Raw genomic sequence first — 288,358 nt, 5'->3', positions numbered from 1 at the left:
CCTTCCAGCAACTGCAACATTTCACTGGTCTTTCACCCTTTGAGGGCAGCCGGTCTTCAGCCTGCACAATAAAGATGAAGGAATCTCCCTTGTGGTAAAGGAGTCACTCCCCTGCATCTGCAGGCACCAACTGCAACAACGGCTGGCTCCCAGTATCACCTCTCCTCCTGAGCTGTGTGGATCCTGCAACACGGGTGGTAGACTGAAGAGTTCCTGATGGTCCTCCCTTCCAGCTGTCCAACTTGGGTGGAGGTAAGGAGTTGCCTGTCCATGCAGGACAGTACCCCGTGCACCATGTCATTTGCAGCTGTTAAGGCTTATTGGCATCTTTTCCAAGGGATCTTCAGGCATCTTGAAGCTCCAGCCCCCAGCACTCCATCCTGCAATGCACAGCTCCCTGAGTTGTTCTCCGACGGTGTGGGTCCCCTTTTCTTAGTGCTGCATGGGCTCCTTCTTAGACCTTGTGTCTCTGTCCTGTGGGTCTCCTGTGGGCGATGTCTATGCTTTGATTCTGTGGGCTCTGTATTGCTGAGGGCCCACTCTGACTCCCGCTCCTGGGTAGAGTCCACCTGGTCCTTTCTGGTCCGGCAGCTTCACTTTCTTACAACCGCAAGTTCTGCATGTGCCAAGGCTTGTTGGTGGAACCCGAAGATGCAAACCCGACTGCAATCCTCCTTCCGGCATGGGACATTACCGGGTGCAGTGCTGACTCTCCTTCCTCACCGTCGACTCATCACTTGCACCTTCAGTCTTGTGGGTAGGGTCTCCTGCCCTTCCTGGACTCTGCTGTGCTTGCTGGACTTGGTTCTCTTCTTGCACAGGTCCTCTTATCCAGGACTCCACTGTTAGTCTCTTGCATTGCACTATTCTTATTTTCTTCCAATTGGTGTTCTGGGGAATGTACAGTCAGTTACTCCTGCTTTCCTGGTCGCTGGGGGGTGTTATGGTACTTACCTTTGGACTATCCTAGTACTCCCTGCTCCTCTCTACACACTCCACTTACCTAGGTGGGGGACCGACTCTTGCATTCCACTTTTTTAGTACATGCTTTGTGCTCCCCCTAGAGCCATTATTCTCTATTGTGATTTTCACAATATTGCACTGTTTTCTTACTGTTTTCATGCCTATTTCTGCATACTAGTGTATATAACTAGTGTATTACTTACCTCACAAGGGAGTATAGCTTATATGGTATTTTTGGTATTTGTGTCACCAAAATAAAGTATCTTTATTTTTGTAACACTGAGGCCCTTATTACAACCCTGGCGGTAAATCCCGCTGACCGCCGTGCCAACATACTGTATCCGCGGCAGAAATCCGCAACGGGTATTATGACCCACACTGAAAATTCCGCTTCCATACAGGCACCCACACAAGTCCCCCACACCCAAGGTCAGTGATAAACTGGCGATAGCAAAACCCACACCCTTACTCCAACAGGAATACGCCCACAGTATCACGACCCACGAATCAACATGGCGGACATTCAACCGCAGTAATCCATTGGCGGTACACACCGCAGCGCTCAAAATACACACACTCTAAAGCTACACCACATTGGACAATTCAAAATACACACACCTAACACACATACAAACACCACACCCACACACTAACACCACTATAAAACACACACCCACATTACCCACAACCCCTTACACCGAAACCTTTTGAAGAAGCAGAGAGAGGGAGAGAAGCAAAGACCACTCCTGCATCCAGAGACACAGAACACCATTACTCATACACCATCCACGCACATCACACCACACACCCCAACACATCACCCCACACATCACATCAACCATCACCTCACACATCCCTCACATCACATCTTGGCACCTCAAATACACCCCAGGTTTTCTGAGGAGGAGCTCAGGGTCATGGTGGAGGAAATCATCCGGGTAGAACCACAGCTAAGTCTTAGCGATCATGCATCCTGAGGGCCTCGCAGGAGTAGCAGAAGGACTGGACTCAGGTAAGTCATATCTTTACTATTATATCCCCCCCACCCTACCTACATGCCATCACAAACTCCTACCCTCACCCTCACTCCCATGACTCCACCATCTCCCACACACCCCACCATCACGCCCCACCACTCCCACAACCAAGCCCTGCATGCAACAACAATGGATGGACACCCATCACAGACATTCATGGACACCCATCACCAAAGCATGTCCAATAGAGAGACTCACCCAGGGCACACAATCACTACTCACACAAGGGCCAAGGCGATAGTGCAAACACAGTAATAGAGGAAAACACACCCATTGCACAAGATGGCACGCACAGATAACATAACAATGCATTTACAACCAAACGGGACCCCTACCCGACGGTGGTGCCAGCCATATCCAGCCCCCCCACAGAAGAGGCCCACAGTGACAACAGTATCTCTGCACTCCTGGATCAAGATGACCATCCTGGCCCATCTGGGACCTCTAGACAGTCGGTTCCCCTGCCACAGTCCCAAGCCACCACAGAACCTCCCCCCTCAGGAAACACCACCACATCAATCACCCAGCGGGCCCATGCCACTGTCCCCAGGACACGTCAATCAGCAGTGTGTCCACCACTACAGGGACCCCAGGCAACCCCACTAACACAGGACACGGTTCAGGGGAAGGAGGCACAGGACAACAGGGAAGCTAGGAGGACTGCTGTGCGACAGGGGGAGGACAGGCCCAGGGAACCGACCATCCACGAGGCACTATCAAACATCATGGGGGCATACCACCATTCCCAGGAGACCATGGGCACGGTACTGGCCAAGTTCAGGAGACCCAGCGGCTGCAGGAGGGACACTACATGGGGATCAGGCAGGACCTCACCAACATATACATCATCCTGGTCACCATAGCAGGGCTGCTGGCTGACATAGGCAAGACCATGAGGGAGACAGTGGCACAACAAAGGGGCCCTGACACTAGCCAAAACGAGGAACAGCCCTCCACCTCGACCGGCGCTAGTGGACAGGAGGCTCCACCATAGGAACAACAGCCCCTGCAGAAGGAGAACCACCTAGCAAATGGTCCTTATGATCCAGACAGAAGACAGAGAACATTGCCAAGACCCCTGCCAGGAAATAGGACCCTCCTGATTGTCACCCTTCTGTCCCACTATGTCACTCTGTCCACATTGAATTGCCATTACTCCCCTTCCTATGTCCCATTGGACAATGCACCTGTGATACCAAGAGACTGGACTCTACTATGGACCTTCCTCCACCATCACCCCAACCCCTTCCACATACCCCTATACACATTAGCCCCTAAATAAACACCCTTGAATCACAAAGCAATCTGGAATCAGTCTGATCTTTCACAAATGTATTATTACAACATCACCAACATATATCAATGTAAATTGTCATTTGCCCATACCAATGTATGAGAGTTGTTGGGCAGCAGTACATATAGCAGAAGTGTCAGAGTCACCAGATCCTCGGGTCTGTGCATGTTCCCAACACTTCCACCACAAGACAACTCCGATACTCTGATTAGATTTGTCACAGAGTCTAAGAGAGTCCAAGTGGAGAAAAGGGGATTAGGAAGGGAACAGCTAGGAAGGAGACCTGCAGGAAGCAAAAAGGTTAAAACAAACAACATCAAAATAACCTCTCATGAAATCAGTACTATACTATGGGCCATATGTACGAACACATTTTCCCATAGACACAGAATGGGCAAAACTGCTTGCTACATCTGGCCTTATGACTCTAAGCATCATCATTCTGAAAATGTGGAAATCCTAAGAACAATCTTATAATGACTAGGCTTTTAAATGACTGAATACCTGTGGGGGACAACAAGAGGGGTTAGATAAAACTTTCAGATTCAAGTACTTTCTTTAGCATGAAAATCAGGAAACAATCTGAGTAATTTCTGAACCATCATCTGAATCTTAATTTAAGAATACATCTCAGGAACACACAGCATTACATATAGAACTCTGATCTTTTTGTGTTCTCTCAAAACATTGGAAAGTGAGTTGCGCACATTGCAGATTTTCATATAAGTACTAAACACCATAGAAGGATTGTGCACCATGAATAACACAATGTAGATTCAAAGAATAAATCACACGACTTGTCAACTGGAATACTATCAAGTAAATGCCTTAGAATGGTAGCGCACAGTAAATAACATTAATTAAACACGAGGAAAGAATCGCGCGTCTTGCTGATTCGAATGCCACCATGTAACTGCCCAAAAATTGTAGCGGACAATGAGTAACATGAATTAAAACACGAGGGAGGAATCGCGTGTCTTGCCGATTCGAATGCCACCATGTAACTGCCAAGGAATGATAGCGCACAATGAAGATCAAACGTTAAGTCACTAGAAAGCGAATCGCGCGTCTTGCCAATTCGAACGCCACCATAAAACTGCCAAGGAATGGTTGCGTACAATGAATTGCGTGTATTAATCACAAGGAAAGAATTGCGCGTCTTGCCGATTCGAATGCCACCATGAAACTGCCAAGGAAATGGTAGCGCACATTGAATATCATGAAGTACGCACAAGGAAAGAATTGCGCGTCTTGACGATTCGAAGGCCACCATGAAACTACCAAGGAAATGGTAGCTCACAATGAGCATCAAGAGTTAAATCGCTAGGAAACGAACCGTACGTCTTACCGTTTCGAAGGCCACCATGTAACTGCCAAGAAATGGTAGCGCACAATGAATATCATGAATTAAGCACAATGAAAGAATCGCGTCTTGCCGATTCGAAGGCCACCAAGTAATTGCCAAGAAATGGTAGCGTACAATGAATATCATGAATTAAGCACAATGAAAGAATCATGAGTCTTGCTGATTCGAATGCCAGCATGCAAATGTCAAGAAAAATCCAAATGCACATTCACACACACAAGAGCAAATTATTTAGCAAGAAGAATTAGGCCCAAGAATTCGAGCGTCATTGATACGAAGTCGGGGGCCCAGCCCAACCTCCGTCTTACCGCCCTAATCAAGAATCACCCAGCCGAGTGAAAGGGTGAGGCCTGGAAAATCAAAGTAGGCCACCGGAACAGGAGCTCAGGAAGTTGCTGCTGCTCTGCACAGTGACCTCTGAATAGTGAGCACGTGGAGCTGGGCTGGTTCTCTTTTATATAGTCTGGCCCAGCCCACAAGCCACATCCAGGCATGCTGCAGGGAAAGCTTCTTGAAGGCCCTCTGAAAGGGACCACACCCTGACTCACTCTGAAAGCCTGCAGCAATACATTGCAAATGGACAGTATTTATAAGCACCTTAAGAATGAGTCTTCAGGATTGAATTCTGCAATGCAAAAGGATAAACAACAGCATATCAGCACAATGCATAAATTACATTATCTTGAGAGTGTTGGGTTTTTGTATTCTAGTCGCCCGTAGAGCGCGCACTGTCCTGGTGTTGACAAGAAGGCAGAATGAGGTAACCAGATATGAAAAATTGAAAGCCAAAGTGAACTGTCAGTGTCCATAGACAGAGGTGAAGAGGCTGACTTATACAATGTCCTACATTATTCTGAAATGTGAGGAGCAGTTACAGTCTCTTACTTGTGTGTCACTGGAAGTATTGCATGATGATGTTCGTTCGGTTGTCAATATCTTCTTACTCTGCCTCCTCTTCCTCACTGTCCACAGGCTCCACCGCTGACACAAGACCATCATCAGGCCCATCCTCCTGCAGAAAAGGCACCTTGCGTCGCAATGCCAGGTTGTGCAACATGCAGCATGCCACGATTATCTGGCACACCTTCTTCGGTGAGTAGTATAGGGAGCCACCTGTTAGATGGAGGCATCGGAATATGGCCTTCAGGAGGCCGAATGTCCTCTCAATAATACGCCTAGTTCCCCCATGTGCCTCATTGTAGCATTCCTCTGCCCTTTTCCTGGCATTCTTCACTGGGGTCAGTAGCCATGAGAGGTTGGGGTAACCAGAGTTACCTGCAAATGTCAAGGGATAACTGTTAGACACACATTAACCCTCAGGGACTATCCCATACCCAGACACCTAGTCATACTAATTGGGGACCTTGGGCTCACCTATTAGCCACACACAGTGCCTCTGGAGTTGGCCCATCCCATAAGGGATACTTCTATTCCTCAAAATGTAGGTGTCGTGCACAGAGCCAGGATACTTGGCATTCACATGAGTCCACCAAACACACCATCTGCACATTCATCGAATGGTAGCTTTTTCTATTTCTGTACACTTGTTCATTTCTGCGGGGGGACAAATGCCACATGTGTACTATCAATGGCACCAATGATGTTGGGGATATGTCCCAGGGCATAATAGTCAGCTTTCACTGTGGGCAAATCTTCCACCTGGGGAAACACGATGTAGCTGTGCATGTGTTTCAGCAGGACAGACAACACTCTGGTCAACACGTTAGAAAACATTGGCTGAGGCATCCCAGATGCCATGTCCACTGTAGTTTGAAAGGAGGCACTTGCCAGGAAATGGAGCACTGACAGGACCTGCACTGGAGGGGGGATTCCTCTGGGATGGCAGATAGCTGACATCAGGTCTGGCTCCAATTGGGCACACAGGTCTTGGATTGTGGCACAATCAAGTCTGTAGGTGATAATGATGTGTCTGTCTTCCATTGTCTACAGGTCCACCAGGGGTCTGTACACTGGAGGAGGACGCCATCTCATCATCTTCCCCAGCGGATGTGTCTTATGGAGGAGAATGGTTAGCAGAGGGTCCTGTACCACATATGTTGCACAAGTGTGTTTGCAGTAATGTGAATACAACCGTGTGTGGCGTAGTTTATCTGTATATCTGCCAAATTGTGCTGTGACGCAGTTAGGTGCCATGCCATGTGCCCCCCTAAAAATGGCAGCTGTCTGACTTGTGAGGAGGGACACGGGGAAATGAGGTAACTGCACTGGCGTTGTGCAGCGTCGCGGTAGGTGGTCAAAGACCGCAGTGCAATTCAGCATTGGTTATCATTAGGCCCTATGGGTTCCAGGAACCAATGACGATGTACGCCGGCAGTGACGGTACCGACCGCCACGGAGGTCACTGCCATTTTCTATCTGTTCACTCACTTGATACCTGACCTTCAACAGGAGAGGACCTACACTGCAAGTGCTGCTGAGACCTGAGTCTGGAAGCTACAATGGCTCAAGTGTCTGGGGAAAGGGCCCCTGCCTTCACCGCAGAGGAGTGGATGGGGTCCTCCCCCAGTACACGCTACTCTATGATCCTACAGACAAACAGGTGAGTACACTGTGAGCATGATGTGTGGGCAATGCCTGTTTGGAGTGGTGTGGATGGAAGATACATGTTGGGGGGGCTGAGGCCTGCATGTGTGGATGGTGAGTGTATGTGTGTCAGGGCATGGGTGGGAACTGGTGGGCAATGACTATGACGGTCCGGACTGGTGAGTAATTTCCTTTCCTCCTGTACCTTTCCTCTAGGTCAGCGCCCACCAGAAGAAGGGTATTTGGCATGCCATCACCAAGGAAGTGCGGACCCTGCAGATCTATCATAGATGGAGCACCCACTGCCGCAAGAGATGGGAGGACCTGCGCCGCTGGACCAAGAAGACGGCGGAGGCCCAGCTGGGGCTGGCCTCCCAACGTGGAAGGGGTGCCCGTTGCACCATGACCCCCCAGATGTTCCGGATCCTGGCAGTGGCATATCTGGAGTTGGATGGGACCTTGAAGCCATCACAGCAGCCACAAGGGGGTGAGTACAGTGTCATTAAGCTGACTCTGCGCGCTTTACGAAGTGTCAGGGAGGGAGATGTGGTCCTCTGTGGGTTCCCCTAGGCCAGGGTGAACTTGGTAGGGTAGGTCCCTTGTTAGGGAGGCTCTGAGGCACTCCAACCACAAAGTTTTTAGTAGGCATCTACAACTGTGGGTTCCAGGTGTGCAGCAAATGGTGTTAGGCATTGTACTCCTTGGCCTGGTGAATTTCCTACTAACTGCTAGTGCATGGCCTAGTGCATGGGGCTGGTCCCCGTGTGTTGTGTCCGCCAACGGTAGTGGTGTTGCTGGCATTGACGATGTGTGTTTTCTCTCTCCCCCCCCCTTCTTGTTTTGTCACCCTGTCCTTGTGTGCATTAGCATCAGCTGGCGAGGGAGCTGCATCCCACATGGTCCTGGAGGGGTGAATCCATGGAGGGTGAAGGTACCAATGGAACGGAAGGCGAAGGGAGCTCCATGACGTGGACAGGAGGGGATACCAGCGACAGCGACTCCTCCTCTGATGGAAGCTCCCTGGCGGTGGCAGACACCTCTGTGCCTACCCCAACAACAGGTACAGCTGCCACCCCGTGTACTAGCACCACCCTCCCAGCAGCCCCTAAGCGTGTTTCCCATGCCCGCTCACCCAGGAGGGTGGGCATCTCCTTCGCCCCAGGCACCTCAGGCCCTGCCCCAGTCAGCCCTGCTACCCTCAGTAAGGAGGCTATTGACCTCCTCAGATCCCTCACTTTTTGGCAGTCAACCATTCTGAATGCCATCCAGGGTGTCGAGAGGCATTTGCAGCAAACAAATTCATACCTGAAGGACATTCATTCTGGCGTGGTGGCCCAACAGAGAGCATTTCAGGCTCTGGCCTCAGCACTGAGGGGAGCCATTGTCCCTGTGTCCAGCCTCCCCCCTCCAACTTCCACTACCCAGACCCAATCCCCTCTACCTCAGACTATCCCAAGCACACCATCAGACCAGCATGCACACACATCAACAAACAAAAGTGGCTAAGGCAAACATAAGCACCACACATCCCACAGGCACTCACACAAGCACCATACCCAAGCACACATACCGACATCCACTTCCTCCACTGTGTCCCCCTCCTCCACATCCTCCACCTCCCTCCCAGTCTCATCTCCACTCACACCTGAATGCACTACATCATCAGCCACTGCCTCCATCACCAGCACGCCCATCACTACACACCACTCACATGCAATCACCACCCCCACAACCATATACACGTCCCCTGTGTCCTCTCCCAGTGTGTCTGTAACCCTCCTCCCAAAGTACACAAACGCAGGCACACACCCACTCAACAGCCATCCACCTCACAACAGCCTTCAACCCATGCACCTTCACCCAAACTCAGCAGGGGCAGTCACACCACCCACCCAGCAAGGCCTCGCCCAAACACTGAGTGGACAGTGCCAAGGTCCCTGCAGTGACTGTCAAGATGGGGAAGGGCCACAAGCCAAAGGGCACATCACATCTGGGCACGATGTCTCCTGGTGAGGGCCTGGTGACCACCATATCATCAAGGATGGCAGCCACATGCACCACAGTCACCACCGCCGCTCCAACCGCCACCTGCACCACCACCTGCACCACCACCTGCACCGCCACCTGCACCGCCACCTGCACCGCCGCTGTCACAACGTCAGTCTGCATCATCCTTCCAAAGGATCAGCCATCCGAGGCTGCCGGAGATGGTATGGTGTCTCCATACACCACAACAGTCACTTGCACCACGCCCAGCACTGGCAGCATCTCCAACGCAAACACCGCCACCTGCACCACCATCAGGACCGCCACGTGCACAGCTGATGCCACTCTGTCGGACGTCAGCCCCATCCTCAGTGTGCAGCCATCAGAGTCCGCAGGTGACGTCCGGGACCCTGGACACGCCACTTGAGACACCACCTCCAGCACTGACACGAACCAGCAATTGGCAGCCTAAGTCACCGCAGGATGGTGTGTGGTTCTGCCTCCATAGAGTATCATGCTACCTGTTCCAAGTACATCACGTGGCTAAGACACCCAGGTGAGACAAAGTCAACTGCCACACCCCAGGTGCAGCATCACTGGGCACAAAGCCCCCTCCAGAACCAGTGGAGAAAGGCATCCACCAAGATCCTGGGAGCATACCAACATTCCCAGGATATGCTGGGCCAGATACTGGCCAACGTGCAGGAGAACAGGTGGCTGCAGGAGGGACAGTAGCAGGGGATCAGGGAGGACTTGCATGCCATCAACACCACCCTGGTCTCCATTGCAGGGGTGCTGGCAGACATGGCCAACATTATGAGGGAGGCAGCCTCACAACAGAGGGCCCCTGCCACTAGCCAGACATCTGAGGTGCCTTCCACTTCCGCTGCCGCTGGTGGACAGGAGGCCCCGCCACAGGACCAACATGCCACCAGCACCCCTCCCCCTGCAGAAGGAGAATCACCCTGCACACATTCCCTGTGATCCAGGCAGAAGCCAGAGAATATTGCCAAGACCCCCGCCAGGAAATGAGACTCTCCTGATTGTCACCCTTGTGTCCCACACAGTCACCCTGTCCACCGTGAACTGCCATTGCACCCCTGTCTATGTCCCCTTGGACAATGCACCTATGCTACAAATACACTTGAACTATACCCTGGACTTTACTCCATCATCACCCCATACGAGTGCACTTTCCCCTCTTCTTCTTAGCACTTCAATAAACACACTTTGAAAAGTATTGAGTATTTTAAATGATTTAAGTATGTATTCGTTTAACAAGGTTCAAACATTGCGAATCAACTGTATAGTAATGTTCACATAGAATAGACCTGTAGTTGGCTACAGTGAACACACCAGAAGTGATAGAGGGGCACCAACATCTACAAAAAGAATTGCCAAAGGGTACAGTGAGTAGCCATAGAAGTGGGAAACCACAGCCTGCCAGTGACAATGTGAAACATAAAAATGACAATGAAATGTGAAGTTACACTGTCTTACCTGTTTGTCATTGGAAGTATTGACAAATTACTGCAGTTCTGTTGTCCTCATCCTCATCCTCTGCCTCCTCATCTTCACTGTCCACAGGGTCCACTGCTGCCACACAGCCAACTCCAGCCTCCTCCTACTGCAGAAGAGGCACATAGCATATCAAGGCAAGGTCATGCAACCTGCAGCATGCCACGATTATCTGGCAGACATTCTTGGGTGAGTAGCACAGGCATCCACCTGTTAGATGGAGGCACCAAAACCTGGCCTTCAGGAGGCCAAAGTTAAGTTCAATTATCCTTCTTGTTCGCCCATGTGCCTCATTGCAGCGTTCCTCTGCCCTTGTCCTGGGATTCCTCACAGGGGTCAGTAGCCATGATAGGGTGAGGTAACCTGAGTCACCTGCAAATATTGATGGACAACATTTAGCCACACACTATGCCAAATGGCCCACACCATTCCCATACACTAACATCCACTGGGTGGGACCAGGGCTCACCTATTAGCCACACCCTGTGCCTCTGTAGTTGGGCCATCCCATTTGGGATGCTGCTATTTCTCAGGATAAAGGCATCATGTACCAATCTGGGATACTTAGCATTGACGTGGGAGATGTACTGGTCCACCAGGCACACCATCTGGACACTCATTGAGTGAAAACTCTTTCGATTTCTGTATACCTGTTCATTTTGCCAGGGAGGGGGTGGTGGTGGTGACAAATGTAATATGTGTGCCATCAATTTCCCCAATGATGTTGGGGATATGTCCCATTGCATAGCAGTCAGCCTTCACTGTGGCCAAATCCTCCCCCTGGGGGAAAAAAATGTAGCTACACATGTGTTTAATCAGGGCAGACAACACTCTGGTCAGCACTATTGAGAACATTGGCTGTGACATTCCTGCTGCCAAGCCCACTGTCACTTGGAAAGAACCAGTTGCCAAGAAATGGAGCACAGATAGGACTTGCACAAGAGGGGGGATCCCAGTGGGATGACGGATAGCAGATATCAGGTCAGGCTCCAGTTGGGCACACAGCTCAGTAATTGTGGCCCTGTCAAGCCTGTAGGTGAGGATAATGTGCCTGTCCTCCACTGTTGCCAAATCTACCAGGGGTCTGTACACGGGGGTATGTCTCCATCTCCTATTCATCCGCAGTGGTAGCAATCTATGGGGCAAAAGAGTGAGGAGCCGGTTACAAACTGTGCAATGTAGCCACAACAGTACAATCCATGAGGTTACTTTGAAAATGAATACGTGGCATTTGTCCTGTATGTCCATTTTTAACTATGACGCAGTTATAATCCAGGGCCTGCACCCGCCCCCGAAATGGCGTCCGCCTGTCCTGTTTGGAGGGACAGGTGGAAGTGAGGTTGTGCGCAGTTGTGGGAGGTGGTCGGGAACCGCTGTGCAACACCTCATTGGATAATATTGAGCCCTATGGGGTACAGTGGCCAATGGTGATGTACGCCGGCGGTGACGGTATGCACCGCCATGGACGTGACCGCCATTTTCTATTTGTACACTCACTTGCTACCTGACCTTGAACAGGAGAGGACCTACACTGCATGTGCTGCTGTGACCTGTGTCTGGAAGCGACAATGGCCCATGTGACTGGGGAAAGGGTCCCTGCCTTCACCTCGGCAGAGTTGGAGAGACTAGTTGATGGGGTCCTACGGACTGCTGCATGGGACTCCAGACCAACAGGTGAGTACACTGTGAGCCCGATGCATGAGGCATGAATGCATGGAGTGGTGTGTGTGAAGGCCTCATGTGGGGGGCTTTGGTGGATGTCCCCTGGGCGGCGTGCAGCTTGTGTGCTGGGCCATTTCCGTGCAAATGGGGATGGGAAGGGGTATGGTGGGCCATGAGTGTAACAGTCTTAATAATACCTTTCCCTGTGTGTATTTCCTCTGCAGGTCAGCGCCCATCAAAAGAAGGGTATATGGCGTGCCATCAACAAGGACGTGCGGACCCTGGGGGTCTACGGCAGGCGGAGCACCAACTGATGGAAATGGTGGGAGGACCTGAGACGCTGGACACAGAAGACGGCGGAGGCCTAGCTGGGAATGGCCTCCCAAAGAGGAAGGGGTGTCTGGCGAACCAGTGGGCAAGTCACATACTCACCACATCCTCCCCAGGAAGAAGAGCACAGGGCATGGTGCCCCCTCCAGAACCTGTGGAGAAGACACCCACTCAACCCATCCTCCCCAGGATGAAGAGCACAGGGCACAATGCCGCCTCCAGAACCAGTGGGCAGGTCACCCACTCACCCTATTCTCCCCAGGATGAAGAGCACAGGGCACGATGCCCCCTCCAGAACCAGCGGGGAAGACACCCACTCACCCCATCCTCCCCAGGATGAAGAGCACAGGGCACAATGCCCCCTCCAGAGCCAGTGGGCAAGTCACCCACTTGAGAGACTGTGGCCTTGCACTCCCCAGGACCAAGCTCAGGGCATGTTGCCCCCTCCAGGACCAGTGGTGTTGTTCCATCTGCTGACCGAGGTGAACCACCATTCCCCGTCCCCCTGATGTGCATGCCTATTTTCCAACTGATTCCCCTGCAGTGTTCTCTCCGTGTTGTTGCAGGAGACAAGTGGGGCCTTGGACTTTGTCATGAGGCCCTGTGGTCCACCCACATTGAGGACTGGGCAGTGTCCCTTGAATTGTACATATGTATATACTTTTACATTGCATGTTCGCAATTTTACTGTATTTACATTATAACACTCACTTTCATCTATTCTGGTTGTCCTTGCATTATTCCTGAGGGGTACAGGGTAAATATGTTTTCTTACTGCATCTGATTGTGTGTATGGTGTTGGGTGTGGGGGGATGTGTTGGCGTGCATGAGTTACTCTCTTTTTCCTCCCCCCTCCGTGCTAGGCAGCTGTACTCACCGTGGTCGTCTTCGCCATCGTTGGTGTTCGCGGTGGAGCAGGATATAAAATATCATCGGAAATATTTGCAGCTCCGGCTCCATGGCAGCGTGGTTCTTCCCTGTGTCTCCAAAGGTGAGTCCAGTCCCTTCTGTGCAGTGTTTCCGCCAGGCTTTTGATGTCGTTGGTACCGCCCCGGAAAAGGTGGCGGATTGGGTTGTCATAATACGTTGGGCAGAACATTGTCTTCCGCCTGGTTGTAGGCGGCTGCCGCCGTGGTGCCTGTTGTGTCCACCCTGGAAGTCGGTGTGGTAAAGTGGCTGTCTATCTGAGCTCTTTCCGCCATGGTCATAATTTTGAGGTATTTACCAACAGCCTGTTGGCGGTATTACCGCCACTTTATCACCGACTACAAGGGTTGTAATGAGGGCCTGAGTGCTTCTTTCGTTTGTTGGTACTAAGTGTCACTATAGTGCTATTGCATGAGTTTTGCATGTCTCATAGATAAGCTTTGGCTGCTCATCCACAGCTACCTCTAGAGAGCCTGGCTTCTAGACAGTGCCTACATTTCACTAATAAGGGCTGACTGGACCTTGTATAAGGTGTAAGTGCCATAGGTACCCTCTACAAACCAGGCCAGCCACCTACAATCAGTGTCAAGTTGGTCTTGCTTCCAACAACACAATAATTGTTCTGAAGTACAGCTACACTTGAAGCTGTCCTCACTGTAACATAAAACACATATTGGGTAGTGGCAGTACACCTTCAGTACTTCTCTAAAAATATAAATTGCCCATATCCTTGCAAATTAAGATATTATTAGCATGTGATTAGGAATCATTGCTGAAATCTACACTGATTATGTGTAAGTAATTACTGCAAAGTTATTCTAAACTAAAACACACATCTACTATAAGAACTGTATCAAAATTCACTCACAAATATCTATCATATGTATAGGAAAAGTAAACTATTGCTAAGGCTGTATACATGTCAACTATGCTAAACTTTATGAGTAAATATAAGCATTCTTAATACACCATACTAGTAAGAAAAGGCATCTAAATTACACAATCAGAAATATGTTTAATGTAATAAGTTAAATGACTAATTGCCCATGAATACTTGGCACGTTTTAGAATGTCATTCCGAGGAGCTAGATAAACATTCTTTTTAAAAGGGAAAGACACTTGTAGTCCAAGGTCAGCCAGAGCAATTTCATTACATGAAGACCAAATGCCATGACATCCTATGATGAATCAATGAGATTTGACATTGGACCAGTTTGTGAACTTTTAATTTCTTGTGAGAGACCTTGCTAATGGTTGACTTTACTCTCAAATGCTTGCATAAAGTAGTTTTGTGAGTTTTCATAATGAATTGAAAAATTGATCACTACAGCAGTCCCATGTTTTGCGATCACTATATCCGTTCTTTTAAGTTCAACCTGGTTATTTTTAGCATGGTTTGGTCATCAAACCACACCTTTTTGCTCAGTCAATGAGCAGTTCTAAAATGTTGCTGTATCTTTCAATCCTTATTTCTATGGTTTTGGGACAAGTACCAGGCATACGAGCAATTGTTTCACAAACATCTTTACAATATCTGCATGCTGCGAATGTTCTATTCCTCCCTCTTGAAATAGTTTCTCTTGTGTACAGATCATTTATTCTTAACACCAGTGCAGCTATATATTGATTTTCCTTCAGTTTTGTGTGTTTCCTAATCCAGAAATTGGATGTTGAATTATTTTCCAAATACTTGATGTCATCACCTTGGATAGGGAGATTTTTCCATTTTACAAATACTTCCTTCCTCCCAGCATATTGTAGATCGTAGCTCAGAAATCTACTGTTTAAATGTGTAATTTGTGGGTTTTGATGGTTTGGTCAATTGTGTCATGTATTATTTCTCCAGCATACATGTATGAGTGAGCTATGTATACATCTGGAGTTTCTCTAAAATAGAGAAGATTGTTAATTTTGTTTAGTCCTCTTATTGTAAATAATTTGGGTACGTTTAGGCCCCTATTTGATCTTTTGGAGCAGCAAAGACTTTCTCAGTAAAGTCTTTGTTTTAGTAAAAGATATCATCGGCTTTGATTTGGCAAGTGGAATCTTCTGCACCATCAGTGATTATTCTGCCTTTTACTTTTGCATATCGATTTACCGAGTTTTTCATTTTTCTTTTTTTAAATTTTATTTTGAGCAGTAGTCATAGGTTTGTTACCAGTTTCAAATGGATGTTCATTGCAATTGACTTGCTTTTGGACTTATATCACTGGTGTTTTCTGATATGTAGTTCACAGTTTCTTCCAATAAGCCCATATCAGCTTCGTGATGCTGAGGGCTTTTGAAATATTTTGAAATTCATAGATATTCTGTCATTTAGATCAATGAAGTTCATTATTTTAAGAACCCTTTTCCTATTACTAAAGTATTTTTTATGCTCTTATCACTGGTAATTCATGTTTATCATTGGGGTCACTTTCAGTGTTATTGGATGTCTGCTGAACATCCATTGCCTATTTTTTATCTTTTATCGCTTCTATCCCTCCTTTTTCCTGCAATTTGTTTCCTGTTTTGTATGAGCACTGTTAGACCTGGCCCTTGTGGCAGGTTCATCCCCAACTTTTTGCCTCCTTCTTCCTATTTTTTCTGACCTCTCGCTGTTGGCTCTAGAACTCTGAGCACTTTATCACTGCTGATCAGTGCTAAAGCGCAGGTGCTCTCCCTTCTAACGTTGGTATGACTGGCTTATACCTAACTGGCATATTTAATTTACCTGTAATTCCCTTGTACAGTGGTATCCCTATACCCAAGGACTGTACATTAAATGCTACTAGTGGGCCTGCAGCGCTGATTGCGCCGACCACTGAACAGGGACCTGGCACTTAAATTTACTTGCCAGGCCCAGAACTCCCCTTTTACTACACATAAGTCACCCCTAAGGTATGCCCTAGCTTGCCTTTTGGGCAGGGTGCCATGTATGTAGAAGGCAGGACATGTGCCAGGTTGCGTGGCCTGTCCTGGTAGTGACAAACAGCCTACCTTGGTGTCTCACTGCTGTGAGTGCTGCCTTCTCATAGGATTGCATTGGAAATGCCTTGCCTTGTATGTAGGGGGTATTGTCTGATTTATGATGGGTAGTGCAGGCATGTTTGGTATGGTTGTAATGGTAGTAAAAAATGCTGCTTACTGGTGTAGGTGAATGTTTTATTACTATCACAGAAATGCCACTTCTAGAAAGTGAGCATTTCTAAGTGCTTATGACTCTGGTGTTTTGCAGCTTGACTCCGATCCACGTCTGGGCAGAGTGACAGTTGGGGCTTTGTGCATACTTTTCAGACAGCCTGTACACAGGGAGGGTGGAGGTGTCACAGAGGTGAATCTGCATACTGAATAGTATTCCTGGGCTGAGAGAAGGGAGAGGCATTTGTAAAGGCTGTATCCTGGCCTCACACAATAAGGTCATTTACCCCCAACTGATGATTGGAGCCTGTGCTAGAGGAGAGAGGGGGCACTCTTAGAACCAGTTGTACCTGGTTGGAACCTCCTCTCCCCTTTCTTTGTAAACACACTGTAAAACTGTGTATAAGTACAGGGGAGTTTCCCCCACAATTTGGTGACATTTTGGAACTGGACACAGAATGCTGGAAGGACTCACCAGGAACCGCCATGGACTGCTGCTGCTGTGCTGACCTGTGACCTGCTTGGTCACTGTAAGAGACTGCATGCATCCCCCTTGCACTGGCCTGCTGCTGGGCACTGCCACCTGTGCTCCTTTTTCCTTGACTTTGTCCCTCTGGGACAGGGTGCTGTGGCCGCTGACCCCTGCAACTAATTAAAGCATGAGGAGTGCTTCATTTCACCTTATAGCACCTGGAAGGTGCTTCGCTGAGTTTATTTTGAGCGCTGGGAGAAGCGCTCTGCAGTAATTATCCTAGCGCCTTGAGAGCACTTTTTTGCTGGTTGTTTGTGCTTGTAAGCGCTTTCCTGCCATGGGAAAGCACTGCCGCAGCCCAGGTGGGCTGCTCGCTTTAAGTGCAAGAGCGCACTGCTCCCCGAGCACCATCGATTGAAGAAAAAGCACGCTCTGAGGAGCACCCCCGGGGCAGAGGCAAGCACCTCCTCAAGTAGTTCCTCCTTAGAACAACGTTTGAATGGTTTGCTGGCTGCTAGAACTGCAAGTCTTGCATCGTTTTGTGCTTTGGGATGTGCATGCTTTGCATGTTGGGACATTCCAATTTTAATTCTGGATCTGAGGTTACAGAAGGTACAGAGGATCTGCAGCTCTCCTTTCTGAGCTCCTTTATCACCTTTTGAGCAGTTTGTTTTCAGGTAGAACCCTTTGTATTTGTTGGAGACATGTTTTCTTAGCTCTTTGAAGGTTCCCATTATGTCTCTGCACAAATCACAGTTGTACTTTCCATTGGGATATTTCCAGTATGTGGGTTTTTTCACTTCTCTTGACATTAGGTTTGTCCTTTACCTCATACACATCTAGAAGCCTTTCAAATGTTAAGGTAATTATGTCATTCTTGTGTGTCATTCTTAGCTGGCAAGGCTATCAGTTCAATGCTTTCCCTAGGGTCTAATGTTTCTTCATTATCTGATAGTACAGAGGGTGCACATGTTGATACTTTGTGATTTGATTCATTGTTATCTATTGTGTTGTTAGATCTAGCTGCACATTTGGCAAAATGGGTTGGGATGGTAACACTTTTTGTGGAAAAGACAGCACCTACTTTTGCCATCTTAGCGGAGTTTTTAATATCCAGGAACTACCCCGCTCGGAATTGAGAACATTTTCTTACTTTCATGCTCATGACCATGATAGACACTTGCTTGGCCTATCTCTATCAATTTTTTCTCAAAATAGTTGCCAGCAGGACCACTGGGAAATTTAATTGAGTTTCTTCACTTTGACATTCAGAGCACTGGGCAGAAATCACATTGCGCCAACACCCATCTTGGCCCTTCGCAATGCTTTGTTTTAATTAGCCAGTAGAATTACCCTAGTCTGCACCAGTTCTAAGTCAGGTGCTAGGCACCAGCCGAGACAGAACGCCAGCCCCACGACCTGCAGAGGGGCATGGGGAGAGGTGACCACCGCAGCTGGGGTGATCCACAAGAAGGGCCTGGCTTGCGTACAGAGTCACTGCTGCAGTGGAAGGTGATGATTCATTCAGCCGTGGCACTCAACCAGCCCAGCTTCACACCCCAGACCGACCAATCCAGCCCTTAGAGCCAATCCTTATTCCGAAGGTACAGGTCTTACTTGCTGACTTCCCTTACCTACATTGTTCAAACATGCCTGAGGCTGTGCACCTTGGAGACCTGCTGTGGATATAGGTTTGGCTCTGTGCAAGATTTACACAATCTCCCCTGGATTTTCAAGAACCAGTAAGTGCTCACAAGACGCCGCAGGAATTGTGATGCTTTCCAAGGCTCGAGCTCCTCTCTCTGGGTGAATCCATTCCAGGGCACCCTGCATTTCACAAAGAAAAGAGACCTCTCCCAGGGGTTCCAGCCAGCTTTTCCAGAAACGTTTGAGTTACCACACAGGATGCCGCAAAGGTGCCCATCTCTGACTCCCTTTTGATTGCCCTAGGGCAAGAGAGGGCATCATCTGTCCCTTCTGAATGGCAATTGCCCATCTCTCAGGACCGATTGACCATGTTCAACTGCTGTTCACATAGAATCCTTCTCCACTTCAGTCTTCAAAGTTTTCATTTTTATATTTGCTATTACTATTAAGATCTGTACCTGCGGTGGCTCCAGCCGGGCCCTCACCCCTTGCTTCTGTGCACAACACAGCAGCCCTCCTTTGAACGCTCAACTGGCTACAACTTTCCCATTATTGGATACAAATCCCAGTGCCTCTACTATTTATAGATCTCTGCATACTACCACTGATATAATCAAAGCAGAGATTGAATTAACTTGGGAAAAGGATCTGTTGAAGGGTTGGGATAATAATTGGCTTAAGCATAAAGCATAAATCTATATGGGCTGCAAACACTTTACAGACTCTTTATTATATTTATAATTGTTTGTTATTTACTCCCATAACTTAAAAATCCTTTGCTCCAACTTTAAGTTCATCTTGCTAGTCCTGTACATGTTCAAATGCTGATTTAAAATATATGTTAATTAAATGTTCTTCTATCCTCCAGTTTTGGAAACTGGTTTGGCAACAAATCAACCAGATTTTTAAGGTTGTTCTCCCCTTTTCCTCATCCAATGTTTTCTTTGGTAATTTGGCCCCAATAGGTCCCAGTTAGCTTCAAGTCATAAACTGTCCCATATCCTTCGATATAAAGAAAGATCATTTATGATTCCCAATTGCTACTTTTTTCCCAATCCAGTTTACTTGCCAACAAAACAATGATGAAGTACAGAAAGCACCTTGAAGTAATTTCTCTGTCTTTTTATTTTCATAAACATGTATATAGTTCTATAAACACATATATTCAAAGTTTTTTTCTCTTTTTAATAATGTCTGCAGTTTCTATTATTATTATTAGGTACAGTTTTACAGAGGGTAAAATGTATATTTTTGTCAAATTTAGCTCCTCTTAAATGGTTTTATTGTCTACTTTAGAAGGTATTTCATACTTATTAATTTTTGTTGTATTTTATTTTCCTGTTTATGTCAACTACTGAATTCTGTTTATTGTTCTTAATAAACTCAACCTTAAAAAAAATCCCTTAGTGAAATCAGGATGACAAGAAACACTGACACAGACATAGCACTCCTGATTTAGTAACCCCTGACGCAACTACTGAGCAAAGGATATATTTATTTGGGAGAATCACACCCCAAACATCCCCCGCCCCCATGAAGCTGCACCCCTGAGTGAGATGGTGAAACAGAGCTCTACTGAAACCAAGGAGTGGAAGCATCTCCCCAGCAGAGTGCATTAACTTTCAGTGGTAGAAGTCAATAGTGGTCACACAAAGCAAGCATTAAGGTTCTTGAAGGTATCGAGCAACCACTTTTATTAAATATATATATATGTGCAAACCATTTCAAGGGACTTGTGGGAAAGAATGAATGTTTGAGAACTGTTCCTGGCATGTCAGTAGCAGGCAGCGGTGGCCACCATAAATTATAAGTGGTGGGACAGGAGGAGGAGGTGTGAGGGGCGCGCAGGCGGGGGAGTGCAAGGGCGGCACGGGGGGAGTTAATGAAAAATCCACTAATCTGGTGCTGCCGATCATCTTGCGTTCCTCTGCTTCCTGGTCCCAGCAGTCCCTGGGACAGCATGAAAGACTCCCTGGGCAATCTCCACATTGCTCTCATATTATTACCTAGCATGAGAGCAGTGTGGGGATTGGCCTGAACAGGCTGGTTTGCTGCTCGCTCAGGCACATGGAGTGTGCTGTTTCTCCAAGCTGACTGTCAAATACAGCTGGGTTGGAGAAACCTAACTGTGCATATCTGTTTGGCCAGCCTAGAATTGCTGGCCAAACAGATATGCACAGTTAAGGGCACACTCCACTGCCTCCCTCCTCCCATGGTCCAGCCCCGCCTATCCCTGAACTCGCTGGCTCAACCAGCAGCAAAAAGATGAAACAATATGAAATATAATTTTATTTTTCTGCTGCTGGCTCAGCCAGGGGGGCAATGCTCATCCACCATTACGGAGGAGCTGCCGCTGGAAACCCGAGACACTGAACCTAGGAGCTGTCAGTAAGAAGATGGCAGATGACCATCCTTCTCATAGAGACATTGGCCGAGACATCCCAAAGAAAGCCATATAGGAGCTAGAAAAATATCCTCACGGAGCTATACTAAGCATGTTTGTTTGTCATAAAATGTAATATATGTCAGGGTTCACCTCTGGCTTTAGGGTGGCTTTGCATACCAGTCCTCCATCACTAACAAGATTTCATTAGGGCTAAAAGCAGTTGCAGAACTGTGAGGCATATTTATGCTTGTTTTGCGCTGAATTTGTATCATTTTTTGTAATACAAATTCAGTGCAAAACTAATTCCACATTTATACTTTGGCACTAGATCCGTCTAGCGCCAAAGTTATGGAGTTAAATTCATTTTTGGGACGTGGAAACCTACCCTGCATCAAAAAATGACTCTATGGCCATAGCGCAAAATTTATCCCAGTGCTAAAATCACGCTTGGGGTGTTGGGCATGACTCCTGTCTTTACTAAGACAGGAGCCATGTCCATGGGGGATGTGCGCCAGAAAATGGCGTTACTCTGCCTTGAGGCAATTTTTTGCAGTGTAGCGCCATAATTCGGTGCACAATCTCCGGTTCCCCCTACGCCTCCCCTACCCGGTTAGCGTCATTACAATGAAGCTAACCGGGCATTAGAGACGGCTAGCGCCATTCCTTAAATACGGCTCCTGGCCGACGTCCAGGAATGGCGCTAGCCGGCACTATACTTTTACATGCAAAACTGCGCTAATGCAGTTTTGCGTGTAAAAGTATAAATCAGGGCCTGAGTCCTCACTCTTACATTACTCTGCATACAGAGGGGCCTGGGCCAGGGGGCTCAACCCACCATGTTTCCTGGCTGCTTCTCTGTGCTGCAATGAATGAACTAACGAGGGATATGTAAACATTATAAACATTATTTATTCAGTAAAAAAACAAACGTGAAGCTGCTTGAAGACAGTCCAGTAGTCATGCGTAAAAAAGGTGAATAACTGCAAACCATTTTGAGTACTACACGAAAATTGGTCATGTTAGAGCTTTTCCTTTCAACCCATAAAAATGTAATAAACACTGAAAAATGAGAAACAGCAACAACGGCATATTTATACTCTGTGCTGAAATATCATCATTGTTTTGATGCTAGGTCAGTGCAAACTTAATTCCATATTTATATTTTGACGCTAGAATCGTCTAGCGGCAAGTTATTTTTTGCCTGCAGAAAACTACCTTGAGCCAATGAAATGCAAGCTAGGCATTCCTGGGCAAAAAATTACTCTAAGGCCCAGCCGCCTTATTTATCCTCCTGTGCAAAAATGGTGCATGGGAGGGAGGTGGGCCTAAATAATGGCACCAGCCCTGTACCGCAATGGCTGAGTAAACAATGGAGGATGGAATGCATGTTTTCTCCATGACCCTAGAAGACATGGGCTTCAGACACAACCCAAGAGCAGAGGTGGGATGCCAAACTGCAACACCATGTGAGAGGAGTGTAAAGAGCCTATAGAGGAAGAGTACTGAAGCACACAGCAGAGTTCAGTAAAAACAAACAATAAGTCCAATAATATTTCAGATGTAGAGGTGAACAGTAGCTTTTTTATTCTTCAAGTTTCCTCCAAATCCTCATTTATGTTAAAAAACACATCAAAAAGACGACAGCTGACATGTGTTTTGTCACTTAGGCCCTGATTTATACTTTTTGACGCAAACCTGCGTTAGCGCAGGTTTGCGTCAAAACGTTTACCGCCAGCTAACGCCATTCCTGGATGCGAGCCGGGCATCATATTTAAGGAATGATGCTAGCCAGCGGTAAAGCCCGGTTAGTATCAAAATAAATGACGCTAACCGGGCGGGGGAGGCGTAGGGGAAAAAAGAGGTTGTGCGTCAAAGAATGGCGCTAGTCAGGTTAGAGTCAGAAAAATGACGCTAACCTGACTAGCGTCATTTTTTGATGCACAAACCCCATGGACATGACTCCTGTCTTAGTAAAGACAGGAGTCATGCCCCCCCTGCCCAATGGCCATGCCCAGCGGACACAACACTCACCGCGGCGGTAGCCATCAACAGCCAGATGGAAGATAAAGTACCGCCCACCATATTAAGACCCTACAATCCACCACATTTTCCGTGGCGGTACCAGCACCATCGAAAGCCTGGCAGAAACATGTCACAGAAGAGAAAAAAATCACCATCGGAGACACAGGGAAGAACAATGCCGCCATGGAACCCCAACTGCAAGTTTTTCCGATGATCTTCAATGTTATGCTCCACCTGGAACACCGACGAAGATGATGACGGTGAGTACAACCGCCTACCACACAAGGGAGGGATGACTTCATCCGGATAGAACTCTGCAGGGGTGTCAGTTTGCAAATGGGAAGGCACCTCAGGGGGATGAGGGGTGGGCTGCACCTCAGCCGAAGTCAGGAACAAGCCCACTGGTTCTGGAGGGAGCTCCATGCCCATTTCTCTGTCCTGGGGAGTGCAAGGCCACAGTCTATGGAACTGGTGATTTTCTCACTGGTTCTGGAGGGGACTCCATGCCCATTACTCTGTCCTGGGGAGTGCAAGGCCACAGTCTCTGGAGTGGCTAACTTTCCCACTGGTTCTTGAGGGGGCTCCATGCCTAGCTCTCCATCCTGGGGAGTGCAAGGCCACAGTCTCTCAGGTGGCGGACTTGCCCACTGGTTCTGGAGGGGGCCCTCGTACAGCAGCCCCTGGAGGGTGGCCTACATGGTTTCCGCTGGTGGTGATGGCTGCACTGTGGTGGCAGATGGAGGTGCCTCCTGGGCAGCATCTGCAGGTGGGGATGGCTGCACTGTGGTGGCAGATGTAGGTCCCTCCTGGGAGCCTCTGCAGGTGGTGATGGCTGCACTGTGGTGGCAGATGGAGGTGCCTCCTGGGCAGTCTCTGCAGATGGTGATGGCAGATGGAGGTGCCTCCTGGGCAGCCTGTGCAGGTGGTGATGGCTGCACTTCCTGAGCTGGAGGTGGGGGCCCCATGACCACTGGTGGTGGTGGAGGTGTCACCCTGACAGCCTCCGCTGGAGTAGAGGGCTTTGTTCCCTCCATGACATGAGGCGTTAAATCTTTACCCTTCCTGGCAGGGGTTGATGGCTTCTTCCCCTTCATGGCAGGTTGTACGCGTTCCTTATCCTTCTGGGCAGGAGTCGAGGGCTTTTTCTCCTTCCCCTTCCCCTGTTCGGCTGGAGGTGAAGGCTCCTTCCCCGTCTTGGCTGGAGGTGCAGGATCCTTCCCCTTCTTTGCTGGAGGTGAAGGCTCCTGCCCCTTCTTGGCTGGAGGTGTGGGATTCTTCCCCTTCGTGGCTGGTGGAGTGGGATCCTTCACTGACTTCCCACCACAACTAGGAGGTGCCACCACTGTCCGCGTGGACTGTTTGGCTGAGGTGCTGGGCTGGGTCATTGGGACCCTGCTCTTACGGGCAGGATGAGGGGGAGGGAAGAGGTCAAGTTGGGCAAGGAAAAGCTTCTTAGAGACGGTGGAGCGGGAGAAGGGAGGATGAATGGGAAAGGAGGTTGAGGGAGTGGTTATAGGAGGTGTATGTCTGCTGGATTTGGGTGCAGGTGCATGGGCAGTATGCTGATGTGAGGTGGATGGCTGTTGGATGTGTGAGTGCTTATGTTTGTGTCCTTTAGGAGGGGGGACAGACAGGGTGGGAGAGGACACAGGGGATGCGTGGATGGAGGTTGTGGAGGTGTCTGCTAGTGAGGTGCGTGTGCTGCTTGGCGTGGTGATGCTAGTGGTGGATGTTGGTGCAGTGCATGCAGGTGTGTGTGTGGACGTGACTGGGAGGGAGGTGTAGGAGGAGGAGGAGGGGGAGACAGTGGAGGCAGTGTTTGTGGTTGTGTTTGCAACTGTCTGGTGTTTGCGTGAGTGCTTGTGGGATGAAGTGTGGTGCCTGTGTTTGCCTGTGCCACTCTTGGGTGTTGTCTTGTGTGCATGCTCATCAGTATGTGTGCATGGGATGGGTTGGGGTTTAGGAGACTGGGACTGGGAAGTGGTTGTTGGAGGGGGGACAGTAGAAACAGGGACAATGGCTGCCATCAGAGAGGAGGCCAGAGCCTCAATCGATCTCTGTTGGGCCACCAGTCCACCATGGATGCCCGGCAGGAATGCACTGCATTGCGGCATCTGGGATGCCAGCCCCTTGATGGCATTCACAATAGTTGATTGTCCTACAGAGATGGATCTCAGGAGGTCAATAGCCTCCTCATTCAGGGCAGCAGGGCTCACTGGGCCAGGGCGTGAGGTGCCTGGGGCGAAGGAGATGCCCACCCTCCTGGGTGAACGGGCACGAGCAACTCGCTGAGGGGCTACTGGGTGGGCGGTGCTGGTACGGGGGTGGCAGCTGTACCTGCAGCTGGGGTGGTCACAGAGGTGTCCATCACCACCAGGGAGCTCCCATCGGAGGAGGTATCTGAGTCTGTGTTGTCACCTCCTGTCTCCGCCGTGGTGCTTCCCTCGCCCTCCGTCCCACTGGTTCCCTCAGCGTTGGTGGACTCTTCCTCCTGGGTCCTGTGGGATGCAGCTCCCTCTGTTGCCGGTGCCCCTTCTACTCTGCCAGATTATGCTAATGCACACAAGGACAGGATGACAGAACAAAAAAGGGGGGGAGGGAGAGAAAGGGAGCACTGGGTCAATGACTGCACCAACACCACAGTTGGCATACACAGCACCTTCACAAACAGGGATCAGGTTTAAGCACAATGCATTGCACTGCCAGTGATATGGCTAGATGTCAAGGCAAGATGAGGGCCACACACCGCCAACTGCACCCCTCCTGGTACCCACAAAGCCCTGCCTGAAATGGAATGCTAACAAGCTAGGTTACCTGCATTTGTCATACACCATTTACTCTTCAGTTGACCCACAATGCAATGTCTGGTGTGGCCTTAGGGGCACCCACTAACTCACATCCACCACCCGGATTCCATCCCACCTGCCAAATTTTAGAATAATACCCACTGTACTCACCCCCTTGTGGCTGCTGTGATTCCCGCAAGTGCCCATCAAGCTCTGGGTAGTTACAGCCAGTATGCTGGCCATCAGGGGTGTCAGGTTCTGATGGGCACCCCTTTCTCTTTGGGAGGCCATCCCCAGCTGGGCCTCCGCAGTCTTCCATGCCCAACGTCTCAGGTCCGCCCCCCTTTTCCGACAGTGGGTACTCCGCCTGCCATAGACCTCCAGGGTCAGCACGTCCTTTGCGATGGCACGCCATAATCACTTCTTTTGATGGGCACTGACCTGCAGTGGCAATACAGACAGGATAACACCATTAAGCAAACAGTCCAGTCTGTCAAACAAATGGCCCACCATTCCCGTTTCCATAACAATTGGTACACACATCGCCTGGCGCACATCATGTACACCACCACAAGACATTTCCCCCGCCCTCCCATGACACGATACTTGCACACACATCTCCAAGCACCCTGACCCACATGCATCATGCCCAATGTGTACTCACCTGTTGATCTGGAGGCCCATACAGCAATACGTACTGGAGTAGGATCCCATCAACCAGTCGCTCCAACTCTTCTGAAGTTGAAGACAGGGGTCCTTTCCCTGGTCACACAGAGCCACAGTGGATTCCGGACACAGGTCACAGCAGCACACGCAGTGTATGTGTTCTCCTGTTGAAGGTCAGGAAACAAATGAGGAATCAGATAGAAAATGGCAGTCACGTCCGCGGCGGTGTACACCGTCACCACCAGGCGCAGATCCCCATTGGCCACTGTACTCCATAGAGCCCCATATTATCCAATGAGGAATTGCACGGCGGAGCAAGACCGACTTCTGCCACAACACCCAATGTCAGCCGAATTACCTCACTTCCCCTGTCCCTACATACAGGACAGGCAGTGGCCATTTCAGGGGGGGAAATGGTCATATCGACATTAGCTGCATCACAGATCCGATTGGCACATACCTCGCCATTAACACTGTCCCATTACATAAATGTACCATGTACACTGAAGTTGTGATTCCATTGTTCCAGTTGTGACATCCTGCTCACTCTTGTGTCTTTAAATACCTACTGCTGTGGATGAATAGGAGGTGGAGACATACCCCTGTGTACAGACCCCTTGTGGACTTGGCTACACTGAAGGGCAGGCACATTATCCTCACCTACAGAAAGGACAGGGCCACAATCACAGAGCTGTGCCCAATTAGAGCCAGACCTGATCTCAGCTATCCGTCATCCGACTGGGATCCCCCCTCATGTGCAAGTGCTATCAGTGCTCCATTTCTTGGCAGCTGGTTCATTCCAAGTGACAGTGGGCTTGGCAGCAGGAATGTCACAGCCAATGTTCTCAATAGTGCTGGCAAGAGTTTTGTTTGCCCTGGTAAAACACATGTGCAGCTACATTTCTTTCCCCCAGGTGGAAGATTTGGCCACTGTGAAGGCCCGATTCTATGCAATAGGATATATCCCCAATATTATTGGGGCGATTGATGGGACACATATTGCATTTGTCCCCCCCTGCCAGAATGAACAGGTGTTCAGGAATTGTAAGAGTTTCCACTCAGTGAATGTGCAGATGGTGTGTCTGGCGGACCTGTACGTCTCCCACGTCAATGCTAAGTGTCCTGGGTCACTGCATGATGCCTTTCTTCTGAGGAATAGCATCATCCCAAATGTGATGGCCCAACTACAGAGGCACAGGGTGTGGCTAATAGGTGAGCCTTGGTCCCCACCCACTGTATGTTAGTGTATGTCTTCATGTGTTCCCCCATAGGATTCTGTGAGGTTAAATGTGGTCCCTCAATACTTGCAGGTGACTCTGGCTACCCAAACCTATCATGGCTGCTGACCCCTTTGAGGAATGCCATGAGAGGGGCTCAGGAACGTTATAATGAGGCACATGGGTGAACCAGACTGATCATCAAGGGGACCTTAGGGCTCCTGAAGGCCAGGTTCAGGTGCCTCCATCTGACAGGTGGATCCCTGTGCTATTCACCCGAGAAGGTCTGCCAGATAGTAGTGGCATGCTGCATGTTGCACAATCTGGCCCTCAGACACCATGTACCTTTTCTGCAGGAGGAGGAGACAGTGAGGATGAAGTGGCTGAGAATGAGGATGAGGACAACAGATCATCAGTTATCTGTCAATACTTCCAATGACACACAAGTGAGATAGAGCAACTGACTATTCCTATGACTATTCGTGTATTCTGTGGGACTGTAGGATGATGGCATTAACTTCCTTTGCATCTCAGCTTACTGTCACCTATAGCTTGTCATTTTACAGATGTTGGTGATATAACTGTGTACTGGTGTGCTGACTACAGATAGCTACAGGTTATTCTTTCTATGCTCTCACAATGTTCAGATCATTTGCACTAGATGTGACTGTTTCCATAAATGCTCATTTTCAAAACATAAAACACTAGTAGACAAGTTGTGTTCAAGGGTGTTTATTGTAGTGCTAAGAAATTGAGGGGAAAATGCAATGGAATGGGATGATGGTGGAGGAAAGTCCTAGGTCCAGTGTCCAAGTGGCCATAGGAAGGGGAGCAAAGGCAGTTCCAAGCGGACAGGGTGACTGTGTGGGACACAAGGAGGACAATCAGGAGAGTATCATTTCCTGGCATTGGTCTTGGCAAGTGTCTCTGGCGTCTGTCTGGTGCGCTGGGAACATTTGCGGGGTGGTTTACCTTCTGCAGGGGGAGGGGTGATGGTGGCCTGTGCCCACTAGCGGCAGCCGAAGTGGAGGGCTGGTCAATGTACTGGCTGTGGTAGGGGCCCGCCGCTGTGCTGTTGCCCCCCCACATGATGTTGGCCATGTCTGCCAGCACCCCTGCTATGGAGATCAGGGTGGTGTTAATGGCCGGCAAGTCCTCCCTGATTCCCTTGATACTGTCCCTCCTGCTGCCGCCTGTTCTCCTGCACGTTGTGAAGGATCTGGCCCATTGTGTCCTGGGAATGTTGGTATGCTCCCAGGATCTCAGTGTGTGCCTTCTGGAGAGTCGGTTCCCTGGGCCTGTCCTCCCCCTGGCGCACAGCCCTCCTCCCAGTGTCCCTGTTGTCCTGTGCCTCTCTCCCCTGAACCGTGTGCCCACTGCCACTGACCCCAGGTCCCTAATTTTCTTGGGTGCAAGTTGTGCCCTGGGGTCCCTGTAGTGGTGGACACACTGCTGATTGATGTTTCCTGGGGACAGAGGCATGGGCACGCTGGGTGGGTGCTGTGGTGGTGTTTCCTGATGGGAGAGGCTCTATGGTGGTGTGTGACTGTGGCTGGCTCCCAGGATCTCGAAGAATGCCTCCTGGAGAGTAGATACCCTGGTCCTGTCCTCCCCCTGGTGCGCAGCAGTCCTCCCAGTGTCCCTTATGGCCTCTGCCTCTGTCCCCTGAATGGTGTGCCCACTGCCATTGACCGCAGGTCCCTGATTGTCTTGGGTATGAAGTGTGGCCTGGGGTCCTTGTACAGGTGGGCACACTTCTGATTGACATGTCCTGGGGACAGAGGTGTGGGTACGCTGGGTGGGTGCTGTGGTGTTGGATACTGATGGGGGAGGCTCTGTGGTGGACTGTGAGTGGGCTCGGGTGACCGACTGTCTAGTGGTCCCTAATGGGCCAGGTTGTTGGTCCAGATCCTGAAGTCCATAGTTACTGTCATCACTGGGGGCACCTTCTGTTGGGGGTTTGGATAGTCGTGGCACCTCTCTCCACTGAGATTGGTTGGGGCACCTGTGGGGATGTAAGTGATGTATTAGGCTTCATGTCTGTGACATTTTGTACATCCCTATCTTCCCCTCTATCGTTGGTGTTTTCCTGCCACCTTGTGCTTGTTTATGGTGATGTATTGTGTGATTGTTAGTTTCCCTATGCTGCGCATGCTTTTGTGATGGGTGTCCATGCAGGGCTGGGAGGTCTGTCCATGCATTGGTATAGCATGCAGGGCTTGGCATTGGAGTTAGGCATATGTGTAGGTGCAGTATGTGGGATGTGGTGGAGTGATGGGAGTGAGGGTGAGGGTGTGGAATGGCATGCAGGTATGGGGGTGATTAGTAGTAAATATTGACTTATCAGTGTCCAGTCCTCTGGGCACTCCAGCGAGTCCCTCAGGATGCAGTATTGCCAAGACTTGCTCCTCCCATGCTGTGAGCTATGGTGGAAGAGGTGGGGGTCTACCGCCAGTCCTTTGTATGGCGAGCTGGTGCCTTGCTGCAATGGAACATACCTTCCCCTGTAGGTCGTTCCACCTCTTCCTGATGTCATCCCTGTTCTTGGGTGCTGTCCCACGGCGTTCACCCTGTCCATGATTCTGCGCCATAGCTCCATCTTCCTTGCAATGGATATCTTCTGGACCTGTGCTTCAAAGAGCTGTGGCTCTACCCTGACAATTTCCTCCACAATGACCCTTAACTCCTCATCATTGAAACGGGGGTGCCTTTGTGGGGACATGGGTGTTGTGTGGTGTGTGTTGGTGAGAGTGCGTTGAGTAACGTGGTGGGGTGTGTGATGTGGAGTGTGTGAGGGATGTATGGGTGTAAGTGGTGTGTGTGTGTGTGTCTAGTTGTTGCAGTGATCTTGGTGTCAGTCGGTGTAGGAAAGTACCATCTTGCCTGGCATGTTACCCCTATGTTTCACTGTATATATGTTGTTTTAGTCTATGTGTCACTGGGACCCTGCCAGGCAGGGCCCCAGTGCTCATAAGTGTGCACTGTATGTGTTCCCTGTGTGATGACTAACTGTCTCACTGAGGCTCTGCTAACCAGAACCTCAGTGGTTATGCTCTCTCTGCTTTCCAAATTGTCACTAACAGGCTAGTGACCAATTTCACCAATTCACATTGGCATACTGAAACACCCTTATAATTCCCTAGTATATGCTACTGAGGTACCCAGGGTATTGGGGTTCCAGGAGATCCCTATGGGCTGCAGCATTTCTTTTGCCACCCATAGGGAGATCTGACTATTCTTACACAGCCCTGCCAGTGCAGCCTGAGTGAAATAATGTCCACATTATTTCACAGCCATTTACCACTGCACTTAAGTAACTTATAAGTCACCTATATGTCTAACCTTCACCTGGTGAAGGTTGGGTGCAAAGTTACTTAGTGTGTGGGCACCCTGGCACTAGCCAAGGTGCCCCCACATTCTTCAGGGCAAATTACCCGGACTTTGTGAGTGCGGGGACAGCATTTCACTCGTGCACTGAACATAGGTCACTACCTATGTATAGCGTCACAATGATAACTCCGAACATGGCAATGCAACATGTCTAAGATCATGGAATTGTCACCCCAATGCCATTCTAGCATTGGGGAGACAATTCCATGATCCCCTGGCTCTCCCCTGGGTCTCTAGCACAGAACGCGGGTACTGCCAAACTGCCTTTCTGGGGTCTCCACTGCAGCTGCTGCTGCTGCCAACCCCTCAGACAGGTTTCTGCCCTCCTGGGGTCCAGGCAGCCCTGGCCCAGGAAGGCAGAACAAAGGATTTCCTCTGAGAGAGGGTATGACACCCTCTCTCTTTGGAAATAGGTGTGATGGCTGGGGAGGAGTAGCCTCCCCCAGCCTCTGGAAATGCTTTGATGGGCACAGATGCTGCCCATCTCTGCATAAGCCAGTCTACACCGGTTTAGGGATCCCCCAGCCCTGCTCTGTCGCGAAACTGGACAAAGGAAAGGGGAGTGACCACTCCCCTGACCTGCACCTCCCAGGGGAGGTGCCTAGAGCTCCTCCAGTGTGACCCAGACCTCTGCCATCTTGGAAACCAAGGTGTTGCTGGCACACTGGACTGCTCTGAGTGGCCAGTGCCAGCAGGTGATGTCAGAGACTCCTTCTGATAGGCTCTTACCTTTCTTACTAGCCTATCCTCCTTCCTACGTAGCCAAACCTCCTTTTCTGGCTATTTAGGGTCTCCGCAGTGGGGAATTCTTCAGATAACGAATGCAAGAGCTCACCAGAGTCCCTCTGCATCTCCCTCTTCACCTTCTGCCAACGGATCGACCGCTGACTGCTCAGGACACCTGAAAAACCGCAACAAAGTAGCCAGAAGACAACTAGCAACCTTGTATTGCTTCATCCTGCCGGCTTTCTCGACTGTTTCCAGGTGGTGCATGCTCTAGGGGTAGCCTGCTTCCTTTCTGCTCCAGGAGCTCTGAAGAAATCTCCCGTGGGTCGACGGAATCTTCCACCTGCAACCGCAGGCAACAAAAGACTGCATCACAGGTCCTCTGGGTCCCCTCTCAGCACGACGAGCGTGGTCCCTGGAACTTAGCAACTCTGTCCAAGTGACTCCCACAGTCCAATGACTCTTCAGTCAAGTTTGGTGGAGGTAAGTCCTTGCCTCCCCACGCTAGACTGCATTGCTGGGTACCACATGATTTGCAGTTGCTCCGGCTCCAGTGCACTCTTCCAGGATTTCCTTCATACACAGCCAAGCCTGTAGTGCACAACCTTCTGAGTTCGTGGGACTCCCTTTTGTGACTTCGGGTGGACTCCGGTTCACTTCTCTTCTAAGGGCCTGTTCCGGTACTTCTGCGGGTGCTGCCTGCTTCTGTGAGGGCTCCCTCACTTGCTGGGCACCCCCTCTGTCTCTTCATCCAAGTGGCGACATCCTGGTCCCTCCTGGGCCACAGCAGCATCCAAAAACCCTAACTGCGACCCTTGCGCCTAGCAAGGCTTGTTTGCGGTCTTTCTGCGTGGGAACACCTCTGCAAGCTTCTTCACGACGTGGGACATCCATCCTCCAAAGGAGAAGTTCCTAGTCGTCTTTGTTCTTGCAAAACACCAAGCTTCTTCCAACAGGTGGCAGCTTCCTTGCACCCCCAGCTGGCATTTCCTTGGCTCCTGCCCACTCTCGACACTGTCGCGACTCTTGGACTTGGTCCCCTTGTCTTACACGTACTCAGGTCTGGAAATCCACTGTTGTTGCATTGCTGGTGTTGGTTTTCCTTGCAGAATCCCCCTATCACGACTTCTGGCCTCTCTGGGGGCTGTAGGTGCACTTTACACCTACCTTACAGGGTCTTGGGGTGGGCTATTTTTCTAACCCGCACTGTTTTCTTACAGTCCCAGCAACCCTCTACAAGCTCACATAGGTTTGGGGTCCATTCGTGGTTCGCATTCCACTTTTGGAGTATATGGTTTTTGTTGCCCCTATACCTATGTGCTCCGATTGCAATCTATTGTAACTTTACACTGCTTGCATTACTTCCTTTTGCTATTACTGCATATTTTTGGTATTGTGTACATATATCTTGTGTATATTTGTCATCCTCATACTGAGGGTACTCACTGAGATACTTTTGGCATATTGTCATAAAAATAAAGTACCTTTATTTTTAGTATATCTGTGTCTTGTGTTTTCTTATGATATTGTGCATATGACACCAGTGGTATAGTAGGATCTTTGCATGTCTCCTAGTTCAGCCTAAGCTGCTCTGCTATAGCTACCTTCTATCAGCTTAAGCTGCTAGAACACCTCTTCTACACTAATAAGGGATAACTGGACCTGGCACAAGGTGTAAGTACCTCTGGTACCCACTACAAGTCAGGCCAGCCTCCTACAGTCGGGTGGCAATATTTTGTATTCGTAAAGGGTTGTGGGTAATGTGGGTGTGTGTTTTATAGTGCTTTGGGTGCATGGGTATGGTGTGTGTATGAGTGTCAGGTGTGTGTTTTTAGTATTGGACAATGTGGTGTTGTTTTGTATGTGGGAGTCTATTCTGAGCGCGGCGGTATGTACCATCAATGGTTTACCGCCATTAAATGTCCACCAGAGAGATTCGTAGTTCATAATGTGATGGGAGTTGTTTTGTTGGCACAACGGTATGAGTGGTGGGACCGTCATTTTATCACTGACCTTTGGGCTGGTAGATTTGTGTATGTGGCTGTATTCGGTCCGATTGGTGTGTGAGTGTCACAATATGGCGAACAGATATTCGACACTACAGCGGTATGTTGGCGGCCGTCAATGCGGCGGTAAGCAGGATTTTCCGCCAATGTCATAATGAGGGCCAATATGTTCAAATATGTCATGCTCTGCAATGCAGTAAGCCATGCCCTTGTGCAGCATTGCATTGAGTGTAAGGCAAAGTGATGGATTTGCTCACATGTCCAATAATGCATCATAGAAATGTAAGTCAAACTGACCAGTCGCATGTTGCACAGCCCAGTCCAGCTCTGTCAAGTTTGTCCTGTCCATGTGTGATGTGCAACACCAGCCCAGGTTCACCATTGTATCCTGGGACTGGTAGTGTAATGCAGAACGTTAGTGGCCAGGACTACAAGTCCCACAATATATATAAAAAAAATAGGACTTGAACATCAAATCATGTCTGGACACTGGAACCCTGGATAATGCATGCCCCCTTGCACCATGAGGCTGGAATTGAATGGGTTGGTGAGAGGATAAATTCCTCAACTGACAGGAGGGTTTAGGTGTTGGGGCATGTGAAGTATCACCGTAAAGGAACATTTGAAGAGCTGCATGTTTAGTCACTAGCATGAAACTACATTGCATGCAGCTGTCCTGAAGTGTGGGGTGAGAGCACACAGGCTTTGGCTGCCATGGTATAGACCAGCTAAACTCCTGTTATGTATAAATTCATACTGGGGTGGGATTGAATGCAAGTTATGCATCCCAGAGGACCAGATGTGTTTGCTCAAACAATAGATAGTGTGTGAGACGAGTTGGCCACTGGTAGTATGGTGCAATGTAGGTGTTGCTGAACACATTGAACTGACACTGTGGCCCTCATTACAACATTGGTGGTAAAAGCCGCTTACCGCCGTGCAGAAGACCGCCAACACACCGCTGCCGCCACGGAAATCCACCACAGCTATTATGACCCACAGCTCGGAATCCGCCAAAATTCAGACACCCACACAAGTCCGTCACACCAAAGGTCAGTTATAAACTAGCGAAAACAAAACCTCCACGTCACACCAACAGAAATACGCCCACACTATCACGACACACGAATCCACGCAGCGGTCTTTCAACTGAGGTATTCCATTGGAGGTACACACTGCCACGCTCAAAATACACACATTTACAAAACACAGCCACATTGGACAATTCGAAATACACACACCTGTTACACATAGACACACCACTCCCACACACCCATTACAATATAAAACACACACCCACATCACCCACAAACCCCTACAACCACAATTACTGAGAGAAGGCCAGAGAGAGACACCACAAACAACTACCAAGCATCCACAGACACACAATACCATCACCCACATAACTTCCACACACCTCACACAACACACCACTAAATATCACCCCACTTATCACTACACACACCACCCCACACATCACCCACACCACCCCATGGTGCGGCAAAGACACCCCAGGTTCTCTGAGGAGGAGCTCAGGGTCATGGTGGAGAAAATCGCCCGGTAGAGCCACAGCTATTCGGATCACAGGTGCAGCACACCTCCATAGCTAGGAAGATGGAGCTATGACGCAGAATAATGGACAGGGTTAACGCAGTGGGATAGCACCCAAGAAATCGGGATGACATCAGGAAGAGGTGGAACGACGTACGGGGTAAGGTGCCTTCCGTGGTCTCAAGACACCACCTTGCGGTTCAGCGGACTGGCAGACCCCCACTTCCTCCCCCACAACTAACAACATGGGAGGAGCAGGTCTTGACGATTCTGCATCCTGAGGGCTTTGCAGTAGTAGATGGAGGAATGGACTCTGGTAAGTCAAATCTTAACTATTACATCCCCCACCCTACCTGCATGCCATCACATACCCCCACCCTCACCCTCACCCCCATCACTCCAACTCCTCACAAATGCTCCAACATCACAAACCACACATCCTAACACCAAGCCCTGCATGCAACAACAAAGCATGGACACCCATCACCAAAGAATGGCCACTGCACATACCCATACACCCCCCTAAACCACCATCACACAAGGTCCCACACAGGAATGCAAGCACTGGGGTACACGGTCACCCACCTATTGCACACTATGGCACACACAGATGTAATAAACATCCTTTTATTCCCCTGCAGGACCCCTACCCAACATCACCGGACAGGAGGGTCCACACATGTCCACACCACCAACAGAAGAGGCCCACAGTGATGACAGCAGCTCTGTCCAACTGGATCTAGATGACCAGCCCGGCCCATCGGGGACCTCGGGACAATCGGTTCCCCTGACACAGTCACAGGCCACTACAGAGCTTCCCCCCTCTGGAAACACCAGCACAGCACCCCCCCAGCGGGCCCATACCTCCGTGCCCAGGACACATCAATCAGCAGTGTGTCCACCACTACAGGGAACCCAGGCTAACCCACCACCCCAACAACAACAGGGACCTGGGGGCAGTGGTAGTGGGCACACGGTCCAGGGGACGGAGGCCCAGGAACACAGGGGAACTGGGAGGGCTGCTGTGCGACAGGGGGAGAACAGGCCAAGGGAACCCACTCTCCACGAGGCCCTCTCCAACATCATAGGAGCCTACCACCACTCCCAGGAGACGATGGCAATGGTACTGGACAAGTTTCAGGAGACCCAGCGCCTGCAGGAGGAACAGTATTTGGGCTTCAGTGAGTAACTCAGATCCATCAATTCCGCCCTGGGCACAATCGTAGGGGTGCTGAAGGAAGTACTCAACACCAGGAGGGACACTGTGGCACAACAAGGGGCCCCTGACACTAGCCTGGGCGATGAACTTTCCACCACCTCCGCCGGTGCTAGTGGACAGGAGGCACCGCCACAGGACCACCACACCAGCACCCCACCCCCTGCAGAGGGAGAACCACCCCGCAAGCAGTTCCTGAGATCCAGGCCAAAGACAGATAATGATGCCAAGAGCCCCCCCCCAAGAAATAAGACCACCCTGATTGTCATCCTTCTGTCCCACTTTGTCACCCTGTCCATCCTCAAACTGCCCCAGCACCACTTCCCATGCCCATTTGGGCAATGCACCTGTGAGACTAATAAACTGGACTCTGCCATTGACATTCCTCCACCATCACCCCTCACCATTTTACAACCCCCTCCAATATTGAGCACTTAAATAAACACCCTTGAAGCACAAAACAATCTGGAGTCAGTCTGTGATTTCAAAATAGTGTATTAGCAATTACGGTGGCAAAATGCTATATCAAATGGAATGTCAACATACCTATGTCACACAGTTCTAGTCCATGAGGAAACAAAGCAGATGTCACACTGTGGGACACACATCTGTGAAATCGTAAGGGAAAGTGACAACTCAGTGACCATACACTGGGTGAAAACGACAGACAGTAGAGTGGTAGTAGTGTTAAAGTACATGTAGTAGGCAGGTTTGCATTCTTACCTGTGTCTCACTGGAAATATTGCGGGATCACCAAGTTCCTGTTGTCGATGTCCTCTTCTTCTGCTTCCTCGTCTTCACTGTCCACAGGCTCCACAGCTGCAACAACACCGCCATCTGGACCATCCTCCTGCAGAAAAGGCTCCTGTCGTTGCAAAGCTAAGTTGTAAAGCATACAGCAGGCCACGATGATGTGGCACACCTTCTTTGGTGAGTAGAATAGGGATCCACCTGTCATATGGAGGCACCTGAACCTGGCCTTCAGGAGGCCGAAGGTCCGCTCTTTTATCCGCCGAGTTCGCCCATGCGCCTCATTGTAGCGTTCCTCTGTCCTTGTCCTGGGATTCCTCACTGGGGTCAGTAGCCATGACAGGTTGGGGTAACCAGAGTCACCTGCAAATGGCGAGGGACAACTGTTAGACACACACTAACCTGTAGGGATATCCCCAGACCCAGACAACAATTCCCACTGTCTTGCTTCCAGGCTCTCACCTAATAGCTACACACGGTGCCTCTGGAGTTGCCCCATCACATAAAGGATGCTGCTATTCTGCAGGATGTAAGCGTCATGCACTGAGCCAGGGAATTTGGCATTAACATGGGAGATGTACTGGTCTGCCAAACACACCATCTGCACATTCATGGAATGATAACTCTTCCGGTTTCTGTACACCTGTTCACTCCTACCAAAGCCACATGTGTCCCATCAATGGCACCTATGATGTTGGGGATATGTCCCAGGGCATAGAAGTCTCCTTTCATTGTAAGCAAATCCTCCACCTGAGGGAAAACGATGTAGCTCTGCATGTGTTTCAGCAGGGCAGACAACACTCTGGACAACACGTTGGAAAACATAGGCCGGGACATCCATGATGCCATGGCCACTGTTGTTTGAAATGACCCATTTGCAAGGAAATGGAGTACTGACAGCATCTGCACTTGAGGGGGGATTCCTGTGGGATGGCGGATAGCTGACATCAGGTTTGGCTCCAGCTGGGCACACTGTTCCAGGATTGTGGCACGGTCAAGCCTGTAGGTGATGATCACATGTCTTTCCTCCATTGTCAACAGGTCCACCAGCGGTCTGTACACCGGAGGATGCCGCCATCTCCTCACATGCCTATGAAGGACAACAGCGAGCACAGAGTCAACCAACTCAAAGGTACGTACCCACAGCTTACACAGAACACGAATCATAATCTGAAATTTTGCGTGTATGAGTGTTGAGGCAAGGCCTAGGTATGTGTGACACAGTTAAAAATTAAGCCATGTGGGTCCCTGAAATGGCGGCTGCCTGACCTGTAAAGTGGGACAATGGGATGTAAGGTAACTGCGCTGGCGTTGTTCACGGTCGTGGTAGGTGGTCGAAGACCGCTGCGCAATTCTGCATTGGTTAACATTGGACTCTATGGGCCCCAGGAGCCAATGATGATGTACACCGGCCGTGACGGTACACACTGCCGCGGACGTGACCGCCATTTTCTATCTGTTCAATCACTCGATACCTGATCTTCAACAGGAGAGGACCTACCCTGCAAGTGCTGCTGTGACCTCGGTCTGGAAGAGACAATGGCTCGTGCGTCTGGGGAAAGGGCCCCTGCCTTCACATCGGAGGAGTTGGCGAAACTTGTAGATGGGGTCCTCCCCCAGTACCCGCTACTCTACGGTCCTCCAGACAAACAGGTAAGTACACTGGGAGCATGCTGTATGGGCTCTTCCTGTGTGGAGTGGGGTGGATGAAAGATGGGGGGAAGATTGAGGCGTGCATGAAACGACAGTGACTGCATGTGCCACATGGCAAGGGTAGGGATGCGGGCCAATGACTGTGATGGTGCGGATGGTTATATCTTCTCCTTTTCCCCTGTACTATTCCTGTAGGTCAGCGCCCACCAGAAGAAGGATATTTGACGTGCCATCGCCAAGGAAGTCCGGACCCTGGGGGTCTACCACAGACGGAGCACCCACTGCCGGAAAAGATGGGAGGACATTTGCCGCTGGAGCAAGAAGAAAGTGGAGGCCCAGCTGGGGATGGCCTCCCAACATGGGAAGTTGTGCCCTTCGCACCATGACCCCCCTGATGTTCAGAATTCTGGCGGTGGCGTACCCGGAGTTGGATGGGTGCCTGAGGGCATCACAGCAGCCACAACGGGGTGAGTATGCTCTCATTCTGCTGATTTTGCGCGCAGAGGAGGTGTCTGGGTGGGGGAGGCGGGCTGTGGGTTTCCCTAGGTCAGGGCGAGTTTGTTAGTTAGGTCCCCTTGTTCTGGCAGACCCTGTGGCACCCCACCCCACCTGTGTACAGTGCCAAGTACACCTAGTCAGGCTTCTGTGTCATCCATGTGTGCAGATGTCGTCCATAGCCTTGTAGGCCATGTCCCAGGGATTGAACAGTGGAGCCCAAGTGCGCGGGGTAGTGCAGGGGGCTTCTGTGTCTGTTGTGTCCGCCAACAGTAGCGGTAATGCATGCACTCAACATGTCTTTATTCTGTCGTCCCCCCCTTTTTGTGGTCTCCCTGTTCTTGTGTGCATTAGCATCATCAGGCGGAGGAGCAGTGGCACCGGAGCAGGAGGGAGCTGCATCCCACATAGCCCTGGAGGGCGACACTACGGACTCTGATTTCACCAGTGGGACGGAGGGCGAGGGAACTCCACTGCAGGGACAGGAGCTGACACCAGTGACACAGACTCGTCGTCTGATGGGAGCTCCCTTGTGGTGGCGTCAACATCTACAGGTACAGCTGCCACCCCCCCTACCAATACGGCCCTCCCAGCAGCCCCTCAGCCTTTGCCCCAGTCTACCCTTTTGAATGCCATCCAGGGTGTAGAAAGGCCGTTGCAACAAACAAATGCATTCCTGGAGGGCATTCATTCTGGTCAGGTGGCCCTTCAGCGAGCTTTTCAGACTCTGGCCTCAGCACTGATGGCAGCCATTGTCCCTGTCTCTAGCCTTCCCCCTCCAACTTACTCCACCCAGACCCAATCCCCTGTACCTCAGCCTATCCCAAGCACACCTTCAGACCAGTCAATCAATCAATCAATCACATTTATAAAGCGCGCTACTCACCCGTAAGGGTCTCAAGGCGCTGGGGGGGGGGATCAGTGCTCGAAGAGCCAGGTCTTGAGCTGCCTTCTGAAGGGGAGGTGGTCTTGTATGGCGTGAAGGTGGCTGGGAAGAGAGTTCCAGGTCTTCGCTGCTAGGTAAGAGAAGGACCTGCCTCCGGCAGTGGCTTTGCGAATGCGAGGTACGGCTGCCAGGGCTTGTCGGGTTGAGCGTAGGGTACGAGGAGGAGTGTAGAAGGAGATGCGGTGGTTGATGAATTTTGGTCCGAGGTTGTGCAGGGCTTTGTGTGCGTGGGTGAGGAGTCTGAAGGTGATCCTCTTGCTGACTGGGAGCCAGTGGAGTTTCTTCAGGTGTCCGGAGATGTGGTGGTGGCGGGGTATGTTCAGGATAAGTCGTGCGGCAGCGTTCTGGATTCGTTGAAGTTTCCTCTGCAGCTTGATGGTGATGCCGGCGTACAGAGCGTTCCCATAGTCCAAGCGACTGGTGATGAGGGCGTGGGTGACGGTCTTCCTGGTGTCGGTGGGGATCCAGCGGAAGATCTTGCGGAGCATGCGGAGGGTGTTGAAGCATGCTGAGGTCACCGAGTTGACCTGTCTGGTCATGGAGAGGGAAGAGTCCAGGATGAAACCGAGGTTGCGTGCGTGGTCGGTGGGTTGGGGAGTGCTGCCTAGGGCGGGAGGCCACCAGGAGTCGTCCCAGGCGGTTGGTGAAGGGCCGAGGATGAGGACCTCCATCTTCTCTGTATTCAGTTTAAGCCGGCTGTCTGTCATCCAGTTCGCTACTTCCTTCATGCCTTCGTGTAGTCTGCTTCTTGCTGAGGTGGGGTTGTTGGTGAGGGATAGGATGAGCTGGGTGTCGTCTGCGTAGGATATGAGGTCGAGTCCGTGTTTGCGTGCGATGTTCGCCAGGGGCGTCATGTAGATGTTGAAGAGGGTGGGGCTGAGGGAGGATCCCTGGGGGACGCGGCAGATGATCTCCGTAGCTGTGGATCTGAAGGGGGGGAGGCGGACTCTCTGAGTTCTTCCGGAGAGGAAGGAGATGATCCATTCCAGGGCCTTGCCTCTGATGCCGGCGTTGCTGAGGCGACGTATCAGGGTACGGTGGCAGACCGTGTCGAATGCTGCAGAGAGGTCCAGAAGTATGAGGGCCACGGTTTCTCCTTTGTCGGTCAGGGATCTGATGTCGTCCGTGGCTGCGATGAGGGCGGTCTCGGTGCTGTGGTTAGCTCTGAAGCCGAACTGTGAGGGTTCGAGTGAGTCGTTGGTTTCCAGGGTGGTGGTGAGTTGAGCGTTGACGATTTTCTCAATCACTTTGGCGGGGAACGGTAGGAGCGAGATGGGCCGGAAGTTTTTGAGTTCGGTGGGGTCTGCTGTTGGTTTCTTTAGGAGGGCGTTCAGTTCGGCGTGCTTCCAGTTCTCTGGGAAGGTGGCGGTGTAAAAAGATGTGTTGATGACGTCTCGGAGGTGGGGTGCGATGATGTTGTCGGCTTTGTTGAAGATGTGGTGCGGGCAGGGGTCGGATGGTGATCCTGAGTGGATGGAGTTCATGACGCGGGTGGTTTCCTCAGTGGAGGTTGGGTTCCAGGTGTGGATGGTTGTGTTGTCGGTGGCGGGTTCCAGTGGAGGGCTCGTGTTGGTTGTGGTGAAGCTGTTGTAGATGTCGGTGATCTTGTGGTGGAAGAAGGCTGCGAGGGAGTCGCAGAGGTCCTGTGAGGGAGGGATGGAGTTGTTTTCGGCGTCGGGGTTATAGAGCTCTTTGACGATTCCAAATAGTTCCTTGCTGTTGTGGGCGTTGCTGTCTAGTCTGTTCTGGAAGGCTGATTTTCGTGCTGCGCGGAGGAGTTGGTGGTGTTTGCGGGTGGCGTTTTTGAGAGCAGACATGTTCTCGTCGGTCTGGTTGAGGCGCCAAGTTTTCTCGAGGGTGCGGCATTCTTTTTTGGAGTCCTTGAGGTCGGGGGTAAACCAGGAATTTTTCTTGTGGCTGTTTCTGTTTGCTTGGGTCTTCAGGGGGGCCAGGAGGTTGGCACAGTCTGAGATCCAGCTCGCACACACCTCAACACACAAGGGAAGCTCTGGCAAACATAAGCACCACACATCCCACAGGTACTCAAGCAAGCATCACACACCTGCAGACACACCAACATCCACTGCCTCCACTGTGTCCCCCTCCTCCTCGTCTCCCTCCTCCCTCCCAGTCTCGTCTACACTCACACCTGCATGCACGACATCTACAGCCACTACTTTCATCACCAGCAGACCCACCACCACACCCTGCTCACGTGCAGTCACCCCCCCACTGCCATTTGCACGTCCCCTGTGTCCTCTCCCAGTGTGTCTGTGATGCCACCTCCCAAGATACACAAACGCAGGCACACACCCACCCAACAGCCATCCACCTCACGACAGCCTCCAGCGCATGCACCTTCACTCAAAGTCACCAAACGTACAACTCCTACAACCACAACCTCTTCCTCCACTCCCAAACCCCCTCCAGCTACCCATCCCGGTGTTCCCAAGAAACTTTTCCTGTCCAACCTTGACCTCTTTCCCTCACCTCCCCCAACTCGTCTGTCTCCTAGGGCCCGACTCTCCAGGTCCCATCCTAGCACCTCAGCCACAACATCTCCGGGACTAGTGGTGCCTGTAGTCACCAGAATCTGGAGTGCACCGGCCACCAGGGCAGCCAGTCTGGCACGGAGCCACAGCACGGACAGTCCCCCACCTGTGAAGCATCAAAAGTTGGCCAGTGCCCGGCGGGAGAGGGGTAAGACTCCAGGCACTAAAGCCGCTCCCAGAGGTACAGGTGGGAGTGTGGAGTCAGCTGCGACACCTTCAAGGTGGGGAAGGACCACAAGAAAGTCAGCAAGTCTGGGAAGAGCAGCACGGCGGAGAAGACCGCCATCAGCCACGCTGCACAGGAGACCACCGCCAGCAGCAGCCCAGCTGCCCAGGATGCGACCGCCATCATCCCCGCTTCCCAGGAGGCCACCGCCATCATCCCCGCTGCCCAGGGGACCACTGCCACCAGCCCTGCTGCCCTGCTGCCCTGCTGCCCAGGAGGCCACGGCCAGCACCAGCCCAGCTGCCCAGGAGGTGACCGCCATCATCCCCGCTGGCCAGGAGGCCACCACCATCATCCCCGCTGCCCAGGAGGCCACTGCCACCAGCCCAGCTGCCCAGGAGGCCACCGCCAGCACCAACCCAGCTGCCCAGGAGGCCACCGCCGCCAGCCCTGCTTCCCAGGAGGCCAACGCCACTAGCCCAGCTGCCCAGGAGGCCTCCGCCAGCACCAGCTCTGCTGGGCTAGACAGGACCGCCAGCACCAGCCCCGCTGGGCCAGACAGGACCGCCAGCAGCTGAGTCACTGCAAAGGACCCCGCCGCCACAAGCACCGCTGAACAGGGCATCGCCGCCACAAGCACCGCTGAACAGGGCACCGCCGCAACAAGCACCGCTGAACAGGGCACCGCCGCCACAAGCACCGCTGAACATGACAACGCCGCAACAAGCACCGATGAACAGGGCACCGCCGCCACAAGCACCATTGAACAGGGCATCGCCGCCACAAGCACCGCTGAACAGGGCACCGCCGCCACAAGCACCGCTGAACAGGGCACCGCCGCAACAAGCACCACTGGCCCAGAGGCGCCAAGGACTCTGACGCTACTGAGTCCATCATGAGCAGGATGAAGCACTCTGGACACAAAGCCCCCTCCAGAACCATTGGAGAATCTCATCCACTACCTCTGTCCTTGGCAGGATGAAGCACTCTGGGCACAAAGCCCCCTCCAGAACCAGTGGAGTATCACATCCACTAGCTCTGTTCTTGGCAGGACGAAGCACTATGGGCACAAAGCCCCCTCCAGAACCATTGGAGAATCTCATCCACTACCTCTGTCCTTGGAAGGATGAAGCACTCTGGGCACAAAGCCCCCTCCAGAACCAGTGGAGTATCACATCCACTACCTCTGTTCTTGGCAGGACGAAGCACTATGGGCACAAAGCCCCCTCCAGAACCAGTGGAGAAAGGCATACACATGAGAGACTGTGGCTTTGCACTCCCCAGGATTGAACAGTGGGCAACCCACCCACTATAGAGACTTGAGAGACTGTGGCTTTGCACTCCCCAGGATTGAACAGTTGGCAACCCACCCACTGTAGAGACTTGAGAGACTGTGGTTTTGAACTCCCCAGGATGGAACAGTGGGCAAACCACCCACTGTAGAGATTTGAGAGACTGTGGCTTTGCACTCCCCAGTATGGAACAGTGGGCATGTGGCGCCCTCGTGGATTTGGAGTTGTGTACTCAACCGGCTGAGGTAGCCCCCCATTCCCTTCCCCCTGAGGTGCCTGTTTTCTTGCTATCTGATTCCCCTGCAGTGTTCTCTCCGTCATGTTCGAGAATTGAGTGTGAGCCTCATCCATACCGTGTGGGCCCAGTGTTCCACGGACTTCAATGAAGCACTACCTGGACTACTATTCTTGGTGTATATTTTATATTATAGTGTACATATATATTTTTGCGTACTGGATTTTAATATATGACAATGGTTACACTCATTTTCTTTGGTCTTTGCATTCTTTCGGGGGGGTTGCGGGGTGTAACTATAATGTATCATGCTGTATTAGTGTGTGTGTTGTCGTGGGTGAGGGTGGGGGTTAGGGTGTTACGTATGGCGTGTGTGTGTCCCTGTTTTTTCCCTCCCCCTTCCCTGTGTCATAGGTGCAGTACTCACAGTGGTCTTCGCCACCAGCGTTCATGCTCCTAGTAGAGGAGCAAGAAGATAAGGGCTGCTAATATGTGGAGCTCGGGTTCCATGGCGTCCGGATTCCTCATGGGGTGTGTAGAGGTGAGCGTTTTCCCTTCGAAGTCCTGTTTCCGCCATGTTTTTGTTCCCAGTGAATCCGCCCCGGTAAAGGTGGCGGATTGGTAGGTTGTGATACTGTGGGCGGTACATTGTCCTCCGCCTGTCTGTTGGCGGTGACCGCCAAGCTGTTTGTTTGTACCGCCGTGGCGGTCGGAGTGTTAAAGTGGCTGTCTTTGTTGGCGGTTTCCGCCATGGTCCTAATTCAATTTTTTTTTCTGCCGGCCTGTTGGCGGTCTTACCGCCGCTTTAACACCGACCGCCAGGGTTGTAATGACCACCTTTGTCTGAATGAGGAGACATTGAATAGCGAGGAGGTGAGTAGTGATGTATGTACTGCAAGGCAGCCTGAGCAATACACACACACTGCTGTGTCTGCTAGTGTCACACTTGTGTTGCTGGTGGGAAGGCATGACAAAGAAGAGGGCATAGGTTTACTGCACCCGACATGTGATGTGGACCTGAGTGAAGATGGCACGTCAGGAGGGAGATGGAAGAAGAAATGCCTTACCATGCTACATAAGTCAAAGGAGGAGGATGTCAACCAGAGAACTGTGAAATAACTGGATGAATGCCACAACTTTGGGTGGGATTCAGGGATGGTGGGAGGGTGATGTATATGGGCCTAGTTATGTGGCAAACCGGAATAGGTGCATGTCACTGATTATCATCACTACTAGCATGTGGCGTGGACCTCACCCATAGCCCTCAAATACAGGCAGCCATGTTGGTCAAATATAAGCGGTGACTCACATTGGTATTATTCTAATGAGGCTACTGGATTTTGAGCAGCAGAATTTCCTGTGGTGTGGGAGACTGAGGCCCATATTTATACTTTTTGACAAAAATCAGCGCTAGCGCAGATTTGCGTCAAAAAGTTTACCACCGGCTAACGCCATTCTTTATTTGTGGAATGACGTTAGCTGCCGCTGCGGCCTGGTTAGCGTCAAAATAAATGATGGTAACCGGGCAGCGGAGGCGAAGGGAAGACTGGGGGTTGTGCACCAAAGAACGGTGCAAGTCAGGTTAGAGTAAAAAAATATTGGCTCTAACATGACTAGCACCATTTTTTGACGCACAACCCCCAAGGAAATGACTCCTGTCTTAGCAAAGACAGGAGTCATGCCCCCTGCCCAATGGCCATGCCCAGGGGACTTCTGTTCCCTGGGCATGTCCATTTGGCACAGTGGCATGTAGGGGGGCCAGGTTAGGCCCCCCATGCCACTTAATAAAAAAAAATATATATTCCTACCTGCACTCACAATGGATGGGTTCCCCCATCCATGGGTGTCCTCGGGGGGGCGAGGGTGGCAGGGAGTGTCCCTGGGTGCAGGGAAGGGCACCTGTGGACTGCTTCCATGGTCTCCACCATGAAAATGATCCCACAGGTCCCTTAACGCCTGCCCTGACCCAGGAGTTAAAAAATGGTGCAAATCCGGCTGGGCGCCTTGTTTTGAGGCCTGCCTCCTCCTGTGCGTCATTTCATTAGCGCAAGGTAGGTTTCCACGTACAAAAAATGACTCAAACTCCATAACTTTGGCGCTAGATGGGTCTAGTGCCAAAGTATAAATATGGAGTAAGGTTTGCGCCAAATTTGCTCCAAAGTAAATGATGCAAATCCGGCGCAAACAGTATAAATATGGGCCTGATTCTTTTCCACTACAGGTGGCACCTGTCACCCCAATCTGGGTTTTACTCGGGGTAACTAGCTGTGCCTCATCTCTACCCAACGGCAGGGATAATTGGGCAGCCGAGCGCATGACATAATAAATTTCTCAGGGAAATCGTGGTCACTCAGGTCTCATCCTTTTTTACTCAGTTACATTATTCTCACATACACAATAACAAACAGAGGCAGTATATGTTTCAATAAGTTTTTAATGAAGCGACTGCATCTTAGATAGCAAAGCATGTACTGCAATAACCAGGACGATACAGCATGACATGATCAGAATTGTGACAAGGAGAGTGAAGCATAGAAATAACTTTACCATATCGTCACTAGAGTCAATAGACTAATTACTACCTAGGCTATAATAGCGCACAGCATGTTAAGCTCTAATTCTGCCCTTCAGGTTCCCATGGGAAGACATCATCCCCCATACCTGAGCAGAGGCCTGGAGTCTGCATAAGCAGCTGTAACTAAGCATTCAGCAATCATCATACAGTCGAGTTCTCTGGCTGGAATCACCTTCTAACGTGTAAGGTACTAAGAAGTGGTTTTATGATAACACAGATGATGTTCCAAGAAAATGTCCCTACGCAAGGATGTGTGCTTTTCTATGAATACCAGAGATGCCGTTCATGCAATGGGCTAACCGCAGGATGTCTTCTATGCTGGTCACATAATCGGAGAGCCTCTGCCTAGAACTAGCACGGGAGTACTTTTTTACCAATCTCTCTGCTTCCAAACTCACCATCTAGGCCAGGTGAAAAGTGACAAGACTGCCTTAGTTTGGCCTCGAAGACCAGAGGGGGGGACTGCAGGGACCCGGCGTGCTCGGACCAGCAGCTGTGCGAGCCCTGGAGCCGGCTCACGGGAGGAAGAGAGCGGGCCTGCGGCGGAAGGGCACGACCTGCGGTGGCCGCATCAGACCCGCACGGCGAAGGAGGCAGCCACCTCTCCCGGGGGCAGACACTGAATCCGGCAGGCGCGGTGCCGTGGTTGCAGGAAGCGGGCACCGCGACGCTCTGCATGTGAGACGCCTCCAGCGTTACTAGAGGTTAGGAGGCTGCCTTACCCGGACCCGGGCGCGCTGGACTTCGCCGACAGCAGACAGCCGTGACGGAGTCAGGTTTCGTTGGCTTTTGCTCTCTCTTTTGCTCTCTTCGGCGTGAGGACTCGGAGCGTGTGGTTTGGGGCTCGCCTTTCCCATTCGTGTTCCCTCCGGTGCTCTGGTCCTCTGTGAAACATGTAGGCGGACGGTGTATTCGATTCTCCACTCTACGGGAAACAGAATGCAAAAAAACTGTCACTTTGTGGCGGCCATATTGTAATCACAATTATTTCACTTCATACAACTTACCGGAGATAGTGCTGAGGGGGACACAAAAATTAATGTCAATATTTTTGGTATATAATCCTGATCAGTAAACCCTACTTTCAAACTTGGGGGTAATTGGGAGCCGCCCCTTTTACATAGTACTCTGTGAATGTGTCTGCGAGAAAGCAATCGTCAGGACTAAAATTTCTCTAATTAAAACCCCTAGACCGCGCGTATTTGTTGAAAAAATGCCACATATGTAAGTAAGACATTTACTGCCCTATAGGAGGAGCGATTACCACGTCTGCCAAAGGCGCAGTTTGGTTGAAATTACAGCTAATTATCAGCTTGTCGTTCTGACTCATTTGGAACTGCTTCCATCCTCACTTTTGGTTATCTAAAACCCCCAAGTCTCCTTTCACACCTCTTCTTTCTGTAAGCAACGGAATTGGAAACGTCTTGGTTGGCCACTTACGTCACGAGGTCAAGTCAGAGATTACAGTGATTTTACCTACGCCCGAATTGTGCTGCATACCTGTGTGCCCCTGTGCTCCTCGGGGGTGCTGTTCCTTCTGCTGGCCTCCACGTCACCCCTCCGCCGTCGCTTGACATCGCGACCGCTGTGTGGGGGGAGCGTTTGACGGGACAGGACGGGACTACATTACCCAGGCCCCCTTGTACCCCGGACGCGGAACCAGCGGAACCAGCGGAACCAACGCTATTAAACTGGTCCTGCCCCTGACTGTGCGGGACCGCGGGGCCGGAAGGGTCGGGTTGGGCTAATTCGCTAAGCTGTTAATTGCTTCTATTTAATCTGATAACGCTTTAGTAAGCTGTATACTTGGGCTCCATTTAATTGAGTTACTGTGCCTTTTGGGTCATATACACTTGTTGTTCTGTGTTATTGTTGATATATGTAGGTGCCCTATACTTTGTTACGATATAAAAGCTCTGTGTAGGGCAGGGCTATAAATACTAGACAGTCCATCGAGTATTTTATCAATACTAGTAGTGGTTGTTATATACGTGAGGGTGGTGTAGAATGGCTAAAAATATCTCCACCCTGGATAATTACTTAGTTAAAATGGTGAGCAAGATAAACATTGATAGAAGGAAATCCTTAGGGAAGGAATCCACCTCAGAAATGTTTTCCTCTGTAGACGATGGTAGCGGTTCAATTATGGTGGATCCCCTCAATATTGAAGCTTTCCCTTTGGATAACTCAGCCAGTTTACCCTTAGTTTTAGAACCACCAATTCAAGACTCATTGGAGCCCCCGAGCAAGTCTGCATCGTCTCACTCTCCTCCTAAGAGAGCTGTTAGAAAATGCAGAAAAACGCAAATTAAGCGGGGGAACACACATCTTAAACCAACAATAGAATATGGTCATAGAAGTAATGTAGCTAATAACGAGATTATAATTAATAAGGACTATGCGAATTGTGATCTCTTGGGTCACATCGCTAAGCTATTTGAGGAAAAACTAGACCATATGACTAAACCTCTTATGGAAAAAATTTAATTGTTATCTATGGAGGTATCTAGGTTGGGTGGTCTTTTAGATAAGATGTGTAAGGAACAGACTATGAAACAGTCTGAGCTACCCGTCCAATCCGGTAACTCTGCACAATTGGTCGAAGTACAGAGGTCATGTTTTCCAGAATCTAGAGAGCCACCGTGTATGGTGGATAGTACCTCTCATATGAAAGCAGCTGCATCTAATACCGTGAGGTACACTACTCCCGTGAACAGACCAAATCATATTAATCTCCCACCTGATTGTGAACCATATGTCATAGTCCTTTCGAATGTTCCTCCTTTAGACCCAACAGCAATAAATTTCCGTGAGGAATCACATGATTCTCTCAAACGGAAATCAGTTGCTTGGTTAAACAAAAATTGTGGTTTCCCCCCACATTTATCCGATCATATACTGTCTACTAGACGGGTACCATGGATCGGAAACAAGAGGAAAAAATGTAAGGGGGATTGTGTAATTGTTAATTTTAGGCACCCTCAACATGTTGCGACTGTTCTTCTTAGAGCAGCTTCTTTGGATGTAGAGGAGTCTGACGTGGGTGTGCTCCCTCTGGGTTATTTTTATAGACATTTAGCCAGTACATCAGAATTTCCTAAAAAACACAGACTTTTGACTAATAGAAGAAACACAAATTTTTATATTCCAATTGAAAATAGATTTTCGGTACTGAGTACTTTGGATGAAAATGATTGACTCCCACGAGCAGGGGAATCTATCACAGAAATGTTAGTATATACCCAGACGCGGGAACAAAAACAGAGTATAGAATATTTAGAACCGAATCTTTTAGTACCTTCGAGCCCCAGAAATTCATGGACAGTTAAATTGGTAAATAGCGTTAAATCCCCTTATTTTATTTTGAGTGAGGTAATTAGTTTGGGCGTACCTGATAAGTGCCTCACAGTGACTATGGAGGTTAATGATGTTAGTAAAGACTATAATCAAGACAAAGAGTTAAAGCCTTTAGTTGAACTAGAGGATGTTACAGAAAAAGACAACTTAACTATAGTATTAGATTCACCCTGTGTAAAAGGGAAAACAAATATTAGACTGATATCTAGGAATATGGCTGGCTTAGCCAGGAACCTTGAGGATGTGGTATGGTGTTCCTATATTGAGAATTACGATATAATATTCCTACAGGAAACTTGGATGGTAGAAACCCCCCATAGGTTGGGGTATAAAACATACTGTTCTTATGCTATTCCATCAACTAGAGGTAGAGCCTCAGGGGGGCTGGTTATCTGAGTTAAAGTGACTCTAGAAATAGATGTCACCCAGTTATCCATCCCCTCTCCGGAACTACTAGGCCTTAAAATTGATACAAGAGGGAAAGAAATTATACATTTAATAAATATATATAATAGACCGTCCCCATCTAACAAGGAATCAGAGGTGGTAGAACTCTTGGATTCCTTTTTAGATTCATTAGGAGATAATGTAAAGGTGTTAGTTGGTGGGGATTTTAACTGTAAATATTAGCCTGTCTTGGGGTTGGAAAAACTACTTGATGAACAAGATGCTGCTAATGATATCTTGCCCTTAGAATCTGTAAGTTCAGCTAAAAGCACAAAAGCCGCCTTACAGATTTTACAGTTGACTGTGGCACATGACCTAAGGGCTTGTAATGGTCGATTCCGATCAGACAGTTCAGCAGCTCCAACCTATTTTAAGGGAAATTGCAGGTCACATATAGATTTTGTAATGGCTACCCGGAATATATGGGACCAAATAACTGATTTCAAGATAGACCATAGGACGGAGAGTGATCATTTCCCTCTCCAACTATGGCTAGACTCTCAATCATTTATTATTAGATCCGTAGAAGAGACCCTGTTAAATACCACGGTCGCGGAGCTAGAGGTAACCAATAACAGGCGTGCTCTAAGATGGCCATATATCTTGGGAACAGAAAAGACGCTGATAAATATTTACAATGTATTTACTGAAACGGTAGGAGACTTACAGCCAGCATTAGTGGGAACACAAGTTGTTCTGGATTTACATCTTAAGCTGGTAGATGCACTAACTCCACTATTGAGTAAAATTGATAAAAAAGATGGTAATAGGATAAGGAACCATCTTGAGACAGCGAACCCATGGTATAATAAAGATTGTCGAATAGCAAAATCAAGACTGATCCAGGCAGTAAAATCCGGGAACTGTTTGGATATAAAAAGCAGTAGACTAGCCTACAAAAAGACTATGGCCCAAGCTAAAAAAGTATGGGATGAAAGTTTTTGGGAGGATCTCTTGAGTGCAGCTAAGTCACGGGATCAGAGCATGTTCTGGAATTTAATCGCTAAGGGAAATAAGCAGGGTAGATCAACAAAGGATATTTTTTTAGATGAAAACACTTGGTGTGATCACCTCACTAAGCTCTATGCTAACAAAAAGGAGAGTTTGCCCTTCGGGGACTATGAGACAAACTTAGAAATGAGTATTGCTCCATTATCTTTTAGTTTAGAAGAAACTAATAAGGCTTTATTAGCTGTGAAAATGGGCAAAGCCCCAGGCCCTGATAAAATTCCCGGCGATCTACTAAAATATGATGTGGATGTGTGGGGGCCTTATATAAATTACCTGAGTAATTCCGTTGTGGCAGGCACACCGATCCCCGATTCATGGAAAGGGGCAGAAATCATAACAATTTTTAAAAAAGGTGATCGCTATGATCCAAGTAACTACCGCCCAATAAGTTTAATAGACATTTTTCAAAAGATATATGACACATTTTAAATAGGCTTTTAGATTGGATTGAAGAGACTAAAATATTAACCAAATATCAGGCTGGTTTTAGAATAAAAGCCAGTACGGTTGACCAGGTGTTTAGGTTTATGTGCATCTATTGAAAGTATATAAACATAAGGAAGGGTAGTCTCTATGTGGCATTTGTGGATCTAAGGACCGCCTTTGATCTTGTTCCGCGCAATTTGTTGTGGATTACATTAAGGAATATGGCGGTCCCTGGGGAACTACTTAAAGAACTTATCAAGCTTCACACAGGGAACTATGCAAAAATTAGATGGGGAAAAGAAGGTGAAACCTCAAGGGCCATACCTGTAGATCGTGGTGTGCGCCAAGGTTGCGTGTTAGCACCTACACTCTTCTCATTATATGTTAATGATATTCCGAGCTATTTAAGGAATTGTGTACATGACTCCCCGAAGCTAGGTGGTGAGCCGGTTACGGTATTATTATTTGCCGATGATACCATCCTTATTTCTCAAACTCCGAGAGGTTTGCAAAATTTGGTGGATTCTTTCCAGAAGTATTGTGTGGGGAAGGGGCTAGAAATAAATCCTACCAAAACTAAGTATATGTCCATAAACCCCAAGAAATCCCTCAGGAATAATCTGTCCTTGGAGAATCAAAAATTGGAACAGGTAGGGAGTTTTAATTATTTGGGGTTAATGCTGGATAGTAACCTGTCCTGGAAAGGTCAGATGGATAAAAGCATCGTATCCCTTAAACAAAACTCAATGCCTATTTTAAAAGTACACGGAGCTAGTTATTCTAAAGCAATTTCACCGGCACTTGAAGTATATAAAGCGAAGGCCCAATCGGCCGCCCTTTATGGTGCTGAACTCTGGGGCTACTATTGTAACAATAATTTTGGAAAAACGGAAAACCACTTTGTACGAAGGCTACTTAAAATACCAACAAGAACTCCTCTAGTCCCTGTTTTCCTTGATATTAACCTTAAAAGAGCAGACTATCAAGCATTATTAGGACCACTACTGTATTGGGTTAGGTTATGGGTAACCCCAGAGTTGAGTGATTACAAGAGTGGACTGACTGAATTAACTCAGATAGATGGTCATATGAATACCCCTTGGTTAAAATATGTATCTAAGTGGTATGAGAGACTAGGTTTATCACACCTATGGGAAGTTCCTCAGAATATGACAACAAGTACCAGGAAATATGTAAAGGACACCTTTTGGTCTTATGTCAACAGAGAGCTATTGCATAGTTCATCGATTGGTATTTTGACTTTGAATTTTTTTAACATAAAAGATACACCTAACTTCGAACAATTTTTGGATGAGATCGGTCCTCCACTGGCAAAAACACTATACTTACAGTTTAGGTATGGGGTCTTACAGACTAATGCATACACATGCAATTGGGGAGGGGTAAAAGGTTGTGAATTGTGCACTCTCTGTACTTTAGGGGCTAAAGAAGATGTTGTTCATCTACTCTTCTTTTGCCCAGTATACAAGAAACCAAGGAAATGTTGGATCAAACCCGTTTGTAAATATGTGGGGGTTAGATCCTACAAAGAAGCAGAGTGCATATTTCAGTCTAATACTTCACAATTAGTGGTGTTTGGCACGAGTATATTTTTATTTAATGTGTACCTTATCAGGAAACGACTTGGTCACAAACTGTAATATTTTGTTAGGTGGCCCGCTTTTTCCCTTCCTTGTATAGGTATATGATGCACTGTTTCTTCAATCCAAGTTAATTAATTTTTTAGTTCTGGCTTTTAATTAATTTATAAATTGTTATTTATATTTTTACATGCGGTACTGCTTAATCATGGAGACATCCATATATTTCTTGCCAACTGTATGTATTGTATTTTATATCTAATTGTGAAATGTATATATGTATGTTGTATTTATCTCTTGTCTTGACTTTTATGGCAATATTTGCAGAAATAAAGTTTAACGAATACCAGAGACAAAACTTTTGCCACCTTCACCGGCAACCTATCTTACTGCAGCCTTGAAAAAAGCACAGAGGGGCATATTTATACTCCGTTTGCGCCGAATTAGCGTCGTTTTTTTCGACGCAAATTCGACGCAAAACTAACGCCATATTTATACTTTGGCGTTAGACGCGTCTAGCGCCAAAGTGCACGGAGTTAGCGTCATTTTTTGGCGTGAACCCCTTCCTTGCGTTAATGAGATGCAAGGGAGGCGTTCCCGTCTAAAAAAATGACTTCGACGCATATGCGTCGTATTTATACTCCCGGGCAAAAATCACGCCCGGGAGTGGGCGGGGCAAAAATCCTGCATTTGCGCCTCTTTTTAATGCCTGGGTCAGGGCAGGCGTTAATGGACCAGTGGGCTCAAAATGAGCCCACAGCTGCCCTCCCCTGCCCCCAGGAACCCCCCCTGCCACCCTTGCCCACCCCAGGAGGACACCCAAGGATGGAGGGACCCACCCCAGGGACATTAAGGTAAGTTCAGGTAAGTATATATATATATATATTTTTTTTTTTTGTGGCATAGGGGGGCCTGATTTGTGCCCCCCTACATGCCACTATGCCCAATGACCATGCCCCGGGGACATAAGTCCCCTGGGCATGGCCATTGGGCAAGGGGGAATGACTCCTGTCTTTACTAAGACAGGAGTCATGTTAATGGGGGATGGGTGTCGTAAAAAAATGGCGCAAATCGGGTTAAGACGATTTTTTTGCCTCAACCTGACTTGCCCCATTTTAAGACGCCCATACGCCATTTTCCCCCTACGCCGGCGCTGCCTGGTGTACGTGTTTTTTTTTCGCGCACACCAGGCAGCGCCGGTCTGATAGCGCCGGCTAACGCCATTCAATAAATACAGCGCCCGCATGGCGCTTCAGAATGGCGTTAGACGGCGCTAATTTTTTTCACACTAAACTGCGTTAGCGCAGTTTAGCGTCAAAAAGTATAAATATGACCCAGAGTGAACAAGAATGTCTTGTTTGAGAACGTAGTGCTGGCCTAGGTGAAAACAGCTAGATAGAGAGAAAATTAAACAAGACCACAAAAGTTGCTATTGTTAAAATAATAAATGAAGCTGAATAAAATATATTTAGGTTAAAGTGCACAGCAGCAGGCCTAGTGTGTTAAAATAACGTGATTGGAGCTATAACTAAAATGGCTACACAACAGCGTCACATGAGAGTTAATGTATGATCTGGGTTCCATCTGTGTGCGACAGGAAGTGGAGTCCCTGGCCCTAAATGAGCATTTCCAGAGAAGTCATGTACATGTACAAGTGAGCCAGGCTGAGTCAAATGATAAGTGATACTCTGCAGATAACCAACTGTAGGAAAGTACCATCTTGACTGGCATGTTACCCCCATTTTTCACTGTATATATGTTGTTTTAGTTGTATGTGTCACTGGGACCCTGCCAGTCAGGGCCCCAGTGCTCATCAGTGTGCCCTGAATGTGTTACCTGTGTTATGACTAACTGTCTCACTGAGGCTCTGCTAACCAGAACCTCAGTGGTTATGCTCTCTCATTTCTTTCCAAATTGTCACTAACAGGCTAGTGACCAATTTCACCAATTCACATTGGCATACTGGAACACCCTAATAATTCCCTAGTATATGGTACTGAGGTACCCAGGGTATTGGGGTTCTAGGAGATCCCTATGGGCTGCAGCATTTCTTTTGCCACCCATAGGGAGCTCTGACAATTCTTACACAGGCCTGCCACTGCAGCCTGAGTGAAATAACGTCCACGTTATTTCACAGCCATTTACCACTGCACTTAAGTAACTTATATGTCACCTATATGTCTAACCTTTACCTGGTAAAGGTTAGGTGCAAAGTTACTTAGTTTGTGGGCACCCTGGCACTAGCCAAGGTGCACCCACATTGTTCAGGGCAAATTCCCCGGACTTTGTGAGTGCGGGGACACCATTACATGCGTGCACTACACATAGGTCACTACCTATGTGTAGCTTCACAATGGTAACTCCGAATATGGCCATGTAACATGTCTATGATCATGGAATTGCCCCCTCTATGCCATCCTGGCATAGTTGGCACAATCCCATGATCCTACGGGTCTCTAGCACAGACCCGGGTACTGCCAAACTGCCTTTTCAGGGGTTTCACTGCAGCTGCTGCCAACCCCTCAGACAGGTTTCTGCCCTCCTGGGGTCCAGCCAGGCTTGTCCCAGGAAGGCAGAACAAAGGACTTCCTCAGAGAGAGGGTGTTACACCCTCTCCCTTTGGAAAAAGGTGTTAAGGCAGGGGAGGAGTAGTTTCCCCCAGCCTCTGTAAATGCTTTTGTGGGCACAGATGGTGCCCATTTCCTCATAAGCCAGTCTACACCGGTTCAGGGACCCCTCAGCCCTGCTCTGGTGCAAAACTGGACAAAGGAAAGGGGAGTGACCACTCCCCTGAACTGCACCACCTCTGGGAGGTGCCCAGAGCTCCTCCAGTGTGCTCCAGACCTCTGCCATCTTGGAAACAGAGGTGCTGCTGGCACACTGGACTGCTCTGAGTGGCCAGGGCCAGCAGGTGACGTCAGAGGCTCCTTCTGATAGGCTCCTTCAGGTGTTGCTAGCCTATCCTCTCTCCTAAGTAGCCAAACCCTCTTTTCTGGCTATTTATGGTCTCTGCTTTGGGGAATTCCTTGGATAACGAATGCAAGAGCTCATCAGAGTTCCTCTGCATCTCTCTCTTCACCTTCTGCCAAGGAATCGACTGCTGACCGCGCTGGAAGCCTGCAAAACTGCAACAAAGTAGCGAAGACGACTACTGCAACTCTGTAACGCTGATCCTGCCGCCTTCTCGACTGTTTTCCTGGTGGTGCATGCTGTGGGGGTAGTCTGCCTCCTCTCTGGACTAGAAGCTCCGAAGAAATCTCCCGTGGGTCGACGGAATCGTCCCCCCGCAACCGCAGGCACCAAAGAACTGCATCACCGGTCCCCTGCACGACTATTCACGATGGGACATCCATCCTCCAAAGGGGAAGTTTCTAGCCCTTGTCGTTCCTGCAGAATCCTCAGCTTCTACTGCCTAGTAGCAGCTTCTTTGCACCCACAGCTGGCATTTCCTGGGCATCTGCCCAATCTCGACTTGGTCGTGACTTTTGGACTTGGTCCCCTTGTTCCACTGGTACCCTCGTCTGGAAATCCATTGTTGTTGCATTGCTGGTTTTGGTCTTTCCTGCAGAATTCCCCTATCACGACTTCTGTGCTCTTTGGGGAACTTTAGTGCACTTTTCACTCACTTTTCAAGGTCTTGGGGTGGGCTATTTTTCTAACCCTCACTGTTTTCTTACAGTCCCAGCGACCCTCTACAAGGTCACATAGGTTTGGGGTCCATTTGTGGTTCGCATTCCACTTTTGGAGTATATGGTTTGTGTTGCCCCTATGTGTCCCCATTGCATTCTATTGTAACTATACATTGTTTGCACTGTTTTCTAATACTATACTGCATATTTTTGGTATTGTGTACATATATCTTGTGTATAGTTGCTATCCTCATACTGAGGGTACTCACTGAGATACTTTGGCATATTGTCATAAAAATAAAGTACCTCTATTTTTAGTATATCTGTGTATTGTGTTTTCTTATGATATTGTGCAAGTGACACTACTGGTACTGTAGGAGCTTCACTCGTTTCCTAGTTCAGCCTAAGCTGCTCTGCTAAGCTTCCATTATCTATCAGCCTAAGCTGCTAGACACCCTATACACTAATAAGGGATACCTGGGCCTGGTGCAAGGTGTAAGTACCCCTTGGTACTCACTACAAGCCAGTCCAGCATCCTACACCAACTCTGGCAATGATGAAATGGGGTGAGCGACAGTGCTATCAAACTACTTAGCTTGACTGGGCCTGTCCCCTCAGAGTTGGTACACAATGCCCACTGTTTGGAACTATGGAACCAACTATGTGCGTAATGAATACCCATGAGTATACGCAGAGAGCACCACTATGGTAAGTACATGCCCTTTCTCACTCTGGCAGTGTAGCAAGGTTGCTAGCTGTGTAGAGTTGTGTGAATGCATGACAAATATGAGCCATTGGCCACATTAATGAACAATGTGCATGCAAGACAGCACAACAAGACAGACTTTTGTGGTCTACTGTGTGAAAGGCAGACTGCAGGATCAAATGAAATACATGACCAAACCCACATCACTTTCGTAGGAGCTGTGGGTGAGTAGTGGCCAGAGGAAATTAAGGCACCCTGTTGACTTGGTGTAAAGTGCACAGTAGTGCTGTTGTTAAAATAAACCATGTTTGGTATAGCCATCATAAGTGAGATAGCTTATCTCCAAGGCAGATCTGGACTTAATCTCAACTTACCCGCACTGGAAGGGCATTCCAGCAAGCTATTTAACTGTGTTGCAATGTGTGGTATGACCCAAACAATCACCATTGTCACAACGTGATGTGTGAACAATGCAGAGATACTGCCATCTGAAAGTCAACTAAAGTGCAACTTGGCCTCAGTTCATCAGATCCTACACATCAATGTTGAACTGAAAGTGAAAGAGAATAAATTCTGTATTTCAGCCAGATTACTCATGTCAGCATCTAGCATAGATCACCATTGACATAACTCCTCTTTACAGAGGGGAAAACTACACCTCCTGACCAGCTGCCTGCCCTGGACGACCAAACTGCTGGCAGTCACATCCTGCCCCCAATGGGTAATGACACCTTTCAGCAACTCATTGGAACATGTTCTCCAGGGACTGACAGTGTTGATGGGTCTCCAGAGAAACTGCCTGCCATGGGAAATACGCCATCTGACAGCCCAAGCTCAGCCCTGGACTCTGAGGACACACAGCAGGCTGTGGGAGTCCAGTGTCAGCTATTAGATGAGGTGCAGGCAGGATGGAGACCATCATAGGCACCCTAGATGGAGTCCATAGGTGCCTCAGTCCCAATAAGGACACCTATGTTGCAATAAGAGGCACCTATTCCCTCCATAGATTAGAATAGTCCCTGGCTTATATCACTGGTGTCATGAGGCAGAGGAAAGAGCAACAGCACTGCCAATGTAATACCAGTGAGTTTGCCACCCAGCTGGGGGCTATACATGCCATCCTTGAATCTATGGAGTGGAAGCAAGACTACTATATTGCAACAATGGGTGAATTTCTGCTCAAAGTTGTTGCTGTGCTGACCATTCAGCAGGCCCTTCTCAGTGCTGGACTGCCTTCCTTGTTGGCACAGGCCAATGCTACTGGGGACAGGGGAGCACATCTTCAGCCCCCGATGTGTGTATGCCTCAGAGGCCTCCTACATAAACAACATCATCCTCAAGGGTGGAGCCACACACATCAGAGGAGAAAGATGTGGGCTTTATCAATTTCTAGGGAAGAACTAGCCAGTAACATTTCTCTGTGGCTTTTATCCAGTTTCCCATTGGACCTGTGTTAATTTTCATGCCATCGCTCTTGTCACTTAGTACTGTCTCCGTTTTGTATGCCCACCGGTTAATCTGATCCATTTGTGGACTGTCGAGGAGGTCTACCTTCCCTAATGGCAATTTGGACCTACTCCTAACTGGACTACTCCTCTCCTCCACATGTCACATGACATGTATTCCCCATGGACTCTGTCTGGACATCCTTTGGCTCCAAAACAGTGTTTGGTTTGTGGATGCAAGAACTGACACTAGTAATCAGCCTATGAACACAGCTGTAAGTAAATGCACTACCTTGAACCTGCGTGTTGTAAGACTGTTGCAGATACTTACAACAGTCTACGACTAACTAGACCATGGTGGGAGTGCAGACCCAAAAGAAAGTTCCTACCATCTAAATGGAATTGTGCTACAGTCCCACACATGAAGAGATATTTAGCGCAGCTATCATGAGAATGTCATCATGCCCATACGCAAGTCTCAATGCTCGCATTGAAGATATGTTATAAGTACTATCATGCATTCACAGACAATATGCTGATAATAATGGCCATACACCTTCAGGATAGGATCATATCTATGATAATCAAGGGTGTAGAAGATCAGTGCTACACTGTGGATGTCATTGAGCATGAGCTGCAACTACTAAGAATGTGGGGCCTGGGTCGAATGAAAAATGGTGTAGTAAGCACACTGGGATATATAGGGACAATGTGTCCATTTGACCCTGTGAGCCCTCACATGCATTGAGTGTGAGTGTAAAAACATGTGACATCAATTGTACTGTATACACATCTAGCAATATAGAGGAGCCAGAACACAGATCTTGTAAATAAGCTATTCATCCCTAGGAAGAAATAGTAACATCAGACAATTGTATATTAAAGTAGTTGCACTAATTCACAAACAGTAAGTGTCACACTTAGCAAGTACTTAATGCCAAGGATGATTGACATTTCTCACCAGATTGGGGCCACTGTATATTCTAATGTATGCTATGCATGTACCACAACATACATGCTAAACATCAACCCCCACCCCACTTAATACATATGTGTTAGTACAACACAAAAGACAAAAACATCTTAAACATACATTAATTAAACATATGCATCTAAACAAATATGTGTATTTTTTACTTTTTTTTTACATACCCATCCATTTACACACCTAAAAACTACTCACTAATAAAATATTATACTAACGTATACCACTTTAACTTAAACCGATGCTAAACCCTATTCAAAGCTGACTAAAAAGACTAAACTTTAGAAACAACTTTTAAACAACAGGGAAAGGGAAAAGCCTGAGGGAGAATCAAATCTGGGCACAGATTCTATCCACTGTCTCCTGCAGGGTCTGCATCAGGGCCCACAGACTAGAGAGCCCCCCCTCCATGGCAGCCATCCTCTGTTTAAGTTCTTGGAGGTCCATCAGGGCCTGTCTCTCAAAACTGGAGCCCACTTCAGTGGTAGTGAGCCATGGCCTATGCTGTTTTGGCAGGATGTGCAGATGATTGTCCTGGAACAGCCACTGGGACTCTGCTCTGATACTGTGCCACATCCTGAGATGTTGGTGCCTTGGAAGTCCCTAGTTGCTCCTGCCTGCTTGACTTCCAGGTACCAGCCACCTTTCCTTCCTCATAGAATCTCCCATCCTTTTGTTTCTTTTGTCACACTCCTGATGTTGCAGTACAGCTACAGCTGAATGCTATGGGCTTTCCCCTCATCTGCTGTCATGTTGGCTGGTGGAGATGAAGGAAATATGTATCAGCTAAAGCTGAACTTGCACATGATGTCAGCAATTATTAGGCTCACATTTTCTAAACATCACATGTGGCTTGTCTATCCAAATCAAATCAAATCAAATCATTAACATTTATAAAGCGCACTACTCACCCGTGCTGGTCTCAAGGCGCTAGGGGGGAGGGGGGGGCTACTGCTGCTCGAAAAGCCAGGTTTTGAGGAGTCTCCGGAATGCGGAGTGGTCCTGGGTGGTCCTGAGGCTGGTGGGGAGGGTGTTCCAGGTCTTGGCTGCCAGGAAGGAGAAGGACCTCCCACCCGCCGTGGCGCAGCGGATACGAGGGACGGCAGCGAGCGCGAGGCCAGAGGAACGGAGGAGACGGGTGGGGGTGTAGAAGCTGAGGCAGCGGTTGAGGTATTCCGGTCCCTTGTTGTGGAGGGCTTTGTGTACGTGGGTGAGAAGTCGGAAGGTGATCCTTTTGCTGACTGGGAGCCAATGCAGGTGTCTCAGGTGTGCGGAGATGTGGCTGTTGCGGGGTACGTCGAGGATGAGGCGGGCCGAGGCGTTTTGAATACGTTGCAGGCGTTTTTGGAGTTTGGCGGTGGTTCCAGCGTAGAGGGTGTTGCCGTAGTCCAGGCGGCTCGTGACGAGGGCGTGGGTCACGGTTTTTCTAGTGTCTGCGGGGATCCAGCAGAAGATCTTGCGGAGCATGCGGAGGGTGAGGAAGCAGGTGGAGGACACGGCGTTGACTTGCTTGGTCATGGTGAGAAGAGGGTCCAAGGTGAAGCCGAGGTTGCGGGCGTGGTCTGAGGGGGTCGGTGCGGTGCCGAGGGCCGTGGGCCACCAGGAGTCGTCCCAAGCGGACGGGGTGTTGCCGAGGATGAGGACTTCCGTTTTGTCAGAGTTCAGCTTTAGGCGGCTGAGCCTCATCCAGTCTGCGACGTCCTTCATGCCCTCTTGTAGGTTGGTCTTGGCGCTGGCGGGGTCCTTGGTGTGGGAGAGTATAAGTTGGGTGTCGTCGGCGTAGGAGGTGATGATGATGTTGTGCTTGCGTACGATGTCGGCGAGGGGGCTCATGTAGACATTGAAGAGTGTTGGGCTGAGCGATGAGCCTTGAGGTACGCCGCAGATGATCTCGGTGGGGTCTGAGCGAACCGGTGGGAGGTAAACTCTTTGAGATCGGTTTGAGAGGAAGGAGGCAATCCAGTCCAGGGTCTGGCCTTGGATCCCGGTGGAGTGGAGGCGGGTTATTAGGGTGCGGTGACAGACGGTGTCGAAGGCACCTGAGAGGTCGAGGAGGATGAGGGCGACTGTTTCACCGTTGTCCATCAGGTTTCTGATGTCGTCTGTGACTGAGATGAGGGCGGTTTCAGTGCTGTGGTTGGTTCGGAATCCGGTTTGTGAAGGGTCGAGCAGGTTGTTGTCTTCCAGGAAGGTGGCAAGCTGTTTGTTGACGGTCTTCTCTATTACCTTGGCAGGGAAGGGGAGGAGCGAGATGGGGCGGAAGTTTTTCAGGTTGCTCGGGTCAGCCGTAGGTTTCTTTAGTAGGGCGTTGACTTCGGCGTGTTTCCAGCTTTCGGGGAAGGTAGCAGAAGAAAATGAAGAGTTGATGACGGCCTGGAGGTGCGGGGCGATGATCGCAATGTCCTTCTAAACATATACTCCCCTAATGTACTCAATTGATGGCAGTGTAGGTATATGAAATGGCAGTGTTCACACAAATAAACTTATAACCATGTCAATCCAGAGAGTTGGAAACATGATGTGGTGTACACATGGAATTGAACACATGGTCCACATAGGGACTCCCTGATGTTGGTTACGGAGCATGCAGCAGGGTATATTTTGTGGCCAATAACCTATGTGAAATGAGTTATGTCAAGCAAGTACAGTTAGTCTGCCTCAGCATCGTTTAACTCATATGGTAAATACACAAGGCCACATACATTGCTGCATTGACTGACTCTGTGCCAGGTAGATAAAACATAGATGGAGGGTGGCTAGCTACTTCCTGTAAAACAGACCTGTTGGACACTTCTACCATATTAAATCAGTGAAATACCAGGAACCCTAACACATAGCTTATTGAATACAGTTCCTGCAACACCACGGGGACTTCTACATATCCTAGTGTTGTAATGAGTGTGTGCATGCATACTGCAGATCCAATGTTTACAAGTGCTGTGTGTTGGATCTTGCACGTAATTCCCCACTATGAGTGAAGGGTGATAGGTTTGATGCTAGCCAGTAGAGGAAATGCTACCAATAGGTGTATGGTTCTGAACCATGACAATGAGGAAATGCATCAACTTTCCCCACACAATCAAGCAGATGCGCCAAAGTTCCCTATGCAGTGTTGGTGATGCGTCAGTGCCAAAATGAGATGGAGTTCTGGTGCGGGTGCTGGCAGCGTTGACGTCGAGGTAATGCACTGATTCCGATGAGCGCAGTGGCTGTGATCAAGGAGGATGTAGGAACATTGTGCTGAAGAAAAGTGCTGCAGTGTTGGTTTGAAGGCGATACACTGGTTCTGTCCATGCAACTGCAGAGTTGCACCGTTTGTACCCACGCCATGGCAGAGATGCATTGGTTCAACAGGAGCAGCACCTTAGGACTGCTTCCAAGGGTCCAGGTTTGGGGTAGCACCACTTGGAAGGACAGGGTCAAAGCTGACGGACTCCAGTTTCTGGATTCAAGGATATTGGAGCCTGCTACATCCCTGAGGCTCTGATCATGAGGCCAACCAACTAGGCCTTAGAGTCACTCTGGGGGGCTGGGTTCAGGGATGCAAGTCCAGTCCTTCTCGCCCAAGCAAGAGGGCACTGGGGCAGCAATCCAGTACATCAGCAATCCAATAAGGCAGCAGTCCAACAGGGTAGCAGTCTAGCAGACTGGCTAATCACCCATAGGGTCTCAAGGTGCTGAAAGTAGGCAAGCTGCTCAGTCGAAGAGCCAGGTCTTGAGGTCCTTCCTGAACTGCTTAAGTGATGCTGTTTGCTTGAGCTTGAGGGGAAGTGTATTCCATGTCCAGGCTGCCAGGTAGGAGAAGGATCTTCCTCCTACTGTACTTTTCTGGATCTTGGGGACCACTGCAAGGGGGAGCTGGCTGGAACAGAGACATCTGTTCGGTACGTAGAAGGAGAGGTGGTGGTTACGGTATGCCGGTCCTATGTTAAGCAGTGCCCTGAAGGTGTGGATCAGGAGTTTGCATGTGATAGGCTTGTTGACTGGGAGCCAGTGTAGGTCTCTGAGGTGGGAGGAGATTCTAATGTGACAGGGGATGTGCAGGATGAGTCTGGCTGCTGCATTCTGGATTCTCTGTATCCTTGGTTGAAGTTTCTTGGTAATGCCGGCATAGAGTGAGTTGCCGTAGTTCAGTTTGCTGGTGATGAGTGCATAGGTGACTGTCTTTATTGTGTCAGCAGGAATCCATTTGAAAATCTTGGAATCTTGATGAGGAGACAGCATTAACTTGGCGGGTCATCGATAGAGAGGAGTCCAGGATGATGCCCAGGGTGAGTGCATGGTCAGTAGGAGTGGGGGTGTTACCCAGAGCAGTGGGCCACCAGGAGTCAATCCAGGCAGTAGTGGTGCAGCCGATCAGGAGGATCTCTGTCTTGTCCGAGCTGCGCATGAGGCAGCTGGCCTCCATACAGGTGGCAACTTCTCTCATTCCATTGTGGAAATTCCTCTTGGCTTGTACAGAGTCCTCGGACAAGGAGAGGATCATTTGGGTGTCATCAGCAAAGAAGGCTATGTTTAGCCTGTGCTGTTTGGTGATCTTAGCAAGTGGACCATGTAGACATTGAAGAGTGTCGGGCTGAATGAGGATCCTTGGGGCACTCCGCAGCAAGTGTCTTTAGGCTCTGATGTGATCAGTGTTAGTCTGACCCTCTGTGTTCTTCCGGTGAGGACCTGATCCTGTTCAGGGGTTTGTCTCGGATGCTGGCGCTGTGCAGTCCATCGCAGAGGGTGGAGTGGGAGATGGTGTCAAATGGAGCGAAGAGTTTGAGGAGGATGAATGTGGCAGTGCCTCCATGGTTTGTTGGTGGCTGCTAGGAGTGCAGTTTCGGTGCTGTGGTTGCTTCTGAATCCAAGGTGTAGGATGTGGCTTTCTCCAATACCTTGGCTGTGAAAGGGAGCAGATAGATGGGTCTGTAGTTCTTCAGCTCCCTAGGGTCAGGGTGATTTCGGCGTGTTTCCAGTCTGAGGGGAATGTGGCTGTCTTGAAGGAAAGGTCGATGGTTCGGCAGAGCTCTGATGCTGTGGTGGGCTGGCCAGGTTGAGGATGTGATGAGTGCATGGATCAGAAGGTGCTCCAGAATGGATGGAGTTCATCAATCTTTGAGTGCCCTCTATGGTAATAGGGTCCAGGAATTCTGGTGTGGTGCTAGGTCCATGGTGGTAAGTGGTGATGGCGGGCTTTCGTTCCTGAAGCCATTGTAGATGTCCTGGATCTTACTGTGAAATAAGATGGCAAAGTCATTGCAGAGGTCTTGGGAGGGAGGGATGGATGAGATGTCTGCTCTGGGTTTTGTGAACTCTTTGATGATGGTGAAGAGCTCTTTGCTGTTGTGGGTGCTAGTGTTGTGGGGTGCTCGAAAGGCAGCTTTTTGGGCAGCTCTGACGTTCTTGTGGTGCGCATTGACTGCATTTTTGTAGGCTGTGCTGTCTTCTGTGGATTTGCTTAGCCTCCATTTATGATCCAATCGTCTGCAAGCACGGTTGGATTCCTGTAGGTCTGGTTTAACCATTTGGGTGTTTTGCTCTGTCGATTCCATACTGATTTCCTTAGGGGGGCTACGTTGTCAGCACAGTGTGAGAGCCAGCGGTCTAGGTTGCTTGCGACTTCATTAGTGACCACTGTGTCCGGAGGGAGAGGTTGAGAGCGTTGGTGAGCTGTGCTTCTATGACTCATCAGCCGGGCGGGTGGGGGGGCTGGTGCCATGAGGTGTTCTTAGTGTAGGTAAAGTAGATGCATGTGTGGTCGGTCCAATGATGTTCTGAGATGTGCGAGATGGTGATGTTGTCCACTGCTGAGAAAACAGGTTTGAGAATGTGTCTGGCTCTGTGAGTGGGGACATTGATGAGTTGGTTGAGGCTGAGAGTTGTGAGGTTGTCCAGAGGAATCAAGGTGTTGGGATCATCAAGGGTATCAAGGTGGAAATGTAGGTCGCTGAGTAGTATGTAGTCAGAGGAGGTGAGTGCTTGGAGGGTGGCGAGGTTGCAGAACTGGGGTCGGGGTCTGGGTGGCCTGTAGATGAGGGTGCCATGTAGGGTTGGTCTGGATCTGGAAATGTAGGTGCTTGTGCATTGACTGAGACTGCGACTCGATGGTGGTAGTCAGGCAAACGTCATTCTTGTAGATTACGGCAATGCCTCCTCCAGGCCGGTTTGCTCTGTCCTTGTGGATGATTTTGTAGTTGTCTGGGATGGTCATGGCGATGTCTGGGGCTGTGGTGGGGGTGCTCCAAGTCTCCCTTAGGAAGGTGAAGTCCGGGACTGTTAAATCGAGGAGGTTCCAGGCTTCTACTGTGTGCTTGATGAGGGAGCATGTGTTGTGAAGTATGCATTTGAGGTGTCTGTCCGAGCTTCATGAGGGATCAGGGGGTGGTACTTGGAGGGTGTTGGAGCAGGAGCAGCAAGAAAAAGGTCCATGGGTGTTCCTGGGGTCAGCTTGGTGGCAGACTGATGATCTTCCCGGGTTCGGGGCGTGAAGAGTGCTGGTGTCGAACTGGTGGAGGGGGTGAGAACCAGGATCTGTGGCGCAGTCCTGGTGTGGACGGGCGCAGATGGATTTTCTTTTGGTACACCAGCAGTTCACCACTGTCGTACCCGCTGCACGTGGCTGCCATTAGGAAGGGGAGGCAGGCGGGGGTCCAGTCAGCTGGGAGTTGGGAGGGCAGGAAAAAGCATTTTGTGGGGGAGGGGAGCGAGGCCACATGGGCAGCAGCAGCATGGGGAAAGTGCAAGAGGGAGAAAAAAGAGAAAGGGACAAAAAATAAATAATTGAAATAAAATGGAAGTAGACGCAGAAGTAAAAAGGAAGTAGTAAAGAGAGGCAAAGAGTAAAGAGAGAAAGGTACTTACTTTCAGATGGCCACTAGGCCACCAGGGATGAGGTGAAGGCGGGAGCCTGCGGGTGGAGGTGGGCCTTGAACTGAGAGTCAAGCAGGCTCTCAGTTCATCCCAGGCAGAGGCAGCAGCAGCAGGAGGAGCTGCCCTCTCACAGCCCTGGGGCCACCATTGAGTAGAGGGAGGCGGGGGTTCTGCTCAGCTGGGAGGCGCAGGATGGGAAAAAGCTCTTTGCAGGGGGTAGGGGGTGGGACCACAGGGGCAGCAGTGGTGAGAAAACTGCCCTCTTAGCTACACCTGGTAAGGCACCTTAAATCACTGAAAACAGCATGCTCATGCCCCTCCTCTTGTATCCAGCTGAAATAAATCACAGAGGGGAAATAAGGTGGCATTGTCAGTGGAAGACATAAGGTCAGTCAGGATGAGTAGGGAGCCTCCAACAATCCAAAAGTGCAGGAAGAACAAGCTGGGAAATGTGCGACTCCCTGCAGAGATGGGGAATCTCTTACATCAGTCTTGAAGCCCAGCCAGCAATGTATATCACCATCTACTCTATCACAGACTCCTGCATTAGACATTGCTCCCATGACCTCTAAGGTTGTGAGCCAGCAACAGCCCTGAGGATGTTTTGACCACTTCTTTGGAAACTAGTAGGACACAATACATTCACCTCTGGCAATCTGGTAATGGTTTCACTAGCTGCTTGGTGGATGGGGATGTTGAAACTCAGCTGGTAGAAACTAAGAAAGAAGTTATTGAGCCGGTCTTAACAACCAAAAACCAGCAGACTGATCAACAGTCCCCTCACAGGTGGCCGCACCCTCTTATAATTTTCCACATATAGCTGCATCAAGAGACTCCTCCTCTGTACTCCCTGAAATTCTTCCTCTTTCTGAGGATCCTTTTCATCAGGACACACAAGGTTCTCAAATCAGAGGCTATTCAAACTTCGCAGCTGATTCTCGACCCAGGCTAATGCAGGAAGTAAGTATTGGTATTACCAGCAGCCCTCCAGCTGCCCATTGGACTCAGGCTCCAGCAGGAAATAATATTACTCTCACCTATGAAGCCACCTAACTTGGATGGTTCAGGAAATCCCATTCATAGATCTGGTGGCATGGAAACAAATTATCAACTTCTTCTGGAATTGTCTGTTTTCCTGACAGCGTACCCTCGAAGCCCTGGTCCGCAAGATTAAACCGGCACCACTACGGCTCCCCTAGTACAATTTGGTCACAACCTTTGCAGACACTTAAATCCACTGTCTCTGCTTTAAATTATCATTCAGATAAACTGATTGTACAAGCTGACTTCCTGAATTTGCTAGCTGTTTTTATGGTTGGAATAGAGCATAGACTCAACAATTTAAATAAATTGATCCTCAGACCACTGTCAACTACTAACCTTGTACAGTCGGTTTGCTGTTGATCTCCCATCATAGACAGCCTGTCATTGCTTCTGATGTTTTTTAATGCTGTCTTGACTTAAATCAAGGGTCTTTCTGATGTGTCTGGCCAGCACCAGCAAACTACATCTGCAACTCTACAAGAAACCTTTTGATGTGTCCCTAGGTCGGCATCCAGTTTTCCGACAACTGTCAATGTGACCACTACTCAGACCCATAATGGCTCTGATAGTTCCCTTGGAAAACATGACTCATATAAGCCACAGCTGTCTCTCCCTCCTAGAACACAAACTTTCTGTTAGTAAGTGGTCAAGTCTGTTCTCGGAAAATCTGTTTCTGATTAATCCCAGCCACCACGCCCCCTCAGGAAGAGGGAAAGTAAAAGACTCCAGAAACAGTGAAATAAGGCAAATAGCAATACTTCTGCAAAAGAGCAGAACCTACTCCACTCAACATCGAAGAAAGTGGCCTTCATCAGTCACCGCATAACTTAACTCAGAACCACTGTGACAGCTCAACGTCTCTTGGCTCTAAGGCACTACAAGGCTCGCCTGGTAATGGGCAGAGTCAAGCACCAAGACAACTAGACGCATGCCCAAAAATTGTAATGCCAATGAACACTAGGGCGGGCCCAAGTGAACATGGGCAGCTCTCAATCAGGACCTTCCTGCTGATCAATCTAGGTCAACATATAAAATTGGGGATCCATCTTGCAGCTTACAGGAGGGGCCCCATCAGGGAACTGTTTTGGTTCCATCTCAGGTGAAACAAAATTGACCCTGGTCCAGCAATCCCCAACAAGGTAAGCACATTGTGATATTTAAACTCCAAACTGTTGTTCATTCGAGAATATCCCTTGCTAGGTCCCCATGACATATTAAAAAGGGGGAACATCCTATGATTACTGAAATCTATTTCTGGACTAAGTGGCTTAGAGTTTTTTGGCATCCCATCAATCCTACAAGAGCATAAGGACTTTGATGAGTCTCTTCCAGGGCCCTTACAGAACATCATTGAATATTCTAGACCATGGGGATGCTTATGAAGCCTGTTAGCTAAACTCTTGGTTCTGCAACTCAACAGTGTGGGCTACAATGTGCTGAAGGTCGGTTTCCACAAGACAGACCCTCAAGCTTGTCAAGAACCAATGGAAAAACCTGCTCCTGTCTTGACTACCCAATCTGCGACATGGAAATGCTCCCTTCCGTGGAAAATTATTGCATCATCCCATGGACAGAGAGCGATCATTGCCCCAAGATCATCATGTCACAAAAAAAGTATAAATCAGGGCCTTAGAACCTTAAGCTCCTCAAATGTAGTTCTACTGTCAGTGACATCATTATGGCAGAATGTACACAGTGACTGGGGGTGAGTGTTTGAAAAGTTTCAACACTCTATCCATCATTTTATTTTGTGGTGTTGCTATGTTTGTCCTAAGTGTCCATGGTTTGCCCAGACCTGGGTCCCTTGCTTGCTGCACCACCAGATTCAAGCTAGCCTGGCGGATGAGGGATGATACCCTTAAAACGGTCACAGGATGCTTGTTTCCAGGCCAGGGAGGACCTGGCCTCTCAGTTCCGGCTGGACTGTTCCCATGGGGAGCAGGATCAAGACTGATTTGCATCTGGCTGCGTCCAAACAGGGGTGACTTGGCAAGCAAAATTACAATGGATTCAACCCAGTTTGTGGTGTTAGAATATATATAGTGCCTGGTGGAAGTTGGGGCATGTAACGGGTCTCTGATAATTTCTTGTGGCCAGCTCAACAGCACCGCTCTTCCAGACCAATTGATGTCTCAATGACAATTCTGAATCTAAAGACAGACCATAACAAGACATTGAGGCATGTTCAGAAAAACCCCAGAGTAAAGGAGATGACTGGCATATTTCAGTTGCTGCAGAAAGCCTATAGACAAGCAATCTTTGCAGAGAAGCGACGCTTCTGGTCAATTCTCCTATGCACAAGCAAAAGGTCTAACTACAGAAACATCTGAACCTGGTGAACAGGCAATTGAACAGAACTAGTGGGCAGGACTGAGCAAATATCACAAAATCAGAATGGGCATCCTTCCTCACGCTGCACTTTCTGACAATCAAAGGCTCAAGAATTTCTGTTGGACAGGAGACCTCAAAGTCCAAATATAATCACCACTCAAGGCCTGTACTAAGATCAAAATAGCCTGCTCTCTCTACCTATGGATATGATTTTTCCATCAAGTGGGCTTGAGCATGTAAAATCAAAGGCAGGGTCGGGCAGTGCACCCGAGCCCAAGGGACTTCCGCATGCCCTTTTCAAACAACCCATCCCATTTTGGGCTGGCCGGCTATCCACACTCCTTGAATATTGCCTGAGGAGCTGAAATGTTCCAGATTCCTAGTGAAGAACTATAATTCACCAGATCCATTAAGGGGGTTCTGGATCAGATCTGGGGAAATATAAGTTAATTGCGTTCCTTGACAAGTAAAATATTACTTCAGCCTGCTCCTGGAAGGCCTACTGCTGTGGGTGGAGTTGAATGGACTTATCCCAGGAAATCAAACGGTATTTACATTAAGCAACCTGTTACCAATAGAATTTCTGATGGACAAGGCAGCACTTGACTGAGTTCAAAGGGGTCGGGGTGATCTAGTCCAAATTAAAGAAGTGGGGAATCTCCTCAAAACTCTATAATCCAGTTACATACCAACACCTGGATTTGCATCAGCTTAGGGGAATGTGTCCATCCATCCAGGAAAAGGTCCACCTCTAGGGGTGTAAAGCTAAGATGCGTGTTATACTCTCTACTTTTTAACCTGTTTATGGCTGATTTATCATAATCCCTCAAGATTGGGGCACACAGATCAGTAACCAGGTGCACCCTGATGATCTTACTCTATTCAGGTCCACAAGAGTAGGACATCAACACCTGCTTAACCAGCATTAATAACCTGGAGTCAACCTGAAGAAAACAAAGATAGTTACATTTGGAAGGAAAAGAACCAAGAGACTTTATCAAAACTATGAAAATCACTGCCAGGCCCTAGTCTCTCTCCTGTGCTGGAAGTTATGGCGGCTAAAACTCCCCCTTCATTGTGTTACTGCAGTGAAATGCTGTTGGGCAAGATAGCAGTGTCTTAAATTTTCTTAAATTGACCCCTTTACAAAGGCTGCCAAAATCTTCATCTGCATTTCAAATTAGGCTGGAATTGGGCTTTCCTGCTCGGGCTGGCTTTTTGGAGACATTGTAATGGTCCAAAATGTGTTCTAGTGGTCCAAGCAAAATGTACTACTGGTTCCTTGAGGACTGTCAGCACCTCTTGAAGGTGAACAAATTCTGGGCAAACAATCAGAGTCAATCAGCATTCAAATCGGGTATAAATAAAATGTGTTCGCCTCTGGTCATACCAGTCTGACAGAGCCATCTTAGCCAAGCGTGAGCACACTTGTCAGTCATCAATATGTATCAGCTAGCATCCCGCTCGCCTTATGCGGCCTCCACGTATTCTAATCATTTGAAGGTAAGATTTATGGACTTCAGGCCGGGAGTGTGTCCATTCTTGAAATATGTTGCCAGCTGGCAAAGATCCGTGGAGAGAACATCCTGCAGGGGCTGTGGCGAGTGTGAAGAATCTCTTGAACATGTTGTGTGCCTCTGTCCAGATTTGTGAGAGCGGCCAATTATTGTTTCTCAAAATCCAGATAATACTTCCTTAAACATCCTGCTGACCAAATTTGTCTTTCTCGCACTCAACACGTTCAATGTGCTAAGGGTCCACTAAGAGGTCTGCTTTTATCCAGTGTTGTGCACTTTGAATATGTGTCAGTGATTTCAATGTGATGTTATCCGGGTGAGGCTTGTGAGACTTACGCTCTTATTAATAGACAACAGTAGTGTGTCTTTGTAAATTGCACTAAATGGTCATTGTGCATGGTATATCTGACCAACTGCACATCCCGCCTTCACCAGGTTTCCTCTTATATCGGAATAATTGTCTTCACTCATTCTACTGTTTACTAGCCTCAATACCCACCCACACAGGACCAGCCTTTCTTTTCTTGCCCTCAAGTCACGTGCACGGGTCTCCCATACATTTGTTATTGTGGTATGATGTAATTCTGACTATGATTGTTTTTATGAATAATTAGTTGTTAAATTTTATAGACTCTTGTGATAAATTTACTTTCATCAGTGGAAAAAAGTGATGAGTGTTTTTTTCTCTTTCAAAAATGTTTTCAATGGGTTTTGATTGGCTATTTCCCTGATTGTGCTTTCCATCTAGTACATTGATGTCCGCTGTGTCCTTATTAGGTTCTCCTCTATGTCTGTGTTTTTTGTCCTTGTGCTAATGTTATTAGATTTTTGGGAAGCAACTGTGGCTTCTGCGTAAATTAAGAAGATGAAGGGTGTGATCTGCCAGCACCCTGAAAGTAAGAGAATTTATTTAAGAAATTAGAATGACTATCGGGAGGTGGAGCCTCAGAATGTTCCCACTGTGTGTAATTGTGAATTTGTCTACGACAGTTAGTACTATGTGTTAAATAATGTGCAGAAGCATGATAGCAATGCATGTATTCGTAATTTGCTATGTTCCAATAAAGATCTTCATTATTCAAAGTAGCATGTGCCTGTAAATTAGACATAATTCTCTTAACAACGTCAACGTCCCAATCATCTAAAATAGAACCGGGTATTATAACATAATTCATGGAAACATGTATCACACATGCCAATTGCAATGTCTCAGAGTACCCCTTGATCTGATTTGGAACCTTATCCCAGGCTATTCCCTTGGGCACAGGATAAGCGGAAATGTATGAATGAACCACAGATGAAGCAATTGTTCTTGCAAGGATATAGGCCCTCATTCTGACCTTGGCGGGCGGCGGAGGCCGCCCGCCAAAGTCCCGCCGTCAGGTTACCGTTCCGCGGTCGAAAGACCGCAGCGGTAATTCTGACTTTCCCGCTGGGCTGGCGGGCGGTCGCCTTCAGACCGCCAGCCAGCCCAGCGGGAAAGAGGCTTCCACGATGAAGCCGGCTCGGAATCGAGCCGGCGGAGTGGAAGCTGTGCGACGGGTGCAGTTGCACCCGTCGCGTATTTCACTGTCTGCGCAGCAGACAGTGAAATACATGTAGGGGCCCTCTTACGGGGGCCCCTGCAATGCCCATGCCAGTGGCATGGGCACTGCAGGGGCCCCCAGGGGCCCCGCGACCCCCCCTACCGCCATCCGGATCCCGGCGGTCCGACCGCCGGGATCTGGATGGCGGTAGGGGGGGTCGGAATCCCCGCGGCGGTGCAGCAAGCTGCGCCGCCGCGGAGGATTCAATGGGGCGGCGGTACACTGGCGGGACCCCGCCAGTGGTGCCGGTCCGACCGCGGCTTTACCGCCGCGGTCGGAATCCCCATTGGAGCACCGCCGGCCTGTCGGCGGTGCTCCCGCGGTCCTCCGCCCTGGCGGTCAAAGACCGCCAGGGTCAGAATGACCACCATAGTGTCCATTTAGAAGCAGTAGAACAATGAGTATCATTGATTATCACATAATGAAAAGGATAATTCCACTGGCAGGAATGAAACAGTCTTTTGCAGTAATTTACTGTATAAGTGGATGAAAAGTCTCCTGCAAAATATCCTTTTTTAACCCCTTCGCTGCCAGGCCTTTTCCCCCTCATGTGCCGAGCCTTTTTTTGGCTATTTGGAGCAGTTTGCGCTTAGGCCCTCATAACTTTTTGTTCACATAAGCTACCCACGCCAAATATGCATCCTTTTTTTCCAACATCCTAGGGATTCTAGAGGTACCCAGACTTTGTGGGTTCCCCAGAAGGAGGCCAAGAAATTAGCCAAAATACAGTGAAAATTTCGTTTTTTTCAAAAAAATGGGAAAAAGGGGCTGCAGACGAAGGCTTGTGGATTTTTTCCCTGAAAAGGGCATCAACAAAGGGTTTGCGGTGCTAACATCACCAGCTTCCCAGCTTTCAGGAACAGGCAGACTTGAATCAGAAAACCCAATTTTTCATTGGCATTTTACTGGGACATACCCCATTTTTACGATTTTTTGTGCTTTCAGCCTCCTTCCAGTCAGTGACAGAAATAGGCATGAAACCAATGCTGGATCCCAGAAACCGCAACATTTCTGAAAAGTAGATAAAACTCTGAATTCAGAAAGGGGTAATTTATGTAGATCCTACAAGGGTTTCCTACAGAAAATAACAACTGAAAAAGAAAAATATTGAAATTGAGGTAAAAAAACATCAATTTTTCTCTACGTTTTACTCTGTAACTTTTTCCTGCAATGTCAGATTTTCGAAAGCAATATACCGTTATGTCTGCTGGACTCTTCTGGTTGCGGGGATTCATAGGGCTTGTAGGTTCATCAAGAACTCTAGGTACCCAGAGCCAATAAATGACCTGCACCCTGCAGTGGGTTTTCATTCTATGCCGGGTATACAGCAATTCATTTGCTGAAATATAAAGAGTAAAAAATAGCTATGAAGAAAACCTTTGTATTTCCAAAATGGGCACAAGATAAGGTGTTGAGAAGCAGTGGTTATTTGCACATCTCTGAATTCCGGGGTGCCCATACTAGCATGTGAATTACAGGGCATTTCTCAAATAGACGTCTTTTTTACACACTGTCTTACATTGGATGGGAAAAATGTAGAGAAAGACAAGGGGCAATAACACTTGTTTTGCTATTCTATGTTCCCCCAAGTCTTCCGATAAAAATGATACCTCACTTGTGTGGGTAGGCCTAGCGCCGCGACAGGATATGCCCCAAAACACAACGTGGACACATCACAGAAAACAGAGCTGTTTTTAGGAAAGTGCCTACCTGTAGATTTTGGCTTCTAGCTCAGCCTGCACCTAGGGAAACCTACCAAACCTGTGCATTTCTAAAAACTAGAGACCTAGAGGAATCCAACATGGAGTGACTTGTGTGGCTCGGACCAGGTTCTGTTACCCAGAATCCTTTGCAAACCTCAAAATCTGGCTAAAAAAACACATGTTCCTCACATTTCTGTGGCAGAAAGTTCTGGAATCTGAGAGGAGCCACAAATTTCCTTCCACCGAGCGTTCCCCCAAGTCTCCAGATAAAAATGATACCTCACTTGTGTGGGTAGGCCTAGCGCCCGTGACAGGAAACGCCCCAAAGCGCAACGTGGACACATCCAAATTTTTTTAAGAAAACAGAGGTGATTTTTGCAAAGTGCCTACCTGTAGATTTTGGCCTCTAGCTTAGGGAAACCTACCAAACATGTGCATTTCTGAAAACTAGAGACCTAGGGGAATCCAAGATGGGGTGACTTGTGTGGCTCGGACCAGGTTTTGTTACCCAGAATCCTTTGCAAACCTCAAAATCTGGCTAAAAAAACACATGTTCCTCACATTTCTGTGGCAGAAAGTTCTGGAATCTGAGAGGAGCCACAAATTTCCTTCCACCCAGCGTTACCCCAAGTCTCCCGATAAAAATGATACCTCACTTGCGTGGGTAGGCCTAGCGCCCGCGACAGGAAACGCCCCAAAGCGCAACGTGGACACATCCAAATTTTTTAAAGAAAACAGAGGTGATTTTTGGCCTCTAGCTTAGCCGGCACCTAGGGAAACCTACCAAACCTGTGCATTTCTGAAAACTAGAGACCTAGGGGAATCCACAATGGGGTGACTTGTGTGGCTCGGACCAGGTTCTGTTACCCAGAATCCTTTGCAAACCTCAACATTTGGCTAAAAAAACATAAGTTCCTCACATTTCTGTGGCAGAATGTTCTGGAATCTGAGAGGAGCCACAAATTTCCTTCCACCCAGCGTTCCCCCAAGTCTCCCGATAAAAATGATACCTCACTTGTGTGGGTAGGCCTAGGGCCCGCGACAGGAAACGCCCCAAAGCGCAACGTGGACACATCCAAATTTTTGAAAGAAAACAGAGGTGTTTTTTGCAAAGTGCCTACCTGTAGATTTTGGCCTCTAGCTGAGCCGGCACCTAGGAAATCTACCAAACCTGTGCATTTCTGAAAACTAGAGACCTAGGGGAATCCAAGATGGGGTGACTTGTGTGGCTCGGACCAGGTTCTGTTACCCAGAATTCTTTGCAAACCTCAAAATTTGGCTAAAAAAACACATGTTCCTCACATTTCTGTGGCAGAAAGTTCTGGAATCTGAGAGGAGCCACAAATCTCCTTCCACCCAGCGTTCCACCAAGTCTCCCTATAAAAATGATACCTCACTTGTGTGGGTAGGCCTAGTGCCCGCGACAGGAGACGCCCCAAAGCACAACGTGGACACATCCAAATTTTTGAAAGAAAACAGGTGTTTTTTGCAAAGTAGCTACCTGTAGTTTTTGGCCTCTAGCTCAGCCGGCACCTAGGGAAACCTACCAAACCTGTGCATTTCTGAAAACTAGAGACCTAGGGGAATCCAAGATGGGGTGACTTGTGTGGCTCGGACCAGGTTCTGTTACCCAGAATCCTTTGGAAACCTCAAAATTTGGCTAAAAAAACACATGTTCCTCACATTTCTGTGGCAGAAAGTTCTAGAATCTGAGAGGAGCCACAAATTTCCTTCCACCCAGCGTTCCCCCAAGTCTCCCGATAAAAATGATACCTCACTTGTGTGGGTAGGCCTAGCGCCCGCGACAGGAAACGCCCCAAAGCGCAACGTGGACACATCCAAATTTTTAAAAGAAAACAGAGGTGTTTTTTGCAAAGTGCCTACCTGTAGATTTTGGCCTTTAGCTCAGCCGGCACCTAGGGAAACCTACCAAACCTGTGCATTTCTGAAAACTAGAGACCTAGGGGAATCCAAGATGGGGTGACTTGTGTGGCTCGGACCAGGTTCTGTTACCCAGAATCCTTTGCAAACCTCAAAATTTGGCTAAAAAAACACAAGTTCCTCACATTTCTGTGGCAGAATGTTCTGGAATCTGAGAGGAGCCACAAATTTCCTTCCACCCAGCGTTCCCCCAAGTCTCCCGTTAAAAATGATACCTCACTTGTGTGGGTAGGCCTAGCGCCCGCGACAGGAAACGCCCCAAAGCGCAACGTGGACACATCCAAATTTTTGAAAGAAAACAAGTGTTTTTTGCAAAGTACCTACCTGTAGATTTTGGCCTCTAGCTCAGCCGGCACCTAGGGAAACCTACCGAACCTGTGCATTTCTGAAAACTAGAGACCTAGGGGAATCCAAGATGGGGAGACTTGTGTGGCTCGGACCAGGTTCTGTTACCCAGAATCCTTTGGAAACATCAGAATTTGGCTAAAAAAACACATGTTCCTCAAATTTCTGTGGCAGAAAGTTCTAGAATCTGAGAGGAGCCACAAATTTCCTTCCACCCAGCGTTCCCCCAAGTCTCCCGATAAAAATGATACCTCACTTGTGTGGGTAGGCCTAGCGCCCGCGACAGGAAACACCCCAAAGCGCAACGTGGACACATCCAAATTTTTGAAAGAAAACAGAGGTGTTTTTTACAAAGTGCCTACCTGTAGATTTTGGCCTCTAGCTGAGCCGGCACCTAGGAAACCTACCAAACCTGTGCATTTCTGAAAACTAGAGACCTAGGGGAATCCAATATGGGGTGACTTGTGTGGCTCGGACCAGGTTCTGTTACCCAGAATTCTTTGCAAACCTCAAAATTTGGCTAAAAAAACACATATTCCTCACATTTCTGTGGCAGAAGTTCTGGAATCTGAGAGGAGCCACAAATTTCCTTCCACCCAGCGTTCCCCCAAGTCTCCCGATAAAAATGACACCTCACTTGTGTGGGTAGGCCGAGCGCCCGCGACAGGAAACGCCCCAAAGCGCAACGTGGACACATCCAAATTTTTAAAACAAAACAGAGGTTTTTTTTGCAAAGTGCCTACCTGTAGATTTTGGCCTCTAGCTCAGCCGGCACCTAGGGAAACCTACCAAACCTGTGCATTTCTGAAAATTAGAGACCTAGGGGAATCCAAGATGGGGTGACTTGTGTGGCTCGGACCAGGTTCTGTTACCCAGAATCCTTTACAAACCTCATAATTTGGCTAAAAAAACACATGTTCCTCACATTTCTGTGGCAGAAAGTTCTGGAATCTGAGAGGAGCCACAAATTTCCTTCCACCCAGCGTTCCCCCAAGTCTCCCGATAAAAATGATTCCTCACTTCTGTGGGTAGGCCTAGCGCCCGCGACAGGAAACGCCCCAAAGCGCAACGTGGACACATCCACATTTTTGAAAGAAAACAGAGGTGATTTTTGCAAAGTGCCTACCTGTAGATTTTGGCCTCTAGCTTAGCCGGCACCTAGGGAAACCTACCAAACCTGTGCATTTCTGAAAACTAGAGACCTAGGGGAATCCAAGATGGGGTGACTTGTGTGGCTCGGACCAGGTTCTGTTACCCAGAATCCTTTGCAAACCTCAAAATTTGGCTAAAAAAACACATGTTCCTTACATTTCTGTGGCAGAAAGTTCTGGAATCTGAGAGGAGCCACAAATTTCCTTCCACCCAGCGTTCCACCAAGTCTCCCTATAAAAATGATACCTCACTTGTGTGGGTAGGCCTAGCGCCCGCGACAGGAAACGTCCCAAAGCGCAACGTGGACACATCCAAATTTTTGAAAGAAAACAGGTGTTTTTTGCAAAGTACCTACCTGTAGATTTTGGCCTCTAGCTCAGCCGGCACCTAGGGAAACCTACCAAACCTGTGCATTTCTGAAAACTAGAGACCTAGGGGAATCCAAGATGGGGTGACTTGTGTGGCTCGGACCAGGTTCTGTTACCCAGAATCCTTTGGAAACCTCAAAATTTGGCTAAAAAAACACATGTTCCTCACATTTCTGTGGCAGAAAGTTCTAGAATCTGAGAGGAGCCACAAATTTCCTTCCACACAGCGTTCCCCCAAGTCTCCCGATAAAAATGATACCTCACTTGTGTGGGTAGGCCTAGCGCCCGCGACAGGAAACGCCCCAAAGCGCAACGTGGACACATCCAAATTTTTAAAACAAAACAGAGGTGTTTTTTGCAAAGTGCCTACCTGTAGATTTTGGCCTCTAGCTCAGCCGGCACCTAGGGAAACCTACCAAACCTGTGCATTTCTGAAAATTAGAGACCTAGGGGAATCCAAGATGGGGTGACTTGTGTGGCTCGGACCAGGTTCTGTTACCCAGAATCCTTTACAAACCTCATAATTTGGCTAAAAAAACACATGTTCCTCACATTTCTGTGGCAGAAAGTTCTGAAATCTGAGAGGAGCCACAAATTTCCTCCCACCCAGCGTTCCCCCAAGTCTCCCAATAAAAATGATAACTCACTAGTGTGGGTAGGCCTAGCGCCCGCGACAGGAAACGCCCCAAAGCGCAACGTGGACACATCCACATTTTTTAAAGAAAACAGAGGGGATTTTTGCAAAGTGCCTACCTGTAGATTTTGGCCTCTAGCTTAGCCGGCACCTAGGGAAACCTACCAAACCTGTGCATTTCTGAAAACTAGAGACCTAGGGGAATCCAAGATGGGGTGACATGTGTGGCTCGGACCAGGTTCTGTTACCCAGAATCCTTTGCAAACCTCAAAATTTGGCTAAAAAAACACAAGTTCCTCACATTTCTGTGGCAGAATGATCTGGAATCTGAGAGGAGCCACAAATTTCCTTCCACCCAGCGTTCCCCCAAGTCTCCCGATAAAAATGATACCTCACTTGTGTGGGTAGGCCTAGCGCCCCCGACAGGAAACGCCCCAAAGCGCAACGTGGACACATCCAAATTTTTGAAAGAAAACAGAGGTGTTTTTTGCAAAGTGCCTACCTGTAGATTTTGGCCTCTAGCTGAGCCGGCACCTAGGGAAACCTATCAAACCTGTGCATTTCTGAAAACTAGAGACCTAGGGGAATCCAAGATGGGGTGACTTGTGTGGCTCGGACCAGGTTCTGTTACCCAGAATTATTTGCAAACCTCAAAATTTGGCTAAAAAAACAAATATTCCTCACATTTCTGTGGCAGAAAGTTCTGAAATCTGAGAGGAGCCACAAATTTCCTTCCACCCAGCGTTCCACCAAGTCTCCCGATAAAAATGATACCTCACTTGTGTGGGTAGGCCTAGCGCCCGCGACAGGAGACGCCCCAAAGCGCAACGTGGACACATCCAAATTTTTGAAAGAAAACAGGTGTTTTTTGCAAAGTACCTACCTGTAGATTTTGGCCTCTAGCTCAACCGGCACCTAGGGAAACCTATCAAACCTGTGCATTTCTGAAAACTAGAGACCTAGGGGAATCCAAGATGGGGTGACTTGTGTGGCTCGGACCAGGTTCTGTTACCCAGAATCCTTTGGAAACCTCAAAATTTGGCTAAAAAAACACATGTTCCTCACATTTCTGTGGCAGAAAGTTCTAGAATCTGAGAGGAGCCACAAATTTCCTTCCACCCAGTGTTCCCCCAAGTCTCCCGATAAAAATGATACCTCACTTGTGTGGGTAGGCCTAGCGCCCGTGACAGGAAACGCCCCAAAGCGCAACGTGGACACATCCAAATTTTTAAAACAAAACAGAGGTGTTTTTTGCAAAGTGCCTACCTGTAGATTTTGGTCTCTAGCTCAGCCGGCACCTATGGAAACCTACCAAACCTGTGCATTTCTGAAAACTAGAGACCTAGGGGAATCCAAGATGGGGTGACTTGTGTGGCTCGGACCAGGTTCTGTTACCCAGAATCCTTTGCAAACCTCATAATTTGGCTAAAAAAACACATGTTCCTCACATTTCTGTGGCAGAAAGTTCTGGAATCTGAGAGGAGCCACAAATTTCCTTCCACCCAGCGTTCCCCCAAGTCTCCCGATAAAAATGATACCTCACTTGTGTGGGTAGGCCTAGCGCCCGCAACAGGAAACGCCCCAAAGCGCAACGTGGACACATCCACATTTTTTAAAGAAAACAGAGGTGTTTTTTGCAAAGTGCCTACCTGTAGATTTTGGCCTCTAGCTCAGCCGGCACCTAGGGAAACCTACCAAACCTGTGCATTTCTAAAAACTAGAGACCTAGGGGAATCCAAGATGGGGTGACTTGTGTGGCTCGGACCAGGTTCTGTTACCCAGAATCCTTTACAAACCTCATAATTTGGCTAAAAAAACACAGGTTCCTCACATTTCTGTGGCAGAAAGTTCTGGAATGTGAGAGGAACCACAAATTTCCTTCCACCCAGCGTTCCAGCAAGTCTCCCGATAAAAATGATACCTCACTTGTGTGGGTAGGCCTAGCGCCCGCGACAGGAAACGCCCCAAAGCGCAACGTGGACACATCCAAATTTTTGAAAGAAAACAGGGGTGATTTTTGCAAAGTGCCTACCTGTAGATTTTGGCCTCTAGCTCAGCCGGCACCTAGGGAAACCTACCAAACCTGTGCATTTCTGAAAACTAGAGACCTAGGGGAATCCAAGATGGGGTGACTTGTGTGGCTCGGACCAGGTTCTGTTACCCAGAATCCTTTGCAAACCTCAAAATTTGGCAAAAAAAACACAAGTTCCTCACATTTCTGTGGCAGAAAGTTCTGGAATCTGAGAGGAGCCACAAATTTCCTTCCACCCAGCGTTCCCCCAAGTCTCCCGATAAAAATGATACCTCACTTGTGTGGGTAGGCCTAGCGCCCGTGACAGGAAACGCCCCAAAGCGCAACGTGGACACATCCAAATTTTTGAAAGAAAACAGAGGTGTTTTTTGCAAAGTGCCTACCTGTAGATTTTGGCCTCTAGCTCAGCCGGCACCTAGGGAAACCTACCAAACCTGTGCATTTCTGAAAACTAGAGACCTAGGGGAATCCAAGATGGGGTGACTTGTGTGGCTCGGACCAGGTTCTGTTACCCAGAATCCTTTGCAAACCTCAAAATTTGGCTAAAAAAACACATATTCCTCACATTTCTGTGGCAGAAGTTCTGGAATCTGAGAGGAGCCACAAATTTCCTTCCACCCAGCGTTCCCCCAAGTCTCCCGATAAAAATGACACCTCACTTGTGTGGGTAGGCCGAGCGCCCGCGACAGGAAACGCCCCAAAGCGCAACGTGGACACATCCAAATTTTTAAAACAAAACAGAGGTTTTTTTTGCAAAGTGCCTACCTGTAGATTTTGGCCTCTAGCTCAGCCGGCACCTAGGGAAACCTACCAAACCTGTGCATTTCTGAAAATTAGAGACCTAGGGGAATCCAAGATGGGGTGACTTGTGTGGCTCGGACCAGGTTCTGTTACCCAGAATCCTTTACAAACCTCATAATTTGGCTAAAAAAACACATGTTCCTCACATTTCTGTGGCAGAAAGTTCTGGAATCTGAGAGGAGCCACAAATTTCCTTCCACCCAGCGTTCCCCCAAGTCTCCCGATAAAAATGATTCCTCACTTCTGTGGGTAGGCCTAGCGCCCGCGACAGGAAACGCCCCAAAGCGCAACGTGGACACATCCACATTTTTGAAAGAAAACAGAGGTGATTTTTGCAAAGTGCCTACCTGTAGATTTTGGCCTCTAGCTTAGCCGGCACCTAGGGAAACCTACCAAACCTGTGCATTTCTGAAAACTAGAGACCTAGGGGAATCCAAGATGGGGTGACTTGTGTGGCTCGGACCAGGTTCTGTTACCCAGAATCCTTTGCAAACCTCAAAATTTGGCTAAAAAAACACATGTTCCTTACATTTCTGTGGCAGAAAGTTCTGGAATCTGAGAGGAGCTACAAATTTCCTTCCACCCAGCGTTCCACCAAGTCTCCCTATAAAAATGATACCTCACTTGTGTGGGTAGGCCTAGCGCCCGCGACAGGAAACGTCCCAAAGCGCAACGTGGACACATCCAAATTTTTGAAAGAAAACAGGTGTTTTTTGCAAAGTACCTACCTGTAGATTTTGGCCTCTAGCTCAGCCGGCACCTAGGGAAACCTACCAAACCTGTGCATTTCTGAAAACTAGAGACCTAGGGGAATCCAAGATGGGGTGACTTGTGTGGCTCGGACCAGGTTCTGTTACCCAGAATCCTTTGGAAACCTCAAAATTTGGCTAAAAAAACACATGTTCCTCACATTTCTGTGGCAGAAAGTTCTAGAATCTGAGAGGAGCCACAAATTTCCTTCCACACAGCGTTCCCCCAAGTCTCCCGATAAAAATGATACCTCACTTGTGTGGGTAGGCCTAGCGCCCGCGACAGGAAACGCCCCAAAGCGCAACGTGGACACATCCAAATTTTTAAAACAAAACAGAGGTGTTTTTTGCAAAGTTCCTACCTGTAGATTTTGGCCTCTAGCTCAGCCGGCACCTAGGGAAACCTACCAAACCTGTGCATTTCTGAAAATTAGAGACCTAGGGGAATCCAAGATGGGGTGACTTGTGTGGCTCGGACCAGGTTCTGTTACCCAGAATCCTTTACAAACCTCATAATTTGGCTAAAAAAACACATGTTCCTCACATTTCTGTGGCAGAAAGTTCTGAAATCTGAGAGGAGCCACAAATTTCCTCCCACCCAGCGTTCCCCCAAGTCTCCCAATAAAAATGATAACTCACTAGTGTGGGTAGGCCTAGCGCCCGCGACAGGAAACGCCCCAAAGCGCAACGTGGACACATCCACATTTTTTAAAGAAAACAGAGGGGATTTTTGCAAAGTGCCTACCTGTAGATTTTGGCCTCTAGCTTAGCCGGCACCTAGGGAAACCTACCAAACCTGTGCATTTCTGAAAACTAGAGACCTAGGGGAATCCAAGATGGGGTGACATGTGTGGCTCGGACCAGGTTCTGTTACCCAGAATCCTTTGCAAACCTCAAAATTTGGCTAAAAAAACACAAGTTCCTCACATTTCTGTGGCAGAATGATCTGGAATCTGAGAGGAGCCACAAATTTCCTTCCACCCAGCGTTCCCCCAAGTCTCCCGATAAAAATGATACCTCACTTGTGTGGGTAGGCCTAGCGCCCCCGACAGGAAACTCCCCAAAGCGCAACGTGGACACATCCAAATTTTTGAAAGAAAACAGAGGTGTTTTTTGCAAAGTGCCTACCTGTAGATTTTGGCCTCTAGCTGAGCCGGCACCTAGGGAAACCTATCAAACCTGTGCATTTCTGAAAACTAGAGACCTAGGGGAATCCAAGATGGGGTGACTTGTGTGGCTCGGACCAGGTTCTGTTACCCAGAATTATTTGCAAACCTCAAAATTTGGCTAAAAAAACAAATATTCCTCACATTTCTGTGGCAGAAAGTTCTGAAATCTGAGAGGAGCCACAAATTTCCTTCCACCCAGCGTTCCACCAAGTCTCCCGATAAAAATGATACCTCACTTGTGTGGGTAGGCCTAGCGCCCGCGACAGGAGACGCCCCAAAGCGCAACGTGGACACATCCAAATTTTTGAAAGAAAACAGGTGTTTTTTGCAAAGTACCTACCTGTAGATTTTGGCCTCTAGCTCAACCGGCACCTAGGGAAACCTATCAAACCTGTGCATTTCTGAAAACTAGAGACCTAGGGGAATCCAAGATGGGGTGACTTGTGTGGCTCGGACCAGGTTCTGTTACCCAGAATCCTTTGGAAACCTCAAAATTTGGCTAAAAAAACACATGTTCCTCACATTTCTGTGGCAGAAAGTTCTAGAATCTGAGAGGAGCCACAAATTTCCTTCCACCCAGTGTTCCCCCAAGTCTCCCGATAAAAATGATACCTCACTTGTGTGGGTAGGCCTAGCGCCCGTGACAGGAAACGCCCCAAAGCGCAACGTGGACACATCCAAATTTTTAAAACAAAACAGAGGTGTTTTTTGCAAAGTGCCTACCTGTAGATTTTGGTCTCTAGCTCAGCCGGCACCTATGGAAACCTACCAAACCTGTGCATTTCTGAAAACTAGAGACCTAGGGGAATCCAAGATGGGGTGACTTGTGTGGCTCGGACCAGGTTCTGTTACCCAGAATCCTTTGCAAACCTCATAATTTGGCTAAAAAAACACATGTTCCTCACATTTCTGTGGCAGAAAGTTCTGGAATCTGAGAGGAGCCACAAATTTCCTTCCACCCAGCGTTCCCCCAAGTCTCCCGATAAAAATGATACCTCACTTGTGTGGGTAGGCCTAGCGCCCGCAACAGGAAACGCCCCAAAGCGCAACGTGGACACATCCACATTTTTTAAAGAAAACAGAGGTGTTTTTTGCAAAGTGCCTACCTGTAGATTTTGGCCTCTAGCTCAGCCGGCACCTAGGGAAACCTACCAAACCTGTGCATTTCTAAAAACTAGAGACCTAGGGGAATCCAAGATGGGGTGACTTGTGTGGCTCGGACCAGGTTCTGTTACCCAGAATCCTTTACAAACCTCATAATTTGGCTAAAAAAACACAGGTTCCTCACATTTCTGTGGCAGAAAGTTCTGGAATGTGAGAGGAGCCACAAATTTCCTTCCACCCAGCGTTCCAGCAAGTCTCCCGATAAAAATGATACCTCACTTGTGTGGGTAGGCCTAGCGCCCGCGACAGGAAACGCCCCAAAGCGCAACGTGGACACATCCAAATTTTTGAAAGAAAACAGGGGTGATTTTTGCAAAGTGCCTACCTGTAGATTGTGGCCTCTAGCTCAGCCGGCACCTAGGGAAACCTACCAAACCTGTGCATTTCTGAAAACTAGAGACCTAGGGGAATCCAAGATGGGGTGACTTGTGTGGCTCGGACCAGGTTCTGTTACCCAGAATCCTTTGCAAACCTCAAAATTTGGCAAAAAAAACACAAGTTCCTCACATTTCTGTGGCAGAAAGTTCTGGAATCTGAGAGGAGCCACAAATGTCCTTCCACCCAGCGTTCCCCCAAGTCTCCCGATAAAAATGATACCTCACTTGTGTGGGTAGGCCTAGCGCCCGTGACAGGAAACGCCCCAAAGCGCAACGTGGACACATCCAAATTTTTGAAAGAAAACAGAGGTGTTTTTTGCAAAGTGCCTACCTGTAGATTTTGGCCTCTAGCTCAGCCGGCACCTAGGGAAACCTACCAAACCTGTGCATTTCTGAAAACTAGAGACCTAGGGGAATCCAATATGGGGTGACTTGTGTGGCTCGGACCAGGTTCTGTTACCCAGAATTCTTTGCAAACCTCAAAATTTGGCTAAAAAAACACGTTCCTCACATTTCTGTGGCAGAAAGTTCTGGAATCTGAGAGGAGCCACAAATTTCCTTCCACCCAGCGTTCCACCAAGTCTCCCGATAAAAATGATACCTCACTTGTGTGGGTAGGCCAAGCGCCCGCGACAGGAAACGCCCCAAAGCGCAACGTGGACACATCCAAATTTTTAAAACAAAACAGAGGTGTTTTTTGCAAAGTGCCTACCTGTAGATTTTGGTCTCTAGCTCAGCCGGCACCTATGGAAACCTACCAAACCTGTGCATTTCTGAAAACTAGAGACCTAGGGGAATCCAAGATGGGGTGACTTGTGTGGCTTGGACCAGGTTCTGTTACCCAGAATCCTTTGCAAACCTCATAATTTGGCTAAAAAAACACATGTTCCTCACATTTCTGTGGCAGAAAGTTCTGGAATCTGAGAGGAGCCACAAATTTCCTTCCACCCAGCGTTCCCCCAAGTCTCCCGATAAAAATGATACCTCACTTGTGTGGGTAGGCCTAGCGCCCGCAACAGGAAACGCCCCAAAGCGCAACGTGGACACATCCACATTTTTTAAAGAAAACAGAGGTGTTTTTTGCAAAGTGCCTACCTGTAGATTTTGGCCTCTAGCTCAGCCGGCACCTAGGGAAACCTACCAAACCTGTGCATTTCTAAAAACTAGAGACCTAGGGGAATCCAAGATGGGGTGACTTGTGTGGCTCGGACCAGGTTCTGTTACCCAGAATCCTTTACAAACCTCATAATTTGGCTAAAAAAACACAGGTTCCTCACATTTCTGTGGCAGAAAGTTCTGGAATGTGAGAGGAGCCACAAATTTCCTTCCACCCAGCGTTCCAGCAAGTCTCCCGATAAAAATGATACCTCACTTGTGTGGGTAGGCCTAGCGCCCGCGACAGGAAACGCCCCAAAGCGCAACGTGGACACATCCAAATTTTTGAAAGAAAACAGGGGTGATTTTTGCAAAGTGCCTACCTGTAGATTTTGGCCTCTAGCTCAGCCGGCACCTAGGGAAACCTACCAAACCTGTGCATTTCTGAAAACTAGAGACCTAGGGGAATCCAAGATGGGGTGACTTGTGTGGCTCGGACCAGGTTCTGTTACCCAGAATCCTTTGCAAACCTCAAAATTTGGCAAAAAAAACACAAGTTCCTCACATTTCTGTGGCAGAAAGTTCTGGAATCTGAGAGGAGCCACAAATTTCCTTCCACCCAGCATTCCCCCAAGTCTCCCGATAAAAATGATACCTCACTTGTGTGGGTAGGCCTAGCGCCCGTGACAGGAAACGCCCCAAAGCGCAACGTGGACACATCCAAATTTTTGAAAGAAAACAGAGGTGTTTTTTGCAAAGTGCCTACCTGTAGATTTTGGCCTCTAGCTCAGCCGGCACCTAGGGAAACCTACCAAACCTGTGCATTTCTGAAAACTAGAGACCTAGGGGAATCCAATATGGGGTGACTTGTGTGGCTCGGACCAGGTTCTGTTACCCAGAATTCTTTGCAAACCTCAAAATTTGGCTAAAAAAACACGTTCCTCACATTTCTGTGGCAGAAAGTTCTGGAATCTGAGAGGAGCCACAAATTTCCTTCCACCCAGCGTTCCACCAAGTCTCCCGATAAAAATGATACCTCACTTGTGTGGGTAGGCCAAGCGCCCGCGACAGGAAACGCCCCAAAGCGCAACGTGGACACATCCACATTTTTGAAAGAAAACAGGTGTTTTTTGCAAAGTACCTACCTTCACCCAACCATCCAGTGACCTGCAACAAGAATCAACACATTCTAACCATGTTTGGGATTCTTTTCTCTTGTAGGATCTAAACTTCTCCTTGTACTGCTCAGGGGTGAGACCATACCTGGTAAGTAAGGCCTCCTTCATGGCAGGGTAGGTGAGACTCTGAGCATCCCCTAAGGCCGTCAGTGTGTCCCTCCCCTCTGCCTCAAAATGCTTCCACAGGGCTGCCCCCCAATGAGCTTCAGGGACCAGGTTCATGTGGAGAGCTGACTCATAACCCTTGAACCACAAGTAGATATCATCCTCCCTCTTATAATCCCTCACAAGGTCTTTTGGGATGTGTACCCTTCTCTCAGGCTGCACTGTAGAATTGCTGCCACCATCCCTACTGGACTGACTCCTCTGATCAATCTCTTTTAAACTGAGCTCATGAGCCATGTTTATCTTCCTTTCCTCAAGGGCCAGCTTTCTCTGTTCCACCTCTAGACTGAGCTTTTTCAGCTCCAACTGGTACTCCCTCTCTGCCTGTCTGTCCTGTAACTCTCCAGGTGTCAGACTCTTGGAGGACACACTGCTACCTGCCCTGGAGATTCTCCCCTGAGACATAGCAGGCCCACCCACTACATCAGTGTGAGTGACTTGCAACTCCTCTTCCCCCTCTGGCTCCTCATCTGTGTGCCCCTCAGCTGCTTTGGCTGTCACCCAGGCCCTCAGCGCCTTTTGCAGCTCATCCTTCTTGGATGAGCTCTTAATGGGACAGCCAACATTACTACAAAACTGCTTCAACTGAGCCACTTTGTAGCTCTCCAATTTCTCCAAGTCAAAAGCAGCTTCAGCTAGGGCATCTCCAGACTGAGACATGATGAGAGGTTAAAAAAATATGCACTGTTCCAAAAACAGAAAAGCAAGTTCTCAAATGAAGTTCCAGAAAAGTCAATCACGGGATCAGCGAAAAAAAAGAAACTGAATGCAGAGAAAAACAGTCCAAGTAGAAAAAACAAAAATCACAAGACTAGTAGTATGTGGTCACGTAGTGGTCTGAGATCAAAACAGTAGTGCACACTTAATTACTGTATGTCAAGTACAAATACAAGTCCAAATCCCACCGCTGCCACCAATGTTAGAAATGGGGTCTTTGGTTGACAGTCAGGTTACCCCCTGTTCAAGCAAGGACCATCACTCTAGTTAGGATAAAAGAGAATCACCCTCAGCTAACCCCTGCTTACCCCCTTGGTAGCTTGGCAGAGCAGTAGGCTTAACCTCAGAGTGCTGGGCGTAAAGTATTTGTACCAACACACACAGTAACTTAATGAAAACACTACAAAATGACACAACACCAGTTTAGAAAAATAGGAAATATTTATCTAGACAAAACAAGACCAAAACGACAAAAATCCAACATACACAAGTCAAGTTATGATTTTTTTAAAGGTTTAAAATAAAAAGAGTCTTTAGGTAGTTGTAACACCACACTAGCGCTGCTAGCGTGAAAATGTACCTGGTTTGCGTCAAAAATAACCCCGCACGGGCGGTGTGCGTCGAAAGTAACCCTGCACGGCTGTGTGCGTCGAAAACAACTCGGCACGGCGGTGCGCGTTGAGAAAGCCAGCCACACGACGATCCGAAAGTCCTGCGGCGCAGGGTGCGATCTCTCAGCCTCCGTCAGCGATGCTGCGCGTCGTTTCTCCTGCTCCGGGCGTCGGTTTTTCGGTCGCGTTTCCTGCGGTGTCGTTTCTCAGCTGCGGAACCGGCGTCGCGTCGTTTTCTCAGCCGCGATCGGATTCGCGTCGATCTTTTCTCCGCACGGCGCTCGGTGCGTGTATTTTTGTCCTTAGGCTGCCAGCCTCTCCTTTCAGGGTCCCAGGAACTGGAAGGGCACCACAGAGCAGAGTAGGGGTCTCTCCAGAGACTCCAGGTGCTGGCAGGAAGAAGTCTTTGCTATCCCTGAGACTTCAACAACAGGAGGCAAGCTCTACATCAAGCCCTTGGAGATTTCTTCTTCAAGATGGAAGGCACACAAAGTCCAGTCTTTGCCCTCTTACTCTGGCAGAAGCAGCACTGCAGGAAAGCTCCACAAAGCACAGTCACAGGCAGGGCAGCACGTTTTCCTCAGCTATCAGCTCTTCTCCAGGCAGAGGTTCCACTTGGTTCCAGAAGTGTTTCTGAAGTTTGTAAGTTTGGGTGCCCTTCTTATACCCATTTTAGTCTTTGAAGTCACCTTTCTTCAAAGGGGACTCACACCTTCTGGTGAAATCCTGCCTTGCCCAGGCAAGGCCTCAGACACACACCAGGGGGTTGGAGACAGCATTGTCAGAGGCAGGCACAGTCCTTTCAGATGAGAGTGACCACTCCACCCCTCCCTCCTAGCAGAGATGGCTAATCAGGAAATGCAGATTACACCCCAGCTCCCTTTGTGTCACTGTCTGGTGTGAGGTGAAAAACAACCCAACTGTCAAACTGACCCAGACAGGGAATCCACAAACAAGGCAGAGTCACAGAATGGTTTAAGCAAGAAAATGCTCACTTTCTAAAAGTGGCATTTCCAAACGCACAATCTTAAAATCAACTTTACTAAAAGATGTATTTTTAAATTGTGAGTTCAGGGATCCCAAACTCCGCATGTCCATCTACTCTCTAGGGGAATCTACACTTTAATCATATTTAAAGGTAGCCCCCATATTATCCTATGAGAGAGAGACAGACCTTGCAACAGTGAAAACGAAATTGGCAGTATTTCACTGTCAGGACATATAAACCACATTACTATATGTCCTACCTTATCCATACACTGCACCCTGCCCTTGGGGCTACCTAGGGCCTACCTTAGGGGTGCCTTACATGTAAGGAAAGGGAAGGTTTAGGCCTGGCAAGTGGGTACACTTGCCAAGGCGAATTTACAGTGTAAAAATACACATACAGACACTGCAGGGGCAGGTCTGAGACATGATTACAGAGCTACTTATGTGGGTGGCACAACCAGTGCTGCAGGCCCACTAGTAGCATTTGATTTACAGGCCCTGGCACCTCTAGTGCACATTACTAGGGACTTACTAGTAATTCAAATATGCCAATCATGGATGAACCACTTACATACAATTTAAACAGGAGCACTTGCACTTTAGCACTGGTTAGCAGTGGTAAAGTGCCCAGAGTAACAAAAACAGCAAAATCAGAGTCCAGCACACATCAACAACCTGGGGAACAGAGGCAAAAAGTTAAGGGAGACCACGCCAAGGATGAAAAGTCTAACAGGAACCCTACCAAACCTGTGCATTTCTGAAAACTAGAGACCTAGGGGAATACAAGATGGGGTGACTTGTGTGGCTCGGACCAGGTTCTGTTACCCAGAATCCTTTGGAAGCCTCAAAATTTGGCTAAAAAAACACATGTTCCTCACATTTCTGTGGCAGAAAGTTCTAGAATCTGAGAGGAGCCACAAATTTCCTTCCACCCAGCGTTCCCCCAAGTCTCCCGATAAAAATGGTACCTCACTTGTGTGGGTAGGCCTAGCGCCCGCGACAGGAAACGCCCCAAAGCGCAACGTGGACACATCCAAATTTTTCAAAGAAAACAGAGGTGTTTTTTGCAAAGTGCCTACCTGTAGATTTTGGCCTCTAGCTCAGCCGGCACCTAGGGAAACCTACTAAACCTGTGCATTTCTGAAAACTAGAGACCTAGGGGAATCCAAGATGGGGTGACTTGTGTGGCTCGGACCAGGTTCTGTTACCCAGAATCCTTTGCAAACCTCAAAATTTGGCTAAAAAAAAAACCCGTTCCTCACATTTCTGTGGCAGAAAGTTCTGGAATCTGAGAGGAGCCACAAATTTCCTTCCACCCAGCGTTCCACCAAGTCTCCCGATAAAAATGATACCTCACTTGTGTGGGTAGGCCTAGCGCCCGCGACAGGAAACGCCCCAAAGCGCAACGTGGACACATCCACATTTTTGAAAGAAAACAGGTGTTTTTTGCAAAGTACCTACCTGTAGATTTTGGCCTCTAGCTCAGCCGGCACCTAGGGAACCCTACCAAACCTGTGCATTTCTGAAAACTAGAGACCTAGGGGAATCCAAGATGGGGTGACTTGTGTGGCTCGGACCAGGTTCTATTACCCAGAATCCTTTGGAAACCTCAAAATTTGGCTAAAAAAACACATGTTCCTCACATTTCTGTGGCAGAAAGTTCTAGAATCTGAGAGGAGCCACAAATTTCCTTCCACCCAGCGTTCCCCCAAGTCTCCCGATAAAAATGGAACCTCACTTGTGTGGGTAGGCCTAGCGCCCGCGACAGGAAACGCCCCAAAGCGCAACGTGGACACATCCAAATTTTTCAAAGAAAACAGAGGTGTTTTTTGCAAAGTGCCTACCTGTAGATTTTGGCCTCTAGCTCAGCCGGCACCTAGGGAAACCTACCAAACCTGTGCATTTCTGAAAACTAGAGACCTAGGGGAATCCAAGATGGGGTGACTTGTGTGGCTCGGACCAGGTTCTGTTACCCAGAATCGTTTGGAAACCTCAAAATCTGGCTAAAAAAACACATGTTCCTCACATTTCTGTGGCAGAAAGTTCTAGAATCTGAGAGGAGCCACAAATTTCCTTCCACCCAGCGTTCCCCCAAGTCTCCCGATAAAAATGATACCTCACTTGTGTGGGTAGGCCTAGCGCCCGCGACAGGAAACGCCCCAAAGCGCAACGTGGACACATCCAAATTTTTAAAAGAAAACAGAGGTGTTTTTTGCAAAGTGCCTACCTGTAGATTTTGGCCTCTAGCTCAGCCGGCACCTAGGGAAACCTACCAAACCTGTGCATTTCTGAAAACTAGAGACCTAGGGGAATCCAAGATGGGGTGACTTGTGTGGCTCGGACCAGGTTCTGTTACCCAGAATCCTTTGCAAACCACAAAATGTGGCTAAAAAAACACAAGTTCCTCACATTTCTGTGGCAGAATGTTCTGGAATCTGAGAAGAGCCACAAATTGCCTTCCACCCAGCGTTCCCCCAAGTCTCCCGATAAAAATGATATCTCACTTGTGTGGGTAGGCCTAGCGCCCGCGACAGGAAACGCCCCAAAGCGCAACGTGGACTCATCCAAATTTTTGAAAGAAAACAGAGGTGTTTTTTGCAAAGTGCCTACCTGTAGATTCTGGCCTCTAGCTGAGCCGGCACCTAGGAAACCTACCAAACCTGTGCATTTCTGAAAACTAGAGACCTAGGGGAATCCAAGATGGGGTGACTTGTGTGGCTCGGACCAGGTTCTGTTACCCAGAATCCTTTGCAAACCTCAAAATTTGGCAAAAAAAACACAAGTTCCTCACATTTCTGTGGCAGAATGTTCTGGAATCTGAGAAGAGCCACAAATGTCCTCCCACCCAGCGTTCCCCCAAGTCTCCCAATAAAAATGATACCTCACTAGTGTGGGTAGGCCTAGCGCCCGCGACAGGAAACGCCCCAAAGCGCAACGTGGACACATCCACATTTTTTAAAGAAAACAGAGGGGATTTTTGCAAAGTGCCTACCTGTAGATTTTGGCCTCTAGCTTAACCGGCACCTAGGGAAACCTACCAAACCTGTGCATTTCTGAAAACTAGAGACCTAGGGGAATCCAAGATGGGGTGACATGTGTGGCTCGGACCAGGTTCTGTTACCCAGAATCCTTTGCAAACCTCAAAATTTGGCTAAAAAAACACAAGTTCCTCACATTTCTGTGGCAGAATGATCTGGAATCTGAGAGGAGCCACAAATTTCCTTCCACCCAGCGTTCCCCCAAGTCTCCCGATAAAAATGATACCTCACTTGTGTGGGTAGGCCTAGCGCCCCCGACAGGAAACGCCCCAAAGCGCAACGTGGACACATCCAAATTTTTGAAAGAAAACAGATGTGTTTTTTGCAAAGTGCCTACCTGTAGATTTTGGCCTCTAGCTGAGCCGGCACCTAGGGAAACCTATCAAACCTGTGCATTTCTGAAAACTAGAGACCTAGGGGAATCCAAGATGGGGTGACTTGTGTGGCTCGGACCAGGTTCTGTTACCCAGAATTATTTGCAAACCTCAAAATTTGGCTAAAAAAACAAATATTCCTCACATTTCTGTGGCAGAAAGTTCTGAAATCTGAGAGGAGCCACAAATTTCCTTCCACCCAGCGTTCCACCAAGTCTCCCGATAAAAATGATACCTCACTTGTGTGGGTAGGCCTAGCGCCCGCAACAGGAGACGCCACAAAGCGCAACGTGGACACATCCAAATTTTTTAAAGAAAACAGGTGTTTTTTGCAAAGTACCTACCTGTAGATTTTGGCCTCTAGCTCAACCGGCACCTAGGGAAACCTGTCAAACCTGTGCATTTCTGAAAACTAGAGACCTAGGGGAATCCAAGATGGGGTGACTTGTGTGGCTCGGACCAGGTTCTGTTACCCAGAATCCTTTGGAAACCTCAAAATTTGGCTAAAAAAACACATGTTCCTCACATTTCTGTGGCAGAAAGTTCTAGAATCTGAGAGGAGCCACAAATTTCCTTCCACCCAGCGTTCCCCCAAGTCTCCCGATAAAAATGATACCTCACTTGTGTGGGAAGGCCTAGCGCCCGTGACAGGAAACGCCCCAAAGCGCAACGTGGACACATCCAAATTTTTAAAACAAAACAGAGGTGTTTTTTGCAAAGTGCCTACCTGTAGATTTTGGCCTCTAGCTCAGCCGGCACCTATGGAAACCTACCAAACCTGTGCATTTCTGAAAACTAGAGACCTAGGGGAATCCAAGATGGGGTGACTTGTGTGGCTCGGACCAGGTTCTGTTACCCAGAATCCTTTGCAAACCTCATAATTTGGCTAAAAAAACACATGTTCCTCACATTTCTGTGGCAGAAAGTTCTGGAATCTGAGAGGAGCCACAAATTTCCTTCCACCCAGCGTTCCCCCAAGTCTCCCGATAAAAATGATACCTCACTTGTGTGGGTAGGCCTAGCGCCCGCAACAGGAAACGCCCCAAAGCGCAACGTGGACACATCCACATTTTTTAAAGAAAACAGAGGTGTTTTTTGCAAAGTGCCTACCTGTAGATTTTGGCCTCTAGCTCAGCCGGCACCTAGGGAAACCTACCAAACCTGTGCATTTCTGAAAACTAGAGACCTAGGGGAATCCAAGATGGGGTGACTTGTGTGGCTCGGACCAGGTTCTGTTACCCAGAATCCTTTGCAAACCTCAAAATTTGGCTAAAAAAAAAACCCGTTCCTCACATTTCTGTGGCAGAAAGTTCTGGAATCTGAGAGGAGCCACAAATTTCCTTCCACCCAGCGTTCCACCAAGTCTCCCGATAAAAATGATACCTCACTTGTGTGGGTAGGCCTAGCGCCCGCGACAGGAAACGCCCCAAAGCGCAACGTGGACACATCCACATTTTTGAAAGAAAACAGGTGTTTTTTGCAAAGTACCTACCTGTAGATTTTGGCCTCTAGCTCAGCCGGCACCTAGGGAACCCTACCAAACCTGTGCATTTCTGAAAACTAGAGACCTAGGGGAATCCAAGATGGGGTGACTTGTGTGGCTCGGACCAGGTTCTATTACCCAGAATCCTTTGGAAACCTCAAAATTTGGCTAAAAAAACACATGTTCCTCACATTTCTGTGGCAGAAAGTTCTAGAATCTGAGAGGAGCCACAAATTTCCTTCCACCCAGCGTTCCCCCAAGTCTCCCGATAAAAATGGAACCTCACTTGTGTGGGTAGGCCTAGCGCCCGCGACAGGAAACGCCCCAAAGCGCAACGTGGACACATCCAAATTTTTCAAAGAAAACAGAGGTGTTTTTTGCAAAGTGCCTACCTGTAGATTTTGGCCTCTAGCTCAGCCGGCACCTAGGGAAACCTACCAAACCTGTGCATTTCTGAAAACTAGAGACCTAGGGGAATCCAAGATGGGGTGACTTGTGTGGCTCGGACCAGGTTCTGTTACCCAGAATCGTTTGGAAACCTCAAAATCTGGCTAAAAAAACACATGTTCCTCACATTTCTGTGGCAGAAAGTTCTAGAATCTGAGAGGAGCCACAAATTTCCTTCCACCCAGCGTTCCCCCAAGTCTCCCGATAAAAATGATACCTCACTTGTGTGGGTAGGCCTAGCGCCCGCGACAGGAAACGCCCCAAAGCGCAACGTGGACACATCCAAATTTTTAAAAGAAAACAGAGGTGTTTTTTGCAAAGTGCCTACCTGTAGATTTTGGCCTCTAGCTCAGCCGGCACCTAGGGAAACCTACCAAACCTGTGCATTTCTGAAAACTAGAGACCTAGGGGAATCCAAGATGGGGTGACTTGTGTGGCTCGGACCAGGTTCTGTTACCCAGAATCCTTTGCAAACCACAAAATGTGGCTAAAAAAACACAAGTTCCTCACATTTCTGTGGCAGAATGTTCTGGAATCTGAGAAGAGCCACAAATTGCCTTCCACCCAGCGTTCCCCCAAGTCTCCCGATAAAAATGATATCTCACTTGTGTGGGTAGGCCTAGCGCCCGCGACAGGAAACGCCCCAAAGCGCAACGTGGACTCATCCAAATTTTTGAAAGAAAACAGAGGTGTTTTTTGCAAAGTGCCTACCTGTAGATTCTGGCCTCTAGCTGAGCCGGCACCTAGGAAACCTACCAAACCTGTGCATTTCTGAAAACTAGAGACCTAGGGGAATCCAAGATGGGGTGACTTGTGTGGCTCGGACCAGGTTCTGTTACCCAGAATCCTTTGCAAACCTCAAAATTTGGCAAAAAAAACACAAGTTCCTCACATTTCTGTGGCAGAATGTTCTGGAATCTGAGAAGAGCCACAAATGTCCTCCCACCCAGCGTTCCCCCAAGTCTCCCAATAAAAATGATACCTCACTAGTGTGGGTAGGCCTAGCGCCCGCGACAGGAAACGCCCCAAAGCGCAACGTGGACACATCCACATTTTTTAAAGAAAACAGAGGGGATTTTTGCAAAGTGCCTACCTGTAGATTTTGGCCTCTAGCTTAACCGGCACCTAGGGAAACCTACCAAACCTGTGCATTTCTGAAAACTAGAGACCTAGGGGAATCCAAGATGGGGTGACATGTGTGGCTCGGACCAGGTTCTGTTACCCAGAATCCTTTGCAAACCTCAAAATTTGGCTAAATAAACACAAGTTCCTCACATTTCTGTGGCAGAATGATCTGGAATCTGAGAGGAGCCACAAATTTCCTTCCACCCAGCGTTCCCCCAAGTCTCCCGATAAAAATGATACCTCACTTGTGTGGGTAGGCCTAGCGCCCCCGACAGGAAACGCCCCAAAGCGCAACGTGGACACATCCAAATTTTTTAAAGAAAACAGAGGTGTTTTTTGCAAAGTGCCTACCTGTAGATTTTGGCCTCTAGCTGAGCCGGCACCTAGGGAAACCTATCAAACCTGTGCATTTCTGAAAACTAGAGACCTAGGGGAATCCAAGATGGGGTGACTTGTGTGGCTCGGACCAGGTTCTGTTACCCAGAATTATTTGCAAACCTCAAAATTTGGCTAAAAAAACAAATATTCCTCACATTTCTGTGGCAGAAAGTTCTGAAATCTGAGAGGAGCCACAAATTTCCTTCCACCCAGCGTTCCACCAAGTCTCCCGATAAAAATGATACCTCACTTGTGTGGGTAGGCCTAGCGCCCGCAACAGGAGACGCCACAAAGCGCAACGTGGACACATCCAAATTTTTTAAAGAAAACAGGTGTTTTTTGCAAAGTACCTACCTGTAGATTTTGGCCTCTAGCTCAACCGGCACCTAGGGAAACCTGTCAAACCTGTGCATTTCTGAAAACTAGAGACCTAGGGGAATCCAAGATGGGGTGACTTGTGTGGCTCGGACCAGGTTCTGTTACCCAGAATCCTTTGGAAACCTCAAAATTTGGCTAAAAAAACACATGTTCCTCACATTTCTGTGGCAGAAAGTTCTAGAATCTGAGAGGAGCCACAAATTTCCTTCCACCCAGCGTTCCCCCAAGTCTCCCGATAAAAATGATACCTCACTTGTGTGGGAAGGCCTAGCGCCCGTGACAGGAAACGCCCCAAAGCGCAACGTGGACACATCCAAATTTTTAAAACAAAACAGAGGTGTTTTTTGCAAAGTGCCTACCTGTAGATTTTGGCCTCTAGCTCAGCCGGCACCTATGGAAACCTACCAAACCTGTGCATTTCTGAAAACTAGAGACCTAGGGGAATCCAAGATGGGGTGACTTGTGTGGCTCGGACCAGGTTCTGTTACCCAGAATCCTTTGCAAACCTCATAATTTGGCTAAAAAAACACATGTTCCTCACATTTCTGTGGCAGAAAGTTCTGGAATCTGAGAGGAGCCACAAATTTCCTTCCACCCAGCGTTCCCCCAAGTCTCCCGATAAAAATGATACCTCACTTGTGTGGGTAGGCCTAGCGCCCGCAACAGGAAACGCCCCAAAGCGCAACGTGGACACATCCACATTTTTTAAAGAAAACAGAGGTGTTTTTTGCAAAGTGCCTACCTGTAGATTTTGGCCTCTAGCTCAGCCGGCACCTAGGGAAACCTACCAAACCTGTGCATTTCTAAAAACTAGAGACCTAGGGGAATCCAAGATGGGGTGACTTGTGTGGCTCGGACCAGGTTCTGTTACCCAGAATCCTTTACAAACCTCATAATTTGGCTAAAAAAACACAGGTTCCTCACATTTCTGTGGCAGAAAGTTCTGGAATGTGAGAGGAGCCACAAATTTCCTTCCACCCAGCGTTCCAGCAAGTCTCCCGATAAAAATGATACCTCACTTGTGTGGGTAGGCCTAGCGCCCGCGACAGGAAACGCCCCAAAGCGCAACGTGGACACATCCAAATTTTTGAAAGAAAACAGGGGTGATTTTTGCAAAGTGCCTACCTGTAGATTTTGGCCTCTAGCTCAGCCGGCACCTAGGGAAACCTACCAAACCTGTGCATTTCTGAAAACTAGAGACCTAGGGGAATCCAAGATGGGGTGACTTGTGTGGCTCGGACCAGGTTCTGTTACCCAGAATCCTTTGCAAACCTCAAAATTTGGCTAAAAAAACACAAGTTCCTCACATTTCTGTGGCAGAAAGTTCTGGAATCTGAGAGGAGCCACAAATTTCCTTCCACCCAGCGTTCCCCCAAGTCTCCCGATAAAAATGATAACTCACTTGTGTGGGTAGGCCTAGCGCCCGTGACAGGAAACGCCCCAAAGCGCAACGTGGACACATCCAAATTTTTGAAAGAAAACAGAGGTGTTTTTTGCAAAGTGCCTACCTGTAGATTTTGGCCTCTAGCTCAGCCGGCACCTAGGGAAACCTACCAAACCTGTGCATTTCTGAAAACTAGAGACCTAGGGGAATCCAAGATGGGGTGACTTGTGTGGCTCGGACCAGGTTCTGTTACCCAGAATCCTTTGCAAACCTCAAAATTTGGCTAAAAAAACACGTTCCTCACATTTCTGTGGCAGAAAGTTCTGGAATCTGAGAGGAGCCACAAATTTCCTTCCACCCAGCGTTCCACCAAGTCTCCCGATAAAAATGATACCTCACTTGTGTGGGTAGGCCTAGCGCCCGCGACAGGAAACGCCCCAAAGCGCAACGTGGACACATCCACATTTTTGAAAGAAAACAGGTGTTTTTTGCAAAGTACCTACCTGTAGATTTTGGCCTCTAGCTCAGCCGGCACCTAGGGAACTCTACCAAACCTGTGCATTTCTGAAAACTAGAGACCTAGGGGAATCCAAGATGGGGTGACTTGTGTGGCTCGGACCAGGTTCTATTACCCAGAATCCTTTGGAAACCTCAAAATTTGGCTAAAAAAACACATGTTCCTCACATTTCTGTGGCAGAAAGTTCTAGAATCTGAGAGGAGCCACAAATTTCCTTCCACCCAGCGTTCCCCCAAGTCTCCCGATAAAAATGGAACCTCACTTGTGTGGGTAGGCCTAGCGCCCGCGACAGGAAACGCCCCAAAGCGCAACGTGGACACATCCAAATTTTTCAAAGAAAACAGAGGTGTTTTTTGCAAAGTGCCTACCTGTAGATTTTGGCCTCTAGCTCAGCCGGCACCTAGGGAAACCTACCAAACCTGTGCATTTCTGAAAACTAGAGACCTAGGGGAATCCAAGATGGGGTGACTTGTGTGGCTCGGACCAGGTTCTGTTACCCAGAATCGTTTGGAAACCTCAAAATCTGGCTAAAAAAACACATGTTCCTCACATTTCTGTGGCAGAAAGTTCTAGAATCTGAGAGGAGCCACAAATTTCCTTCCACCCAGCGTTCCCCCAAGTCTCCCGATAAAAATGATACCTCACTTGTGTGGGTAGGCCTAGCGCCCGCGACAGGAAACGCCCCAAAGCGCAACGTGGACACATCCAAATTTTTAAAAGAAAACAGAGGTGTTTTTTGCAAAGTGCCTACCTGTAGATTTTGGCCTCTAGCTCAGCCGGCACCTAGGGAAACCTACCAAACCTGTGCATTTCTGAAAACTAGAGACCTAGGGGAATCCAAGATGGGGTGACTTGTGTGGCTCGGACCAGGTTCTGTTACCCAGAATCCTTTGCAAACCACAAAATGTGGCTAAAAAAACACAAGTTCCTCACATTTCTGTGGCAGAATGTTCTGGAATCTGAGAAGAGCCACAAATTGCCTTCCACCCAGCGTTCCCCCAAGTCTCCCGATAAAAATGATATCTCACTTGTGTGGGTAGGCCTAGCGCCCGCGACAGGAAACGCCCCAAAGCGCAACGTGGACTCATCCAAATTTTTGAAAGAAAACAGAGGTGTTTTTTGCAAAGTGCCTACCTGTAGATTCTGGCCTCTAGCTGAGCCGGCACCTAGGAAACCTACCAAACCTGTGCATTTCTGAAAACTAGAGACCTAGGGGAATCCAAGATGGGGTGACTTGTGTGGCTCGGACCAGGTTCTGTTACCCAGAATCCTTTGCAAACCTCAAAATTTGGCAAAAAAAACACAAGTTCCTCACATTTCTGTGGCAGAATGTTCTGGAATCTGAGAAGAGCCACAAATGTCCTCCCACCCAGCGTTCCCCCAAGTCTCCCAATAAAAATGATACCTCACTAGTGTGGGTAGGCCTAGCGCCCGCGACAGGAAACGCCCCAAAGCGCAACGTGGACACATCCACATTTTTTAAAGAAAACAGAGGGGATTTTTGCAAAGTGCCTACCTGTAGATTTTGGCCTCTAGCTTAACCGGCACCTAGGGAAACCTACCAAACCTGTGCATTTCTGAAAACTAGAGACCTAGGGGAATCCAAGATGGGGTGACATGTGTGGCTCGGACCAGGTTCTGTTACCCAGAATCCTTTGCAAACCTCAAAATTTGGCTAAAAAAACACAAGTTCCTCACATTTCTGTGGCAGAATGATCTGGAATCTGAGAGGAGCCACAAATTTCCTTCCACCCAGCGTTCCCCCAAGTCTCCCGATAAAAATGATACCTCACTTGTGTGGGTAGGCCTAGCGCCCCCGACAGGAAACGCCCCAAAGCGCAACGTGGACACATCCAAATTTTTGAAAGAAAACAGATGTGTTTTTTGCAAAGTGCCTACCTGTAGATTTTGGCCTCTAGCTGAGCCGGCACCTAGGGAAACCTATCAAACCTGTGCATTTCTGAAAACTAGAGACCTAGGGGAATCCAAGATGGGGTGACTTGTGTGGCTCGGACCAGGTTCTGTTACCCAGAATTATTTGCAAACCTCAAAATTTGGCTAAAAAAACAAATATTCCTCACATTTCTGTGGCAGAAAGTTCTGAAATCTGAGAGGAGCCACAAATTTCCTTCCACCCAGCGTTCCACCAAGTCTCCCGATAAAAATGATACCTCACTTGTGTGGGTAGGCCTAGCGCCCGCAACAGGAGACGCCACAAAGCGCAACGTGGACACATCCAAATTTTTTAAAGAAAACAGGTGTTTTTTGCAAAGTACCTACCTGTAGATTTTGGCCTCTAGCTCAACCGGCACCTAGGGAAACCTGTCAAACCTGTGCATTTCTGAAAACTAGAGACCTAGGGGAATCCAAGATGGGGTGACTTGTGTGGCTCGGACCAGGTTCTGTTACCCAGAATCCTTTGGAAACCTCAAAATTTGGCTAAAAAAACACATGTTCCTCACATTTCTGTGGCAGAAAGTTCTAGAATCTGAGAGGAGCCACAAATTTCCTTCCACCCAGCGTTCCCCCAAGTCTCCCGATAAAAATGATACCTCACTTGTGTGGGAAGGCCTAGCGCCCGTGACAGGAAACGCCCCAAAGCGCAACGTGGACACATCCAAATTTTTAAAACAAAACAGAGGTGTTTTTTGCAAAGTGCCTACCTGTAGATTTTGGCCTCTAGCTCAGCCGGCACCTATGGAAACCTACCAAACCTGTGCATTTCTGAAAACTAGAGACCTAGGGGAATCCAAGATGGGGTGACTTGTGTGGCTCGGACCAGGTTCTGTTACCCAGAATCCTTTGTAAACCTCATAATTTGGCTAAAAAAACACATGTTCCTCACATTTCTGTGGCAGAAAGTTCTGGAATCTGAGAGGAGCCACAAATTTCCTTCCACCCAGCGTTCCCCCAAGTCTCCCGATAAAAATGATACCTCACTTGTGTGGGTAGGCCTAGCGCCCGCAACAGGAAACGCCCCAAAGCGCAACGTGGACACATCCACATTTTTTAAAGAAAACAGAGGTGTTTTTTGCAAAGTGCCTACCTGTAGATTTTGGCCTCTAGCTCAGCCGGCACCTAGGGAAACCTACCAAACCTGTGCATTTCTGAAAACTAGAGACCTAGGGGAATCCAAGATGGGGTGACTTGTGTGGCTCGGACCAGGTTCTGTTACCCAGAATCCTTTGCAAACCTCAAAATTTGGCTAAAAAAAAAACCCGTTCCTCACATTTCTGTGGCAGAAAGTTCTGGAATCTGAGAGGAGCCACAAATTTCCTTCCACCCAGCGTTCCACCAAGTCTCCCGATAAAAATGATACCTCACTTGTGTGGGTAGGCCTAGCGCCCGCGACAGGAAACGCCCCAAAGCGCAACGTGGACACATCCACATTTTTGAAAGAAAACAGGTGTTTTTTGCAAAGTACCTACCTGTAGATTTTGGCCTCTAGCTCAGCCGGCACCTAGGGAACCCTACCAAACCTGTGCATTTCTGAAAACTAGAGACCTAGGGGAATCCAAGATGGGGTGACTTGTGTGGCTCGGACCAGGTTCTATTACCCAGAATCCTTTGGAAACCTCAAAATTTGGCTAAAAAAACACATGTTCCTCACATTTCTGTGGCAGAAAGTTCTAGAATCTGAGAGGAGCCACAAATTTCCTTCCACCCAGCGTTCCCCCAAGTCTCCCGATAAAAATGGAACCTCACTTGTGTGGGTAGGCCTAGCGCCCGCGACAGGAAACGCCCCAAAGCGCAACGTGGACACATCCAAATTTTTCAAAGAAAACAGAGGTGTTTTTTGCAAAGTGCCTACCTGTAGATTTTGGCCTCTAGCTCAGCCGGCACCTAGGGAAACCTACCAAACCTGTGCATTTCTGAAAACTAGAGACCTAGGGGAATCCAAGATGGGGTGACTTGTGTGGCTCGGACCAGGTTCTGTTACCCAGAATCGTTTGGAAACCTCAAAATCTGGCTAAAAAAACACATGTTCCTCACATTTCTGTGGCAGAAAGTTCTAGAATCTGAGAGGAGCCACAAATTTCCTTCCACCCAGCGTTCCCCCAAGTCTCCCGATAAAAATGATACCTCACTTGTGTGGGTAGGCCTAGCGCCCGCGACAGGAAACGCCCCAAAGCGCAACGTGGACACATCCAAATTTTTAAAAGAAAACAGAGGTGTTTTTTGCAAAGTGCCTACCTGTAGATTTTGGCCTCTAGCTCAGCCGGCACCTAGGGAAACCTACCAAACCTGTGCATTTCTGAAAACTAGAGACCTAGGGGAATCCAAGATGGGGTGACTTGTGTGGCTCGGACCAGGTTCTGTTACCCAGAATCCTTTGCAAACCACAAAATGTGGCTAAAAAAACACAAGTTCCTCACATTTCTGTGGCAGAATGTTCTGGAATCTGAGAAGAGCCACAAATTGCCTTCCACCCAGCGTTCCCCCAAGTCTCCCGATAAAAATGATATCTCACTTGTGTGGGTAGGCCTAGCGCCCGCGACAGGAAACGCCCCAAAGCGCAACGTGGACTCATCCAAATTTTTGAAAGAAAACAGAGGTGTTTTTTGCAAAGTGCCTACCTGTAGATTCTGGCCTCTAGCTGAGCCGGCACCTAGGAAACCTACCAAACCTGTGCATTTCTGAAAACTAGAGACCTAGGGGAATCCAAGATGGGGTGACTTGTGTGGCTCGGACCAGGTTCTGTTACCCAGAATCCTTTGCAAACCTCAAAATTTGGCAAAAAAAACACAAGTTCCTCACATTTCTGTGGCAGAATGTTCTGGAATCTGAGAAGAGCCACAAATGTCCTCCCACCCAGCGTTCCCCCAAGTCTCCCAATAAAAATGATACCTCACTAGTGTGGGTAGGCCTAGCGCCCGCGACAGGAAACGCCCCAAAGCGCAACGTGGACACATCCACATTTTTTAAAGAAAACAGAGGGGATTTTTGCAAAGTGCCTACCTGTAGATTTTGGCCTCTAGCTTAACCGGCACCTAGGGAAACCTACCAAACCTGTGCATTTCTGAAAACTAGAGACCTAGGGGAATCCAAGATGGGGTGACATGTGTGGCTCGGACCAGGTTCTGTTACCCAGAATCCTTTGCAAACCTCAAAATTTGGCTAAATAAACACAAGTTCCTCACATTTCTGTGGCAGAATGATCTGGAATCTGAGAGGAGCCACAAATTTCCTTCCACCCAGCGTTCCCCCAAGTCTCCCGATAAAAATGATACCTCACTTGTGTGGGTAGGCCTAGCGCCCCCGACAGGAAACGCCCCAAAGCGCAACGTGGACACATCCAAATTTTTGAAAGAAAACAGAGGTGTTTTTTGCAAAGTGCCTACCTGTAGATTTTGGCCTCTAGCTGAGCCGGCACCTAGGGAAACCTATCAAACCTGTGCATTTCTGAAAACTAGAGACCTAGGGGAATCCAAGATGGGGTGACTTGTGTGGCTCGGACCAGGTTCTGTTACCCAGAATTATTTGCAAACCTCAAAATTTGGCTAAAAAAACAAATATTCCTCACATTTCTGTGGCAGAAAGTTCTGAAATCTGAGAGGAGCCACAAATTTCCTTCCACCCAGCGTTCCACCAAGTCTCCCGATAAAAATGATACCTCACTTGTGTGGGTAGGCCTAGCGCCCGCAACAGGAGACGCCACAAAGCGCAACGTGGACACATCCAAATTTTTTAAAGAAAACAGGTGTTTTTTGCAAAGTACCTACCTGTAGATTTTGGCCTCTAGCTCAACCGGCACCTAGGGAAACCTGTCAAACCTGTGCATTTCTGAAAACTAGAGACCTAGGGGAATCCAAGATGGGGTGACTTGTGTGGCTCGGACCAGGTTCTGTTACCCAGAATCCTTTGGAAACCTCAAAATTTGGCTAAAAAAACACATGTTCCTCACATTTCTGTGGCAGAAAGTTCTAGAATCTGAGAGGAGCCACAAATTTCCTTCCACCCAGCGTTCCCCCAAGTCTCCCGATAAAAATGATACCTCACTTGTGTGGGAAGGCCTAGCGCCCGTGACAGGAAACGCCCCAAAGCGCAACGTGGACACATCCAAATTTTTAAAACAAAACAGAGGTGTTTTTTGCAAAGTGCCTACCTGTAGATTTTGGCCTCTAGCTCAGCCGGCACCTATGGAAACCTACCAAACCTGTGCATTTCTGAAAACTAGAGACCTAGGGGAATCCAAGATGGGGTGACTTGTGTGGCTCGGACCAGGTTCTGTTACCCAGAATCCTTTGCAAACCTCATAATTTGGCTAAAAAAACACATGTTCCTCACATTTCTGTGGCAGAAAGTTCTGGAATCTGAGAGGAGCCACAAATTTCCTTCCACCCAGCGTTCCCCCAAGTCTCCCGATAAAAATGATACCTCACTTGTGTGGGTAGGCCTAGCGCCCGCAACAGGAAACGCCCCAAAGCGCAACGTGGACACATCCACATTTTTTAAAGAAAACAGAGGTGTTTTTTGCAAAGTGCCTACCTGTAGATTTTGGCCTCTAGCTCAGCCGGCACCTAGGGAAACCTACCAAACCTGTGCATTTCTAAAAACTAGAGACCTAGGGGAATCCAAGATGGGGTGACTTGTGTGGCTCGGACCAGGTTCTGTTACCCAGAATCCTTTACAAACCTCATAATTTGGCTAAAAAAACACAGGTTCCTCACATTTCTGTGGCAGAAAGTTCTGGAATGTGAGAGGAGCCACAAATTTCCTTCCACCCAGCGTTCCAGCAAGTCTCCCGATAAAAATGATACCTCACTTGTGTGGGTAGGCCTAGCGCCCGCGACAGGAAACGCCCCAAAGCGCAACGTGGACACATCCAAATTTTTGAAAGAAAACAGGGGTGATTTTTGCAAAGTGCCTACCTGTAGATTTTGGCCTCTAGCTCAGCCGGCACCTAGGGAAACCTACCAAACCTGTGCATTTCTGAAAACTAGAGACCTAGGGGAATCCAAGATGGGGTGACTTGTGTGGCTCGGACCAGGTTCTGTTACCCAGAATCCTTTGCAAACCTCAAAATTTGGCTAAAAAAACACAAGTTCCTCACATTTCTGTGGCAGAAAGTTCTGGAATCTGAGAGGAGCCACAAATTTCCTTCCACCCAGCGTTCCCCCAAGTCTCCCGATAAAAATGATAACTCACTTGTGTGGGTAGGCCTAGCGCCCGTGACAGGAAACGCCCCAAAGCGCAACGTGGACACATCCAAATTTTTGAAAGAAAACAGAGGTGTTTTTTGCAAAGTGCCTACCTGTAGATTTTGGCCTCTAGCTCAGCCGGCACCTAGGGAAACCTACCAAACCTGTGCATTTCTGAAAACTAGAGACCTAGGGGAATCCAAGATGGGGTGACTTGTGTGGCTCGGACCAGGTTCTGTTACCCAGAATCCTTTGCAAACCTCAAAATTTGGCTAAAAAAACACGTTCCTCACATTTCTGTGGCAGAAAGTTCTGGAATCTGAGAGGAGCCACAAATTTCCTTCCACCCAGCGTTCCACCAAGTCTCCCGATAAAAATGATACCTCACTTGTGTGGGTAGGCCTAGCGCCCGCGACAGGAAACGCCCCAAAGCGCAACGTGGACACATCCACATTTTTGAAAGAAAACAGGTGTTTTTTGCAAAGTACCTACCTGTAGATTTTGGCCTCTAGCTCAGCCGGCACCTAGGGAACCCTACCAAACCTGTGCATTTCTGAAAACTAGAGACCTAGGGGAATACAAGATGGGGTGACTTGTGTGGCTCGGACCAGGTTCTGTTACCCAGAATCCTTTGGAAGCCTCAAAATTTGGCTAAAAAAACACATGTTCCTCACATTTCTGTGGCAGAAAGTTCTAGAATCTGAGAGGAGCCACAAATTTCCTTCCACCCAGCGTTCCCCCAAGTCTCCCGATAAAAATGGTACCTCACTTGTGTGGGTAGGCCTAGCGCCCGCGACAGGAAACGCCCCAAAGCGCAACGTGGACACATCCAAATTTTTCAAAGAAAACAGAGGTGTTTTTTGCAAAGTGCCTACCTGTAGATTTTGGCCTCTAGCTCAGCCGGCACCTAGGGAAACCTACTAAACCTGTGCATTTCTGAAAACTAGAGACCTAGGGGAATCCAAGATGGGGTGACTTGTGTGGCTCGGACCAGGTTCTGTTACCCAGAATCCTTTGCAAACCTCAAAATTTGGCTAAAAAAACACGTTCCTCACATTTCTGTGGCAGAAAGTTCTGGAATCTGAGAGGAGCCACAAATTTCCTTCCAACCAGCGTTCCACCAAGTCTCCCGATAAAAATGATACCTCACTTGTGTGGGTAGGCCTAGCGCCCGCGACAGGAAACGCCCCAAAGCGCAACGTGGACACTTCCACATTTTTTAAAGAAAACAGGTGTTTTTTGCAAAGTACCTACCTGTAGATTTTGGCCTCTAGCTCAGCCGGCACCTAGGGAACCCTACCAAACCTGTGCATTTCTGAAAACTAGAGACCTAGGGGAATCCAAGATGGGGTGACTTGTGTGGCTCGGACCAGGTTCTATTACCCAGAATCCTTTGGAAACCTCAAAATTTGGCTAAAAAAACACATGTTCCTCACATTTCTGTGGCAGAAAGTTCTAGAATCTGAGAGGAGCCACAAATTTCCTTCCACCCAGCGTTCCCCCAAGTCTCCCGATAAAAATGGTACCTCACTTGTGTGGGTAGGCCTAGCGCCCGCGACAGGAAACGCCCCAAAGCGCAACGTGGACACATCCAAATTTTTCAAAGAAAACAGAGGTGTTTTTTGCAAAGTGCCTACCTGAAGATTTTGGCCTCTAGCTCAGCCGGCACCTAGGGAAACCTACCAAACCTGTGCATTTCTCAAAACTAGAGACCTAGGGGAATCCAAGATGGGGTGACTTGTGTGGCTCGGACCAGGTTCTGTTACCCAGAATCGTTTGGAAACCTCAAAATCTGGCTAAAAAAACACATGTTCCTCACATTTCTGTGGCAGAAAGTTCTAGAATCTGAGAGGAGCCACAAATTTCCTTCCACCCAGCGTTCCCCCAAGTCTCCCGATAAAAATGATACCTCACTTGTGTGGGTAGGCCTAGCGCCCGCGACAGGAAACGCCCCAAAGCGCAACGTGGACACATCCAAATTTTTAAAAGAAAACAGAGGTGTTTTTTGCAAAGTGCCTACCTGTAGATTTTGGCCTCTAGCTCAGCCGGCACCTAGGGAAACCTACCAAACCTGTGCATTTCTGAAAACTAGAGACCTAGGGGAATCCAAGATGGGGTGACTTGTGTGGCTCGGACCAGGTTCTGTTACCCAGAATCCTTTGCAAACCTCAAAATTTGGCTAAAAAAACACAAGTTCCTCACATTTCTGTGGCAGAATGTTCTGGAATCTGAGAAGAGCCACAAATTGCCTTCCACCCAGCGTTCCCCCAAGTCTCCCGATAAAAATGATATCTCACTTGTGTGGGTAGGCCTAGCGCCCGCAACAGGAAACGCCCCAAAGCGCAACGTGGACACATCCACATTTTTGAAAGAAAACAGAGGTGTTTTTTGCAAAGTGCCTACCTGTAGATTCTGGCCTCTAGCTGAGCCGGCACCTAGGAAACCTACCAAACCTGTGCATTTCTGAAAACTAGAGACCTAGGGGAATCCAAGATGGGGTGACTTGTGTGGCTCGGACCAGGTTCTGTTACCCAGAATTCTTTGCAAACCTCAAAATTTGGCTAAAAAAACACATGTTCCTCACATTTCTGTGGCAGAAAGTTCTGGAATCTGAGAGGAGCCACAAATTTCCTTCCACCCAGCGTTCCACCAAGTCTCCCTATAAAAATGATACCTCACTTGTGTGGGTAGGCCTAGCGCCCGCGACAGGAGATGCCCCAAAGCGCAACGTGGACACATCCAAATTTTTGAAAGAAAACAGGTGTTTTTTGCAAAGTACCTTCCTGTAGATTTTGGCCTCTAGCTCAGCCGGCACCTAGGGAAACCTACCAAACCTGTGCATTTCTAAAAACTAGAGACCTAGGGGAATCCAAGATGGGGTGACTTGTGTGGCTCGGACCAGGTTCTGTTACCCAGAATCCTTTACAAACCTCATAATTTGGCTAAAAAAACACAGGTTCCTCACATTTCTGTGGCAGAAAGTTCTGGAATGTGAGAGGAGCCACAAATTTCCTTCCACCCAGCGTTCCACCAAGTCTCCCGATAAAAATGATACCTCACTTGTGTGGGTAGGCCTAGCACCCGCGACAGGAAACGCCCCAAAGCGCAACGTGGACACATCCAAATTTTTGAAAGAAAACAGGGGTGATTTTTGCAAAGTGCCTACCTGTAGATTTTGGCCTCTAGCTCAGCCGGCACCTAGGGAAACCTACCAAACCTGTGCATTTCTGAAAACTAGAGACCTAGGGGAATCCAAGATGGGGTGACTTGTGTGGCTCGGACCAGGTTCTGTTACCCAGAATCCTTTGCAAACCTCAAAATTTGGCTAAAAAAACACAAGTTCCTCACATTTCTGTGGCAGAATGTTCTGGAATCTGAGAAGAGCCACAAATTGCCTTCCACCCAGCGTTCCCCCAAGTCTCCCGATAAAAATGATATCTCACTTGTGTGGGTAGGCCTAGCGCCCGCGACAGGAAACGCCCCAAAGCGCAACGTGGACACATCCACATTTTTGAAAGAAAACAGGTGTTTTTTGCAAAGTACCTACCTGTAGATTTTGGCCTCTAGCTCAGCCGGCACCTAGGGAACCCTACCAAACCTGTGCATTTCTGAAAACTAGAGACCTAGGGGAATCCAAGATGGGGTGACTTGTGTGGCTCGGACCAGGTTCTGTTACCCAGAATCCTTTGGAAACCTCAAAATTTGGCTAAAAAAACACAAGTTCCTCACATTTCTGTGGCAGAAAGTTCTGGAATCTGAGAGGAGCCACAAATTTCCTTCCACCAAGCGTTCCCCCAAGTCTCCCGATAAAAATGGTACCTCACTTGTGTGGGTAGGCCTAGCGCCTGCGACAGGAAACGCCCCAAAGCGCAACGTGGACACATCCAAATTTTTCAAAGAAAACAGAGGTGTTTTTTGCAAAGTGCCTACCTGTAGATTTTGGCCTCTAGCTCAGCCGGCACCTAGGGAAACCTACTAAACCTGTGCATTTCTGAAAACTAGAGACCTAGGGGAATCCAAGATGGGGTGACTTGTGTGGCTCGGACCAGGTTCTGTTACCCAGAATCCTTTGGAAACCTCAAAATTTGGCTAAAAAAACACATGTTCCTCACATTTCTGTGGCAGAAAGTTCTAGAATCTGAGAGGAGCCACAAATTTCCTTCCACCTAGCGTTCCCCCAAGTCTCCCGATAAAAATGGTACCTCACTTGTGTGGGTAGGCCTAGCGCCGGCAACAGGAAACGCCCCAAAGCGCAACATGGACACATCCAAATTTTTAAAACAAAACAGAGGTGTTTTTTGCAAAGTGCCTACCTGTAGATTTTGGCCTCTAGCTCAGCCGCCACCTAGGGAAACCTACCAAACCTGTGCATTTCTGAAAACTAGAGACCTAGGGGAATCCAAGATGGGGTGACTTGTGTGGCACGGACCAGGTTCTGTTACCCAGGTGCTTTACAAACCTCATAATTTGGCTAAAAAAACACATGTTCCTCACATTTCTGTGGCAGAAAGTTCTGGAATCTGGAAGGAGCCACAAATTTCCTTCCACCCAGCGTTCCCCTACGTCTCTCGATAAAAATGATACCTCACTTGTGTGGGTAGGCCTAGCGCCCACGAAAGGAAATGGCCCAAAACACAACGTGGACACAACATATTTTTTCACAGAAAACAGAGGTGTGTTTTGCAAAGTGCCTTCCTGTGGATTTTGGCCTCTAGCTCAGCCGGCCCCAGGGGGGGGCAGAAATGCCCTAAAATAAATTTGACCCCCCACCCCCCCAAACCCCGCCTGCCCGGGAGCGACCCTTGCCTATGGGGTCGGTCCCCCTACGTGACAATGGCGCCAAAAAAAAAATCCCCGGTGCCTAGTGGTTTCTGCCCCCTTGGGGGCAGATTGACCTAAAATCGACCAATCTGCCCCCAAGGGGGGCAGAAATGGTCTAAATACAATTTGCTTCCCAGGGGAGCGACCCTTGCCTGATGGGTCGCTCCCCATCTCTAAAAAAACAAAAACAAAATTGCCCTGGCGCCTTGAGGTTTCTGCCTCCCCTGGACGCAGATTGGCCTAATAATAGGCCGATCTGCCCCCAGGGGGTGCAGAATTTGCCTAAAATAAATTTGCATCCCCAACCCCCACCCCCCCCAGGAGCGACCCTTGCCTACGGGGTCGCTCCCCCTGCGTGACATTGGCGCCAAAAAACAAATCCCCGGTGCCCAGTGGTTTCTGCCCTCCTGGGGGCAGATTGACCTAAAATCGACCAATATGCCCCCAAGGGGGGCAGAAATGGTCTAAATACAATTTGCCCCCCAGGGGAGCGACCCTTGCCTGATAAGTCGCTCCCCATCTCTAAAAAAACAAACAAACAAAATAAAACCCACAAAAAAAAAATGTGCCCTGGTCGCCTAGAGGTTTCTACCCTCCCTGGGGGCAGATCGGCCTAATACCCCCACCCCCCCTCCGGGGAGCGACCCTTGCCTACAGGGGCGCTCCCCTTGCGTGACAGCGCATAAAAAAGATCCCTGGTGCCTAGTGGTTTCTGCCCCCCTTGGGGGCAGATTGACCTAAAATCGGCCGATCTGCCCCCAAAGCGGGCAGAAATGGCCTAAATACAATTTGCCCCTCCAGGGGAGCGACCCTTGTCCAAGGGGTCGCTCCCCATCTGTAAAACAAAAAAAACAAAAAAATCCCTGGTGCCTAGTGGTTTCTGCCCCCCTTGGGGGCAGATCAGCCTAATCAAAATAGGCTGATCTACCCCCCATGGGGGCAGAAATGAGCTAAAATAATCCCCCCCGCCCCCAGGGAGCGACCCTTGCCTAAGGGGTCGCTCCCCTTGCGTGAAATTCACGCAAAAAAAAAACTCCCTGGTGTCTAATGGTTTCTGCCCCCCTTGGGGGCAGATTGGCCTCATCAAAATAGGCCAATCTGCCCCCAAGGGGGGCAGAAATGGCCTAAATATAATTTGCCAACTAGGGGAGCGACCCTTGCCTAAGGGGTCGCTCCCCACCTAAAAAAAAAAAAAACATAACAAAAAGAAAAAAAAAGAAATGATCCCTGGTGCCTAGAGGTTTCTGCCCCCCCTGGGGGCAGATCGGCCTAATAATAGGCCGATCTGCCCCCGGGGGGGGCAGAAAAGGCCTTCCCAAAAAAATGCCCCCAGTGGGAGCGACCCTTGCCCAAGGGGTCGCTCCTGTTGCGTGAAATTCACGCAAAAACAAAAAAACTCCCTGGTGTCCCCCAAGGGGGGTGGAAATGGCCTAAATATATATTGCCCCCTAGGGGAGCGACCCTTGCCTAAGGGGTCGCTCCCCACCTAAAAAAAAAAGAAAACATCACAAAAAAAAGAAGAAAAAAAGATCCCTGGTGCCTAGAGGTGCAGAAATGGCCTTCCCAAAAAAATGCCCCCCCTGGGAGCGACCCTTGCCCAAGGGGTTGCTCCCTTTTGACAGTTTCAGGAAAAAAAAAAAATCCCTGGTGTCTAGTGGGGTTTCAAAAGCCGGATTGCAAGCAATCCTGCTTTTGAAACCCTGTGAGAGACTTCAAAGGGAAGGAAATACATTTCCTTCCCTTTGAAGCCCCTCTGGGCCTCCCCCATGGCTTCCAGCGCGATGGGGGAGACCCTGTGACTAATCAGCGCGCGCTCGCGCTCTGATGTCATAGGGGGAGGTTGGGGGGGTCGGGGGTGGGAGGGGAAGGGCTTCCCCTTCCATCCCTGACTTGGGGGGGTGGGGAGGAATATTGGTTAGCTGAATGAATGGGACTGATGTGGTATGATAAATTACCTCGAAGGGATTGTTTGAAATCCTGAGCATATATTTAGAGAGGAGGGTTTAGTTTGTCTATATGAACTGCACCACCAGTAGTGTTGCTGAAGCATGGCTACAGTTGTGTTAATTCCTCCTCGTGCAGAAGTCAGCCCTTCATGTGATTCTCTGATTAAATCTAATCTAGACTGACTATTAGGGATAATGCTATCTCCCTCTTCTGGCATTGTGATTACAGGAATTCTATCTGAATTAAAGTTGTAAGAATATTTGGAAGGAAAACCTGTATCAGGTTTTCTGGCTTGCTTGGTTGCATTTATGGCTACTAAAAAATATCTGTGTTGATCTTCTTTTGAGATCTGGCTAAGACTGCTATGCGGACAGTCTGGATTGCAGGCTTAGCCCATAAATCAGCTGCATTAGCGTGAATGCCATTACTTTAGTGGCCCAAAGAGTGTCTCCTACCTACCAATGAAAACATGTCATGTAAGACAGCTACCTTTCGCCAAAGCTATTTATTCTTTATAGGTTTTCCAATTGAATACTTGAATCCTTTCAAGCTCCAATGCTCCAAATCAACATTGTGGCCTTACACACAGAAGGCTGAGCCAGACAAAATAAGTGTGGGAATGGACGAGTCCGTTTTTGTAATGCAGGCAGTAGGTCACATAACTTTGTATGTTGTACAGGACTTGCATTAACATTTTAGTGAGAGTGCATTGTGAAATAAATTCACTACTCTTCACTACACCTTGTACTGCCATGCAGGCTGGAGAATATTTGTATTTTGTTCCTACCACAGGTTGGGCATAGCCATCTGGTAAGACTCAATCAGTTAAGTGGTTAGAGTTGGAGCAATGCCCTGTTCACTATGGAGAACAGCTTGCGTTTGATAAGAGGGATCATACTGAAACTTTACATCAACTACACTTAAAAAGAGACCCACAGTACCCATCTTGGGTGTAGGGTAGGAGCATTAGGAATGCTTGTCTTTGTAGCTGTCCCTAGTGCTGGTACGGTAGAAACAATGATTATGTGTTTTCCCTTTGTGAAAGGGCACTATTTCAGAACATATGCTTCTACAGCTGTCAGGATTTTTTCAATGGAAGCAAAGCATGCTTCTGCCAGGGAATACAAGTGTGACTTGTAAGCATTAGGGACATTATGTCCTTTGTTGTTGGTCACATAGGTGTAACCATAGTGACTGTGTGGCAAATGGATACAGGACCTGTGAGACAAACAGCTGTACCACCCTACTCCTCTGAACTGTGATGTTCTACACTAAATATACATAAATTATCACAGTTCATGGTGCACGTCTCTTCATTGTTTGTAGTGGCAATTCTGTTTACAAGCAACAAATATATACACATGTCAGCACCACAATAATGTTAAAGTAAGAAATGTAGTGGGATAGTCCAGTGAATGGGTAAGTACATCCATATTGTAGTAACATCCAGTGTCAACAATGCCAACAGGCAATTCAATAATCAGCTTGCAGAGATGTGACTTAAAGAGGGAAAATGAAATGGAATTAGGCACAATGTTGTAAGGTATGTAATCCACAGTCATACATACACAGGAAGACTGCCCCAGCAGCTATGATACCACATATGTAAGGGCCTACATTGTCACTCACACACATGTGTAGGACAGGAAAGATCTCACATAGGTAACATCCTCTACTGTTCACCTCCCTGAGTAGTCAGGAACAGGTAGTTGCCACACAGCAGATGACAATGCAGCATGACATGCCTACATAGCAGGACAAAACTGATAAGTCCCCTGTACTTTTTCACAAACAAGCAGACTGATTACTCACAACCTTTGGTACTACCATAAGGATGTACCGTAATGACACCAGAATTTCACAAATGTCATTAGCAGCAATGCATTTCCACTACCCCTCATGGTAAGTCAGCTACCTTTCAGGGTCGGAAACCAAGATGGAAGGCTGTAGTCCCCACATACACCTTGATGCATGCAAAATCTGGGTACAGACTGGCTTTAACAATACATATTCTAAGTGCAGATGACAAACAAATCACACATACCTGTTCATCATTGAAAGTAGTGATGAATTAGGTCAGTCCTGTTGTCATGTGCCTCATCCCTGTCTGCCTCCTCCTCAGCATCAGAGTCACCGGCCCTAAACACTGCTCCAGCATCAATGTCCCCCTCCTCCAACAGTGGGATGTGCCGTCTGAGGGCCAGATTATGGAGCATGCAGAATGCAACAAAGATCTTGCAAACTTTCCCTTGTTGGTATTGTAGGGCACTACCGGACACATGGAGGCAACAAATTCTACCTTTCAAGATACCAAAAGTCACTCAATCACTTGCTTCGTCCGGCCATGTGCCTCATTGTACCTGTTCTCCCCTCCTTTAGTTGGATGTCTAACAGTGGCAGGAGCCAGGGCAGGTTGGGGTATCCGGAGTCACCTGTGTGGAAAAGGAGACATGACTATAGGTAACAATGCTAGGCAGAGTGCAGATGGTGTAGGGAGGGCTACAAACTTCTGACATGGAGAGCAATACACATACCTATGAGCCAGGCCCTTTCTCCCTGTAGCTGTGACATCAATGCAGGGACACTGCTGTTCCTCAGGATGTAGGAATCATGTACTGATCCAGAGGATTTTTCATTTACATGTGTTATGTACTTGTCTGCAAGAGACACCACTTGTACATTGAGCAAATATGTACTCTTCCGGTTTCTGTAGACCTGTTCATTGGCCCTCGTAGGTACCAAGGCGATTTGAGTCCCATCAGTAGCCCCTATTACATGTGAGACATTTGATATATTGTAGAAGGCTGCTTTAACAGTGGCCAGTTCTGCACATTGTGGGAACTTAATGTACCTGTTCATATGCTTGAGGGAACACCTTCCTGAACTGGGGCTGTGACATCCCTGCAGCCAGTCCCACAGTTACATGAAAAGAGCCACTCACCAGAAAATGCAGGACTGATAACACCTGGACTGTTGGAGGGATGGCATGGGGATTTCTCAAAGCCGGCAGGAGGTCTGGCTTCAACTGAAGCATAAACGGTTCAGTCGATAGGTCAGGATTATGTGGCGATCTTCAATGCTTTCAAGATCTACGAGTGAAAGATAAACTGGTACTTTCCTAATCACTACATTTTGGCAATATCTGTGCGGGGACACAAACAACAATCTGGGAACCTCTCCCAATGTTGTGCACCAAGTATGACATGGGGTTATTCAAGGAAGTTGGCTGTCATGTTGTGGGAAGACACATTACTCCACACTCCATTCCTAACCAGACAATGCCACATAATCCCTGTGACAAAGGATGTGTAAAGGACATGTAAACACACACCTTCCATGTGTTCTACCATACGGATTATAAATACTGACAATTGTAGTGACAAGTTCAGTGATGTTACCAGATCCACTCTACATAGGTGATTATCCACAAAGACTAACCTAAATGAATCAATTTGCAACAATATGCAGGTAATGATGCAGTGTGAAACCAGGACAGTCATGTTACAAACTAAAATGGCATCCACCTGTCCTGCATGCATTGGACAGATGGAAGTGACCTCATTCCTCCGGTGGCAGTCGTCATGGTGGAAGGCAGTCGGAACTGCCGTTCAACTCCTCATTGGATAACATTGATGACGATCACCGCCGGTGGTGACGGTCATGACCGCTGCGGTTGTAACCGCCATTTTGTATGGGCCAGCTCACTTGACTCCTGGCATTCGGACAAGTAAGACCCCCACTTTGTGTGCTGCTGTGTCCTGAATCTTGGAGCAACAATGGATCACACTGCAGGGGATAGGGCCCCAGCCTTCACAAGTGAGGAGCTTGAGAAACTGGCGGAAGGGGTCTTACCCCTGTATGAGCGGTTGTACAGTGCTCCAGGGCAACATGTGAGTAAAACATCAATTGTCCCACATGTCGAGTGGTGTTGGATGATGACATGTTATGACTGATTTGGGGTTTTGTATGCACATGATGTGTGTGGTATTTTGGCAGTGTTCATGGTCCGTGTATGTTGTGTGTCACCAAAGGTTGCAGCTGTATTGGTATCATTTACATCATGTCCCCCATTTTCGGAATGTTTCCCATGCAGGTCAGTGCCCACCAAAAAAAGGGTTATGGAGAGCCAGCACCAAGGAAGTACAGACTCTGGGGGTCTATTGCCAGTGGAGCATCCACTGCAGGAAGCAGTGGGAGGACCTAAGACACTTGGCCCATTAGTCCGCAGAGGCCCAGCTGAAGACAGCCACCCAACATTGATTGCAATATATCCTGATTCAATTTCACCCAACATTCTGGATGTGAATGCCAGCATCTCCATAGGACGTGTCTTTAAAGGGGTCTCATAATATTACCAAAGTCAGCAAATTCCTCTAAAGAATTCAATATGTTTAAAATACAAGAGTCACCAGTCCAGGTTGTTCTCATCTCATTTAAGTTTGCACACAGAAAGAAGAGTTACAAGTTATGAGGGTCAGAATTCCTGATTCGGCCTTCTGCAGAGTAAGCAATAAGAGATTTATTTCTGAAATCTGTGTGGTACTGTCACCTACAGTCTGACTGTAGGTATTGTGGGATTCAAGCTTTCTATCTTTACTTATCCCCTGCAACACAATGGCCGGTTGCACACTGCATTCTGCAGCACACACAGAAAAACGAAAAAGCTTCCATGGATTACTTTTGTGCAGAAAGATGCCCCTTCTTCCACAGGAACAATCCTAGCTGTGAATCAGGCATCCTTGAAACATGGAGCCCTACATTAGCACTAAGCAGTCCATTAGGGGACAGCAATAATGTGCTTTATCTTGTAGATATGATGCATTTCTGCCCTTTCCCTGTAGCTCAGGGCAGCACAGCAAGGTTGCCCTTCTCCAGGGGACTTGAAAATAAGCCCCCCTGTTTCCAGAGTTCTTGATTCCTGAGGTATTTCTAGTACTTGTTCACAGAGATTCCTGAGATACAGTAAAATTATTGTTAGTTGAACAAGTGGTGTCCTGTAGTGATTCCTTGTGGCTTGTTTTCTCAAGTCAGCAGTATTTTACTGCATCTGTATTATTTGAGGCTTCTCTAGTTCAACAGTGCCCTTTCTCAGTACATGCCCACTTTTGCTTCTTTCTTGTGTCCAGGTTCCTGTGTGCTTCCTTAGTTCCTAGTTTCACAGTGTGATTTGTTTGTTTCCAATCTAGCAGGTATTTTCCTTTGTTTCCCTTCTTTCCAGACACAAGGAGATGAGTTTTTGTGTTGAGCTTAGAGACCAATTCTAGATCCCCCACTTTTTTCATAACTCCATTCAGTCCATATATGTTCTACAGCATGCCAGGCAGGTTGGCATCTACTGGCAAACAAAAAGAGGGCCTGCAACACTGCAAGTTCAGTGAGCAATCCTGCATCACTGCAGCCACAAATAGTATAAATGAGAGGCCCTGCATCACTGCAGCCACAAACAGTGTACATGAGAGGCCTTGCGTCACTGCAGCCGCACACAGTATAAAAGAGAGACCCTGCGTCACTGTAGCCACAAACAGTATAAAAGAGAGGCCCTGCATCCCTGCAGCCACAAACAGTGTACATGAGAGGCCCTGCGTCACAGTAGCCTCACACAGTATAAATGAGAGGCCCTGCATTGCTGCAGCCACAAACAGTATAAATGAGAGGCCCAGCATCACTGCAGCCACAAACAGTATGAACAAGAGGCCCTGCATTACTGTAGTCACAAACATTATGCATGAGGCCCTGTTTTAAAGTGGCCACTGATAGTAGAATTATGGTATGGCCACAAGTTCAGAGGAGTGGCACTGTACCACTTACAGCATAAACTAAAGGTTCTGCATTACTACTGTAAGTGGGCCTGGGGCACTGCAGTCACTGTGGCTTTTAATAAGCTACGCTAGGTCCCTGCCAGTATAAATGTGAGACCCTGCACAATGCAATCAGCATAAATGGAAGCCATGCATTGTTGTCATCATTGTGAGTATACACTGAATCCCTGCAACCACTGTCTGCATACCTCTATGGATACAACCACTACAGCCACTGCCAGTATACAACAGGCCCTGTATCACTGGAGCCATTGTAATTACGCTTTAGGTATTGCCACTGTCAATGAGTGGCCCTTTGTCCATGCAATCTCTGCCAGTGTAAATTGTAAGTCTATCAGTATGCAACCGCTGCCAGAATTAATTAAAGGTCCCCAGTCACTGTACATTAAAGTGAGGGGCTCTGCATTACTGCATGAACTTGCATGAGAAACTCTGTATCACTGCATGAACTGCCATGACAGACCATGCATCAGTCAATCAATCACTCAATCAGGATTTCTAAAACATGGCTTATCACCTGATAGGGTATTTAGGCGCTTGCATGTCCCAGAAGCTTATTCGAACAGCCAGGTCTTGAAGGCCTTTCTGAATGCCAGAAGTGGGGTGATGGTCCGGATGTATGTGGAAAGGCTGTTACAAGTTTTTGCAGCAATGTGACAGAAAGAGTATGGGCAAGTGAAAGGGAGCCATAGCATAGCCTTCACAACAGTTGGTGGAAGTTCAGGCAGTGGTTAATGTTGGTTGTGTAGAGCCTTGTGTGCAAGGGTCAGCAGCTTGAATTGGCATCTCTTCTGTACAAGGAGCCAGTGGAGTTGCCTGAGATGGGGTTTGATGTGGTTTTGTCAGGGAAGGCCAAGGAAGAGTCTGACTGTGACGCTCTGTATGGTCTGAAGTGTCTGAAGGAGTTGTGCAGCCATTCCTATGTAAAGCGCATTGTCATAGTCCAGTCGGCTGGTGATGAGGGCCTGTGTAATGGTGCATTACATGTGTAGGGGTAGCCACGTGAAGATCTTACGTAGCATGTGCTAAGTGAAGACTCAGGTGAAGTCGATAGCGTTGATTCATGTTTTCATGGTGAATTTGTTGTCAATGATCATTCCTAGGTTTCTGGCGTGCTCAGAGGGAGTGGGTGCCGGTCCTAGGTCTGATGGCCACCAGGAGTCATTCCATGTGTTGCAGCTGTTGCCAACCCTCAGTACTTCCGTCTTGTCTGTGTTCAGAATCAAGGCAGTTGTTTCAAGTGTGAATGGTCCTGCATCACTGCTTGTAGAAATTAGAAGGTGTCTGACTCTGCAGTCACTTCCTGTACAATTATGACACCCTGGGTCACTCCCTACATTGATATGACACCCTATGTCACTCCCTGCAATAATACTGAAACCTGTGTCACTCCCTGTATTGAAACATCACTCTGTGTCACTCCCTGTATTAATACGATAACCTGCGTCACTCACTGTACAAATATCACTCCCTGCGTTCACTCCCTGTATTAATACTACACCTTCTGTCACTCTCTGTATTAATACCACATTCTATGCAACACCTTTTATTAATATGGCACCCTGTGTCACTCCCTGTATTGATAAAACATCCTGTATCACACCCTCTATGAATACAAGAACCCGTGTCACTCTGTGTTAATATGACACCCTGTGTCACTCCCTGTATTACTACAACACCCTTTGTGACTTCCTATATTTATACAACACCCTGTGTCATTCCCTGGGTTAATATGACAACCTATGTCACTCCATGTAATAATACTGCACCCTGTGTCACCCTCTGTATTGAAGCAGTACCCTGTGGCACTCCCTGTCTGAATACAGCACCCTGTTTCACTCACTGTATCAATATGACACCCTGTGTAACTCCCCATCAGAATATGACACCTTGTGGCAGTCTCTGTATTAGTACAACATCATGTGTCACTCCCTATATTAATATGACTACCTATGTCCCTCCCTGCAATAATACTGTACCCTGTGTCACTCCCTGTATTGAAACAGCACCCTGTTTCACTCACTGTATTAATACGACATTGTGTATCACTCCTTGTATTAACACAACATCCTGTGTCACTCCCTGTATTAACACGTCATCCTGTATCACTCCCTGTATTCATACAACACCCTAAGACACTCCCTGTATTAATGGGACACCCTATGTCACTTCCTGTATTAATACAACACCCTGTGTCACTCCCTGTATTAATATGACACCATATGACACTGCCAGTATAAATGGCAGACCCTGTGTCTTCCCTGTATTAAGACAATACCCTGTGTAGCTCCCTGTATTAAAACAAGACCCTGTGTCAGTCTCTGTATTAATACCACTTCCTGTATTCACTCCCTGTATTAGTACCACATCCTGTGTAACACCTTTTATTAATACGACACCCTCTGCCACTCACCGTATTGATAAAACATTCTCTGTCACTCCCTATATTAATACAGAAACCATTGTCACTCTGTGTATTTTTATGACACCCGCATCACTCCTCATAATAATACTGCACCCTGTGTCACTCCCTGTGTTAATACGACACGCTGTGGGACTTCCTGTATTCACACAACACCCTGTGTCATTCCCTGTGTTAATATGACAACCTATGTCACTCCCTATAATTATAATGCACCATCACACTCTGTATTAATACAGCACCCTGTGTCACTCACTGTATCAATATGACACCCTGTGTAACTCCCTGTGTCAATATGACACCTTGTGTCAGTCTCTTTATTAATACAACACTCTGGGGGTGATTCTAACCCTGGCGGTCGGTGATAAACCGGCGGCCAACCCGCCAACAGGCTGGCGGTCCAAAAAATGGTATTCTGACCCTGGCGGGAACCGCCAACAGAGACCGCCACTTTAACACTCCGACCGCCACAGCGGTACAGACAAACAGCGCGGCGGTCACCGCCAACAGGCAGGCGGCAGACAATGTACCGCCCACAGTATCATAACTCACCAATCCGCCACCTTTTCCGGGGCGGGAGCCCCGCCGATAAAAACACGGCGGAAACAGACTACGAACGGGAAAACGCTCACCTCTACGCACTCCACGAGGAAGGAGGACAGCATGGAACCCGAATTAAACATCCTACCTGCTCTCGTCTACCTGCTCATCTACCACAAGTACGAACGCCGGTGCAGACGACAATGGTGAGTACTGCACCTACGACACACGGGAGGGGGGAGGAGGAAAGGTTACGACCCCCACATATGCGACCCCCACCCCCCCCAAACCATGTACACACCAATGCAGGGCAACTAGTCACAGTGACACCACCCAAAACCCCCTGAAAAATGCAATGACATAATTAAATTGTGAATAATTATTTATGTACAAAATAGCCTCTGAAAAGTATTGGTCAACTAGCCAAAAATTTAATATAAAAAAAACAATCTATATACATTGCAAGGGATAACCGAGGCAATTAGTCCTGCACAACAAAAGAAAAACGAAGTGTCCGTGGGCCAAAGTGTAACAACACAAGGGCAAAGCCCACACAGGAGACCTGAGTCCTTTGGAGAGAACACTGCAGGGGCATCTGATGAAAAAACTACAGGCACCTCAGGGGGAAGGGAAGGGGGGGCACCACAGCCACATGAGTCCACGACGCCAGATCCACGAAGGGGCCACCATGCCCACTGTGCCATCCTGGGGAGTGCAAAGCCACAGTCTCACAAGTCTCTACAGTAGGTGGATTGCCCACTGTGCCATCCTGGGGAGTGCAAAGCCACAGTCTCACAAGTCTCTACAGTAGGTGGATGGCCCACTGTTACATCCTGGGGAGTGCAAAGCCACAGTCCATCAGGTGGATTACTGTCTCCACTGGTCAAGGAGGAGGCATGGTGGGCACAGTGAACCGTTAACAGTGCATGCAGGAAGGGCCCAGCGGAGCGGTGCTTGAGATGGCGGTGCCCAGCGGAGCGGTGCTTGACAGGAAGGGCCCAGCGGAGCGGTGCTTGACAGGAAGGGCCCAGCGGAGCGGTGCTTGAGATGAAGGGCCCAGCGGAGCGGTGCTTGACAGGAAGGGCCCAGCGGAGCGGTGCTTGACAGGAAGGGCCCAGCGGAGCGGTGCTTGAGATGAAGGGCCCAGCGGAGCGGTGCTTGACAGGAAGGGCCCAGCGGAGCGGTGCTTGAGATGGCGGTGCCCAGCGGAGCGGTGCTTGACAGGAAGGGCCCAGCGGAGCAGTGCTTGAGATGAAGGGCCCAGCGGAGCGGTGCTTGACAGGAAGGGCCCAGCGGTGCGGTGCTTGACAGGAAGGGCCCAGCGGAGCGGTGCTTGACAGGAAGGGCCCAGCGGAGCGGTGCTTGAGATGAAGGGCCCAGCGGTGCGTGACAGGAAGGGCCCAGCGGAGCGGTGCTTGACAGGAAGGGCCCAGCGGAGCGGTGCTTGAGATGGCGGTGCCCAGCGGAGCGGTGCTTGAGATGGCGGGCCCTGTTCAGCGGTGCCTATCTTCACGGCGGGGCCCTGTTCAGCTGTGCTCTTCATCACGGCGGGGCTCTGTTCAGCGGTGCTCTTCTGCACGGCGGGGCCCTGTTCAGCGGTGCTCTTCATCACGGCGGGGCCCTGTTCAGCGGTGCTCTTCTGCACGGCGGGGCCCTGTTCAGCGGTGCTCTTCTGCACGGCGGGGCCCTGTTCAGCGGTGCTCTTCTTCACGGCGGGACCCTGTTCAGCGGTGCCTATCTTCACGGCGGGGCCCTGTTCAGCGGTGCTCTTCTGCACGGCGGGGCCCTGTTCAGCGGTGCTCTTCTGCACGGCGGGGCCCTGTTCAGCGGTGCTCTTCATCACGGCGGGGCCCTGTTCAGCGGTGCTCTTCATCACGGCGGGGCCCTGTTCAGCGGTGCTCTTCTGCACGGCGGGGCCCTGTTCAGCGGTGCTCGTCCAGTAAGTCAAGGGAGCCAGACCTGGCCTGGACTCCCTGCTCAGTCGCCCTCCGACCGTGCTGCTGCTGGACCCTTCGGTGACGGAGTCCTGGGCCCTTTGGTGTCCTCCCTAACACCCGGGATGGGGCTTGTGGGGCCCTCCTGCTCCGCGCTCCTGCTGGCTGTCTTCTCCGCCCTGCTGCCCTTTCGCTCCTTAGATGGGGCTCTCGGGCCCTTGCCTCCCCTAGATGTTGTGGCTGGTGAAGTGGGCGAACTTTGCTCCTTGGGGGCAGCCGTGTCAGTCCTCTCACGGCGGCCCTTTACTTTTCTTGTCCTCTTGCCTGGGGGGGGGGCTGGCTGTCCCCTTGCTGCTGATCGAAGTGTCACTGCTGGCAAAGGGTGGACTCCAGAACCCATGCACCACAGTGACACTCGAAGCTGGGCTGGTGGTGGCTGAGGTGCTCTTGGGACTCTTTGCAGATGGAGGGGGTGGGTCAGTGGAGGGAAAGAGGTTAAGATTAGAGAGGAAAACTTTTTTAGGACCAAGGCAAAGGGTAGGAGTAGTGGTGATGGGAGTGGAGGAAGAGGATGTGGTTGTAGGAGAGTCAGGTGTGCTGTCTTTGGGTGCAGGTGCCTGTTCTGGATGCTGTCGTGAGGTGGATGGCTGTTGGGTGGGTGTCTGCCTGCGTTTGTGTGTCTTGGAAGAGGGGGTGACAGACACAGTGGGAGAAGACACAGGGGACGTGTAAATGGCAGTGGGGGTGGTGACTGCACGTGTGCGGACTGTACTGGAGGGTGTGGTGGTGATGGAAGCACTGGCTGATGGTGGTGTGCATGCAGGTGTGAGTGGAGACGTCACAGGGAGGAAGGAGGGAGACGAGGAGGAGGGGGACACAGAGGTGGTAGTGACTGTTGGAATGTCTGCATCTGGGTGTTGCTTGGGTGAATGCTTGTGGGTTCTGTGGTGCTTGTGTCTGGATGAGCTGCCCTTGGGTGTTAAGGTGTGTGCAGGCTGGTCTGATGGTGTGGATGGGATAGGCTGAGGAACAGGAGACAGAGACAGGCTGGAGGCAGTAAGAAGAGGGAGGCTGGAAACAGGAACAATGGCTGCCGTCAGTGCTGAGGCCAGAGCATTGAACGATCGTTGATGGGCAGCCTGACCCAAATGAATGCCCTCCAGGTAGGCATTGCTCCGATGCACCTCCCTCTCTACCCCCTGGATGGCATTCAAAAGGGTAGTCTGCCCAACAATGATGGTCTGAAGGAGGTCAATGATCTCCGCACTGAGGGCAGCAGGGGTGACAGGGGCAGGGGCTGAGGTTCCTGGGGTGAAGGAGATGCCCGCCTTCCTGGGCGAGCGGGCACGGAGCGAAGGCTGAGGGGCTGCTGGGAGGGCGGTGCTGGTGCGCTGGGTGGCGGCTGTACCTGTAGAGGCGGGGGGCACGGATGTTGCCGCCACCACAAGGGAGCTCCCATCTGAGGACGTGTCGGTGTCGCTGGTGTCACCACCGGTCCCCGTTGTGGTGCTCCCCTCGCCCTCCGGATCACTGGTGCCCTCGGTGTCTGTTCCTGAGCCCACCGGGGCCTTGTGACCTGCAGCTCCCTCGTGCTCCGATGCCAATTCTCCTCCGCCTGATGATGCTAATGCACACATGCACAAGAAGATGAAGAAAAAGGGTGGGGGGAGAAAAACAAAGAACAGGTTGAGTGCATGCAATGTCAACACCGTTGGCGGAGAGGACAGACACAGGAGCCTCATGCACTAAGCCGCACATTCGGGGTACACTACTCAGTAATTCTGACTAGGACAACAGGTCTAGAGACAACAAACGTGCACATGTGTGATGCTGGACCATCGATAGCTGTACTTGTCACCCTACAGAGTTGGGGGGCGGGGGCACAGGGCCATGCCTAAAGGAGAGGACTACACTACAGAAAGCGCCCTGGCCTAATGTCACCCACAGCCCTTCACCCCCACCCAGATGCCTCCACTGCGCGTAAAGATAGCAGAATGTGCTGATACTCACCCCCTTGTGTCTGCTGTGATGTCCTCAAGCGCCCATCCAAATCAGGGTAGGCCACCGCCAGGATCCGGGACATCAGGGGGGTCAGGGTACGACTGGCACCCCTCCTAGGTTGGGAGGCCATCCCCAGCAGTGACTCAGCGGTCTTCCTGGTTCCGCGGCGGATGTCCTCCCACCTCTTGCGGCAGTGGGTGCCCCGTCTGATGTGGACCCCCAGGGCCCGGACTTCCTTGGCGATGGCACGCCAAATGTCCACTTTCTGATGGGCGCTGACCTATTTGACATGTACAGGGTGGGAAGGAAAATTTCATAAATTTTCTGCATGTTAGATGTGATTGCCCCCCCCCAACCTTGCCATATGGCACATGCTCTCATCTGTCGTGCCTTGCACTCCTCATTCGCTCCCCACCCCCCCCCCCCTTACATCCACCCCACTCCACACAGGCATAGCCCATTCAATGTGCACCCAGTGTTCTTACCTGTTGGTCTGGAGGACCGTAGAGTAGCGCATACTGGGGGAGGACCCCATCCACTAGTTTCTCCAACTCTTCAGACGTGAAGGCAGGGGCCCTTTCCCCAGTCGCAGCAGCCATTGTCACTTCCAGACCGAGGTCACAGCAGCACTTGCAGTATAGGTCCTCTCCTGTGGATGATCAGGTCTCGAGTGATTAATCAGCTAGAAAATGGCGGTCACGCCGGCGGCGGTGCATGACCGCGGCGGTGCGTACCGCGACCGCCGGCGCACTTCCTCATTGGCTCCTGAAACCCATAGGCTTCAATGTTAACCAATGCGGCTTCGTACAGCGGTCTTCGACCGCCTACCGCCACGGTGCGCCACGCCAGCGCATTGACCTCACATCCCATTGTCCCACTTCACAGGTCAGGCAGCCCCCATTTCAAGGGCCCACATGGCATTATTTCAACTGCGTCACACAGGCCTAGGCCTTGCATTGCCACTCATACAAGCCTTTCACTGCATTTCGATTCAATTACTGTGCAAGCTGTGGTTACGTACCTGTGGGTTGCTTGACTCTGTGCTCCCTGTTGTCCTTCCTAGGCACCGTCCGCTGGGACTTGCAAGGAGAAGGATGAATCCTCGCGTGTACCGACCGCTGGTGGACCTGTCGACAATGGAAGAACGACATATTATACTTCGATACCGACTTGACCGAGCCACTATACATGAACTGTGTGCCCAGCTGGAGCCAGCCCTGATGTCCCCCATCCGCCAACCCACAGGAATTCCCCCTCTGGTGCAGGTTCTGTCAGTCCTCCATTTTTTGGCAAGTGGCTCATTCCAGACAACAGTGGCCATGTCATCTGGAATGTCTCAGCCTATGTTTTCAAGGATTTTGTCCAGAGTGTTGTCTGCCCTGATGAAACACATGCGTAGCTACATTGTTTTCCCTGAGGAGGGTGATTTGGCCACTGTGAAGGGTGATTTCTATGCCCTTGGACATATCCCCAACATCATTGGTGCCATTGATGGGACACATGTGGCTTTAGTACCCCCAAAAGACGATGAGCAGGTGAACAGAAACAGGAAAAATTACCATTCTATGAATGTGCAAGTGGTCTGTTTGGCTGACCAGTACATCTCCCATGTAAATGCCAAGTTCCCTGGGTCAGTGCATGACGCGTATGTTATGCGTAATAGCAGCATCCCCTATGTGATGGAACAGATACAGAGACAACGTGTGTGGCTAATAGGTGACTCTGGTTACCCCAACCTGCCTTGGCTATTGACCCCAGTGAGGAATCCCCGGACCAGGGCTGAGGAACGGTACAATGAGGCCCATGGGCGAACTAGGAGGATAATAGAAAGGACTTTCGGGGTCCTGAAGGCCAGGTTTAGGTGCCTGCATATGACAGGGGGATCCCTGATGTACTCACCAAAGAAGGTGTGCCAGATCATCGTGGCCTGCTGCATGCTTCACAACCTGGCTTTGCGACGGCAGGTGCCTTTCCTGCAGGAGGATGGTCCAGATGGTGGTGTTGTAGCAGCTGTGGAGCCTGTGGAGAGTGAAGAGGAGGAAGACGACGGGGACGACACAGACAACAGGGACACAGTCATCCAACAATATTTTCAGTAGCAGACAGGTAAGAATCTCCCACGCAATTTAACATTTCCTTAAAGCCTCTTGCATCTCTACTTTCTGTATTTCCCCCAAGTTATTTTTTAACTTATTTTTGCTTTTCCCTTCTCTTTTCAGTGCTGTTTGACCCACTGCGTGACTTCTGATTGTTTAGCCCATGGACAAAAGCGTATTGACATTGGTATGTTGTCATCACAAATTGTCTGACCATCATTGAACAGTATTGTGTAAAACATTTGTAAATAATACAGGCTGACTCCTGAATATTTGAAGTGCAATGAGTGTTTTATTTTCAGTGCTAGATTTTGGTGCATGATATTAAAACGGTGATGGGAGGGGGTGGAGTAATGTCCATGGCAGAGTCCAGTTCTCAGTTTCACAGGTGCATTGTCCATATGCCTGTGGAAGGATGGAGCAGGGGCAGTTCAAGATTGGACAGGGTCACAATGTGGGACAGTGGGATGACATCAGGGGGTATGTTGTGCTGGCGGGGGTGTTGGCATCCTACTCTGTCTTCCTGTGAGTTCTCAGGTTCCGCTTGCGGGGTGGTTGTTCTTCAGCAGGAGGTGGGGTTCTGGTGGCCTGACGTTGTAGTGGGGCCTCCTGTCCACTAGCGCCGGCGGAGGTGGTAGGCTGTTCCTGGTCCTGGCTAGTGACAGGGGCCCTTTGGGGTGCCACATGATCCCGCAATGTGGTTTCTATCCGGTTGAGGGCCTGGACTATGGTCCCCATGGCCGTAGCGATGTCCCTGAGTTCATTGCTGAACCCCATGTAGCGTTCCTCCTGCTGTGCCTGGATCTCGGTGAACCTGGCCAGTACCGTCGCCATCGTCTCCTGGGAGTGATGGTATGCTCCCATGATGGTGGTGAGGGCCTCTTGGAGAGTGGGTTCCCTGGGCCTCTCCTCCCCCCCCTGTCGCACAGCAGCCCTCCCAGTTGCCCTGTTTCCCCGGGCCTCTGTCCCCTGGACGGTGTGCCCACTACCACTGCCCCCAGGTCCCTGTTGTTGTTGGGGTGTTGGGTCAGCCTGGGTGCCCTGTAGTGGCGGACACACCGCTGATTGACACGTCCTGGAGACAGAGGCATGGGCCCGCTGGGTGGGAGCTGTGCTGGTGTTCCCAGAGGGGGTTGGGTCTGGTGTGGCCTGTGTCTGTGTGTGGGGAACCGACTGTCCAGAGGTCCCCGATGGTCCGGGCTGGTCATCAGTTTCTAGGTCGACAGAGCTGCTGTCCTCACTGGGGGGCTGTTCTGGGGGTTGGATGGACAAATCTGGACCCTCCGTGGCGGTGTGTTGGCGTTCGGGCCCTGCAGGGGTCAAATAGTGTGGTTATTGTTTTTGTGTGTGCTATGGCGTGCATTTTGTGTGTGCCCTTGTCCCCCAGTGCTGGCATTCCCTTGTGGGAGGTGTTGTGAGGGTGGTTGGGGGGGGAGGTGTATGGGTCTGTGCAGTGGTCATGCATTGGTGATGGCTGTCTATGGTTTGTGTTGGCATTCAGGGGTTGGTGTTGTTTAGGGTGGGTTGTGCTGGTGGGACAATGGCAGGGAGGATGTGTGCTGGGGGTTTGAGATTGGGGGTGAGGGTGGGGTTGTGGGTTGGCATGCTGGTGATTGGGGGGGGGGTTAAGTAGTTGAGATTCGACTTACCAGAGTCCCTTTCTCCGTGTACTCCAGCGAGGCCGTCAGGATGCAGGATGTTTACTACCTCTTGCTCCCATTCTGTAAATTGGGGTGGAGTGGGTGGGGGTCCGCCGCCAGTCTTCTGCACAGCGATGTTGTGTCGCGACACCATGGAGCGCACCTTCCCCCGTAGGTCGTTCCATCGCTTTCTGATGTCGTCCCGATTTCTGGGATGCTGTCCCACAGCGTTGACCCTGTCTACAATCCTTTGCCATAGCTCAGCCTTCGTTGCTATAGTGGTGTGCTGCACCTGTGTGCCGAAGAGCTGGGGCTCTACCCTGATTATTTCCTCCACCATGACCCTGAGTTCTTGGTCCGAGAACCTGGGGTGTCTTTGGGGTGCCATGGGGTGGTGTGGATGAGGTGTGGGGTGGTGTTTGTGGTGATGTGCGTGGTGATGTGTGCGTAGTTGTGGTGTGGGTGATGATGTTGTGTTCCTGTGTGTGTTGTGCTTTGTGTTCCCTGTGCTCTCTCTCAGTGTATTGCGCCTTCTCTCAGATAATTTTGGTAGTAGGTGTTTGTGGGTGATGTGGGTGTGTGTTTTATATTGTATTGGGTGTGTGGGAGTGTTGTGTGTATGTGTCTCAGGTGTGTGTTTTTTGAATGGTCCAATGTGGCTGTGTTTTGTAAGGGTATGTGTATTTTGACCGCGGCGGTGTGTACCGCCAATGGAATACCGCGGTTGAAAGACCGCAGCGTGGATTCGTGGGTCAGAATGGCATGGGCGTGTTTGTGTTGGCGTGGCGGTGGAGGTTTGGTTATCTCCAGTTTATCGCCGCCCGCTGATGAGGCGGCCTTCCGTGGATGTCGAGTTTTTGGTGGTTTGTCAGTTGGTGGTCAGAATGACCGTGGCGGTTTACCACGGCGGTAGAATGGCGGACTTCTGACCGGCGGTAAGGGCCTTTTACCGCCGAGGTCAGAATCACCCCCTCTGTGTCTCTTCCTATATAAATACTGCACTCTATGTCACTCCCTGTAGTGAAACAGTACCCTGTGTCACTCTCTGTATCAATATGGCAAGATGTTTCACTCACTGTATAAATACAACACCCTGTGTCACTCCCTGTATTAATACAATACCCTGTGTTGTTCTCTGTATTAATATGACACCCTGTGTCACTCCCTATATTAATACGACACCATGTCTTGTTCTCTGTATTAATACGATACCCTGTGTCACTCTCTGTATCAATATGGTGTGATGTTTCACTCACTGTATTAATTCGATACCCTGTGTCATTCTCTGTATTAATACGATACCCTAAGGCAAGCCCGTCTGCGCCCATCTGCGCCTGGACCGCGCACAGCGCCTGAACCCCTGGCCCCCGCACCCTCGCCTGACCTACGACTCCGCCACCCTCGTCAACCTCAACCCCGGCCGCACTCCGGGCTGCTACCGCGCCCCCCCCAAACGGACCCACGGACCCTTCACCTGCAGCAACTGTCACTTCACCTGCCTACGGACCAACACCGCTCCCGTCAAGAACGACTCCCCCGGAAGCAATCTCCACTGCATCCTGGTCAACACCCGATCCGTCCACAGGCACGCCATCGAACTGTGGAACCTCATCAACTGTACGAACCCGGACATCGCCTTCCTCACCGAGACCTGGATGAATCCCTCCTCGGCACCCGACCTCACCATAGCCATCCCCGACGGCTACAAAATCATCCGGAAAGACCGCACCAACCGCATCGGAGGCATCGCCATTGCACACAAGAACTCCATCCGCATCTCAACCGACACCGACAACTCACTCCCCGACGCCGAACATCTCCACTTCACGATCCACAGCGACCCCAAGACCACCCTCAGAGGCACCCTCATGTACAGACCACCAGGACCCCGCACCAAGTTCAGCGAAGACATCGCAGACTTCGTCAACCCTCACGCACTCTCGTCCACCGACTACATCCTCCTAGGAGACCTCAACTTTCACCTGGAGAACCTCACCGACAACAACACCACCGCCTTACTGGACAAACTCGCCAACCTGGGACTGAATCAGCTAGTCAACACCCCCATCCACTACGCCGGACACACGCTCGACCCCATCTCCAGCAAACACATCACCTTCAGCCACACCACCAAACTCACCTGGTCGGACCACAGCTGCGTCCACTTCATCTTCAAGAAGACCACTGTGCACCACCACACCCAGCAACCACCAAGAAGACACTGGAATCGTATCACCACGGATCAGCTCGCATCAACCCTCTCCCAGAACCGACCCACCAGCACCACCGACCCAAACGAAGCCGCCAACAACCTCACCAACTGGATCTCTGACTGTGCCAACCTCCTGGCCCCCCTGAAAACTCAAGCCAGCACCAACAACCACAAGAAAAACTCCTGGTTCACCCCCGACCTCAAGGACTCCAAGAAAGAATGCCGCGCCCGCGAGAAGACATGGCGCCTCAACCAGACCGAAGAGAACATGTCAGCTCTCAAGGACGCCACCCGCCAACACCACCAACACCTCCGCGCCGCACGAAAAACAGCCTACCGAAACAGACTTGACAACAACGCCCACAACAGCAAGGAACTATTTGGCATCGTCAAAGAGCTCTCCAACCCGGACGCAGAAAACAACCCCATCCCTCCATCACAGGACCTCTGCGACTCCCTTGCGACCTTCTTCCACCACAAGATCACCGACATATACAACAGCTTCCCAACCACAGACGCGAACCCCCCCCCGGAACCCGCTACCGACATCACCACCATCCTCACCTGGAGCCCAACCACCACCGAGGAGACCACACGCGTCATGAACTCGATCCACTCCGGATCCCCATCGGACCCCTGCCCGCACCACATCTACAACAAAGCCGACGACATCATCGCACCGCACCTCCGAGATGTCATCAACGCCTCCCTCACCACCGCCACCTTCCCGGAGAGCTGGAAATACGCAGAGCTCAACGCCCTCTTAAAGAAACCCACAGCAGACCCCACCGAACTCAAAAACTTCCGGCCCATCTCTCTCCTGCCGTTCCCCGCCAAAGTGATTGAGAAAATTGTCAACACTCAACTCACCAACGCCCTGGAAACCAACGACTCCCTCGACCCCACACAGTTCGGTTTCAGGACCAACCACAGCACCGAAACCGCCCTCATCGCAGCCACGGATGACATCAGAGCCCTGACCGACAAGGGTGAGACCGTGGCCCTCATACTCCTGGACCTCTCCGCAGCCTTCGACACGGTCTGCCACCGCACCCTGATACGACGCCTCAGCAACGCCGGCATCAGAGGCAAGGCCCTCGAATGGATCATCTCCTTCCTCTCCGGAAGGACTCAGAGAGTCCGCCTGCCCCCCTTCAGATCCACAGCCACGGAGATCATCTGCGGCGTACCTCAAGGATCCTCCCTCAGCCCCACTCTCTTCAACATCTACATGACCCCCCTGGCGAATATCGCACGCAAACACGGACTCGACCTAATATCATATGCCGACGACACCCAGCTCATCTTATCCCTCACAAACAACCCCACCTCAGCTAGGACCAGGTTACATGAAGGAAGTGGCGAACTGGATGACAGACAGCCGCCTGAAACTGAACGCCGACAAGACGGAGGTCCTCATCCTCGGCCCCACCCCCACCACATGGGACGACTCCTGGTGGCCCCCCGCCCTAGGCAGCACTCCCCAACCCACCGACCACGCACGCAACCTCGGCTTCATCCTGGACTCATCCCTCACCATGACCAGACAGGTGAACTCGGTGACCTCGGCATGCTTCAACACCCTACGCATGCTCCGCAAGATCTTCCGCTGGATCCCCACCGACACCAGGAAGACCGTCACCCACGCCCTCGTCACCAGTCGCTTGGACTACGGGAACACCCTATACGCGGGCATCACCACCAAGCTGCTGAGGAAACTCCAACGGATCCAGAACGCTGCCGCAAGACTCATCCTGGACATCCCTCGCCACCACCACATCTCAGGACACCTGAATAAACTCCACTGGCTCCCCGTCAACAAGAGGATCACCTTCCGACTCCTCACCCACGCACACAAAGCCCTTCACCACCTCGGACCCAAACTCATCAACAACCGCGTCTCCTTCTACACTCCTCCGCGCACACTACGATCCGCCGGACAGGCCCTGGCAGCCGTACCCCGCATCCGCAAAGCCACCGCCGGAGGAAGATCCTTCTCTTTCCTGGCAGCGAAGACCTGGAACTCTCTGCCCAGCCACCTTCGCGCCATACCTGAACACCTCTCCTTCAGAAGGCAGCTCAAGACCTGGCTCTTCGAGCACTGACCCCTCCCCCCCCCAGCGCCTTGAGACCCTTTATGGGTGAATAGCGCGCTTTATAAATGCGAATGATTGATTGATTGATATTAATACGACACCCTGTGTCATTCCCTGTATTGATTCAACACCCTATTTCACTTTCTGCACTAATACAACACCCTGTGTCTCTGTATTAATATGACACCCTATGTTACTGCAGTATAGGTGAGAGACCCTACGCCACTGAAGTTACTGCAGTCCCTATAAATATATAGCAATGCAATGGTGTAATTATTCAGCTGTTCTTGGCAAAATTGCATAAACATCACTGAGCAGCTGTCACTCAAGAGTCGTGTCTGTTGTAATATCTTTTTAGCACTAAATGCAAACAAGTATCATGAGGATAAATGGCAGATTTACATTTTGAATATTTTTTACATAAATTTAGGCAAAAGCAAATGAGATTGCAACTAAATTGGCCATACACTCCCACAAGATTTCCAATTCTCTTGCTGTTCCGCTATGACTTGCATTCTTATGGATGTGAACAGTGATGTCCTGCAGGAGGACGGAAACCCTTGCAGCCAGGTTTGGACTAGGACACAAAATAAGCCTGTGCCCCAAAATAAATGTGGTCATCAGAACAAAGGAGAGAGCTAAAAAGGTGGCCAACGTTTGCAAATCATGACAGTTTTGAAATTACAAAGACACTCTGCATAGATGTTTTGCAAGTTGTGGGAGCCTGCATGCATGTGTGTTTACTGCAGTCAATGCGTATGATAGTATCAAGGAAATCAACAGTAGGAAACAGCTCACCAGACCATAAAACTGGCTCACAAACAACCAAAAATCCAGTTCACAAACTGAACTATCAGACCAGCCCTACGAGTATTTCTAGATTGCCGCATAGGGCAGTGTGACCCTCATTGTGGTTGCACAGAGCAGTCCAGAGAGCTGCCCTCCCCAGCTCCTCTGGCTGCTGCTGCCTCTACCTTTTGCTGAGATGAACTGAGAGACCCCTGACTCTCAGTTCAAGGCCCTCCTCCACCCGCAGGCTCATTTCTGTGCTTCTTCCCTGGTGGTCTAGTGGCCATCATAAGTAAGTATTTCTCTGTGTTGCTCTTTCATGCTTTTTATGCCTTTTTTCTCTTGGTTTTTCTTTTATTTTCCATTCTCCCCTCTTTTCCTCTGCCCCATCCCCCTGCGAAGTACCTTTCCCACCCTCCCGCCTCCCAGCTGACCCCTCCCCCCACTCCCTCCCCTTCTTAATCATGGTGCAGCGCTGTCAGAGGGCAACTGCTCTGACTTCCTGGTCAGCATCTGCTGCCCTCCTCTGTTCTTCTGGCTGCTGCTGCTGCCTCTGGTTCTGCCTTTTGCTGGGACGAACTGAGACTCTCAGTTCGAGGCCCTCCTCCACCCGGAGGCTCATTCCTGCACCTCATCCCTGATGGTCTAGTGGCCATCGCAAGTAAGTATCTCTTTCTCTTCGTCGCTCTTTCACTCTTGCTTTTTTTGCCTATTTTCTTTTTTCCATCATTTTTCCTTTATTCCTTTTCCCTTTCTCCCCTCTTTCCTCTGCCTTTTTTCTCTTGCTTTTCCTTTTATTTTCCATTCTTGTTACGACTCGGTCGTCCCATTTCCAGGGGGCGCTGTAAGGGGACTGTCAGAAGCCTGGGAATCACCTTGAACACCTATCTAGAGTCCCTTGCTGACCCCTGTTTGTTTCTCTTTTCTCTATGGTACACTTGTATAGTACTACATTTGCTTCTTGGAACTGCAAATCCCATAATGCACAGCTTGGTAGTCAGGAAAACCTGGATTCTGTTTCCCATTGTTTTCAATGGGAGAAGTCCAGTTGCTCCTTTTCACTGGATCCTCTCCTCCAGGACTTGCAAGTGTCCGAAACTACACACACCTGAAACCACTCCTGTGCAGCCCAGGTTGGAACTGCTTATAAGCAGCCATTTCCTCAAGCTCCCTGTTGTGTATCGGACTTCGATTCCTTTGTGTTACAGACCCTTTGTCGGATGGTGTTCCAGTTTTGTTCCTGTTCCTGTTCTGTTCCAGCTTGATCCTGTTTCCTGTTTCTCTGCCCTGCTCCTGATTGTTCCAGCCAGAGTCTGCTCCCTATCTCTTAGCCTTGTATCTGTTGGTTTCTTCCAAAGCCTGCTCCCTGTTTCTCTGCCCTGCACCTGCTTTGTTTCAGCCTGAACCTTGTCTCTGTTTCCCAGTCCTGTTTACTGCTCATTTCCTACTCCCTGTATTCCAGTCCTGTCCTTGCCTGTTCCAGCCAGAGCCTGTTCTCAGTTTTCCAGTCCTGTCTCTGTTTACCCCAGCCAGAAGATTGCGCCCTGTTTTCAAGTCCTAGTCCCGTCTGTGCTTCAGCCTGAGCCTGAGCCTGTTCCTAGTTCTTGCCTGTGCCTCTTTGTTTGTTCCCTTCTGTTTCTGTTTCTTCTTGGTTCTTTGTGTCTGGTAAGTGTTCTATCAGTCTTCACCAGTGTATACGTGTCCTCCTGTGTACTGGGGTTGGCTCCTGGTTTCCAGGAGGCAATTCCAGCCCCCATCCTTGTCCAGTGTTATACGTTGTATTATGTGCCTAACAGTGACAGTGTGCTATTGCTGTTTTCTCAGGAATCGCCACTGTGTTTCCAGCTGGACCCTCAAGAGCGTGTCTTGTGTATGTAAGTACTTTCCTTGTCTGTGCTCTAGGGTCCAGAGACAGAATCACTTCTGCTGCCTCCTTTCTATGGGGCTGGCAGGGTGACTATCTGTAAGAGCAAACTGCACAGAGGCATTGAGATTCCCTGTCACTGTGGGAGGTTCTGCCCCTTACTCTGTATACAACCCCAGCGTGTTTGTCCACTGGTAATCCGTTTCCTGTTTGTTCACACAAGGTTTGCTCTGCTTTTACTTTCCTGTTTCCTGTGCCTGTCCATAGCTGTCCTTTCCGTGTATGCCTTTAGCTGCTCTTCTGCCCCAGCACACTACCTCACTAGGATATTCGGTGACCTCAAGGGGTGTCCCAACCATAATCCTGCTCAGACCCGTCCGAAACTGTGACAATTCTCCCCTCTTTTCCTCTGCCCCATCCCCCGCAAAGTACCTTTTCCACCCTCCCGTCTCCCAGCTGACCGCACCCCCCACCCTCCTCCACTTCTTAATGGCTGCCCTGCCGCTGGCGCACCAAAGGCAAGCCTGTCTGCACCTGTCCACGCCTGGACAGCACCCAGTACCAGGAACCCTGGATCTCCGTCACACCACCCCCTGGACTGCCTCTGTTACGACTCAGAGACCCTCCTCTGCCTCAACACCTGATGTCTCAGCAACTGCTGCACCATCTCCCCCAAGGACACCCAGGGACCTTTACCTGTAGAACCGCAACTTCAGCGCCAGCCTCAACAAGCTGACGGTACTCTCAGCACACAAAGATACCAACAACCTCCACAACACCATCAACTCCCTGCTCCTCAACATCCTCTCCCTCCACTAACACACCACTAAACACTGGGACTTGATCGACACCGCCCGACCAGACATCGCTTTCCTTACTGAGACCTGGACCAACCCCACCTCGGGTCCAGACATCACCATCTCCATTCCTAACGGTTACCTCCTGCCTGGGTGGAGGACTCGCCATCGTACACAAGTCCTCCACGTGTCAAGGCCGTCCCAGAAGAACACTGCACCACCATGGAACACCTTCACTTCTAAGGCCACTCCAACCACAACTCCTCCATCCACAGCACCCTGGTGTACAGGCCACCCGGCCCCCACCCAGCTTTCATAGATGATGTTGTAGACATCGCTATCCCCCAGATCCTGGCATCAGTCTACTACCTCCATCTCGGCAACCTGAATTTCCTCCTCGAGGATTGTACCGACCAAAACCCCAACGCTCTACTCGACAACCTCGCCACCCTCGGCCTGAGACAGCTGGTCTCCGCACCCACACACATTACAGAACACACACTGATCCCCTTCTTCACCTCAAGCAACTGGATCACCATCGAGACCATATCTACCCCAGACTGGACTGACCACCGCTGCATACACTTTACAATCACCGCACCCAGCAGCCGCACCCGCACCTCCAGGACCCCCAACAGGAAATGGAATGACATCACCAACGAGAAACTCACCTAATCCCTCTCTCCTCCCTCCGATGACACCAACACAGCAGCACGTAATCTCAATGCATGGGTCACCGAATCACTCTAGCCCATCTCCGTCTGACATCAGCCAAACGTGTACCAAAGAAAGCCAGCTGGTTCACCACCAAACTCCAAGAATCAAAGAACACCCACAGACGTTTAGAGAAAAACTGGAAGAACAGCCAACCCAGCGAAGACCTCGCCTCATTCAGAGCCGCAACCTCTGCCTACCGATGAAAAATCAAGAACTATAGGAAGGACGCTCTCAGGAGCACATCAACTCCACCACACACAACTCTAAGGAACTCTTCTCAGTCATCAACAAGTTCATAGATCCCCCCAATGGAAGCCACCTGCATCCCCCCAGCACAGGACCTCTGAGACAAACTCACCTCCTTTTTCCACCACAAGATCCAGGACATCTAAAACAGCTTCCTCCCAGAAAATCCTGACACCAGAACCTGTGACCGAACCAGCCCCCCAGGACCCCCCAGACCATCAACAGCTGGTCCACGCTCACCACAGAGGAAACAGTCAACATCATGAACAGCACCCACTCCGGAGCCCCCTGGGAAACCTGCCCGCACCACATATACATAAGAGCCAGCTCATCCATCGCCCGAGCCCTGGAAAACAATCAACTGCTCCATTAACACGGGCACCTTCCCCGAGGACTGGAAACATGGTGAAATATGCCCGCTCCTGAAGAAACCTTCTACAGACCCTTTAGAGCTAAAGAATTTCCGGCCCATCTCACTGCTACCCTACCCCACCAAAATACTAGAGAAAGCAATCAACGCACAACTACGGAATTTCATCGAGGCCAACAACTCCATGGACAGCTCCCAGTCCGTCTTCCGGAGCAACCACAGCACAGAGACAGTCCTTCTGGCAACCACTGATGACATCTGATTACTCCTAGACCGTGGCCACAATGAAGCACTCATACTCCTCGACCTCTCAGCAGCATTCAACATGGTCTTCCACAGCACTCTGAGCACTAGTCTCCATGACATAGGAATCTGTGGAAGAGGCCTGGAATTGATACACTCCTTCCTCTCCAGGAAGAAGCAGAGGGTCAGACTCCCGCCCTACACTTCCAGGCCCACAGGAATCAACTGCGGAGTCCCCCAAGGATCCTCACTAAGCTCACACTGTTCAACATATAGATGGCCCCTCTCGCTGCCATCGTCAGAAGCCACGGTATGAACATTGTGTCATACGCCGATGACACACAACTCATCATTTCCCTCACTGAAGACCCAGACACGGCCAAAAGCAACTTTCACTGAGGAATAGAAGCCGTCGCCACCTGGATGAGAGAAAGCTGCCTCAAGCTCAACTCTGAAAAGACTGAGCTCATCATCTTCCGTAACGCCACCTTAGCTTGGGATGACTCCTGGTGGCCCACATCCCTCAGCCCCTCCCCTGCACGACTGAGCATGCCCGCAACTTAGGAATCATTATTGACTCTTCCCTATCCATGACCCTATCCAAGCCTCCTCCTGCTGGCTCACACTGTGCAAACTTCAGAACATCTTCAGATGGATCCTAGCAGATTGTCGCAGGACAGTCATCCACACCTTAGTCACTAGAAAGTTTGACTACAGCAATGCCCTCCATGCCGACACCTCAACTAAGAACATAAAAAAACTACAACTCATCCAGAACGCCGCTGCCAGATTCATTCTAGACCTCTCTCACAGAGAACACATCTCCCAACACCTGAGGACCCTCCACTGGCTACTGGTCAAGAAATAGGTTACCTTCATGCTTCTCACCCACACGTACAAGGCCATACACAATGCAGGACCAGCCTACATGAACCACCGCGTCTCCTTCCACACCCCGCCAGATCCCTCCGCTCCACCCAGATGGCCCTGATCACCATCCTTCGCATCCGCAAAACCACTGCCGGAGGACGATCCTTCACTTACGCTGCAGCGAAGAGCTGGAAGAATGTTCCCCTGCATCTCAGAAAAAGCAGGAAGACCCTCAAGACAGGACTCTTCGGATGAGGACCCTCCCCTTCCCCTCAGCGCTTTGAGACCCTCACCGGTGAGTAGCCGCACTTTACAAATATTGATTGATTGATTGATTGTCAGGGGATGCAATCATGTGAGTTACATCAAGGGAACCTCAGGAATTGCCACATGAGCAGGGCACCACCTACTCAGGGCACTGTGAAATAATAATAAGCCCTGGAGACTCTGCTCATGCAGCTCTAGATAGGGTATTGGCACTTGAGGTGTTATCCTTGGACATGAGGACAAGTAGACAAACAATAGAGGCCACAAGAACAGCTGAGACAAATTTTAGCTTTTGCTTCTTCCTTGTGTTGCTTGTTCTACTCAATAAGAAGCTATGCAGTGAGTATCTGCTTTGTGTTTGCTGTCATCATAGGTGGTTTTGTAATCCAAAACAATGGGATGCGCTCATAGAATGTGAATAGGGGCCTCTGAAGTCCCCAGATCTCATTTGCCTTAGGGTGAATAACATGCGTTCCAGGGGCTGCAGTGGTATGCCCCTGATCATGGAATGTAACATGTTTGAAAATCTGCCTTGTGACTCAAGACATATGTACTGATTAATTAGGCATTACCAAAATAACTTCATTTAGGGCAAATGGGCTTCAACCATTTGCAGTCTCAAAGGTCAATGGTTGGGTCTCTTCCTCAGCTATGTGTTAGACGTGTCAGCCTTAGGGTGGGTTTACCCTCAACTTTTTGCCTTTGTCCCTCCATTGTTGATGAAATTTGCTTTTGTTAGCCCCAAGGACTGCTAACCAGTGTTAAGGTTTTTGTGCATACTCCACTAAACATTGTTAAATTGGCCTATACCTGATTTGTATATTTAATTTACTTGTAAGTCCCTGGTAGAGAGGTGTACCATATACAGAGAGTGGTAAATTAAATGCTACTGCAACACTTCGGTTTACAATGGTAAACTTACACTTTTGTCTAAATGTACAATTGTTTGCTATTCACAAAGAGATTTACGAGTAGTATCCTTAAGGCTATTAAGACTCTGCACATAAAAAGACAGCCACACACAATAGCCATACACAATAGAGAGCTTAGTTGTGCCTGGATAGGCTATGAACTTGAACAATGGGGAGTGAAGCCTGGCATAACCCCACTTGCAACTGAATAGTTGTGTCCTGTCTTCATACAAAGTACTGCATATTCCCTGTAGTTAGGCTGGAGCCAGGGCAGGGAGCAGGAAAAGTGAGCACCTCAAAAGGAATTCTTTAGAAGCTTCTCCCACTGCATAGAAGGTTCTGGGTATAAATATTTGTCCTCTGACCCCAAGGTCCAGATTTGCAAAAACATTTGCATCATGGTTGCACTACTTTTGCAGCTCATTTAGGCCCAGATTTATACTTTTTGATGCAAACCTGTGTTTTAACGCCACTCAGGTGCCATATTTATACTATGACTCGGGGTGGCGCTAGAAATTGGTTTGAGTCATTTTTTCTGACATTAACCATTGCACCTTGTCGTAAGGCAAAATTACGTTAACGGAGGAAAAATTACTCTAATCCGGTTTACGACATGAAAACGGAAATGCTCCATGTTTGACCGCAAAAGCATCATAAACAGACCCTAACAAAGAAAACAGATGAAAGGAGCCCCAAAATGGATCCTGAAAGCCAGGAGAGACCCCAGGGAGACCACCTTCAACCAGTAACCAGCCAGGAGGACACAGACAAGACCCAGGGGAGGGAGAAGAAAAGGAGGAATTATTGCTCAGCGCAGAGGAGCATGAAATACTGGTGAGAGAGGTGACGGAGCATCAAAATCAACTCTTCGCCACCTCAAAATTGCCAATTGGAAGAAGAGAGGTAATCTGGCAGCAGATTGTGGATAAGATCAATAGTGTGGCAGAGGTCAAGAGAACTGTGACTGGGTGCAAGAAATGCTGGCATGACTGCAAGAGAAGGACAAAGGAAAAATGGCACTAAACAGGAAGGCAGCACTGTAAACTGGAGGTGGGAGTCCACCACCTCAAGAGGACCTGGACGAGATGGAGGATGTGGTTGCAGCGGTCATCCCGGAGGAAATCGTCACAGGAATACAAGGACAGAACAGCACAGAATACCGGGAAACACCACAAATGCAGGGTAAGTTGCACGGAGGAAATATATGCTTAAATGTCAAGTGCAAGAAGGGGGAGGCACATAGTACTCATACAATGCATGTCAAAGGACCGCAGAGGGACACAATGCACATTAAGCAAGTTGCACCATGCCAATGTAAGCTACACATGTACCTACGCCTTGGTAGTGCCATGCACCGTTGACACATACACAACCTGGACATATTTAGAACACCACGCCTAAATACCTACATGTACAAATGCAGCACATGGGCTGGAAGGCATGTATAATCACTGTGCCACTGGTTGTGACATCACAATATCCCTTGCATGTAGTCACATCAACACCACCAACATGACCAAGACCTCAGAGACTAGGTAGTCAGTCAACACCATTCCTGGAGTTACTTCATACTCGTGTCCCTTACAGCGACACCTTGCAACTGCCTTGCCTCATTTCCCAGACGCATGTGTGTTGCATCTTACAGCACACAAGACATTGTAACTGTCCCAACAGTACCCAGGCATGTGCCAGTAGCACCACCACACTATACATAGACAACACATTCACATTAGGCAGCCATCCCTACATCATGCAGTCAGGGTGTCCCCTGGGTGCATAGAAAAATGAACTCAACAGCTTCTGGGGAAATAGCAGACTGGACATGTATCATTGGTAACATGCCACTACCCAGACCAACTAAACTGAAGTTGTGTTAAACCACACATCTTGATGCTGAACTGAAATGTGCCACTACAGAAAATCTGTACCACAGATAGCAAACAGTAGGTCATAACAGTCACAGGCTGAGTCCACAACTACTCTGACACAACCATGTCAGACACATGGGAAAGGAGAAGAATACACACACATACAACACATGGAGTATGACTGTGAACATAATGGTGGATAATTCCACATCAACGGGTGGGGGGTGGCGCATGGGCAATCCTGGTGTTGGTAAGACTGCCAGTGAAGTGTACCCTTTGCACTTGGCAGTATGAGTCACACGTTGGGATGGAGGCTGGAAATTTGTCTGCTCATGGAAGCTCCGCGGGGCACTTAGTAAACATTCTTGATGGATCCAATAGAGTCCTACATTGGGTGTAACAGGACACGCTGCACTCAGTCCTGTAAATCAGGCAGTGGAAAGGGCAAAAGGCCAGGGTATGGGAGCCCCTGCACTGCCCATGCCAAGTGTGTGGGCTATGCTGGGACACCCAGGGCCACGCCACACCACATCACCAAAAGCTATTTCATGGTTGTTACACCGCCATGCAAAGGCTGGTAGAAATGCGGAAACAGACCTGGAGGGTAGTGTTGAATGAATCACTGGTCTGGTGTCACAGGACAGATACCATAGCCAGTCTGTAAGCTGCTGGTAACCTGCCATGTCCAGGCCATTGGCCCATAAGGCATTCCACATTGACAACAGTTGCCACTACCACCTGTGCTGTTGGAGGGGTCAAATATACAATGGCAGTCAGGTGCCCCTTGGGCTGATACGCACAAAATGAGAACTTGCTTCTGGCCTGACCTAAGTACAACTCCTGTTATATGGCTATGTCCATAGACTCATTTACCATCAGGCACTGTCACATACAGAATGATGTACACAGCAGAAATGTCATAACCATACTGCCCATCCCTGAGTTCAACCCTGTGCTTGTGTCACATGAGCTGTACTGTCACCATGCTGCACTCATGCATCATAGTGCAAGGAGGGCTGCATTGATGGGGAGGACACAGGTGTTTAGTAAAGCAAACAACCTACACAGACAGGAGTTGAAACTGAACTCTGCCAGGTCCATGAGTGCCATGCAATGTAGCACACTAACACAAACAACAGCAATGTCAACAAGAGCACAGTGTCCCGGTAATACCATTCCTGAGGTGGTGTAAGGTCTCAGCACAGCATGGGTGTATGCGAAACATGTAAGACTGTGACAGGTGTAAATTGCCATGTGAGGTACTGTGGCATGAGCATAGCAACACCCATTGCAAGGCCTCACCATGCAAATATATTCAAATAGAGGGTAGAACATGAAAAGACAGCATCAAGCCACAAAAAGGATAGACAACACACTTAGAAGATATGAGGCAGCCAATTTTGCAAACTGGGCTTCCAGTCATGTGACATGCAGGTGGGGCATAGGGCTGCAGCTATGATGTACTGGAACAATCCTTTGGAACTAAGGGGCGCATCATAGGCCCCTAGCGCCACAGGAGTGTCACTTTCAGTCATTTTCAGTGAGGCTCCTGTGGTGCTAAGCACTGCACTGTATTGACAACGTCACGTTAAACCACTTTTTGTGGCTTAATGTCACCTTGTAAATACGGACCCTTCCTGATCATCACTGTGCGTGGAAGGTGGTGCAATGGGTACACAGCAGCACCCATTACATTTTGATGCTGCCACAGATAAATGGCATTAGAATGGTGCAACGAGAAGGAATACATTTATGCCTCCTCCTTTTCTGCTTTTCCAGTGTGTGCTGCATTCTGCAGTAGGCATAGGAAGAGCAAAATGCCAGAAATTATTGTTTATGTCTGTGAAGTTGTTCCCTCCTGCACATAAACAATCATATGTAAATGACGCTTTGGCTCTTCTGTGTGTGCTGCATTCCATAGCTCACACGGAAGTGCCAAAGCACCATTAGTGATTTTTAATGTGCAGGAAGTGACACCTTCATGCACATAAACAATCACACCCCTCAACGCATGGTGCGAGGATGCCTGGGTTGACGCTGGCAGCTGAATTTTGCACCAGCGCAGGTGACAACACAGGGGTGCCCTGTATTCACTTACATACGGCGCATCCTTGTGTACCATAGTGACACAGAGTGGTGCTGACAATTTTTGCACAGCACCACGCTGCACCACTTTTACATAATTATGGCCCTAATATGACAATGAGCCTCAAATATCAAGTCAGTGATGTGACTTGTCAACTGCAATGACACAGATAGACTGATTTTACACTATTTCATGGCAGAGGATGATGGCTCTCCTCCAGATCTGCCTGTCCTGGAGTACCCTGATGACCTGGATGACCAGCTGGCAACTATCAGCCAAGAAACCCTCCAAGAAGTCCTTGTAATCCTCTAAACACCACCTCCAGGCTCAAGGAGGAGTATTGATGTAGCAACAGCTTTAGCAGGCAGGTCGCTCCCTGCTCCGCCACCGAGCGCCACCCCCTCCTCCTCACCGTCCTTTCCTTTTCTCTTTCCAAATTCCCCTGCCGCTGCGTCTCCTGCAGCCCCTCCCGCCTCCTCCTCCTCCTCACCATCCGTTCCTTATCTCTTTCCAAATTCCCCTGCCGCTGCCTCCCCTGCGGCCCCTCCCGCCTCCCCCTCCTCCTCACCGTCCTTTCCTCTTCTCTTTCCAAATTCCCCTGCCGCTGCGTCCCCTGCGTCCCTTCCCGCCTCCCCCTCCTCCTCACCGTCCGTTCCTTATCTCTTTCCAAATTCCCCTGCCGCTGCATCCCCTGCGGCCCCTCCCAACTCCCCCCTCCTCTTCACCGTCCTTTCCTTTTCTCTTTCCAAATTCCCCTGCCGCTGAATCCCTTGTGGCCCCACCCCCCCCAGCCTTCCCATTCGTCCAGCCCTCCCTCCGCCCAGCTGCCACTCCCTCCCCATTTATGGCAGCCGCGGCGCAGCCGCGCCAAAGGTGTGCCAAAGGCAAGCCCGTCTGCGCCAAGACTGCGCCCAGCGCCAGTCCCCCAGGCCCTCTCAGGCAAACCTACTCCCCCCTCACCCTCCACTCACTCAACCCAGGCCCTCGTCCCACCTGCACCCTTTCCATCCCCACACACACTGATGGCCCCTTCACTTGCCTCATCTGTCATTTCTCCCGCTCCTCATCCCTCACACCACACACCAACCATAGCGACCCCCCCGACAACACACAAAACACCCCCAACGCAACACACACCTGCTCTCTGCACACCACTCCACAACCAGAACACACCCCGCAACAACACCCTCATGCACCACCCCAACAACACCCACCACAACCACCTCAACTGCCTGCTCCTCAACACCCGCTCCCTTCACAAACATGCCATGGAACTCTGGACCTTATCACATCACACTCATCTGACATCACCTTCCTCACGGAAACCTGGACCAACCCCTCCTCGGAACCCGACATAGCCATTGCCACCACCAAGGGATACAAACTCCAACGCAAAGAGCGCCTTAACAGGCCAGGTGGTGGCATCGCCATCCTACACAGGGACACCATCAAAGTCACCACCAGCTCCCAAGACACTATCGACAACACAGAACACATGCACTTCCTAATTCCACATTAGCAACAACTCCACCCTCAGTGGTACACTCATCTACAGACCACCAGGACCATGCCTCGCTTTCTGCGCCACCATCGCTGACACCATCAGCTCGCACGCCCTCACCTCCACAGACTACATCCTCCTCGGTGATTTCAACTTTCACTTGGAGAAACTACAAGACCACAACTCTACCTCCCTCATAGACAACTTCACCAACCTCGGACTCAAACAACTGGTCACCGCACCCACCCACTCAGCAGGACACACGCTTGACGCAATTTTCACCTCAAGCCAACACATAGCCTACACCCACACCACTGAACTCCTCTGGACTGACCACCACTGCGTCCACTTCTCCTTCACCAAACCCTCCACACACCACCATCAACACACCACACCCTACCGCATGTGGGACAAGATCCCCACAGAACGCCTGAACTCCCAATCGCCTCACAACCCCCCCACACCAATGACCCCAACGTAGAAGCACACAACCTCTCGAAATGGATCACTACCTGCGCAGACACACTAGGCCCCCTCAGAAAACACATCACCACTCGCAACATCAAGAACGCCCCATCGTTCACCCCGAACTCCAAGACTCCAAACGCAAATGCCGCCAAGAGGAGAAAATATGGCGACAAGAACCCTCTACAACCAACTTCTCCACCCTCAAAGCCACCATTCTCACCCATCACCAACTCATATGCACCGCCAAAAGAGATCACTAAAAGACACGCCTTGACAACAACTCTCAAAACAGCAAAGAACTCTTAACCATCATTAATGAACTAGCCAAACCCAGCAACATAGATCCCTCACACACACACACAGCCCCTCTGTGACGCACTCTCCAACCACTTCCACCACAAAATCCTGGACATCCACAACAGCTTCATACCACACACACCCACCCCACACACCCCTCACTCACCCAACTCAACCCCCATTCATGATCCCCCCACCACACTCACCACCCGGCTGCCACCACACACGAAGAAACCGAAAAAACTATGAACTCCATCCACTCCGGATCCCCCTCCAACCCTTGTCCACATCACATCTACAGCAAAGCAAGCTCAACCATCGCCCCCATGCTCTGTGACATAATCTTTCGACTCCACCACCTACCCAGACCCCTGGAAGCATGCGGAAATCACTGCTCTCCTAAAAAAAACCAAAGCTGACCCGGAGACCCTCTCCAACTATCGCCCCATCTCCCTCCCTCCTCCCTTTCCCCGCCAAGGTTGCCAAGAAACTAGTCAAGGCCCACCTATCCCACTTCCTCTAAGAAAACAACACTCTTGACCCCTCACAATCCGGGTTCTGCAAGAACCACAGCACGGAAACTGCCCTCATCGCATGCACTGATGACAGGACTAACAGGACCAAAGTCGACAAAGGCGAGACCGTCGCACTCATCCTCCTAGACCTCTCCGCAGCCTTTGACACTGTCTGCCACCACATACTCCGCACACGCCTCCACAACATAGGAATTCACCACAAAGCCTTAGACTGGCTCTTCTCCTTCCTCACTGACCGGACCCAGAGAGTCCGCCTTCCACCTTTCCACTCCACCGCTACCAAGATCATCTGCGGAGTCCCCCAAGGGTCCTCCCTCAGCACCACACTCTTCAACATTTACATGATCCCCCTAGCCAACATCCTCTGATCACATGGAATCACTACCCTCTCCTATGCAGATGACACCCAACTCATCCTCTCCCTTACCCGCAACCCCACCACCGCCAAAACCAACCTACACGCTGCTCTCCTCGACCCTGCCAAATGGATGACAACTAACCACCTCAAGCTTAACTCCAGCAAAACCGAGATCATGATCTTCAGCCCCAACAAAACCATATAGGATGACTCCTGGTGGCCCACCGCCTAAGCCCGCACCCACTCCCGCAAACCACGCATGCAACCTCAACATCATCCTGGACCCCACCCTCTCCATGACACAGCAAATCAATGCTCTAACCTCCTCCTGCTTCCACACACTCTGTACTCTAAAAAAATCCTTTAAATGGATTCTCCCGGAGACCAGGAAGACAATAACCCATGCACTCATCAGCAGCAGACTAGACTACGCTAACGCCCCCTACGCCGGCACCACACTCAAACTCAAACGCAAACTCCAGAGAATCCAGAACACAGCCGCAAGCCTCGTCCTTGGCCTCTTCCACCACGAACAAATCTCACCACACCTCATATCCCTTCACTGGCTCCCCACAGACAAGAGAATCACATTCAAGATCCTCATCCACGCACACAAATCCCTCCACAACACCGGCCCAACCTACCTCAACGACAGAGTCAACTTCCACCCGTAATCTCTGATCAGCCGATCTCGCCCCATCCACAGTCCCCTGCATCCAACACACCACCACAGGAGGCAGGTCCTTCTCCTACCTCACCCCCAAAACCTGGAACTCCCTCCCCACCAACCTCCACAAAACCAAAGACCTCCTGCTCTTCAGAAAGAACCTCAAGACATGGTTGTTTGAACAGTGTCCCTCAGTCCCCCCCATATCCCCCCAAGCGCCTTGAGACCCTCACAGGTGAGTAGCGTGCTCTATAAAAAAAAATTGAGATTGATTGAGATATCCCACAGGCCCCACTTAGCACCCCAGTAGTACAACCTGCCAGGACCAACACAGCAGAGGACTCTGAGGACCCTGGCACCAGGTTTGAGAGGACAGTGGTAGGAGTCCAGTGGAAGCTGGCCAAGGAGGTGAAGGTGCGGATGCAAACTATGGCAGCCAGCCTTGACGGGATGCGGACATGCATGTTAACAGCAACAGAACAGACTGCAGCCAACTGAGGCACACACTCCCCAATGAGTGGAGTCCAGGAATGTCTCAGAGATAGCTGTTGCCATGAGGAAGAGGCCACAACAACTGACCTCCCAAACTGGCATTAGCATGCTTGAGGACAAAATGGACTCCATGCACTGGGAAATGGTCTCCCTCAGGGCAGACATGGCTGCCTACCACAGGGAGGTTGCAGCTATACTTAAAAATCAGCAGCTCCTCCTTGTTGCAGTGATGCCATATGTAGTGCCACAGATGGCAGCTGCCGGGAATTGGAGTCCATGTATCCAGCCACTGAAGTGTGTGTGGCCCCTCTACCTCCCCATTACCATCAATAAGGGTAGAGGAGGCACCAAACACATTAGAGGATGAATATGTGGAACAGATCATCTTCACCCATAGGAGTTCCAGGTAACACCAGCCCATGCCACATGGGCAGTGTTTTACTTTGTCCTGTGCTTGACATCATGCCAATGTTAGCACTTTCACAGATATGCACTCTTTTTCAACACACTGATGACCTTTCTGCTATGTACTGCAAGTGGTTCTAACTTTTCAATTGGCAATTTATGTTCCCCTGCACTGAAAGACACTTTACCCAAACTTGTCCCATGACATGTCCCTGAACCCTGGACTTGTGTTGTGTCACAATTGGATGAATTCCACGAATGGGGTCACAGACCTGGACATTATAATTATTGCACTATTACACTTGTTATTAAACACCACCTACACAACCAGCATATTTTTGTGTGTTGTGACACATCTACTATACCTAGGATTTGTGATGTGTGTAACATGTCTCAAGTCACAGAATGTCAGTACAAGAGGGCACGAATATGCCAGCACATATCTATGCACATGGTACCTACATGATGTATGTCGATGCTGGTCTCATCCCCTACAAGCAATTCACTGAGTATGTAAAACATGTTGAACACATATATGCTACACCAAATATATACGGCAGGAATGGCCGTGAAACAGTTCTTGGGCAATATCGTCAGCTGGGAGTACCGGTAAAACACAGTGGTGTGAAACAGAGGAACTCAACCTCATTGGTAATTTCTACTGGTCAGTTTACCAGGAAAGGAATGAAATGTAGGCTGTTGTCAAATGTCCCACAATGCCTAACATTCCGAAACAAAACCCATACAATGACAGCTGAATCACCACACCTACCTGTCCTATACATGGTCAACATAGTCACCTTGGGTGGTGGGTATACTGAATGCCAGATGCCCGGACAAGTAGATGTGTTGTAGCTGCAAATCTAACAGAAGGTGATGAACATGTCAAGAGAGGGATCCGGATGCAGGACAGAGTCCCTAGGAGAAACACACAATTTTCACTGTACACTGAGATCCAAGCATATGACTCACGAAGTAAGGGAGTACCCAACATTTTTTATTTTGATTTTAACTAAACTAATAATAATTATTAACACCTATCCTAACCTAACATAACCTATCCTAACTAGACATAACCTACAACAGACCCTAACTACTCTATGCTAACTCACCTAACACATTTAACGACACACTCTAAACATTCACCCCCCACTCCCCTTATATCACAAGACACATGCAGGACAAAATAAAAGAAACTACACATTTACTAACTATTACTAAACAAATATATATATATATATATATATATATATATATATATATATATATATATATATATATATATATATATATATATATGTTTGGTATTTTTGATTTTTTGAATTTTTTTTATATATTTATTTTTATATAAACACATAAAAGCCCCAACATCTGCCGACACCCACCCACCCACCTACTTATCCTACCAAACACACTAACCTATTGTAACCTACATCTAAACCCCTAATACTCACTAAAAACCTTGAAAAAATTAGGAGGGAGGGGACAGAACTTGGGAAGAGTTAAATCATGCCATTCAGAGGTTGGCCCTCTTGAGTTTCCTCTTAATGTACTTGAGTGTCTTTGTGTTCTTGGCCACCTACTTCTCACTTGAGTCCAACTTTTTGAGGACCTGTGTCACATCCCTTTGTAAGTCTCTGATGGCACTCATGTCCATGGCAGCAGGTGTGGTTGGCTGTGGGATGGAAGTAGAGGGTGCAACAGCTGGAGCAATAATGATGTTGGCAGCTGAGGCCCCTGCATAGCTGTGGTGCTTAATCCACCCTGTGTGGGCAGCGTGGGTCCCTATTGGCAGAATGCCCGTCACTCACCGATGGATTGCTCCAAGCGATAGCGGCGTGCCATCCTCCTGAACCCAGATTCCACTGCCAATATGTGCCGATAGCGCACTGCCCTCTTCTGAAAGGCACAGCTTTGGTCGTTATTCATGTTGGCAGCTGTTAAAATGAGACAGACAACCATCAGTGTCAGCATTGTGTGGAGTATGTACAGATAATTAGCTTACTATCTACATCGATTTGCACATGTGGTCCTACTCACTTTCCGGATAATACAACGGCCCTGATGGATGAAATGACAACGCTGCTTTAGCACCATTTCCTTGATACCATAGCCACCCACAACAAGATTATGAAACAAATTAAATTAGATCTGCATAGATTTTGTATCATGTATGACAACCCAAAGGCAACGTCAACTTCACATTGATCAGTGCCACTATTCCTGATAATCTGTGTCAAATTTTCAAACATACATCACCAGCAACTTGCATCTGTTATTGGGATTATGGGATGCAGTTGTTAACCATAAGGGTTCAGTGTTGATAGGTACACATGCACGCCTCATCAAAATGACTGTCACCTGCACTGTGAGCATCACATCTGCCTACAAATTAGTTGTTCCCACCCACTATCCCTCAGGGGATAAGGCCATGCAGATCATCATCTCAACTGTCCAGGTCATCCACCAATGCATACCACTCATACATGGAGTCAGGGAGTGGACCATATGTTAGGTGAAGACAACTAGGAAACTGGTATCCATTGGTCTATCACATCTACGTTCATGTGTCCAGGTGTAGACACTCATCAATACCCGATCAGCCAATACCATTCCTCACACACCCATATCCATGCCAGCACACAATTAGACTTGACCTGCATGCACACCTATTACGTTCCACATAAGTGTGATAACGCGTCCCAACCTAGATAATTTATTCACTTTGGGACTCGTTTTAGTCCGAGGAGCCTTTTTGACCCTGATTGAAGACACCTTAGGGCGAGATAACTAATCAACATTTCAATCAATAAGTAATAACCTCAACAATATTCACAACAGCAAATAAATCACGTTAGTCGATAGCATTAATAAGACTCAGAAACCACCGTGACCTTTCAGTCATGAATAACCACACCAGATTTAGCACATTTTATTATGTTTATTCCCTATTGATTACACTCTACTAGCAAGTTTATTAGTCTCATAACCATAAAGCACATCAATACTGTTATAATATGGCAACTCAAATATGATTTCATCAAAGCAAAAATCATAAACATTAGAACATAGCACGACGTCAACATGGGTTAACCTTAGCAGAGTATCATCAGTGCGTTGTTCAACAGAGCATAGATTCAGTCATTTGTCTACTTTCATCCATTTAGTGAATTCCTTAACTAACCTCGAATCAGCATTAGCATGTTGGGCTTCATGCAAAACAATTTAGTAACACAAATTTAGAAAACATCTGTCTACGGTCTCTATCAAAAGAAGCAGTTGGTACCTAGAAAGGAAAGGCAAACAGACAATTACAATTTCATCATCATATAGTTACCCTCCGTAATGGGTCAGCATACAGAGTCAGTCTTCGTCCTCAGGACATCAGTTGATTTGCCATCAGCCAGAAAAACCCAGCAAAGTTCAGCAAGACCGGGCAAAGTGGAATACCTCCTTAATAAGGAGGAAAAGTATAGAATGGGTAAGGCAAAGTAAGGATGGTTTTAAGAGCAAACAGCAAAGTCTTTGGGCAGGGCAAAGGAGCGGCATAGATTGGCTCGGAATGGCTGATTTCTCCTCGTGTCCAAGAATTTTATATCAGACTTGTTGTACAGTCCCCTAATTTCCAATTGGGTAAGTTTTGGTGCACCATTATCTCCATCCAATTGTCTTCTTGTCGCCTCATTAAAATTGTCACCCCATAACAGTTCTCACGTAGTTTATTGTCTCCTGTGATTGACGTCTCCAACAGGTAGAATGTCAGGTAGAAACTTACACTTTCTCAGGCTCAGTCAGTAGTCCCATTGTTTATACCGGTTTAGGCGTCCTTGTACCTATTGCAAGTTTACACTGTTGCATTTGGCAAGAATGTCTCCTTGAGCAAGTCAAGTCTTCCTGAGAACGGATCTACTACGGTTACACTCATGTTCTAGCTTCTGGAAAAATACGACTACATGTCCTTCAGCAAGTCAGCACACTGCACGTTAGAAAAACACATTTAATATGAAACCGGGCAGCTAGGCCCCGACTCATGCTAACTAAGGCCTTGTGAGTTAATTAGCAAAACCTTAGCATATAACTCTTAATACTTGTACAAAATGATACATTAGTACATCAATATTTCGTTATTAGTCAATTTCATTAATGATCGTATAAATTGTTGGCCACTCCCTGTGGGCACATTTCGAACACACGTTTAGTAGAAACACAGCAATCCATTTTCTATGCGCCATTATTATGCATTAATTCGTAAACATTTCATGTTAATTTTGATTATAAAAACTACACTCCAACAAGTGTCATGTAAGCGGAGTACAAAATATGTGGCACCATGCTGGGGGATAATTGCCCACCCAGTCCTACACGAACATTACAATACAGGGTTGCACCTATATGTTTACTAAATGGTGCATCACTGTGTTGTGAGAATGTGTCCCAGTGCCATTATTTTCATAATGGTGCACATCTAAGTCACATATGGACGTACATGTGGCTTTTCATCAGCTTGTCTACACAGTGCTGCCAATTGAGTGCCAGTAGCCTCACAAGATATGACTCTCTGCATGTGCATGGGGAACCACTTAAATGTGACACAGTGTCACCATCCTCCCTACTTCGATTTATGATCATTTGACAGCTCATCACTTCTAGCATTGGGTGCAAAACACATGACTCACTAACATAAAACACCTAATCACTACACAGGACAGACAAAATCACACTTACTGGATACGTTTGGGTCCTCAAATCTTGCCACTTTGCCTATGGTGTAGGGGGCAGGTCCACCTGAAATATATGGATGGAAAACCATGGTTAGTGTCATATCACTGTCACTACTAGTGGACAGCATATTACAGTGTGTACTATTTCAGAGGAGTTAGCTAATTATCCAGGTTGTGGACAGTGCAAAAGACACACCACTGCAAACTCACAATGAGAATGACACTCAGGTGAGTCAGAGCCACACATCTGCACATTTACACTGGGCCTGAGACTCATATAGTGCTACACCCTGCAACAACCATATGTGGCCAATCTGTAGAAGATGGAACTCCATGGAATGAGGGAGAGTTGGGTGACAGATACATGACACTACCCTGGATCACTGCAAGACAACTGATTCAGGTATTTTGGGTTGTCCTGCAAGGCACACAGATGCACGTTGTGGATCACAATCGGCTCATTTTTTTGTCTGAAATGTCATGCATTGAGTAATCCATGACTGGTGTGTCACAGTTGTATGATGGTAGCAAGTTCCCCATTGTCAATGTCCCCTAAGGCAGGTATGCCCCCTTTGTAAACATAATGGCAGGGATGATGTATGTGAAATTCTGGCAATGTTGTGCCATACATAGATTGGCCTACTTTGTATTCACAATCCAGTTACACATGTTACGCTGGCAGTGTCTTGACATATCATACATGACACAATGCTGGGACACAGATGTTGCCATGGACCCTGAAATGTATGACTTCTTGATGGTTGTGCATGACTCACCTAATATCTGACTTGCATTGGTAAAATTGTAGGATATGTGAACCCCATGTCTATACTGGCACAGTGACACTTCATTCTGGTTGCATGCATCCTGTCCACAAGCATTGCATGCAGCACGCCAACACATCTGCTACTGTCATTCAAGTGCATTGAACAGTAAATAGTTTGCCAATGGGAGACTCACCAACAGGGCCACCGATCACCACGTCAAGATGGTCCAGAAGGTGCTACTCCCTGGCCACCAGATCAGCCCAGCGATGCTTGAGCTGGTGGTCGTTGCGGCTGCTGTGGTATACCCTCTTCAGGTGTTGGAGCACCTTGCCCCACCGCAGCCGTCTCGCCTCCGTCCGGTAGCCCTGTATCATATGGCCACCTATCTCCAACATTATTAGGAGGTAGTGGGCTATCAGCCACATGAAGCCTCCAAGCTCATCCTCCCCCAGTCTGGTCTGCCTCCCCCTACCAGACATTGCACTGGGGTACAGGTTGAAAATTAGACACAAAGTAGTAATAAACAGAAGTAAGTAAAGGAAACTTAAAACCCAAAAAATAACAATCCCAATTAACCCACATACACAATTAACCCAGACAGACACCCAGGTACAAGATAGACAGCACAGGTACAAGTAAAAATACAAAAAACACACAAATTCTCAGACACTGGGACACATAACAATCGAATACAACAGAAAACACAACAGGAGGGACACCACAAGATACAAAACAGAGCAATAGGACACCACCAACTCCAAGACACAACCACACAGTCAAAAGAGGCACAGACTGTAAAGAGAAAGTGAAAGTACACCCACTGTACCATGCCTGTAAACAGGATATCCTATTACATCACTTACTTTCCCCTTGTGTCACATTTTCTGTAATGCGTGTATTTGTTTGACCCATCTGATATTTGCGTGAGTATTTCTGACACATAACTGACATGCATCTTTTTATTCTGACGCATTACCTTTATGCATTGATTTAACAGTAAATCAACAATAAATCAGCATTGAGATGAGTGCGAAGGTGAAAATCACGCTAAGGCTCCATGGGGCATATACTTTTGCGTTTGCGGATGTTTTTGACACCTTTGCGTCATTTTTTTTTACTCTATTCCTGATTGTGTGATTTTGTTCATTGTTAATGAATGCATCCTGCATCAACATACAAGTTGAATGGGCTGGGCTGCAGTATGGCATTTTGTGTATGGCCACATGTGGTAGTCCATGAAACAGTGTGATTTGGGTGTGATTGGTCTGTTACACAAATGTGTGTGCATGCAAATGTATACACATCATGCATATGTATGTATGTGTGACAACAGTGTATCCACATGTGTATGCAGTATTATGCAAGAGTCATGCTATGTGATTGTGAACTGTGTTCACTTATGTGCTGTGTGTAGTTGTCGTACAGAACATCACATTTCAGATGACATACACAGCTCAGGCATTGTTGATGATGGCTGATCAATGCAATCTGGCAAATGTGACTTGAGTATGTGGTTGGCTTCTGTGTAGACTACACATATGTCTGACATGTGTACATATTTGGAACATACTGTGATTGACACACTCTGTCTGCATTCCAACCTTATAATGTATTGAACACAACACAATAGACAGATGAAATCATTACATTTTGCATACTAATAATATTTTTATGGTAGACCTGCAGCCCTAGCTGCATATGTTCTCATCCATTATTATGTGCATTCCACAGACGTGTCCGTCCAAAGTGTGAGGTCATGTGTACCCAGTTACAGGATTGTGTTCCATGGCAGTTGCAGAAGTGATTTCATTGGATGTACTGCACAAGAACTATTTCTCCCATTGCTTGTCAGACCTGGGCTAATCATGTTGCCCATTGTCACCAATTATGTCCCCCCTTGTCACACATGCTCCATGCAGCCATTGCAACTCTTACACTGAGTTGTGCTGGTGGTGTGTTCAAACATTACAGTCTCACCATATTTTGAAATCCACTGCCTCATGTGTAGGCCACTTGTACACCTCCTATTTGGACATGTTGTAGTTGTGTGGGATGAGCTATTGTTGTACAAGTTGGCAACATGGATGTAATGAATATGTTGTGGTATATAGACTGTGTCCTTCAGTTGTCACATTCAAGTGATGAGGGTAATTGTGATGTGTGTGATGGTAGCAGTTCACTCTTATGCTTCACATTTGATGTTACTACAGTACTCTTCAGGTTAGTGTTTGTGACATGCTCCCTGAGGTTAGACTCACAATCCTGAGGTATATGTTTTTAAGACTGAAGACACCAAAGCCAGATTGTGTGAATAAGTGAGGTGTTTATTGAATAAATCTACAGGGTGAGTTAAGTGATTATTCAGTGAAGAAGTTTTCAACAGTGTCCAGTCTGCAGCGAATCCCAGCAGTGGTGTTGTGCTGGCCCCCCTCATTTACTTCTCCACCATCCTCCTCCTCTTCCTGAGGCAGGTCATCAACCTGATCATATAAGGGGACGTTCATCCACACACATATGTTGTGCAGGATGGCACATGTTAAGATTATCTTGCACACGATGTGTGGGGCATATAGGAGGCTGCCTCCTGTGATGTCCAGGCACCTGAATCTGGACTTCAGGATGCCAAATGTCCTCTCCACAATAGTCTGTGTCCTATAATGTCCCTCATTATATGCACGCTCTGCTGCTGTGCGCAGCTTCGGAAAGGGGTTCATTATCCATGGCTGTATGCCATAACCCTGATCTGCTGCAAAAGATTAAAGGAGTAAGTTGCTGTTAGGGCTTGCAACAGGTATTTCATGCAGTATGGCAGTTGATATTCAGAGCTGGTTGTGGCTCATATGTATTTGTGGTATGGTGTGAGTTCCTATTCTTGTGTAATGTTTTCTCAGCACTAGGTTGTTGGACATGACAATCTTGTGTTTGGCTCAAAGACCTAGAACATATGATTTGGATTCCACACTGATGGTCATTATGTATGTACCATGCGTTGTGTAGTGCACCTTTGTATCAGTGTGCTATCACTAGCGGGGACATGACACATCCTCACAACACAATGGGGTCAGATGTGATGGCAACATGGTTGCACCACAGACATGTGTCATTGCAGACGATGTATGACACTTAGGGGGTGATTCCAAGTTTGGCTGGCTGCGGGCGCCGCCAGCCAAACGGGAACCGCCAGAATACCGCTGCGCGGTCAGAAGACTGCCGCGGTTATTCTGAGTTTCCCGCTGGGCGGGTGGGCGAATGCCAGAAGGCCGCCCGCCCACCCAGCGGGAAACCCCTTCCCACGAGGAAGCCGGCTCCGAATGGAGCCGGCAGAGTGGGAAGGGTGCGACGGGTGCAGTTGCACCCGTCTCGATTTTCAGTGTCTGCTATGCAGACACTGAAAATCTTAGTGGGGCCCTGTTAGGGGGCCCCTGCAGTGCCCATGCCATTGGCATGGGCACTGCAGGGGCCCCCAAGGGCCCCACGACACCCGTTACCGCCAGCCAGGTTCTGGCGGTCAAAACCGCCAGAACCAGGCTGGCGGTAAGGGGGTCGGAATCTCCATGGCGGTGCTGCCTACAGCGCTGCCATGGAGGATTCCCCAGGGCAGCAGAAAACCGGCGGGACACCGCTGGTTTTCCGTTTCTGACCGCAGCTGTACCGCCACGGTCAGAATGCCCATGGGAGCACCGACAGCCTGTTGGCGGTGTTCCCGCGGTCATTGGCCCTGGCGGTCCATGACCGCCAGGGCCAGAATGACCCCCTTAGTGTGTTTGAAATTGGTAAGGGAGAATGCACAACATGTCTCCAAAATTGGCTGCACTATCCTGCAACAGTTCAACTATGCAAGAAGGCCCCATGTCCCCTGCACCAGTTGCTCATGTGCAGCCGTGCAACGACCCTACCTACCCTGCAGCAAGGTACTTGGCTAGCTGCCTTGTAGAGGTGGATCTATCTGTGCAGGATGGGTCACCGCCCCCTGTACATATGCATTTTTGATGGCGTATTGGCTCTTTCTGTGTGTGCAGCAGTATGTAGCATGCATTGGTGCCACACTCATCTGAGTTCATAGCAGTCTACTTCCTTTTTGAAACCTGCATACAGCACCCCTGGGGTGGTGTTTGTTGTTGGCACTGCCTCAGGTTTTAGGTCACAGCTACATGTGAGTCAGAATCATCATGGTATGTATCTTGTGGTGACAGACCTGCAGCGATTAACATTGCACACCCCTTCCACTCTACATATAGCATGGGAGGGTGGTCAATTTACAATGTGACTTCAAGTCATTATGAAATGGTCATCTGCCAAGTTGTAGATACAGTGCAGGCCATGACAATGAACTGTGGGCTATTACGTAGGTCCCTTGGTGTTCCAGAGTGGCAGCTAATGTTTGTGGCAGCAATGAGGTGTCCAAGGGTGTGCATCCCATTTTGTCACAGGATGATCAACATACCTACTAGTGTCTCTCATATCTTCCAAAACATTAATGCGCATTTATACTGTCGACACATGCCCAGTGCAGGCTATGGGATGGAGCTCAGCTACTTAGCAAATGTGTCCCTTGGCACTGTGCATGTGAGGTCAGTGATGTCCTGTTTTGTCCTACTGGGTCCCACTATGACATCCATGATCTGCAGTGTCTGACAGTGACTCTGCCCCCTGTTAGGCCATTTATTGTATCTGGTACAGACATGAAGGTGTTGTGAGTCAGTGAGTGTTGCATGTGAGGTTGCACATGGTATGTGATGGGCATTGATCTGATATTCCTATGTGTGTGAGCCAATGCGTCAGGGAGATGTCTCATGACACTAGAGATTAGTTAGGTATGTGTTGATGAGATGCAGTTGATACAGGCGCAAGTTGTATGGTGTTTGATATTTGTTCTGGCAATGATTTGCACGGCATGACTTGAGATATCTGTGCTTATTTGGAAGTTACATGAAATGGGCATGGTGTATGCCATTAACATGTCTGTGCTAATCTTTGTTTTGTGTAGTGTGTGTGATGTGTATGTGGGTGTATGTATTAGTGTTGTGCACTGATTGTGCTGTACTCAGCATGGTGCATATGTGTTATGTGTTATCACCTGCACATGGCCATGTTTTACTGTAGTGGTGTATGTCTTGTGTGTCCGACAGGGTTGGTGTGTTGTGTGTACATTGCTCGATTTGTTGACTTACCCACAAGTAGGCCATTTCCAAATTGTCCATCCTGGAATTGTTCACTGATCCTGCTGTGCCGGAATATCTAGACATCGTGGACACTCCCAGGATACTTGGCCAAAATATTTATGAATAGTCCCCAGTGGTCAACTATGCCCTGCACATTAATGCGATGCTATTCCGATTTAAGTGCTCTTTTTCTGCAGGTGGTATGAGTAGGAAATGGGTGCAGTCAATTGCACAAAGTACATGCGGAAAGCCATGGATTTGATGGAACCCCTGTTTGTTATCCTGCTTCTTTTGCTGAGTTGCGGACGCTGATGTGGCGGGGTATCAGGGAGATGTTAGCATCTAACACCGTTGGCAGAAATGCAGAGAAAGACGGCTGTGAGACACCAGCAACCAGTGCACCCGTTATTTGGAAGGAACCACTTGCCTGCATGTGCAGGACAGTGAGCAGCTTTGGCAATGGTGGTATGTTCTGTGGGGTCTGCAGGCTGGCTGCAGTTTATGGCTTAATGTGGTGCAGCAGGTGTAGTAAGGCTTGCCAGTTCAGTCTGTAGTTCTTAATAATGTCCATGTCCTGAGGCCAAGGAGGGTTGTCCTGGTTCTGAAGACCCTCTCTTGCCTTCTGCGTTGCCTTCGTGGGCCACGTTGTTGTGGTGGTGAGTGCAGGAGTTGTTGCTGTCCTCTACGCAGTCTAGCAAGCTGGATCATGATCACATCTATCTTCTCCTGTGGGTTGTAATGTTGCTTCTGTATGTTCTCCTTAAGTAGTGGTGTGTTTGCCTCATTTTAACACATGCCCTGACCCAGGTGTTGGATTTTGATGCAAATTGGTGTTAATATAATTTTTTGGTCTGCACTTCCACCCGTGCGTCATTTTTGTCTGGGTAGATAAATACGGCGCTAGGGTGTTTGAGTCATTGTTTGGACGGGAACGCCTACCCTGCATCTCATTGGCGCAAGGCGGTTTCATGCATCCGAAAATGACTTTAAAACCAATATTTTGATGCTAGACGTGTCTAACGTCAAAATATAAATATGGCGTTGGGTTTGAGCTGAATTAGTGTAAAAAAATGATGCTAGTTAAGCTCAAACAGAGTATAAATATACCCCTTAGGATGTAAAACAAATGTAGCTATTTGCAAGGCCAGGCAAGAGGTGAAGTGCACCGCCAAGTGTGACTTTGTAAACAAATGTACCACAGTGCAGCAGCTTGGAGGCATATCATGGGTGGAACATGGACATGAAACGGTTTGTAAACCTGAGATTGGGTGAAATTGTTAACCCTCCCAGAAGATGGCATAATGCAGAGAAAAATATTTTTTTCTCCTTGTTGTTTCCTCTTTCAATGTGTGCTGCAACCTGCAGCAGACATTGAAAGAGGAAAATGCCTTGAGAGATTGTTTTGTGCAGGACAATGAAGGTAACTCTTTCAGTGGGACTGACCTGGTCCCTGTAGCTGGCCCATGCTCCATCAGCCAGAACTTGTGACTTTCACCCAGTCTTGCACGACCAGAAGACCACGAGTTGTGTTTTGTGCTTTATTTTCACTTAAATCTTTACTTCAGTTCTACCTATTGGAGTTTTGACATTTTGGTGTCAAATAATTTATTAAGAAGTTCTCTATTTTTCTAAATTGGTATGGGAGTTTTCTTGTGTTTTTCACTTTATTACTGCTATTGTACAGCACAATTACTTTACACAGGGCCTCTAGGTTAAGTTGTTTCTTGAGCAGGGTTTTACTCCCTCAAGCAGTATCCCAGTTGCTTACACTGTGACTGCATCAGCCCTCAGAGGGGTCAAGGAACCAAAACCAGCCCTGGCAGTTAGTACAAAACCAGCTTCACGTTACACTGCTTGAGTGAGTATAGCAAGTAGGCCTCACCTACTCCAGTGACAAGGTTAAACATCTGAATAGACAGGCGAAAATACGGAGACACAAACATATTGTAAGCAAAATAGCAACAAAATAAGAAAATATAAACTGTTCATAACTCTACATCTAAATACCTTGAACATTTATATATAGTCAATATTGACTTCCTATGGTGGTCTATGCTTACCTATATATACTCACCCTCTCGGTATTGTGATAGGTGCACCACAGCCATGATATTTTTGTTAGGGGCAAGATCCAGCCCTGTGGGTGTTTTTTTTAAACACATGTACAGACCCATAGATATTTCAGCATATTTCTATCCTTTTGGCAAAAAAAGTATAAAATGTACAGGGTGTTTCAAAACCAAACTATTGAGATATTGCCGTTCTTAACGCTCCACCACTTTACCCAGGAACAACATTAATTAAAGCAAGAAGTGATGTAGGTTCTCTGGACAAAACTGTGTACCAGGATAGAAAAATCTTAACTCAAAGAAAGTAAACATTTGTGTCACAGGAGAGGTAAGGCATGCCTTAAGGTGAGCCTGTGTGTCGCTTACTGCCTATTGTAGAGTATTCATTCCTGTGCCCTTAGCCTCTTTTCCTTGAGACTATTTATATATGTGCAGGCTTTGTTTGTAGTTCTTAAAGTGTTTTACATAAAACCCAGCTAAACAATTAGATTAGGATGGTAAATACACCGTCCTTAATGTATATATAGTTCTGGGTAATATTTATAGTTATTTACCCTGTATTTGTAGTAGTAGATTATGACTGTATATAGAAGAACTCCCTTAAATAATGTGTATACAGTTCTGTGTAATTGTTTTTATCATCCAGGGTGTCCTATATTTACAGTAGTAGATAATGATTTTATATAGAACTATTATTTACCTGGTTTTGCATATTTAGAGTTGTAGATTATGATCTTATTTAGAACCCCTTAGATGTGCATTTGGTTGTGTGTGATACACTTGGTATCCTTGGTGTGGTCTCCCCAAACTTTTTGCCTCTGCTTCCCTTGTTGTTGCTGTGTGCTGGATTTGTTTTTGCTGTTTTTGTTACTCTGGGCACTTTCTCTTATAGTATTATTATAATTATTTCCCTAGCTTTCACCTCTTCTCATTTCAAATAATTTTATTTTTATTTTTGACTGTGCCTGTCTGCCTTTTTTGTACTTATTTTTGTTCTATCTAAGCTTTGTTAAATTCTTGTTATCCCTGCATTTATCTTTTTTTCATGCTTCTGTACCTGACTCCCTCCTGTCTGTCATAGCTTTCTGCTCCTTTGATACTAAGCTTAGCTTCCCCCTTCTCCCCTTATATATCTTGCGGACTGGTACTTTAATATTAAGAGGACAGATTTATAGTACAGGTACTCTAATGACAAGATTACAAGCTCAAGTCGGCGTTTTTACATGTTTGTGCAGGTGTTATTTGCCCTGCTCATGCCCATTGCATTTGCCAACCAGGACCTCACAATTGGTTCTACTGGATTGACCAAAGTCTTCCACCCCTTTATTATTCTTCAGTAACTTAGCTCTGCCCCTCCATTATGATATGTTTGCAGTTGATTTGTCTACCTGGCTTTTCTAACAACCGACAAAATTCCTACAGTGAACGATACAAGAAGATAGAACTGTAGTAAACTATTGCTGTTGTATTTTGTTGGGATTTAAATGTGTAATATTTTTTCCTGCCACACCGACCACAAGTGCAGTAGTCAGATGGGGAGAACCAGTGTTAACAGGCACTGGCATTGGTAAGTCATGCTGCTCTTGCTCACTGTAAGGGCCCCTGGTTTAGCAGCTACACCAGGGGTTGAGCTCTTAATGGCTTTTCTGCAAAGCAGCAGACAAAAGTTCAAAATGAGTGTACGCTAAAAATGATGGCATGATGGAAAAGCAAACAGGAGATGGACAGCTAAAAAAAAAGAATGGGTGAAATGGTATTTGAGTGAAGGGATGTGTGGGTGAAAAGAAAGCATGTATAGGGGAGTGATAGGAGATGCCTGGGTGGGTGAAAGGATGGATGGAAGGGGGTGAAAGGATGCCGCAGTACGTGTAGGGTGGATGGATAAAAGCCTATGCTCGGGTGAGGAATGGGTGGATGGTAATGAACAATGTGTGGGTAAGGGGATGGATAGGTGAAAGCAGGGTGTCTGAAAGGGTTGATACTAGATAGGGGCGTCTATGGATGGCTGGATTGGAATGGTAAAAGACTGGAAGAACGAGTGTAAAGCTCAAATTGGGTGTATCAAATGGTGATTAGAACAAACAAATGAAAAGATGAATGTATAATTGCTTGGATCAAGAAATAAGGGAGCTCTTCTGGAGAGGGACGTGTCTGTTCATCTATTTCGCTTGGTTTTTCATGGTTATCAAAGCTTGGTTCAAAGTAGGAGTATTTTATTTTTCTGTCTTCTCTCTTAACTCACTGTAGTTAAAGCAAGGCAGATATGTATGTCATACCTCCCTCCCATTAGTCCCCAATGCTACTATACATAACTGCAGCGTGATTCAACTCGGCAGTGCAATAGTGGTGGTGACTGCATATTGGGTTTCAGTGGTTGTGGTGCCTGTGGGTGTGGTTACTGGGGTGGATGTCTGAGGGTCTGCTGGGGTGGTGTCTGCAAGTAGGATAGGTGTGGTGGTGGAAGGGGTTTCAGGGCAGGTTGTCACTCTTGATATCTCTGCAGGTGGATGTTATTTGTGTGCATGCCTGTGGTGTGGCTTGTGGTGCTTGTGTTAGTGTGTGTCTCTCTTGTCTGTTGAGGTGGATGATTGCATATCTGTCTGTGTGCTTTGGCTGGGTCGCAGAAGGGGTAATTTTGACTGGGAAGAGGAAGGCTGAGGGGGAGCAGGGGACAAGGGGTGATTGGCTGTCATTAGTGTGGAGGCCAGAGCCTGAAAAGATCTCTGTATGGTAGCCATCGCACTGTGAATGCCCCCCAGGAAAACATTGCTCTGTTGGATCTGGCTTGCCAGTCCCTGGACAGCATTCTCAATAGTGGACTGACCCACAGAGATTGACCTCAGGAGGTCAATTGCCTCCTCACTAAGGACAGCAGGGCTAACAGGGCCTGGGGCAGAGGTGCATGGGGCAAAGGAGACGCCCACCCTCTTGGGTGAGCGGACACAGCCAACTTGGGGAAGGCAATTGAAGGCAGTGATAGAACTGGGGTGGTGGACAGAGATGGTACTGGGGGGTCCCCTGTGGGTCTGCCACCACTAGGGAGTGGCCACTGGAGAAGGATTCTGAAGATGAAGTGTAAGATCCGGTCTTGCCCATGGCAATGCACTCACCCTCCAGGCCCCTGGGTCCCTCACTGTCTGCGGTGTCTTGACCAGAGTTCCATGGCCAGAAGCTTCCCCACTCCTCTGTTCCCCCTCTCCTTCACCTGTTGGTGCTGATGCTGAAAACAGATAGTAAAGTAGGGTCAGGACATACAAGTAAGAACACTTCCATGATAATTGTCAACACCAGGACAGTGCGCGCTCTACGGGTAGCATAATGCAAAAAGACAAACCTTATGCATTGTAACAATTCATGCAATATGTATTGATGAAGTATATTAACCTTTCGCATTGCAGATATTTATCTAGAAATGTCATTAGTGCTGTTTGTAATGTATTGTCCATTTTCAAGGCTTGCTGCAGGCTTACAGGGTGTGGTTAGGGTGTGGTCCCTATTCTACGCCTTTCTAGAATCCTTTCCTGCAGCCTGGCTGGGTGTGGCATGTGGGCGGGACTTGGGTCTTTTTAAGGGACCCTGCCCAACTCCACGTGCTCAGTATTCAGAGGTCCCGGAGCAGAGCAGCAGCATTTTCCTGAGCTCCTGTTCGGGAGGCCTTCCTTGGCATTTCCAGGCCCTGTCCTCATTACCTTGGTGATCCTCAAGCAGGGCGGAAAGGCAGAGGTCGGGGTAGGCCCCCGACTCCGTTTCCAGAGACATTTGAGTTTTGGTCTTTTGATTGAATCGAGTGTGCAATGGTTTCTTGTCATTTGAATCTTGATGGTTGAATCAGCAGCAGTGTGTGCAATTCATTCTTGCCAATTAACCCTTGCAGTTAAGATCGGCAGAGTGCGCGATTCATTCTTGGCATTTAAACCTTGCATTTCAGATCAGCAAAGTGCGCGTTTGTTTCTTGACATTAGAACCTTGATGGTTGAATCGGCAGCATTGTGCACAATTCATTCTTGGCATTTAACCCTTGCATTTCAGATCAGCAGAATGCGCGATCGTTTCTTGGCATTAGAACCTTGATGGTTGAATCGGCAGCAGTGTGCGTGATTCATTCTTGGCATTTAACCCTTGCAGTTCAGATCGGCAGAGTGGGCGATACTTTCTTGACATTTAAATGTTGGTGGTTGAATCAGCAGCAGTATGCGCGATTCATTCTTGGCAATTAAACCTGGCAGTTCGGATCGGCAGAGTGTGCGATCAGTTCAAGTATTGGAATCTTAATGCACAGTTTGATAATAAGGTGCATAATAATTTCTGGGCAATTGAATCCTGAAAACTCAAATCAAAATAGAGTGTGACTTTACAGTAACATTTATCAGTCCATCGCAGTTAATTCTTTGTGAACTAATGTGTTTGTTGATTCTTGTTATGACGTAGTTGCTAATTCAAGAACTAATTTGAAAGAGCTTAATGTCTGAGCATAAGATGTTATTCTGAAAACGCTCTTATGAAAATCTGTGTAATCCTTCTTTTATTTCCAGGTATCCAGAACTAAAATGGTTGTGTCATTGAAGAGTTCTTGATCTCTCATACTATCAGAGTTTAGATAATTAAAACCAAGTTCATGAAGATTAATGTGAATAATCTTGTTAATGGGTTATTAACTCTTGTTTCCACAGGTCTCCTTTCCTGCAGTTCCAAACCTAAAACACTATCCCCCACTTGGCCATTCTTTAACTCTATGCTATGATAGCCAGTTGAGTTTGGAGCTGTCGAGAGGTGGACCTATTGACAACAGGTGCAAACCCCGAGGATCCGGTCTCCCTGACAATAATGCAGATGTACACAACATATCCTCAGAACAAATGACCCCCGCAGGAAGTGCCCAAAAATGCCTACATCATGCAACAACACAAAACATGGGTATCGGTTTTATTAGGGAAACACCATCAGAGTTACCTATTTGAAAATCACATTAGCACAGATTACCTAGAACAACCACACTAACTAAACCACACCTGGTTGTTCTATCTACCTAAAATTGGTTTCATATACTGCAAATAAACAAAAGAAGTAGTGGACATGCAATGGATTCCTATTGTCAAGGTAGCTAAAGATTGACACAGGCCCAATGCCTTCCTCACTAAGACCTTGCCCTGAAATCTTTTATCAAACCATTACATAGATTCTCACGCAAAGGCAGGCAGCCCAAGTATAAGCACATGTTTACATCTCATACACAATACTGTGTCACAATGGAAAAGTAGCTCAAGTGCACAGGCATTCAGCATGCATTAGGGCAATTGTGGTGTGACATTACACATGTACATAGCTCACTTTCCTAGTGAAATAACCCTGCAACAGCTGACAAAAGTTCATCTCTGCAAATCATGTAACGTGTATCTTTGGACACAAATGCATCACAGAAAGCTGTGACACATCAGTGAGCAACATGCAGGTGAGATGCCTTGCCCATTTCTGCATCAAACACTAACATAGACATATGCTATGATACATAATAGTGGACAGTGTGCTAGAACCTACCCACCTTTCTACTGTAACATTAGGGATGATCTACCTTTGTGCGAAGTTATACCCACCTGGGAAGTAACAGCTGATCATAGTAAGACAATACAAATTCAAATGTGAGCCATGCTGTGGTATAGGACTGAAGGGAATCCATGGTATATACCAGGGTTCAGAGCCCAAATGAATGTGCACATATATTGGCAATACATGACACAAGTACACCAATGTGGGCACAGAATACCTGTAACACATGACACTTCCTACATACTCAGATGTAGCATTTACTCACTTGTGGCTGCTATGCTGCCTTCAAACACCCATCCAACTCATGGTAGGCCACCACCAATATTAGGTCATTAGTGGGGTCATAGTCTGACGGATCCTCATTGGGAAGACAGCCCCAGGTAGGAATCTACAATTTTCCGGGCCCAGTGTCTCAGGTCCTTCCACCTCTTCCGACAGTGGGCCCTCCACCAGCTGTGGATCCCCAGGGTCCGTATCTTCTTGGTGATGGCACACCAAATCCCCTTCTTCTGATGGGCATTGACCTGCAGGGATGCAGAAGACAAGAAAGAGAATCATGTTCACAAGTCCCTCACAAGAACACCCAGTGTCATACTCTCCCACTGACAACAAGTCAAGGAGAACCTGTCTATTGCATCATGTTCACCTGTGGCACATAGTAGTCATTGGATAGAGGAACATCACTGCAAACACTTACCATTAGGGTGCCCATCACATACCTCACCTTCACATCTGTATCATTTCTATGGTGGGTCAGAGAACACTCTTTGAAGACTTTACATGTTGTCTCCTCATGTAGTTATGCACAGTAACTCTGCCATGTATGCACACTGATAGTACCTACAGGGGTTAAATGAAACAATCTCACTTTTAACCCATACGCCGAGGCAGGACTAACTAATGTTGGAGGTGAGCAACTGAAAATGATCTGCACATGGTGCTAATACCTGCTTCATAAAGGACCTCCTCCACAAGCTTCTCCAGCTCTTCTTGTGAGAAGGCAGGGGCCCTTTCACCTATAGGACGAGACATTATTGCTTCCAGAGGCAGTACACAGCAGGTAACGTTGTGGAGGTCTTGCTGGCAGCAGTGTGAGGAGTCAAGTGAGAGATTCAGCAGGAGATGGCGATCACGTTCGCCGCATATGTGTCCATCATTTCAGGGGAAGGGGATTGAGAAATGAGAATAGAACCAATGATCATTCATTGCAATAAATTAGTTCCAAATGTACTTTTCGTCAAGGAAATTTGCAACAGAGATTTTATTAGAATAGGCTACTCAACAATAGTTGATACTAGTACCATAGATGATCTAATTTAGTAAATACAATGTTACTGCGCTTGCCTGTTATAATAATTTTGTGGAGATTAACTGTACCACTGATCTATTTTTTATCTTCTTTATTTCTTACATCAGCATCCAGGGGTAAAAAGAGGGGCTGCACCGAGGCAGGCCTGGGAAAAGCTGGGAAGGAGGCGCTGACTTCCAGCATAACTGCCGAGGGCCCTGCTAACCCCAAGTAAGTCCTATGATCTATTTTTAGTATTTAGCTCTGCTCATTATTATGCTACTGTTCATTTTGCCTTAATTTCTTTTATACTGTCTACTCTATTTGTGACTCACCTATCCAATTTTGTTTAATACCTGTTATCCCTGCATTATCTTTTTTTTCCATATTTCATAGGATTTTTGGTAGCTGACTTTTTCCAATCTGTGTTAGTCTGTAGATTTCTTCTGATTTGTTGACAATCTTTCCCTCTCCCCTATGTATCTTGTTGTACTATAAGACTAAGGGCCTTCGGTTGGCATTCGGACTGTCGTATTACGAGTCATGCAGGGCTATGGAGCAAAGACTGCCGCTGTCCTGCTGGCACCACCAGGCTGCACAAATCACTGTAGTCACGAGGCAGCACAAACAGGCCAGCAGAGCGTGTGTTTCCGCCGGACAGATTATGAGGTTGCACACAGCCAATGTAACAGTGGTGGTCGAACCACCACGTCTCAGCAGCCAGAAATGGACAGTGTAAAGGGAGACATTCACCTGCAGGGAGCCTCACACGTCCGGTGCTGCCATGGAGCCAATCACACAAGTCCTGCCGCTGCTGATGATCATCGAAGGTGCACAAAATCCACACCGCCATGGACACAACTGACCATAAGTAAACACACCTACCTGTGTCATTACACCATCATCCACATCATATTGGGGTCACATTTTGGGCACCAAGTACACTTGTCATTGTGTACACATTTGGAATCAGACACTAAGAAGGACACATTGACAGTCACAATATGCCCCCTTTGAGCAGGTCACACACACTGCACTGCAACACTACACAAAAATACACATTATACCATCTCAGGTATAGGGACGGTAAAGTGTACACAACATTGTCTCACACAACAGCACACCAACATCACATCTACAAATACAATGCACACACTCACATTCCTCAAATGCCATGGACTGTTGTCACATTCAACACACATATGTATGGATGTGGTATGGAGCACAAACACCACTCCCAGTAAGGAGCCTTGCAATGGACACACACATCACCCACATTGCTACACAATGGAAGGAAAATGGGATGCACAATATACAGAGAGACAAATATACAGAACTCGCTATACAAACAATACCTGCACAATAGGGGTGGGGCATCAGGAACACTCAGGGAAGGAGGCTGCACTGGGACACATTTCACTTTGCACATGCTTCTTAACAACATTGGCACAGGAACCGGCCCTACATATATCTCAGGGACACACAATACTAGACACAATAACATGACTGTTTGCACAATGTGCAAGTCAACAAAGCACACACAACTCCAACTGCATGGGACATACCTCTATATGAAGTAGCTGCAAGGCACATACACTAAATGGACATATGCGCAGTCAAATGCAAAGGAAGCTAACACAATTGAATATACTCCATGTCTGCATAAACAAATCTCAAGCTGCCACACATTAGATGATGCTATAATCCTTGTCAGGGGGACAAGACATACAACATACATGCTCACATTGGACAACAAAAGATGAAATACTTACCATAGCAAACAGTACACAATGCCATGACACCACCATTGCATTTACACCAACACATAACCATACAGTCAACATATACCCTTGCCTTGGGGGACACCAGCACTGCACACAAAGTCATATACTGCAAACAACAGCAAATGGATCAGTTAGCAGGCTAAAACGCTCATAACTGTAGTCAGACAATGCAGGTCACTCAGGAACACCACAAAGGTAGGAAATGAATTGCAGGACCATTATGTTTTAACTTGAAAAGTCCAAGGCCATTTGCCAGTCCATTTTGTTATGCACAGGCATATCAAAATGCTGTCACTTCACTCCTAATTGCCAGGGAACCTTCACAGAAAGGGGGTTAAAGTAGGCAGGCCGGCACCTCAAGGATCATCTTTGGGGGGTCATATTTGGGAGGGGTGGTTTTGGGTTTGGGAGGGGTGGCCTGCTTCTTAGAAGCAGTGGGCTTCTTCTTGGGGCAGGGGTGCTCGTAGCGTCAGGTGTAACAGGGAAGGACTTGGAGGTTGAAGGGATGGGTTGAGAAGTTGGTCGGGCCTCTTAGGTTTGGGACGAATGTTGGAGGTAACAAGGGAACGGCCAATGTCAAACAAAAAACATTCTTAGAAACAAGGGGACAGTCAGCAGAAGGGGTGGGGATTTGGAATTAGAGGGAATGGTTGTCTGCTGGATCGGTGTCGATGTTGTGGGTGTGTACATGTGGGAGGTGTGAGAAAACAGGGCTGATTGCAGAGGCCCCCTAACTTTTTGCCCCCATTTCCACTTTTTGCTGGTGTTTTCCTGACTCTGATGGTGCCCTGGGTACTGCTAACCGGTCCCAGGGCCTGTGCTCTGTGTAAAATCAGTATGCAAATTAGGCTAATTATAATTGGCTAAGTTAACCTACCTATAAGTCCCTAGTATATGGTAGGGCATGTAGCTCTACGGGCCACAGTCTAGGTAGTGCACCCATAGGTGCACTGCTGAGGTGTCCAGTGTCATTTTAAAGTCAGGCCTGCCTTGCTGGCTGCTTTTAAATTAAAGTTATATGCAAATTCTGCTTTGGAATTAAAAGTAGTTGCAAAGCCTTAAACTACCTTCTTTTTACATATAAGTCACCCCTAAGGTGTGCCCTATGTGCCCATAGGGCTGGGTGCCATGTAACTATAAGCAGGGACCTTATAAAAATAGTTTTATAAGCCCTGGTGAGGTAAAAACAGCCAAATGTGTTTTCCCTCATTGCAGTGAATGGCCTTCATAGGCTAGAATGGGGAAACTTTATTTTAATTTTAAGTCCCCTTAAGTAATGGATACCAAGAGTTTGGTATCAAATTAATTGTTATAATAAATTCCACAACTTCCAGTTGTTGGATTTAATATAACTTGTTCAGGTAAAGAGTTTTAAACTTTACCTGAAAAGTTGCCAATTTCAGCCCTGCATTGTTTTTACTGCTGTGCTCTGATTGGCCAGCCTCTGGCAGCCTGGCCAGGCTGGCTTGATGAGGTGTGAAGGGGCCTGGCTTCACACAAAGAGATGTGCCTGTGGGAGGGAATTTCCTCTTAGCAGATGGTGAGGCAGGAAGGGGGAGGGCTGCCAAACTGGTCTTCAAAGGCAGAGAAGGAAATTTGGAGCAACCCAGCAACACCCCACATCCTGCAACCCCACACAACTAGGTGCCCCCTTGATTAGATTAGGAGAGGGCAGGAGAGGGGTGTGTTTATCATTTTTAGCCACACCAGTGGGTGGGCTCAGCCAGATGTAACCTCCAAAAATAATTTCCAGCCATGATGGATTTTTGAAGAATGTTGCCTCCTGGGATTGATTTTTGGCACACTTCCCAGGAAGTGGTCATCACAGGGGGAACGACCTTGCACCTGATTGGAGAATCAGGAACCCCCTGTTTTTCACCCAGGAGCAAGAATAAAACTGGCAGACCTGCACCCACACCTCAGTTCCCTACCACATCCTTACCAGGAAGAACTACAGAAGAAGAAGGACTGCCATGTTGGACCCCTGCACCTGGAGAAGTCCCAGGAGGTTTGAGAAGTTTGGAGAACTTTTGAAAAAAAGCTCCATAGAGGGACCGACCTGCCGCGGCAACTCTAGTCGGCTTGCCTCAACTGTGACCTGGCCTCATTTGCAGGTTTGTACAGCTGAAGAAAATCTTAGAAAAAGAGACTAAGGGGGTTATTCCAACTTTGGAGGAGGTGTTAATCCGTCCCAAAAGTGACGGAAAAGTGATGGATTTACCACCAGCCGTATTACGAGTCCATTATATCCTATGGAACTCGTAATACGGCTGGTGGTATATCCGTCACTTTACCGTCACTTTTGGGACAAATTAACACTCCTCCAAAGTTGGAATAACCCCCTAAGTCTGAAGGTAAATAGTTGACCGGGACCTCCCAGCCAGCGTATCCAAGGAGGGCTCCAGGGACAACGGATCAAGATCCAGGTTTACCCCGGGTCGAAGGATTTTCACCTTGAAAAAACGACTACGTCCGAAGGGAAAAATCTCCACCGAGGGTTCCCGCAACGCGTATCCGGAGAAGAGTTTCAGGAGGTCAGTTTGGACTGGCAGGTTGGTCCAGCTGAAGAAAATCTTCAGAAAAGAGACTAAGGGGGTCATTCTGACCCTGGCGGCCGGTGGCCGCCAGGGCCACCGACCACGGGAGCACCGCCAACAGGCTGGCGGTGCTCCCACGAGCATTCTGACCGCGGCGGTTCAGCCGCGGTCAGAAGCGGCAACTCGGCGGGCTCCCGCCGACTTACCGCTGCTCGGGGGAATCCTTCATGGCGGCGGAGCGCGCTCCGCCGCCATGAGGATTCTGACAGCCCCTACCGCCATCCTGTTCATGGCGGGAAACCCGCCATGAACAGGATGGCGGTAGGGGGTGCCGCGGGGCCCCTGGGGGCCCCACAAAGTATTTCAGTGTCTGCCTTGCAGACACTGAAATACGCGACGGGTGCAACTGCACCCGTCGCACCCCTGCAACTACGCCGGCTCAATTCTGAGCCGGCGTCCTCGTTGCAGGGGCATTTCCTCTGGGCCGGCGGGCGCTCTTTCGGAGAGCGCCCGCCGGCCCAGAGGAAATGTTTAAATGGCCGCCGCGGTCTTTTGACCGCGGTGCGGTCATTTCACGGCGGTACCTTGGCGGACGGCCTCCGCCGTCCGCCAAGGTTAAAATCACCCCCTAAGTTCGAAGGTAAACTTTTGACTGAGGCCTCCCGTGAGCTGTAGCCGAGCAGGGCTCCATCGCAGTCGGCCTTAAACTTTGACTTTGCCCCGGTCGAGGTGCAACCAGATGACCGCATTGGCGCTTTTTGTTTTTAGACGCTAAAAAACAATAATTCTTTATAAATTCATGTCTCCGGTTCCCCTTATCCGATTTTATTCGTTTTTGTGTCATTTTAAAGATAAAAATATATTCTATTTTTAGAAATTGGTTTGGGATTTTTAAACTGTTTCCTGTGTTTTATTTAATTACTGTTTTTTGATATTTTAATGCTTTACACTCTGTCTCCAAAGTTAAGCCTTGTCGCTCGTTGCCAAGCTACCAAGGGTTGAGCTGGGTTTAATTTACTGGGACCTAACTGGACCTAAGTGGCGGTTAGTAGCCTATTGCTAAGTGAAGACACCTACCTGCCCTTACCAATTACCCATTTTCCGACAGGAGGTATGCTTGTGTTTGGGTGGTTTCTGTTGCGTGGGTGAGTGTGTGCGTTTGTGTGTCTTGGGAGCCTGGGAGGTGGAGGTGCTGGAGGATGGAGTAGTGTATGTGTGTATGTTGGGGTGGTGTCTACAGGTATGGGGGTTGTGGTGATGTCTGTGTGTCTGTTGGGGTAGTGTCTGTGGGTTTGCTGGGTGTGGTGGTTGTGTCAATGACTTGTAGTGGTGCCTGTGGGTATGCTTGATGTTGTGTGTGGGCTGCTGGGGGTGGCGAAGGTATCTGGGGAAGTGGTGACTGATGTTGTGTGTGTGAGTGTCTATTCTTTGCTTGTGTGCCAGTGCGTTTTGTGGTGCTTGTGTCTGTGTGTGCTGCTCTTGTGTGTAGGGGTGGGTGTGTGTGGTTTAGTCTGTGTGCTTGGGGTAGGTAGGAGAATTGGGTATTTGGAGTGAGAAGAGGGAGGTTGAAGGGGGACGGAAGGAGAGGGGTGACTGGCTGCCATCAGTGTGAAAAAGATCTCTGTAGGGCAGACATTACACTGTGAATGCCTTCCAGGCATTCATTTGTCTGCTGCAGTTGGGTTGGCAATCCCTGAATGCCATTCATAATAGCTGTCTGACCCACAGAGATAATCCTCAGAAGGTCAATAGCCTCCTCGCTGAATGCAGCAGGGGTAAAAAGGATTGGGGCGGTAGTTTTTGTGGCAAAGGAGATGCCTACCCTCTGGGTTAGCAGGCACGGCCAACTGGGTTATGGAGCCCCAGGGAGGGTAGTAATAGAACGGGAGAAAGGATAGTACAGGGGTTTGCCCTGATGGGGCCTCCACCACTAGGGAGTGTCCACTGGAGTAAGATTCGGATGATGAAAATGATGTTCCAGTCTCCCCCATGGCACTCCCCTCACCATCCGGACCACTGGGTCACTCTGTGTCTATGGTGTCTTGACCTGAAGTCCTGTGGCCAGATGCATCCGCACTCAGCTGTGCCCTGTCCCCTTCACTTCCCTGGGCTGATGCTACAAATTGAAAGAGAAATAGAGTCTTCAAATGTCCATGATCACACTTGAATAACAGCTCTGATTAGCAAACATTACCATGACCTCAAGTAAGCCCCAGCAACAAACTCCACCTAGGTGGCCCATACATGTGCCTTACCATATGCGTTCATGCCATCTAAACTGTCATCATTTGCCCAAAAGAAAATCAGGATCTCAGACAACTGCAATTGCATGGCTGAAGTTGTGCAATCACAGTAATAATTGAAAAAGTAGGAGACCTCATAACCCTCAAAGCTTTGCCCCACGGAGTAGGCCTCAGTTACATGTTGTCACACAGTAGTAGGATTGCCAACCGCATTCACTCAGATCCCACACAAGGTCATGTACACATCTATTTATAACATTCATAATGACCCAACAATAGGAAATTATGCTCCAAAATTCTGTCATGTTGCTGACAAAAGTAGAATAGCCTGGAGAAGGTGACATGGAAATACTCATGTCACATTGGAAGCAGTTTCACTATGCACACTTCACCAAGTGATACTTGTCCCAGTGGAGTCCTGGAGGCAGTATTAATGTTGCTCAGATAGGTCACACATCAGGCATGGAAATTGACACTGTAGACAATATGTCAGGGAGAGATGTCCCTAAAATCTACAACACAATGAATCAGCCCCAGGGAAATCACTACTAATGTCTAGCACTTTTTACAATGACATGCTCCAAGTGCATCAGTAAACACCATTAGTCCCTTGGATGTTGGAGAGGGCCAGAGATTTGCAAATACTTGTAGAAGGCCCTCAACATGTTGCCTAATCATAAGCTATATCATTGCCTATATTGTGGTCAGGCAGACCCAGATGTCTGTGGAGGAATGGTTGCACCAAAACACATGGGATTTCAACATAGATGAAGGTCACTCCATGATGCATGCCAACAGTCAGGTCACAAACCTTACCCATTTCACATGTGAGGTGCACTTTGCTACAATGAAACAGATAGAAATGTATTTTGTGGATCAAACCTCTGGGCCTACCTGTTATGTTCCTCATTGCTAATGCAGTTGTACATGCCAAATGACAAGCTATGATACACAAGGGCATGTGTCAGTCAATGAACAATGGTGACACACTCCTGTATGTGGTACAACATGAAATGTAGCCCCATTGTAAATGTCTTATTCCACACACAGGTTGTCATGCACCTATATGTGCGGGAATGCAGACATCATCCCATCAACACAGGTAGGCCATAGATGAAACAGCAGCTTAAAAATGTTTTACTCATGAGAAAGGGACACATGCTGACATGCAGGCACTAGGAATGCTGGCAAAAGTGCAAACGTAATGGCACATAAATCATGTCAATGCACATTCCACACTTACCAAAAGAAATGTTAGAAATGGGGTCTCTAGTTGGCAGAGGTATACACCCTTCTCCATGTAGGGACCACAATCCTAGTCAGAGTAAGTCACACCACAATCCAAATCATCCTGTGGCCATCCTTTGGTAGTTTGGCACTGAGCAGTCAGGCTTAACGTAGAAAGTAATGTGTAAAGTATTTGTGCAATAAATCGTACAGTTACTCAGTGAAAACACCACAAAATACACCACACAGGTTTAGAATAATAGATCATATTTATCTGAATAAAATAAGTACTAAATGACAAAGAGCCAATAAGCACAAGTTGAAATATCACTTTTAAGAGGTTTAAAAGAGTTTCAATCCCTAGAAATAAACAGTTGTTTCTTTGTTACACACAGTACTTGGGATACATCAAAAATAATGATACACGGAGACCGCAGAAGAGGAGATGCATGGAAAATTAAGGTTTTGCGTCAGATTTTCCAATACAGCACAGATGATGCATTGTTTCTTTCTCTGCTACAAGGGGTTTGTGTCATTTTTTTGGCATGCAGTCTCGGTTCCTCACTGCGATGCAGGGATATTTTGATGCCTAGGGACAATGCGTTGAAAATCCTTGATGCGCTGGAATAAGGAGCAGGTGCTGCGTCAATCAGGTAGGCGATGTGTCAACTTTTCCATTACAAGGTAGGCGCTGTGTCGAATTTCAAGTCAGGAAGTCAGTACATGCCTCATTACAGTAGACTGTTCAGCGATATCTCAGCCGCAGTGCAGGCTTCGCATTGGTTTCTGCAGGCTTTGCGGTGATTTTCGGTGCACAAGGAGTTTCTTTGTTGGCTCTTTGACTTAAGAAACAGGAGGCAAGCTCAATCCAGGCCGTTGGAGAGCACTTCAGGGGAAGGCAGAGTTCTTCCAACAAAGTCAGAGGCCAGCAGGGCAGCAGAGCAACAGCAGGACAACAGTCCTTCTCGGAAAAGCAGTCCAGATGAATCCTTTGGGCAGCCAGACAGCTCCTCTGATAGGGTACAGGTCCAGAAGTGTCTGATTTGGAGGGGTCAGAGACCCAGTTTATGTGCCCAAAAATGCCTTTAAAGTAGGGGAAACTTCAAGGAGCGTTTTTGAAGTGCACAAGTTTCCCTTTCAGCCGAGTCCTGTCTGCCAGGATCCCTGTGGGGGGTTATCAGTCCTTTGTGTGAGGGCAGGCCACTGGTCTGCGAAATGTAAATGTGAGCCTCTCCACCATTCCTGCCCAGGAAGACCCATTTAGTACGCAGATGAATGCAAATATCACTGAGTGTCCAGTGTATATGGTTGTCTGGGCGGAATGCACAAGAGGAGCTGTCAACCTGCACAGACCGGACGTTGATTGGAGACAGGCTGTAAGGCACAGATGGCAGTAAGTGCAGAGAAATGCCAGCTTTCTAAAAGGGCCATTTCTAAAATAGAAATATGAAATCCAACTTTATCAGTAAGTAGGATTTTCTATTACCATTCTGGCCATACTAAAAATGACTGGGCTTCTCCTTCCAGATCAGAATCTGGCACTCAAAGATACATGAGGGTAGTTCTAATGCTAGTCTGTGAGAGGAACAGGCCTCACAGTAGTTGAAAACGAGTTTATGAGTTTTTCACTACCAGGACATGTAAAACAAATAGGTACATGTTCTACTTTTTACCTACATAGTACCCTGCCCTATGGGTTACATAGGGCTTACCGCAGGGGTGACATATGCAGAAAAACGGGAGTTTAAGGCTTGGCAAGTACTTTTAAATGCCAAGTCGAAGTGGTAGTGAAACTGCACACACAGGCCTTGCAATGGCAGGCCTGAGGCATGGCTAAGGGAATACTTATGTAGGTGCCACAATCAGTGCTGCAAGCCCTCTAGTAGCATTTAATTTACAGACCCTGTGTACATGTAGTGCACTTTACTAGGGACTTACAAGTAAATTAAATATGCCAATTGGGTATGAGCTAATGTTACCATGTTTTAGGGAGATAAAACATGCACTTTATCACTGATTAGAAGTAATAAAGTGTCCAGAGTCCCAAAGCCAGCAAAAATGAGGTCAGAAAAAGAAGAGGAAGGCAAAACATTTGGGGTGACCCTTCAGAGAGGCCATTTCAACAGGAAGGTATTGATCTGTAGCATCACCCAAAGTACAATGTATGCTCCGTCACATGTATGATAGTCATCTTCACATTACGGGCTGTAGTGAGGCACCAGCACCCGTAATACACTGAAGGCAAGTAGACTCTGGGTGGTAGAGGCCAATATTCTCCTTTCACCAGCCACATGGCTGGGGACAGTGATCCATCACTCCCTTTACTCTAGCATGTAACACTGAGTAGTAGTTCTCTGTTGCATAGAATTTACACCAACTACAACAACAACAGTACTTGATTGATCAATGTACATAACCAAATGCCATCCCAAGAGAGCAAGTTGTTTGTGGAGTGCACACAGTTGTGTCCTAGGCCCCTGGGCCAATCGGCAAGGCACATCAGTATACAACACACAACATGTCTACACAATCACTCATCTACTGTGTTACACATGGCTCATCCCTAATTGTCAGGGAGAGCTGTCAGAATGTAACACATTCACTTGGCAATTTGACAAGCAGGAATATGCCCTCCCCCTTGTGGCTGCTGTTCTGTTCTCAAATGCCTAACAACATTTGGGTAGACCACTGCGAGGATGAGGGCCATTAGGAGGGTCCTGGTCTGATGGGTACCCCGACCACGTTGAAAGGACATCTCTAGCTGGACCTCTGCGATCTTCCGGCCGTGCGTCTCAGGTCTTTCCATCTTTTCCTGCAGTGGGTGCTCTGCCTGCTGTAGACCCCCAGGGTCCTTACCTTCTTGTTGTGATGTGAGCCACAAAGGAAATACTATGCACCTATGTGGCCTCTGAAGGGCAAACTCCTTAGGCATGAATGGACCAATACATTTACACTCTGTGAGAATGACTCACTGCATACAGTCCCGCCCGGCTACTGACACTGAGTACAAACTTCAACATTACACATGAGTAATAATTAAGTGGCTGGCATGGTGGGTACAGAAAGTATCTTCCTTGTGCATGTGTGGACATGTGGCTTACTGAATGCAGACTCATGCCACTTCAAGGGTGGGGTTCTGTGTTATGTACCGGCACCACAGAACACTCCTTAGGACATATGTGTCTATGCTACAAATATGACATCCAACACACAAGGGCATGCATTTTAAAGTTTCTGCTATGTGACCAAGCTACTGAGTCTCATATCATGGCCTCCAGGAATCAACACACTGTCTGCACTGTGGTACTGTCATTTATGCAATATGCCTGTACCGGAGAATTATATGACCTGTATAAAGGTGATAACAGAGCTGCGGGAGTAAGGGACATGTCACGAGTCTAAGACACACATTGACAATGATGCTAAATGGACATATTGAAGAGATTAATGATTTACCTCTGAACCCATTCATTCCTCATCTAGTCAAAGGAACAAGGCATTCAGGGCATGTTTTGCCACCAGAGAATCATATTAGGCACATGACTGGATCTGCTCAGTTATAGGGAGTGGGCACAGTCCCACCGTTGCATACCACAGCCTAGCCAGGGTCCCATACTGGGATATACATTTGATAGGCCCTGGTCTCTGCAGGCTGAGCGGACAGACCCTACACGACACTCCATTCCCATCACTTCCATGTATGACAGTACATCATGTAGGCAACAGCAATTTGTTATGTGGTGTGTGTTGCAACCTGAAGGGCAGAGTGACTAATGATATGCCTTCCACGCAACAGTTTAACAAGGACAGATATAGCTTGAAAGATCTGTGGCACTATACATATCGCTCACATGACTCTCAACTGACCAATACAACATGCATACACAGCTCATGCTGTCATGCACATACATGTTGTCTGACACTTACAACAAGCATGAGGAAAGAGATGTCAGCGGATGGCACTAATGTCTTCTTATCTAGTTATGTGCATGCAACTCAAGGATGATCTAGGACCACAAAAACCTCATGCAACACAATATGACTGAACTTAGCATATGGCACTGGTCACCATTACCTGCACATTGTTCATCCCATTAATGCCACACAGACTGCAACAACAGGCACACAAGTATTCTAACTGGTATACATGGATACTTTCTAGCTTGTGAGGAGGTAAATGATGGTGAAGTACAGCAACAGTTGTGCACATGAGATACTTACCTGGTCCTCTGGTGAGCCACAGAGCTGTTCATACAGGGGTAGCACCTCAGTCACCAGCCTCTCCAGCTACTCTGGTGAGAAGGCAGGGATCCTATCACCTGCTAGACATGGCATTATTGTCCTCAGAGGCGGTAGACAGCAGCTCAGTAATGGAGGTCTGGCTGGCAGCAGTGTCATGAGTCAAGTGAATCGATCGAGGAATTGTCACTAGGGAGCTGATACTGTGCAATATTCAGCCAAAGGCTGCTTGAAGAGTTACCCTTTGGCATATCCCAACCTTGATGATGTTGCTGTGTTTGTGTTAGCGTACTTACAATGTAATTGCATTTCCAGTTGCTTGCTATGTGAATTGTATAATAGGTATGTTTTCAAGCCAATACTCCTTGTTTTGTCTTCGTACAGGTACCTTCACCATGACATCCTCAAGTGGGCATTTCAGAGTTCTGACACTGGTGTAGCTGATGCTGTTCTGACATAGAAAGTGGACATGGATTGTTCCAGGTAGTGTAGGTCCCAGATTTGAGGTGTATGAGACCTGTGCCAAGGCAGCTTGCACTGTGTTTGGGTGGAAGTTCAGAAGTGCGCATTGGACTTGCTTTGTGTGCTGTGTAGGGCCGATTGCATCATCTGTGTCATCATGTACGCATTAAATATGTAGTCTTAGATTTCAACAAAGTAATTCGCCCTTCACATTGGCTAAACACTTTTCTTTTATTATCTGTATGTAGCTATAAATATGTTTCATCATTACAGGCCACAGTGCCTGCACCACAACACTGACATTTGTCTGTGTCCTTCCACCAGATGCATGGTCATGATTATGATGGTCTATGACCAGGGACTGTTGTACTGCCATCTGTCTGTATCTTGGATTATGTGATGCTGGATTAATTTGTTGTGGTAGGTGATATGGCTCAAGCTGCTGATATCACCCACTTTAATGTGTGTCTGTTCTAGAGGACAATCTATGACAAATCTCTCCTTTCCGTGATCTGGGGGATGTACCTTGGAATATGTACTTTGACTCAGTATGAGTCACACATTCTAATGTCTCAAAGGTCCAGACATATGGCCAGCCTATGTGCTGTACACTTGAATAACATGTTTGGTGTGACCAGACACTTGTATACATGTGTTTGTGTGTTAAGGCTGTAATCCTGAGCAGGACACTATATAACTGCAACATATCCCTCCTTGCACAAGTAAGTTTTGTCTTCATCACATGTTTCGCATGGACTTACATTAAGAAAGCAGACACTGAGTTTGTGATGGGTGAATTTATTAAAGTGGTGGTGCAGTAAGCAGCATTTTGACAGAAGAGAAGAAAAATAAAGTGAAGGTGTCAGTCATGGTGAATGAAATCATTAGGGAAGATGCCACACCATTGGAAGTCCAAGGTCCACAGTACTCCTCAGGTTGGAACTGGTAGGTTGTTCAGGATCAGTCAACAGAGTGAATGTATGGCACACTAAGGAGGCCCTATAGGAAGAGGTCACTTGCTGGAAGTGGTGGGTGTCTTGTCATCTGCACCACTTGAATACTTTGCCTGAAGTCCCCTCTTGCGTGGTGGTGGGGGTCTGCTGCTACAGAAGCAGGGGTGTCTAGGGCTTGTTCCTCTGGCAGGGCCTCCCTTCCAGTAGCTGACACTGATGAAGAAGGACTTGGTATTGATGCACCAAAGGAAGAGATAGAGTGGTGTTGTAGAGCCCTGCTCAGGGTGGTGTTAATGTCCAGTATTACCCATGTTAGGGAGGCCATGCATATCACTATGGATGTCTCTTGTAACTGCTTGATTTCCCGGAGTTTGGTCAAGACCTGGCCCATCATGCCATGGGACTCCTGATAGAACCCCTAGACATAGCTGATGGTTTCCTGGCTAGGAGCAGCCCCTGTGGCCTCACCCCACTGGTCCCCATCATCCCTCCCACACACCCTACCCCATGGGCCTGAACCCTCATCACAGGGTGCCCTCTTCCACTAGGTCCTGGACCCTCATTGTCTGAAGTGTGGTGCTGCAACTCAAGATCCAGGATACAGATTGGGGGGCAAATGGTTACCTGTGATATTGAGGCAACAAGGGTGGGAGGTGTTGATGTGGCCACAGTGTAACTCACTGTTGGTGTCTGACCAGGTTGCCCAGACGGGCCAGAACTGTCCTCAATGTCCAGATGCCCAGGAGTGTCTTCTTCACTGAGGGCTTCATCCAGGGGGCAAGTGGCAGTCTCTTCTGTGGCCTCTGTGTGGCCAGTGGCAGCTCGACCTGTTGATGTGAAAGATACAATGTTACTGGTTGTACTGTGACATCCACCACCAACAATTTTGTGTTACATTTAGCATAGATCTTGTACAGAGTTAATCTTATTGTGGCAAGTAGCCATGATATTGGTTGCATCGACCTGACATTTGTGAATCATGCCAATTCCATTTAAGTCAAGCAGATGCTAAAATGTGCAGATAATTAGCACTTGGGAGAATGACCTGAGAATTTCATCTTGCCACCAGTGCAGGGAAAAAAGTGGCTTGGCAGGGTATGTCTTTGGCCATTTTGAGGCTAGTTCATTGTTATGCAAGAAGAACCAGGACTTTGTTATATATGCGACTGGAGTCGCCACATGGTTAGTGCATTGTGAATGTGCCTGCTGCAATACCATTCTGGTGATTCATCTTGAGGCCTTTGGGATCATTGTTTTGCACACTGGGTAAGCTGTCCTTCCTGTCCTCAATAGTTTCATCTTGGGTTATCTGGTCAAGATTGAGCTTGGTGGCCAGACACACCTCAGAGTTAAGCATGATCTGTATCATAGTCACTCACTGGTGAGTAAACCTCAAATGAGAGTTAGCAGGCAAGGGTATTTATACAAGTGACCACTGAACTGGTGTTTAAGACTACTGAAACAGTGCCTCCTGGGAGTTGCAAAAAAGAACAGATGATGGACGGAATGCAGAGCAAATCAAACATTCACCCCCAGTCACAAAGATCTGGGTTTAATCCATCGCTTTTTTGCTCACCAAGCCATCCCAGGTTGGACCCAGCCATATGCAAATCAGTCTTGACCCTGTTCCTCATGGGCACAGTCCAGCCGGGACTACCAAGCCAGGTCCTCCCTAGACCAGAAACAAGCATCCTAGGACCCGGTTTCAGGGTATCACCCTTCATCAGCCAGGCTAGCTTGAATCCAGTGGTGCATTGAGCACGAGACCCACGTCTGGGCATACCCTTCCCACTTGGGGCGACAAATGCAAAAAAGAACAGATGATTCTGGGAGTTGCAGTCAGGTCTCTCTCTATACCACACACACTTGAAAAATGGTATCCTTCCAGGAGAGTAAACTTCAATTGATAGTTCATAAATAGATAGATTTGGACAAGAAAACATTGTTTTTGTGGTTGAAGTCAGAAACACACAGCCTATTGGTCTTAGCATTCCGGTCACTCCCTCTACTTCCCACCATCATTCCGGTCACTCCATCTACTTCCCACCATCATACAAACGTTATCCCAGAGGATTAAACTTCATTTGAGAGTTAAGACACAGGGGTATTTGGGCATGAGAACACTGAGTTTGTTTCTGGAGTTAAAGAGGCAGAGCCTCCTGGACTTAGCAGGCATGTCACTCCCTCTACTTAATACACTTGGTAAATGTCATCCCCACAGGTGAATACACTTCATTTATGAGTTCCAAAAAAGGGTATTTGGAAAAATGAACACTGCACTGGTATTTGGAGTTAGTAAAACAGTGCTTCCTGGCCTGAGCAGTCATGTAACTCGCTATACTAAACACACTATACAAATATCATCCTCCCAGTTGAGGTCACTTCAATTGAGAGTTAGGACACAGGGGTTATGGACAAGAGAACACTGTGCTGGTGGTTGGAGTTACAGAAACAGTGCCTGCTGGGAGTTGCAGTCATGCCACTTGTAGGAAAGTACCTTATTTTCTTGGCATGGTTACCCTCTTTTTCTGCCTTATGTCAGTGTGCTTGACTGTGTTCACTGGGATCCTGCTAACCAGGACCCCAGTGATTATGCTCTCTCTCCCAAAATTCTGTATTTCACCCACAATTGGCACACTGGTGCCCCCTTATAATTACCTAGTATATGGTACCCAGGTACCCAGGGCATTGGGGTTCCAAGGAATCCCTATGGGCTGCAGCATTTCGTTTGCCACCCATAGGGAGCCCATGTAAAGGCTTCTGCAGGACTGCTATTGCAACCTGCGTGAAAAGATGCAAGCACCCTAGCAGAGGTGTCCCCCTGAACTCCAGGCCCATTTTTCCAGACTTTGAGCGTGTGGGATGCTATTTCACGCATGTACTGGACATAGGTCACTACCTATACCCAGATACATAATGGTAACGCCGAACACAGGCATGTTTGGTATCAAACATGTCGGAATCATACCCCAAGGCTTTTGCAAGCATTGGTTACATGATTCCAGGCACTCTGGGGGCTCCTTAGAGGACCCCCAGTATTAACATTACAGCCTTCTGAAGGTTTCCATGCAGCCCACACTGCTGCCACCTCCAAGACAGGTTTCTGCCCTCCTGTTGCTGGTGAAGCTCAAGCCCAGGAAGGCAGAACAAAGGATTTCCTTTTTGAGAGGGGCGTTACAGCCTCTCCCTTTGGAAGTAAGTATTGCAGGCTTGGGAGGGGTAGCCTCCCTAAGCGACTGGCAATGCTTTGAAGGGCACATTGGTGCCCTCCTTGCATAAACCAGTCTACACCAGTTCAGGGACCCCCAGTACCTGCTCTGGCACGAAACTGGACAAAGGAAAGGGGAGTGATCACTTCCCTGTCCATCACCACCTCAGAGCTCCTCTACAGGATCCCTGGGGTTTGCCATCTTGGATTCAAGGTTGGCAGGGAACTCTGGGAGCATCTGAGTGGCAGTGCCAGAATGTCTGAGCTCCCTCCTGATAGGTGGTCACCTAGCTAGGTGACTAATCCCCCTTTCAGGGCTATTTAGGGTCTCTCCTGTGGGGGGTTCCTCAGATTTGGATAGCAAGACTCCAGCAGGAATCCTCTGCACCCTCCACTTTGACTTCTGACTGCATCTGGACTCTCCAGGACCCTACAAGCTGCAACAAAGAAGCAAGACACCTTCTGCAACGTCGTATCTCTGACTGCTTCCAGTGACTGCAACATCTCCCTGGCCGTGCATCCTCTGAGGACAGCTTGGCTTCAAACTGCATCAAACAAAAGAAGGAATCTCCCTCAGAGTGAAGGTTTCACTCCCCTGCTTCTGCAGGCACCAAATGCGACGTCCACCGGCTGTGTGGATCCCCTCTCCTGCTAAGCTGTGTGAATCCTGCATCATGGGTGGTGGACCTGATGGTCCTCTCTTCCAACTGTCTAATTTTGGTGAAGGTAAGACAGTACTCCAATGCACTGCATCCCTTGCAGCTGCCAAGGATTGTTGGCATCCTTCCTCCAAGATCTTTGTGCATCTTGAAGCTCCATCCGCAGCCGTTTATCCTGAAGCGCACAGCTCCCTGAGTGGTTCTCCGGCGGTGTGGGAGCCTTTCTTGTAGTGCTGCTTGTGCCTCTTCTGCAACTTTCGTGTCCCTGTCCTGTGGGACTCCTGTGTGCACTGTCTGGTCTTCTGTGGGCTCTCTGTGCTGCTGAGTGCCCCCTCTGACTGCCCCTCCTGGGTAGAGTCCACCTGGTCCTTCCTGGTCCCCAGGAGCACCATTTTTAGCTAATTGCGAGCTTTGCGTGTGCCAAGGCTTGTTAGTGGACTCCGACAACGCAAACCAGACTGCAATCCTCCATCCAGCGTGGGACATCACCTGCACCCTCCAGGAAGCTAACTTCGTCTTCTTGGGTGCAGTGCTGGCTTTTTTTCTTCACCTGTCATTCGCCTTTTGCACCTTCATCCGGTTGGTAGAGGTTGATGCCCTTCCTGGACTGTTCTGTGCTTCTTGGACTTGGTCCCTTTCTTCCACAGGTCTTCTTGTCCAGGAATCCACTGTTTTTGTCTTGCAGTGTCTTCTGGGTTTTGCATAATTCTTCTTTACTTCTCTGTGTGTGTTCTGGGAAAATTACTGTGATTTACACCTGTTTTCTTGGTCGCTGGGGTGGGTTGTGGTACTTAACTTTGGGCTTTCCAAGTACTCCCAGCTCCCCTCTACACACTACACTTGCCTAGGTGGGGCTTTCACATTCTACTTTCTTAGTATATGGTTTGTGCTCCCCCTAGGCCCATTTCTAACTATTGTGATTTTCACTAATTGCACTGTTTTCTAACAGTTTTTATGCCTATTTCTGCATATTAGTGTATATAATTTGTGTACTACTTACCTCCTAACGGAGTATAGTCTCTACGGTATTTTTGGTATTTGTGTCACCAAAATAAAGTACCTTTATTTTTATAACACTAAGGGGGTGATTCTAACCCTGGCGGTCGGTGATAAAGCGGAGGCCAACCCGCCAACAGGCTGGCGGTCCAAAAAATGGTATTCTGACCCTGGCGGGAACCGCCAACACAGCCCGCCACTTTAACACTCCGACCGCCACGGCGGTACAAACAAACAGCTCGGCGGTCACCGCCAACAGGCAGACGGCAGACAATATGCCGCCCACACTATCATAACTCACCAATCCGCCACCTTTTCCGGGGCGGGAGCCCCGCCGATAAAAACACGGCAGAAACAGACTACGAACGGGAAAACGCTCACCACTACGCACTCTACGAGGAAGGAGGACAGCATGGAACCCGAATTAAACATCATACCTGCTCTCGTCTACCTTCTCATCTACCACGAGTACGAACTCCGGCGCAGTCATCAACGGTGAGTACTGCACCTACGACACAGGGGAGGGGGGAGGAAGAAAGGGTTACGGGCACACACATATGCGGCCCCCACCCCCACCCAATATGTACACACCAATGCAGAGCAACAGGTCACAGTGACATCACCCAAACCCCCGTAAAAAATGCTATGACAAAATCAAATTCGGAATAAATATTTATGTATCAAAAAGCTCCTGAATATTATAGTCCAACCATGAAAAATATTTACATCCCAAAAAAATATATACACATCAGTGTATAACTGAAGTAACAAGTCCTGCACATCCTACGAATTGACCATGTCCGTGGGCCATAGTTTAGCGCAACAAGGGCCAAGCCCACACAGGAGACCTGAGTCCTTTGGAGAGAACACTGCAGGGGCATCAGATGTAAAAACTACAGGCACCTCAGGGGGAAAGGAATGGGGGAGCACCACAGCCACATGAGTCCACGACGCCAGATCCACGAAGGGGCCACCATGCCCATTGTTCCTTCCTGGGGAGTGCAAAGCCACAGTCTCTCAATGTCTCTACAGTGGGTGGGCTGCCCACTGTACCATCCAGGGGAGTGCAAAGCCACAGTCTCTCAATGTCTCTACAGTGGGTGGGCTGCCCACTGTACCATCCAGGGGAGTGCAAAGCCACAGTCTCTCAATGTCTCTGTGGGCTGCCCACTGTACCATCCAGGGGAGTGCAAAGCCACAGTCTCTCAATGTCTCTACAGTGGGTGGGCTGCCCACTGTACCATCCAGGGGAGTGCAAAGCCACAGTCTCTCAATGTCTCTACAGTGGGTGGGCTGCCCACTGTACCATCCAGGGGAGTGCAAATCCACAGTCCATCAGGTGGATGACAGTCTCCACTGGTCAAGGAGGAGGCATGGTGGGCACAGTGAACCATAAACAGGGCTTGAGACGGCGGTGCCCAGCGGAGCGGTGCTTGAGTTGAAGGGCCCAGCGGAGCGGTGCTTGAGTTGAAGAGCCCAACAGAGCGGTGCTTGAGTTGAAGGGCCCAGCGGAGCGGTGCTTGAGTTGAAGGGCCCAGCAGAGCGGTGCTTGAGTTGAAGGGCCCAGCGGAGCGGTGCTTGAGTTGAAGGGCCCAGCGGAGCGGTGCTTGACAGGAAGGGCCCAGCGGAGCGGTGCTTGAGTTGAAAGGCCCAGCGGAGCGGTGCTTGACAGGAAGGGCCCAGCGGAGCGGTGCTTGAGACGGCGGTGCCCAGCGGAGCGGTGCTTGACAGGAAGGGCCCAGCGGAGCGGTGCTTGAGTTGAAGGGTCCAGCGGAGCGGTGCTTGAGTTGAAGGGCCCAGCGGAGCAGTGCTTGAGTTGAAGGGCCCAGCGGAGCGGTGCTTGAGACGGCGGTGCCCAGCGGAGCGGTGCTTGACAGGAAGGGCACAGCGGAGCGGTGCTTGAGTTGAAGGGCCCAGCGGAGCGGTGCTTGAGTTGAAGGGCCCAGCGGAGCGGTGCTTGACAGGAAGGGCCCAGCGGAGCGGTGCTTGAGTTGAAGGGCCCAGCGCAGCGGTGCCTTTCTTCACGGCGGGGCCCTGTTCAGCGGTGCTCTTCTGCACGGCGGGCCCTGTTCAGCGGTGCCTATCTTCACGGCGGGGCCCTGTTCAGCGGTGCTCTTCTGCACGGCGGGCCCTGTTCAGCGGTGCTCTTCTGCACGGCGGGCCCTGTTCAGCGGTGCCTATCTTCACGGCGGGGCCCTGTTCAGCGGTGCTCTTCTGCACGGCGGGCCCTGTTCAGCGGTGCCTTTCTTCACGGCGGGCCCTGTTCAGCGGTGCTCTTCTGCACGGGCAAGGGAGCCAGACCTGGGCTGGACTCCCTGCTCAGTCGCCCTCGGACCGTGACGTGTCTGGACCCTTCGGTGATGGACTCCTGGGCTCTATGGTGTCCTCCTTCACATCTGGTATGTGACATGTGGGGCCCACCTGCTCCGCGCTCCTGCTGCCCTTCCGCTCCTTAGATGTTGCTCCCGGGCCCTTGCCTCCCCTAGAGGTTGTGGCTGGAGAAGTGGGCCCACATTGCTCCTTGGGGGCAGCCGTGTCAGTCCTCGCACGGCGGCCCTTGTTCTTGCGGGTCCTCTTGCCGGGGGGGGGGCTGGATGTGTTCCTGCTGCTGATCGACGTGTCACTGCTGGCAAAGGGTGGACTCCAGTACCCATGCACAACAGTGACAGTCGATGCTGGGCTGGTGGTGGCTGCGGTGCTCTTGGGACTCTTTGCAGATGGAGGGGGTGGGTCATCGGAGGGAAAGAGGTTAAGATTATACAGGAAAAGTTTTTTAGGGCCAAGGTTGAGAGAAGGAGAAGTGGTGATGGGAGTGGAGGAAGAGGATGTGGTTGTAGGAGAGTCAGGTGTGCTGTCTTTGGGTGAAGGTGCTGGTGCTGTAGGCTGTCGTGAGGTGGATGGCTGTTGGGTGGGTGGCTGCCTGCGTTTGTGTGTCTTGGAAGAGGGGGTGACAGACACAGTGGGAGAGGACACAGGGGACGTGTACATGGCAGTGGGGGTGGTGACTGCACGAGTGTGGACTGTACTGGAGGGTGAGGTGGTGATGGAAGCACTGGCTGATGTTGGGGTGCATGCAGGTGTGAGTGTAGACGTCACAGGGAGGGAGGAGGGTGACGAGGAGGAGGGGGACACAGAGGTGGTAGTGACTGCTGGAATGTCTGCATCTGGGTGTTGCTTGGGTGAGTGCTTGTGGGATCTGTGGTGCTTGTGTCTGGAGGAGCTGCTCTTGGGTGTTGAGGTGTGTGCAGGCTGGTCTGATGGTGTGGATGGGATAGGATGAGGAACAGGAGACAGAGACAGGCTGGAGGCAGACAGAAGAGGGAGACTGGAGACAGGGACAATGGCTGCCGTCAGTGCTGAGGTCCAGAGCAGTGAACGCTCGTTGATGGGCAGCCTCACCCGAATGAAGGCCCTCCAGGTACGCATTGCTCTGTTGAACCTCCCTTTGCACACCCTGGATGGCATTCAAAAGGGTAGTCTGCCCAACAATGAGCGTCCTCACCAGGTCAATGAGCTCCGCACTGAGGGCAGCAGGGGTGACAGGGGCAGGGGCTGAGGTGCCTGGGGCGAAGGAGACGCGCGCCTTCCTGGGCGAGCGGGCACGGAGCGTAGGCTGAGGGGCTGCTGGGAGGGCGGTGCTGGTGCGCTGGGTGGCGGCTGTACCTGTAGTGGCGGGGGGCACGGATGTTGCCACCACCGCTAGGGAGCACCCATCCGAGGACGTCTCTGAGTCGCTGGTCTCACCACCGGTCCCCGTTGTGGTGCTCCCCTCGCCCTCCGGATCACTGGTGCCCTCGGTGTCTGTTCCTGGGCCCACCGGGGCCTTGTGACCTGCAGCTCCCTCGTGCTCCGATGCCAAATCTCCTCCGCCTGATGATGCTAATGCACACATGCACAAGAAGATGAAGAAAAAGGGTGGGGGGAGAAAAACAAAGAACAGGTTGAGTGCATGCAATGTCAACACCGTTGGCGGAGAGGACAGACACAGGAGCCTCATGCACTAAGCCGCACATTCGGGGTACACTACTCAGTAATTCTGACTAGGACAACAGGTCTAGAGACAACAAACGTGCACATGTGTGATGCTGGACCATCGATAGCTGTACTTGTCACCCTACAGAGTTGGGGGGCGGGGGCACAGGGCCATGACATCAGGGGGGTCATGGTGCGACTGGCACCCCTCCTAGGTTGGGAGGCCATCCCCAGCAGTGTTTCTGCGGTCTTCCTTGTTCCGCGGCGGATGTCCTCCTACCTCTTGCGGCAGTGGGTGCCCCGTCTGTTGTGGACCCCCAAGTTCCGGACTTCCTTGGCGATGGCACGCCAAATGTCGATCTTCTGATGGGCGCTGACCTATTTGACATGTACAGGGTGGAAAGGAAACAAACATCAATGACCTGCACGTTAGATGTGATTGCACCCCCCCCCCCCAACCTTGCTATATGGCACATGCTCTCATCTGTCGTGCGTTGCACTCCTCATTCGCCCCCCACCCCACCAACTTACATCCACCCCAATCCACACAGACATAGCCCATTCCATGTGCACCTGCTGTACTCACCTGTTGGTCTGGAGGACCGTAGAGTAGCGCATACTGGGGGAGGACCCCATCCACGAGCTTCTCCAACTCTTCAGAGGTGAAGGCAGGGGCCCTTTCCCCAGTCGCAGCAGCCATTGTATCTCCCAGACCGAGTTCACAGCAGCACTTGCAGTATAGGTCCTCTCCTGTGGATGATCAGGTCTCGAGTGATTAAGGAGATAGAAAATGGCGGTCACGCCCGCGGCGGTGCGTACCGCGGCGGTGCGTACCGCGACCGGCGGCGCACATCGTCATTGGCTCCTGAAACCCATAGGCTCCAATGTTAACCAATGCGACTTCGTACAGCGGTCTTCGACCGCCTACCGCCACGGTGTGCCCCGCCAGCGCATTGACCTCACATCCCATTGTCCCACTTCACAGGTCAGGCAGCCGCCATTTCAAGGGCCCACATGGCTAAATTACAACTGCGTCACACAGGCCTAGGCCTTGCATTGCCACACATACAAGCATAGCAATCCATACATTATCGTGTACTGTGCAAACTCTGGTGAACGTACCTGTGAGTTGATTGACTCTGTGCTCCATGTTGTCCTTCCTAGGCACCGTCCGCTGGGACTTGCAAGGAGAAGGATGAATCCTCGCGTGTACCGACCGCTGGTGGACCTGTCGACAATGGAAGAACGCCATATTATACTACACTACCGACTTGACCGAGCCACTATACATGAACTGTGTGCCCAGCTGGAGCCTGCCCTGGTGTCCCCCATCCGCCAACCCACAGGAATTCCCCCTCTGGTGCAGGTTCTGTCAGTCCTCCATTTTTTTGCAAGTGGCTCATTTCAGACAACAGTGGCCATGTCATCTGGAATGTCTCAGCCTATGTTTTCCAAGATTTTGTCCAGAGTGTTGTCTGCCCTGATGAAACTCATGCGGAGCTACATCATTTTCCCAGAGGAGGGTGATTTGCCTACAGTGAAGGGTGATTTCTATGCCCTTGGACATATCCCCAACATCATTGGTGCCATTGATGGGACCCATGTGGCTTTAGTGCCCCCAAAAGACGATGAGCAGGTGTACAGAAACAGGAAAAATTACCTTTCGATGAATGTCCAGGTGGTCTGTTTGGCTGACCAGTACATCTCCCATGTAAATGCCAAGTTCCCTGGGTCAGTGCATGACGCGTATGTTATGCGAAATAGCAGCATCCCCTATGTGATGGAGCAGCTACAGAGACAACGTGTGTGGCTAATAGGTGACTCTTGTTACCCCAACCTGCCTTGGCTATTGACCCCAGTGAGGAATCCCCAGACAAGGGCAGAGGAACGGTACAATGAGGCCCATGGGCGAACTAGGAGGATCATAGAAAGGACCTTTGGGCTCCTGAAGGCCAGGTTTAGGTGCCTGCATATGACAGGGGGATCCCTGATGTACTCACCAAAGAAGGTGTGCCATATCATCGTGGCCTGCTGTATGCTTCACAATCTGGCATTGCAACGTCAGGTTCCTTTCCTGCAGGAGGATGGTGCAGATGGTGGTGTTGAAGCAGCTGTGGATCCTGCGGAGAGTGAAGAGGAGGAAGACTCAGAGGACGACACAGACAACAGGGACAGAGTCATAGAACAGTATTTTCAGTAGCAGAGAGGTAAGAATCATCCATGGCATTTTACATTTCCTGAAAGCCTCCTGCATCTCAACTTTGTCTATTTCCCCCCAGTTCTTTAAAACTGATGTTTTATTTTCCCTTCCCTTTTCAGTGCTGTATGACCCAGTGCGTGACTTCTGCTTGGTTAGCCCATGGACTAATGCTAATTGACCTCGGTATGTGTTCAGCACAAAGTTGACCGAACGTATTTGATATGTAATGTGTTATACATTTGTAAATAATACAGGCTGACTCCTGATTGGATTAAGTGCAATGAGTGATTTATTCTTAGTGCAAGGAAATGGTACAAGAAAGTAAAACGGTGATGGGTGGGGGTGGAGTAATGTCCATGGTGGAGTCCAGTTCTCAGTCTCACAGGTGCATTGTCCTTATGCCTGTGGAAGGATGGAGCAGGGGCAGTTCAAGGTTGGACAGGGTGGCAATGTGGGACAGTGGGATGACTTCAGGGGGTATCTCATGCTGGCGGGGGTCTTCACATCCTACTCTGTCGGCTTTTTGGATCTCAGGCTCCTCTTGCGGGGAGGTTGTTGTTCAGCAGGAGGTGGGGTTCTGCTGGGCTTTCGTTGTGGTGGGGCCTCCTGTCCACTAGCGCCGGCGGAGGTGGTAGGCTGTTCTTGGTCCGGGCTAGTGACAGGGGCCATGTGTGATGCCACATGGTGCCGAAACGTGTCCTCCAAACGGTTCAGGGCCTGGACAATGCTCCCCATGGCGGTAGAAATGTTGTTGAGGTGGTCGCTGAACCCCATGTAGCGTTCCTCCTGCTGTGCCTGGATCTCCTGGAACCTGGCCAGTACCGTCGCCATCGTCTCTTGTGAGTGGTGGTAGGCTGCCATGATGGTGGTGAGGGCCTCTTGGAGAGTGGGTTCCCTGGGCCTCTCCTCCCCCCCCTGTCGCATAGCAGCCCTCCGAGTTGCCCTGTTTCCCTGGGCCTCTGTCCCCTGGACGGTGTGCCCACTACCACTGCCGCCAGGTCCCTGTTGTTGTTGGGGTGGTGGGTTAGCCTGGGTGCCCTGCAGTGGCAGACACACCCCTGATTGACCTGTCCTAGAGACAGAGGCATGGGCCCGCTGGGTGGGAGCTGTGCTGTTGTTCCCAGAGGGGGTTGGGTCTGCAGTGGCCTGTGTCTGGGTGAGGGGAACCGACTGTCCAGAGGTCCCCGATGGTCCGGGCTGGTTATCAGATTCCAGGTCGACAGAGCTGCTGTCATCACTGGGGGCCTCTTCCGGGGGTGGTATGGACATTTCTGGACCCTCCTGACCGGTGTGTTGTCGTTCGGGTCCTGCATGGGGTAAGAGAGAATGGTTATTGTTTCTGTGTGTGCAATTGCGTGCGATTTAGGGGTGCCCTTGTCCCCCATTGCTGGCATTCCCTTGGGGGAGGTGTTGTGAGGGTGGTTTGTGGGGGGGGGAGATGGGTATGTGCAGTGTCATGCTTAGGTGATGGGTGTCCATAGTTATTGGTGGCATGCAGGGGTTGGTTTGGGGTGGGTTGTGCTGGAGAGACATTCTCAGGGAGGTTTTTGTGATGTAGGGTTGGGGGTGATGGTGGGGGTGTGGGTTAGCATGCTGGGGGGGGTGAAGTAGTGGAGCTTGCACTTACCAGAGTCCATTCCTCCGGGTACTCCAGCGAGGCCATCAGGATGCAGGATGTTTAGCACCTCTTGCTCCCAGGATGTGAATTGGGGTGGAGTGGGTGGTGGTCCCCCGCCAGTCTTCTGCACTGCGATGTTGTGTCGGGAGACCATCGAGCGCACCTTCCCCCGTAGGTCATTCCACTGTTTGCGTATGTCCTCCCGATTCCTGGGATGCTGTCCCACCGCGTTGACCCTGTCCACGATCCGCTGCCATAGCTCCGCCTTCCTGGCTATGGTGGTGTGCTGCACCTGTGAGCCGAAGAGCTGCGGTTCGACTCGTATGATCTCCTCCACCATGACCCGGAGTTCTTAGTCCGAAGAGCGTGGGTGCCTTTGGGGTGCCATGGGGTGGTGTGTATGAGGTGTGGGGTGGTGTATGTGGTGATGAGTGTGTTGGTGTATGGTGCTATGTGCTTCTATGTGGTGTATGTGATGGTGTAGTGTGCCTCTGTGTGATGTCGCTCTCTATTGTGATATGTCTCTCCCTCTCCTTCGTCTCAGATTTTTTGTTGTAGGGGTTTGTGGGTGATGTGGGTGTGTGTTTTATATTGTAATGGGTGTGTGGGAGTGGTATGTGTATGTGTTTCAGGTGTGTGCCTTTCAAATTGTCCAATGTGGCTGTGTTTTGTAGAGGTGTGTGTATTATGACCGCGGCGGTGTGTACCGCCAATTGACTACCGCGTTTGAAAGACCGCCGCGTGGATTTGCGGGTCGTAATGGCATGGGCGTATTTCTGATGGCGTGGCGGTGGAGGTTTGGTCATCTCCAATTTACCACTGGCCGCTGATGTGGCGGGATGCAGTGGAGGTCGGATTTTTTGAGGTTTGGCAGTTGTGGGTCAGAATGTCCGTGGCGGCTAACCGCGGCCGCGGCGGTATTGTGGCGGGCTTCTGACCGGCGGTAAGCGCCTTTTACCGCCGAGGTCAGAATGACCCCCTGAGTGTTTTCTTTCATGTGTGTAAGTACTAAGTGAATTACAGTGTCACTACATGGGCTCTGCATGTCTCCTAGATACGCCTTGGCTGCTTATCCACAGCTACCTCTAGAGAGCCTGGCTTCTAGACACTGACTATGTGTAGGAGGCTGGACTGGCTTGTAGTGAGTACCAAAGGGTACTTACACCTTGCACCAGGCCCAGGTATCCCTTATTAGTGTATAGGGTGTCTAGCAGCTTAGGCTGATAGATAATGGTAGCTTAGCAGAGCAGCTTAGGCTGAACTAGGAGACGAGTGAAGCTCCTACAGTACCACTAGTGTCACTTGCACAATATCATAAGAAAACACAATACACAGATATACTGAAAATAAAGGTACTTTATTTTTATGACAATATGCCAAAGTATCTCAGTGAGTACCCTCAGTATGAGGATAGCAAATATACACAAGACATATATACACAATACCAAAAATATGCAGTATAGTCTTAGAAAACAGTGCAAACAATGTATAGTTACAATAGGATGCAATGGGGACACATAGGGATAGGGGCAACACAAACCATATACTCCAAAAGTGGAATGCAAATCACGAATGGACCCCAAACCTATGTGACCTTGTAGAGGGTTGCTGGGACTGTAAGAAAACAGTGAGGGTTAGAAAAATAGCCCACCCCAAGACCCTGAAAAGTGAGTGCAAATTGCACTAAAGTTCCCTAAAGGACATAGAAGTCGTGATCGGGGAATTCTGCAGGAAAGACACAAACCAGCAATGCAACAACGATGGATTTCCAAATGAGGGTACCTGTGGAACAAGGGGACCAAGTCCAAAAGTCACAAGCAAGTCGGAGATGGGCAAATGCCCAGGAAATGCCAGCTGTGGGTGCAAAGAAGCTGCTACTGGACAGTAGAAGCTGAGGATTCTGCAGGAACGACAAGAGCTAGAGACTTCCCCTTTGGAGGATGGATCCCCCACGCCGTAGAGAGTCGTGCAAAAGTGTTTTCCCGCCGAAAGATCACCAACAAGCCTTGCTCGCTGCAAATTATGCGGTTAGGGTTTTTGGATGCTGCTGTGGCGCAGGAGGGACCAGGATGTCGCCAATTGCGTCTGGGGACAGAGGGGGCGTCGAGCAAGACAAGGAGCCCTCTCAGAAGCAGGCAGCACCCACAGAAGTGCCAGAACAGGCACTACAAAGAAGAGTGAAACGGTGCTCACCCGAAGTCGCACAAAGGAATCCCACTTCACCAGAGGACAACTTAGAAAGTTGTGCAATGTAGGTTAGAGTGGCGTGTACCCAGGCTTGGCTGTGCACAAAGGATTTCTGCCGGAAGTGCACAGAGGCCGGAGTAGCTGCAAAAGTTGTGGTTCCCAGCAATGCAGTCTGGCGTGGGGAGGCAAGGACTTACCTCCACCAAACTTGGACTGAAGAGTCACTGGACTGTGGGAGTCACTTGGACAGAGTTGCTGGATTCAAGGGACCTCGCTCGTTGTGCTGAGAGGAGACCCAGGGTACCGGTAATGCAGTTCTTTGGTGCCTGCGGTTGCAGGGGGACGATTCCGTTGGCCCACAGGAGATTTCTTCGGAGCTTCTAGTGCAGGGAGGAGGCAGACTACCCCCACAGCATGCACCACCAGGAAAACAGTTGAGAAGGCGGCAGGATCAGCGTTACAGAGTTGCAGTAGTCGTCTTCGCTACTTTGTTGCAGTTTTGCAGGCTTCCAGCGCGGTCAGCAGTCGATTCCTTGGCAGAAGGTGAAGAGAGAGATGCAGAGGAACTCTGATGAGCTCTTGCATTCATTATCTAAGGAATTCCCCAAAGCAGAGACCCTAAATAGGGTTTGGCTACTTAGGAGAGAGGATAGGCTAGCAACAACTGAAGGAGCCTATCAGAAGGAGTCTCTGACGTCACCTGCTGGCCCTGGCCACTCAGAGCAGTCCAGTGTGCCAGCAGCACCTCTGTTTCCAAGATGGCAGAGGTCTGGAGCACACTGGAGGAGCTCTGGGCACCTCCCAGGGGAGGTGCAGGTCAGGGGAGTGGTCACTCCCCTTTCCTTTGTCCAGTTTTGTGCCAGAGCAGGGCTGAGGGGTCCCTGAACCGGTGTATACTGGCTTATGCAGAAATGGGCACCATCTGTGCCCATGAAAGCATTTCCAGAGGCTGGGGGAGGCTACTCCTCCCCTGCCTTAACACCTTTTTCCGAAGGGAGAGGGAGTAACACCCTCTCTCTGAGGAAGTCCTTTGTTCTGCCATCCTGGGACAAGCCTGGCTGGACCCTAGGAGGGCAGAAACCTGTCTGAGGTGTTGGCAGCAGCAGCAGCTGCAGTGAAACTTCTGAAAAGGCAGTTTGGCAGTACCAGGGTCTGTGCTACAGACCAGTGGGATCATGGGATTGTGCCAACTATGCCAGGATGGCATGGAGGGGGCAAGTCCATGATCATAGACATGTTACATGACCATATTTGGAGTTACCATTGTGAAGCTACACATAGGTAGTGACCTATGTGTAGTGCACGCGTGTAATGGTGTCCCCGCACTCACAAAGTCCGGGGAATTTGCCCTGAACAATGTGGGGGCACCTTGGCTAGTGCCAGGGTGCCCACACACTAAGTAACTTTGCCCCTACCCTTTACCAGGTAAAGGTTAGACATATAGGTGACTTATAAGTTACTTAAGTGCAGTGGTAAATGGCTGTGAAATAACGTGGACGTTATTTCACTCAGGCTGCAGTGGCAGGGCTGTGTAAGAATTGTCAGAGCTCCCTCTGTGTGGCAAAAGAAATGCTGCAGCCCATAGGGATCTCCTGGAACCCCAATACCCTGGGTACCTCAGTACCATATACTAGGGAATTATAAGGGTGTTCCAGTATGCCAATGTGAATTGGTGAAATTGGTCACTAGCCTGTTAGTGACAATTTGGAAAGAAATGAGAGAGCATAACCACTGAGGTTCTGGATAGCAGAGCCTCAGTGAGACAGTTAGGCATCACACAGGGAACACATACATATAGGTCACAAACTTATGAGCACTGGGGTCCTGACTAGCATGGTCCCAGTGACACATAACAAACATACTGAAAACATAGGGTGTTCACTATGAGCACTGGTCCCTGGCTGGCAGGATCCCAGTGAGACAGTGAAAACACCCTGACATACACTCACAAACAGGCCAAAAAGTGGGGGTAATAAGGCTAGAAAGAGGCTACTTTCTCACACTATGCTACACTAATAAGGGATACCTGGACCTGGTATAAGGTATAAGTACCATAGGTACCCACCACACACCAGGCCAGCCTCCTCCAACGCTCTCTCTAGTACACACACTTGACCAATGTTCACCCTGCAGGTGAGCAAACTTCTTTTGAGAGTTTACCAACAGATGTATTGGAAAATGTGACCACTGTGCTGGTGGCTGGAGTTATGGAAACTATAAATGGTACCACCCCCTCCCCCCCCCACACTTAGGAGTGAGTTGCCAAACAAGGGTCTTTGGACAAGATAATACTGTGCTGGTGTTTGGAGTTACAAAAAAAAGGCCTCCTGGCCTTAGCAGTCATGTCAGTCGCTGTACTACACACACTATACAAATGCTATCCCCCAGGTGAGTAACACTTCATTGGTGAGTTATCAAACAGGAAACTTTGTTGAAGAGGACACTGGGCTGGGGAGTGACGTTATAGTGAGAATCACTCCTGACCTTAGCATTCATGTCAGTCCCCTTAGTACACACAGTATACAAATGGTATACTCCCATCTGAGTAAACTTACATTGAGGGTTGCCCAACAGGGGTCTTTCGACTAATGAACTGTTCTGTTCTGGTGTTTTGAGTTACTGATTTACAAGGCCCTACCTCTCCTTGCACCATTTTCTTTATGCTAATGTGGCTCAACGTGGCAAAAATCGCTGTGCCATATTTACAAATGCTTGCAATGCACCACTTTGCGACCCTTTGCGCCACATTATGCCTGCACCAGGCATAATGAATAGACGAGGAGCATTCGGTATTAGGAGGACTGCAAAAAATGTGCAATGAAATCTCCACAACAGCATCAAACATTTGCATGTTATTTGCCTAAAGTGCACCATGGTATGCCGTATTGTAAATAAGGCATACCCATGGTGTTGATAGGATGCGTGGGGGGTGCAAGATGCACCTTCTTCTAAACCTGTGCCAGTGCCTCCTGTGAGTTGCAGTCAGGTTATACCATCTAGTTCACACACCTTTCCAATGTTCTACTCCCAGGTGAGTATACTTCATTGGTGAGTTGACAAACAGCGGTATGTGGGCAAGTGACCACTGTGGTTGGAGTGACAGAAACAGGACCTGCTGGGAGTTGGAGTCATGTCTGTCCCTATACTACACACACTATACAAATGAGTACACTTCAGTTGAGATTTAAGAAACAGGTCTTTGGACAAGACAACACTGGTCTGGTGTTTGGAGTTACAGAGACAGGACCTGCTTAGAGTTGTAATCATGTCACTCCCTCTAGTTCCCAACCTTTGACAAATGGTATACTCCCAGGTAAGTGAAGAGCATTGGAGGGATTACAAACAGGTGTATTTGGGTAAGTGAACCCTGTGCTGGTATTTGGAGTTACTGACACAAATGCTACTGGAAGTTGTAGTCATGTAACTCCCTGTACTACACACACTATACAAATGTTATTCTCCCAGGTGAGTCCACTTCAATTGAGAGATCACAAACAATGGTATTTAGATAAGAGAACTCCTGTGAGTTACATTCAGGTCACCCTCTCTAGCACATACACTTGACTAATAGTATCCTCCCAGGTGAGTACACCTCAATTGAGAGTTCACTAATAGATGTTTTATAGCATGTGACCACTGTGCTAGTGTCTGTAGTTAAAGGAATAGTGCATGTTGGGAGTCATGTCAGCGCCTATACTACATACACCTGACAAATACTATCTCCCCAGGTGTGTACCCTTAACTAGATAGGTACCAAACAAGGGTATTTGGAAAAGTGACCACTGGTATGGTGTTTGGAGTTATAGAATAGTGCCTGCTGGGAGTTATAGTGATGTTAGTCCCTGTACTACATACATTATACAAATTTCGTGTTGTGACTTACCAGACTCCACTCCCACAGGTATTCCTGTCAAGCCTTTAGGATGCAGGGTGACCTATACTTTCTCCTCCCAGGGAAAGAAATGTAATGGGGCGCTGGGAGGTTCTTAGCCTGCAGCTAGTCCGTGGAGGTGTGAGAACGGACCTTGCCCCTGAAGTCATTCCACCTCTTCCTAATGTCCTGACTTGTGCGCAGGGTGATGACTACAGCATTGACTCTGTCTCCTACTGAGAGGAGTATACTGGATTTGTGCTCCAAGCAATTGTGGCTTTACTCGTATGCTTTCATCCACCATGATTCTTAACTCATATTCTGAAAAACAGGGATTTTTTAAATGTGCCAGGGTGGTAAAAAAAAACAAAAAAACAGGTGACAGTGACTAACTAAATATGGGAAGTGCAAAAGGATGTGACTGGACAAAAGTGTGTGCAGGGTGTTGCATGGTATGGTGAAAAAACGTGGTGCCTGGTATCTGTACTATATGGGAAAAAGTCAAAAATCTTTGGTGTGTTGAAGTCTATGAATAGGATTGTGATGTGATGTGTGAAGGGGTGTGTTTTATAGTGTCCTCTGCAGGTTTGTCCTGAGTGGCAATGTGTGTCAGCTGTGTTGTTTTCAAATTCATCCAATGTGCAGTTGTGTATAACTTTGCTGACTGCGTAATGCCGTGGTTCACACTGCTATTGGATGATCGCCATGGGGGTCTACCATTGTGACTAAGTGCTTGTAATGCGGTCACTGGATGGTCGCAGTGCTAACAGCGCTGGTGGTCGGACTGTCTATTTCCAGGCCTGTGCGCCGCTTCTGATCTGCTTTTTGTGGTTGGTGGGGGGCGTTCCTGCCAGTATAACCCGTAATAGGGTGGTCTGAAAGTCTGCCAACATGGCAGTCTTTTTTGTATCGCCAACATGGAGGTCCGGGGGTCTGACCACCAAACTCATAGTGAGGCCCTAAGAACAGATTTATGGTACTCTACTGCCTACTGTGAAGATTGCAGGCCCAAGTAAGCTGGTATTATAAATATAATTCACCATGTATGTTTGTTGAGAAGGTTTTTTTTTACTTGCTCATGCTCTAAAAGTTAACGCAAGAGTAGCCATGGTCATGGCCAACCTCCACAACTCCCAATTTTGTGCTGGTTACTGTATTTATTCCATATACCAGCAGTTTCCATGACAGTGCACATGGATGGAAAGTATGAGCTTCCAGTGTATTTGCCAACCAACACCATATGTCTTTCATTGACCATTAGTATTCCACTACTTCATTGTACTTCAATGATTCAAAATCATCACCACCATAGGCTATAGTTCTACTGTTGTCATTTACCCTCACTCTTCTGCCCTCCATAACTATACTGATCACTAGGGGTTGTCATTGCCTATTTTGCCTACAAAAAACCTACATATACACAAACAGCAAGTTCTTCAGTAGACGTTAATTACTAACTAAACAAGTTAACTTCAATCCATAGTTCTTCTCTTGCCTGAATAGATGAAGCGAGGGCTGATACCTCATTCTTCTTACTGCAAGGTTTCACCAAGGTGGCATCTGTTGAAAAGAAAATGATACTGTATTGCCAAAGTGGGCAGTGCATTTCCATTCTCCTTGGAATGTCCGCCACTCTTGGGTGCATGGCTGAACCCGTCCGGTAGGTGAGCTGGAGTGTTGAGCTTTCACCAGCAGTGGCTGCCACTAGAGGGCACCAGGGCACCCATATTGATTTCCACATTATGTGAAAGGTAATTGTCAAGAGCAATTACCATCCACATAAGATGTTTTGTATTTAAAAATACAGGGCTTTAAGCCATCAGTGTCTGACTGCCTAGTGCCAGCCCTGGCCTGAAATGTTCAGGCGTCTGAAGAGACCTCCCATTCATGACTCCATCATCATCAAATTTGCGAGCACTCTCGGACGTCTAGGGCACAAGCCTTGTATTCCCAAGACTGCCTGTCAATCATTTCACAGACTGCAGGCAACACGCTTCCAAATCTCCTCACTGGTGGTGTGTTGGGAAAAGGTGTTGATAACAGTCTGTGAAAGACTGAGGGCATGTCACTTGAGGTAGAGCATGTAATAGTTGATATTTAGGCCCTCATTATGAACACGGCGGTCCCTACCGTGCTGCTGGCGGTGGCATTAAAAAACGCCAACAGAGGAGCAGTCCGGATTGCCAAAATCAATCTTTGTCTCATGTAATTCCGGGCAATTTACAGACTTCATGCATAAGCTATTTTATGTTATTACGCTAAATCGAATTATCTGAGCTAGGCCCATACTGGAAACACTATTTAACTTTGTCTTAAAAGAAACCTCAAAAACGAACTGAAAAAACAAATGTTGACAAAAAAACAAAAAAGCAAAAACTTGGAAATTCACTTTGAGATTGTGCCCAACATATCTGCAGGGGAGGTGATCCGAAAGCCAGAGATGATATCAGTCATACAAGCTCCACTGCAGGAGATTTAGGAAAGACAATACTTGCCATTCAGGACTAAGAACTGGCAGAGTATTTTGCTTCCCTGGGGATCAAGCTTAGCGAGATTGGTCCCCGTCCAAAGGGGATGTGGAGTGGTTTATGTGGAGTCTATATAAAGCAGAGAGAGCAGAAACACTGAGGTTCTGGTTAGCAGAGCCTCAGTGATACAGTTAGGCACCACACAGGGAACACATACAGGGCACATACTATGAGCACTGGGGTCCTGCCTAGCAGGATCCCAGTGACACAAGGGCTAAAACATACATACATACAGTGAAAATGGAGGTAACATGCCAGGCAAGATGGTACTTTCCTACAGGCACACAGGTGTACTTTCATTCTACGCATTACCAATAAAGTAGTTATCAGCCAGGTGCACACATTATGACAGGGGACAGTGTTACAGGTGTGATATGTGTTTTATTTGTGGCAGGGATTGAATAGTGCAATTTACAGTGATGGCATTTGGTCATAGGTGGTTGCCCTCAATGCCAACATGGTGGCAGCCTTGTTGTTAGTATTGATGGGTCCATCAATGCTTACATGAGTTCTTATTGATTGTTAGCACTGTTTGGTGGTTGATTGTGTGTGATGGTTGGTTGGTTGGCCGATTGTTGCAGAGTTACTTTTTGGAGGGAGGCTTGTTTTTGGCAGGGGTTCCAGTCCCATATCTTGGCCTGAGGGTCCGTTTGGGTGCCTCCTGTGACCTAGAGGGGATGACATGATTTTACCTTGTGTTTCCTCTGAGGGTAGTTTGTGGAATTTTTCTGCTGTTGCTGTCATTGTCTGGTCTGTCTCCTTTGCTGTGGTGGGCTGGGGAGCGGAGGTGCACGGCCCTCTTCTCCTTTTAAATAATGGCCGGGCCCCAGGGGATGAGATCCAACTGATGCATGCACTGACACACCCAGGTACACAATGATGCATGCAGTAACGTACCCAGGTACACACTGATGCATACACTGAGACACCCAAGCACACAGTGGCACATCCAGGTGCATACATTAACACACCCAAGCACAGACTGATACATATACTGACACTCCCAGGGATACACAAATACATAAACGGATACATTCAGGTGTGTATTAGTGCCGACACTCACACACTCAGACAGATACTGATGCAATCACTGATATACCCAGCAAAGAGTGACGAATACACAAATACACCCAGGTATACATTTATCCATACAATAACACACATAGGTACACACTGACATATATGCTGACATACCCAGACAAACACTGATGCATACACTAACACAGCCAGGTACACACTCATCCGTACTCTGATACATAGCAAGCACATTCCAACAGCATAGCCCAGCACACCCAGGCACACACTAATGCATACACTAACAGACACAGACACACAGTGATGTACACACTCACACAAATAGACATACACTTATATATACATACTGAAATACACAGAAAACACTGATGCATACACTAACACGTGCATACACACATATCTATTCACTCACACACCCAGGCACACCCTGACAGATATGCTGAGTTTCCACTCACTCAATGTATAAACGGTGTGCCTGGCGGACCAGTACATCTCCCACATCACAGCAAAGTATCCTGGGTCGGTGCATGACGCCTTTGTTATGAGGAATAGCAGCATCCCAAATGTGATGGCACAATTACAGAGGCACAGGGTGTGGCTGATAGGTGAGCCTGAGTCCCCATCCATGTCAGTGTATGCCTTCCGGAGTAATCCTTCATACCATTGTGTAAGGCTAATGTTTGTCCTTCAATTTTTGCAGGTGACTCTGTTTACCCAACGCTGTTGTGGCTCCTGACCCCTGTGAGGAATGCCAGGAAAGGGGCTGAGAATCGGTATAATGATGCACATTGGGAACCAGGCGAATCATAGAACGTACCTTCGACCTCCTGAAGGCCAGGTTCAGATGCCTCCTTCTGACAGGTGGATCCCTTTGCTATTCCCCTGAGAAGGTCTGCCAGATAGATGTCGTATGCTGCATGTTGTACAACCTGGCCTCAGATGACATGTGCCTTATCTGCAGGAGGAGGAGTTTGGAAATGTCCTGTGGCAGCAGTGGACCCTGAGGACAGTGAGGATGAGGAGGCAGAGGATGAGGATGTGGACAACAGAACATCAGTAATACAGCAGTACTTCCAATGACACACAGGTAAGACAGTGGAACTGACCATTCATCTAATTAGTTATGTCTTCAGTGTGGCTGTAGCAGGATCCTTTGCATCTCAACTGACTGTCACCTATGCTTTCTCTATTTGCAGATGTTGGTGTTATTACTACTGTGCACTAATGTCATGACAGTTACAGCTCATCCTTTGAATAGTGTACCAAGGTTCATGTCAATTGCACAAGTAAATGTTATCATAAGTGCACATTTTTATCACATAACGCACTATCACTCAAGTTGTTTTCAAGGATGTTTATTGTTTAGCAAATATTAGAAGGAATATTGGAATGGAATGGGGTGATGATAAAGGAAAGTCTGGTGTATTGGTCCAGTCTGTTTGAACCACAGGCCCAGTGTCCAAGGGGCCATAGGAAGGGGAAAATAGCAGTTCAAAGTGGACAAGGTGACAGGGTGGAACACAAGGTGGACATTCAGGAGGGGCTTATTTTCTGGCGGTGGTCTGTGTCTTGGCAAGTTTCTCTGGCATCTGTTTGGGTCGCAGGGAACGATTGCGGGTATGGTTCACCTTTTGCAGGGGGAGGGGGTGCTGGTGGCCTGTGGGTCCTGTGTGCAGCCATTAGCTGCAGCAGATGTGGTGGGCTGTTCGGGTTGACTGGTTAGTGGAAGGGGCCCGATGGTGTGCTGTACATTCCCTCATTTTGTTGGCCACATCAACCAGCTCCCCTGCTATGGAGACCATGGTAGTGTTGAGGGCCTGCAAATCTTCCCTGATCTCCTGATGTTGTACCTCCTGCAGCCGCTTTTTCTCCTGCATGTTGTTAAGAATCTGGCCCATCTTGTCCAGCGATTGTTGGTAAGCCCCCAGGACATTAGTGAGTGCCTCCTGGAGAGTCGGTTCCCTGGGCCTGCCCTCCCCCTGGCGCGCAGCTGTCCTTCAAGTATCCCAGTCCTCCTGTGTCTGTGTCCCCTTAACGGTGTGTCCACTGCCATGGACCCCAGGACCCTTATTGCCTTGGCTGTGAGGTGTAGACTGGGATCCCTGTACAGGTGGGCACACTGCTGATAGACATGTCCTGGGAAAAGAGGAGTGGGGATGTCGAGTGGGTGTTGTGGTGTTGGATACTGAGGGGCGAGGCTCTGTGGTGGACTTAGAGTGGGCTGGGGTGGCCGACTGGCCAGTGGTCCCTGATGGGCCAGGTAGTTCATCCAGATCCAGACGTCAAGAGTTGCTGTCATCACTGGAGGCATCTTCTGTTGGGGGACTGGATAGTCGTAGGTTCACCCCCCGCTGGGATTGGCTGGGGCACCTCTGGGGATGTAAGTGATGTATCATGGTTCATGTCTGTGACATATTGTACATCCCTAGCTTCCCAAATATTGTTGCTGTTGCCCTGCCACCTTTATTTGTGTATGGTGACGTATTGTGGGATTGTAAATTCTCCATCCTGTGCATGCTTTGGTGATGGGTCTACATGTAGGGCTGGGAGGGATGTACATGAATTTGTATGGCATGCAGAGCTTGGCATTGGGGTTAGTAACATGTGTAGGTGCACTGTGTGGGGTGGAGTGATGGGAGTCAGGGTGAGGGGATAAGATGGCATGGAAGTATGGGGGTGATAAGCAGTAAATCTTGACTCACTAGTGTCCAGTCCTCCGGCTACTCCATTGAGTCCCTCAGTATGCAGGATTGCCATGACTTGCTCCTCCCAGGCTGTCAGCTGTGGTGGATAAGGTGGGGTCCACTGCCAGTCCTTTGGATGGCTAGCTGGTACCTTGTTGCCACAGAACATACCTTCCCCTGTAGGTTGTTCCACCTCTTCCTGATGTTGTCCCTTGTTCTTGGATGCTGTCCCACGGCATCCACCCTATCCACAATTCTCTGCCATAGCTCCATCTTCCTGGCAATGGATATTTGTTGTACCTGTGCTCCGAAGTGTTGTGGCTCTACCCTGACTATTTCCTCCACCATGACCCGCAACTCCTTATCTGTGAAACAGGAGTGCCTTAGTGGGGACATGGTTGTTGTGCGGTGTGTGTTGTGCAGAGGGTGTTGAGTAATGTGGTGGGGTGTGGGATGAGGAGTGAGTGATGAATATATGTGTGTGTGTGTGTGTGTAGTTGTCTCTGTGATTTGTGTGGCTATCTATTGCAGTCATTTCGTGTTGACAAAGGGTTGTGTGTAATGTGGGTGTGTGTGGTATGTACATGAGTATCAGGTATGTGATTTTAGTTTTGGCCAATGTTGTGTTGTTTTGTATTTGGGTGGCCATTCTGTCTGCACCGGTGTGTACCTCCAATGCTTTACCGCTGTTGAATGTCTGCTGTGGTTATTTGTGGGTCATAATGTGATGTGTGTTGTTTTTTGGGGGTAATGGTATGGGTATTCGTACCAACACTTTAATACGGACCGTTCGTCTGGCGGATTTGTGTTTGTGGTAGTATTCTGTCATTTAGGGTGTGTGTGTCATAATATGGCAAACGAATGTTCGCCTCCGTGGCGGTATGTTGGTGGCCGTCAGCAGAGAAGAAAGTGGCATTTACCACTAATGTCTTAATGACCACCTATGTCATCATTTTTTAATAACAATTTCCAGGCACTTGCTGTAGCAAAGTACCCTCCTTTTGGAATGTTACCCTCAATTTCTGCCCGATGTCAGTGTGTTTTGACTGTGGCACTAGGATCCTGCTTGCCAGGACCCCAGCGCTTATGATTTGTGGCTTGCTGGTCAGAAAGTTTCACTTTTTTTAATCAGTATGCTTGACTGTGTCACTGGGTGCTAACCAGGACCCCAGTGCTTATGCTCTCTTTCCTCTCAAATTTGCCTCTACATACTAGTAACCCAATATTTCATCCCAAATCGGCATACTGGTCACCCCTTATAAGTCCCTATTTTATGGAACTTAGGTACCCAGGGCATTGGGGTTCCATGGGATCCCCATGGGCTGTAGCATTACTTTTGACACCCATACGGAGCCCATGTAAAGTCTTCTACAGGACTGCCATTGTAGCCTGTGTGAAATGGTGAATGCACCATTTCACAGCCATTTACACTGCACCAGGTCACTTATAAGTCACCTATATGTCAGGCTCTCCAACCCTGAAGGCTGGGTGCAGAGTACCTGTGTGTGAGGGCACCCCTGCACTAGCAGAGGTGCCCCCACATAATCCAGGACAATGTTCCCAGACTATGTGATTGCAGGGATGCCATGTTACAAGTGTATTGGACATAGGTCAATACCTATGTCCAGCTTCACAATGGTAACCCCGAATATGGCTATGTAAGGTGTCTTACAACTGGGAATTGTACCCCAATTCTCATTCTAGTATTGGTTGTACAACCCTATGCACTCTGGGGATTCTGCAGTGGACCCCCAGTACTGCCATACCAGGCGTCTGAGGTTTTCCAGGCTGCCACCTCACAGCAGGTTTCTGCCCTCCTGTTGCTTGAGCCTCTCAAGCCCAGGAAGGCAGAATAAAGGATTTCCTTTGGGAAAGGGGTGTTACACCTTCTCCCTTTGGAAATAGGTGTTACAGGCATGGGAGTGGGTAGCCTCCTAGAGCCACTGGAAATGCTTTAAAGGGCACAGATGGTGCCCTCCTTGCATAATCCAGTCTACACTGGTTGAGGGACCCCCAGTCCCTGCTCTTGGTTAGAAACTGGACAAAGGAAAGGGGAGTGACCACTCCTCTGTCCATCACCACTCCAGGGGTGGTGCCCATAGGTCATCCAGAGTGTTCCATGGTTTTGCCATCTAGGAATCCTCTGCATCCTTTACTTCATCTTCAACAGACAGAACTACAGCTGAAGTCCCCAGCAACTCTACAAACTGCAACAAAGAAGCAAAGACAACTTCTGCACCATGGCATCTTCAGATCCTGCCAACAACTGTAAACGTTTCCAGATTGTCCATCCTCCAAAGACTGCCTTTCTTTCACTTGACCCAGAAGAACCAAAGGAATCTCCCTTGGAGTGACAGAGTCACTTCCCTTCTTCAGCAGACATCTATCTGTAGTGACGACTGGTAGCATGGGTCCCCTCTCCAAACGATGAGCATGGATCCACCAACACAGCTTAAGTGACCCTGACAGTCCCAAGGTCCAGCTGTCCAACTTTGTTGGAGTTATGAGCTCACATGCCCATGGTATACATTACCCCCCTGCATAGGTGACTTGCAGTTGCCAAGTCTTGTGCGCAACCTTCCAAGACGTTCTTCGTGCACAGCACAGCTTAGGCCCCCAGCACTCCATCCTACGGCACACAGGACTGGTTCGCCAGAGGCGTGGGATCCCTTTGTATTGTGATGCGTGGGCCTCCATTTACACCTTCTTTGTCCCCATGCTGTGGGACTCCTGTGTGTGCTTCCTGGTCTTCTGAGGGCTCTATGAGTTGCTTAGAGCCCCATCTGTCTCCCCCTCCTGGGTAGAGGCCACCAGGTCCCTTCTGGTCCCAGGCAGCTCCATTTTCCACCAACCGCAAGCTTTGCGTGTGCCAAGGCTTGTTGGTGGAATCAAGTGACACGAACCAGGCTGCAATTATCCATCCGGCATGGGACATTTTCTGCAACAACCAGGAACACACATCTGTCTTCTTTGGTGCACAACTGACTTTGTCTTCTCACCAGTGGTTCTTCTTCTGGGTCAGCAGGGGCACCTGTTCTTCCTGGACTCTTCAGTGCTTTTTGGACTTGGTCACCTTCTTTTACAGGTCTTCAGGTCCAGAAATCCATCGCTGGTGTCATGCAATCTCTTCTGGTTCTTGCATAATCTTCTATCATGACTTCTCGTGCGTTTCAGGAAACTTACTGTGATTTACTCCTGTTTTTCCGGGCTCTGAGGTGGGTTCTATTAATTACCTTTGGTGTTTCCTTACAACCACAGCGTCTCTCTACACTACATTTTACTAGGTGGGAGACCGACTTTCACATTCCACTATTTTACTATATATGGTTTGTGTTTCCCCTAGACCCAGTGCAACCTTTTGTGATTTTTACTATTTCCACTGCTTTCTAACTGTTTAACACCCGTTTCTGCATTCTAGTGTATATACTGTGTATATTACTTACCTCCTAAGGGAGTATCGTCTCTAAGGTATTTTTGGCTCTATGTAACTAATTCCTTTATTTTTCTAACACTGAGTATTTTCTTGTATGTGTGTGAGCACTGTGTGACTTCAGTGATATTGCATGAGCTTTGTCTGTCTCCTAGATCAGCCTTGGCTGCTCAGCTACAGCTACCCCTAGGCAGCCTGGCTACTAGACACTGACTCTAATTCACTAATAAGGGATAACTGGACCTGGTATAAGGTGTGAGTACCTTTGGAACCCACTACAAATGAGGCCAGCATCCTACATTGGTGGTGTAGCGGTGGGATAAGTACTTACAATTGCCTTATCGCTCTGTTACCGGTGCTTTCCACAGGAAAGTGTACTCTATATCTAGAGATACTCAAAAGTATACCTAGTCTTTTCACTTTTGTTATAAAAAGTCTAAGAGTTAGGTAAAGTATATATTTTTCTTTCCTTTCACTTTACTCTAACTCACTACACTATGTCTTCCTCTGAGGCCGCCCCTGGAGTCATGGGATCTCCTTATGAGAACCTGACTTTCAAAGTTCTAAGGGGGCTTTGCTCAGAGATAAACTTAGAGGTAGGTATGAACCCTAATAGGAATTTCCAGGATGACCAGGAGTAGTCTGGTAACCAGGAGGATGAGCAGGAGGGGGATTTTAACCCTTTAGATTCTGAGGATCAGCCCAAAGATTCAGGGGAGGGTTCTTCACAAAATCTTCCCTCTAGCAAACCATTTAGTGTAGCTGGCAGTGGGAGGGGTTGACATACAGGTAAGGCCCCCTTCACACTTAGAGGTCAGGTCACTAGGGTTACCAAAACTAGGGAAAGATCTACCTCTGCACATTCCCATGTCACCTCAGTTTTCGAGGTGTCCCACACATCCACTTCAGGTGATGACTCCATAGACAGGGGTCTCAGAAATCTGAGATTGGAGAGGCCAGGCTGAGGCCAAGCTGAGGCTGTAGCAGCAACAACTGGCCCTAGATAGGGAGGCCTTAGCTGTGGATAGGGAAAGGCAGAGTTGGGGTTAATTTCCCATGGTGGCAGCAGCAGTAGTTTCAGGAGTTAGGGTGTTAGGGAGAATATCTTGGATTCCATGAACTTGCACAAAATTGTTCCCCCTTACAGGGAGGGGGTGGCATTTACAAGTCCTTTTTATGGCAAGGGGAGAGATAGACTACTCACTGTCAGGGAGGAAGATTCAGACAATTACAATTTTTGAAGACAGCACTCTTGGATGGATTTAGCTTAACCACTGAACAATTCAGAATTAAGTTCAGAGAAACCAGAAAATAGTCTTCACATGATTAGGATCTGGATACATGGCAGCAACATGTCTGACTATGAGGGTCTTTATAATCTGATTTTGAGAGAGGATATACTTAACAATTGTGTCTGACTTGTTGCATGGATTCCCTTTGGGAGCAGATAGAAAAGTGGAGTTTGGTGTCTCTGAATTTAAAATTTTAAAATACATCCTTTCATAAAGTTTTTTTTTTTAATTGTCAGTTAGAAAATGTCACTTTTAGAAAGTTGGCATTTTTCTGCTTAAACCATTCTGTGACTCTACCTTTTGGGGAATCCCTGTCTGGGTCAGACTGACAGTTGAGCTGTTTGTGAATCCCCTCTAGTGAGACAAAATGTAGGAAAGTACGATCTTGCCTGGCATGTTACCCCCATTTTTACATGTGTGTAAGTTTGTTTTTGCCTGTCTCACTGGGATCCTGTTAGCCAGGACCCCAGTGCTCATAGTTTGAAATCTGAATGTGTATACCTGTGTAGTGACTAACTGTGTCACTGAAGCTCTGCTAACCAGAACCTCAGTGTTTATGCTCTCTCTGCCTTTAAATTTGTCACTACAGACTAGTGACCACTTTTACCAATATCGATTGGCACACTGGAACACCCTTATGATTCCCTAATATATGGTTCCCAGGTACCCAGGATATTGAGGTTCCAGGAGATCCCTATGGCTGCAGCATTTCTTTTGCCACTCATAGGGTGCTCAGACAAACCTTTACACAGGACTGCCACTGCAACCTGAGTGAAATAATGCACAAGTTATTTCACAGCCATTTTCACTGCACTTAAGTAACTTTTAAGTCACCTATATGTCTAACCCTCACTTGCTGAAGGTTAGGTGCAAAGTTACTAACTGTGAGGGCACTGTTGCACTAGGAAAGGTGCCCCCACATAATTCAGGGTCATTTCCCCGGACTTTGTGAGTGCAGACGCACCATTACATGTATGCACTACATATAGGTCAATACCTATCTGTAGCTTCACAATGGTAACTCCGAATATGGTCTGTAATATGTCTAAGATCATGGCATTGTCCCCCCATGCCAAATCTGGTATTGGGGTGCCAATTCCTGCATCCCCTGGGCTCCTGCATCCCCGGGGCTCCACTATGGACCCCGGGTACTGCCAAACCAGCTAACTAGGGTTTTCTCTGTAGCTACCGCTGCTGCCACCCCACAGACAGGGTTCTGCCCTCCTGGGGTCTGGGCAGCCCAGTCCCAGAAAGGCAGAATAATGAATTTCCTCTGAGAGAGGGTGTTACACCCTCTCCCTTTGGAAATAGTTGTTAAAGGCTTGGGAGGGGCAGCCTCTCCCAACCTCAGGAAATGTTTTGAAGGGCACAGATGGTGCCCTCCTTGCATACGCCAGTCTACACCTGTTTAGGGAACCCCCAGTCCCTGCTCTGGTGCAAAACTGGACAAAGGAAAGGGGAGTGACCACTCCCCTGTCCATCACCACCCCAGGGATGGTGCCCAGAGCTCCTCCAGTGTGTCCCAGACCTGGCCATCTTGTTTCCAGAGGTGTGAGGGCACTCTGGAGGCATATGAGTGGCCAGTGCCAGCAGGTGACATCAGAGACCCCTCCTGATAGGTACTTACCTGACTAGGTGGCCAATCCTCCTCTGAGGGCTATTTAGGGTCTCTCCAGTGGGCTTTCCCTCAGATAACGACTTGCAAGAATTCACCAGAGTTCCTCTGCACCTCTCTCCTCGACTTCTGCAAGAAGTGACTGCTGACTGCTCTACGACGCCTGCAAAACTGCAACAAAGCAGCAAGAAGACTACCATTACATTGTAGTGCCTAATCCTGCTGGCTTTCTCAACTGTTTCCTGGTGGTGCATGCTCTGGGGGCTGCCTGCCTTCACCCTGCACTAGAAGCCAAGAAGAAATCTCCTGTGGTTCGACGGAAACTTCCCCCTGCTTCAGCAGGCACCAGGTCCTCCCTGGGCCCAGGCTGCCCCCTTTTTCTCCAACCGCGACTCTTACAGCTAGCAAGGCTTGTTTGCAGTCTTTTGCCAAGGAAACAACTCTGTGTCATCCAGCATGCCGTGGGACATCTTTCGCACAAAGAACTACTTCCTACCTTATTTTGTTGTTGCAGAATCTTCAGCTTCTTCCAACCAGAGGCAGACATTTTGCACCTTGATCTGGGACTTACTGGGCTCCTGCCCGCCCTGGACACTTTTGCAACTCTTGGACTTGGTCCCCTTCCTTTCTATATCCTTAGGTCCAGGAATTCGTCTTCAGTGCTTTGCAGTCTGTTGTGGTCTTTGCAAAATCCCTTAGCACGACTTTAGAGTGTTTCTGGGGAAATAGTAGTAGTTTACTCCTACTTTCCAGGGTCTTGGGGTGGGGTTTCTTGGACACCCTTGGGGGCATATTTATACTCTGTTTGTGCTGAATTTGCATCAAAACCCTGCGAACGCCATAATTCCGCTGTGTGCGTCATTGTTTGGATGCATGAAACCGCCTTGCGTTAATGATATGCAAGGTAGGAGTTCCCGTCCAAAAAGTGACTTAAACATCTGTGCACCATATTTATCCAACCGCGCAAAAATGCCACACAGCTGGAAGGTGGAGTTGGAAAATGGTGCACAGCCCGATTTGCGTAAAAAATTAATGCCTGGGTCAGGGCAGGTGTTAAAATGGGGCAAACACACTATTACTTAAGGAAAACACACAGAAGCAGCATCAGAGCGCCAAAAGGAAGACATGGAGGTGCTATTCATCCAGCATGCACGAAGACGCAGAGCACAGGACCAACAGCAGCAGCTTCCACCACACCAACAGGGAACCCAAAGGCAAAGCCGAAGGCAAGAGAGGATATTCCGGACCAGGACAACCCTTCTGGGCCTCAGGGAACATGACATCATCCAGAGGTACATATTAAACTGTCAAGCCATACAGCAGCTGCTGCGCAACATTGAGCCACAGTTGGCACCCAGCTTGCAGACGGGTGCACCATTCCACCAGAGGCCAAGCTGATAGCTGTCCTCCACATGTTGGCAAGTGGCTCTTTTCAAACCACTGGTGCCCTAGTTGCCGGGATCTCACAGCCCTCATGCTCTGCCTTCCTACCCAAGGTACTGGATGCCATCATCTCCCTCACACCCCGCCACATCAGCTTCCCGAACACACAGCAGAAGTAGCAGGAGACCAAACAGGGCTTCTACCAAATCAACAGCTTCCCACACATGCTTGGTGCCATTGACTGCACACATGTACAGATTGTTCCACCTGCTGCAACCGAGCATCTATACCGCAAAAGGAAGAGCACATACTCCATCGATGTGCAGGCCATTGTTGATCACCGGGGATTGATCACCAACATTGTGGGAAAGTATCCTGGGAGTGTACATGATTCATTTATCTTCCGCCACTGCACCATCAATCAACACTTCCTGGATGGACGATATGGAAATGGCCTACTTTTTGGTAAGTACAGAAACCCAGTTACATACACACTGTACAGCAACCCTGTAAGACACACAACACATACACCACTACATGGACTCATGGTCAGGAAGACATTGAGGTTGTGACACTGCTACATTGTACTGCCAGGTTACTTATTTGACCGTACACTCGTACACATACATTCCTGCTGTATGGTGTGTATGATGAAATTTTAGAGTCAAATGTCACATACCTAAAGATTGTCTGGAAGAAAATTTTGAAGAGATTGATTTTCAGCTTAGATATCCCTTAAAGCAGACTTTTTCTGTCCAACACATCATTATACTGTAATTATTCTATTTACTTCAGAATTAACCCTCAGGAAGGGCAGATGATGGTACAATCCAGACCCCAGTGCATAGTTATCAGCCCACAATCTTTCAAGGCAGTTGTATTGACATTCTATGGGCATTGACATGAGGCAAACATCACTAATCTCTCTCATGGTTGATGTGTCACATTACACAGAGACAAAGGGGTTTATTTTAAAGTGCTGTAGTGCAATATTTACATAGTCCAGGATTGTGAGTCTATTAGTGTGACACCTTCTGTTGTGATACTACACAAGTGCAAAAGGACATGCCATTGGACATGCTTGGGGGAAGTGTCATACAGTGCAGAGGGACATGAATTGCCAATGAGGAGACAATCACAGAGCATAGTGTCAAGGTAAACAGTGGGCTGGAGAACAGTGCTTCTGAGCAGCTGTTGCAAGACTGGCATGTTACAAAGCACAGGACCTTGGTTATACTGGGCACTCTTATGGGTGAAAGTGATCTGTTTCACGTCTCCATCTTCTGATGTGTGTGTCGTCTCCTCTGTCCTTGGTGGTGGTGGGTTTAAAGGGACAACAAACACTTCAGTGTTTGAAGACGTGGAGTCAGAAATCCTGGTAGCTGCCAACTGTGGGGCTATTAAGGGAATTACTGCAGCAAGGAGGAGCTGCTCGTTCTTTTTTTGTTAAATCTTTTTATTGCATTTATAACATAAACAAAACGCATACTACTAAAATACTTACAAGATAAGAATAGAGTGGGAAAAAAAAATAGATATTAGAAAGGTATGAAGATTATACTCTGTTTGATAAGTGGTTGCGAGTCTGTTGTTTGGTGGTCTGATGTAGGGGTAAGTCAGCCGTGGGGGGGGAGGTCTACGGGGCGATCAGGGCGTACGGTAATGATTACGAGCAGGATGCATTTGTCGTGGGTGGAGTTTACCTTTGTGGATATAGTTTCGCAGCTGTATATCTAGGGTGTGTGTTTATATTCTTATCATCTGTGTTCGAATGAAGTTTCAGGTCTAGGTAGTTATGTATATGAAATATGTTGGTTGTGATGTCTCGGATCAGTATTTTTCCAGAAGACTAGGGAGGTCGTGTATCATCTTTTTCCTGTAGTTGATCTGCCACGGAGTCCCATATATCAGCATGCTTGACTACCACTCCTATATCACGTAATGTGTGCAACACCTGTATTTCTGCATTGACCCAACGCTGTACGTCAGTTTTCCAGTGGCGGGAATCTGGGGTGCTAGGTGATTTCCACTGTGTGGCGATGAGTCGTTTGAGGATTACAAATGCTAGATCTGCGCATCTGTGTTTTTGTTTATCTTTGCTACGTTTGTGTCTGATACCCAATAGGCAGGACTCAGGGGTAAGTGCTAGGGGAATACCCAGCCATGTAGCAGTTTGTTGTGTGATGTCTTGCAATACTCGGAGTAGTGGTGGGCAGTTCCAGGTCATGTGCAAGAAATCAGCTTCCGTGTTTCCACACCTTGGACAATCAGAACTAGCTTGGGGGTACATGTGGTGGATTAGGTGTGGAGTCAGGTACGTCTGGTGTAGGTAGTTGAGCTGGGTGTATCTGAAACGTGCGTTGCACGATACCTCGCGTGTGGATGTGAGGGCCATGGACCATGTTGGACCTGTGAATTGTGAACACAATGTGAGGTCTCCCCTTGTTCTTCTTTCTTATTTTGCAATTTTAACAAAGTTATCTAGTTGACAGTCAACCAGGTCAAAATTCAAGTGAGCAAAGTTCAAGTGAACGCAATCATAAATATCACGCCAGTCTTTACATAGTCCAATTCTATCCAAGATTTATTGGATCACATATACATCTTGAGCCATACACATTGAGCCAACACGTGTTTCGTCTTGGGATAGTCCTTTTGCCTCCAACGACTTCTTCAGGGCTAATCTCATATAATCTTGAGTTATTTCAAAGTGTCCTTATTTTGACTAAGTAGTTCATCAGAAAGGTATACATCTATTTCCTCGACTTTTAAAAGTTCATGAATTTTTGATGGCCGTATATTTCAAGGCTCCTACAGTTATGGATGGAACAAAGTTGGTGTTTCCATGATAAGGAAACGCTTCATCGCGAGACCTGTGAATTGTGTGTGAAGTGCTTTTTCCCATTTGTTCTTAGCTTGTGGCTGTGCTTCTTCTGGGTGAGCTCGTAGCACGTTATGGATCCCTGAGATACGTGTTGATGTACCGATGTCTGATAGCAATTCATGCAGAATAGGTGATGGTAGTGGTTCCCTGCTACCGTGTCCCCATGCGTTGCGTATTAGAGATTGTAGTGCGCCGTACATATTAAAACTGCCCTGTCCCAGAGTGTACGTCGACGCGAGTGCCTCGTAGGGGAGAAATTGGCCCCCTGCGAATAATTCTACCACTAACCGGAGGCCTTTGGCAGCCCAATCAGTGAGACACAGACGGCCATGTAATCTATGTACCCCTGGGATGGCGAGTAATGGGGTCTTAGGCGAGTATGGTGGTTTTCCGGGTCCCCTGTTCACATAGCGCCGCCACACCCTTTCGGCCACTTTTAACAGGATATTGTTGTGTCGCGGTAGGGCCACACGTCCCACGAGCCATTCCAGTATGTTTAAACCACCCAGTTGTGTGCTCACAGTGTGGGTTTCCGAGTGAGTGGGGTCTTGTAACCAAGTTAAGATCCACCGCAGCGGAGCAGCTGCGTAGTAGAGCTCAAATTGTGGTACACCCATCCTGCCTCTGTCCAGTGGTAGGCAGATCTTAGCCAAAGCCACACGTTTACGTCAGGTGCTCCATATCAAGTCTATCAACAGCTTATTCAGCTGTGCGAAAAAAGTGCTAGGAAGCCATAGTGGTAGGGCAGCGAAAAAATCTAGTAGTCGAGGGAGTATAATCATTTTGATTAATGCCACTCTACCCATAGGTGATAGTGGTAGTGCGCACCAAAAGGGCAGCAGTCCTTTTATTGATCTAATCGTCCGGTCTAGATTGCCCTCCTTGAGGTCAGATTCGTCATGATATATGTGCACTCCTAGATATTTGTAAGTGCTGTAAGTCCATTGTAAATTATGCTCAGTGAGTATGTGGGTCTGTGTGTTGGGTAGTCGGCGCATGGGGAATAGACATGATTTGGCCCAGTTAACGCGTAGGCCGGATATGTCTCCGAATAAGTTCAATAATTGTAGCAGGATTGGTAGGGATTTGGTGTGGTTACGTAAGTATATTAATGCATCGTCTGCGTATAAGGACACTATGCGGTGTTCCACGCAGTCCGGTATGCCCCATCTTGTGGCTTCATTGCGCAATTTAGCCGCGAGGGGTTCTATGGCTAGTGCGAACAGAAGTGGTGACAGGGGGCATCCCTGTCGCGTGCCTCTACCAATCTTGAATTTTTCGGAAGTATGGTGCCCGTTTTTACTCTAGCTATGGGGTCTGAATATAAGATAGATATCCAGCGTGTGAACTCTTTACCAAATCCCAGTAACTGCAGGGTTGCCATCAGATATGGCCATCCCAGTGTGTCGAAAGATTTTTCAATGTCTAGTGAAACCGCAACTCTGGAGTAGTCTGTATCAGGAGTTTCAGCGATCAGGCGCAATAGGTTCCTGATGTTGATAGAGGTGTTGCGTCCTGGTATAAATACTGATTTGTCTGGGTGTACCAGGGAAGAAATTATTGGGAGAAGTCGGTTGGATAGTACCTTGCCTAATATTTTACAGTCCGAGTTTAAAAGTGATAGGGTCGGTAAGAGCGTACGTCCAGTGGGTCGCGGCCCTTTTTATGGAGGACTACAATCGTAGCTTCGCGCTGTGAGTCTGAGAGACGACCTGTTTCATATGCCTCCTGTAGCATGGTCAGATATGGAGTGAGCGTTTGTGATGAGAAAGTCTGATAGTACTCGATCGGTAGTCCGTCCCCCCCTGGTGCTTTATTGTGGGCTAGCTGTTGCAGTGCTTGTTTTATTTCGTCACTTTCGATGGGTTTGTCTAACTCTAGTGCTTGTGCAGCCGTTAATTGATTTACGTGGGAAGTCCTGAAGAAATCTTCTAGTTGTGGTGCGAGTGGGGGAGGTTCTGCCTGATATAACCTTTCATAATACTGCCTAAATGCGTTGTTTATTTCTGATTGTGTATTCACTATCACACCAGTATCTAGGCGGATGGCGTTTATAGGAGTATGCTGCTGGGTCCCTTTCGCTAACCAGGCCAGCATACGACTTGATCTATCGCCCTCGGCGTGTAATCGCGCCGTATGGTATCGATAGTTGAATTTTCGTAGACGGGTTTCGGCATCGCCCCATTGCTTTTTGAGGGTGATCGTGTTATTCTTAGCAGTACTATTTAAGGCCGCCTCGTATTCTGCCTTCCGTAATTTCTCCTCGGTATCATGTAGCTCTGAGAGCAGTGTGCGCCTGATACCTCCTGCAGCCCCGATGCACATGCCCCTGACTACCACCTTGTGTCCATCCCACTCGATTGCGCTTGTTGTGGCTGTTTGACTATTAATTGTGAAATATGATTTTATGGTGTCAGCTAGTTCTTCCCGGAATGGCGGGCCGCGCAACAAGATGGGTTGTAAGCGCCAAGTGGGTATTCGTGATGGCTGAATACCCCATCTCAGTGTGACGATTAAGGGGCAGTGGTCCGATAGGGTTTTGGCCAGATAGTTGGCGCTATGTATTAAGTGTGTTAATGTGGGCGTGCATAATAGTAAATCAATCCGTGTGTGGAGGTTGTGTACAGGTGAATAACAGGAATATTCTCTATCAACGGGATGGAGACTTCTCCATGCATCGTGTAGCCTCCGTTCTGTTATCCAGGACCTTAACATCTCAGATACCCGTCTACTAGGGGCGCTTATTAATGGCGGGTGTGATCTGTCCATAGAGATGTCCGGTACACTGTTAAAATCTCCACCCCAGATAATTGGTATGGACGTGTCCCGTGAGATCTGTGCGGATGTGGCCCTCAGGAATTCCCCTTGTCCTGAGTTTGGGGCATATATACCAGCTATGGCTAGCTGTCTTCCATCCAACTTTCCAGTGAGGCAGACATATCTGCCATCTGTGTCTTGGACCGTGTATGGGATCCCTGGTGCGATCCATATCAGTACTCCCTTTGCATATTTGGATATTTTAGTTCCATAAACAGTGCCCGACCAGCTCTTATTAATTTCCTTTAATTCTTGTGTGGTGGCATGGGTCTCCTGTAGTATAGCTATATGCACTTTGTGGCTTTTGAGATATGTATGTACTCTGCGTCTTTTAGTTGGGTTAGCCAGGCCTCTTATGTTCCAGGTTACAATGTTGTATGTCATTGAAACGTTTTGTATACGAATCACTAGCAGTGCATGTTTTTAAGTAGGATTTGCTACATCCCCTCGCCCATCGCCCCCCCGACCTCCCCAAATCCGATCAACCCTCGAGTGTGGTGTGGTTAATACATACCTTAAGGAGTTAAGAGTAAGAGGAGTATAGAAGAAAGGGTTAAAGGGGGAAAAGTGTGAATAACCAGGCACAACAGGTGCAAGAGGGTCTTCGAGCCGATTAGTGTCCATACGGGAACCCATCTGGGTTAGGGGGCTGCTGTGGTATGTGGTCCAAGGTGGCTGCGGGGTTCGGCCCATTCGGGTGTCGTCTTCTCCCAATTAGACGCGTTCAGGCCGGAAGGCAAGCCGGCTTCAGGCGCATAGTGTTTATGGCTTTCGGAGTAGGTTAATCGCTGCATCTGTGTGTTACCTTTTCAGAGGTCGTCTGCGGTGCGTGGTGTGACCACCGGTCCCGAGATTAGTGGGGATGTGGGCAGGCTTTGCGGGGACCCCACCGAGTCCGAGTCCGTGGTGCCATATTCGCGGTTGTGCTGTGTTCGAATACTCGAGAACCTATTAACGTCCTTTAATGCTTGAGCTTGCCAGTCCGATGCTTGCTTTTCAGTAGGGCGTGATCCGGTTCTGGGTTTCAATTTCCTTTCTTACGCTTTTTTTGTGTTAGCCATTCCTTTTGCTCTGGGTGTTCATCTGTGGGGCCTATTAAGCCCTTGGCGTGGATCCAAGTCCATACATCCTCTGGGGACGGGAAGACTTGAGTTTTATCGCCATCCACTACTCGTAGTCTGGCAGGATACATGAGGGAGTATGGAAAGTTCTTATCGCGTAGTACCTGTTTTGCCTTAGTAAAGGTGGCACGTCTGCGCTGGACCTCCGCTGTATAGTCCAGCCAGGCTGTGACTTTTACGTTTTCAATTTGGACGGGTCCCAGCGCACGGAAGCTCTTTAAGATTTGATCTCTATCACGGTAATTCAACAGCCTGGCTATTAATGGGCGAGGAGGGGCTCCCGGGAGTGCGGGACCGCCCGGGATCCGGTTTGCCCACTCCACTCTCAGAAAAGGGGAGGCCTCCTGCTGTAATATGTGATCTTTTAGCCAGCTCTCTAGAAATAACTCTTCGTTAGGGAGCTCGATTCGCTCCGGGAATCCCATAAATCTAATGTTATTACGGCATGACCGGCCTTCCGCATCCTCCGCGCGTCTTTGGAGTTGTATTATCTCAGATTCCTGCTGGTGTATTCGGTTTTTCATGTCCTCTATATTTGGTTGAGATGTTTCTAGGGTAGATTCGACGATAGATTCGACGGTGGTTACTCTTTCCGCTAGCTTCCGGTGTTCAGTGCGTAGGATAGTGACTTCCACTGCCATTGCATCTATCTTTCCTTCCAGGGATGTTTTAGTTTCTAATATTGCCTGCAGTACCTTGTCAATTTGTAACGAGTGAGCAGCTAGCGTTTCAGTCACTTTGTGCAGTGGATCTGGGCTCTCCATCATTGGCGGGTCCCCAAGTCTGGTCTCTGATTGGCCCCTCAGTGGCTTCGGTTTCACCATGGTTTCGCCTGTTCTGAGCTCTCTTCGTATTGTGTTGTGATTGAGGTGGTTAGTTTATACGGTTCTTGTATCTGATTAGGTGAAATTTGTTGTGTGCCCAACAGTGGGAGCTTGATGCGTTCCGCAAGAGGTACACACCGGATGTGTGCAATTGACGATTGCGTGTTGCAGCGCACGTGTCTGTGCGTTTTATGTTGGGGGAGAATCAGCTTTGCTCTTTGCAAGAGAGGTGTGCCTGGTACTTGCAGTTGGCGGTTGCGCGCTGCGGTTCCCGTATCTGTGCGTTTTATGTTAGAAAAAGAGAAAAGGAAGAAACGGCAGTGCTCCCTGGCTGCATGTAAGACTAGGAAATGTCCCTGATTCCAATTTTCGTTGGTGGGTGTGGTAGATGCCTTTACCTAGTGCTTGATTTCCGAGCCCACACAAGACACACCCTTAATAGGGCACAGCGTAGTTTGATTTCCCCTTTGAACTCCGACGTGTTGGGAATGGCTAGCGCTCCGCAGTTGTTGCTGGGCTCCGTACTTCTCCATCGACCTGACCTCTTTTTAGCATGCAAGCGTTCGGTGTAATTAAACAGCAGTTCCCAAGAACTTCGATCTGCGGCTTTTTCCTCGTCCGCAGTTAGATCTCAATCGGGCCGCGCCGTCATGCTTGTGTTCCGCGATTGGGCTCTAATGTTCGTCCGGGGTCTTAAGCTGCCCGTTAGATTGGGCGCCTATGGCATGTGAGGGTGTATCCGTGGTTGCGTGCTGCAGTGCCCGTATCTGCGCGATTTATGTTAGGAAAAAAAAAGAAAGGAAGAAACGGCTTTGCACCCAGGCTGTGTGCAAGGCTAGGGAATGTCACTGAGTCCAGTTTTCGTTGGTGGGTGTGGTAAATGCCTTTACATAGTGCTTGACTTCTGGGCCCACCCTAAACACTCCTTCAATAGAGCACAGCGTAGTTTGATTTCACCTTTGAGCTCCGTTGTACGCTTTGTGTTAGGAATGGCTAGCGCACCGCATTTGTTGCTAGGCTCCGTACCTCCCCATCGACCTGGCCTCTCCTTAGCACTCAAGCGTTCAGTGTGATTAAACAGCAGTTTCCAGAAACTTCGGTCTGCGGCCTTTTTTCTCGTCCGCAGTTAGATCTCAATCGGGCCACGTCGCTATGCGCATGCTTCGCGACTAGGCCCTAATGTTCGTCCGGAGTCTTAAGGAGCCCGTTAGATCGGTGTCTATGGCATGCGAGGGTGCATCCGTGGCTCCTCGCCGTCCCCACCCGCAGCGCTAGGATCGCTCCGTACCTGCGCGCAGAGTGCAGCCGCCGCTATCGTCGGGCCGCTCGACTCCTCTCTGGTGCGCGTCCGCGTCTCTTTAACATCGGGGCCCCGGGCGAGCCGCTGCGTCAGTTTGTTCAGGTCTTTGGGGTCTCAGGATGTTACTGAGCATGAAGCATGTGGGTTCGGAGGTTTTCAACGCCTGGGGACAGGAGGATTACAGGATAATTATGGGCCGGGCGTGGAGCTCTGATTCAAGCGACCGCACTCGCCTCCATCTTGGCCACACCCCTGGAGCTGCTGGTTCTTAAGTTTTGCAGCTACATCACTGTGGTAGGCAGCCAGGTCGGCCCGGAGGTGGTCAATACTGTGTTTGTGCACGCGTTGAAAGGTTTAGTGTGCAATGTGTTGTGTCAACTCCCTTACCGCTTTGCTGATTTCCTTTACACTTTGTTGAAGTTCTTGCAAGACAGATGTTCACCCTTGCATGGCTGCTGCCTGTCCTGCAGATGACATCATGCACGAACGCACCCCCTCTAGGCTGGCTGCAATATTTTGCATTCCCACCCGCACCTCCTTGGCCAGCTCCCGCTGTACTCCAACTACAGTCCTCCCAAAGCTGGTGCCAGTGTCATCAGAGTCCTCAGCTGGGTTGGAGCTGGCAGGTCTTACTATTGGGGTGGTGGGTGGGCCCTCTGTGTTGGCTGCTACTTCTGTTCTCCTCCTTGCGACTGAAGGTAGGGTCTGGACGGTTCCAAGGACATCCTGGAGGGTCTTCTGGTTAATGTTTGGCAGCTTGTCATCCATGTCATCAGGGAAGTCCAGGACAGGCATATCCCCAGGAGAGCCATCGTCCTCTGCAATGAGATATTATACAATTACTGTCTGTGTTGTGGCATTTGTAATGTGACGTTACTGACTTCCTATTAGTGGAACATTGTAATTTTGGTTCCTGTTCATTGTTCCTGTCATTAAGAGGAGCATTCTCCCAGGCCTATGCCCCATCTGCATGTCACATGTAGTGTGGACAGTTTGGGGAATCATCTGCGTTGCATCCTTTAGGTGTAGGTTCTTTCCAAATTGTATGTTTCCACCTTATTGTACAACTCAACCCTCCGTCTACTTCCATTCTCATGTTGTGGCCTTGCACTGGCTGTGGGTTTTCTGATGGCACTTGCACTACACTTAACAATCTGGAACAGCCCCAGTCTCAGATATTTCACATCCAGCTATTTGTTGCTGAGACCTAGCATATACTACGTATAGCATTGGCATGGCACAATACAGGTGTCAGCATTAGTAGTGTGTAATGTTGATGTTGGGGAATGTGTGCTACATAGGATTGCACTGATGGTCCTAGCAGTTTTCCATTTCCTCTGTGTGGGTGTGTTTCACTAGCTGGAAACAAATGTCCTCCCCCTCAATGCTGTTGTCTTAGCAGTATGACAGTTGGGATGTTGTATGGTGGCATTTCAGCTATTGTGACCCAGGCACAGGTTGGACCCTGACATGTGCAGCATGGGTATGACATTACTGCTGTGTACCTCATAATGTTTATGACAATGGCTGATGTTTGCAGCGACTATGGACATTAGCATTTGACAGGATTTGCACTTTGTTTGGGTTGGTGCCCAGAGCTCCTCCAGTGTGTCCCAGACCTCTCTCATCTTGAATGCAGAGGTGTGAGGGCACAATGGAGACGTCTGAGTGGCCAGTGCAAGCAGGTGACGTCAGAGACCCCTCATGATAGGTGCTTATCTAGTTAGGTGACCAATCCTCCTCTGAGGACTATTTAGGGTCTCTCCTGTGGGCTTCTCTTCTGATAATAAATGCAAGAGCTCACCAGAGTTCCTCTGCATCTCCCTCTTCGATTTCTGCTAAGGATCAACAGCTGACTGCTCCAGGACGCTTGCAAAACCGCAACAAAGCAGCAAGACGACTACCAGCAACATTGTAGCGCCTAATACTGCCAGCTTTCTCGACTGCTTCCTGGTGGTGCATGCTCTGAGGGCTGTCTGTCTTCACCCTGCACTGGAAGCCAAGAAGAAATCTCCTGTGGGTCAACAGAATCTTCCCCCTGCTAACGCAGACACCAAACATCTGCATTACCGGTCCTCTGGGTCCCCTCTCATCTTGACGAGCATGGTCCCGGGGATACAGGAGCTGGATCCAAGTGACCCTCACAGTATAGAGGTCCTTCTGTCCAAATTTGGTTGCAATAAGTCCTTGCCTCCCCACGTCAGACAGTAATCCTGTGTACTATGTGATCTGAAGCTGCTAGGGCTTCTGTGCACTTTTGCAAGGAATCCTTTGTGCACAGAATAGCCCTGGTCCCCAGCACACCGTCGTGCATTGCTCAACTTGCTGAGTTGACCACCGGCTCCGTGGGACCCTCCTTTGTAGTGTTCAGATGACCACCATGCTCAGATTTCTTGAATGCCTGTTCAAGTGCTTCTGCGGGTGCTGCCTTCATGGGCTCTCTGTGCTGCTGAGTGCCCCCTCTGTCTCCTCCTTGAAGGGGCGACCATCTGGTCCTTCCTGGGCCTGGGCAGCATCCATTTTCTTCAACCGTGACTTTTGCAGATAGCAACGCTTGTTTGTGGTCTTTCTGCATGGAAACAACTCTGCATCCTCAAGAGCACTGTGGGACATCTTCTGTGCAAAGGAGGAGTACCTGGCATCTTCAGTTGTTAAAGAATCTTCAGCTTCTTTCACCTGGAGGCAGCCATTTTGCACCTTCATCTCGGGTTTAGTGGGCTCCTGCCCCCCTGGACACTTTTGCGACTCTTGGACTTAGTCCCCTTCCCTTACAGGTCCTCAGGTCCAGGAATCTGTCTTCAGTGCTTTGCAGTCAGTTGTTGTCTTTGCAGAATCTCCTATCAGTCAGCATCAGGGCAGTGCGCGCTCTACGGGCAACTAAACTGCAAAAACCTAGCCATTTCAAGCTAACATAATTTATGCATTGTCCTGATATGATGTTGTTTAACCTTTTGCATTGCAGAGTTTAATCCTGAAGACTTATGTTCAGCATGCATATAAATACTGTTCACATGTGATGTACTGCTGCAGGCTTTCAGACTGTGTCAGGGTGTGGTCCCCTTCCAGAGCCTTCTAGAAGTTTCCCCTGCAGCATGCCTGGATGAGGTTTGTGGGCTGGGCCAAGACTCTATATAAGGGAGCCAGCCAAGCTCCACATGCTCACTATTCAGAGGTCCCGGTGCAAAGCAGCAGCAACTTCCTTAGCTCCTGTCCGGGCGGCCTACTTTGACCCTCCAGGCCTCGCCCTCTTTTCACTTCATTTGGTGATCCTAGTTCAGGGCGGTAAGACGGAGGTCGAGTTGGGCCCCCGACTCCATAATCAAAGACGCTCGAGTTCTTGGGCCTGTTCTTCGCATGAGCGATTTGACTCTTGTGCATGTGAATGTGCGCTTGGTCGTTTCATGGCATTTACGTGTGGATACTTGAATCGGCAAAACACGCAATTCTTTCCTCGTGCTTAATTCATGTTATTCATTGTGCCCTATCATTCCTTGGCAGTTACATGGTGGCATTCGAATGGGCAAGACTCGCGTTACGTTTCTTGTGCTTAATTCATGTTATTCATTGTGCGCTACCATTCCTTGGTAGTTACATGGTGGCATTCGAATTGGCAAGACACGCAATTCGTTTCTCGTGCTTAATTCATTTTATTCATTGTGCTTATTTTCTTCCTTGGCAGTTACATGGTGGCCTTCGAATCGGCAAGACGCGCAATTCGTTTTCCAGTGCTTTAACCCTTGATATTCATTGTGCGCTACCATCCCATGGCAGTTACATGGTGGCTGACGAATCGGCAAGACGCGCGATTCATTTTCTTGTGCTTCAACCTTTGATATTCATTATGCGCAACCATTCCTAGGCTTTTATATGGTGGTACTCGAATTGGCAAGATGTGCAATTCTTTCCTTGTGTGTAATTCATGTTATTCATTGTACACTACCATTTCCTGACATTCGTTTGGTGACTTTTGAATCGGCAAGCAGCGCGATTCCCTTTCTGTGTTAAAAAATCACGGTGTTCATTATGCGCTACCATTTTAAGACATTTACTTGGTGGTTTTTGAGTTGGCAAGTCACGTGATTTATTTCCGAGTTTAATTTGAGTTATTCATGGTGCACAAATCATTCAATGGTATTTTCTATCTATGTGAAAATCTGCAATGTGAGCAATTTATGTTCCAGCAATTTGAGGGAACAATAGCCAGAGTTCAAGATGTAATGTTGTGTGTTCCTAATATGTTTTCTCAAAACCTGATTCATATGATGGTTTAGAAATCAGTCAGATTGTTTCCTGAACCTCAAATTTGAAAGTTGCATTTGACTTTTCTTGATTCCCTCACAGGTACCCAGTCATATTGAAGCCTCGTCATTTTAAGTCTATGCTTAGGTTGTCCATGTTTTCAGACTGACGATGTTTAGAGTCATAGTCTAGTATTGATTCATATGATAAAATTGTGATATTGTGTGTTCTAACCTTCTTGCTTCCTACAGTTCTCCTTCCCAGCTGTTCCCTTCCTAATCCCCTTTTCCCCACTGGGACTCTCTTAGACTCTGTGACAATTCTAATCAGACTATTGGAGCTGTCTTGTGGTGGAAGTGTTGGGAACGTGCACAGACCCCGAGGATCTGGTGACTCTGACACTATCACGTATTTAGTGTGTTTCTGAGGAAGTAGGGTAACTTTACTCCTACTTTTCAGGGTATTGGGGTGGGGTATCTTGGACACCATTAGTGTTTTCTTACACTCCCAGTGACCCTCTACACACTACACTAGGCCTGGGGTCCCTAAGTAGTTTACATTCCACTTTCTTAGTATATGGTTTGTGTTGCCCCTAGGCCTATTGCATCCTATTGTATTCTACAGTGTTTGCACTACTTTTCTAACTGTTTACTTACCTGATTTTGTTTTTTTGTGTATATTTTGTGTATTTTACTTACCTCCTAAGGGAGTACATCCTCTGAAATATTTTTAGCTCATTGTCACTAAAATAAAGTACCTTTATTTTTAGTAACTCTGAGTATTGTGATTCCTGTGATATAGTGCAATATGATATAAGTGTTAAAGTAGGAGCTTTGCATGTCTCTGCTATAGCTACCTCTATCAGCCTAAGCTGCTAGAACACTACTAAACTACTAATGAGGGATAACTGGACCTGGCTCAGGGCGAAAGTACCATCAGGTACCCACTATAAGCCAGGCCAGCCTCCTACACTTGTTCAAAGTAGAACCTCGCTCCTTATGTAATCTTGTTTCTATTCCTACATTGGGGGGCTTTGCCAACTCCAAACTATGCACCAGAGGTGACCTTATTTTCTAGCATGCCTTTCTATAGTCTGCAGCTCCAATCCAGGCATCGATATTCCTTGGGAGTGCCAACAACTCCAATTTATGTTCTGAGCTATTTCTGGAAGTGACATAAGGCTCCAATCAGTATTTCAAGTTCTTTATTATGCTTCTCAGGAAACTCTCATCCAAGAAACTGGCTATTTCTGCTGTTATGCTGTCATTTCTGCAGAAACCTGTAAGTGTTGGTTATTGAAACAGTAGATTGTAAATTGTGAAGATGCATGTTGGTATTTAGGTGGTAATTGTCTCTTCTTTTTGTTCCGGGCGTATCACATACTCAAGACACCATAGGTGCTGGTCCCGTAAATGTCCACCTTTGCATATCCAGAAAGCGCAAGAAGTGACGCTTCCTGTTAAGCAGAGTAGTACTGTCTCTGAGCACCAGTACCACAAGTGTCTCTTTATTGTTTTGTCTGTACCCCCTCTGGAAGCTGACCAGATCTAAGAGGACTATCCCTAGATCTTGTGTCTTCCAGAGAGGGAGTGGAGAAGAAGGATTGGTTCCAGTGTTGTCTCCACAGTTGGAACCAGGTCAGTGTGACACATGAGACCATGCGTGCTCTATATAACTAGTGCCTATCTAATGTAGTGAAACATAACACAAGGAACTGTGTTGTGTTACTTTTCTTTTTTTTTTCACAAAACCAACAAGGTACCACAAATCAGCCATTGTGTGAATTTATAAATCTAGATTAGCATGTTAAATCCTGCATACCTCCATTGAAAATGAGGTACAAGCATGAGGCAAAACGTTAGTAAATTTGAGTTATATGTATGGATCTCACAATCTAAAACAATACTCACAAGCTGGATACCACTGTCTAGTTTCCAGAAAACATCAACAAGGTCGAGTTGGCATATATAGGTAGAAAAGGGGATCTCCATGGTTTTCAGGCACTATCATTTGCGGCCACCTAATGTCCACGTCTACACTTTCAGCAGATTTCTTAAATGCTGACATATGAACAAGTGTGGGCTTTTTATATCCCTATTTAGATTTTAGAAATACAAATACAGTGCAATAATTCATTGTATAATAATAGTCAGACTGCTGAGGTCTTAGGAATCCCAGACTGACAACGATATATGGTGAAAGATAATGCTCTGGGAGGGGGAACAGGAAGGTGGGGGAAGAAAGGGAAAGGGAGGCCAGGAGATGAAAACCATAAACACAGACCAGGAATCCCTTGCATCAAGGGAGTAAGGGTTCAAAGGATCAGCTATGAGTGGTGGTGCTGTAAACAATCCTGTGTGGGTGCTAGCCCATAGTTTCCTCCCTATCAAGTAATAATCAATGTCTGTAGGAAAGTAAACTTTTTCTATCTTGGTTACGGCCACTTTTTGGCCTGTTTGTCAGTATGTTTGAATGTGTTCACTGGGTTCTTGCTAACCAGGTTCTCTTCTTTAAATTTGTTTTCTGGTAACATTTCATCCCACAATTTTCACACTGGTGCCCGATTGTAAGTCTCTAGAATATGGTACCTAGGTACCAAGGGCATTAGGGTAACAGGGGAGCCATATGGGCTGCAGCATATATTTTGACACCCACAGGCTTCTGCAGGACTGCCATTGCAGCCTGCGTGAAAAGGTGCAAGCAGACTTTCAAAGCCATTCATTACTATACTAGGTCACTTATAAGTCAACCCAGAGGGCAGGGTACAAAGCACCTGTGTGTGAGGACACCCCTGTAGTAGCAGAGATGCCCCCATGAACTCCAGGCCCATTTTCCCAGACTTCATGAGTGCGGGAACGCCATTTTTTATACATGTGCTTGACATAGGTCGCTACCTTTGTTCAGCTACATAATGTTAACTCCGAACATAAGCATGCTTGATATCAAACATGTTGGAATCATATACCAAGGCTTTTGCAAGGATTGTTTGTATGATTTCATGCACTCTTGGGGCTCCTTAAAGGACCCTCAGTATTGCCATTTCAGCCTTCTCAGGGTTTCCAGGCAGCCCAAGCTGATGCCATCTCCTAGACAGGTTTCTGCCCTCCTGGTGCTTGGAAAGCTCGAGCCCAGGAGGACTCCTTTTGGAAATAGGTGTTACAGGCTTGGGAGGGGTAGCTTCCCCAAGCCACTGGAAATGCTTTGAAGGGCACATTTGGTGCCCTCCTTGCATAAACCAGTCTACACTGTTCAGGGACCCCCAGTCCCTGCTCTGGTGGAAATCTGGATAAGGGAAATAGGAGTGATCACTCCCCTGTCCATCACTACCCCAGGGGTGGTGCCCAGAGCTCCTCCATAGGGTCCCTAGGTTGTGCCATCTTGGATTCAAGGTTGGCAGGAAACTCTGGGAGTATCTTACTGGCCAGTGCCAGCAGGTGATGTCAGAGCCCCTTCCTGATAGGTGATCACTCACCTAGTTGATCAATCCCCCTTTCAAGGCTATTTAGGGTCTCTCCTTTGGGTTGTTCCTCAGATTTGGATTGCAAGACTCTAGCAGGAATCCTCTGCATCCTCCACCTTGACTTCTGACCAAAGAAACTGCATCTGGACTCTTCAGGACCCCACAAGCTGCAACAAAGAAGCAAGACTCCTTCTGCAACATTATAACTCCGGCTCCTTCCAGCAACTGCAATATTTCTCCAGATGTGCATCCTCTGAGGACACCTCATCTCCAGCCTGGATCAGAAGAGATAAGGAATCTCCCTTGGGTGAAGGAGTCACTCCCCTGTTTCTGCAGGCACCATCTGCGATGACAACCGGCTGTGTGGATCCCCTCTCGTGCTGAGCTGCATGGCTCCTGCATCACAGTTTGTAGACTGAAGTGGTGCCAATGGTCCTCTCTTACAACTGTCCAACTTTGATGGAGGTAAGCCCTTGCCTCCCCATGCAGGACAGTACCCCCAAGCACCATGTCATTTGTAGCTGCCAAGGCTTGTTGGCATCCTTCCTCCAAGATCTTCATGCATCTTGAACCTCCAGCCCCCAGCACTCTATCCTACAACGCACATCTTCCTGAGTGGTTCCCCGGTGGAGTGGGAGCCTTTTTCATAGCGCTGCATGGGACTCATCTGCAACTTTCATGTCCCCATCCTGTGGGACTCCTGTGAGCGCTGTCTGGTGTTCTGTGAATTCTCTGTGTTGTTGAGGGCCCCCTCCAACTCAGCCTCCTGGGTAGAGTCCACCTGGTCTTTCCTGGTCCCCGGCAGCGCCACTTTCTGCTAAACGCGAGCTTTGCGTGTGCCAAGGATTGTTGGTGGACTCCAACAAAGCAAACCTGACTACAATCCTCTATCCTGTGTTGGACATCACCTGCACCCTCCAGGAACCCAACTTCGTCTTCTTGGGTGCAGTGCTGAATCTTCTTCACTGGTGGTTCACCTTTTGCACCCTCATCCGGGTGGGTAGGGGCTCCTGCCCTTCCTAGACTCTTCTGTGCTTCTTGGACTTGGTCTCCTTCTTCCATAGGTCATCTTCACCAGGAATCCACTGTTGGTGTCTTGCAGTCTCTTCTAAGTTTTGCAATATTCTTTTTTACTGCTCTGTGTGGGCTCTCCGAAACTTACTGTGACTTATTCCTGTTTTCCTGGTCGCTGGAGTGCATTGTGGTACTTACCTTTGGGCATTTCTAGTACTCCCAGCTCCCCTCTACACACCACACTTGCCTAGGTGGCAGACCAACATTCGCATTCCAATTTCTTAGTATATGGTTTTTGCTGCCCCAGACTCATTTCTAACTATTGTGATTTTCACTAATTGCACTATTTTCTAACTTTTTTAATGCCTATTTTTGCATACTAGTGTATATAATTTGTTTATTACTTACCTCCTAAGGGAGTATAGTCTTGATGGTATTTATGGTATTTGTGTCACCAAAATAAAGTACCTTTCTTTTTGTAACACTGAGTGTTTTCCTTCATGTGTTTAAGTACTCTGTATGACTACAGTGGTATTGCATGAGCTTAGCATGTCTCCTAGATAAGCCTTAGCTGTTCATCCACAGCTGCCTCTAGAGAGCCTGGCGTCTAGACACTGACTACACTACACTAATAAGGGATACCTAGACCTGGTATAAGGTGTAAGTACCTTCGGCACCCACCACACACCAGGCCAGCCTCCTATAATGTCATAGTCAGTACTCAGGCTCAGTAAAAGGACTGCATGAATTGTCTATAGTTGGAAGATTTTCTGTTGTGGCACATGCAGGATTCATATTCAATGGGACTAAACATGGTCAGCCATCATCATTTAGGAATATGACTCAGAAAAGCCTTTAGTTTGTCTAAAAGCTTACAAATGCACTCCTCATTTGCTGCCCTTTTCCCATATGAGATTGTTTTAAACATGTAATTTTGGGGTCAAAAGAGAAAGAATGCAGACAACATACTAGAATCTAGGGAGTGTCACCATTTTAAAGGCAAGCATCATGGTGTATAGCAATAGATTGAGGTGTGACTGTTTTGTATAGTCCAGCTTGGCACGCACCATGAGGGGTTCAAGTTATCCAGTTTTATGCATTTCTAGCCTCCAGTTAATGTAGACCCCTAGGGTTTTGAGATGGGATAGCTTACATAAGAACTGACAGTCCAGTAAGGTGTCTTTGTCATGGTCTTTGTTGTGGACAGATTAAATACAGTTCTCGCTGTAAAGTGCCGTGATGAGACCCATTATTGTTGTAAGAGAGGTGGGCAGTCAGTAATTGTCAACAGGATGTCCTCTGTGGTGAGAAGCACAGATGATGGCCTTCTGCACCAATTTACCCACAAAGTCCACAGATTGTTGCATAGTTGTGGCTAAGGGCTCAAGGGCAATGAAAAAGAATAACAGTAAAAGTTTACACCAGCGTCATGCCCCACGTTGCACCAGACCTTGGGGATATTAACATCGCTAAGTCTGAATTTGGGGAGAGTTGCCAAGAGCTGCTCCCATTCAATGGTGTCATACAGATTTTTCAGGGATAAGGCCAGCACTGCCTCTGGAGTGTTCTTGGCAAGCCACTGTAAATGGAACAGAATGCAGAGGTGATATGGGCAGTGGTGTAACAAAGGCCCTCACAGCCCCTGTGCTGCAGAGGGTCCCTGAACTCCAGGGGCCTCCCTCAGCACAACACATCATTGGCTATTGAACGTCCGTTCCGGGATGAAACCCACTTGTGCGGAATGGTTGAGCGTAGAGATAACCTGCTCAAGGGGTGCTGTGAGTATGCCTTCCAGGATCTTGGTGTCTCCAGGGCTGTGTGTGTGAAGAGGTGTCCAATAGGGCCTGATGATCACCACACCAGTGTCAATGGCCAACTAGGGGTTTTGGAGACAAGGCATACAGGGGTCACTGTCAGCAATGATCACCCCTAAGGTTTTTTGGACTCTGAGAGAGAATTGAGGCCTGCTAACCAGACCTCAGTGCCAGTGCCCTGACAATAAACATGTATGTTTGATTGGTCTACACCCAATTGGCATAGGCTAGTTTACTTCTGAGGGCCTAGTTTATGGTACCTCTAGTACTCAGGGTATGTATGTTGGTGTCCCCTCAGGGACTGTAGCACTTGATGTTCTGACCTGAAAAAGAACATGTAAAACATTGCTTCTGGGTTGCCTTTGCAGATTGAAAGGGCAGATTAAAACTACTAATTGGCATTTGTGATTTAAACACATGACAAAGCCCAAACTCCCTCTATGCACATGTCACTCCTGCAACAAGCCTATTGAGCCATAATGCAGGGTGCAACATATTCAAAAAGAAGAATGTTTATCACGTTCTAGTAGCAAAAACCTGAAATTGTAGTTTTCTTTCTACAAAATAGATTGGTAGTCCCATTGTCAAGTATACGCCGCCATCTCAGCTGTGCTAACATCTGAATGGGCCTACTAAAGTTGGTACATGGGGTGTTAGCCCAAAAGGCAAGCTTCAAAAGAGATGCTGCTTTTGATGTGCAAACGGTGACCACTCTTCACTGCTCTTTTGTTTGTGTAAACAGGTACGCGTCAGGGACAGAGAGGGGAAAAAACTGACAAAATTGGTTTCCCTGTGCATGTGTAGCCCACAGGTAGCTACACATCCAGTGAGGGCTACTGAGCTCATGAGGATGAGTCAGGGATTCTACCACCTTTACAGAATAGAACCTTCTGGGATAGTTAGATGCCACACTCCACAGGATGTTCCCATCAGCCTAGAGGATACCCAGTAGCCCATTGGCAGTGAGCACAACCTCCATTCAGGGCACTTTCCTGGCTTACCAAGGGCATACTCAGCAGATCTCACTTTTCCTGGAAGAAGGGAACCAGAGAAGGACTGCCCTGCTGATGCTGGGACAGGGAAAGAAGAGGCTGTACCTGGGTGCGCCACAGAGCTGGTGCGCAAGATGGCTGCACATGTGACCTGGAGGTGAGAACCATCATAACCGTCAGCATTTTGTGCATACCCCACATACTGATCAACGGCCTGCTGCGTACTGGAAGTCTGCTATTGGGACTGGTGAGTCAGTGCCCGGATACTCACCAGCAGGCAAGAAAATAGTAAGAAGAAACATAGGGCTAACTCTTTGCCTAGGATGGACGCCTGAGAGGAGTCCTGATGGTGAATGTAATTGGGTGGCGGGAACGTAGGTGGTGTCCACCACTTACAGATCCTCTCTTGGAGCTGTGCTGAGGTCTTCTGGATACAAGGCTAGGCAGGCCCTGGAGCTGTGAGACAGCAGGAGCTAGGAGTGGGGTAGGCTCAGTGTGGCGACTGGACTCGAGAGGCCGCGAGATCGGAGCTGGCCAAAGCCTGTGCCACTTCGCTCCAAGGCAAAACTAGAAGCTGATTTGGAATAAGGCGGTCAGTGAGGAAAGGGGCCCAACTCATTACGCGCTCACAAGAGCCGGGTGACCGAAATGCAATGTGAGTGTGGTGCATCTTAGCACCAACACCTGTGCGCCTAGGTGCCCCTGAACTGCCAAACCATTTGGCATGTTCTATTCTCCATTCTGGGCACCACTGACTGCAATGTACAAACACAACATCCTGACACATGTCTAGCGCTTGTGGAGTGATGGGGAGCTCATTGGATTTTATATAAGCCTCCTTTGTCAACAGTTACCTGTGCCATAAAGGGTGCACCCAGCTGCCTGCTATGCGCTATTGCCTATTGTGCCCCCTGTGAGCTCAGTCTGCTCGTGCTTCCCCACTTGCTGGTTTGCAAGGCAAAGTGAGACCACGCTGATATGCTATAAATAGCGAAGTGGATGGGCACACACCATTAACCAGTTAACCATATGATTGATGACTCGCGACATAAAAGAGCGCCTGGTCCAATTCAACAGTGCTGCTCCCTGGTCCTTTAAGATGGTGCCTGCATAGCTCTGGATGACCTGGAAAACTGAGTTTCCCTACCCATACTGGTAGTACTTCATTGTGACACAGGAGGAGTGCTTTACAGAGGCTATCTGAATGCTAGCACACCAGGAGACCTGCGCCGTCACACTTGTGCTACACTGAACTGTGGACATGGGAAAAGCCGATTTCAGACATTCCAAACTGCAGTGCTACTTGAGGAGACTGGAAAAGCTGACAAGTGACCATGCTGGCGCTTCTGAAGTAGAGCAGTGATTCCCAGATTGTCCTCAATACTACATGGAAATGAAAACGCTGCTGGTTGCTACAAAATGTATTTTGTCATCAATCGAAGCTAACATGAAAACCAAGTGTACCTGGCTTTACACAATGGTGCAAAAACTGGAGAAAGATGATGGGTGGATTTAAGAGGTCGAGCAATGGCTCTCTACAGTAGAAGACATTGCGGCCTCCTGTGGAGAACCACTTCTGAAAAAATACTAAGACTTACAGCGACCATAAACAAAGATTTAGAGGCGCACTCGTGGTGCAATAACCTGCGAATCCTAGGCGTGCCAGAGACGAACAACAGAGGGAAGATGAAAGAATATGTAGATAAAATCCTTCTCATGCTTTTTGGTGCAAACTCCTTCTCCAAAGTCTTTATTGTTGAAAGGGCCAACAAATCCCTCATGACTCGACCTTCGCAAAGCACCTCTGCATGCCCTTGTAGCCCAGGTCTTAAACTATACAGACCGCAAATTGGCCCTTAGACTGGCTAGAGAGCAGCAAGCCTTAAACTTTGATGGTAACGCTGTGTCTATTTACCCCAACTTCACCATAATGGTAGAAGAGGCTCAAACAAAGTTTGTTGCTGTCAAACAGAAGCTTCACCAGGAAAAGATTCCATTTGCCATGCTGTATTCAGCCTAGCTGTGGATTACTTACAAGGAGAAGGATCAGGTATTTTCAAATCCCCAGCAGGTCCAGGACTTTCTGCACAAAAACGCTATCAGTCTGCCTACATGAGACACTGGAGTGACTCAACCTGGGTCAGATTCACCCGCATCTGACATTGATTAACATACTGTTCCTATCTGCATTATTGACTGTAGCCACGGTCCATCATGCTGGGAAGTTGCCCCCATTGGTCCCTATGTGACTCTGATCTCAAGTTATGTGATCCAACTTGCTCTGTACTGGCCCCACCAAAATGCTAATGCTATTGCTTTAACCCCAGGGACTCTCTTACAAGAGAGGAAAAACCCACCTGGCTCCTAGAGAGACCCCCACTGGTTAACCCTACTATATCAAATATTTCACTACATACAACTGTGTTGTATGGAAAATTCAGTTAATTGGGGATGGAATATACATACATGATGGGTCTGAGCCATCAGAGTGGGAGGAGGGTGGGATTAGGGGACATTGCTAATTTTTGCCATTTGGACTATGACTATGGACTATGGACTATGATTTGCGTAGGTCACAAAGGGAGCAGCAATTTTGACTTGATACTTCCCTAGTCTCTACACTGTAAAATACTCTTTGCATGGCCAACCAGGATCACCAGCACAACACTGAGTCACGACCAGTCTCCCCCATGAGACACTGAGATGTCCGATAAGGGGTCTGGGAGATCTATGTAAGTGCGGGCACAAATTAGCATACCAAGACAAACCTTACATCCACATGGCCTTGTTCCAAGAGACACATTTCTCATCTACTGCAGAAGAGACATTTACTGTAAGATGCACTACAAGCTGGCAATACTCCACCTATTCCTCATATGTGTGAGGGTCCATCTCAATCACCCTCAGGGGAATGCCTTTTCAGCTACTGGACTCCCTCAATGACGATCAAGGTCGATATACTATAATTTGAGGTAGGCAGAGATCCCAGGCCTTTATTATAGCCAATTGCTATGGCCCTAAAATAGACAATCGCACCTTCTTTGATAAGCTATGGGGCTAATTCCAGACATTGGCCAATGCCTTGAATTGTGGGGCCGGGACTTCAACTTGCCACTAAGAGCCATGATATACAGATCGGTGCTGGCCCACTCTTCACATAGTGTAGCTATCAAACATGTCACTGATATCATTGAAGAAAATTCCTTACTTGATGCTTGGAGGCAGGCCAACCAAGAAGCCTGAGAGTAGGGTGACCACCTGGCATTGAGGCAAATTCTGGACAGGACTGTAAAAAATTCAGGACAAAGGTTCAAAATTCAGGACAAAAATTCTGGACAAAGGGTCAAAATTCAGGACAAAAATTCAAGAACAAACGTCAGTTTTACAGACACACGCAAGAGAGGCCATGCCTCACTATGTTGTCAGTGCATTTATGTACTCTTTTTTAACATAGCACTATTTATTTACTGTGGACCTTTTGTGATTGCCTCCTGGTGTGCTACATTCAGGTGTCACATTACGTCCTTGTTCAGTAGTAAATTAACGCCCTTCACGGCAAAGGCCATCACCCCTACCCAAATCTACCCGATCTTTCCTGAAGAGAAAGTAACAGCAACATTTTGATTAAGTTTCTGAACATTTCAAAACCCCTGGCAAACAGTTTGGGAAACATTAAGGTAATTAACCTTATGCTAGTTTAAACAAATTGAACAAAAACATCTGGCTTACCCCAACCGCCCATGGACTTTCAACCTAATATTTTTTAAAGAGGTAGGGCAGATGGTGTGGGTGTCAGTCTCACATCTAATGACAGGATGTGATGTACCCATAACTTGTCTGTAGTCTCACTGCACTAGAGTGTATGTTTGGGACTCTACATTTATCTCAGAAATTGGAGCCCGGACTACCAATCAAAGATAACAAAAGAGTAGGATGAAATCGAGATCAAATGGGAGATCCGCGGCAAGTAATTTAAAGGGTTGTTGCTAACAACTGGATAAATAAAGAAGAGAAGAACAAGGTGGGACAATTCCTAAAATCAGACAAGATGGGTCCACCAAGACTATTTGAAGGTATTGGGTACCTGGGGAGTTGTCTGCACACAGGAGCGAAACAGAAGGGGCACTGTCAAGTGGTTGAACAATCAACACCCATCCACCTTGACAAACTCTTCTGGTGCAATGGTTCGCTGTTAGTGCTTTTGAAGGGTGAGCAGGGGCCAGACCCCTTGCAAGGTTGTGCAAGGCAATTGCCCGCTTAGTCCATGTCTTTATATGGTTTTGAAATTGAGCAAAAGCCAAACTAGAGATCTGGGTTATCCCTAAGTGTCAAGTACACATAGAATCTTCAAAATATTTGGGATGTAAATTGCACAAACAAAATTTACAAATTTTAAAATTGAATTAGTGTTTCTTTAACATATGGCACTGTTTTCACCTTCATACACAATTAGATCTCAGATTAAACTGGGAACCAGTTACCTTTTGATACCTAGTGATTAATATCTACCATTCTTACACTGATTTCCAGGATGAAAATCTCGGCAGTGCGAACGGTCCCTCCAAGCCCAGTTTGCTTTTTGGTCTTCTCTTCTGCTTTCTGTAGAGGCCACGTGGCACTAGCGAAGATGGTGTGCTACCCCAATGATAGTATTATTTTGCAAACCTTCCCCTGCTCGTCCTTCATTCCTTCTTCAGACAGGCCACACATCTGATTTGGTCGCTGCAACGCCATCGGGAGCTCTTTCCACTCTAAAGCTAACTGTGACTGCGGGTGGATTAGATCTTCTAGACTTAGAATGATTTTATTCAGCTGCAGATATCCAATGGGTGGCTCACTGGCTTTCTGCCCACCTCCCTGCATGAGATGGGGTTTACCAGTAAAGACTTTTAAGGAAGGCTTAATGCACTGCTCATCGTTTCCTACTGACCATTCTATGGATCACCATCTGGGGTTATCATGCATGGCTTTCTCTTGCCTTGCCAGAACCTGTAAACTCACTTTCACGAAGAAACCCTATGCTCCTGCACTACCTTTGCTAAGCCTTCCCACTCGCACAGGATGGCTGTGCTCAGAGCAACTCCATCAGTGGCATGTTGCAGGTGTCTTAAAATTGGGGACTGTTTCTGAACAGTGAGCTACTAAATTTCCAAACCCTTGTGGCAGACTACCATCTTCACCACGGTCAACTCCTTACTTACAACCACCTTAAATAATCATTAAATGCCCTATTTCATGTCTGCTACCTAGCACTAACCCTACAAGAGGTGTGCCAGAAGCTCTGTACCATAGGAAATGGTGGCAAACTGATAGAATGGGTGTACAGACCTATCCTGCAACATGGAAACCACTCCAGGTCTTCTTGTCATACTACCTGGGTGATTGATGTAGCCAAACCTCTGCAAGATATGGACTAAAATACTGGACTTTCCCCACAAAGTACCCACAGCTGTCACTTTAAGTAAATTCATAGTGCTTCCTTGTGAATGCATTCTGCCCGTTGCTTGCCATTGGCCTTGTGGTTTGTAACTCACAATTTGTTGCTTTCAATTTGCTGGCTTTATTTGTTTTAGGCTATGCAGCTTGAATCCGTCCCTTCCCTTGCCAAAACCTTATTTACAGTATCCTGCCGAGTTCTCCCTTTCTGTAAACAGGCCTGTAAATCTTGTTCTTTTCTTATCATATTTGCTGTGCATTCAAAGAACAAAGTCAAATGTCAGGCTCTGTCTTCGGTGGGACCTTAGTGTTTACTTTCCTTTCTCTGACTTCAAAGTGAGAGGATTTATGCAACAATCTTGCTGGATACTGGGGTTAGGAAAGAGTTTTTTCTATCACATGACACCATTTAAATAGACTTCAGAATATATCAGAATTTCACCCTACTCTGTATCACTCCACTTTACGCCACTCCATGCCACTGTTCTCTTCTCCATTCGGAACCACTTCACATTATGCCACTGCTCTCTATGCTACTTCACACTATGCCTCTCTACTCTACTCTGTTCTACTCTACTCTAAGCCACCGCACTTTGCACCTCTACACCACTGCGCTCTGCTCGTCTGCACACCATACCACTCCAGTCTAGGCAACACCAATCTAATCCGCACAACTCCACTCTCTGCCACTCTGCAACGCTGCACTGTACGCCACTGCACTCTAAGCTAATACACTCTATGCTAATGCACTTTACTCTGTAACACTCAACTCTATGCCCCTGCACTCTACAGCAATACACTGTACATCTTTCTAATCTACTCTGCACCTCTGCACTCTACACTACTTTACTCTATGCCATCACACTCTATCCCACTTTATGCAACTCCACTCTAACCTGCACTGCTCCACTCTAAGCCACCTCACTCTACTGTGAAATAATCTACTTTATGCCACTGCACTCTGTGTCACTGCATTCTATGCCACTGCACTCTGTCACTGCATTCTATGCCACTGCACTCTGTCACTGCATTCTATGCCACTTCACTCTGTGTCACTGCATTCTATGCCACTGCACTCTACCCTGCACCTCTCCACTCTATGCAACTGCACTCTACTCTGAAACAATCTATTCTACGCCACTGTACTCTATACCACTCTGACCACTGCACTCTAGTTCAGTGCACTCTACACCACTGCAAGCTGACACTCTGCAACACTGCTCTGGCCGCCACTATACTCTACACCACTCTGCCCTGTACTACTGCATTTTGCACCAATATACTCTATTCCACTGCATTCTATGCCCCTCTACTCTGCCCAATGCCACTCTATGCAACTGCACTCTACACCAGTGCACTCTAAACAACTGCACTACCCTTTACTCTGCACCACTGTACTCTGCCACTGTTCTCTGTACCACTCTACACCACTGCACTGACACTCTACTCTGCAACTCTGCACTCTACACCACTCTACTCTATGCCACTGCACTCTAGGCACTATACTCAACTCTACAATACTCCACTCTGCACCACTCTACACCTCTACACTATGCCACATGAGTCTACTCTGCACTCTATGACACTGCACCACTCTGCATTACTGCACTCTCTGCTACTCTATTGTATGCCACTGTACTCCACTGCACTCTATGTAACTCTACCCCATGCCACTCTATGCCACTGCACTCTGCGCCAATGTGCACTGTATGCCACTGCCCTCTACTCTGTACCACTGTACTCTACGCCACTGCTCTGTGCCACTCTACATCACTGCACTGACACTCTACTCTGCAGTGTTGCACTCTCCACCACCATACTATACACCAATGTAATATGTACTACTGCATTCTATGCCACTGCACTCTATGCCACTCTATTCTGCATCACTCCACAGCACTTTGCCCTACTCTGCACCACTCTACACTACACCACTGCACTCCCTGCAATGTGAGTCTACTCTGCAATCTATGCCACTGCACCACTCTACACTACTGCTCTATCTGCTACTCTATTGAATGCCACTGTACTCCACTGCACTCTATGCCACTCTACTCTGTCCCATGCCACTCCATGCCACTGCACTCTAAACCACTGCACTCTACGCTAACTCACTCTAAAAAACTGCACTGTACCCCACTGCACTGTACTTTGCACCACTGGGCTCTACGCCACTGCTCCTATGCTACTCCACTCCACACAACTATGCCACTAGCTTTAAGCCATGCTGAACAGCAGCTACTCTGGTGTATAACATGGCTAATGGCTAAAACACATTAGCAAAGCCAATAACTCTTTCGTAGATGAGACCTATTGGCTTTGCCAATGTTTGTTAGTACTGAGGTACCTGAAAGAACTGTGAAAAATACAATTACATCATAATAAAGGCTGCTACAAAATGCGCAAATACATTTTGGATAAATTAAAAAAAAGTGCTTCTCAAATACAGATTTGAATAATATACAGTTTATACCTAGTGATAAAAAAAATTATAACACTCCATTAAAACCACACACTCCACAGCTCACCTTGGAACACCATTAAAATACCTCTCTGAAAGAAATATCTTTGCCACCAGAAAACTTCAAGTGACTCCTTTTAGTAAAGTCAATGCAGGTTTTCAAGCCCCTTTGTATTTGCAGATTTACCAGTTGCCCACATTTGCATGTCTTTAGGGAAGGAGACCCCCTGGCAAGAAGGCCTTTTCTTATCTGTCTGCCCCTCCCTCCCTTAGAGCACAGGAGACCCCCTACCTTCCAGCCCAGCTGGGGAAACTCCTCTGCCCCTAATTTCGCCCTGCCTCTGTTGCCCTTTATGTGAAAGGCTAAAATTACGGACAAATGCCGTCCGTTACAGCTTTCATCACGGACAACGGACAGCAGGGCGAAATTACGGACAGTCCGTGAAATTTACGGACGGGTGGTCACCCTACAGAGGGTACATACCACTTGGGTGTTCATAATGGCAGGTCTTGCATAGACTACTGGATGCTCACCAAGAGCATGGGCCCCAGATACATGAGGCCTGCCACTTGCGAGAACATATTCTGATCACTCACCCGTTATCCTGGTATTGAATTTACCCACCAACTTGGGAAGCTTGACCACTGGACGACTGAACCCTGAAATACTTTTTGACACACCATTCTGGGATGAACTGAAACAGGAAATTGTATATTTCAAGTCTGTGCCTATGGGGAAGGAGAAAGAACAGGCCACACCTTGGCTACTATGACTCAGCAGCAAATTATATTCTTGAAGTAAAAACACCTGGGAGGCGTATTCATAGAGACACTACTGACATAGTACAAGCTTTTGCACACCTCTATGAGGGCCTTTATGGCTCTTGTAGGGTGACACCATGGCTAATTTCACTCAATGTTTTGATGGGGTGGTGCTGGGCTGGATCAGTGATACACATTATGAATTCCTAGCTTCAGACTTCACAGAAGATGAAATCCGAGATGCGATTTTGCAGTTACAGATGGGAAAAGCCCTGGGGGCCGATGGTCTCCCGGGTGAACGTTTCTAAAGCACATGCTGAATTATTGATACCCATACTAACAAAGATATATTGGGAATAAAAAATAAATGGGTGTGCTGCCACACACTATGCAAGAGGCGACGATCCTCGCCCTCCTGCTGTGCAGCAAACCCTCCAATGAAAGTGATTCATATAGACCCCTTTCTCTCATCAATTGTGCTGTAAATATACTGGCAAAAATATTGTAAATCACCTCTCCTTGTTCCTCCCATTTTTAGTTAGGCCAGATCAATCTGGATTTATTCCAGGAAGATCAAACTCGCATAACCTGAGAACATTGTTTGCAGTAATGCATGATATGGATCTGGATTTGAAATCCTTGGCTACCCTTGCCTTTGATTCCCTTGAGTGGGATTTCGCGATGGCTGTGCTGAGGCACATGGGGCTCCCTGGTGAGTCTTTTGCCTGAATAGGTTTTTTGTACTCGCACTCCACAGCAAGGGTACAGATAAATGGCTCACTTTTGCATCCAATACAGATCTCTATGGGCACTAGACAGGGTGACCACTGTCACAGCTCTAAAAACACCACAGCTTTGCTATCTGCTACCTCTTGAAACACCTGCTGGTGTCACTCTATGAAGATGACATTACTCTGTACCTGATATATCGACAGAATAGCATGAATGGAGTACTCTGGGATTTATTTTCATTTTGGGGAGTTGTCTGATATACGGATTAATATGGGGAAATCTCATATTTTCCTATTGATGCCCCCATATGCAACCCCTTGCACTGGATTACCCACTGCAATGCTGCTCTACTGAGATAAAGGATGAAGATTACTCTAAACAAAGAGGAAACACTCCAAGCTAACTATGGTGTCACACTCTCAACTATTAGTAACAGCGTCACTAGATGGATATCCTCACCTTTGTCCATGGCTGGCGGTATAGGCCTTATGAAAATGGTTATAGTCCCTAAGCTATTATATCTTTTTAATTATACTATCCCAGCCCAGGTGCCTTTTTGTGCACTCTGTACTCAGATGATTAGACTTGCATGGTACCACACATGGCTTGGGTATACTTACTGGTCCCTTCTCTCAAGGTGGGTTTGAGGCACCAAACTTTGAATTATAGTACTACTGTGCACAAGCACACCATGCTATATATTGGTTCAAGCCCACCCCTTACCTACTACCTAGGCACTACACTGCACTGTCCAGAATCAGCAGACTCCACAGTAGTGTGCACTACAGCTGCGTGGAATAGTGTGGCACGAGACACAGGGTATTATACACTTCACTTATCACACTTCCATGTAATCCTCTACTACCAGTCTCACACAAAACTGCATGCCGGAAGCTTCTAAGAAAGCTAGATTGCCCCAATTGGAGTGACTTGTATACAAATGGCTCATTTAAAACAAAGGAGCAATTCTTTGCCGAGAGAGTGCCCTCACCACTAGATGTATTTATATACATTAGGCTTAGGCATAAAGTGAAAGCTGTCACCTCAATGTCCCTGAAGAATCACAAACACTGCACACTTTACACATATTGCTGCAGGTGGAGTTTCTGTACCGCCTGCATTCTGCCCTCTACTACACTATATACTTGGAGGGAACTCCCAGGTGTATCAGCGTCTGTGACAAATAGCAAACTGAGCTAGATATACTGTAGAACTTTATTGCTCGATTACTAAAAACCATTGCAATATAAAACAAATGTACAACAAATAATAAAATTAACACTTGACAATAAAACGAGTTAAAAAAAAAGCGAAACAGCTAAAAAACATTTCTCACCAAACTTTTAGTTGAATCTTTAAGAACTAACCTGCAGCAACTTTCCTAAGTCCTCCTTGTTCAGTTTCTTATGGAGCAGTTGTAAAAATGTTACCCCCTACAGCAAAATGAAATTGACTGACCCTTGAGCCAGATTATTACCACCAATCTACAAGAGCAGATGTTATTAGCTATAAAATCATGTTTTAACAATTTCCTTCTTTCCAGACCCAAAGCGGGACAAATACAAACGGCATACAGCAAAGATTCTACATTATAACTGCATAGGTGTCAGTTTTCATCAATATACCAGCCTTTCCTTTAAGGACGATCTTCTTTGGTGTCGAAAAAACCCTACGATATAACAAGAATTGATGTTCGGTGTGAACAGAAAAGTGTTCTGCCAATTACCCCTGTGGGGACAATGCCAAGTAGGACCCCAAGACTGCCCAGGCATGCCATCGTTTGGCCAGAATGGATTTGTCTGTTGTAGGAAAGTATTATCTTGTCTGGCATGTTACCCCCATTTTTACATGCATGTCAGTTTGTTTGTGCCTGTCTCACTGGGATCCTGCTAGCCAGGACCCCAGTGCTCATAGTTTGTGGACTTAATGTGTATAGTTGTGTAGTGATTAACTGTGTCACTGAGGCTCTGCTAACCAGAACCTCAGTGCTTATGCTCTCTCTGCCTTTAAATTTGTCACTATAGGCTAGTGACCACTTTTACCAATTTCACTTGGCACACTGGAACACCCTTATAATTCCCTAGTATATGGTACCTAGATACCCAGGGTATTGGGGTTCCAGGATATCCCTATGGGCTGCATCATTTATTTTGCTACCCATAGGGAGCTCAGACAAACCTTTACACAGGACTGCATTTGCAGACTGAGTGATATAACGTACATGCTATTTCACAGCCATTTTCACTGCACTTAAGTAACTTATAAGTCACCTATATGTCTAACCTTCACTTGCTGAAGGTTGGGTGCAAAGTTACTAACTCTGAGGGCACCCTTGCACCAGCAAATTGCCCCCACATAGTTCAGGGCCCTTTCCCCGAACTTTGTGAGTGCAGGGACACCATTACACGCGTGCACTACATATAGGTCAATACCTATATGTAGCTTCACAATGGTAACTCCGAACACGGCCATGTAACATGCCTAAGATCATGGAATTGTCCAATGCCAAATCTGGTATTGGGGAACCAAGTCCATGCATCCCCGGAGCTCCACTATTGACCCAGGTTACTGCCAAACCAGCTCTCTGGGGTTTTCTCTGCAGCTACCACTGCTGCCATCCCAAAGACAGGGTTCTGCCCTCCTGGGGTCTTCGCAGCCCAGTCCCAGGAAGGCAGAACAAAGAATTTCCTCTGAGAAAGGGTGTTCCACCCTCTCTCTTTGGAAAATAGGTGTTAAAGGCTGGGGAGGGGTAGCCTCTCCCAGCCTCTGGAAATGTTTTCAAGGGTACAGATGATGCCCTCCTTGCATGAGCCAGTCTGCACTGGTTTAGGGAACCCCCAGTCCCTGCTCTGGCATGAAACTGGACAAAGGAAAGGGGAGTGACCACTCCACTGTCCATCACCACCGCAGGGGTGGTGCCCAGAGCGCCTCCAGTGTGTCCCATACCTCTGCTATCTTGTTTCCAGAGGTCTAAGGGCACTCTGGAGGCCTCTGAGTGGCCACTGCCAGCAGGTGACGTCAGAGACCCCTCCTGATAGGTGATTACCTGTTCAGGTGGCCAATCCTCCTCTGAGGGCTATTTAGGGTCTCTTCTGTGGGCTTTTCCTCAGATAACGACTTGCAGGAATTCACCAGAGTTCCTCTGCACCTCTCTCTTCGACTCCTGCCAAGGATCGACCGCTGACTGCTCAAGGACGCCTGTAAACCTGCAACAAAGTACCAAGAAGACTATCAGCAACATTGTAGCACCTAATCCTGCCAGCTTTCTTGACTGTTTCCTGGTGGTGTGTGCTCTGGGGGTTGCCTACCTTCACCCTGCACTGGAAGCCATGAAGAAATTTCCTGTGGGTTGACAGAATCTTCCCCCTGCTTCAGCCGGCACCAAACTTCAGCGTCACCGGTACTTCGGGACCCCTCTCATCCTGATGAGCGTGGCCCCTGGAATACGGGTGGTGGAACCAAGTGACCCCCAACTGTCCAGTGGTCCAACTGTCCAAATTTGGAGGAGGTAAGTCCTTGCCTTCCCTCTCCAGGCAGTAATCCTGCGCACCGCATGAACTGCAGCTACAAGAGCTTCTGTGCACATTTCCAAGAAATGCACAGCCGAGCCTAGGACCCCTGCACTCTGTCCTGCAATGCTCAGCTCCCTGAGTTGATCTCCGCTGTCGTGGGACCTCCTTTTGCAGTGTTGAGATGACCGCCATGTTCACACTTCTTGAACCCGTGTTCAAGGACTTCTGCAGGTGCTTCCTGCTTGTTCATGGGCTCTCTACGTTGCTGAAGACCCCCTCTGTCTCCTCTCTCAAGTGGTGACATCCTGGTCCTCCATGGGCCCGGACAAAACCCTTTTTCTCCAACCGCAACTCTTAGTTAGCAAGGCTTGTTTGTGGTATTTTGCCAAGGAAACAACTCTGCAACCTCCAGCACGCCATGGGACATCTTCTGCACAAAGAAGAACTTCCAACCTCCTTTTGTTGTTGCACAATCTTTAGCTTCTTACTACTGGAGGCAGCCATTTTGCACCTTCATCCGGGGCTTAGTGCATTCCTGCCCCCCATGGACACTTTCCCGACTCTTGGACTTGGTCACCTTCCTTTGCATGTCCTCAGGTCCAGGAATCCGTCATCTGTGCTTTGCAGTCTGTTGTGGTCTTTGCAAAATCTCTTAGCACGACTTTAGTGTGTTTCTGGAGAAATAGTAGTACTTTACTCCTACTTTCCAGGGTCTTGGGGTGGGGTTTTATGGATACCCTTAGGGTTTTCTTCTCCCAGTGACCCTCTACACTAGCATAGGGGTCCATTTGTGGTTCTCATTCCACTTTCTAAGTATATGGTTTGTGTTGCCCCTAGGCCTATTGCATCCTGTTGTATTCTACAGTGTTTGCAGTACTTTCTGACTGTTTTACTTACCTGATTTGCTTTGTTGTGTATATTTTATGTATTTTACTTACCTCCTAAAGGAGTATATCCTCTGAGATATTTTTGGCACATTGTCAGTAAAATAAAGTACCTTTATTTTTAGTAACTACAAGTATTGTCTTTATTATGATATAGTACCTATATGAGATAAGTGGTATTGCATGAGCTTTGCATGTCTCCTAGTTCAGCCTTGGCTGCTCTGCTATAGCTACCTCTATCGGCCTAAGCTGCTAGAACACTCCTACTCTACTAATAAGGGATAACTGGACCTGGCACAAGGTGTAAGTACCCTTGGTACCCACTATAAGCCAGGCAGCCTCCTACATTTGTGATGAGCGAGAGTGAACAAACAATAACCTTGGGGGGCATGGCTCAGCAGGACAATGTCATCTGCATATTGCAAGCACCCAATTTTCTCTGAACCCAATGCTGGGGTAAGACTGTTCACTTGTGTTAACATGCCAGCAAGGTATGCCAGGTATAGATTAAAGAGAATTGGTGCCAGAACACAACCTTGCTTTATGCCAGATTTTGTAGGTATTCTATTTGTTAATCTCGAACCATCCCCATTTAACCAGCTTAGCCCACAACCTTTCCCTGGGGACCCAGTCAAAGGCCGATTTGAGGTCAATAAAACATGCGTAGAGGCCCTGCTTCTTGTAACTGGCTTTTTCCACTATAAGGGAAAGTGCAATTACATTTGATGACATTCCCATGCCTGCCCAGAAGCCTGTTTGAAACCTTAGGAGTAGCTTGTTTTCATCAGCCCAGGCTTGAAGATGCTGCAGCAAACATGAGCCGTATAGCTTGGCTTCTACGTCAATGAGGGCTATCAGCCTATAATTTGAAGGCAGAGTGGATTTTCCACTTTTATAGATGGTATGTATTATACTCCTCTCCAAGATTCTGGGAATTGGTTGAGGGTAGGCTCTTTTTTTTGCCTATCCGCAAGTGTTTTTCTTTCTCCCAGGGCGCCAGCCATCTGGTACACCTCCTCCATCACCATTGCTATCCCTTTCTCACACCATTTCAATGTCCTAAGATTAACCAACTCTGGAGGACTTATTCGATCATTTGAGGGTTGTAATGTAGTGAATCCTAGTTAGTTTTTAATGGGATAAAAGGAGTTAGCTTAGCCTCTGGCTTGCAGACTCGTGCCCCCGTCACCTAGTAACTTTTAACCTACTTAGCTTGCTTTGTCTTAGCCCATTTAATTATTTAATTCTTCTGAGATGGCTGCCTTGTTTATAGTTAGGCCACTTGTTATGAGTTAAATTGTCAGTGTCACCACGCTAAGGCGTCAAGATCAAGCAACAAAGGCAAACAAACAGTAGGTGTTCACACTTAGGGACTTTCCCTCTCCATGCTTTCGAGGGATTGTTTATATTAATTGCCGTCCCATGCATGCCTGTTATCTATTGTTTGGGAACACACCTACGTCAGGGGTCCTGGTACATCTGTATAAATACATCATACTTTAGACAGATAATCATAGGGATTCTGAACAGAGGGCATCGCCACCATCGCTGATATCGATGCTGCAGTCGTCTTGACGCTGACCCAGTCTTCGTGTCCCTGCGGAGTCTGAGATAGAGACCTCATTCCAAGGTAATGAAGGTTGGGGGCACCACTCATGGACATGGCATTGGCAGATTAGGTTTAACAAACCCAGCTCTCCTCTAGGTAGGAGGTTAGGCCTCTCATATTAGGGTGGTAGGGCATATTACATCTCATATGTCTTTTCTATGCATTGCAAGATGGTGGGGGGCTTTGTAATAATGACTCTCGTCTTCACAATTCTGTTCTTTGCATTATTCATTATCCCAATCATTGCAGCCCATGCAACTTATCACAAATTGCAGTTATGTTGAATAAAAACTATTGAAACTTTACTGCATCTTTGTCATTGCCTGTGTTTGTATGAGACATGATATATCTGCGAGAAAGGGGTAATCTCCGTTTAACCACGACACTCCCTGAGATGTCTTATTCTCGAGTCCATGCATAAAGGCTGCCACAAATCACCTTTTACTATTGTGTTTCTGGTGAGGTGCTGCTAGTGAGCCGGTAAGGTTGGGACAACAGTTGCGACTTGTTGTAGGAAAGGTGTAGTCGCCTACAAGCAAAAGTACTGTCATCCTTTAACTAGCAGTCTTGCCCAGAGCAAGAGTCCAAACTACGACAGTAACAACTCGGATTTATATGCTAGTTCCAATGTTTGTGGAAAATTATCGCTCTCCACTCGGCTTTTAATTTGAAAATTCCTTACGAGGGCCCTAGCAGAGGAATTTACAAGGGTGTAATCAATAGTTGAAAGTTTTTTCCCACTTACAAAGGTAATAGATGCCGGAAAGTCCTTTTCGCTGTTTCCATTTAGAAAGGATAGACCTACTTTCTCTAGCTGATGTCTGTGGCCGCTTGCACCTTGGTCCTTTGCATTTCCTCCTTTCAGGGGCAATGGATTAAGACTGAAATCTCCACTAATAATGAGTATGGACTCCTGATATTGTCTCAGTATGATATTGTCTCAGTATAGTTTTGATAAATTCACCCAGAATTTCCAATCCCCCCATGGGCTTTTTGTGGGTGAATGTACACATTTATGAGGATTAGATCTAGTTGGCTACACAGTGGTCTATCTACTGTGATTTTAGTTGCCTGGACCCAGTTTGACTCTATATCGATTGAAATTTTATGGCATATGAGGGCCATGGAAATCAAGGTCACCAGGCCTCCCTTTACATGACCGTATTTGTTATTGGACCTTGTGGAATGTATGAGGCATCGCACCAGGACACCGCAATCAGCTCTATACTCCAGGTTTCTTGGAGTAGGATAATATTGTATTCCTGGAAAAAGGATTGTACTTCTTGATCATGTAAAAGCGTTTGAATACAATGGACATTCCAAGAACAAATTTAGGCATATGGACTAACTGCACCCTGGTTCCTGACCTTTTGACTGCTGTCAGGGACATTTTTGAAAAATAGAAGGTAGCAATTCTTTGGAGGCCCAAAATATGTGGCCTATTCCTGTTTCACCATCGTGTTTCACAACTGATAACTTTCCCCTTGCCAAAGAAGTTGTATCTGCCCCTGTTGCCCATCTTAACACTGATTTATTACAGTTCCTGGGGGCCCGCAGTGGACCTGGGTAGCAAGGATGGCCCATTTGTCGTAGTTCAATGCCCCATGATAAAAAAGTGTCAGAATATGATGTTAGCTGATGCACATGTTCTAATGTGGCACTGTGGCCTCTCGATCGCTCCCAAGTGGATGGGGTTTAAATTCAACAGAGAGCAGATCCACCATTGAGATCTGGGCTAGGCCTTTTATTTCCCCAATCAATTTAATAATGTTTCCTCTATTCAGGATGTCAAAATGTCCCCTGATTTAAAGTACAGAATGAGGTTATGCCCCTCTGTGTGTCTCACCACCATTGAAACTTTCGTAAATGCTTCATTGCTCTGGGTTGAGCGCTTATAACCTATATCTGGTTGATGCTGTGGCAGATAGTTTGGCTGCGAGCTAGGGCTGGATGAACTCCTTTCATTCCATCTTTGGGCCTTTCCTACCTTCTCACATTCATGTTTGATATCCTCTGTAGTTGAATGATGATGTTCTACAATGCCATGAGACTCTGTGATTGTTGGGGAATTCACTGACGTACATACCCTGGGAACCGTTTTTGAATTAATTGGTTTACTGATAGAATATGACACTTTTGCTACATTATTTTTTCCCACTGTTGATTGTCCAAAGAGAGAGCTTTGTCCCTCTGTTACTAGGAGTACAGAAGCACTATGAAAATTTGGGCCTGAACTAGGACATTCCTCAACCGTTATAGATAGTTTGGTATCAGATGGTGGAAAGGCATTAGCATTAGTATTACTGACGTTCAGTACGGTTGGCTGCTTATGGTGCAAAAAGAATAGACATATGCTTTTCTGTTTAACTGATCTTGCTTTTTTCCTTGCTTTCCTTTGCTTCTTCCTTTCCCTTTTTGACCTTAAATGTACTGGGCATAGTGAGGTACTATTGGTAGCATTCACCTCAATTTTCCTAATAGTACTTAGATTCTTGCAATGGCTCCCTGTATGGAGGACCCCTTCATGTGAACTGCTACGTAAGTTTCCAGGCTCTATTTGTCTTGTGGCCTGTGGAGAAGATGCACTGAACGGTTCCCTTGACAGATTTTCCATGAAAATGTTTTCTTCTTCACATTTTCCTGATTCATCTGAACAATCCGGTCTGTCAATTTTGACCTTCGAGCTCTCCTTACTGAAGTCCAACCTCTCAGGCTCTTGCGGAGTGGAAGAATGATCTCCCCGAATTAAGACCGGTTACCACATCTGTTACCACATCTGCTAGAACTGTTGATACTTTATTTTCCTGCAAACGTCAATGCCCAGTAGAAAATTTGTGATTTTATACTCCACTTTTTTACTGATGGCATTGAAGATGGTTCCAAATTGGGTTCCCTCTGTTCCGTGGGCTGTACCCCTTCAATTCCAGGAGTGCTTAATCATACTACTGGTGAGTTTACTGGGGGACAATACCTTGTTCTTTTTTGGGGTCTTAATCTCCCACCATCAGGATCAACCCAAAGTTTCCAGAAACGCATTATACTAGCTTACTTACTCACATTTGAAAGGGGCAGCAACTAATGGTGGAATCTGTTCAAGTTGGTCCTTATTTCCCTAAGAATCAGCGATTCACTACTTGTCTGCTGCTTTGGCACTAGCACTTAATGTGATGCGGTAAATAGATTCTGCAACCTTACTGACAAGGTTTCCTGGCCTGCTTGAGGAGGACGGACTTCTCAGGGGTTTACTCTAGATGCGAGAACGAGCGGGTCTCACTAACGAGTTCACAAGCCGCACCCAGACCTAGCTGGGCCGCTTCTGTGAAACCGCAGGGCTCAAAACTCAGCAGCAGCTGACTACCCCAGCTGCGCTTGTCCTCCACCTGTACCAAACGCATATGCTGAGCGAGGGCACTACCCCTTCTGCCATTGATGCTGTAAATGCTCTTGGTTCCAATGATGTCCCGAGCTGCAGTGGAGTCAATTATAAAGGAGATAGAAATATTGGGATATTCCTTATCCGGTGGCCAGTGGTGGCAGCAATGTCCGACTAAGATGGAGTATGTGTCGTTGACTCACTGAACAACCTTCCGACTCGTCCCACTGTGCGTGTTGCACCTGTGCTCCTGGTACCTAGTGGACCGAGTGCTTTGTCCAATCTAGTTATGTGTTCTGGGCGCCGCCTCTCCTCCACATGTAGCTAGCACTGGGCTAGCACTGGATGAACGATAGAGGCAGTGGAGGGGCACGAGCATGCCACCTGGAGAGCTGGAAAACACTTGTGCAACAGTCCAGTTGGGGTGTAGCAAAGAAGGGGCAAGGTGGGGAAGGTAGTGAATGAACCCTGAAGAGCCCAGGAAGGAGCCCAGCAGGAAGAGATGGGAGGAAAGGGGGGAGCGGTGTGTGGCACTGTCACCCCACTCCTGACTATTCCTGGCCTCTATGCGCCCTCCCCACCACCTCAGCACTTCAGGCACCTTCCCCCTGCCACCCACCTGCAGCCTCCTACTGCCCCCTGCTACCGCCTACAACCTGCTCCCACCTCCTGGCTATAACAAGTGCAATCCAATATGGATCCCCCTGGGGGGGGGAGGGGATCCTTGTTATCGGTATGCCCGTATGCTGTGTGCAGAGGGCTGAGAAAGCTGAGAGGCGGTGGTGGCAGGAGTGCTGCAAGGGCTGTTATGGCAACGGCAGCTGCAGGTTAAACTCCCCCTCACCCCCTGCTAGCAGCACACGATCGGTCGGGCCGCTTCCTTAGGGGTCCACGGGAGGAGCCGTGAGCTATGAGCCGCGGGCCGCAAGGAATTCCTGATGTGCCCCCGGCTCTCTGCTACTGTGCTTCCGTCCCAGTGAACTAGATATGGAATGGACAGACGGCATCTGGTCAGCATGTTATGCCCATACTGGTACTGCTGCCTCCAGAAGTTGCCTACGCATTATCAACTATAAATTTCTGCATAGAGATTACTACCCTTTACATAGATTATGTAGATATGGGATACACAAAGAGGACAGATGTCTACACTGTAATGTAGAGGGTGCTGTTTTCCTCCATTAAGCATGGTAGTGTGGTTGTATTCGAGAGTATTGGCATGATAGATGTAGGAGGCTGGACTGGCTTGTAGTGAGTACCAAGGGGTACTTGCACCTTGCACCAGGCCCAGTTATCCCTTATTAGTGTATAGGGTGTCTAGCAGCTTAGGCTGATAGATAATGGTAGCTTAGCCGAGCAGCTTAGGCTGAACTAGGAGACGTGTGAAGCTACTACAGTACCACAAGTGTCACTTGCACAATACCATAAGAAAACACAATACACAGTTATACTAAAAATAAAGGTACTTTATTTTTATGACAATATGTCACAGAATCTCAGAGTGTACCCTCAGAGTGAGGATAGCAAATATACACAAGTTATATGTACACAGTACTAAAAATATGCAGTATAGTCTTAGAAAACAGTGCAAACAATGTATAGTTACAATAGGATGCAATGGAGACACATAGGGATAGGGGCAACACAAACCATATACTCCAAAAGTGGAATGTGAACCACGAATGGACCCCAAACCTATGTGACCTTGTAGAGGGTCGCTGGGACTATTAGAAAATAGTGAGAGTTAGAAAACTAGCCCTCCCCAAGACCCTGAAAAGTGAGTGCAAAGTGCACTGAAGTTCCCCAAAAGACAAAGAAGTCGTAATAGAGGAATAACGCAGGAAAGACACAAACCAACAATGCAACAACTGTGGATTTCCAATCTAGGGTACCTGTAGAACAAGGGGACCAAAAGTCACAAGCAAGTCGGAGATGGGCAGATGCCAAGGAAATGCCAGCTGCAGGTGCAAAGAAGCTTCGACTGGACAGAAGAAGCTGCGGTTTCTGCAAGAACGAAAAGGGCTAGAGACTTCCCCTTTGGTGAACGGATCCCACTCGCCATGGAGAGTCGGGAAGAAGTGTTTTCCCGCCGAAAGGACGCCAACAAGCCTTGCTAGCTGCAAATCGTGCGATTGGCGTTTTTGGACGCTACTGAGGCCCAGGAGGGACCAGGAGCTCACAAATTGGACCAGCAGAGAGAGGGGACGTCGAGCAAGACAAGGAGCCCTCTCTGAAGCAGATAGCACCCGGAGAAGTGCCAGAAACAGGCACTACGAGGATGCGTGAAACGGTGCTCACCGAAGTTGCACAAAGGAGTCCCACGTCGCCGGAGACCAACTTAGAAAGTCGTGCAATGCAGGTTAGAGTGCCGTGGACCCAGGCTTGGCTGTGCACAAAGGATTTCCGCCGGAAGTGCACAGGGGCCGGAGTAGCTGCAAAAGTTGCGGTTCCCAGCAATGAAGTCTAGCGAGGTGAGGCAAGGTCTTACCTCCACCAAACTTGGACTGAAGAGTCACTGGACCGTGGGAGTCACTTGGACAGAGTTGCTGGATTCGAGGGACCTCGCTCATCGTGCTGAGAGGAGACCCAAGGGACCGGTAATGCAGCTTTTTGGTGCCTGCGGTTGCAGGGGGAAGATTCCGTCGACCCACAGGAGATTTCTTCGGAGCTTCTGGTGCAGAGAGGAGGCAGACTACCCCCACAGCATGCACAAGCAGGAAAACAGTCGAGAAGGCGGCAGGATCAGCGTTACAGAGTTGCAGTAGTCGTCTTTGCTACTATGTTGCAGGTTTGCAGGCTTCCAGCGCGGTCAGCAGTCGTTTCCTTATCAGAAGGTGAAGAGAGAGATGCAGAGGAACTCGGATGAGCTCTTGCATTCGTTATCTAAAGTTTCCCCAGAGACAGAGACCCTAAATAGCCAGAAAAGAGGGTTTGGCTACCTAGGAGAGAGGAGAGGCTAATAACACCTGAAGGAGCCTATCACAAGGAGTCTCTGACGTCACCTGGTGGCACTGGCCACTCAGAGCAGTCCAGTGTGCCAGCAGCACCTCTGTTTCCAAGATCGCAGAGGTCTGGAGCACACTGGAGGAGCTCTGGACACCTCCCAGGGGAGGTGCAGGTCAGGGGAGTGGTCACTCCCCTTTCCTTTGTCCAGTTTCGCGCCAGAGCAGGGGCTAAGGGGTCCCTGACCGGTGTAGACTGGCTTATGCAGAATTGGGCACATCTGTGCCCAAGAAAGCATTTCCAGAGGCTGGGGGAGGCTACTCCTCCCCTGCCTTCACACCATTTTCCAAAGGGAGAGGGTGTAACACCCTCTCTCAGAGAAAGTTCTTTGTTCTGCCATCCTGGGACAAGCCTGGCTTGACCCCAGGAGGGCAGAAACCTGTCTGAGGGGTTGGCAGCAGCAGCAGCTGCAGTGAAACCCCAGGAAAGGCAGTTTGGCAGTACCAGGGTCTGTGCTACAGACCACTGGGATCATGGAATTGTCCCAATAATGCCAGGATGGCATAGAGGGGGCCATTCCATGATCTTAGACATGTTACATGGCCATATTCGGAGTTAACATTGTGAAGCTACATATAGGTAGTGACCTATATGTAGTGCACGCGTGTAATGGTGTCCCCGCACTCACAAAGTTCAGGGAATTGGCTCTGAACAATGTTGGGGCACCTTGGCTAGTGCCAGGGTGCCCTCACACTTAGTAACTTTGCACCTAACCTTTACCAGGTAAAGGTTAGACATATAGGTGACTTATAAGTTACTTAAGTGCAGTGAAAAATGGCTGTGAAATAACGTGGACGTTATTTCACTCAGGCTGCAGTGGCAGGCCTGTGTAAGAATTGTCAGAGCTCCCTATGGGTGGCAAAAGAAATGCTGTAGCCTATAGGGATCTCCTGGAACCCCAATACCCTGGGTACCTCAGTACCATATACTAGGGAATTATAAGGGTGTTCCAGAAAGCCAATGTAAATTGGTAAAATTGGTCACTAGCCTGTTAGTGACAATTTGAAAGAAATGAGAGAGCATAACCACTGAGGTTCTGATTAGCAGAGCCTCAGTGAGACAGTTAGTCACTACACAGGTAACACAGTCAGGCACACTTATGAGCACTGGGGCCCTGGAGAACAGGGTCCCAGTGACACATACAACTAAAACAACATATATACAGTGAAAAATGGGGTAACATGCCAGGCAAGATGGTACTTTCCTACACAACCCCCCCCCAAACGAAGGACAATAAGACTAGCCATTACCTGATGAGTCTTCATTGTCTAAGTGGAAATATCTGGAGAGTCCATCTGCATTGGAGTGGCTACTCCCAGGTCTATGTTCCACTGTATAGTCCATTCCCTGTAGGGATATGGACCACCTCAACAATTTAGGATTTTCACCTTTCATTTGTTTTAGCCAAAGTAGAGGTTTGTGGTCTGTCTGAACAATGAAGTGAGTGCCAAACAGGTATGGCCTCAACTTCTTCAGTGCCCAGACCACAGCAAAGGCCTCCCTCTCTATGGCAGACCAACGCTTTTCTCTAGGGGTCAACCTCCTACTAATAAAAGCAACAGGTTGATCCTGGCCCTCAGAATTGAGTTGTGATAGGACTGCCCCTACTCCTAATTCAGATGCATCAGTTTGGACATAGAATTTTTTAGAGTAACAAGGGCTTTTCAGGACAGGTGCAGAGCACATGGCCTGCTTCAGCTCCTCAAAAGCTTTCTGACAGTTTGCTGTCCATAATACCTTTTTATGCATCTTTTTTGAAGTGAGGTCATTAAGAGGGGCTGCAATGGAGCCATAGTTCTTAATGAACCTCCTGTAATACCGAGTGAGGCCTAGGAAGGCTCTCACCTGAGTCTGTGTGGTAGGGGGAACCCAATCAACAATTGTTTGGATTTTCCCCTGTAGTGGTGCAATCTGTTCCCCACCAACAAGGTGTCCCAGATAAACCACCTTACCCTGCCCTATCTGGCACTTTGAAGCCTTGATAGTGAGGCCTGCCTTCTGCAGGGCCTCCAAAACTGTCCATAGGTGGACCAGGTGATCATCCCAGCTGGAGCTAAATACAGCTATATCGTCCAGATATGCTGCACTGAAAGCTTCCAGGCCTTGCAGGACTGTGTTCACCAACCTCTGAAAAGTGGCAGGTTCATTCTTCAAACCAAAAGGCATTACAGTAAACTGGTAATGTCCTCCAATGGTCGAAAATGCAATCTTAGGTTTAGCATCTTCTGACAATTTGATCTGCCAATACCCTGCAGTCAAATCAAAAGTGCTTAGATACTTGGCAGATGCCAGTGTATCTATGAGCTCATCTGCCCTGGGTATAGGGTGAGCATCAGTTTTGGTTACAAGGTTGAGACCTCTATAGTCGACACAAAACCGCATTTCCTTCTTTCCATCTTTGGAATGGGGTTTTGGTACAAGTACCACAGGAGAAGCCCATGGACTTTCAGAGTGCTCAACCACTCCTAGCTCTAACATTTTCTGGACTTCTTGCTTTATGCAGTCCCTGACATGGTCAGGCTGCCTATAGATCTTACTTTTGACAGGCAAGCTGTCTCCAGTATCTATAGTGTGCTCACACCAAGAAGTGGTACCTGGCACAGTAGAGAAGAGTTCAGAAAACTGACCCAGGAGATTTATGCAATTGTCCTTCTGCTCAGCAGTAAGGCAATCAGCCAAAACTACACCTTCCACAAGAGCATCTTGTTCTGTGGAAGAGAAGAGATCAGGTAGAGGATCACTGTCTTCTTCCTGTCCCTCATCAGTTGCCATGAGCAGGGTGAGATCAGCCCTGTCATAGTAGGGTTTCAGACGGTTTACATGGAGCACCCTAAGGGGACTCCTTGCAGTGCCTAAGTCAACCAAATAGGTGACTTCACCCTTTTTCTCAACAATTGTGTGGGGACCACTCCATTTATCTTGGAGTGCTCTTGGGGCCACAGGCTCCAAGACCCACACTTTCTGTCCTGGTTGGTACTGCACCAAAACAGCCTTCTGATCATGCCATTGCTTCTGGAGCTCTTGGCTGGCCTGAAGGTTCTTACTGGCCTTTTTCATATACTCAGCCATCCTTGATCTGAGGCCAAGTACATAGTCCACAATATCCTGCTTAGGAGCTTTTAAAGGTTGTTCCCAACCCTCCTTAACAAGTGTGAGTGGACCCCTAACAGGGTGTCCAAAGAGAAGTTCAAAGGGGCTGAAGCCCACTCCTTTCTGGGGTACCTCCCTATAGGCAAAAAGGAGGCATGGTAGAAGGATATCCCATCTCCTGCTGAGTTTTTCAGGGAGACCCATAATCATGCCTTTGAGAGTTTTGTTAAATCTCTCAACCAGTCCATTTGTTTGTGGATGATAGGGTGTGGTGAACTTGTACGTTACCCCACACTCCTTCCACATGGCCTTTAAGTATGCAGACATGAAATTGCTTCCTCTGTCTGATACTACTTCCTTTGGGAAGCCCACCCTGGAAAATATTCCCAGGAGGGCCTTTGCCACTGCAGGAGCTGTAGTGGTCCTTAAAGGAATAGCTTCAGGGTATCTTGTGGCATGGTCCCCTACCACCAAGATGAATCTATTGCCTGAAGCAGTAGGAGGGTCAAGGGGGCCAACTATGTCAACCCCTACCCTTTCAAAGGGAACCCCAACCACAGGCAGTGGAATAAGGGGTGCCTTTGGTGTTCCACCTGTCTTGCCACTGGCTTGACAGGTTTCACAGGACTTACAAAAATATTTTCTGTCCTCAGACATCCTAGGCCAATGAAACAAGGGAACAAGCCTGTCCCAAGTTTTCATTTGTCCTAGGTGCCCAGCTAGGGGAATGTCATGTGCCAGTGTTAGGAGGAACTTTCTGTACTCCTGAGGAATCACTAATCTTCTGGCAGCTCCAGGTTTAGGATCCCTTTGCTCAGTGTACAAGAGGTTGTCCTCCCAGTAAACTCTGTGTGAGTGACTGACATCCCCATTAGCCTGTTTGACAGCTTGCTGTCTGAGACCCTCTAATGTGGGACAGGTTTGCTGTGCCACACTCAGCTCCTCTCTGGCAGGCCCCCCTTCACCCAAAAGTTCAGCAGTGTCTGCTTGAAGCTCCTCTGGTGTAGGTTCTGCACAGGGAGGGAATTCTTCTTCCTCAGAAGTTGAATCCACTGTAGAGGGAGGGATAGTAGGAAGTGATTTACTTCTACTAGCCCTAGCTTTAGGGAGCACTTGGTCCATTGTTCCAGGATCCAAGCTTCCCTGTCCTTTTTGCTTTTTGGCCTGAGCCATTGTCAAAACAAAAATATGCCCTGGAATGCCCAGCATTGCTGCATGGGCCTCCAACTCCACATCTGACCAAGCTGATGTCTCCAAATCATTCCCTAATAGACAGTCTACGGGTAAATCTGAGGCTACCACAACTTTCTTTGGACCAGTAACCCCCCCCCAGTTGAGATTAACAACAGCCATGGGGTGGCTAAGTGTGTTGTTGTGAGCGTCGGTTACTTGGTACTGGTGACCAAGTAGGTGTTGTTCAGGGTGGACTAGTTTCTCTATGACGATAGTCACACTGGCACCAGTGTCCCTGTAGGCCTGAACCTCAACACCATTTATTAGGGGTAGCTGCCTGTACTTATCCATATTAAGGGGACAAGCAGCTAAGGTGGCTAAATCAATAGCCCCCTCAGAGACTAACACAGCCTCTGTGGCCTCCCTAACAAGGCCAACCCCAACTAAATTACCAAAAGTGAGCCCAGCTACTCCCTTGGATTGGCTATTAGTAGGTTTGCTCCCACCACCACTGCTATTAGTAGGGACACTAGGTGTAGCAGTAGGGGTTGTAGTGGTAGGAGCATTGGTGCCTTTCTTTGGACAACTGGCATCTGTTGTCCAATGGCCTTTTACTTTACATAAATAGCACCATGGTTTCTTTTCCTTGTTCTGATAAAAGGAGGATTTGGACCCACCACCCCCACCAGAGTGTTTTTGTGGGCCTGATGAAGACTCATTTTTAGATTTGTCCCCACCCTTGTCTGAAGACTTACCATCCTTCTTTTTGTTGCCATCTTTGTCACCCCCTGTATGAACTTTTCTGTTCACCCTTGTTCTGACCCATTTGTCTGCCTTCTTTCCCAATTCTTGGGGAGCGGTCAGATCAGAGTCCACCAAGTACTGGTGCAACAAATCAGACACACAATTATTAAGAATATGCTCTCTCAGGATCAAGTTGTACAGGCTGTCATAATCAGTAACTTTACTGCCATGTAACCACCCCTCCAAGGCCTTCACTGAATGGTCAATGAAATCAACCCAGTCTTGTGAAGACTCCTTTTTGGTCTCTCTGAACTTTATCCTGTATTGTTCAGTGGTTAAGCCATAACAGTCCAGGAGTGCATTCTTAAGAACTTGGAAATTATTGGCATCATTTTCTTTCACAGTAAGGAGCCTATCCCTACCTTTTCCACTAAATGATAGCCATAGGATAGCAGCCCACTGCCTTTGAAGGACATCCTGTACAACACAGGCCCTCTCAAGTGCAGCAAACCACTTGTTAATGTCATCCCCCTCCTTGTAAGGGGGAACTATCTTGTGCAGATTCCTGGAATCATGCTCTTTTACAGGATGACTATGGGGAATACTGCTGCTGCCACCATGGGTATCTAAACCCAACTTCTGTCTTTCCTTCTCTAATTCAAAAGACTGTCTATCCAAATCCAGCTGTTGCTTTTTAAGCTTCAGTCTGGTTTGTTCCACCCTCAACTTATTTAGTTCCCTCTCTAACATTCTGTCATCAGGGTTGGTGGGAGGGACATTCCTAGAAACAGAGGTATGATGGGAATGAACAGAAGGAGACCTGTCCCTTACAGAAGCCACCCTAACAGCTTGGCTGACAGTGTAATGTGAGAGCACATCATCTGGATGATGTGACTCCACCTCAGGACCAACTATGCTAGACTGTCTAGTAATGGGCAGGCTAGGAAGTTTCTTTCCTGAATCTTTTCCTGGGGGAGTCCCTGAATCAGATTGGGAACTATTAGGTACTTTTTCAACAGATGAGGCACCTATTGCCTTATCTTGTTCTTTAAGCATGTTAATTAACAGTTCCAAGGAAGGATTCTTCCCTACACTCAAACCTCTCTCTACACAGAGACTCCTTGCTCTTTTCCAGCTAAGGTTGTCATATGCAAGTTTGGACAGATCAACATTTTGGCCTGTGCCAGACATTTCTAGAGAGAGTTAAAGTGATAGATAAAGAGAAAAAAGTTTTCAGAACTTTTTGGAAAGACAGAAAAAAACTTTTTAAACTTTTAAGACTTTTTGAAAGTTTAGAAGTACTTTTCAGCACTTAGAAAACAGTGAAAAGAGGAAATGCAAAACTTTTTAGCTATGTGTGCACAAACTGAACTTGTTTTGTATATTTTTCTCCTATGAAAAGTACAATGACAAGAGTGGTAAGTAGTCTCAAAGCACTTATCCCACCGCTGCACAACCAATGTAGGAGGCTGGACTGGCTTGTAGTGAGTACCAAGGGGTACTTGCACCTTGCACCAGGCCCAGTTATCCCTTATTAGTGTATAGGGTGTCTAGCAGCTTAGGCTGATAGATAATGGTAGCTTAGCAGAGCAGCTTAGGCTGAACTAGGAGACGTGTGAAGCTACTACAGTACCACAAGTGTCACTTGCACAATACCATAAGAAAACACAATACACAGTTATACTAAAAATAAAGGTACTTTATTTTTATGACAATATGTCACAGAATCTCAGAGTGTACCCTCAGAGTGAGGATAGCAAATATACACAAGTTATATGTACACAGTACTAAAAATATGCAGTATAGTCTTAGAAAACAGTGCAAACAATGTATAGTTACAATAGGATGCAATGGAGACACATAGGGATAGGGGCAACACAAACCATATACTCCAAAAGTGGAATGTGAACCACGAATGGACCCCAAACCTATGTGACTTTGTAGAGGGTCGCTTGGACTATTAGAAAATAGTGAGAGTTAGAAAACTAGCCCTCCCCAAGACCCTGAAAAGTGAGTGCAAAGTGCACTGAAGTTCCCCAAAAGACAAAGAAGTGGTAATAGAGGAATAACGCAGGAAAGACACAAACCAACAATGCAACAACTGTGGATTTCCAATCTAGGGTACCTGTGGAACAAGGGGACCAAGTCCAAAAGTCACAAGCAAGTCGGAGATTGGCAGATGCCCAGGAAATGCCAGCTGCAGGTGCAAATAAGCTTCGACTGGACAGAAGAAGCTGCAGTTTCTGCAGGAACAAAAAGGGCTAGAGACTTCTCCTTTGGTGGACGGATCCCTCTCGCCCTGGAGAGTCGTGCAAAAGTGTTTTCCCGCCGAAAGGATGCAAACAAGCCTTGCTAGCTGCAAATCGTGCGGTTGGTGTTTTTGGACGCTACTGAGGCCCAGAAGAGACCAGGAGGTCGCAAATTGGACCAGCAGAGAGAGGGGGCGTCGAGCAAGACAAGGAGCCCTCTCTGAAGCAGGTAGCACCCAGACAAGTGCCAGAAACAGGCACTACGAGGATGCATGAAACAGTGCTCACCGAAGTTGCACAAAGGAGTCCCATGTCGCCGGAGACCAACTTAGAAAGTCGTGCAATGCAGGTTAGAGTGCCGTGGACCCAGGCTTGGCTGTGCACAAAGGATTTCTGCCGGAAGTGCACAGAGGCCGGAGTAGCTGCAAAATTCGCGGTTCCCAGCATTGCACTCTAGCGAGGTGAGGCAAGGACTTACCTCCACCAAACTTGGACTGAAGAGTCACTGGACCGTGGGAGTCACTTGAACGGAGTTGCTGGATTCGAGGGACCTCGCTCGTCATGCTGAGAGGAGACCCAAGGGACCGGTAATGCAGCTTTTTGGTGCCTGCGGTTGCAGGGGGAAGATTCCGTCAACCCACGGGAGATTTCTTCGGAGCTTCTGGTGCAGAGAGGAGGCAGACTACCCCCACAGCATGCACAAGCAGGAAAACAGTCGAGAAGGCGGCAGGATCAGCATTACAGAGTTGCAGTAGTCGTCTTTGCTACTATGTTGCAGGTTTGCAGGCTTCCAGCGCGGTCAGCAGTCGTTTCCTCAGAAGGTGAAGAGAGAGATGCAGAGGAACTCGGATGAGCTCTTGCATTCGTTATCTAAAGTTACCCCAGAGACAGAGACCCTAAATAGCCAGAAAAGAGGGCTTGGCTACCTAGGAGAGAGGAGAGGCTACTAACACCTGAAGGAGCCTATCACAAGGAGTCTCTGACGTCACCTGGTGGCACTGGCCACTCAGAGCAGTCCAGTGTGCCAGCAGCACCTCTGTTTCCAAGATGGCAGAGGTCTGGAGCACACTGGAGGAGCTCTGGACACCTCCCAGGGGAGGTGCAGGTCAGGGGAGTGGTCACTCCCCTTTCCTTTGTCCAGTTTCGCGCCAGAGCAGGGGCTAAGGGGTCCCTGAACCGGTGTAGACTGGCTTATGCAGAATTGGGCACATCTGTGCCCAAGAAAGCATTTCCAGAGGCTGGGGGAGGCTACTCCTCACCTGCCTTCACACCATTTTCCAAAGGGAGAGGGTGTAACACCCTCTCTCAGAGGAAGTTCTTTGTTCTGCCATCCTGGGACAAGCCTGGCTTGACCCCAGGAGGGCAGAAACCTGTCTGAGGGGTTGGCAGCAGCAGCAGCTGCAGTGAAACCCCAGGAATGGCAGTTTGGCAGTACCAGGGTCTGTGCTACAGACCACTGGGATCATGGAATTGTCCCAATAATGCCAGGATGGCATAGAGGGGGCCATTCCATGATCTTAGACATGTTACATGGCCATATTCGGAGTTACCATTGTGAAGCTACATATAGGTAGTGACCTATATGTAGTGCACGCGTGTAATGGTGTCCCCGCACTCACAAAGTTCAGGGAATTGGCTCTGAACAATGTGGGGGCACCTTGGCTAGTGCCAGGGTGCCCTCACACTTAGTAACTTTGCACCTAACCTTTACACTGCAGCCTGCGTGAAATAACATCCACATTATTTCACAACCATTTTCACTGCACTTAAGTCACCTATATGTCTAAACTTCACTTGCAAAGTTACTAAGTGTGAGGGCAACCTTGCACTAGCAAAGGAGCCCCCACATAGTTCAGGGTCATTTCCCCAGACTTTGTGAGTGCGGGGACACCATTGCACGTTTGCACTGCATGTAGGTCAATACCTATATGTAGATTCACAATTGTAACTCTGAATATGGCCATGTAACATGTCTAAGATCTTGGAATTGTCCCCCCCCATTCCAAATCTCATATTGGGGAGCCAATCCCATGCATCCTGAGGGCTCCACTATGGACCTCCAGTACTGCCAAACCAGCTCTCTAAAGCTTGCACTGCAGCTATAGCTGCTGCCACCTCACACACAGGGTTCTGCCCTCCTGGGGTCTGGGCAGCTCAGTCCCAGGAAGGCAGAAAAAAGCATTTCCTCTGAGAGCAGGCTGTTACACCCTCTCCCTTTGGAAGTAGGTGTTACAGGCTGGGGAGGAGTAGTCTCCCCAGCCTCTGGAAATCCTTTGAAGGGCAGAGATGGTGCCCTCCTTGCATAAACCAGACTACACTGGTTCAGGGACCCCTTCTCCCCTGCTTTGGCATGAAACTGGACAAAGGAAAGGGGAGTGACCACTCCCCTGTCCATCGCCACCCCAGGGGTGGTGCCCAGAGCTCCTCCAGTGTGTCCCAGACTTCAGCCATCTTGCTTTGTGAGGTGTGGGGGCACTCTGGAGGCCTCTGAGTGGCCAGTGCCAGCAGGTGACGTCAGAGACCCCTCATGATAGGTCCTTAGCTGATAAGGTAGACAATCCCCCTCTGAGGGCTATTTAGAGTCTCTCCTGTGGGTTCTCTTCAGATTCTGCTTGCAAGTTTCCTTCAGGAATCCTCTGCAACAACTTAAGACTCTTCTGACCTCGGATCAACCGCAGCCTGCTCCAAGAAACGCTGTAACTGCAACAAAGTGTCTACAAGAGACACTTTTTTTCAGCAACCTCAGCTCCAAATCGGCAACTGCAACAGTTCCATGTTGTCTTCATCCTGCACCAGAAGGACCGAAGATATCTTCTGTGGAGTGACGGAGTCACTCCCCTGTTCCAAGCAGGCATCTTCCAAGATGACAACCGGGTACCCTGGGGCTCCTCTCACAGCAACAGGCGTGCTCCTAAGGACACATAGGGTGCACATCATCAACATAGACTGTCCTGAAGTCCTGCTGACGCAATTTGGAGGCGGTAAGACCTTGCCTTCCCCAAGAGCGACGGTACCCCTGTGTACTGCGTCTTCTTCGCCTCCTGAGGCCTCTGTGCACTCTTTGCAAAATTCCTTTTTGCACAGCCTGGCCCATGTCCCCAGCACTCCATCTTGTGACGCTCCACTAGCTGAGTTGTTCTCCGGCGGCTTGGGGCCTTCTTTTGTTGTGCTACATCAACTATGTTTTGCATCTCCTTTGAACGCAGATCCTGTGTCTCACGGGGGTGCTGGCTGGCATCCTGAGGACTCTCTATGGTTCTGAGAGCCCCCTCTTCCTCCACACAGAGTTTAGGTCCCTAAGTCCCTCCTGGGTCCATCCAGCACCATTTTGTCACAAAACACACTTTTGTTGTAGCCAAGGCTTGTTGGTGACTTCCAACAGAAAATCTCCTCTGCAACAATCCTCTCGCCGTGGGACATCTTTTGCATCATGCAGAAGACCGCTGGCATCTTCCTAGGGTGCAATTCTGCAGTCTTTGACTAAATGTGGACTAACGGTGGACTCTTCAGGGGCTCCTGTCTTTCCGGGAACTTCTTTTGACTTCTGGAATTGGTCCCCTTCCTTTGCATGTCTTCAGGTCCAATAATCCAGCAGCTGTTCTTTGAAGACTTAGGCCCTCATTCTGACCCTGGCGGTCGGCGGAGAGACGGCGGTCGGACCGCGAACAGACCGGCGGTATTAAAAATGGCATTCTGACCGCGGCGGTCCCCGCCGCGACCGACCGCTACTTCTCCACTCCGACCGCCACGGCGGTCATGACCGCGGGGCTGGAGTTTGCGCACTCCGGCCCGGCGGTCGTCCCAAGACCGCCAAGGGTATTATGACCCTGCCTACCGCCGCGGTTTCTTGCGGGCGGGAACCGCCGTGCGAACCATGGCGGTAAGCACTATCGGGGCCAGGGAATTCCTTCCCTGGCACTGATAGGGGTCTCCCCCACCCCCCACTACCCACCCGAGTCCTCCCCCCACACCCTCCACCCCCCTGCCACCCCCCAGAGGTGGTACGAACCCCCTCCCCACCCCCACCCCGACATGCACATACATGTACCCCGACATGCACACACCCCCAACATGCACATATACACACCCCCTACACACACATACACAACGGGGACACATACCCGCACACATACATGCCGACATGCGCACCTGCCGAACAGCACACATTACCCATAGACACAGCAGCACCCCCCGCCCGCATACACGCACTCACACACCCCCTCTACACACTCACACGCACACCCCCATGCACGCCCACATCACACAACACCCCCCCACCCCCTCCCCTCACGGACGATCAACTTACCTTGTGCGTTGGTCCTCCGGGAGGCGACGGGAGCCATAGGGACGTGACCGCCAACAGAAGACCGCCAACAGAAGACCGCCACACGGAAATGTGGGTCGTAATTCTGTGGGCGGTGTTCTGCTGGCGTGGCGGTGGAGGTTGACCAGTCTCCACTTTCCCGCCGACCGCCAGTGTGGCTGCTGGCGGTTTTCCGGCGGAACGCTCCCAGCGGTCAGAATGCGCACAGCGGCACACCGCCGCGGTCGGCGGTCTTCACCGCGGCGGTAACTCAGCGGTCTTGCGAAAAGACCGCCAAGGTCAGAATGAGGGCCTTAGTTGGCTGCTGCAAAATCCCAAAAGCAAGGTGAGTGTGTCCTAAGGAAACTTGCAGTACTTTACTCCTGCTTTTCTGGGCTCTGGGGTGGGGTAATTTACTTACCTTTACTGTATTCTTACTCTCCCAGCGATTCTGCACACACCACACTTGTCTAGGGGGGATTTGTGATTTGCATTCCACTTTCTTAGTATATGGTTTGTGTTGTCCCTAGACCCTTTTTTCTCACAATGCATTCCATAGGATTTTATACTGCTTGCATTGCTCTATGACTATTTACTTGTCTAATTTTGGAGTCCAGGGTATATATTGTGTATAATACTTACCTCCAGAAGGAGTATTGTCTCTAAGATATTTTTGGTACTGTGTTACCCAAATAAATACCTTTATTTTTGGTAACACTGAGTATTGTCTTTACTTGTGTGTAAGTACTGTGTAACTATAAGTGGTACTGCAGGAGCTTTGCATGTCTCCTAGTTCAGCCTAAGCTGCTCTGCTACAGCTACCTGTATCAGCCTAAGCTGCTAGAACACTACTACATTTCACTAATAAGGAATAACTGGACATGGTATAAGGTGTAAGTACCCAAGGTACCCACTTCAAACCAGGCTAGCCTCCAACACTGACTATCTGGTTACAGGGGATTTCAATACAAACCTGTTTCAGGATAAATCCGAAGCACTTGAAGGCTCTGATTTTTTAAATCATCAGTTAGTCCCGGATCAGATGAGGCCTAGAGCCTGCCCTCATAGTGTCTTGGGAGAAAATGTAGTAATAAATTCAAAGTTTTGAATTGCCAATTGCAACAAGACGACCCTCCGTGTTGGACGAGGTCGTATGGACGAACCCACACCTAATTAGATTATACCATTTGCAATATGGAATTATAACCTTTATTGAAAGGTTTTCGATTTCTTCCTGGTGTGAGAGTGACCCTCGCCCTCAGATTGTAACCTTAAAATCGAGTTTTCATCACCGTGCTGACGCTCAGACTGTGGGAGGTGGTGTTTGCTATGAGTCTTTAAAACATATCAAATGGAGCCCTTTTTCTAGTGATGTAGTAATTGACGAGTGTGTTAATTTTCTTTAATCTGATGCGGCCGGCTGAGCTTCCCCAGTTGAGCTATGGGATAAATTTATTTTCTTTTTGTTGTCAAGGTTTCATCGTCTTGTGCGTAATTTTGTTTTCCTTTCGCATTCTGTTTCTTCAAGGAAAATACAGAAATTAAAGAAAGCATGTAATAAAGTGGCTAGGAAGTGTCCTGATTCCGAGGCGCTAGTTACTATGTTTAACGATTACCATAAAGGGTATAGGAAAGAGGTCTTTGAAGAGAATCAGAGACGTTCAAATCTGTTTTGGGCAAAACTTTTAAGTGCAAGCACAGACTTGAATTCAAGAAAGCTTTGGAGTCTTAGCTAACAAAGAACTAGTGGGGGTTGGCTCTGCTAATATCTTGAACGTGATTGGAGTGTTTTTTTGACAAACATTTCTCGGGTAGATGTCTTTGAAGGAATCGTTTCATTTCTCTAGTGTAATCTTGGCTAATTTGCAATCTGGGATGGAGCTCCAGGCCCCAACGGTATTCGGCAGCCGCTGTTCAAACAAGACATTCCATTTTAGGAGGATCTTAGATTATTGTGCCTTGTCTTCAAGGATTCCGGAGTTGTGGTGTAGCGCCATTATCCATCCAATCCACAAATGTGGCTCAAGGTCCGATCCAGCCAAACTTAGGCTGATAGCCCTCCTCGATAATGAGGCTAAGTTCTACGCTAGTCATCTTCTTGAAGATCTTCGATCTTGGGCTGACTGGAAGGCCCTAATTCCTATCTCGCAAACGGGGTCATCTGCTACATCAGATACATCTACAAACCTACTAGCCCTGTCTATCTCGATGGATAAGGCAAACGTATCAGGCTCAGTGCTGCATTGCTGTTTTGTTGACTTCAAGGCGGCTTTTGATCAGGTCCCCAGGAAGTGGATAATTTCTCCTGTGCTCCTGGGAGCCATTATAGCACTACACGCAGATACCTGGGTCTGCATTAAAGTAGGAGACGGTCGCTCCGTCTCCAGGAAAATTTCAACCTTTCGTGGAGTGATGCAGGGTTGTGTACTTGCTCCCCTGTTTTTTAACCTGTTTATTGCCAACTGGTGACCAGCTCTTGATGTTGTAAATTCACATCCCCCTAAGATCGGTGGACTTGGCTTAGTCATTTGCTTTAGATCTACAATTTGGCAATGTTTTGGCAATGTGCACCAGGGTTGATCTTCAATGGTTGCTCAACAAACTGGCCCTTTATACAGCCACAAACTATTTGGAAGTAAATTTGCTTAAAACTAAAGTAGTTTCTTTTGGCAGGAAAAGGCAGCCAGGAACCAGCTGGTTTTATAAGAGTAACAAACTTACTTCTGATTTGTCCTACAAATACTTGGGAGTGCATTTTGACACTAGAGGTAGCTTTGTTAGGCACAGGAAGGAGATTAGCGTTAAAGCCGCAGCTCTGCAAGTGGCATTCTGTAAGTTATTTGGATCTCTGGGGGGCCCAACTTGCTTCACTAATGAAACTTATGATAGCCAAGATCATTCCATTATTGTCTTAAGGTCAAGACGTTGTCCTGGGTATAGGTTCATGTTTTTTAAATAGGTTGGTCATTAAGATTTAAAAGAGGGTTTTTCATTTACTTCAATGCGCATCTCCTGTGCAGGTGTGGCTGAAGTCTGGCCTCGTAGACCAGCGTGCAGTAGGTGCAGGTGCCTTCCTGAAAGTTGTCACGAATTGCACCAGGCCAAGGTAGGTAGTTTGGAGTCAGTATTGTGGCTCGGAATCAGTACGACTGAGGCGAAAGAGTCCCACCACCGCTTTCTGACCGATTGCAGACAGCTACTAAAAGTTGATAACCTTTGGGCTATTAACCCCTCTCAATCCCCTTTTAATTTGGGTATTAAAAAGGGTATTCAGCTTTCCTCTTACCACTCTGACCGAGCTCTTCTTGCTAACCGTAAACACGCTTGGGCGGTCATCAATTCATTTCAGCCAGGTAGTCCATTTGGTTATCTTTCCTGCTCCTATTGCATCCATTTGAAACAGAAACTCATGGCTTTAAGGATGGGTGACTGGGTTTTTTGAGGCATCTCCCCTTCTGGCGGTCAGTCCCAGGAGAGGGCATTACATGTAGGGGTTGCGGTAGTGGGCAAGAATCCCTTGCACATGTGCTTTGCCTGTGTTCATCCTTGCTCCAGGAGCGTAAAACCCTGTTGAGGAATAAGTGGAAGGAACTGGGGGCCGCTCCTGAAGGCAGGCTTTCTTAGCATTTTTGGACCCCAGTAACACACTGTTGAATGTATTGTTGATTAAATTTATTAGGGGCGCCCAGGCCAAACTTCTCTGGGGCACTGCAAGCAGTCTGGTAACATGTAGAATTGATTTTTTGCTCTTGCTCCGTTGGGGTTGAATTAACCTTGCACTGCCACTGAACTCCTACGTCAGCATTTTGGTTTTTAATATTCATTGGCTGTCATTTTAAGGTTGAACAATCAATGCACGTGAGCACTTGGAGGGCCCGGATTACTGTTGTTTTTATGCTATCATATATTCGGTGGGCGTTGGGCCTGCCAGGAGACCCGGAAGCAATTTTAATCATACTTATGTGCAAGGATACACATTTTCCACGGGATTGCCTCTATCAATTCTCTGTTCTTAAATTACTGATAATGTGCATAAATTAATTAAGTATTTATTATGTTTCATGTCTGAATTATAGCATGTTTATTGGCAACTAAGGTAATTCTAACTGTGTACTGTATGATTTGACTGCTCTTGGTTTTAAATTGTAAAGGATTTTAATATCTGTACAATAAATATATTGACACATGGAAACCATATCCACTAAATGTTTCATCAGCCATGCACCTACTTTTGTTTGGATCTATGGATAAGCGCCAACCAATGCAATGAAGACCAAGCTAACAAAGGAGCATGATGGCCCTCTTCCAGTACCGTGCAGCAGCAGCTATGTGGGATTAGGAAGCATTTAAAAAGGTGAACACATTGCAGGTGTCTTAGACTCAGGCCCAGATTCTGAAAGCTGTCATCCAACGCAGCGAAGCAGTCCTGAAAACTGTACTTATTGACGTTAAACTCTTTCTACAGATTTTTGAGAATACGGTTTAGCACCAAAAAACATGACAGCACGGGTGCACACATGTACCACTCATGTATTGTCTCCTTGACACAAAGCACTACAAAGCAGTGTTTTGCACTTCTTTGTGTTACTTTGACACATAAACCAACGCAAATACTAATTTGCGTTGGTTTGTGGATCCCCAAAAAAGTTAAACGTTGGTTTAGCATTACAAAAGTAGCGCTAACCTGACACTAAAATTTTAGAATGTGGGCCTCAGTTTCCCAAACACTATGGTTCTGACAAAGTTTAGCCATGGTTTAGTTTACCATTTATCATATACAGTGCTTCCGTCCTTTTGTGTAGGTTTTTCTTAAACAAATGCTACATACTTACAGACACATACATACATTAAACATACATAAAAGTATGGAAGCTGAACACACTTTTTTGCATACTCACTAATGTGAAAGACCACTGAGGTGACTTCACCAAAAACTGCACTCTTTGAAAGGGCATAGGCAGGATATGATGAGCATCTAATCTTACATTTTGCCAATGGGACATCATTTGCACTTTGTATTTGGGAGAATGATGCAAGCATAAAATATTTCTGAGTTGCAAATAATCAGAATCAACAGCATTTCATTTGAAAGAAATAGTTGGAAACCAAGTAGTTTGGTTCAGTCGGATATATAAGTCATGATTACAAAAATCTGTATAGCTTACCAGGCCTGGAGGCTGTTCCAGAGAAGCTGGTACAAGTGTCCTGCTTCCCAGTGCACTGAATCCTTCTAGTTGATGTGCATCCGTCCGCAGACTGGTCAGTGAAGCAATCCTCACATGTATATCCATTGGGAGTGTTGTCTGCAGCAGGAACTGAAACAGCCCAGGCAGGAGTTGAGAAGCCTAATTCTGTTCATGAAAGTTATTGGCTAAATCCCCACATTCTCACAAAAATAGCAGTCAACACCCAACTTTTATGAAATTACAGAAATATTAGATCTGTCTCTTGAGGCCCACATTTTTTTATTTTAGTTTTGTCTACAAAAACATTTGTTACCATTGAGTGTGGGAGAGTTATGTGTGATCTGAGTAGCTCACTAGATCTGATAGACTGTATTCTCCATGTTTATGTTTAGTAAGCAAAAATACCAACATATCAACCATGGGAAAGGATGCAATGCACCCTTTCATTTTAAACTATTAAATCAAAATATTTAAGATAGTTAAAAGATTCTAAAAATATATACATTATCGTTAACAAATATATAGGATCATAGATAGTTATATTTAATCATTTTAATATGCTAATACCCTATCTTAAACTTGAAAAGTAAGGTAACAGCAACCTTAATTTGTATTTCTTTGCATTGTTATTTAATAATTGAACTATGCATTATTTTCTATGTGTTTTTCTATCACTCGTCTAGCTCCAATGCTTTCTATAGGAGGGTGTTACAGTACCAGTGGTTGGACCCTTGTGGTGCTGCACTTACTAATAGTAACCAACACTCAGTTTGGTGAGCAGCCAAAAGTAGGAAAGTTACTAAAAATGTAATTTATCTTTGTGAACACAGCCCGCAGGAGGCTTGCCTGTTGAATAGACCTCTTTCATTGACATTTTTTTATTGTTCCCCCTTCCTTGTCCTCTCTGACCTGCTTTCTCCTCCTTTGGTCTCCATTCGGCCTTGCTCCCACTGCCTTAAGTGCCTCGCCCCACTTCTACCTACCAGCCGCCACAAACCGCCCACTAAGCAGATGTCATCTGGCCCCGGCTTGCGAGCACCTGGGCTAGTATCTGGGTACTTACCTGTGCTGGGTCCTCCAGCCAAGCATAGGGCTTTTGGTCCAGGCGTCAATGCTGCCCCCCTAATCTTCTTTCTCTCTCTTTCTGCTACTTCTCTTGTCTCTCCTGCTCTCTTTTGTGTCTCCACTCTCTCTTCTTGATGTTTTAACTCCAGTTTATCCTTTTCTAGGCTTTATTACTTTTTCTCACCACACTCAACCCTTGCTGCCAACTCAGCTTTATCTCTCTCTGTCATGTCACTTCTGCATTCTCATTCCCACTATTCTGCCTATCCAAGTCTCGGTTTGCAACCTTTGGCACATTCTGGCTGCCGTCGTGTGCCTTGCTCCCACTCTCTCTTGCTCATCTTTTGATGCCTCTTGAGTTCCTTGTAGTCTCTCTTTGCCTGTTTCTGGGCACCTTCTCACACCTCTACCCTCTTGCAGTTTTCTGTGCCATTTGTGGCTTCTTTTGTTCCTTCCTTGATGTGTCTATAAATGTATTTCCCCATCTTTTTTTATTTGGCCTTTTACCTCCTCTCCTCCTTCCAACTCCTTTTCTCACTTTGTGCTCTTTCCCCATTGTGGTGTGGTATGTCTCGCCTTTGTTGCTGAAAATACAACTTTTTCATCTGTGTGCAATCACTTCTGATGGACATAGCCATTATAGCATAATGCTTAAAATACTACTTCATCTTAGTGCTGTGTTCATGACAGTGAGTTAACAGAAAATATGTCATCCTTGTGCTATTCATACCATTATCCTCTGAGCTACCAGAGTGAATAAATATGACACTGACTGGGATTTGCCTCCCTCTGCTTTTCTCACCCACCCCCCACATCTCCCAACCCTCTAAGCCCTACTCGCCACCCCAAAACACACACTCAACACTACTTAATGCTGGTGGCAATGCAGAGAGAAGCAGAAGCATGCAGCAGGGCACTTCTGGCATACCAAAGGAAATACCATCTCTTTCAGACTGTACCCTGTTGGACTTTTGCTTATGCAGGGTCATCCCCAGTCTTTTTGCCTGCTGCCTCCTATTTATTTCTGACCTGTTGCTGTTGGCTTTTCAACTCTGAGCACTTTACCACTGCTAACCAGTGCTAAAGTGCCTATGCTCTCCGTGTAAAATGTGTACGTAATTGGTTCTCCATGATTGTCATATCTGTTTTACTGTTAAGTCCCTAGTAAAGTGCACTAGAGGTGCCTAGGGCCTGTAAATCAAATGTTACTAGTGGGCCTGCAGCACTGGTTGTGCCAGCCACACAAGTAACCCTGTAATCATGTCTCAGACCTGCCACTGCAGTGTCTGTAAGTGTATTTTTACACTGTAAATTCGACTTGGCAAGTGTACCCACTTGCCAGGCCTAAACCTTCCCTTTTCTTACATGTAAGGCACCCCTAAGGTAGGCCCTAGGTAGCCCCAAGGGCAGGGTGCAGTGTCAGATGGGCAGAGGTCAGGAGACCTGCGCCAGACAGACTCTTGTGTGGCCCTTGGGGACAGTGTGTCCCTTGAGGGGGGTAAGTGTGCCCCCCTGGAAGTCCTAGTGTGCCAGGCAGTGGTTCAACCGCAGGGTGGTGACTCTGGGTTGAATGATCAGGTTCAGGAGGTAAACTCTGACCTGGTGGGGGGTAAGTGTGCTTCCAAGGAAGTCCTGGTACACAGGCAGTGGTTCAACCGCAGGGTGGTGACCCTGGGTTGGATGACCAGGTTCAGAGGGTAAACTCTGACCTGGTGGGGGGTAGGTATGCCCCCCAGGAATTCCTGGGTTGCCAGGCAGTGGTCCAGTCTGTGGGTACAGACCCTGGACTGGAGGATCAGGTGCAGGGGATAAACCCTGACCTGAAGGGGGAGGCTGTTTGCCCAATCACCCCCCTTGGTGTGATTTCAAGGGGTACTCTCCCTGAGGGGTGGGTGCAGAACCCTGAGAGTAGGGGAAGGGGAGAGAAAGACTCACCCCTGACCCCAGAGCAATCTAAGGGTACAGACCCTAGATTGGAAGGCCAGGTTCAGAGTGTCCCCCCTGACCTGGAGGAAGGGGCTACTGCTAACAGTGCCCCTACCATGTTGTCTTCTGGGGGGGCGCTCCTAGTTGGGTGGTTCAGGACCCCAGAAGAGAGGGCAGGGGGAGGGAAGCCTCACCCCTGGCCCTGGTCCAACCTGAAGGTACAGACTCCAGGTTGGAGGATCAGATGCAGGTTAACATCCCTGCACTGGTGGAAGAATTGTGCAGGTCTGCTTCTACAAGCACCCTGACAATTTTTTACAATGGGGATGCCGCTCCTGGAGGGAGGGTACAGAGCCCCAGAGGGGAGGACCAGGGTCAGGTTATCTTCTCTGACCTGGTGGAAGGGAGAGTGGTCAAAGGGTGTCAGGCACCTGGGGCTACCGCACCCCACTCTCCACAGTCACAGTGGGTGGAGAGGCCTGAGGTCAGGCTCTGATCCCTGACAGTCATCAGGGGTCACTGTGGCTTGCTGTCCTGGTGGACAGAGTTGCCCCTGGGTGTGGGACGAGAGTCACACCCCAGGGGTGGAGTGGGCAACACCACTGTGTTGGCCCTGGTGGTACTATCTGCCCATTGCAATACATCTGTGAGCAAAGTAAAGTTAGGTGCTGCACAGATGGTGTCTGCAGATGTGGAGAAGGGTTCCCCATGGGTTAGCTTAGTAGGCCCTGAGAGTATGGACAGAGGGATCCAACTGGAGTCAGGAAGGCGTAGAACTAGAACATGCCCCTGCTGTTGTGGGCCTTGGTCCTTGTTCTATCGCCCCAATCAGGGAAGTACATCAAGGTATTGATTGTTCTCCCAAGGCTTTAGGCTGGTAGGGGGTCGTGTTGGACTTTTGCTTATGCAGGGTCATCCCCAGTCTTTTTGCCTGCTGTCTCCTATATTTTTCTGACCTGTTGCTGTTGGCTTTTCAACTCTGAGCACTATACCACTGCTAACCAGAGCTAAAGTGCCTATGCTCTCCGTGTAAAATGTGTACGTAATTGGTTCTCCATGATTGGCATATTTGTTTTACTGTTAAGTCCCTAGTAAAGTGCCTAGGGCCTGTAAATCAAATGTTACTAGTGGGCCTGCAGCACTGGTTGTGCCACCCACACAAGTAACCCTGTAATCATGTCTCAGACCTGCCACTGCAGTGTCTGTAAGTGTATTTTTACACTGTAAATTCGACTTGGCAAGTGTACCCACTTGCCAGGCCTAAACCTTCCCTTTTCTTACATGTAAGGCACCCCTAAGGTAGGCCCTAGGTATCCCCAAGGGCAGGGTGCAGTGTATGGATAAGGTGGGACATATAGTAATGTCCTGACAGTGAAATACTGCCCATTTTGTTTTTCACTGTTGCAAGGCCTGTCTCTCTCATAGGATAACATGGGGGCTACCTTTAAATATGATTAAAGAGTAGATTATCCTAGAGAGTAGATGGACATGTGGAGTTTGGGGTCCCTGAACTCACAATTTAAAAATACATCTTTTAGTAAAGTGGATTTTAAGATTGTGCGTTTGAAAATGCCACTTTTAGAAAGTGAGCATTTTCTTGCTTAAACCATTCTGTGACTCTGCCTTGTTTTTGGATTCCCTGTCTGGGTCAGTTTGACAGTTGGGTTTGTTTTTCACCTCGCACTAGACAGTGACACAAAGGGTGCTGGGGTGTAACCTGCATTTCCTGATTAGCCATCTCTGCTAGGAGGGAGGGGTGCAGTGGTCACTCTCATCTGAAAGGACTGTGCCTGCCTCTGACAATGCCGGCTCCAACCCCCTGCTGTGTGTCTGATGCCTTGCCTGGGCAAGGCAGGATTTCACAAGTAGGTGTGAGTCCTCTTTGAAGAAAGGTGACTTCAAAGACTAAAATGGGTATAAGAAGGGCACCCAAATCTACAGACTTTAGAAACACTTCTGCAACCAAGAGGAACCTCTGCCTGGAGAAGAGCTGATAGCTGAGGAAGAAGTGCTGCCCTGCCTGTGACTGTGCTTTGTGGAGCTTTCCTGCAGTGCTGCTTCTGCCAGAGTAAGAGGGCAAAGACTGGACTTTGTGTGCCTTCCATCTTGTGACGAAATCTCCAAGGGCTTGAGTTAGAGCTTGCCTCCTGTTGTTTGAAGTCTCAGGGACAGCAAAGACTTCTCTCTGCCAGCACCTGGAGACTCTGGAGAGACTCCTGCCCCGACAAGTGGTGCCCTATCCAGTCCCTGGGCCCTTGAAAGGAAAGCTGATGTAATCCAAGGAAATCGACTTCGGACGACTTCGGACCGACGCCGCTGCTGAATCCGGTAACGCTGCCTGCACCTGACGCCGTGACCTTCGCTGGAACGCGACGCTCTTCGAAGGCCCGACGCCGCAGCAGCCCTGCTGAAGTCCGCGACTCCGTGGAAGTCACCGCACCATGTCGTGACCGACGCCGCTCGAAGTGCACGGATTCAACGTTTCACACATACACCGCGATTCCCGACTTCGCGCATCGGCTTGTTTACACTCTTCACCAAACGTACTGTACTTGGGGTCTACACGACTCCGTGTCCGGCGCCGCTGGTGTCGGCTTGTTGGGAACGACTCCGTCACGACGCTGTGCTAACATCTCATTGAAGCATTTTTTGTTTCTAAGCACTATTTTTGAGTTTAATCTTTAAAAATTCATGACTTGTGTATGTCTGATTTTTGTCGTTTTGGTCTTGTTTTGTTTAGATAAATATTTCCTATTTTTCTAAACTGGTGTTGTGTCATTTTGTAGTGTTTTCATTAGGTTACTGTGTGTGTTGGTACAAATACTTTACACCTAGGGCTCTAAAGTTAAGCCTACTGCTCTGCCAAGCTACCAAGGGGGTAAGCAGAGGTTAGCTGAGGGTGATTCTCTTTTACCCTGACTAGAGTGAGGGTCCTTGCTTGAACAGGGGGTAACCTGCCTGTCAACCAAAGACCCCATTTCTAACATACCCTTTCTGCTCTGGACCTAGCACCAGAGCCCATGGTCAATCACTCACCCACTTCTGCTACTCATCCGCCTACCTCTGCATCTCAGCCCCAGCTGTTCCTCCATGTGTTATGGCCGAGTCTCAACAGACAACACTAAAGGGCTTTCTCCTGTGCTCTTGCACCTTCCTATGCTCCCTTTTTCACCCCTGACACCCTCTGCATGCACCACACAAAACACACAACATTAACAGCAACCACAGTCATGCCACCCCGCCACTCCCCGTCCTACGTCCTTCTGAACAAACCCTCACTCACCTTCACTGACTGTACTAACCCTGCACATCCCTTCTGCTACCATGTCGACTCTGCTATTCCCTCTACTACAGAAGTCAGAGTGGCAAAGTACCCTAACCCTTCACTTGCCCTCTGCTACGGATGGTGGCACACACTGAAAGTGTCTTGTACATCTGCTCTGTTGTGGATTACGGAGTCACAGACTGTGCGTACCTTAGGTACCCTCTGTTACTGTAACTACTTTGCACATTCTCTCTGATACAAATGTCAGAGTCACAGACTCTACATACCTTGTACATGCCCTCTGTTATAGATGGACTCACAGATTGTACGTACCCTACACATCTCCTTTGTTACAGATATCAGAGTCACAGACTGCACGTACCTTACCTATCTCCTCTGTTACAGATATCAGAGTCACAGACTGCACGTACCCCGCACATCCCCTCTGTTACAGTTATCAGAGCCACATACTACACACACCCTACACATCCCCTCTGTTACATATATCAGAGCCACAGACTGTACGTACCCTACACATCCCCTTTGTTACATAAATCAGAGGCACAGAGTGCACGTACACTATGCATCTCCTCTGTTACAGATATCGGAGTCACAGACTGCACACACCCTACACATCCCCTCTGTTACAGATGTCAGAGCCACAGACTGCACGTACCCTGCACGTCCCCTCTGTTACAGATATCAGAACCACAGACTGCACGTACACTACGCATCCCCTCTGTTACATATATCAGAGCCACAGACTGCATGTACCCTACACATCCCCTCTGTTACAGATATCGGAGTCACAGACTGCACGTACCCTACACATCCCCTCTGTTACAGATATCAGAGCCACAGACTGCACGTACCCTACACATCCCCTTTGTTACAGATATCAGAGTCACAGACTGCACGTACCCCGCACGTCCCCTCTGTTACAGATATCAGAGACACAGACTGCATGTACCCTACACATCCCCTCCATTACATATATCAGAGCCACAGACTGCACGTACACTACGCATCCCCTCTGATACATATGTCAGAGCCACAGACTGCACGTACCCTACACATCCCCTCTGTTACAGATATCGGAGTGACAGACTGCACGTACCCTACACATCCCCTCTGTTACAGATATCAGAGCCACAGACTGCATGTACCCTACACATCCCCTACATTACATAAATCAGAGCCACAGACTGCACGTACACTACACATCTCCTCTGATACATATATCAGAGTCACAGACTGCACGTACCTTACCTATCTCCTCTGTTACAGATATCAGAGTCACAGACTGCACGTACCCCGCACATCCCCTCTGTTACAGTTATCAGAGCCACATACTACACACACCCTACACATCCCCTCTGTTACATATATCAGAGCCACAGACTGTACGTACCCTACACATCCCCTTTGTTACATAAATCAGAGGCACAGAGTGCACACACCCTACACATCCCCTCTGTTACAGATATCAGAGCCACAGACTGCACGTACACTACGCATCCCCTCTGTTACATATATCAGAGCCACAGACTGCATGTACCCTACACATCCCCTCTGTTACAGATATCGGAGTCACAGACTGCACGTACCCTACACATCCCCTCTGTTACAGATATCAGAGCCACAGACTGCACGTACCCTACACATCCCCTTTGTTACAGATATCAGAGTCACAGACTGCACGTACCCTGCACGTCCCCTCTGTTACAGATATCAGAGACACAGACTGCATGTACCCTACACATCCCCTCCATTACATGTATCAGAGCCACAGACTGCACGTACACTACGCATCCCCTCTGATACATACATCTGAGCCACAGACTGCACGTACCCCGCACGTCCCCTCTGTTACAGATATCAGAGTCACAGACTGCACGTACCCCGCACGTCCCCTCTGTTACAGATATCAGTCACAGACTGTACGTACCCCACACGTCCCCTCTGTTACAGATATCAGTCACAGACTGCACGTACCCCGCACGTCCCCTCTGTTACAGATATCAGTCACAGACTGCACGTACCCCGCACGTCCCTTCTGTTACAGATATCAGAGTCACAGACTGCACGTACCCCGCACGTCCCCTCTGTTACAGATATCAGTCACAGACTGTACGTACCCCGCACGTCCCCTCTGTTACAGATATCAGTCACAGACTGCACGTACCCCACACGTCCCCTCTGTTACAAATATCAGTCACAGACTGCACGTACCCCGCACGTCCCCTCTGTTACAGATATCACTCACAGACTGCACGTACCCCACACGTCCCCTCTGTTACAGATATCAGTCACAGACTGCACGTACCCCGCACGTCCCCTCTGTTACAGATATCAGTCACAGACTGCACGTACCCCGCACGTCCCCTCCATTGCAGAAATCGGAGTCACAGACTGCACGTACCCTACACATGCCCTCTGTTACAGATATCAGTCACAGACTGCACGTACCCCGCACGTCCCCTCTGTTACAGATATCAGTCACAGACTGCACGTACCCCACACGTCCCCTCCATTGCAGAAATCGGAGTCACAGACTGCACGTACCCTACACATGCCCTCTGTTACAGATATCAGTCACAGACTGCACGTACCCCACACGTCCCCTCTGTTACAGATATCAGAGTCACAGACTGCACGTACCCCGCACGTCCCCTCTGTTACAGATATCAGTCACAGACTGTACGTACCCCACACGTCCCCTCTGTTACAGATATCAGTCACAGACTGCACGTACCCCGCACGTCCCCTCTGTTACAGATATCAGTCACAGACTGTACGTACCCCACACGTCCCCTCTGTTACAGATATCAGAGTCACAGACTGCACGTACCCCGCACGTCCCCTCTGTTACAGATATCAGAGTCACAGACTGCACGTACCCCGCACGTCCCCTCTGTTACAGATATCAGTCACAGACTGCACGTACCCCGCACGTCCCCTCTGTTACAGATATCAGTCACAGACTGCACGTACCCCGCACGTCCCCTCTGTTACAGATATCAGTCACAGACTGCACGTACCCCGCACGTCCCCTCTGTTACAGATATCAGTCACAGACTGCACGTACCCCGCACGTCCCTTCTGTTACAGATATTAGAGCCACAGACTGCACGTACACTACGCACCCCTCCGTTACAGATATCAGAGTCACAGACTGCACGTACCCTACACATCCCCTCTGTTACAGATATCAGAGCCACAGACTGCACGTACCCTACACATGCCCTCCGTTACAGATATCAGTCACAGACTGCACGTACCCCGCACGTCCCCTCTGTTACAGATATCAGAGACACAGACTGCATGTACCCCGCGCGTCCCCTCTGTTACAGATATCAGAGTCACAGACTGCACGTACCCTGCACGTCCCCTCTGTTACAGATATCAGTCACAGACTGCACGCACCCCGCACGTCCCCTCTGTTACAGATATCAGAGTCACAGACTGCACGTACCCCGCACGTCCCCTCTGTTACAGATATCAGTCACAGACTGCACGTACCCCGCACGTCCCCTCTGTTACAGATATCAGAGCCACAGACTGCACGTACCCTACACATCCCCTCCGTTACAGATATCAGTCACAGACTGCACGTACCCCGCACGTCCTTTCTGTTACATATATCAGTCACAGACTGCACGTACACTACGCACCCCTCCGTTACAGATATCAGTCACAGACTGCACGTACCCTACACATCCCCTCCGTTACAGATATCAGAGCCACAGACTGCACGTACCCTACACATGCCCTCCGTTACAGATATCAGTCACAGACTGCACGTACCCCGCACGTCCCCTCTGTTACAGATATCAGAGACACAGACTGCATGTACCCCGCACGTCCCCTCTGTTACAGATATCAGAGTCACAGACTGCACGTACCCTGCACGTCCCCTCTGTTACAGATATCAGTTACAGACTGCACGTACCCCGCACGTCCCCTCTGTTACAGATATCAGAGTCACAGACTGCACGTACCCCGCACGTCCCCTCTGTTACAGATATCAGTCACAGACTGCACGTACCCCGCACGTCCCCTCTGTTACAGATATCAGTCACAGACTGCACGTACCCCGCACATCCCCTCTGTTACAGATATCAGTCACAGACTGCACGTACCCCGCACGTCCCCTCTGTTACAGATATCAGAGTCACAGACAGCACGTACCCCGCACGTCCCCTCTGCTACAGATATCAGTCACAGACTGCACGTACCCCGCACGTCCCCTCTGTTACAGATATCAGAGTCACAGACTGCACGTACCCCGCACGTCCCCTCTGTTACAGATATCAGAGTCACAGACTGCACGTACCCCGCACGTCCCCTCTGTTACAGATATCAGAGCCACAGACTGTACGTACCCCGCACGTCCCCTCTGTTACAGATATCAGAGTCACAGACTGCACGTACCCCGCACGTCCCCTCTGTTACAGATATCAGAGCCACAGACTGCACGTACCCCGCACGTCCCCTCTGTTACAGATATCAGTCACAGACTGCACGTACCCCGCACGTCCCCTCTGTTACAGATATCAGAGTCACAGACTGCACGTACCCCACACGTCCCCTCTGTTACAGATATCAGAGCCACAGACTGCACGTACCCCGCACGTCCCCTCTGTTACAGATATCAGTCACAGACTGCACGTACCCCGCACATCCCCTCTGTTACAGATATCAGAGTCACAGACTGCACGTACCCCGCACGTCCCCTCCATTGCAGAAATCGGAGTCACAGACTGCACGTACCCCGCACGTCCCCTCTGTTACAGATATCAGAGTCACAGACTGCACATCCCCCGCACGTCCCCTCTGTTACAGATATCAGTCACAGACTGCACGTACCCCGCACGTCCCCTCTGTTACAGATATCAGAGCCACAGACTGTACGTACCCCACACGTCCCCTCTGTTACAGATATCAGTAACAGACTGCACGTACCCCGTACGTCCCCTCTGTTACAGATATCAGTCACAGACTGCACGTACCCCGCACGTCCCCTCTGTTACAGATATCAGTCACAGACTGCACGTACCCCGCACGTCCCCTCTGTTACAGATATCAGTCACAGACTGGACGTACCCGCACGTCCCCTCTGTTACAGATATCAGTCACAGACTGCACGTACCCCGCACGTCCCCTCTGTTACAGATATCAGTCACAGACTGCACGTACCCCGCACGTCCCCTCTGTTACAGATATCAGTCACAGACTGCACGTACCCCGCACGTCCCCTCTGTTACAGATATCAGTCAGAGACTGCACGTACCCCGCACGTCCCCTCTGTTACAGATATCAGTCCCCTCTGTTACAGATATCAGTCACAGACTGCACGTACCCCGCACGTCCCCTCTGTTACAGATATCAGAGTCACAGACTGCACGTACCCCGCACGTCCCCTCTGTTACAGATATCAGTCACAGACTGTACGTACCCCGCACGTCCCCTCTGTTACAGATATCAGAGTCACAGACTGCACGTACCTTACCTATCTCCTCTGTTACAGATATCAGTCACAGACTGCACGTACCCCGCACGTCCCCTCTGTTACAGATATCAGAGTCACAGACTGCACGTACCCCACACGTCCCCTCTGTTACAGATATCAGTCACAGACTGCACGTACCCCGCACGTCCCCTCTGTTACAGATATCAGTCACAGACTGCACGTACCCCGCACGTCCCCTCTGTTACAGATATCAGAGTCACAGACTGCACGTACCCCGCACGTCCCCTCTGTTACAGATATCAGAGTCACAGACTGCACGTACCTTACCTATCTCCTCTGTTACAGATATCAGTCACAGACTGCACGTACCCCGCACGTCCCCTCTGTTACAGATATCAGAGTCACAGACTGCACGTACCCCGCACGTCCCCTCTGTTACAGATATCAGTCACAGACTGCACGTACCCCGCACGTCCCCTCTGTTACAGATATCAGAGTCACAGACTGCACGTACCCCGCACGTCCCCTCTGTTACAGATATCAGTCACAGACTGCACGTACCCCGCACGTCCCCTCTGTTACAGATATCAGAGCCACAGACTGCACGTACCCCGCACGTCCCCTCTGTTACAGATATCAGAGTCACAGACTGCACGTACCCCGCACGTCCCCTCTGTTACAGATATCAGTCACAGACTGTACGTACCCCGCACGTCCCCTCTGTTACAGATATCAGAGTCACAGACTGCACGTACCCCGCACGTCCCCTCTGTTACAGATATCAGTCACAGACTGCACG

This window comes from Pleurodeles waltl, chromosome 2_1 (assembly GCF_031143425.1).
Source record: "Pleurodeles waltl isolate 20211129_DDA chromosome 2_1, aPleWal1.hap1.20221129, whole genome shotgun sequence".
NCBI lineage: Eukaryota > Metazoa > Chordata > Amphibia > Caudata > Salamandridae > Pleurodeles > Pleurodeles waltl.
The sequence above is the reverse complement of the archived record's forward strand: the minus strand, read 5'-3'. Positions refer to the sequence as shown.